Source organism: Taudactylus pleione, unplaced genomic scaffold (assembly GCF_031769625.1).
Source record: "Taudactylus pleione unplaced genomic scaffold, aTauple2 ptg001088l, whole genome shotgun sequence".
Classification (NCBI taxonomy): Eukaryota; Metazoa; Chordata; class Amphibia; order Anura; family Myobatrachidae; genus Taudactylus; species Taudactylus pleione.
The window spans coordinates 170871-459228 of NW_028285489.1; the positions used below are offsets into that span (position 1 = coordinate 170871).

General features: G+C 47.3%; 1 protein-coding gene across 2 annotated transcripts; it reads left to right on the forward strand.

The window, feature by feature from the left end:
* Window positions 1-52553: 52553 nt before the first annotated feature.
* Window positions 52554-223428, forward strand: LRRC24 (leucine rich repeat containing 24). 2 transcript variants are annotated; one of them, XM_088461717.1, is made up of 5 exons: window positions 52554-52750; window positions 214576-214753; window positions 216565-216843; window positions 217821-217989; window positions 221349-223428. In XM_088461717.1, the coding sequence occupies exons 2-5, from the start codon at window positions 214586-214588 to the stop codon at window positions 222353-222355; spliced, it is 1623 nt and encodes a 540-aa protein (XP_088317843.1). In that variant the 5' UTR covers window positions 52554-52750; window positions 214576-214585; the 3' UTR covers window positions 222356-223428. The 2 variants fall into 2 exon arrangements, with proteins under 2 accessions (XP_088317843.1, XP_088317844.1); XM_088461718.1 differs by having other exon boundaries at window positions 214579-214753.
* The last annotated feature ends 64930 nt before the right edge of the window (window positions 223429-288358 follow it).

Below are 288358 nucleotides of genomic sequence, written 5' to 3' on the forward strand. Positions count from 1 at the left end.
AGAGCCTGTGTAAGTGTGTGTGAGGCTGTGATGGTACTCCATGTTACTGATGGTCTCTCAGTCTTGTGTAATCACTGCGTGTGATGAGGTTAGTAATTCTTGAGTAAGGTCAGAGCCTGTGTAAGTGTGTGTGAGGATGCGATGGTACTCCATGTTACTGATGGTCTCTCAGTCTTGTGTAATCACTGTGTGTGATGAGGTTAGTAATTCCTGAGTAAGATCAGAGCCTGTGTAAGTGTGTGTGAGGCTGTGATGGTACTCCATGTTACTGATGGTGTCTCAGTCTTGAGTAATAACTGTGTGTGATGAGGTTAGTAATTCCTGAGTAATGTCAGAGCCTGTGTAAGTGTGTGTGAGGATGTGATGGTACTCCATGTTACTGATGATTTCTCAGTCTTGTGTAATCACTGCGTGTGATGAGGTTAGTAATTCCTGAGTAAGGTCAGAGCCTGTGTAAGTGTGTGTGAGGCTGTGATGGTACTCCATGTTACTGATGGTGTCTCAGTCTTGAGTAATCACTGTGTGTGATGATGTTAGTAATTCCTGAGTAATGTCAGAGCCTGTGTAAGTGTGTGTGAGGATGTGATGGTACTCCATGTTACTGATGGTTTCTCAGTCATGTGTAATCACTGCGTGTGATGAGGTTAGTAATTCCTGAGTAAGGTCAGAGCCTGTGTAAGTGTGTGTGAGGCTGTGATGGTACTCCATGTTACTGATGGTCTCTCAGTCTTGTGTAATCACTGTGTGTGATGAGGTTAGTAATTCCTGAGTAAGGTCAGAGCCTGTGTAAGTGTGTGTGAGGCTGTGATGGTATTCCATGTTACTGATGGTCTCTCAGTCCTGTGTAATCACTGTGTGTGATGAGGTTATTAATTCCTGAGTAAGGTCAGAGCCTGTGTAAGTGTGTGTGAGGCAGTGATGGTACTCCATGTTACTGATGGTGTCTCAGTCTTGTGTTGTCACTGCGTGTGATGAAGTTAGTAATTCCTGAGTAAGGTCAGAGCCTGTGTAAGTGTGTGTGAGGCTGTGATGGTATTCCATGTTACCAAAGGTTTCTCAGTCTTGTGTCATCACTGTGTGTGATGAGGTTAGTAATTCCTGAGTAAGGTCAGAGCCTGTTTAAGTGTGTGTGAGGCTGTGATAGTACTCCATGTTACTGATGGTGTCTCAGTCTTGTGTAATCACTGCGTGTGATGAGGTTAGTAATTCCTGAGTAAGGTCAGAGCCTGTGTAAGAGTGTGTGAGGCTGTGATTGTACTCCATATTACTGATGGTCTCTCAGTCTTGTGTAATCACTGTGTGTGATGAGGTTAGTAATTCCTGAGTAAGATCAGAGCCTGTGTAAGTGTGTGTGAGGCTGTGATGGTACTCCATGTTACTGATGGTTTCTCAGTCATGTGTAATCACTGTGTGTGATGAGGTTAGTAATTCCTGAGTAAGGTCAGAGCCTGTGTAAGTGTGTGTGAGGCTGTGATGGTTCTCCATGTTAACGATGGTGTCTCAGTCTTGTATAATCACTGCGTGTGATGAGGTTAGTAATTCCTGAGTAAGGTTAGAGCCTGTGTAAGTGTGTGTGAGGCTGTGATGGTACTCCATGTTACTGATGGTCTCTCAGTCTTGTGTGATCACTGTGTGTGAAGAGGTTAGTAATTCCTGAGTAAGGTCAGAGCCTGTGTAAGTGTGTGTGAGGCTGTGATGGTATTCCATGTTACTGATGGTCTCTCAGTCCTGTGTAATCACTGTGTGTGATGAGGTTAGTAATTCCTGAGTAAGGTCAGAGCCTGTGTAAGTGTGTGTGAGGCTGTGATGGTACTCCATGTTACTGATGGTGTCTCAGTCTTGTGTAGTCACTGCGTGTGATGAAGTTAGTAATTCCTGAGTAAGGTCAGAGCCTGTGTAAGTGTGTGAGAGGCTGTGATGGTACTCCATGTTACTGATGGTTTCTCAGTCTTGTGTAGTCACTGTGTGTGATGAGGTTAGTAATTCCTGAGTAAGGTCAGAGCCTGTGTAAGTGTGTGTGAGGCTGTGATGGTATTCCATGTTACTGATGGTCTCTCAGTCCTGTGTAATCACTGTGTGTGATGAGGTTATTAATTCCTGAGTAAGGTCAGAGCCTGTGTAAGTGTGTGTGAGGCTGTGATGGTACTCCATGTTACTGATGGTGTCTCAGTCTTGTGTTGTCACTGCGTGTGATGAAGTTAGTAATTCCTGAGTAAGGTCAGAGCCTGTGTAAGTGTGTGTGAGGCTGTGATGGTACTCCATGTTACTGATGGTTTCTCAGTCTTGTGTAGTCACTGTGCGTGATGAGGTTAGTAATTCCTGAGTAAGGTCAGAGCCTGTGTAAGTGTGTGTGAGGCTGTGATGGTATTCCATGTTACCAAAGGTTTCTCAGTCTTGTGTCATCACTGTGTGTGATGAGGTTAGTAATTCCTGAGTAAGGTCAGAGCCTGTGTAAGTGTCTGTGAGGCTGTGATAGTACTCCATGTTACTGATGGTGTCTCAGTCTTGTGTAATCACTGCGTGTGATGAGGTTAGTAATTCCTGAGTAAGGTCAGAGCCTGTGTAAGTGTGTGTGAGGCTGTGATGGTACTCCATGTTACTGATGGTGTCTCAGTCTTGTGTAGTCACTGCGTGTGATGAGGTTAGTAATTCCTGAGTAAGGTCAGAGCCTGTGTAAGTGTGTGTGAGGATGCGATGGTACTCCATGTTACTGGTGGTGTCTCAGTCTTGTGTAATCACTGTGTGTGATGAGGTTAGTAATTCCTGAGTAAGGTCAGAGCCTGTGTAAGTGTGTGTGAGGCTGTGTTGGTACTCCATGTTACTTATGGTGTCTCAGTCTTGTGTAGTCACTGCGTGTGATGAGGTTAGAAATTCCTGAGTAAGGTTAGAGCCTGTGTAAGTGTGTGTGAGGATGCGATGGTACTCCATGTTACTGATGGTGTCTCAGTCTTGTGTAATCACTGTGTGTGATGAGGTTAGAAATTCCTGAGTAAGGTCAGAGCCTGTGTAAGTGTGGGTGAGGCTGTGATGGTACTCCATGTTACTGATGGTCCCTCAGTCTTGTGTGATCACTGTGTGTGAAGAGGTTAGTAATTCCTGAGTAAGGTCAGAGCCTGTGTAAGTGTGTGTGAGGCTGTGATGGTATTCCATGTTACTGATGGTCTCTCAGTCCTGTGTAATCACTGTGTGTGATGAGGTTAGTAATTCCTGAGTAAGGTCAGAGCCTGTGTAAGTGTGTGTGAGGCTGTGATGGTACTCCATGTTACTGATGGTGTCTCAGTCTTGTGTAGTCACTGCGTGTGATGAAGTTAGTAATTCCTGAGTAAGGTCAGAGCCTGTGTAAGTGTGTGAGAGGCTGTGATGGTACTCCATGTTACTGATGGTTTCTCAGTCTTGTGTAGTCACTGTGTGTGATGAGGTTAGTAATTCCTGAGTAAGGTCAGAGCCTGTGTAAGTGTGTGTGAGGCTGTGATGGTATTCCATGTTACTGATGGTCTCTCAGTCCTGTGTAATCACTGTATGTGATGAGGTTATTAATTCCTGAGTAAGGTCAGAGCCTGTGTAAGTGTGTGTGAGGCTGTGATGGTACTCCATGTTACTGATGGTGTCTCAGTCTTGTGTTGTCACTGCGTGTGATGAAGTTAGTAATTCCTGAGTAAGGTCAGAGCCTGTGTAAGTGTGTGTGAGGCTGTGATGGTACTCCATGTTACTGATGGTTTCTCAGTCTTGTGTAGTCACTGTGCGTGATGAGGTTAGTAATTCCTGAGTAAGGTCAGAGCCTGTGTAAGTGTGTGTGAGGCTGTGATGGTATTCCATGTTACCAAAGGTTTCTCAGTCTTGTGTCATCACTGTGTGTGATGAGGTTAGTAATTCCTGAGTAAGGTCAGAGCCTGTGTAAGTGTGTGTGAGGCTGTGATAGTACTCCATGTTACTGATGGTGTCTCAGTCTTGTGTAATCACTGCGTGTGATGAGGTTAGTAATTCCTGAGTAAGGTCAGAGCCTGTGTAAGTGTGTGTGAGGCTGTGATGGTACTCCATGTTACTGATGGTGTCTCAGTCTTGTGTAGTCACTGCGTGTGATGAGGTTAGTAATTCCTGAGTAAGGTCAGAGCCTGTGTAAGTGTGTGTGAGGATGCGATGGTACTCCATGTTACTGGTGGTGTCTCAGTCTTGTGTAATCACTGTGTGTGATGAGGTTAGTAATTCCTGAGTAAGGTCAGAGCCTGTGTAAGTGTGTGTGAGGCTGTGTTGGTACTCCATGTTACTTATGGTGTCTCAGTCTTGTGTAGTCACTGCGTGTGATGAGGTTAGTAATTCCTGAGTAAGGTTAGAGCCTGTGTAAGTGTGTGTGAGGATGCGATGGTACTCCATGTTACTGTAGGTGTCTCAGTCTTGTGTAATCACTGTGTGTGATGAGGTTAGAAATTCCTGAGTAAGGTCAGAGCCTGTGTAAGTGTGGGTGAGGCTGTGATGGTACTCCATGTTACTGATGGTCCCTCAGTCTTGTGTAATCACTGTGTGTGATGAGGTTAGTAATTCTTGAGTAAGGTCAGAGCCTGTGTAAGTGTGTGTGAGGCTGTGATGGTACTCCATGTTACTGATGGTCTCTCAGTCTTGTGTAATCACTGCGTTTGATGAGGTTAGTAATTCTTGAGTAAGGTCAGAGCCTGTGTAAGTGTGTGTGAGGATGCGATGGTACTCCATGTTACTGATGGTCTCTCAGTCTTGTGTAATCACTGTGTGTGATGAGGTTAGTAATTCCTGAGTAAGATCAGAGCCTGTGTAAGTGTGTGTGAGGCTGTGATGGTACTCCATGTTACTGATGGTGTCTCAGTCTTGAGTAATAACTGTGTGTGATGAGGTTAGTAATTCCTGAGTAATGTCAGAGCCTGTGTAAGTGTGTGTGAGGATGTGATGGTACTCCATGTTACTGATGATTTCTCAGTCTTGTGTAATCACTGCGTGTGATGAGGTTAGTAATTCCTGAGTAAGGTCAGAGCCTGTGTAAGTGTGTGTGAGGCTGTGATGGTACTCCATGTTACTGATGGTGTCTCAGTCTTGAGTAATCACTGTGTGTGATGATGTTAGTAATTCCTGAGTAATGTCAGAGCCTGTGTAAGTGTGTGTGAGGATGTGATGGTACTCCATGTTACTGATGGTTTCTCAGTCATGTGTAATCACTGCGTGTGATGAGGTTAGTAATTCCTGAGTAAGGTCAGAGCCTGTGTAAGTGTGTGTGAGGCTGTGATGGTACTCCATGTTACTGATGGTCTCTCAGTCTTGTGTAATCACTGTGTGTGATGAGGTTAGTAATTCCTGAGTAAGGTCAGAGCCTGTGTAAGTGTGTGTGAGGCTGTGATGGTATTCCATGTTACTGATGGTCTCTCAGTCCTGTGTAATCACTGTGTGTGATGAGGTTATTAATTCCTGAGTAAGGTCAGAGCCTGTGTAAGTGTGTGTGAGGCTGTGATGGTACTCCATGTTACTGATGGTGTCTCAGTCTTGTGTTGTCACTGCGTGTGATGAAGTTAGTAATTCCTGAGTAAGGTCAGAGCCTGTGTAAGTGTGTGTGAGGCTGTGATGGTATTCCATGTTACCAAAGGTTTCTCAGTCTTGTGTCATCACTGTGTGTGATGAGGTTAGTAATTCCTGAGTAAGGTCAGAGCCTGTTTAAGTGTGTGTGAGGCTGTGATAGTACTCCATGTTACTGATGGTGTCTCAGTCTTGTGTAATCACTGCGTGTGATGAGGTTAGTAATTCCTGAGTAAGGTCAGAGCCTGTGTAAGTGTGTGTGAGGCTGTGATGGTACTCCATGTTACTGATGGTGTCTCAGTCTTGTGTAGTCACTGCGTGTGATGAGGTTAGTAATTCCTGAGTAAGGTCAGAGCCTGTGTAAGTGTGTGTGAGGATGTGATGGTACTCCATGTTACTGATGATTTCTCAGTCTTGGGTAATCACTGCGTGTGATGAGGTTAGTAATTCCTGAGTAAGGTCAGAGCCAGTGTAAGTGTGTGTGAGGCTGTGATGGTACTCCATGTTACTGATGGTTTCTCAGTCAAGTGTAATCACTGCGTGTGATGAGGTTTGTAATTCCTGAGTAAGGTAAGAGCCTGTGTAAGTGTGTGTGAGGCTGTGATGGTACTCCATGTTACTGATGGTCTCTCAGTCTTGTGTAATCACTGTGTGTGATGAGGTTAGTAATTCCTGAGTATGGTCAGTGCCTGTGTAAGTGTGTGTGAGGCTGTGATGGTATTCCATGTTACTGACGGTGTCTCCGTGTTGAGTAATCACTGTGTGATGAGGTTAGTAATTCCAGAGTAATGTCAGAGCCTGTGTAAGTGTGTGTGAGGATGTGATGGTACTCCATGTTACTGATGATTTCTCAGTCTTGTGTCATCACTGTGTGTGATGAGGTTAGTAATTCCTGAGTAAGGTCAGAGCCTGTGTAAGTGTGTGTGAGGCTGTGATAGTACTCCATGTTACTGATGGTGTCTCAGTCTTGTGTAATCACTGCGTGTGATGAGTTTAGTAATTCCTGAGTAAGGTCAGAGCCTGTGTAAGTGTGTGTGAGGCTGTGATGGTACTCCATGTTACTGATGGTGTCTCAGTCTTGTGTAGTCACTGCGTGTGATGAGGTTAGTAATTCCTGAGTAAGGTCAGAGCCTGTGTAAGTGTGTGTGAGGCTGTGATGGTACTCCATGTTACTGATGGTGTCTCAGTCTTGTGTAGTCACTGCGTGTGATGAGGTTAGTAATTCCTGAGTAAGGTCAGAGCCTGTGTAAGTGTGTGTGAGGCTGTGATGGTATTCCATGTTACTGATGGTCTCTCAGTCTTGGGTAATCACTGCGTGTGATGAGGTTAGTAATTCCTGAGTAAGGTCAGAGCCAGTGTAAGTGTGTGTGAGGATGTGATGGTACTCCATGTTACTGATGATTTCTCAGTCTTGTGTCATCACTGTGTGTGATGAGGTTAGTAATTCCTGAGTAAGGTCAGAGCCTGTGTAAGTGTGTGTGAGGCTGTGATAGTACTCCATGTTACTGATGGTGTCTCAGTCTTGTGTAATCACTGCGTGTGATGAGGTTAGTAATTCCTGAGTAAGGTCAGAGCCTGTGTAAGTGTGTGTGAGGCTGTGATGGTACTCCATGTTACTGATGGTGTCTCAGTCTTGTGTAGTCACTGCGTGTGATGAGGTTAGTAATTCCTGAGTAAGGTCAGAGCCTGTGTAAGTGTGTGTGAGGCTGTGATGGTACTCCATGTTACTGATGGTGTCTCAGTCTTGTGTAGTCACTGCGTGTGATGAGGTTAGTAATTCCTGAGTAAGGTCAGAGCCTGTGTAAGTGTGTGTGAGGCTGTGATGGTATTCCATGTTACTGATGGTCTCTCAGTCCTGTGTAATCACTGTGTGTGATGAGGTTAGTAATTCCTGAGTAAGGTCAGAGCCTGTGTAAGTGTGTGTGAGGCTGTGATAGTACTCCATGTTACTGATGGTGTCTCAGTCTTGTGTAATCACTGCGTGTGATGAGGTTAGTAATTCCTGAGTAAGGTCAGAGCCTGTGTAAGTGTGTGTGAGGCTGTGATGGTACTCCATGTTACTGATGGTGTCTCAGTCTTGTGTAGTCACTGCGTGTGATGAGGTTAGTAATTCCTGAGTAAGGTCAGAGCCTGTGTAAGTGTGTGTGAGGATGCGATGGTACTCCATGTTACTGGTGGTGTCTCAGTCTTGTGTAATCACTGTGTGTGATGAGGTTAGTAATTCCTGAGTAAGGTCAGAGCCTGTGTAAGTGTGTGTGAGGCTGTGTTGGTACTCCATGTTACTTATGGTGTCTCAGTCTTGTGTAGTCACTGCGTGTGATGAGGTTAGTAATTCCTGAGTAAGGTTAGAGCCTGTGTAAGTGTGTGTGAGGATGCGATGGTACTCCATGTTACTGATGGTGTCTCAGTCTTGTGTAATCACTGTGTGTGATGAGGTTAGAAATTCCTGAGTAAGGTCAGAGCCTGTGTAAGTGTGGGTGAGGCTGTGATGGTACTCCATGTTACTGATGGTCCCTCAGTCTTGTGTAATCACTGTGTGTGATGAGGTTAGTAATTCTTGAGTAAGGTCAGAGCCTGTGTAAGTGTGTGTGAGGCTGTGATGGTACTCCATGTTACTGATGGTCTCTCAGTCTTGTGTAATCACTGCGTGTGATGAGGTTAGTAATTCTTGAGTAAGGTCAGAGCCTGTGTAAGTGTGTGTGAGGATGCGATGGTACTCCATGTTACTGATGGTCTCTCAGTCTTGTGTAATCACTGTGTGTGATGAGGTTAGTAATTCCTGAGTAAGATCAGAGCCTGTGTAAGTGTGTGTGAGGCTGTGATGGTACTCCATGTTACTGATGGTGTCTCAGTCTTGAGTAATAACTGTGTGTGATGAGGTTAGTAATTCCTGAGTAATGTCAGAGCCTGTGTAAGTGTGTGTGAGGATGTGATGGTACTCCATGTTACTGATGATTTCTCAGTCTTGTGTAATCACTGCGTGTGATGAGGTTAGTAATTCCTGAGTAAGGTCAGAGCCTGTGTAAGTGTGTGTGAGGCTGTGATGGTACTCCATGTTACTGATGGTGTCTCAGTCTTGTGTAGTCACTGCGTGTGATGAGGTTAGTAATTCCTGAGTAAGGTCAGAGCCTGTGTAAGTGTGTGTGAGGCTGTGATGGTATTCCATGTTACTGATGGTCTCTCAGTCCTGTGTAATCACTGTGTGTGATGAGGTTAGTAATTCCTGAGTAAGGTCAGAGCCTGTGTAAGTGTGTGTGAGGCTGTGATAGTACTCCATGTTACTGATGGTGTCTCAGTCTTGTGTAATCACTGCGTGTGATGAGGTTAGTAATTCCTGAGTAAGGTCAGAGCCTGTGTAAGTGTGTGTGAGGCTGTGATGGTACTCCATGTTACTGATGGTGTCTCAGTCTTGTGTAGTCACTGCGTGTGATGAGGTTAGTAATTCCTGAGTAAGGTCAGAGCCTGTGTAAGTGTGTGTGAGGATGCGATGGTACTCCATGTTACTGGTGGTGTCTCAGTCTTGTGTAATCACTGTGTGTGATGAGGTTAGTAATTCCTGAGTAAGGTCAGAGCCTGTGTAAGTGTGTGTGAGGCTGTGTTGGTACTCCATGTTACTTATGGTGTCTCAGTCTTGTGTAGTCACTGCGTGTGATGAGGTTAGTAATTCCTGAGTAAGGTTAGAGCCTGTGTAAGTGTGTGTGAGGATGCGATGGTACTCCATGTTACTGATGGTGTCTCAGTCTTGTGTAATCACTGTGTGTGATGAGGTTAGAAATTCCTGAGTAAGGTCAGAGCCTGTGTAAGTGTGGGTGAGGCTGTGATGGTACTCCATGTTACTGATGGTCCCTCAGTCTTGTGTAATCACTGTGTGTGATGAGGTTAGTAATTCTTGAGTAAGGTCAGAGCCTGTGTAAGTGTGTGTGAGGCTGTGATGGTACTCCATGTTACTGATGGTCTCTCAGTCTTGTGTAATCACTGCGTGTGATGAGGTTAGTAATTCTTGAGTAAGGTCAGAGCCTGTGTAAGTGTGTGTGAGGATGCGATGGTACTCCATGTTACTGATGGTCTCTCAGTCTTGTGTAATCACTGTGTGTGATGAGGTTAGTAATTCCTGAGTAAGATCAGAGCCTGTGTAAGTGTGTGTGAGGCTGTGATGGTACTCCATGTTACTGATGGTGTCTCAGTCTTGAGTAATAACTGTGTGTGATGAGGTTAGTAATTCCTGAGTAATGTCAGAGCCTGTGTAAGTGTGTGTGAGGATGTGATGGTACTCCATGTTACTGATGATTTCTCAGTCTTGTGTAATCACTGCGTGTGATGAGGTTAGTAATTCCTGAGTAAGGTCAGAGCCTGTGTAAGTGTGTGTGAGGCTGTGATGGTACTCCATGTTACTGATGGTGTCTCAGTCTTGAGTAATCACTGTGTGTGATGAGGTTAGTAATTCCTGAGTAATGTCAGAGCCTGTGTAAGTGTGTGTGAGGATGTGATGGTACTCCATGTTACTGATGGTTTCTCAGTCATGTGTAATCACTGCGTGTGATGAGGTTAGTAATTCCTGAGTAAGGTCAGAGCCTGTGTAAGTGTGTGTGAGGCTGTGATGGTACTCCATGTTACTGATGGTCTCTCAGTCTTGTGTAATCACTGTGTGTGATGAGGTTAGTAATTCCTGAGTAAGGTCAGAGCCTGTGTAAGTGTGTGTGAGGCTGTGATGGTATTCCATGTTACTGATGGTCTCTCAGTCCTGTGTAATCACTGTGTGTGATGAGGTTATTAATTCCTGAGTAAGGTCAGAGCCTGTGTAAGTGTGTGTGAGGCAGTGATGGTACTCCATGTTACTGATGGTGTCTCAGTCTTGTGTAGTCACTGCGTGTGATGAGGTTAGTAATTCCTGAGTAAGGTCAGAGCCTGTGTAAGTGTGTGTGAGGCTGTGATAGTACTCCATGTTACTGATGGTGTCTCAGTCTTGTGTAATCACTGCGTGTGATGAGGTTAGTAATTCCTGAGTAAGGTCAGAGCCTGTGTAAGTGTGTGTTAGGCTGTGATGGTACTCCATGTTACTGATGGTGTCTCAGTCTTGTGTAGTCACTGCGTGTGATGAGGTTAGTAATTCCTGAGTAAGGTCAGAGCCTGTGTAAGTGTGTGTGAGGATGCGATGGTACTCCATGTTACTGGTGGTGTCTCAGTCTTGTGTAATCACTGTGTGTGATGAGGTTAGTAATTCCTGAGTAAGGTCAGAGCCTGTGTAAGTGTGTGTGAGGCTGTGTTGGTACTCCATGTTACTTATGGTGTCTCAGTCTTGTGTAGTCACTGCGTGTGATGAGGTTAGTAATTCCTGAGTAAGGTTAGAGCCTGTGTAAGTGTGTGTGAGGATGCGATGGTACTCCATGTTACTGATGGTGTCTCAGTCTTGTGTAATCACTGTGTGTGATGAGGTTAGAAATTCCTGAGTAAGGTCAGAGCCTGTGTAAGTGTGGGTGAGGCTGTGATGGTACTCCATGTTACTGATGGTCCCTCAGTCTTGTGTAATCACTGTGTGTGATGAGGTTAGTAATTCTTGAGTAAGGTCAGAGCCTGTGTAAGTGTGTGTGAGGCTGTGATGGTACTCCATGTTACTGATGGTCTCTCAGTCTTGTGTAATCACTGCGTGTGATGAGGTTAGTAATTCTTGAGTAAGGTCAGAGCCTGTGTAAGTGTGTGTGAGGATGCGATGGTACTCCATGTTACTGATGGTCTCTCAGTCTTGTGTAATCACTGTGTGTGATGAGGTTAGTAATTCCTGAGTAAGATCAGAGCCTGTGTAAGTGTGTGTGAGGCTGTGATGGTACTCCATGTTACTGATGGTGTCTCAGTCTTGAGTAATAACTGTGTGTGATGAGGTTAGTAATTCCTGAGTAATGTCAGAGCCTGTGTAAGTGTGTGTGAGGATGTGATGGTACTCCATGTTACTGATGATTTCTCAGTCTTGTGTAATCACTGCGTGTGATGAGGTTAGTAATTCCTGAGTAAGGTCAGAGCCTGTGTAAGTGTGTGTGAGGCTGTGATGGTACTCCATGTTACTGATGGTGTCTCAGTCTTGAGTAATCACTGTGTGTGATGAGGTTAGTAATTCCTGAGTAATGTCAGAGCCTGTGTAAGTGTGTGTGAGGATGTGATGGTACTCCATGTTACTGATGGTTTCTCAGTCATGTGTAATCACTGCGTGTGATGAGGTTAGTAATTCCTGAGTAAGGTCAGAGCCTGTGTAAGTGTGTGTGAGGCTGTGATGGTACTCCATGTTACTGATGGTCTCTCAGTCTTGTGTAATCACTGTGTGTGATGAGGTTAGTAATTCCTGAGTAAGGTCAGAGCCTGTGTAAGTGTGTGTGAGGCTGTGATGGTATTCCATGTTACTGATGGTCTCTCAGTCCTGTGTAATCACTGTGTGTGATGAGGTTATTAATTCCTGAGTAAGGTCAGAGCCTGTGTAAGTGTGTGTGAGGCAGTGATGGTACTCCATGTTACTGATGGTGTCTCAGTCTTGTGTTGTCACTGCGTGTGATGAAGTTAGTAATTCCTGAGTAAGGTCAGAGCCTGTGTAAGTGTGTGTGAGGCTGTGATGGTATTCCATGTTACCAAAGGTTTCTCAGTCTTGTGTCATCACTGTGTGTGATGAGGTTAGTAATTCCTGAGTAAGGTCAGAGCCTGTTTAAGTGTGTGTGAGGCTGTGATAGTACTCCATGTTACTGATGGTGTCTCAGTCTTGTGTAATCACTGCGTGTGATGAGGTTAGTAATTCCTGAGTAAGGTTAGAGCCTGTGTAAGTGTGTGTGAGGCTGTGATGGTACTCCATGTTACTGATGGTGTCTCAGTCTTGTGTAGTCACTGCGTGTGATGAGGTTAGTAATTCCTGAGTAAGGTCAGAGCCTGTGTAAGTGTGTGTGAGGATGTGATGGTACTCCATGTTACTGATGATTTCTCAGTCTTGGGTAATCACTGCGTGTGATGAGGTTAGTAATTCCTGAGTAAGGTCAGAGCCAGTGTAAGTGTGTGTGAGGCTGTGATGGTACTCCATGTTACTGATGGTTTCTCAGTCAAGTGTAATCACTGCGTGTGATGAGGTTTGTAATTCCTGAGTAAGGTAAGAGCCTGTGTAAGTGTGTGTGAGGCTGTGATGGTACTCCATGTTACTGATGGTCTCTCAGTCTTGTGTAATCACTGTGTGTGATGAGGTTAGTAATTCCTGAGTATGGTCAGTGCCTGTGTAAGTGTGTGTGAGGCTGTGATGGTATTCCATGTTACTGATGGTCTCTCAGTCCTGTGTAATCACTGTGTGTGATGAGGTTAGTAATTCCTGAGTAAGGTCAGAGCCTGTGTAAGTGTGTGTGAGGCTGTGATGGTACTCCATGTTACTGATGGTGTCTCAGTCTTGTGTAGTCACTGCGTGTGATGAAGTTAGTAATTCCTGAGTAAGGTCAGAGCCTGTGTAAGTGTGTGAGAGGCTGTGATGGTACTCCATGTTACTGATGGTTTCTCAGTCTTGTGTAGTCACTGTGTGTGATGAGGTTAGTAATTCCTGAGTAAGGTCAGAGCATTTGTAAGTGTGTGTGAGGCTGTGATGGTATTCCATGTTACTGATGGTCTCTCAGTCCTGTGTAATCACTGCGTGTGATGAGGTTATTAATTCCTGAGTAAGGTCAGAGCCTGTGTAAGTGTGTGTGAGGCTGTGATGGTACTCCATGTTACTGATGGTGTCTCAGTCTTGTGTTGTCACTGCGTGTGATGAAGTTAGTAATTCCTGAGTAAGGTCAGAGCCTGTGTAAGTGTGTGTGAGGCTGTGATGGTACTCCATGTTACTGATGGTTTCTCAGTCTTGTGTAGTCACTGTGCGTGATGAGGTTAGTAATTCCTGAGTAAGGTCAGAGCCTGTGTAAGTGTGTGTGAGGCTGTGATGGTACTCCATGTTACTGATGGTCTCTCAGTCTTGTGTAATCACTGTGTGTGATGAGGTTAGTAATTCCTGAGTATGGTCAGTGCCTGTGTAAGTGTGTGTGAGGCTGTGATGGTATTCCATGTTACTGACGGTGTCTCCGTGTTGAGTAATCACTGTGTGATGAGGTTAGTAATTCCAGAGTAATGTCAGAGCCTGTGTAAGTGTGTGTGAGGATGTGATGGTACTCCATGTTACTGATGATTTCTCAGTCTTGTGTCATCACTGTGTGTGATGAGGTTAGTAATTCCTGAGTAAGGTCAGAGCCTGTGTAAGTGTGTGTGAGGCTGTGATAGTACTCCATGTTACTGATGGTGTCTCAGTCTTGTGTAATCACTGCGTGTGATGAGGTTAGTAATTCCTGAGTAAGGTCAGAGCCTGTGTAAGTGTGTGTGAGGCTGTGATGGTACTCCATGTTACTGATGGTGTCTCAGTCTTGTGTAGTCACTGCGTGTGATGAGGTTAGTAATTCCTGAGTAAGGTCAGAGCCTGTGTAAGTGTGTGTGAGGCTGTGATGGTACTCCATGTTACTGATGGTGTCTCAGTCTTGTGTAGTCACTGCGTGTGATGAGGTTAGTAATTCCTGAGTAAGGTCAGAGCCTGTGTAAGTGTGTGTGAGGATGCGATGGTACTCCATGTTACTGGTGGTGTCTCAGTCTTGTGTAATCACTGTGTGTGATGAGGTTAGTAATTCCTGAGTAAGGTCAGAGCCTGTGTAAGTGTGTGTGAGGCTGTGTTGGTACTCCATGTTACTTATGGTGTCTCAGTCTTGTGTAGTCACTGCGTGTGATGAGGTTAGTAATTCCTGAGTAAGGTTAGAGCCTGTGTAAGTGTGTGTGAGGATGCGATGGTACTCCATGTTACTGATGGTGTCTCAGTCTTGTGTAATCACTGTGTGTGATGAGGTTAGAAATTCGTGAGTAAGGTCAGAGCCTGTGTAAGTGTGGGTGAGGCTGTGATGGTAATCCATGTTACTGATGGTCCCTCAGTCTTGTGTAATCACTGTGTGTGATGAGGTTAGTAATTCTTGAGTAAGGTCAGAGCCTGTGTAAGTGTGTGTGAGGCTGTGATGGTACTCCATGTTACTGATGGTCTCTCAGTCTTGTGTAATCACTGCGTGTGATGAGGTTAGTAATTCTTGAGTAAGGTCAGAGCCTGTGTAAGTGTGTGTGAGGATGCGATGGTACTCCATGTTACTGATGGTCTCTCAGTCTTGTGTAATCACTGTGTGTGATGAGGTTAGTAATTCCTGAGTAAGATCAGAGCCTGTGTAAGTGTGTGTGAGGCTGTGATGGTACTCCATGTTACTGATGGTGTCTCAGTCTTGAGTAATAACTGTGTGTGATGAGGTTAGTAATTCCTGAGTAATGTCAGAGCCTGTGTAAGTGTGTGTGAGGATGTGATGGTACTCCATGTTACTGATGATTTCTCAGTCTTGTGTAATCACTGCGTGTGATGAGGTTAGTAATTCCTGAGTAAGGTCAGAGCCTGTGTAAGTGTGTGTGAGGCTGTGATGGTACTCCATGTTACTGATGGTTTCTCTGTCTTGTGTAATCACTGTGTGTGATGATGTTAGTAATTCCTGAGTAATGTCAGAGCCTGTGTAAGTGTGTGTGAGGCTGTGATGGTACTCCATGTTACTGATGGTTTCTCAGTCATGTGTAATCACTGCGTGTGATGAGGTTAGTAATTCCTGAGTAAGGTCAGAGCCTGTGTAAGTGTGTGTGAGGCTGTGATGGTACTCCATGTTACTGATGGTCTCTCAGTCTTGTGTAATCACTGTGTGTGATGAGGTTAGTAATTCCTGAGTAAGGTCAGAGCCTGTGTAAGTGTGTGTGAGGCTGTGATGGTACTCCATGTTACTGATGGTCTCTCAGTCTTGTGTAATCACTGTGTGTGATGAGGTTAGTAATTCCTGAGTAAGGTCAGAGCCTGTGTAAGTGTGTGTGAGGCTGTGATGGTATTCCATGTTACTGATGGTCTCTCAGTCCTGTGTAATCACTGTGTGTGATGAGGTTATTAATTCCTGAGTAAGGTCAGAGCCTGTGTAAGTGTGTGTGAGGCAGTGATGGTACTCCATGTTACTGATGGTGTCTCAGTCTTGTGTAGTCACTGCGTGTGATGAGGTTAGTAATTCCTGAGTAAGGTCAGAGCCTGTGTAAGTGTGTGTGAGGCTGTGATAGTACTCCATGTTACTGATGGTGTCTCAGTCTTGTGTAATCACTGCGTGTGATGAGGTTAGTAATTCCTGAGTAAGGTCAGAGCCTGTGTAAGTGTGTGTTAGGCTGTGATGGTACTCCATGTTACTGATGGTGTCTCAGTCTTGTGTAGTCACTGCGTGTGATGAGGTTAGTAATTCCTGAGTAAGGTCAGAGCCTGTGTAAGTGTGTGTGAGGATGCGATGGTACTCCATGTTACTGGTGGTGTCTCAGTCTTGTGTAATCACTGTGTGTGATGAGGTTAGTAATTCCTGAGTAAGGTCAGAGCCTGTGTAAGTGTGTGTGAGGCTGTGTTGGTACTCCATGTTACTTATGGTGTCTCAGTCTTGTGTAGTCACTGCGTGTGATGAGGTTAGTAATTCCTGAGTAAGGTTAGAGCCTGTGTAAGTGTGTGTGAGGATGCGATGGTACTCCATGTTACTGATGGTGTCTCAGTCTTGTGTAATCACTGTGTGTGATGAGGTTAGAAATTCCTGAGTAAGGTCAGAGCCTGTGTAAGTGTGGGTGAGGCTGTGATGGTACTCCATGTTACTGATGGTCCCTCAGTCTTGTGTAATCACTGTGTGTGATGAGGTTAGTAATTCTTGAGTAAGGTCAGAGCCTGTGTAAGTGTGTGTGAGGCTGTGATGGTACTCCATGTTACTGATGGTCTCTCAGTCTTGTGTAATCACTGCGTGTGATGAGGTTAGTAATTCTTGAGTAAGGTCAGAGCCTGTGTAAGTGTGTGTGAGGATGCGATGGTACTCCATGTTACTGATGGTCTCTCAGTCTTGTGTAATCACTGTGTGTGATGAGGTTAGTAATTCCTGAGTAAGATCAGAGCCTGTGTAAGTGTGTGTGAGGCTGTGATGGTACTCCATGTTACTGATGGTGTCTCAGTCTTGAGTAATAACTGTGTGTGATGAGGTTAGTAATTCCTGAGTAATGTCAGAGCCTGTGTAAGTGTGTGTGAGGATGTGATGGTACTCCATGTTACTGATGATTTCTCAGTCTTGTGTAATCACTGCGTGTGATGAGGTTAGTAATTCCTGAGTAAGGTCAGAGCCTGTGTAAGTGTGTGTGAGGCTGTGATGGTACTCCATGTTACTGATGGTGTCTCAGTCTTGAGTAATCACTGTGTGTGATGAGGTTAGTAATTCCTGAGTAATGTCAGAGCCTGTGTAAGTGTGTGTGAGGATGTGATGGTACTCCATGTTACTGATGGTTTCTCAGTCATGTGTAATCACTGCGTGTGATGAGGTTAGTAATTCCTGAGTAAGGTCAGAGCCTGTGTAAGTGTGTGTGAGGCTGTGATGGTACTCCATGTTACTGATGGTCTCTCAGTCTTGTGTAATCACTGTGTGTGATGAGGTTAGTAATTCCTGAGTAAGGTCAGAGCCTGTGTAAGTGTGTGTGAGGCTGTGATGGTATTCCATGTTACTGATGGTCTCTCAGTCCTGTGTAATCACTGTGTGTGATGAGGTTATTAATTCCTGAGTAAGGTCAGAGCCTGTGTAAGTGTGTGTGAGGCAGTGATGGTACTCCATGTTACTGATGGTGTCTCAGTCTTGTGTTGTCACTGCGTGTGATGAAGTTAGTAATTCCTGAGTAAGGTCAGAGCCTGTGTAAGTGTGTGTGAGGCTGTGATGGTATTCCATGTTACCAAAGGTTTCTCAGTCTTGTGTCATCACTGTGTGTGATGAGGTTAGTAATTCCTGAGTAAGGTCAGAGCCTGTTTAAGTGTGTGTGAGGCTGTGATAGTACTCCATGTTACTGATGGTGTCTCAGTCTTGTGTAATCACTGCGTGTGATGAGGTTAGTAATTCCTGAGTAAGGTTAGAGCCTGTGTAAGTGTGTGTGAGGCTGTGATGGTACTCCATGTTACTGATGGTGTCTCAGTCTTGTGTAGTCACTGCGTGTGATGAGGTTAGTAATTCCTGAGTAAGGTCAGAGCCTGTGTAAGTGTGTGTGAGGATGTGATGGTACTCCATGTTACTGATGATTTCTCAGTCTTGGGTAATCACTGCGTGTGATGAGGTTAGTAATTCCTGAGTAAGGTCAGAGCCAGTGTAAGTGTGTGTGAGGCTGTGATGGTACTCCATGTTACTGATGGTTTCTCAGTCAAGTGTAATCACTGCGTGTGATGAGGTTTGTAATTCCTGAGTAAGGTAAGAGCCTGTGTAAGTGTGTGTGAGGCTGTGATGGTACTCCATGTTACTGATGGTCTCTCAGTCTTGTGTAATCACTGTGTGTGATGAGGTTAGTAATTCCTGAGTATGGTCAGTGCCTGTGTAAGTGTGTGTGAGGCTGTGATGGTATTCCATGTTACTGATGGTCTCTCAGTCCTGTGTAATCACTGTGTGTGATGAGGTTAGTAATTCCTGAGTAAGGTCAGAGCCTGTGTAAGTGTGTGTGAGGCTGTGATGGTACTCCATGTTACTGATGGTGTCTCAGTCTTGTGTAGTCACTGCGTGTGATGAAGTTAGTAATTCCTGAGTAAGGTCAGAGCCTGTGTAAGTGTGTGAGAGGCTGTGATGGTACTCCATGTTACTGATGGTTTCTCAGTCTTGTGTAGTCACTGTGTGTGATGAGGTTAGTAATTCCTGAGTAAGGTCAGAGCATTTGTAAGTGTGTGTGAGGCTGTGATGGTATTCCATGTTACTGATGGTCTCTCAGTCCTGTGTAATCACTGCGTGTGATGAGGTTATTAATTCCTGAGTAAGGTCAGAGCCTGTGTAAGTGTGTGTGAGGCTGTGATGGTACTCCATGTTACTGATGGTGTCTCAGTCTTGTGTTGTCACTGCGTGTGATGAAGTTAGTAATTCCTGAGTAAGGTCAGAGCCTGTGTAAGTGTGTGTGAGGCTGTGATGGTACTCCATGTTACTGATGGTTTCTCAGTCTTGTGTAGTCACTGTGCGTGATGAGGTTAGTAATTCCTGAGTAAGGTCAGAGCCTGTGTAAGTGTGTGTGAGGCTGTGATGGTACTCCATGTTACTGATGGTCTCTCAGTCTTGTGTAATCACTGTGTGTGATGAGGTTAGTAATTCCTGAGTATGGTCAGTGCCTGTGTAAGTGTGTGTGAGGCTGTGATGGTATTCCATGTTACTGACGGTGTCTCCGTGTTGAGTAATCACTGTGTGATGAGGTTAGTAATTCCAGAGTAATGTCAGAGCCTGTGTAAGTGTGTGTGAGGATGTGATGGTACTCCATGTTACTGATGATTTCTCAGTCTTGTGTCATCACTGTGTGTGATGAGGTTAGTAATTCCTGAGTAAGGTCAGAGCCTGTGTAAGTGTGTGTGAGGCTGTGATAGTACTCCATGTTACTGATGGTGTCTCAGTCTTGTGTAATCACTGCGTGTGATGAGGTTAGTAATTCCTGAGTAAGGTCAGAGCCTGTGTAAGTGTGTGTGAGGCTGTGATGGTACTCCATGTTACTGATGGTGTCTCAGTCTTGTGTAGTCACTGCGTGTGATGAGGTTAGTAATTCCTGAGTAAGGTCAGAGCCTGTGTAAGTGTGTGTGAGGCTGTGATGGTACTCCATGTTACTGATGGTGTCTCAGTCTTGTGTAGTCACTGCGTGTGATGAGGTTAGTAATTCCTGAGTAAGGTCAGAGCCTGTGTAAGTGTGTGTGAGGATGCGATGGTACTCCATGTTACTGGTGGTGTCTCAGTCTTGTGTAATCACTGTGTGTGATGAGGTTAGTAATTCCTGAGTAAGGTCAGAGCCTGTGTAAGTGTGTGTGAGGCTGTGTTGGTACTCCATGTTACTTATGGTGTCTCAGTCTTGTGTAGTCACTGCGTGTGATGAGGTTAGTAATTCCTGAGTAAGGTTAGAGCCTGTGTAAGTGTGTGTGAGGATGCGATGGTACTCCATGTTACTGATGGTGTCTCAGTCTTGTGTAATCACTGTGTGTGATGAGGTTAGAAATTCGTGAGTAAGGTCAGAGCCTGTGTAAGTGTGGGTGAGGCTGTGATGGTAATCCATGTTACTGATGGTCCCTCAGTCTTGTGTAATCACTGTGTGTGATGAGGTTAGTAATTCTTGAGTAAGGTCAGAGCCTGTGTAAGTGTGTGTGAGGCTGTGATGGTACTCCATGTTACTGATGGTCTCTCAGTCTTGTGTAATCACTGCGTGTGATGAGGTTAGTAATTCTTGAGTAAGGTCAGAGCCTGTGTAAGTGTGTGTGAGGATGCGATGGTACTCCATGTTACTGATGGTCTCTCAGTCTTGTGTAATCACTGTGTGTGATGAGGTTAGTAATTCCTGAGTAAGATCAGAGCCTGTGTAAGTGTGTGTGAGGCTGTGATGGTACTCCATGTTACTGATGGTGTCTCAGTCTTGAGTAATAACTGTGTGTGATGAGGTTAGTAATTCCTGAGTAATGTCAGAGCCTGTGTAAGTGTGTGTGAGGATGTGATGGTACTCCATGTTACTGATGATTTCTCAGTCTTGTGTAATCACTGCGTGTGATGAGGTTAGTAATTCCTGAGTAAGGTCAGAGCCTGTGTAAGTGTGTGTGAGGCTGTGATGGTACTCCATGTTACTGATGGTTTCTCTGTCTTGTGTAATCACTGTGTGTGATGATGTTAGTAATTCCTGAGTAATGTCAGAGCCTGTGTAAGTGTGTGTGAGGCTGTGATGGTACTCCATGTTACTGATGGTTTCTCAGTCATGTGTAATCACTGCGTGTGATGAGGTTAGTAATTCCTGAGTAAGGTCAGAGCCTGTGTAAGTGTGTGTGAGGCTGTGATGGTACTCCATGTTACTGATGGTCTCTCAGTCTTGTGTAATCACTGTGTGTGATGAGGTTAGTAATTCCTGAGTAAGGTCAGAGCCTCTGTAAGTGTGTGTGAGGCTGTGATGGTACTCCATGTTACTGATGGTCTCTCAGTCTTGTGTAATCACTGTGTGTGATGAGGTTAGTAATTCCTGAGTAAGATCAGAGCCTGTGTAAGTGTGTGTGAGGCTGTGATGGTACTCCATGTTACTGATAGTCTCTCAGTCTTGTGTAATCACTGTGTGTGATGAGGTTAGTAATTCCTGAGTAAGATCAGAGCCTGTGTAAGTGTGTGTGAGGATGTGATGGTACTCCATGTTATTGATGGTCTCTCAGTCTTGTGTAATCACTGTGTGTGATGAGGTTAGTAATTCCTGAGTAAGATCAGAGCCTGTGTAAGTGTGTGTGAGGCTGTGATGGTACTCCATGTTACCGATGGTATCTCAGTCTTGTATAATCACTGCGTGTGATGAGGTTAGTAATTCCTGAGTAAGGTTAGAGCCTGTGTAAGTGTGTGTGAGGCTGTGATGGTACTCCATGTTACTGATGGTCTCTCAGTCTTGTGTAATCACTGTGTGTGATGAGGTTAGTAATTCCTGAGTATGGTCAGTGCCTGTGTAAGTGTGTGTGAGGCTGTGATGGTACTCCATGTTACTGACGGTGTCTCAGTGTTGAGTAATCACTGTGTGATGAGGTTAGTAATTCCAGAGTAATGTCAGAGCCTGTGTAAGTGTGTGTGAGGATGTGATGGTACTCCATGTTACTGATGATTTCTCAGTCTTGTGTAATCACTGCGTGTGATGAGGTTAGTAATTCCTGAGTAAGGTCAAGGCCTGTGTAAGTGTGTGTGAGGCTGTGATGGTACTCCATGTTACTGATGGTTTCTCAGTCTTGTGTAATCACTGCGTGTGATGAGGTTAGTAATTCCTGAGTAAGGTCAGAGCCTGTGTAAGAGTGTGTGAGGCTGTGATGGTACTCCATATTACTGATGGTCTCTCAGTCTTGTGTAATCACTGTGTGTGATGAGGTTAGTAATTCCTGAGTAAGATCAGAGCCTGTGTAAGTGTGTGTGAGGCTGTGATGGTACTCCATGTTACTGATGGTTTCTCAGTCATGTGTAATCACTGTGTGTGATGAGGTTAGTAATTCCTGAGTAAGGTCAGAGCCTGTGTAAGTGTGTGTGAGGCTGTGATGGTACTCCATGTTACCGATGGTGTCTCAGTCTTGTATAATCACTGCGTGTGATGAGGTTAGTAATTCCTGAGTAAGGTTAGAGCCTGTGTAAGTGTGTGTGAGGCTGTGATGGAACTCCATGTTACTGATGGTCTCTCAGTCTTGTGTGATCACTGTGTGTGAAGAGGTTAGTAATTCCTGAGTAAGGTCAGAGCCTGTGTAAGTGTGTGTGAGGCTGTGATGGTATTCCATGTTACTGATGGTCTCTCAGTCCTGTGTAATCACTGTGTGTGATGAGGTTAGTAATTCCTGAGTAAGGTCAGAGCCTGTGTAAGTGTGTGTGAGGCTGTGATGGTACTCCATGTTACTGATGGTGACTCAGTCTTGTGTAGTCACTGCGTGTGATGAAGTTAGTAATTCCTGAGTAAGGTCAGAGCCTGTGTAAGTGTGTGAGAGGCTGTGATGGTACTCCATGTTACTGATGGTTTCTCAGTCTTGTGTAGTCACTGTGTGTGATGAGGTTAGTAATTCCTGAGTAAGGTCAGAGCCTGTGTAAGTGTGTGTGAGGCTGTGATGGTATTCCATGTTACTGATGGTCTCTCAGTTCTGTGTAATCACTGTGTGTGATGAGGTTATTAATTCCTGATTAAGGTCAGAGCCTGTGTAAGTGTGTGTGAGGCTGTGATGGTACTCCATGTTACTGATGGTGTCTCAGTCTTGTGTTGTCACTGCGTGTGATGAAGTTAGTAATTCCTGAGTAAGGTCAGAGCCTGTGTAAGTGTGTGTGAGGCTGTGATGGTACTCCATGTTACTGATGGTTTCTCAGTCTTGTGTAGTCACTGTGCGTGATGAGGTTAGTAATTCCTGAGTAAGGTCAGAGCCTGTGTAAGTGTGTGTGAGGCTGTGATGGTATTCCATGTTACCAAAGGTTTCTCAGTCTTGTGTCATCACTGTGTGTGATGAGGTTAGTAATTCCTGAGTAAGGTCAGAGCCTGTGTAAGTGTGTGTGAGGCTGTGATAGTACTCCATGTTACTGATGGTGTCTCAGTCTTGTGTAATCACTGCATGTGATGAGGTTAGTAATTCCTGAGTAAGGTCAGAGCCTGTGTAAGTGTGTGTGAGGCTGTGATGTTACTCCATGTTACTGATGGTGTCTCAGTCTTGTGTAGTCACTGCGTGTGATGAGGTTAGTAATTCCTGAGTAAGGTCAGAGCCTGTGTAAGTGTGTGTGAGGCTGTGATGGTACTCCATGTTACTGATGGTGTCTCAGTCTTGTGTAGTCACTGCGTGTGATGAGGTTAGTAATTCCTGAGTAAGGTCAGAGCCTGTGTAAGTGTGTGTGAGGATGCGATGGTACTCCATGTTACTGGTGGTGTCTCAGTCCTGTGTAATCACTGTGTGTGATGAGGTTAGTAATTCCTGAGTAAGGTCAGAGCCTGTGTAAGTGTGTGTGAGGCTGTGATGGTACTCCATGTTACTGATGGTGTCTCAGTCTTGTGTAGTCACTGCGTGTGATGAGGTTAGTAATTCCTGAGTAAGGTTAGAGCCTGTGTAAGTGTGTGTGAGGATGCGATGGTACTCCATGTTACTGATGGTGTCTCAGTCTTGTGTAATCACTGTGTGTGATGAGGTTAGAAATTCCTGAGTAAGGTCAGAGCCTGTGTAAGTGTGGGTGAGGCTGTGATGGTACTCCATGTTACTGATGGTCCCTCAGTCTTGTGTAATCACTGTGTGTGATGAGGTTAGTAATTCTTGAGTAAGGTCAGAGCCTGTGTAAGTGTGTGTGAGGCTGTGATGGTACTCCATGTTACTGATGGTCTCTCAGTCTTGTGTAATCACTGCGTGTGATGAGGTTAGTAATTCTTGAGTAAGGTCAGAGCCTGTGTAAGTGTGTGTGAGGATGCGATGGTACTCCATGTTACTGATGGTCTCTCAGTCTTGTGTAATCACTGTGTGTGATGAGGTTAGTAATTCCTGAGTAAGATCAGAGCCTGTGTAAGTGTGTGTGAGGCTGTGATGGTACTCCATGTTACTGATGGTGTCTCAGTCTTGAGTAATCACTGTGTGTGATGAGGTTAGTAATTCCTGAGTAATGTCAGAGCCTGTGTAATTGTGTGTGAGGATGTGATGGTACTCCATGTTACTGATGATTTCTCAGTCTTGTGTAATCACTGCGTGTGATGAGGTTAGTAATTCCTGAGTAAGGTCAGAGCCTGTGTAAGTGTGTGTGAGGCTGTGATGGTACTCCATGTTACTGATGGTTTCTCAGTCTTGAGTAATCACTGTGTGTGATGATGTTAGTAATTCCTGAGTAATGTCAGAGCCTGTGTAAGTGTGTGTGAGGATGTGATGGTACTCCATGTTACTGATGGTTTCTCAGTCATGAGTAATCACTGCGTGTGATGAGGTTAGTAATTCCTGAGTAAGGTCAGAGCCTGTGTAAGTGTGTGTGAGGCTGTGATGGTACTCCATGTTACTGATGGTCTCTCAGTCTTGTGTAATCACTGTGTGTGATGAGGTTAGTAATTCCTGAGTAAGGTCAGAGCCTGTGTAAGTGTGTGTGAGGCTGTGATGGTACTCCATGTTACTGATGGTCTCTCAGTCTTGTGTAATCACTGTGTGTGATGAGGTTAGTAATTCCTGAGTAAGATCAGAGCCTGTGTAAGTGTGTGTGAGGCTGTGATAGTACTCCATGTTACTGATGGTGTCTCAGTCTTGAGTAATCACTGCGTGTGATGAGGTTAGTAATTCCTGAGTAATGTCAGAGCCTGTGTAAGTGTGTGTGAGGCTGTGATGGTACTCCATGTTACTGATGGTTTCTCTGTCTTGTGTAATCACTGCGTGTGATGAGGTTAGTAATTCCTGAGTAAGGTTAGAGCCTGTGTAAGTGTGTGTGAGGATGCGATGGTACTCCATGTTACTGATGGCGTCTCAGTCTTGTGTAATCACTGTGTGTGATGAGGTTAGAAATTCCTGAGTAAGGTCAGAGCCTGTGTAAGTGTGGGTGAGGCTGTGATGGTACTCCATGTTACTGATGGTCCCTCAGTCTTGTGTAATCACTGTGTGTGATGAGGTTAGTAATTCTTGAGTAAGGTCAGAGCCTGTGTAAGTGTGTGTGAGGCTGTGATGGTACTCCATGTTACTGATGGTCTCTCAGTCTTGTGTAATCACTGCGTGTGATGAGGTTAGTAATTCTTGAGTAAGGTCAGAGCCTGTGTAAGTGTGTGTGAGGATGCGATGGTACTCCATGTTACTGATGGTCTCTCAGTCTTGTGTAATCACTGTGTGTGATGAGGTTAGTAATTCCTGAGTAAGATCAGAGCCTGTGTAAGTGTGTGTGAGGCTGTGATGGTACTCCATGTTACTGATGGTGTCTCAGTCTTGAGTAATCACTGTGTGTGATGAGGTTAGTAATTCCTGAGTAATGTCAGAGCCTGTGTAAGTGTGTGTGAGGCTGTGATGGTACTCCATGTTACTGATGGTCTCTCAGTCTTGTGTAATCACTGTGTGTGATGAGGTTAGTAATTCCTGAGTAAGGTCAGAGCCTGTGTAAGTGTGTGTGAGGCTGTGATGGTACTCCATGTTACTGATGGTCTCTCAGTCTTGTGTAATCACTGTGTGTGATGAGGTTAGTAATTCCTGAGTAAGATCAGAGCCTGTGTAAGTGTGTGTGAGGCTGTGATGGTACTCCATGTTACTGATGGTGTCTCAGTCTTGAGTAATCACTGTGTGTGATGAGGTTAGTAATTCCTGAGTAATGTCAGAGCCTGTGTAAGTGTGTGTGAGGCTGTGATGGTACTCCATGTTACTGATGGTTTCTCAGTCATGTGTAATCACTGCGTGTGATGAGGTTAGTAATTCCTGAGTAAGGTCAGAGCCTGTGTAAGTGTGTGTGAGGCTGTGATGGTACTCCATGTTACTGATGGTCTCTCAGTCTTGTGTAATCACTGTGTGTGATGAGGTTAGTAATTCCTGAGTAAGGTCAGAGCCTGTGTAAGTGTGTGTGAGGCTGTGATGGTACTCCATGTTACTGATGGTCTCTCAGTCTTGTGTAATCACTGTGTGTGATGAGGTTAGTAATTCCTGAGTAAGATCAGAGCCTGTGTAAGTGTGTGTGAGGCTGTGATGGTACTCCATGTTACTGATGGTGTCTCAGTCTTGAGTAATCACTGCGTGTGATGAGGTTAGTAATTCCTGAGTAATGTCAGAGCCTGTGTAAGTGTGTGTGAGGCTGTGATGGTACTCCATGTTACTGATGGTTTCTCTGTCTTGTGTAATCACTGCGTGTGATGAGGTTAGTAATTCCTGAGTAAGGTCAGAGCCTGTGTAAGTGTGTGTGAGGCTGTGATGGTACTCCATGTTACTGATAGTCTCTCAGTCTTGTGTAATCACTGTGTGTGATGAGGTTAGTAATTCCTGAGTAAGATCAGAGCCTGTGTAAGTGTGTGTGAGGATGTGATGGTACTCCATGTTATTGATGGTCTCTCAGTCTTGTGTAATCACTGTGTGTGATGAGGTTAGTAATTCCTGAGTAAGATCAGAGCCTGTGTAAGTGTGTGTGAGGCTGTGATGGTACTCCATGTTACCGATGGTATCTCAGTCTTGTATAATCACTGCGTGTGATGAGGTTAGTAATTCCTGAGTAAGGTTAGAGCCTGTGTAAGTGTGTGTGAGGCTGTGATGGTACTCCATGTTACTGATGGTCTCTCAGTCTTGTGTAATCACTGTGTGTGATGAGGTTAGTAATTCCTGAGTATGGTCAGTGCCTGTGTAAGTGTGTGAGGCTGTGATGGTACTCCATGTTACTGACGGTGTCTCAGTGTTGAGTAATCACTGTGTGATGAGGTTAGTAATTCCAGAGTAATGTCAGAGCCTGTGTAAGTGTGTGTGAGGATGTGATGGTACTCCATGTTACTGATGATTTCTCAGTCTTGTGTAATCACTGCGTGTGATGAGGTTAGTAATTCCTGAGTAAGGTCAGAGCCTGTGTAAGTGTGTGTGAGGCTGTGATGGTACTCCATGTTACTGATGGTTTCTCAGTCTTGTGTAATCACTGCGTGTGATGAGGTTAGTAATTCCTGAGTAAGGTCAGAGCCTGTGTAAGAGTGTGTGAGGCTGTGATGGTACTCCATATTACTGATGGTCTCTCAGTCTTGTGTAATCACTGTGTGTGATGAGGTTAGTAATTCCTGAGTAAGATCAGAGCCTGTGTAAGTGTGTGTGAGGCTGTGATGGTACTCCATGTTACTGATGGTTTCTCAGTCATGTGTAATCACTGTGTGTGATGAGGTTAGTAATTCCTGAGTAAGGTCAGAGCCTGTGTAAGTGTGTGTGAGGCTGTGATGGTACTCCATGTTACCGATGGTGTCTCAGTCTTGTATAATCACTGCATGTGATGAGGTTAGTAATTCCTGAGTAAGGTTAGAGCCTGTGTAAGTGTGTGTGAGGCTGTGATGGAACTCCATGTTACTGATGGTCTCTCAGTCCTGTGTAATCACTGTGTGTGATGAGGTTAGTAATTCCTGAGTAAGGTCAGAGCCTGTGTAAGTGTGTGTGAGGCTGTGATGGTACTCCATGTTACTGATGGTGTCTCAGTCTTGTGTAGTCACTGCGTGTGATGAAGTTAGTAATTCCTGAGTAAGGTCAGAGCCTGTGTAAGTGTGTGAGAGGCTGTGATGGTACTCCATGTTACTGATGGTTTCTCAGTCTTGTGTAGTCACTGTGTGTGATGAGGTTAGTAATTCCTGAGTAAGGTCAGAGCCTGTGTAAGTGTGTGTGAGGCTGTGATGGTATTCCATGTTACTGATGGTCTCTCAGTCCTGTGTAATCACTGTGTGTGATGAGGTTATTAATTCCTGAGTAAGGTCAGAGCCTGTGTAAGTGTGTGTGAGGCTGTGATGGTACTCCATGTTACTGATGGTGTCTCAGTCTTGTGTTGTCACTGCGTGTGATGAAGTTAGTAATTCCTGAGTAAGGTCAGAGCCTGTGTAAGTGTGTGTGAGGCTGTGATGGTACTCCATGTTACTGATGGTTTCTCAGTCTTGTGTAGTCACTGTGCGTGATGAGGTTAGTAATTCCTGAGTAAGGTCAGAGCCTGTGTAAGTGTGTGTGAGGCTGTGATGGTATTCCATGTTACCAAAGGTTTCTCAGTCTTGTGTCATCACTGTGTGTGATGAGGTTAGTAATTCCTGAGTAAGGTCAGAGCCTGTGTAAGTGTGTGTGAGGCTGTGATAGTACTCCATGTTACTGATGGTGTCTCAGTCTTGTGTAATCACTGCGTGTGATGAGGTTAGTAATTCCTGAGTAAGGTCAGAGCCTGTGTAAGTGTGTGTGAGGCTGTGATGGTACTCCATGTTACTGATGGTGTCTCAGTCTTGTGTAGTCACTGCGTGTGATGACGTTAGTAATTCCTGAGTAAGGTCAGAGCCTGTGTAAGTGTGTGTGAGGCTGTGATGGTACTCCATGTTACTGATGGTGTCTCAGTCTTGTGTAGTCACTGCGTGTGATGAGGTTAGTAATTCCTGAGTAAGGTCAGAGCCTGTGTAAGTGTGTGTGAGGATGCGATGGTACTCCATGTTACTGGTGGTGTCTCAGTCCTGTGTAATCACTGTGTGTGATGAGGTTAGTAATTCCTGAGTAAGGTCAGAGCCTGTGTAAGTGTGTGTGAGGCTGTGATGGTACTCCATGTTACTGATGGTGTCTCAGTCTTGAGTAATCACTGTGTGTGATGAGGTTAGTAATTCCTGAGTAATGTCAGAGCCTGTGTAATTGTGTGTGAGGATGTGATGGTACTCCATGTTACTGATGATTTCTCAGTCTTGTGTAATCACTGCGTGTGATGAGGTTAGTAATTCCTGAGTAAGGTCAGAGCCTGTGTAAGTGTGTGTGAGGCTGTGATGGTACTCCATGTTACTGATGGTTTCTCAGTCTTGAGTAATCACTGTGTGTGATGATGTTAGTAATTCCTGAGTAATGTCAGAGCCTGTGTAAGTGTGTGTGAGGATGTGATGGTACTCCATGTTACTGATGGTTTCTCAGTCATGAGTAATCACTGCGTGTGATGAGGTTAGTAATTCCTGAGTAAGGTCAGAGCCTGTGTAAGTGTGTGTGAGGCTGTGATGGTACTCCATGTTACTGATGGTCTCTCAGTCTTGTGTAATCACTGTGTGTGATGAGGTTAGTAATTCCTGAGTAAGGTCAGAGCCTGTGTAAGTGTGTGTGAGGCTGTGATGGTACTCCATGTTACTGATGGTCTCTCAGTCTTGTGTAATCACTGTGTGTGATGAGGTTAGTAATTCCTGAGTAAGATCAGAGCCTGTGTAAGTGTGTGTGAGGCTGTGATAGTACTCCATGTTACTGATGGTGTCTCAGTCTTGAGTAATCACTGCGTGTGATGAGGTTAGTAATTCCTGAGTAATGTCAGAGCCTGTGTAAGTGTGTGTGAGGCTGTGATGGTACTCCATGTTACTGATGGTTTCTCTGTCTTGTGTAATCACTGCGTGTGATGAGGTTAGTAATTCCTGAGTAAGGTTAGAGCCTGTGTAAGTGTGTGTGAGGATGCGATGGTACTCCATGTTACTGATGGCGTCTCAGTCTTGTGTAATCACTGTGTGTGATGAGGTTAGAAATTCCTGAGTAAGGTCAGAGCCTGTGTAAGTGTGGGTGAGGCTGTGATGGTACTCCATGTTACTGATGGTCCCTCAGTCTTGTGTAATCACTGTGTGTGATGAGGTTAGTAATTCTTGAGTAAGGTCAGAGCCTGTGTAAGTGTGTGTGAGGCTGTGATGGTACTCCATGTTACTGATGGTCTCTCAGTCTTGTGTAATCACTGCGTGTGATGAGGTTAGTAATTCTTGAGTAAGGTCAGAGCCTGTGTAAGTGTGTGTGAGGATGCGATGGTACTCCATGTTACTGATGGTCTCTCAGTCTTGTGTAATCACTGTGTGTGATGAGGTTAGTAATTCCTGAGTAAGATCAGAGCCTGTGTAAGTGTGTGTGAGGCTGTGATGGTACTCCATGTTACTGATGGTGTCTCAGTCTTGAGTAATCACTGTGTGTGATGAGGTTAGTAATTCCTGAGTAATGTCAGAGCCTGTGTAAGTGTGTGTGAGGCTGTGATGGTACTCCATGTTACTGATGGTCTCTCAGTCTTGTGTAATCACTGTGTGTGATGAGGTTAGTAATTCCTGAGTAAGGTCAGAGCCTGTGTAAGTGTGTGTGAGGCTGTGATGGTACTCCATGTTACTGATGGTCTCTCAGTCTTGTGTAATCACTGTGTGTGATGAGGTTAGTAATTCCTGAGTAAGATCAGAGCCTGTGTAAGTGTGTGTGAGGCTGTGATGGTACTCCATGTTACTGATGGTGTCTCAGTCTTGAGTAATCACTGTGTGTGATGAGGTTAGTAATTCCTGAGTAATGTCAGAGCCTGTGTAAGTGTGTGTGAGGCTGTGATGGTACTCCATGTTACTGATGGTTTCTCAGTCATGTGTAATCACTGCGTGTGATGAGGTTAGTAATTCCTGAGTAAGGTCAGAGCCTGTGTAAGTGTGTGTGAGGCTGTGATGGTACTCCATGTTACTGATGGTCTCTCAGTCTTGTGTAATCACTGTGTGTGATGAGGTTAGTAATTCCTGAGTAAGGTCAGAGCCTGTGTAAGTGTGTGTGAGGCTGTGATGGTACTCCATGTTACTGATGGTCTCTCAGTCTTGTGTAATCACTGTGTGTGATGAGGTTAGTAATTCCTGAGTAAGATCAGAGCCTGTGTAAGTGTGTGTGAGGCTGTGATGGTACTCCATGTTACTGATGGTGTCTCAGTCTTGAGTAATCACTGCGTGTGATGAGGTTAGTAATTCCTGAGTAATGTCAGAGCCTGTGTAAGTGTGTGTGAGGCTGTGATGGTACTCCATGTTACTGATGGTTTCTCTGTCTTGTGTAATCACTGCGTGTGATGAGGTTAGTAATTCCTGAGTAAGGTCAGAGCCTGTGTAAGTGTGTGTGAGGCTGTGATGGTACTCCATGTTACTGATAGTCTCTCAGTCTTGTGTAATCACTGTGTGTGATGAGGTTAGTAATTCCTGAGTAAGATCAGAGCCTGTGTAAGTGTGTGTGAGGATGTGATGGTACTCCATGTTATTGATGGTCTCTCAGTCTTGTGTAATCACTGTGTGTGATGAGGTTAGTAATTCCTGAGTAAGATCAGAGCCTGTGTAAGTGTGTGTGAGGCTGTGATGGTACTCCATGTTACCGATGGTATCTCAGTCTTGTATAATCACTGCGTGTGATGAGGTTAGTAATTCCTGAGTAAGGTTAGAGCCTGTGTAAGTGTGTGTGAGGCTGTGATGGTACTCCATGTTACTGATGGTCTCTCAGTCTTGTGTAATCACTGTGTGTGATGAGGTTAGTAATTCCTGAGTATGGTCAGTGCCTGTGTAAGTGTGTGAGGCTGTGATGGTACTCCATGTTACTGACGGTGTCTCAGTGTTGAGTAATCACTGTGTGATGAGGTTAGTAATTCCAGAGTAATGTCAGAGCCTGTGTAAGTGTGTGTGAGGATGTGATGGTACTCCATGTTACTGATGATTTCTCAGTCTTGTGTAATCACTGCGTGTGATGAGGTTAGTAATTCCTGAGTAAGGTCAGAGCCTGTGTAAGTGTGTGTGAGGCTGTGATGGTACTCCATGTTACTGATGGTTTCTCAGTCTTGTGTAATCACTGCGTGTGATGAGGTTAGTAATTCCTGAGTAAGGTCAGAGCCTGTGTAAGAGTGTGTGAGGCTGTGATGGTACTCCATATTACTGATGGTCTCTCAGTCTTGTGTAATCACTGTGTGTGATGAGGTTAGTAATTCCTGAGTAAGATCAGAGCCTGTGTAAGTGTGTGTGAGGCTGTGATGGTACTCCATGTTACTGATGGTTTCTCAGTCATGTGTAATCACTGTGTGTGATGAGGTTAGTAATTCCTGAGTAAGGTCAGAGCCTGTGTAAGTGTGTGTGAGGCTGTGATGGTACTCCATGTTACCGATGGTGTCTCAGTCTTGTATAATCACTGCATGTGATGAGGTTAGTAATTCCTGAGTAAGGTTAGAGCCTGTGTAAGTGTGTGTGAGGCTGTGATGGAACTCCATGTTACTGATGGTCTCTCAGTCCTGTGTAATCACTGTGTGTGATGAGGTTAGTAATTCCTGAGTAAGGTCAGAGCCTGTGTAAGTGTGTGTGAGGCTGTGATGGTACTCCATGTTACTGATGGTGTCTCAGTCTTGTGTAGTCACTGCGTGTGATGAAGTTAGTAATTCCTGAGTAAGGTCAGAGCCTGTGTAAGTGTGTGAGAGGCTGTGATGGTACTCCATGTTACTGATGGTTTCTCAGTCTTGTGTAGTCACTGTGTGTGATGAGGTTAGTAATTCCTGAGTAAGGTCAGAGCCTGTGTAAGTGTGTGTGAGGCTGTGATGGTATTCCATGTTACTGATGGTCTCTCAGTCCTGTGTAATCACTGTGTGTGATGAGGTTATTAATTCCTGAGTAAGGTCAGAGCCTGTGTAAGTGTGTGTGAGGCTGTGATGGTACTCCATGTTACTGATGGTGTCTCAGTCTTGTGTTGTCACTGCGTGTGATGAAGTTAGTAATTCCTGAGTAAGGTCAGAGCCTGTGTAAGTGTGTGTGAGGCTGTGATGGTACTCCATGTTACTGATGGTTTCTCAGTCTTGTGTAGTCACTGTGCGTGATGAGGTTAGTAATTCCTGAGTAAGGTCAGAGCCTGTGTAAGTGTGTGTGAGGCTGTGATGGTATTCCATGTTACCAAAGGTTTCTCAGTCTTGTGTCATCACTGTGTGTGATGAGGTTAGTAATTCCTGAGTAAGGTCAGAGCCTGTGTAAGTGTGTGTGAGGCTGTGATAGTACTCCATGTTACTGATGGTGTCTCAGTCTTGTGTAATCACTGCGTGTGATGAGGTTAGTAATTCCTGAGTAAGGTCAGAGCCTGTGTAAGTGTGTGTGAGGCTGTGATGGTACTCCATGTTACTGATGGTGTCTCAGTCTTGTGTAGTCACTGCGTGTGATGACGTTAGTAATTCCTGAGTAAGGTCAGAGCCTGTGTAAGTGTGTGTGAGGCTGTGATGGTACTCCATGTTACTGATGGTGTCTCAGTCTTGTGTAGTCACTGCGTGTGATGAGGTTAGTAATTCCTGAGTAAGGTCAGAGCCTGTGTAAGTGTGTGTGAGGATGCGATGGTACTCCATGTTACTGGTGGTGTCTCAGTCCTGTGTAATCACTGTGTGTGATGAGGTTAGTAATTCCTGAGTAAGGTCAGAGCCTGTGTAAGTGTGTGTGAGGCTGTGATGGTACTCCATGTTACTGATGGTGTCTCAGTCTTGTGTAGTCACTGCGTGTGATGAGGTTAGTAATTCCTGAGTAAGGTTAGAGCCTGTGTAAGTGTGTGTGAGGATGCGATGGTACTCCATGTTACTGATGGTCCCTCAGTCTTGTGTAATCACTGTGTGTGATGAGGTTAGAAATTCCTGAGTAAGGTCAGAGCCTGTGTAAGTGTGGGTGAGGCTGTGATGGTACTCCATGTTACTGATGGTCCCTCAGTCTTGTGTAATCACTGTGTGTGATGAGGTTAGTAATTCTTGAGTAAGGTCAGAGCCTGTGTAAGTGTGTGTGAGGCTGTGATGGTACTCCATGTTACTGATGGTCTCTCAGGCTTGTGTAATCACTGCGTGTGATGAGGTTAGTAATTCTTGAGTAAGGTCAGAGCCTGTGTAAGTGTGTGTGAGGATGCGATGGTACTCCATGTTACTGATGGTCTCTCAGTCTTGTGTAATCACTGTGTGTGATGAGGTTAGTAATTCCTGAGTAAGATCAGAGCCTGTGTAAGCGTGTGTGAGCCTGTGATGGTACTCCATGTTACTGATGGTGTCTCAGTCTTGAGTAATCACTGTGTGTGATGAGGTTAGTAATTCCTGAGTAATGTCAGAGCCTGTGTAAGTGTGTGTGAGGATGTGATGGTACTCCATGTTACTGATGATTTCTCAGTCTTGTGTAATCACTGCGTGTGATGAGGTTAGTAATTCCTGAGTAAGGTCAGAGCCTGTGTAAGTGTGTGTGAGGCTGTGATGGTACTCCATGTTACTGATGGTCTCTCAGTCTTGTGTAATCACTGTGTGTGATGAGGTTAGTAATTCCTGAGTAAGGTCAGAGCCTGTGTAAGTGTGTGTGAGGCTGTGATGGTACTCCATGTTACTGATGGTCTCTCAGTCTTGTGTAATCACTGTGTGTGATGAGGTTAGTAATTCCTGAGTAAGATCAGAGCCTGTGTAAGTGTGTGTGAGGCTGTGATGGTACTCCATGTTACTGATGGTGTCTCAGTCTTGAGTAATCACTGCGTGTGATGAGGTTAGTAATTCCTGAGTAATGTCAGAGCCTGTGTAAGTGTGTGTGAGGCTGTGATGGTACTCCATGTTACTGATGGTTTCTCTGTCTTGTGTAATCACTGCGTGTGATGAGGTTAGTAATTCCTGAGTAAGGTTAGAGCCTGTGTAAGTGTGTGTGAGGATGCGATGGTACTCCATGTTACTGATGGTGTCTCAGTCTTGTGTAATCACTGTGTGTGATGAGGTTAGAAATTCCTGAGTAAGGTCAGAGCCTGTGTAAGTGTGGGTGAGGCTGTGATGGTACTCCATGTTACTGATGGTCCCTCAGTCTTGTGTAATCACTGTGTGTGATGAGGTTAGTAATTCTTGAGTAAGGTCAGAGCCTGTGTAAGTGTGTGTGAGGCTGTGATGGTACTCCATGTTACTGATGGTCTCTCAGTCTTGTGTAATCACTGCGTGTGATGAGGTTAGTAATTCTTGAGTAAGGTCAGAGCCTGTGTAAGTGTGTGTGAGGATGCGATGGTACTCCATGTTACTGATGGTCTCTCAGTCTTGTGTAATCACTGTGTGTGATGAGGTTAGTAATTCCTGAGTAAGGTCAGAGCCTGTGTAAGTGTGTGTGAGGATGTGATGGTACTCCATGTTACTGATGGTTTCTCAGTCTTGTGTAATCACTGTGTGTGATGAGGTTAGTAATTCCTGAGTAAGGTCAGAGCCTGTGTAAGTGTGTGTGAGGATGTGATGGTACTCCATGTTACTGATGGTGTCTCAGTCTTGTGTAATCACTGTGTGTGATGAGGTTAGTAATTCCTGAGTAAGGTCAGAGCCTGTGTAAGTGTGTGTGAGGATGTGATGGTACTCCATGTTACTGATGGTTTCACTGACTTGCTAAGTATTAGGGATGTCAGTAAGGGGAAGTGTGCGCCCTTATGGACTGCAACGGCATTGCGATTGCAATCATTACCATATTTTCGCAGTGAGACTGCGTGCGTAATCGCAATAGCCATCCGTAATGAGTCAGGTCCATAGAGTGGGCCTTATCTACGCCCAATGGAAATGCAGCACCAATAACAGATGGGTGCGGGACGTTTGCTAGGCATTGCTTGGATTAATATGACTCATGCCCAGCACACGCCAGCCATGTTGTTCCTGGAGAAATACTCTAACGCTTTGTTATTGGTTTTATATTTCCACTGAGCAGAAATGAATTATCTCTATATATGACTCCGTTCCTCTGAATTGTACTTTTCTGCTGACGTTCGGTAACACTTTGTTTCCCGGCTTTGGGGCCGGCGTCTCCAGGGCCGCTGTGGGTTACGTCTCAGTGACTGGTCCATGGATCGCTCACACAGGAGGCTCCAGCTGTCTCCCGCCCTATTTGCTGCTTGTGACAGGTGCAGCCAGAGTTATCCCACAGTGACATCCTTACAGGATTATCACATCAATAATGGAATTGTTGGACTGGGCTGAGCTCGGGGTGGTGGCATAGACTGATGCCAGTTTGGGGCACCTCTTTCTTTCCCCAGTGTATTTTCTGGCGGGAGTTGTACTCATCATTCATACGGTGGAACCTAAAAGTTTACAGGACGTATTTATCACCATGGGATGAGATGTGATAAATTCACCAAAAATCAACCAATGTGATATTTGTATACATTGCACAGATAGCACATGCAGGGACAGAGCTTACTAGAAAGTTCTGTCTCTGCAAATCTCTCCCCCGCACTGTGAAACAATTCCCCAAGTGTGTGACCGGGCATTCAACGCCACCTAACACCCCCCACCTCCCCCCGTTTTTGTTTTATCATTTTCAGCTAGTGATCTATTTAGACACACAAAGGTGGTCACAGGCTCCGGCTCCCGGCTCTGAGCAATGCAGGATCGATGTCACGGGGGGAAAGTCCTAATAATATCATCTCCTCTTTTCTTTACAATTTTATTTTAGTAAATCTGAGACAAATCACATTTCCCATCAAAAGTACAGGAACATGTGATCTGCTTACTAAAATAATGCAAACGGGTTTGGAGTAGTTTCTTTTTACAAAATACATTTATGTGATAACATTTGTTTGTAAACATAATTTTAGTAAAACAAAGGAATGGTAAATAGAGCCCTCTAACAGAAAGTGGGACTCCCCCTCCAGCGTACTGGAGGGCAAATATCCAGCTATGGTCTAGACCGACTGATATTTTTCCGATTGATTGGACTGAAAGACTGAGGGCCTGATTCAGACCCGTTCGCTATCTGCGTACGCTCACTAGATGTGTATGCAAACTTGTCAAAGTGACGCCACGGGAACCGAATGCTCACCAAGGCATAAGCACGCCCACCATGTCTTAGTGAGCAGCCACTTTGTGTATGCGTACACCCAATCGCACAGACAGAGCCACCCACCAGCAACACGTCATCTCCAGGAAGTGTATTAAAACATTGGTACATCGAGCACCATTGGATGCGAACGCAGTGCTTCGGGTAGCTTTACCCTACCGCAAGCATTGCGAGGAGATCAGTGTAAAAAAGTGGCATGTGACGTGTACTATGATGCTGCCTGTTAATTATGCACGTCTCTAAAACGGCGTTGAAACACTCAGGCACGTTTGCGTTCGCCCACTCCCCCGTTATTAGTGTCCTGCCCATTACCACCCACAAACAGCCTATCCTGTCACTCATAACACTGAGCTGTCTTTGCAGGGCGAGCGAGCGGTATGCGATCGCAGTGTGTAATTCGCGCACGTGCAGAACGGAGCATGGTCATGCGCGTACGCAGAACATCGGGCTGCTTGTGAACGCACAGCGCGAGTGAGCAGCTCTGAATCAGGCACTGAGAAAATACAGACCGAGGCGCTGTTTCGGAGTAGCAAGCATATCCGTTTTGCGGATGGATCTTGCAACTTTTTGCAACTCTGAGTGTCTACGGGCGATTCTGAGTCATACACATTTCAGCCGCAGCTCCACTTGGGCGACATCTGGGCATCCACAGGTAGGCTAGGCGTCCAGAGGGCATGTAGATGGAATTGCAGGCAATTTGGAGGTGAGAATACAAGAGGTCCATCTGATTTCAGAGCCAAAAGCATATTTCCTGGCGTCTCGGCTACAGTCACCAGTAGCGGGTAGCCAGCCAGGCGGGCTGTATAGGGGTGCGTGGTATGATTGGTCAGCAGGTCGACATTTATGTCAACATGGTTGAACTACCAACATGCTTAGCATGTTGACAGTGAGCATGTCGATGTTCCTCATGTGTACACAGATGATGTGTCGTCATGATGAACTGTCGGCAAATCAGCCCTGGTGGTCTAGTGGCTTCTTATGCTCGCCCAGCGACAGCAGGGTCTTTTTCTGTATCCCGGCATTGCAGTGGTTTCTGGTGAGTATTCTAACCCCCTAGCCCTAACCGACATTGTGAGGATGACGACATGGTTACTGTCGACCATCTGACCAGATACTGTATAGGGGCATAAGGCTTCATTCATGGTCACGATGACACAATTCGGCGTGCATCACGTCATCAAGCAGCAGAGTCTGCGAGAGCCACCCGAGATTCGGGGGCAAGTGTGACCAAAGGGGGTGCACATACACGCCCCATGCAGTCTCATAAGTCACTTCTGTGTTGGAAATGTGTGTGTACAGGTGCGGTGGTACGGCAGAGCTATGTACATACCAGCAAATGCCTGATCACTGCAGACAGCCCAGTTACCTAATTGGGATGTAGTTATGTGACCGGTCACAATCCCGACCCCAGAATGCCGGCTATGGAGTTATTACAGGCGTCAAGATACCGATGCCTGTCATAATTCTGACGCCGGATTGCAGAATGACGCAGGCCCGAATGAGGAAAGTACGGGCGCCCGTCCTCTTAGCTGCGGGGGGGGTTAGGTTTAGGGTTCTCCAGGGGAACTTAGGGTTAGGCACCCCCCGGGGAGGGTTAGGCTAGGGGAAGGGGAGGGTTAGGCTAGGGGAAGGGGGAGGTTAGGGTCAGGCACCAAAGAGGGGAGGTTAGGGTCAGGCACCACCCTAGGAGGGTTAGCTTTAGGGTGCAGGGAAGGGGGTTAGGTTTAGGCACTAGGGGGGAGGTTAGGGTTTGGCTCCCCTAAGGGAGGGTTAGGGTTAGGGGGGTGAGAGGGGAGGGTTAGCTGTACTTACCTCCGCTGTCAGGATTTCCTCCCTTCGGCCAGCCGCTGTCGTGATTTGAAACGGCGGCCATACAGTCGCCGGCAATACAATCCCATTCCGCCTAATCAGTTGGATGGTTTATTTGGAGATAGGTGATGTACAGCCGTACTCACTGTGATACACTGGTTGTCATGGAGAGGAGCAGGGTGTGATACAGTTCCCCAGCCGGTGAGTGTATAGCTCTAGCGGGTAGCAGTGCAGGTTGCTGAGTGCTGGAACAGCGGTAATACCGAGGATATTGCAGGTCTCTATTAGAGCTAAGTGGGAGACGTTCATCTCCCATTGTGTCACTGTTACACCGTAGCAAATATGCACGGTACTAACCTCAGTCACCACCTGGAAACAGGGAATGAAGCCTCCAATTGAGGAACATAATGGAGCCTGCGCAGTAGTGCAGACACTAGCATACCGGTAGCCACAACCTGGTACACGCATGACGACAAATATCCAGCCTTCTTCCCGTGTGCAGAGAGGGGACATTAAACACCCACCAGCTTTTCTGATCAATATTCGTCATGGGAACTAAGGGCCTGATTCAGACCCGCTCGCTAAGATGCACTCGCATGCAGCCATCGATTGCATTCTGCGCACGCGTACGCATCGCAGGGCATGTGCGTGAACCAGTGTGAGAGATAGGGAAGCGTTCGCTCGCTGCGCACAGACAGCCCGTCTGAATGAGTGACAGGAGAGGCCGTTTGTGGGCTGGCCGCTAAAAATGAGGAAGTGGAGGTGCGAACACAGACGTGCCTGGGCGTCTTAACGGCTATTCAGAGGCGTGCATAATTAAGAGTCAGCGTTATAGTACACGTCACCTGGCTGGTTTTTACACTGAAGCGCTCGCAGTGTTTGCGGCAGGGTATGGTCAACCACAAGTGCTGCAATCAGGGGCGGATTGGGCCGCCGGGACGCCGGGCCAGTTCCCGCTGGGCTGGTCCCATTGGTGGCCGCGGACGCCCTTCATTGATGGTCCCCCCCCTCTCCCCTGGACCTCTGCTCCCCCATACCACTGCCGCGCTCCGATCGTGCAGCTGCACACCTTCTGCTCAAGCGCAGTAGTGTGCTCAGAGGTTAGAAGAAAAAAATAGGCTGACGGAGCTGCCGCCCATAAGCCTTTGCGGAGACGGGGCCGTCAGTCACAACTGACGGCTCCGCCTCCAGCCCCCTGCGGCCCGCCTTCAGCCTCCGACCTGCAGAGAGATCACCCTACACACAGTGCGCAGACGCAGCAGCACTGTGCGGCACGCCGGCAAGCAATTAAACTGTTGGAGGTGGCGCCGGCGGCTGGAAGCAGTGGCAGATCGCATTGAGTGAGTATATTCTGCCCACTCCCCCTAGACATAAACTGCCTCCCCCTCCCGGCCAATGTGACATACACTGCTACCCCCCACCCCAGGTACATGTATTACCCACCCGATCATGATCTTCCCCGCCCCCCCACCTAATAAGTATAATATATGATATATAAAATAAATATGGTTGTCTTACCCATATGAACCCTCTGCGCAGATACATGTATTACCCACCCTCGACCAATTAAATATAATATGTAAAATGAATGTTTGTCATGCGCATATAACTCCCATACCCAGATACATGTACTACCTGCCCGATCCTGATCCATCAACCCAAATAAATGTAATATATAATAAATATAAGTTTACTTGTCACGCCCATATAACCCCCCTGCTCAGGTACATGTATTACCCCTCCCCAAACCCCCCCGTCATAATAGATATAATATATAACATATATAAGTTTGTTTGTCATGCCCAGTGAAGTGATGATGTAATATAAGAGAGCACGTACTACCTGCCCGACTCCCCCAGCCCTTGGTGATATATACTGAACAACCTTCCCCCCCTCGATCCCATAGACCTAAACTCCTCCTTACGTCCCCACCCTCTCCCCGGCCCCAGAGACATACTACCACATCCCACCTCTCCGGACCCAGGGACATTCACTTCTCCCCGGCCCTGACACCGTCTACCCCCATCCCAGGTTACAAGCAATGGTACTGCTGCCAGCCTGGGCACCACAGTGATCACAAACTACAGCGCCCAACAGTTCTTGTACCAGGATCTAAACTGCTGAACACACATCGCTCTTGGGGGGCAGAGCCAAGCATGTCAGCAAGTACTGCAGACAGGTCAGTCTTTTGTGGGGGACTGGGGCAATTATATATTATGTTTTCCTGTTGGGGCCAATGTGTTTATTTTTTTTCTTGTGGGTGCCAGTGTGTTATTATTTTCCTGTGGGGGAGTGTATTTGTTTTTTAGTTTTTTATCCCTGTGGGGGCCAATGTGTTTTTTATGTTGGTGGCCAATGTGTTTTATTTTTTTCTTGTGGGTGCCAGTGTGTTTTTTTCCCTGTGAGTGCCAATTTGTTTGTTTTTGCCAACACAACAGCAGCAAAGAGGCAAGGAAAGTCGCAAGTGTGTCCAACTCAGAATCAGGCCCTTGAGGGATCCCGCCCCCCTCAACAGACCGCCCCACTCAGGGCTGCTTCCATTAAATTTCCCGGGCTGGTTTTTCATCCCAATCCGTCCATGGCTGCAATCGCCTCCGATGGTACTCAATATTACCGATGGTTGCATACACTTCCAGGAGATGACATGTGCATGTGGGTGTCTTAAGACAGGCTGGTAGGCGTCTGCATACACAGCGTGATCGCACGCTAAGACATAGTGGGTGTGCTAATGCCTTGACGTGCGATCGCCTGCCTTGCATATATACTGAACAACCTTCCCCCCCTCGATCCCATAGACCTAAACTCCTCCTTACGTCCCCACCCTCTCCCCGGCCCCAGAGACATACACAACCTGCCCTACTACCACATCCCACCTCTCCGGACCCAGGGACATTCACTACTCCCCGGCCCTGACACCGTCTACCCCCATCCCAGGTTACAAGCAATGGTACTGCTGCCAGCCTGGGCACCACAGTGATCACAAACTACAGCGCCCAACAGTTCTTGTACCAGGATCTAAACTGCTGAACACACATCGCTCTTGGGGGGCAGAGCCAAGCATGTCAGCAAGTACTGCAGACAGGTCAGTCTTTTGTGGGGGACTGGGGCAATTATATATTATGTTTTCCTGTTGGGGCCAATGTGTTTATTTTTTTTCTTGTGGGTGCCAGTGTGTTATTATTTTCCTGTGGGGGAGTGTATTTGTTTTTTTAGTTTTTTATCCCTGTGGGGGCCAATGTGTTTTTTATGTTGGTGGCCAATGTGTTTTATTTTTTTCTTGTGGGTGCCAGTGTGTTTTTTTCCCTGTGAGTGCCAATTTGTTTGTTTTTGCCAACACAACAGCAGCAAAGAGGCAAGGAAAGTCGCAAGTGTGTCCAACTCAGAATCAGGCCCTTGAGGGATCCCGCCCCCCTCAACAGACCGCCCCACTCAGGGCTGCTTCCATTAAATTTCCCGGGCTGGTTTTTCATCCCAATCCGTCCATGGCTGCAATCGCCTCCGATGGTGCTCAATATTACCGAAGGTTGCATACACTTCCAGGAGATGACATGTGCATGTGGGTGTCTTAAGACAGGCTGGTAGGCGTCTGCATACACAGCGTGATCGCACGCTAAGACATAGTGGGTGTGCTAATGCCTTGACGTGCGATCGCCTGCCTTGCTGAATTTGCATACGCATCGAGCGAGCGGGTCAGAATCGAGCCCTAAGTTGCTAACTTGTCTGGTACTCTCCACAGGAGATTTCCTCCAAGCCTGAAGAGACAGGACCTAACTAGCTGATCTGGAGACAAGACGTGACTGGGATATGACGGATGGGACCGCTTACCAGCCCTGAACACATTTATATCTGCCCATTCCCATGGACCCACTAAATGGAAGAGCCTGGAGGTGTGAGCAGAAGAACCCATTGTATATCAGCAGCAAATCACTGTATCCATGTCCTTCCTATAGATTCTCAGTGTGCTAGGAATGGCTGGGCGCCAGGGAGCTGTTTTGCCTGAATAGCTGATAAATACGGGTTTCTCGCTGAAAGAAATACAGCCTATAATATAGACAAAGCATAAGATATACTGTATGTTTCCACAATTCAATCTTTATCTCAAACATCTTCAGTTCTGACTAGGTCCTGAATCGATGTTGCTGAATGTTATTAGTATCTTGGTATATAGAATTACAGCATCTACTGTGCAGTGTTGGGTTTGCCACTGATTAACCAGTTGCAGCCCCCCCATCCCCTGGCGTGAAGACTCCCTATAGCTGGGGAAGAGGGGCTCACAAATATTAGATGATCAGAAAAGTACTGGCTGGGATTCTCTGGCTTAGTATACACAATCAGCCCTATTTCATGTTCCGCAAGCTGAGACGTTGTCACCTGCCACAAGTGTCCCTGTAAGGGGGACCAATACCCCACTTCTGTCTCTTTGTTGTCCTCTCTTCTTTTGTGTTTTACTGTTTTTTCTTTGGTCCTTTCTTTTGTCACCTGCATGTGTATCCCAGTATACTAGACAATTATTAGACTCCAGGGCCAAAAGTAGGGTGCCACCGGTGTCTATCGTGGTGGGATCAGATGGGTCGCTGGTCCAACAGTGCTGGATTATAGACTGGGTAATGTAACTGCACTAGCTGCCCGAATGCGATCACCCAACATTGGCCTAGATGTGGCTGTACTTTGGCACCAGGTTAGTTTCAGTGAACCTGGATCCTCATACAGAGTCAGTGAGGGGATTAATGTATTTCACTCCTCTCCAGGCTCCTTGCTGTGACCTGCAGACTGCCCATCAGTAAATGGATTATCTCCTCAGTTACTAAGCAACTATGCTGCACCTTCTGCTCTTAGTATATCATGTTGGCTGCTCTTCGTGTATTATGTTGGGTGCTCTTCGTATATCACATTGGGTGCTCTCTGTATATCATGTTGGGTGCTTTTCGTATACCATGTTGGGTGCTCTTAATATATCATGCTGGATGCTCTTCGTATATCATATTGGATGCTCTTCATATATCACATTGGGTGCTCTTCGTATATCATGTTGGCTGCTCTTCGTATATATCATGTTGGGTGCTCTTCGTATATCACATTGGGTGCTCTTTGTATATCATGCTGGGTGGTCTTCGTATATCATGCTGGGTGCTCTTTGTATATCATGGTGGGTGCTCTTCATATACCATGTTGGGTGCTCTTAGTATATCATGCTGGATGTCCTTCCTTTATCATGTTGGGTGCTCTTTGTATATCATATTGGGTGCTCTTCGTATATCATGTTGGGTGCTCTTCGTATATCATGTTGGGTGCTATTCGTATATCATGTTGGGTGCTCTAAGTATAACATGTTGGGTGTACTGTGACACTTTTGGTGTCTTGCAGGGATTCTGTTACAATGTGATATTTGGACATTCTTCTGGTACACTTCCATCGTCTCATGACCATTCTCTTCGGCCTATTCCACCCACTGATAGACATGTTGGATGCTCTTCGTATATCATGTTGGGTGCTCTTCATATATCACATTGAGTACTCTTCATATATCATGTTGGCTGCTCTTCGTACATCATGTTGGGTGCTCTTTGTATATCACATTGGGTACTCTTTGTATATCAAGTTGGGTGCTCTTTGTATATCACATTGGGTGCTCTTTGTATATCATGCTGGTTGCTCTTCATATATCATGTTGGCTGCTCTTCGTATATCACATTGGGTGCTCTTAGTATATTATGCTGGATGCTCTTCCTATATCATGTTGTGTGCTCTTCATATACCATGTTGGGGGCTCTTATTATATCATGCTGGATGCTCTGCCTATATCATGTTGGGTGCTCTTCGTATACCATGCTGGATGCTCTTCCTATATCATGTTGAGTGCTCTTTGTATATCATGTTGGGTGCTCTTCGTATATCTTGTTGTGTGCTCTTCGTATATCATGTTGGGTGCTCTTCATATATCATGTTGGGTGATCTTTGTATATCACGTTGGGTGCTCTTTAAATATCATGTTGGGTGCTCTTTATATACCATGTTGGGTGCTCTTTATATATCATGTTGGGTGCTCTTTATATTCCATGTTGGGTGCTCTTTATATATCATGTTGGGTGCTCTTTATATACCATGTTGGGTGATCTTTATATACCATGTTGGGTGCTCTTTATATATCATGTTGGATGCTCTATGTATATCATGTTGGGAGCTCTTCGTATATCATGTTGGGTGCTCTTCATATATCATGTTGGGTGCTCTTCGTATATCATGTTGGGTGCTCTTCATGTATCACATTGGGTGCTCTTCGTATATCATGTTGGGTGCTCTTCGTATATCTTGTTGAGTGCTCTTCATATATCATTTTGGGTGTACTGTGACACTCATGGTGTCTTCCAGGGATTCTGTTGCAACGTGATATTTGGACATTCTTCTGGTACACTTCCATCGTCTCATGACCATTCTCTCCGGCCTATTCCGCACACCGATAGACATGTTGGATGCTCTTCGTATATCATGTTGGGTGCTCTTTATATATCATGTTGGATGCTCTATGTATATCATGTTGGGTGCTCTTCGTATAACATGCTGGGTGCTCTTTATATATCATGTTGGGTGCTCTTTATATATCATGTTGGGTGCTCTTTATATATCATGTTGGGTGCACTATGTATATCATGTTGGGTGCTCTTTTTATATCATATTGGGTGCTCTTCGTATATCATGTTGGGTGCTCTTCGTATATCATGTTGAGTGTTCTTTATGTATCATGTTGGGTAATCTTCGTATATCATGTTGGGTGCTCTTTATATATCATGTTGGGTGCTCTTCGTATATCATGTTGGGTGCTCTTTGTATATAGGAAAGGTTCCTGGACTGCACACCCTGAATATATATAATGGGAGGTGCTACCTGATGAGACTAATTGCAGGCACAGAAACAGACAAATCTCAGGTGCACAACTCCAAATTACTGATATATAAATGCAATACAAATGTTGCAATCAATAGAGGTTTTTAGCAGGGGGCCTACCCACCATATCCGGGTAACCTCTTTAGGGTACCCGAACATACTAGGGTTCAAATCCAGAGCGCAGGCCACCCCAAACCTGGCCCAGCTAAGCTGCTCCAGGGCACCGCCATAGTAAGAAAAGTGCAGTGTGAAAGAGATAGTTAGGAGCAGCTGCAGCTGCATATAAAGAATGAAAATAAAAAAGTGAGGTCCATTTATATTAAACAAACAGTGAAGGGTTAAAATGTGTTATAAAGGAAAATGTGTTATATGCGGTGCCCTGAAACAGATCAACCAAAGCAATCCAGGGGGACCCACGCCCCAAAAATGAACCAAAGTTGCACTACAGTATATAACTTGTAGGATTTACCTAGAATTGTGCCTATTACTAGTGTGCATATACATTACCAGATTCCATGCTTTTAAACCAATAAGGACGGGGTGCTAATCCAGCCTGAGGGCGTCTCCTTTCCCTCAGGTGTGCAATAAAGCACATTAAATGGAGTATATGGGAAAGATTCCTGGATTGCACACCCTAAATATATATATATACATATAATGGGAGGTGCTACCTGATGAGACTAATTGCAGGCACAGAAACAGACAAATGTCAGGTGCACAACTCCAAATTATTAATAATATATATAAATGCAATACAATTTGGCAATCAATAGACGGCTTTAGCATAATCATGGCCAACGTTATGGGCCTACCCACCATATCCAGGTAACCTCTGTAGGGTAGGTCCCTAACATACTAGGGTTCAAATCCAGACTGCAGGACACCTCCAAACTGGCCCAGCTAAGCCGCCCCAGGGCACCACCATAGTAAGAAAAGTGCAGTGTAAAGAGATAGTTAAGAGCAGCACTAGACACTCCAGCTACCAGTTTGTACCCTCTATGTCATATTTTATATGCATTTTGTAGCACATCTATCTGGCTAATATCATTTAACATTGTAGAAAAGGGAGGGGGTTTTAACCCCCTATTGTTCCTCAGCGCACTGAACCATACGAGCAACAATATACAGTATGAACACTATATGGTAATAGAATTTCAGAGATATTGGTTGCATGCATTTGCAAATACATGGGAAGCTGCTAGGCCTTGTCACGGCTTCTCTGTCACTAGCAGTCCCTAACACTAACAGGTTTACATCCAGGGCACAGAGCACCCCAAAAACGTCCAGCCCAGGATCCCCCCAGGGCATAACATGAAAATGGAAAAAGACTGACAGTGCAGTGCAAAGTATAGATGTGTGCGAGTAATTAATAAGTGATGGAAGAGATTAAAATATACGTGAAAAAATATATGAATAAAAAACAAACATATAAGGTGATGTGAAAAGTAACTATGTTTATTAAGTGGTGATGCCCTGAGGAGGCCCAGCCAGAGTAGCCTCGGGGGCCCTACACCCAAACGCTCACCCCAAATTTAATATATGCCAATTAAAGCCTCGTAATAAAGGCACATATGTATTCTGGCAAATGTAAGGCCTCATGATAAAGGCACATACATAAATGTATCCAAACTGAGAGCCAGCTTACCTGGGAGTCACCCCTGGGAACTCCAACTAGCACTACTAGAACCAGCTTGCCCTGCTAATGTTTTTTATTAATGTATTTTTTCACATATATTTTAATCTCTTTCATCACTTATTAATTACTCACACACATCTATACTTTACACTGCACTGTCAGTCTTTTTCCATTTTCGGGTGATGCCCTGGGGGGTTCCTGGGCTGAACGTGTTCACATCCGAGGTGCCCTGCACCTCGGATGTGAACTCCTTAGTGTAGGGACCGCTAGTGACAGAGAAGCTGTGACGAGGCCTAGCAGCTTCCCATGTATTTGCAAATGCATGCAACCAATATCTCTGAAATTATATTACCATATAGTGTTCATATATTGTTGCTGGTATGATTCAGTGTGCTGAGGAACAGTAGGGGGTTAAAACCCCCTCCCTTTTCTACTTGGTATGACCCCTCCCTTTCATGCACCTGAAAAAAGTACTACCAGATTGATTGAGCAGCTGCCATTTTTTTGTTTGTGGTTATGAGATGCATGAATGAGCCAGCATTAGTAGGGCATGCTGGTTCTAGGAGTGCTAGTTGGAGTTCCCAGGGGTGACTCCCATGTAAGCTGGCTCTCAGTTTGGATGCATTTATGTACTGTATGTGCCTTTATCATGAGGCCTTACATTTGCCAGAATACATATGTGCCTTTATTATGAGACGTTTTTTGGGGTGCTCTGTGCCCTGGACGTGAACCCCTTAGTGTTAGGGACTGCTAGTGACAGAGAAGCCGTGACGAGGCCTAGCAGCTTCCCATGTATTTGCAAATGCATGCAACCAATATCTCTGAAATTCTATTACCATATAGTGTTCTAGAACTGGTGTTTATTATACAATTTATAAACAATTAAGAGGACACATATTCACCATCTTTTATCTAGACAGTTGAATGTTCAGGGAGTTCAACTTACTGGTCTATTAGAACTGATGTTTGCTGTACAATTCGTATGTCATAAAAATTAATCAAGAGGATATATGTATATTATATTATGATTTATGTTGGAAGTTATTGTTCAGCACTTGTATCAATTCCTTTTATGTGTGCCGCTATACAGTTTTAACTGTTATTGACGTGTATTACTTTTCTTTATTTTTTTGTATCCTCTCTATTAACTGATGACTATCTCAATCAGAGTAACTCTCTCATTGGGGGTCCAATGCTTCTTGTAAGACCCCCAACAGCAGAAGTGAAATATTGAGAAACGTTGCAGTTACACTGTTGTTTCTAGGGGTTAAAACTGCTCTCGAATAATCTCTGACTCCTCATTGGTGGCCTAAGGCTAAGTGAGGAGAAGTAGAATTAAGAGCAACAGTGTCTTTATCCTGATCATCCTGGTATTTCATCTGAGGGTATAATATGTACAAACTGGTACTTTTTTTAATTATACCATATATTACGTTCATTTTATTAATACTTCGCCTTTAATGTATTGTCTAAAATATTTTTTTGAGGGCACACACTGTGATAAAGACATTTTATTTTCAACCAGGGAGTACTGATACCGTACACCTGATCCACCACTTTCTCTACTAGGAATATTAATATTCATCTTCCAGTCTATGTGCTGACGATAACGGATCAGGCTAGATACAGGAGAGATATTAACAGCAATTTATTCTGCGTAATCACCTGCTGTTATCTCCTCTTCTGGGATAATCTATAGATAAGTGTGTGTTGCTTCATTATGTCTATACCTACTTACTTTATATATATATATATATATATATATATAAACATTATTGCATTTTTGGTATAAAGTTTATGTATATTTCTTTATGTATCTTGCCCTAGATGTATGAGCATTGTGTTAATTTTGTGATCCAATGCTGACACATAGGTGGAGCTATAGGAGATGACTGTATCCAGGACTCCGTACTCTCATCCCTAGTATTTACATCTTTGGGTTTTTTTTAATTTTGTCTTTTTTATATATTTTTTCAACTATTTTATATGTGATTTTTATTATGTTTTATCCATATCATTATTGATATGTTGCATGTAGCTGCTGGAACAATCTATTTTACTCGTATGGTTCTCTAATAAAAGTTATGTTTTACTTAATTTACATTTTCAAAGAGTGCTAACATTACAGAGTTTTTCCTCCCTTGTTTGTTTTTTCTACTTTATTTAACTCTAGTGAGGACCACCACTACCTTAGTGCAATTTTCTTCTGGCCTCAGACACTCATTGACAGAAATAGTGGTTACCAATATCTCATCATAGATTTTTATTAGACAATGTGACGACACCCCGCCTCCCCTTTCCCCCGACAGCTTTGCACTCCCATAACAAACCCATGACACTCGCATAACACACCCATGACACTCCCATAACACACCCATGACACTCCCATAACACTCCCATAACACTCCCATGACACTCCCATAACACTCCCATGACACTCCCATAACACACCCATGACACTCCCATAACTCACCCATGGCATTCCCATAACACTCCCATAACACACCCATGACACTCCCATAACACACCCATGACACTCCCATAACACACCCATAACTCACCCATGGCATTCCCATGACACTCCCATGACTCACCCATGACTCACCCATGACTCACCCATAACACTCCCATAACACTCCCATAACACATATATGATACTCCCATGACACTCCCATAACACAGCAGTGACACTCCCATGACACACCAGTGACACTCCCATAACACACCCATGACACTCCCATAACTCACCCATGGCACTCCCATAACACACCTATAATACTCCCATGATACTCCCATAGCACACCAGTGACACTCCCATAAAATGCCCACGAAGATCCCATGACACACCTATGACACTCCCATGACACACCTATGACACTCCCATAACTCACCTGTGACACTTCCATAAAACACCCATTACACTCCCATAACACACCTGTGACACTCCCATAACTCACCTGTGACACTCCCATAACTCACCTGTGACACTCCCATAACTCACCTGTGACACTCCCATAACAAACCCGTGACATTCCCATAACACAACCGTGACGCTCCCATAACACGACCGTGACGCTCCCATAACACGACCGTGACGCTCCCATAACACGCCTGTGACACTACCATAACTCACCTGTGACAATCCCATAACACACCCCCATAACTCAGCTGTGACATTTCCATAACATGCCCATGACACTCCCATAACTCACCTGTGACACTCCCATAACACATCCATGACACTCCCATAACACACCTGACACTCCCATAATTTACCTGTGACACTCCTATAACTCACCTATGACACTCCCATAACTCACCTGTGACACTCCCATAACACACCCGTGACATTCCCATAACACAACCGTGACACTCCCATAACACGACCGTGACGCTCCCATAACACGCCTGTGACACTACCATAACTCACCTGTGACACTCCCATAACTCACCCGTGACACTTCCATAACTCACCCGTGACATTCTCATAACTCACCCGTGACATTCCCATAACGCACCTATGACACTCACTCCCATAACTCACCTGTGACACACCCATAACACACCCCCATAACTCACCTGTGACACTTCCATAAGTCACCTGTGACACTCCCATAACTCACCCGTGACACTCCCATAACTCACCCGTGACACTCCCATAACGCACCTATGACACTCACTCCCATAACTCACCTGTGACACTCCCATAACATACCCCCATAACACACCTGTGACACTCCCATAACACACCCATGACACTCCCATAACACACCTGTGACACTCCCATAACACACCCATGACACTCCCATAACACACCTATGACACTCCCATAACACACCTGTGACACTCCCATAACTCACCTGTGACACTCCCATAACACACCTGTGACACTCCAATAACACACCTGTGGCACCAGAGGATAGAGTGTAGGGATCAGGATGCCAGAGGATACAGAGTGTAGGGACCAGGGAACCAGAGGATACAGAGTGTAGGGATCAGGACACCAGAGGATACAGAGTGTAGGGATCAGGACACCAGAGGATACAGAGTGTAGGGATCAGGACACCAGAAGATAGAGTGTAGGGATCAGGACACCAGAGGATACAGAGTGTAGGGATCAGGGCACCAGAGGATACAGACTGTAGGGATCAGGACACCAGAGGATACAGAGTGTAGGGATCAGGGTACCAGAGGATACAGAGTGTAGGGATCAGGGTACCAGAGGATACAGAGTGTAGGGATCAGGATGCCAGAGGATACAGAGTGTAGGGATCAGGGCGCCAGAGGATACAGAGTGTAGGGATCAGGGTACCAGAGGATACAGAGTGTAGGGATCAGGATGCCAGAGGATACAGAGTGTAGGGATCAGGGCGCCAGAGGATACAGAGTGTAGGGATCAGGACGCCAGAGGATACAGAGTGTAGGGACCAGGGCGCCAGAGGATACAGAGTGTAGGGATCAGGGCATCAGAAGATACGAAGTGTGGGGATCAGGACACCAGAAGATACAGAGTGTAGGGATCAGGACACCAGAGGCTACAAATGGCCTGATTAGAGGTGGATGTAGTTGCAGCGGATGTGATGATATTTTATGTCGCAGTAGCGAGAATATGGAATGCTACTTTCAGCCTTGCCCTTGTGAATTAGCGTGGGGCGGACTGTTTCCAGACCCCGAGACACCCACTTTAAATGTCCGTGGACAGTGTGACTCAGTCGGTGCTTCTGAACACTGCACCATGGGCATCAACAGTTCCCGGGTGAGGCAGTCTGTGTAAGGATGAGGGGTGGGGGAATCAGGGAGAGTAGGGATGAGGGGAGTGGGGTGTAGGGAATCAGGGAGAGTAGGGATGAGGGGAGCGGGGTGTAGGGAATCAGGGAGAGTAGGGATGAGGGGAGGGGTGTAGGGATGAGATAATGTAAGTATAAGGGAATCAGGGAGAGTAGGGATGGCTGGAGTGGGGTGTACGGATCAGGGAGAATAGGGATGAGGGGAGTGGGGTGTAGGGATGAGGGGAGCGGGGTGTAGGGTAGGGATGAGATAATGTAAGTATAAGGGGATCAGGGAGAGTAGGGATGGCTGGAGTGGGGTGTAGGGATCAGGGAGAATAGGGATGGCTGGAGTGGGGTGTAGGGATCAGGGAAAATAGGGATTAGGGGATCAGGGAGAGTAGGGATGAGGGGAGCGGGGTGTAGGCATCAGGGAGAGTAGGGATGTAGGGAGCGGGGAGTAGGGATCAGGGAGAGTAGGGATGAGGGGAGTGGGGAGTAGGGAACAGGGAGAGTAGGGATGAGGGGAGCGGGGTGTAGGCATCAGGGAGAGTAGGGAGGAGGGGAGCGGGGTGTAGGCATCAGGGAGAGTAGGGATGAGGGGAGCGGGGTGCAGGGATCAGGGAGAGTAGGGATGAAGGGAGCGGGGTGCAGGGATCAGGGAGAGTAGGGATGAGGGGAGCGGGGTGTAGGCATCAGGGAGAGTAGGGATGAGGGGAGCGGGGTGTAGGCATCAGGGAGAGTAGGGATGAGGGGAGCGGGGTGTAGGGTTCAGGGAGAGTAGGGATGAAGGGAGCGGGGTGCAGGGATCAGGGAGAGTAGGGATGAAGGGAGCGGGGTGTTGGGATCAGGGAAAGTAGGGATGAGGGGAGCGGGGAGTAGGGATCAGGGAGAGTAGGGATGAGGGGAGCGGGGTGTAGGGATCAGGAAGAGTAGGGATGAAGGGAGCGGGGTGTTGGGATCAGGGAGAGTAGGGATGAGGTAGTGTAACTGTATGTGGGGATCAGGGAATGTAGGGATCCGGGTGTATAATGTGCTGCATGGTTACCGGGCGCTTACATCACACCCGCGGGCTCCGGTTGGCGGGGACCGGGTGATGTCACCGGGGGAGGGGCTGCGGCTGCTGCCGGCAGCAGAAGGTGTCAGTGCGGGATCTCCGGAGCGCTCAGCAGCCGGGGAATGGAGGGGGGCGGCCGGACACATTACACGGGGGCTCCGGAGAGAGAGGAGCAGCAGCCGGACTGAGGGGAGCAGCGGGGAGGACCGGGGACCGCTACCCAGCATGAGAGATCCCACCGGCAGCTTCTCCCCGGTGAGTGTCCCCGTTATATACCGTCACCTCCCGGCTTCCTGCTTTATATATCTCTACATGTCAGCCCCTAATATATATATACCTCCACGACTCCTGTCACCCCCTAATACTGTATATACTGTGTATCTCCTGGCACCCCCTAATACTGTATATACTGTGTATCTCCTGTCACCCCCTAATACTGTATATACTGTGTATCTCCTGTCACCCCCTAATACTGTATATACTGTGTATCTCCTGGCACCCCCTAATACTGTATATACTGTGTATCTCCTGTCACCCCCTAATACTGTATATACTGTGTATCTCCTGGCACCCCCTAATACTGTATATACTGTGTATCTCCTGGCACCCCCTAATACTGTATATACTGTGTATCTCCTGGCACCCCCTAATACTGTATATACTGTGTATCTCCTGTCACCCCCTAATACTGTATATACTGTGTATCTCCTGTCACCCCCTAATACTGTATATACTGTGTATCTCCTGTCACCCCCTAATACTGTATATACTGTGTATCTCCTGTCACCCCCTAATACTGTATATACTGTGTATCTCCTGGCACCCCCTAATACTGTATATACTGTGTATCTCCTGTCACCCCCTAATACTGTATATACTGTGTATCTCCTGGCACCCCCTAATACTGTATATACTGTGTATCTCCTGGCATATACTGTGTATCTCCTGGCACCCCCTAATACTGTATATACTGTGTATCTCCTGTCACCCCCTAATACTGTATATACTGTGTATCTCCTGTCACCCCCTAATACTGTATATACTGTGTATCTCCTGGCACCCCCTAATACTGTATATACTGTGTATCTCCTGTCACCCCCTAATACTGTATATACTGTGTATCTCCTGTCACCCCCTAATACTGTATATACTGTGTATCTCCTGTCACCCCCTAATACTGTATATACTGTGTATCTCCTGGCACCCCCTAATACTGTATATACTGTGTATCTCCTGTCACCCCCTAATACTGTATATACTGTGTATCTCCTGTCACCCCCTAATACTGTATATACTGTGTATCTCCTGTCACCCCCTAATACTGTATATACTGTGTATCTCCTGGCACCCCCTAATACTGTATATACTGTGTATCTCCTGGCACCCCCTAATACTGTATATACTGTGTATCTCCTGGCACCCCCTAATACTGTATATACTCACGTATCTCCTGTCACCCCCTAATACTGTATATACTGTGTATCTCCTGGCACCCCCTAATACTGTATATACTGTGTATCTCCTGTCACCCCCTAATACTGTATATACTGTGTATCTCCTGGCACCCCCTAATACTGTATATACTGTGTATCTCCTGTCACCCCCTAATACTGTATATACTGTGTATCTCCTGTCACCCCCTAATACTGTATATACTGTGTATCTCCTGTCACCCCCTAATACTGTATATACTGTGTATCTCCTGTCACCCCCTAATACTGTATATACTGTGTATCTCCTGTCACCCCCTAATACTGTATATACTGTGTATCTCCTGTCACCCCCTAATACTGTATATACTGTGTATCTCCTGTCACCCCCTAATACTGTATATACTGTGTATCTCCTGTCACCCCCTAATACTGTATATACTGTGTATCTCCTGGCACCCCCTAATACTGTATATACTGTGTATCTCCTGTCACCCCCTAATACTGTATATACTGTGTATCTCCTGGCACCCCCTAATACTGTATATACTGTGTATCTCCTGTCACCCCCTAATACTGTATATACTGTGTATCTCCTGTCACCCCCTAATACTGTATATACTGTGTATCTCCTGGCACCCCCTAATACTGTATATACTGTGTATCTCCTGGCACCCCCTAATACTGTATATACTGTGTATCTCCTGGCACCCCCTAATACTGTATATACTGTGTATCTCCTGTCACCCCCTAATACTGTATATACTGTGTATCTCCTGGCACCCCCTAATACTGTATATACTGTGTATCTCCTGTCACCCCCTAATACTGTATATACTGTGTATCTCCTGGCACCCCCTAATACTGTATATACTGTGTATCTCCTGTCACCCCCTAATACTGTATATACTGTGTATCTCCTGTCACCCCCTAATACTGTATATACTGTGTATCTCCTGTCACCCCCTAATACTGTATATACTGTGTATCTCCTGTCACCCCCTAATACTGTATATACTGTGTATCTCCTGTCACCCCCTAATACTGTATATACTGTGTATCTCCTGTCACCCCCTAATACTGTATATACTGTGTATCTCCTGTCACCCCCTAATACTGTATATACTGTGTATCTCCTGTCACCCCCTAATACTGTATATACTGTGTATCTCCTGGCACCCCCTAATACTGTATATACTGTGTATCTCCTGTCACCCCCTAATACTGTATATACTGTGTATCTCCTGTCACCCCCTAATACTGTATATACTGTGTATCTCCTGTCACCCCCTAATACTGTATATACTGTGTATCTCCTGTCACCCCCTAATACTGTATATACTGTGTATCTCCTGGCACCCCCTAATACTGTATATACTGTGTATCTCCTGTCACCCCCTAATACTGTATATACTGTGTATCTCCTGGCACCCCCTAATACTGTATATACTGTGTATCTCCTGTCACCCCCTAATACTGTATATACTGTGTATCTCCTGTCACCCCCTAATACTGTATATACTGTGTATCTCCTGTCACCCCCTAATACTGTATATACTGTGTATCTCCTGTCACCCCCTAATACTGTATATACTGTGTATCTCCTGGCACCCCCTAATACTGTATATACTGTGTATCTCCTGTCACCCCCTAATACTGTATATACTGTGTATCTCCTGGCACCCCCTAATACTGTATATACTGTGTATCTCCTGGCACCCCCTAATACTGTATATACTGTGTATCTCCTGTCACCCCCTAATACTGTATATACTGTGTATCTCCTGTCACCCCCTAATACTGTATATACTGTGTATCTCCTGGCACCCCCTAATACTGTATATACTGTGTATCTCCTGTCACCCCCTAATACTGTATATACTGTGTATCTCCTGTCACCCCCTAATACTGTATATACTGTGTATCTCCTGTCACCCCCTAATACTGTATATACTGTGTATCTCCTGGCACCCCCTAATACTGTATATACTGTGTATCTCCTGTCACCCCCTAATACTGTATATACTGTGTATCTCCTGTCACCCCCTAATACTGTATATACTGTGTATCTCCTGGCACCCCCTAATACTGTATATACTGTGTATCTCCTGTCACCCCCTAATACTGTATATACTGTGTATCTCCTGGCACCCCCTAATACTGTATATACTGTGTATCTCCTGTCACCCCCTAATACTGTATATACTGTGTATCTCCTGGCACCCCCTAATACTGTATATACTGTGTATCTCCTGTCACCCCCTAATACTGTATATACTGTGTATCTCCTGGCACCCCCTAATACTGTATATACTGTGTATCTCCTGGCACCCCCTAATACTGTATATACTGTGTATCTCCTGTCACCCCCTAATACTGTATATACTGTGTATCTCCTGTCACCCCCTAATACTGTATATACTGTGTATCTCCTGTCACCCCCTAATACTGTATATACTGTGTATCTCCTGGCACCCCCTAATACTGTATATACTGTGTATCTCCTGGCACCCCCTAATACTGTATATACTGTGTATCTCCTGTCACCCCCTAATACTGTATATACTGTGTATCTCCTGTCACCCCCTAATACTGTATATACTGTGTATCTCCTGGCACCCCCTAATACTGTATATACTGTGTATCTCCTGTCACCCCCTAATACTGTATATACTGTGTATCTCCTGGCACCCCCTAATACTGTATATACTGTGTATCTCCTGTCACCCCCTAATACTGTATATACTGTGTATCTCCTGTCACCCCCTAATACTGTATATACTGTGTATCTCCTGGCACCCCCTAATACTGTATATACTGTGTATCTCCTGGCACCCCCTAATACTGTATATACTGTGTATCTCCTGGCACCCCCTAATACTATATATACCTCACGACTCCTGTCACCCCCTAATACTGTATATACTGTGTATCTCCTGGCACCCCCTAATACTGTATATACTGTGTATCTCCTGTCACCCCCTAATACTGTATATACTGTGTATCTCCTGGCACCCCCTAATACTGTATATACTGTGTATCTCCTGTCACCCCCTAATACTGTATATACTGTGTATCTCCTGTCACCCCCTAATACTGTATATACTGTGTATCTCCTGGCACCCCCTAATACTGTATATACTGTGTATCTCCTGTCACCCCCTAATACTGTATATACTGTGTATCTCCTGGCACCCCCCTAATACTGTATATACTGTGTATCTCCTGTCACCCCCTAATACTGTATATACTGTGTATCTCCTGTCACCCCCTAATACTGTATATACTGTGTATCTCCTGGCACCCCCTAATACTGTATATACTGTGTATCTCCTGGCACCCCCTAATACTGTATATACTGTGTATCTCCTGGCACCCCCTAATATATATACTCGACTCCTGTCACCCCCTAATACTGTATATACTGTGTATCTCCTGGCACCCCCTAATACTGTATATACTGTGTATCTCCTGTCACCCCCTAATACTGTATATACTGTGTATCTCCTGGCACCCCCTAATACTGTATATACTGTGTATCTCCTGGCACCCCCTAATACTGTATATACTGTGTATCTCCTGTCACCCCCTAATACTGTATATACTGTGTATCTCCTGTCACCCCCTAATACTGTATATACTGTGTATCTCCTGTCACCCCCTAATACTGTATATACTGTGTATCTCCTGGCACCCCCTAATACTGTATATACTGTGTATCTCCTGTCACCCCCTAATACTGTATATACTGTGTATCTCCTGTCACCCCCTAATACTGTATATACTGTGTATCTCCTGGCACCCCCTAATACTGTATATACTGTGTTCCTGTCACCCCCTAATACTGTATATACTGTGTATCTCCTGGCACCCCCTAATACTGTATATACTGTGTATCTCCTGTCACCCCCTAATACTGTATATACTGTGTATCTCCTGGCACCCCCTAATACTGTATATACTGTGTATCTCCTGGCACCCCCTAATACTGTATATACTGTGTATCTCCTGTCACCCCCTAATACTGTAATATACTGTGTATCTCCTGGCACCCCCTAATACTGTATATACTGTGTATCTCCTGTCACCCCCTAATACTGTATATACTGTGTATCTCCTGTCACCCCCTAATACTGTATTATACTGTGTATCTCCTGTCACCCCCTAATACTGTATATACTGTGTATCTCCTGTCACCCCCTAATACTGTATATACTGTGTATCTCCTGGCACCCCCTATACTGTATACTGTGTATCTCCTGTCACCCCCTAATACTGTATATACTGTGTATCTCCTGGCACCCCCTAATACTGTATATACTGTGTATCTCCTGTCACCCCCTAATACTGTATATACTGTGTATCTCCTGTCACCCCCTAATACTGTATATACTGTGTATCTCCTGGCACCCCCTAATACTGTATATACTGTGTATCTCCTGTCACCCCCTAATACTGTATATACTGTGTATCTCCTGGCACCCCCTAATACTGTATATACTGTGTATCTCCTGTCACCCCCTAATACTGTATATACTGTGTATCTCCTGGCACCCCCTAATACTGTATATACTGTGTATCTCCTGGCACCCCCTAATACTGTATATACTGTGTATCTCCTGTCACCCCCTAATACTGTATATACTGTGTATCTCCTGGCACCCCCTAATACTGTATATACTGTGTATCTCCTGCACCCCCTAATACTGTATATTACTGTGTATCTCCTGTCACCCCCCTAATACTGTATATACTGTGTATCTCCTGTCACCCCCTAATACTGTATATACTGTGTATCTCCTGTCACCCCCTAATACTGTATATACTGTGTATCTCCTGTCACCCCCTAATACTGTATATACTGTGTATCTCCTGGTCACCCCCTAATACTGTATATACTGTGTATCTCCTGTCACCCCTAATACTGTATATACTGTGTATCTCCTGGCACCCCCTAATACTGTATATACTGTGTATCTCCTGTCACCCCCTAATACTGTATATACTGTGTATCTCCTGGCACCCCCTAATACTGTATATACTGTGTATCTCCTGTCACCCCCTAATACTGTATATACTGTGTATCTCCTGGCACCCCCTAATACTGTATATACTGTGTATCTCCTGGCACCCCCTAATACTGTATATACTGTGTATCTCCTGGCACCCCCTAATACTGTATATACTGTGTATCTCCTGGCACCCCCTAATACTCTGTATATACTGTGTATCTCCTGTCACCCCCTAATACTGTATATACTGTGTATCTCCTGGCACCGCCCTAATACTGTATATACTGTGTATCTCCTGTCACCCCCTAATACTGTATATACTGTGTATCTCCTGGCACCCCCTAATACTGTATATACTGTGTATCTCCTGGCACCCCCTAATACTGTATATACTGTGTATCTCCTGGCACCCCCTAATACTGTATATACTGTGTATCTCCTGGCACCCCCTAATACTATATATACCTCACGACTCCTGTCACCCCCTAATACTGTATATACTGTGTATCTCCTGGCACCCCCTAATACTGTATATACTGTGTATCTCCTGTCACCCCCTAATACTGTATATACTGTGTATCTCCTGGCACCCCCTAATACTGTATATACTGTGTATCTCCTGGCACCCGCTAATACTGTATATACTGTGTATCTCCTGTCACCCCCTAATACTGTATATACTGTGTATCTCCTGTCACCCCCTAATACTGTATATACTGTGTATCTCCTGTCACCCCCTAATACTGTATATACTGTGTATCTCCTGGCACCCCCTAATACTGTATATACTGTGTATCTCCTGTCACCCCCTAATACTGTATATACTGTGTATCTCCTGTCACCCCCTAATACTGTATATACTGTGTATCTCCTGGCACCCCCTAATACTGTATATACTGTGTATCTCCTGTCACCCCCTAATACTGTATATACTGTGTATCTCCTGGCACCCCCTAATACTGTATATACTGTGTATCTCCTGTCACCCCCTAATACTGTATATACTGTGTATCTCCTGGCACCCCCTAATACTGTATATACTGTGTATCTCCTGTCACCCCCTAATACTGTATATACTGTGTATCTCCTGGCACCCCCTAATACTGTATATACTGTGTATCTCCTGTCACCCCCTAATACTGTATATACTGTGTATCTCCTGGCACCCCCTAATACTGTATATACTGTGTATCTCCTGGCACCCCCTAATACTGTATATACTGTGTATCTCCTGTCACCCCCTAATACTGTATATACTGTGTATCTCCTGTCACCCCCTAATACTGTATATACTGTGTATCTCCTGTCACCCCCTAATACTGTATATACTGTGTATCTCCTGGCACCCCCTAATACTGTATATACTGTGTATCTCCTGTCACCCCCTAATACTGTATATACTGTGTATCTCCTGGCACCCCCTAATACTGTATATACTGTGTATCTCCTGGCACCCCCTAATACTGTATATACTGTGTATCTCCTGGCACCCCCTAATACTGTATATACTGTGTACCTCCTGTCACCCCCTAATACTGTATATACTGTGTATCTCCTGTCACCCCCTAATACTGTATATACTGTGTATCTCCTGGCACCCCCTAATACTGTATATACTGTGTATCTCCTGGCACCCCCTAATACTGTATATACTGTGTATCTCCTGGCACCCCCTAATACTGTATATACTGTGTATCTCCTGTCACCCCCTAATACTGTATATACTGTGTATCTCCTGGCACCCCCTAATACTGTATATACTGTGTATCTCCTGTCACCCCCTAATACTGTATATACTGTGTATCTCCTGTCACCCCCTAATACTGTATATACTGTGTATCTCCTGGCACCCCCTAATACTGTATATACTGTGTATCTCCTGTCACCCCCTAATACTGTATATACTGTGTATCTCCTGTCACCCCCTAATACTGTATATACTGTGTATCTCCTGTCACCCCCTAATACTGTATATACTGTGTATCTCCTGGCACCCCCTAATACTGTATATACTGTGTATCTCCTGGCACCCCCTAATACTGTATATACTGTGTATCTCCTGGCACCCCCTAATACTGTATATACTGTGTATCTCCTGTCACCCCCTAATACTGTATATACTGTGTATCTCCTGGCACCCCCTAATACTGTATATACTGTGTATCTCCTGGCACCCCCTAATACTGTATATACTGTGTATCTCCTGGCACCCCCTAATACTGTATATACTGTGTATCTCCTGGCACCCCCTAATACTGTATATACTGTGTATCTCCTGGCACCCCCTAATACTGTATATACTGTGTATCTCCTGGCACCCCCTAATACTGTATATACTGTGTATCTCCTGGCACCCCCTAATACTGTATATACTGTGTATCTCCTGGCACCCCCTAATACTGTATATACTGTGTATCTCCTGTCACCCCCTAATACTGTATATACTGTGTATCTCCTGTCACCCCCTAATACTGTATATACTGTGTATCTCCTGTCACCCCCTAATACTGTATATACTGTGTATCTCCTGTCACCCCCTAATACTGTATATACTGTGTATCTCCTGTCACCCCCTAATACTGTATATACTGTGTATCTCCTGTCACCCCCTAATACTGTATATACTGTGTATCTCCTGGCACCCCCTAATACTGTATATACTGTGTATCTCCTGTCACCCCCTAATACTGTATATACTGTGTATCTCCTGTCACCCCCTAATACTGTATATACTGTGTATCTCCTGTCACCCCCTAATACTGTATATACTGTGTATCTCCTGTCACCCCCTAATACTGTATATACTGTGTATCTCCTGTCACCCCCTAATACTGTATATACTGTGTATCTCCTGTCACCCCCTAATACTGTATATACTGTGTATCTCCTGGCACCCCCTAATACTGTATATACTGTGTATCTCCTGTCACCCCCTAATATATATATACCTCCACGACTCCTGTCACCCCCTAATACTGTATATACTGTGTATCTCCTGTCACCCCCTAATACTGTATATACTGTGTATCTCCTGGCACCCCCTAATACTGTATATACTGTGTATCTCCTGGCACCCCCTAATACTGTATATACTGTGTATCTCCTGGCACCCCCTAATACTGTATATACTGTGTATCTCCTGGCACCCCCTAATACTGTATATACTGTGTATCTCCTGGCACCCCCTAATACTGTATATACTGTGTATCTCCTGGCACCCCCTAATACTGTATATACTGTGTATCTCCTGGCACCCCCTAATACTGTATATACTGTGTATCTCCTGTCACCCCCTAATACTGTATATACTGTGTATCTCCTGGCACCCCCTAATACTGTATATACTGTGTATCTCCTGGCACCCCCTAATACTGTATATACTGTGTATCTCCTGGCACCCCCTAATACTGTATATACTGTGTATCTCCTGTCACCCCCTAATACTGTATATACTGTGTATCTCCTGGCACCCCCTAATACTGTATATACTGTGTATCTCCTGGCACCCCCTAATACTGTATATACTGTGTATCTCCTGTCACCCCCTAATACTGTATATACTGTGTATCTCCTGTCACCCCCTAATACTGTATATACTGTGTATCTCCTGTCACCCCCTAATATATATATACCTCCACGACTCCTGTCACCCCCTAATACTGTATATACTGTGTATCTCCTGGCACCCCCTAATACTGTATATACTGTGTATCTCCTGTCACCCCCTAATACTGTATATACTGTGTATCTCCTGTCACCCCCTAATATATATATACCTCCACGACTCCTGTCACCCCCTAATACTGTATATACTGTGTATCTCCTGGCACCCCCTAATACTGTATATACTGTGTATCTCCTGTCACCCCCTAATACTGTATATACTGTGTATCTCCTGGCACCCCCTAATACTGTATATACTGTGTATCTCCTGGCACCCCCTAATACTGTATATACTGTGTACCTCCTGGCACCCCCTAATACTGTATATACTGTGTATCTCCTGGCACCCCCTAATACTGTATATACTGTGTATCTCCTGTCACCCCCTAATACTGTATATACTGTGTATCTCCTGTCACCCCCTAATATATATATACCTCCACGACTCCTGTCACCCCCTAATACTGTATATACTGTGTATCTCCTGGCACCCCCTAATACTGTATATACTGTGTATCTCCTGTCACCCCCTAATACTGTATATACTGTGTATCTCCTGTCACCCCCTAATATATATATACCTCCACGACTCCTGTCACCCCCTAATACTGTATATACTGTGTATCTCCTGTCACCCCCTAATACTGTATATACTGTGTATCTCCTGTCACCCCCTAATACTGTATATACTGTGTATCTCCTGGCACCCCCTAATACTGTATATACTGTGTATCTCCTGGCACCCCCTAATACTGTATATACTGTGTACCTCCTGGCACCCCCTAATACTGTATATACTGTGTATCTCCTGGCACCCCCTAATACTGTATATACTGTGTATCTCCTGTCACCCCCTAATACTGTATATACTGTGTATCTCCTGGCACCCCCTAATACTGTATATACTGTGTATCTCCTGTCACCCCCTAATACTGTATATACTGTGTATCTCCTGTCACCCCCTAATACTGTATATACTGTGTATCTCCTGTCACCCCCTAATACTGTATATACTGTGTATCTCCTGTCACCCCCTAATACTGTATATACTGTGTATCTCCTGGCACCCCCTAATACTGTATATACTGTGTATCTCCTGGCACCCCCTAATACTGTATATACTGTGTATCTCCTGGCACCCCCTAATACTGTATATACTGTGTATCTCCTGTCACCCCCTAATACTGTATATACTGTGTATCTCCTGTCACCCCCTAATACTGTATATACTGTGTATCTCCTGTCACCCCCTAATACTGTATATACTGTGTATCTCCTGGCACCCCCTAATACTGTATATACTGTGTATCTCCTGGCACCCCCTAATACTGTATATACTGTGTATCTCCTGGCACCCCCTAATACTGTATATACTGTGTATCTCCTGTCACCCCCTAATACTGTATATACTGTGTATCTCCTGGCACCCCCTAATACTGTATATACTGTGTATCTCCTGGCAGTCCCTAATACTGTATATACTGTGTATCTCCTGTCACCCCCTAATACTGTATATACTGTGTATCTCCTGGCACCCCCTAATACTGTATATACTGTGTATCTCCTGTCACCCCCTAATACTGTATATACTGTGTATCTCCTGTCACCCCCTAATACTGTATATACTGTGTATCTCCTGTCACCCCCTAATACTGTATATACTGTGTATCTCCTGTCACCCCCTAATATATATATACCTCCACGACTCCTGTCACCCCCTAATACTGTATATACTGTGTATCTCCTGGCACCCCCTAATACTGTATATACTGTGTATCTCCTGTCACCCCCTAATACTGTATATACTGTGTATCTCCTGGCACCCCCTAATACTGTATATACTGTGTATCTCCTGGCACCCCCTAATACTGTATATACTGTGTATCTCCTGGCACCCCCTAATACTGTATATACTGTGTATCTCCTGGCACCCCCTAATACTGTATATACTGTGTATCTCCTGTCACCCCCTAATACTGTATATACTGTGTATCTCCTGGCACCCCCTAATACTGTATATACTGTGTATCTCCTGTCACCCCCTAATACTGTATATACTGTGTATCTCCTGTCACCCCCTAATACTGTATATACTGTGTATCTCCTGGCACCCCCTAATACTGTATATACTGTGTATCTCCTGGCACCCCCTAATACTGTATATACTGTGTATCTCCTGGCACCCCCTAATACTGTATATACTGTGTATCTCCTGGCACCCCCTAATACTGTATATACTGTGTATCTCCTGGCACCCCCTAATACTGTATATACTGTGTATCTCCTGGCACCCCCTAATACTGTATATACTGTGTATCTCCTGGCACCCCCTAATACTGTATATACTGTGTATCTCCTGTCACCCCCTAATACTGTATATACTGTGTATCTCCTGTCACCCCCTAATACTGTATATACTGTGTATCTCCTGTCACCCCCTAATACTGTATATACTGTGTATCTCCTGTCACCCCCTAATATATATATACCTCCACGACTCCTGTCACCCCCTAATACTGTATATACTGTGTATCTCCTGGCACCCCCTAATACTGTATATACTGTGTATCTCCTGTCACCCCCTAATACTGTATATACTGTGTATCTCCTGTCACCCCCTAATATATATATACCTCCACGACTCCTGTCACCCCCTAATACTGTATATACTGTGTATCTCCTGGCACCCCCTAATACTGTATATACTGTGTATCTCCTGTCACCCCCTAATACTGTATATACTGTGTATCTCCTGGCACCCCCTAATACTGTATATACTGTGTATCTCCTGGCACCCCCTAATACTGTATATACTGTGTACCTCCTGGCACCCCCTAATACTGTATATACTGTGTATCTCCTGGCACCCCCTAATACTGTATATACTGTGTATCTCCTGTCACCCCCTAATACTGTATATACTGTGTATCTCCTGGCACCCCCTAATACTGTATATACTGTGTATCTCCTGTCACCCCCTAATACTGTATATACTGTGTATCTCCTGTCACCCCCTAATACTGTATATACTGTGTATCTCCTGTCACCCCCTAATACTGTATATACTGTGTATCTCCTGTCACCCCCTAATACTGTATATACTGTGTATCTCCTGTCACCCCCTAATACTGTATATACTGTGTATCTCCTGTCACCCCCTAATACTGTATATACTGTGTATCTCCTGTCACCCCCTAATATATATATACCTCCACGACTCCTGTCACCCCCTAATACTGTATATACTGTGTATCTCCTGGCACCCCCTAATACTGTATATACTGTGTATCTCCTGTCACCCCCTAATACTGTATATACTGTGTATCTCCTGTCACCCCCTAATATATATATACCTCCACGACTCCTGTCACCCCCTAATACTGTATATACTGTGTATCTCCTGGCACCCCCTAATACTGTATATACTGTGTATCTCCTGTCACCCCCTAATACTGTATATACTGTGTATCTCCTGTCACCCCCTAATACTGTATATACTGTGTATCTCCTGTCACCCCCTAATACTGTATATACTGTGTATCTCCTGTCACCCCCTAATACTGTATATACTGTGTATCTCCTGGCACCCCCTAATACTGTATATACTGTGTATCTCCTGGCACCCCCTAATACTGTATATACTGTGTATCTCCTGGCACCCCCTAATACTGTATATACTGTGTATCTCCTGGCACCCCCTAATACTGTATATACTGTGTATCTCCTGGCACCCCCTAATACTGTATATACTGTGTATCTCCTGTCACCCCCTAATACTGTATATACTGTGTATCTCCTGTCACCCCCTAATACTGTATATACTGTGTATCTCCTGTCACCCCCTAATACTGTATATACTGTGTATCTCCTGTCACCCCCTAATACTGTATATACTGTGTATCTCCTGTCACCCCCTAATACTGTATATACTGTGTATCTCCTGTCACCCCCTAATACTGTATATACTGTGTATCTCCTGGCACCCCCTAATACTGTATATACTGTGTATCTCCTGGCACCCCCTAATACTGTATATACTGTGTATCTCCTGGCACCCCCTAATACTGTATATACTGTGTATCTCCTGGCACCCCCTAATACTGTATATACTGTGTATCTCCTGGCACCCCCTAATACTGTATATACTGTGTATCTCCTGGCACCCCCTAATACTGTATATACTGTGTATCTCCTGTCACCCCCTAATACTGTATATACTGTGTATCTCCTGTCACCCCCTAATACTGTATATACTGTGTATCTCCTGGCACCCCCTAATACTGTATATACTGTGTATCTCCTGGCACCCCCTAATACTGTATATACTGTGTATCTCCTGGCACCCCCTAATACTGTATATACTGTGTATCTCCTGGCACCCCCTAATACTGTATATACTGTGTATCTCCTGGCACCCCCTAATACTGTATATACTGTGTATCTCCTGGCACCCCCTAATACTGTATATACTGTGTATCTCCTGGCACCCCCTAATACTGTATATACTGTGTATCTCCTGGCACCCCCTAATACTGTATATACTGTGTATCTCCTGGCACCCCCTAATACTGTATATACTGTGTACCTCCTGGCACCCCCTAATACTGTATATACTGTGTATCTACTGTCACCCCCTAATACTGTATATACTGTGTATCTCCTGTCACCCCCTAATACTGTATATACTGTGTATCTCCTGTCACCCCCTAATACTGTATATACTGTGTATCTCCTGGCACCCCCTAATACTGTATATACTGTGTATCTCCTGTCACCCCCTAATACTGTATATACTGTGTATCTCCTGGCACCCCCTAATACTGTATATACTGTGTATCTCCTGGCACCCCCTAATACTGTATATACTGTGTATCTCCTGGCACCCCCTAATACTGTATATACTGTGTATCTCCTGGCACCCCCTATTTGATGTATACCTCCTCTCCTGTCACCCCCTATTTGATGTATACCTCCTCTCCTGTCACCCCCTATCTGATGTATACCTCCTCTCCTGTCACCCCCTATCTGATGTATACCTCCTCTCCTGTCACCCCCTATCTGATGTATACCTCCTCTCCTGTCACCCCCTATCTGATGTATACCTCCACTCCTGTCACCCCCTATCTGATGTATACCTCCTCTCCTGTCACCCCCTATCTGATGTATACCTCCTCTCCTGTCACCCCCTATCTGATGTATACCTCCTCTCCTGTCACCCCCTATCTGATGTATACCTCCTCTCCTGTCACCCCCTATCTGATGTATACCTCCTCTCCTGTCACCCCCTATCTGATGTATACCTCCTCTCCTGTCACCCCCTATCTGATGTATACCTCCTCTCCTGTCACCCCCTATCTGATGTATACCTCCTCTCCTGTCACCCCCTATCTGATGTATACCTCCATCCTGTCACCCCATATCTGATGTATATCTCCACACATGTCACCTCCCTCTCTGCTAGGTATATACACACATGTCACCTCCCTCTCTGCTAGGTATATACACACAGGTCACCCCGCCCCCTGCTAGGTATATACACATCGGTCGCCCCGCCCCCTGCTAGGTATATACACACCGGTCGCCCCGCCCCCCCTACTAGGTATATACACACCGGTCGCCCCGCCCCCCCTGCTAGGTATATACACACCGGTCGCCCCGCCCCCCCTGCTAGGTATATACACACCGGTCGCCCCGCCCCCCCTGCTAGGTATATACACACCGGTCGCCCCGCCCCCCCTGCTAGGTATATACACACCGGTCGCCCCGCCCCCCCTGCTAGGTATATACACACCGGTCGCCCCGCCCCCCCTGCTAGGTATATACACACCGGTCGCCCCGCCCCCCCTGCTAGGTATATACACACCGGTCGCCCCGCCCCCCCTGCTAGGTATATACACACCTCTCTTTTTCTCCTAATAGACATTAGAGCACCTCACCCTTTGGCTGCTATACTTACTATACATGATAAGGGGTCTTTGCGCTATCTGTGTGTGGGGTCATCTGCCTGGTTTTGTCACTTGGGAGCTTTACATGATGGATTATATGGTTTGTACATATTTCTCCCATAACACTGACCTGTGTGAGACGGGTCAGGAATCCCGTCAGGCCTTGTACTCTGTGTAAGGTTTGTGTGTGTAATATTGGGGAGCCCGGTACTGATGCTGTGTTATTGTGCTGTACAGTCTCACAGGTGTGACCCTCTGCTGGCTGCACCTAATATCATGACTGCACCACCTGACCTGTCACAGGCCCCTCAGGGACAGCGTTATCATTTACTGTATGTATAGGGCGCCACAAGTGTTCCGCACCGCCTTACACAGTACATAAACACATAGGTGACCAGTGACTTACAGTACAACACAATGCAGGACAAGGACATGGATAATATACAATAGCAACCATAACACCCACAAAAGCAACCAAGTGTTAGGTGCCCTGGTGGGGAGTAAGGAGTAGATGAAAGTAAGGTAAGGAGAAGCACAAGAGGGATGAGGGCCCTGCTCGTAAGAGCTTACATTCTAAAGGGGAGGGGCAGACAGACAGGTGTGACACAGATGGGGTAGACTGGGAGGAAGGAGCATGTAGCGTTGCGCACTACGCTGAGTGGGGCTCAGAGTAACGTGTCCCCTCTGTGGCCTCGTATAGTAAATGTACTGAGTGATATTTGCTGTGCAGTCCTGCAGGGAAATGCTGTGCGACCATCTGCAGGCTGCACTTGATATCGGGACTGTACCCCCTGACTTGCCACAGGCCTCTCGGGTCCAGCATTGCGCACTACGCTGAGTGGGGCTCAGATAGAGTAATGTGTCCCCTCTGTGGCCTCGTATAGTAAATGTACGGAGTAATACTTGCTGTGCAGCCTGTGTGCTTGGGTCGGGGTTAGGACCTGTAAGTGTGGCTTTTACACTCAGCTATACGGAAACTCTTCCTGGTACTTCTGTGCTTTATCCACCTTCGTTATTGTGGAAATTCCGTCCTCTGACCCAGGAGACGCAGCAGCCGAATCAGCCCATTAAATCCCAGGGACTGCCGCAGTATAAGTCTGGTCTCTGTACTCTGGTGTGCTCGCCTCACGCGGGATTTAGGTGGAGATCTGGGGGTATCCGCATAGAAGTTTTACACCAAGTGGTCATGATACAATAGTTCAACAGGGTTAAAAGGTCGACAGGTTCAACTGGTCAACGCACAAATGGTCGACACATGTTTTTATGGTTTTTTTTTCAACATTTTGTGGTTAGGGTTAGACACTAGGGCAGGGGTCTTCAACCTTTGGCCCTCCAGCTGCTGTGGAACTACACATCCCAGCATGCCCTGCCACCGTTTTGATATAACAGCATGCTAAAACTGTGGCAGGACATCCTGGGATCTGTATTTTCACAGCAGCTGGAGGGCCAAAGGTTGAAGACCCCTGCACTAGGGGGTTAGTGTTAGGCACCAGAGGGAGGGTTAGGATTAGGGTTAAATATAAAAAAAATGTCGACCATTGTGTGTCGGCCATTTTGAACCTGTTGACCTTTTTGTGCTGTCGGCCTATTGACAGTTGACCTTTTCATTGTCAATCTTATATACCATACCCTTCTTCACTGGGGCGGCTGTGTGTACTTCGCCACGGCCTCTGTTTGTGCTTTTGCGTAATATGATGGCGTGTTCTGTAAGTGACCCGTGTTTTAGGGATATTTGGGCGTCATTCTCTTAGCGCCTCCTCTGTAGAGCTGGATCGCAGACTGACGCATGGAAAGTGTGTTTGGAGATCTTTGTAGAAATCCCTTCAGGACATATTATAAAGAGTTTCCCAATTATTGGACAAGAAAATCTAACTGTCCCGGCACGTAACTACCCACATACTATCACATAATCCCGGAGGTAGCGAGGAGCAGGCGGAGTCTATACTCGCCAAACTTATCTCGCGTAGGGGGAGATGTATCAGACTTGCTAGGAGATGTGGAGATGTTCATCGCAACCAATCCGCTTCCAGCTATCAATTTATAGAATCTACTTCATAAGTGATAGCTTCAATGTCATTGGTTGCTATGGGGAACTTCTGCACTTGTCCTCTTTAGAAAGTTTGAGATATCACCCCCATAATGAGTGTAACTGTAGGCACCCACTGGCCTGGCAGCATGTCCGATATGGGTTGCTCAGGGCCATGGAATGGGTTGCTCTGGGGCGTGGCATTGATAGCTCTGGGGCGTGGCATTGATAGCTCTGGGGCGTGGTATTGGTTGCTCAGGGACGTGGTTAAGGTAGCTCAGGGGCAAGGTCTGATCTCTTTGGATTTCCTCTTGGGAATTCTGGTGACATTAATCTTCTGGTGAGACCAGCTCCTGTGTCTGCCCTCTGTGTCCTGCCTCTATCAGTTACCTGCCCACCTCCATCCGATGGTGCAGAACATTCCTTAGTGCGTTACCTCCTCTGTCCATGGAAACCTATGAGGAACACGCACCTGTACTGTACACACATTTCTGGTACATGTATGTCTGGGCATGCCTGTGTGTGAAGGTCTTTTGCTATGTACATCTCTGGGTCTGTGGGATTATGCTGGTTTATAAACAGGTCTGTTTTATACATGTCAGACTCTAGATGGAGCTTTTCTTATGTTTCTTCCAGCAATATGAGTATAAATGTTTTTATACAATTCTGTCCTCAGGGGTCTATCCATGAAGATAAAACTGTCACAATGTATAAAGCAATTCTCTCAGCTAAAAGTCATCCTATTCCATAAAGATCTGGTGTCTGTTTTTGGGTCCCCTGTTTGGCAGATAAATAATTCAGTCTATTGGAAACAAGCTACTGATTGGGCTCTTGTTTCCGACTGCAAACATCGTGTGCTCTGTGTATGGGCGGAAATATAGTATTTTTGGGGCAGTATTTTACGCCCATATTTCCATCATTTCTGCATCAGGCCGGTGTGTTATGGTGCTGGATGGTGGCTGGGATGGAATCTGTATATAGTTCAGGCTCTGGCATCAGGCCGGTGTGTTGTGGTGCTGGATGGTGGTTGGGATGGAATCTGTATATAGTTCAGGCTCTGGCATCAGTCCGGTGTGTTGTGGTGCTGGATGGTGGTTGGGATGGAATCTGTATATAGTTCAGGCTCTGGCATCAGCCCGGTGTGTTGTGGTGCTGGATGGTGCCTGGGGTGGAATCTGTATATAGTTCAGGCTCTGGCATCAGTCCGGTGTGTTGTGGAGCTGGATGGTGGTTGGGATGGAATCTGTATATAGTTCAGGTTCTGGCATCAGTCCGGTGTGTTGTGGTGCTGGATGGTGCCTGGGGTGGAATCTGTATATAGTTCAGGCTCTTGCATCAGGCCGGTGTGCTGTGGTTCAGATGGAATCTGTATATAGTTCAGGCTCTGGCATCAGTCTGGTGTGTTGTGGTGCTGGATGGTGGTTGGGATGGAATCTGTATATAGTTCAGGCTCTGGCATCAGCCCGGTGTGTTGTGGTGCTGGATGGTGCCTGGGGTGGAATCTGTATATAGTTCAGGCTCTGGCATCAGTCCGGTGTGTTGTGGAGCTGGATGGTGGTTGGGATGGAATCTGTATATAGTTCAGGCTCTGGCATCAGTCCGGTGTGTTGTGGAGCTGGATGGTGCCTGGGGTGTAATCTGTATATAGTTCAGGCTCTGGCATCTGGCCGGTGTGCTGTGGTGCTGGATGGTGCCTGGGGTGGAATCTGTATATAGTTCAGGCTCTGGCATCTGGCCGGTGTGCTGTGGTGCTGGATGGTGCCTGGGGTGGAATCTGTATATAGTTCAGGCTCTGGCATCAGTCCGGTGTGTTGTGGAGCTGGATGGTGGTTGGGATGGAATCTGTATATAGTTCAGGCTCTGGCATCAGTCTGGTGTGTTGTGGTGCTGGATGGTGGTTGGGATGGAATCTGTATATAGTTCAGGCTCTGGCATCAGCCCGGTGTGTTGTGGTGCTGGATGGTGCCTGGGGTGGAATCTGTATATAGTTCAGGCTCTGGCATCAGTCCGGTGTGTTGTGGAGCTGGATGGTGGTTGGGATGGAATCTGTATATAGTTCAGGCTCTGGCATCAGTCCGGTGTGTTGTGGTGCTGGATGGTGCCTGGGGTGGAATCTGTATATAGTTCAGGCTCTGGCATCTGGCCGGTGTGCTGTGGTTCAGATGGAATCTGTATATAGTTCAGGCTCTGGCATCAGGCCGGTGTGTTGTGGTGCTGGATGGTGGTTGGGATGGAATCTGTATATAGTTCAGGCTCTGGCATCAGTCTGGTGTGTTGTGGTGCTGGATGGTGGTTGGGATGGAATCTGTATATAGTTCAGGCTCTGGCATCAGCCCGGTGTGTTGTGGTGCTGGATGGTGCCTGGGGTGGATTCTGTATATAGTTCAGGCTCTGGCATCAGTCCGGTGTGTTGTGGAGCTGGATGGTGGTTGGGATGGAATCTGTATATAGTTCAGGCTCTGGCATCAGTCTGGTGTGTTGTGGTGCTGGATGGTGGTTGGGGTGGAATCTGTATATAGTTCAGGCTCTTGCATCAGGCCGGTGTGCTGTGGTTCGGATGGAATCTGTATATAGTTCAGGCTCTGGCATCAGCCTGGTGTGTTGTGGTGCTGGATGGTGCCTGGGGTGGAATCTGTATATAGTTCAGGCTCTGGTATCAGGGCGGTGTGTTGTGGTGCTGGATGGTGGTTGGGACGGAATCTGTATATAGTTCAGGCTCTGGCATCAGGCCGATGTGTTGTTGCACTAGATGGTGCCTGGGACAGAGATACTGAGAATTTAGTTCAGTCTCCTGCATCAGATTAGAGAAGATGGGATTTGTAGTTTAGTTTAGAAATGAGTAGATCTTACTTTGCGATTCACGGTCTCCCGATGGCGCAGGACAGGAAGTACCTTGGATAGCCCCAATCATGCTTAGTTACACCTCTATGGATGAGGACTGGACTAATCTCTTAGAATTTCCATTTTAATAGTAATAATACATGTAGCACACATGGAATACCATTACCATTATTCAGTAACTTTATGGGATGAATACTCCCAGGCAGAGTAACTACCTCCGCCCATTACAGTATTATTATTATTATCCTTTATTTATATGGAGCCACAAGTGTTCCGCAGCGCCTTACATCGTACATAAAACTAATAAGTGAACAAGAAACAAGTAACTTACAGTACATTACAGTGCAGGACAAGGACACGACTTATATACATTCCTGCAATAGTGATAATTACACTCATAATAAGCTGCCGGGAGTGGGCAGCTTAGGTGCCCTTATGGGGAGTAAGCTGCCGGGAGTGGGCATAGGTGCCCTTATGGGGAGTAAGGAGCAGAAGAAAATGTAAGGAGAAGCACATGAGGGAAGAGGGCCCTGCTCGTGAGAGCTTACATTCTAAAGTACATTGCATGTAGCTAATTGCTGCCTACGCTAATACGTCTGTCCCTGACAGGACAGCCCGCGGCTATCTACTCACAGTCCCTCAGATGACCAGGGAGGGCAGAGGGCACAGAGGAGCAGAAGGGGTACAATCGTTTGCTCCACTATTATTATAATAGGGCACAAGTCCGTCTCCCCATATAATGAAACGGTGCACTACAGGACACTAGGGAATGCTCCCCTGTATAACCATAACATTAGGACACCTGTCTCTGCTCCTGTGCTATAATAAATAGAAATATAATTTACCTGCTGCCAGATAGAGTGGTGCTGCAGTCACACGGATGACGGATGATGTCAGGATACCTCTACTGAAGGAGGAGGCACGATCCGGCAAACTGGGAGCAACGAGGAGGTCACACAGCCGGCGGCGATTGGATCATGAGACGCCGCCGGCTGTGATTGGTGGTTGAATGCTGCTGGCGGTGATTGGAAGGACTTGCGACTGGGTCCTATGGGACCCGCTTACTACTTATATCGCGTAAAAACGCGTTATAGCGCATATTTCACGATAAGTGAACGCCGCTACAATGCCCTTCCCTAGTATAATCTGTGCGTCCTAATATGCGAGGACTGAGACGCCCGCTGTCTGCGCCCACACACGCTGTAATACCGATTGCTGCGTCCTTAGACATTACCAGCTCTACAGCAGGTGCCGCCTCTCCGTCCGTGTGTGGCCTCCTGCGTAATCTGTTGAGCGTCTGTGTACCCGACCACTTTCACCAACGCTCCCGTAAGACGCGACGGACCATCTCCCTGCGTGCGCTAAGTAACTTCCCTGTCACCGGCCAGGAACGCCCACTACATTTCTGTGCCACTCCCGTGCTCCTCAATTGTATTCCTGAGATCGAAGTATGCGCAGAAGAAAAAAAATCACTGCCGTCGACGGCCGCGCTGCGACTCAAATTCAGGCCCACCGGGGGGCAAAACAACTGAGTATATGCATCTGAGATCCCTACAGTCAGTGACCACAGAGCTTCTGATGCAGGGTCTGGTGCTGGGGAGTCATTAAGATCAATAGGAGTCGGAGAATGAGCATCACTGCGTTTGGGTACAGACGCTCCTTCACCCTCAGTAACAAAACGCTGCCCAGGGAGACACCTCGCTATAGGGGATGATTGTGAGGTAGAATATGGGTCTCCCAGCAAACTTTCTTTGCCCCCCCCCCCCCCCCAATAACAATAATATAGTGATCATTCTAGCACCCTGCACCTGCCTCATCCCGCGCAGTTCCTCTATCCTGCCTGGGGTGTCGCTCTCTGCCCCGATGCTTCTAGCACACTCAGATGATGCAATATACTGCTGAGATTCAGCAGTTTGTGTGCTAGAAGCACCAGAACAGAGAGCGACAGCTCAGGCAGGATAGAGTAACTGCACAGGTTTTATATGGAGGGTGCTAGAATGAACACTAATAATACCGCGTCTCCGATCCTCTGTTTTTCTGGGGCGTGGGGGGGGGGGGGTATTGTTTGTCAGCCATTTTGCCTGCTTAGCGCACGTCTGCATGTATTTGGCTGTTTTCATATGTAACAAAAGCCGCTTGTGTCACAAAATGATATTTTTGTTTGTTTCATGAGCGTTGATTACGAAACCGATTTGGTGATTGAGCGGTTTCCCCACTAGGTGAATTGTATACAGTATAATATAGATTTATACAGGAACATTGCGTGCTGGAAAAGATTCCTTAAACAGTTACCAGGTGGCCTTTCTGTCCTGTATGGAATCGCTGCTACGTGCCAGGCAGTAGTATTGTACTAGTTTAAGCAATTTCTATGCTACAAAATTCATTTCCTGTCGCTGAAATAGTGTCACACAGTCAGTTTTGTAATAGATTACAATGTGGAAACACAAAATACTTTCCTTACCGTCCTGTACATCACAAGCTCGATGGTAAATGTGACGCTCCGTGTTGGGCGTAGAGTTTAGCGCATATAATGAGCCTTATCGGTGTCTCTGTATATTGTCATAATAGTTTGATACTTGTTAATGTTAAATAAGGTTGTGATGTCCTCCTTATCCTTGGACTGACGATGTTGCTGACAAATGAAGGATATTACTGACCCTTTGAGCTTACGCTCTGTAGATGTCAGATGGCCTGCCTATGCGTTCTGAACAGTTAGGGGGCGGTATGTACTAAATGGAAAATGCGATAAAACCCCCGTATTCTGGGCTTTACCACATTTTCCATATGTACTATTGGTTGGCCGCCGGGGCTCCGATGCCGTGTGTAACGCCAGCCTATGGGCTTCTACCGCACCCCGCTGGTATGAGGGATGCCCCCCAGCATGCCCCACGGCCGCCTCGTGCGCAGATGGACTCCTGAGTCATAAACCCAGAAGTCCAGGGTGCAGCGCTGATCGCAGAGGACAGCTCTTATCAGTTATTACACATACGATCAGTACGAATGCGATGTCTGGCGGTGTGTACTCCATAAGGTTAGTACATCCCGCCCAGGATGTGATATAACATCAGGCATTACAGACTTATTACACTCCTAAATCCGCTGTATAAAGTGCTCTTTGTACATATTCCCCAGGTGTTTGACAATTTAAATACAGGAAAGTTGTTTTCTGTTCCACAGAGCTTACAATCTAAATGGTATGGAGCACAGGAATAAACCGTTTAGTGTAACATTTGCTGCCCTGTATACACAACATTCTCGCCCCATGTCGGGTTACGTCTGTGCTCGGTGTAGTGTTTGGCACCTGCTCAAATCCTGTGCTGTACATCCGTCTGCCAGAGAGCCGTGTACGTGCGCCGTCGCTCTCCACCGGGCTATAACGGGTCCTATACGGCTCTCTGAAAGGTGGAAAAAGCAAACAAACCTCAAACTGCTAGAAAAAAAAAAATCGCTGCAGTCAGCGGGCGTAGGAGACGCTGCCGGAATACAAAATGGGAACGTAATGAAGAGCTGGGGAGGTTTGGCATTGAATCGGAGTCTTCGTTAAAGAGGCGGACACACACGTTAACCCTGTGTGTGCCTCCGCTGCCTTCCTACGTCCCAAGAGATGGGAAGATGTCGGTCTGTAGAGAAACCGTTTTATTGGTGTTTGCCGCTCCGTGGATCCCCTGCGTTGGCGTTCCCACAGGGCGAGGTAAGGAAGTACAATGCAAACTTTGGTTTCCTATCACTGCAACGTTATAATATGCAGAAGCTAAGTGCACACATGTCAGGCAGTAACGCTCCGCACTGCTGGACCCGAATGCGTGTCCATTGCGCTGTATCGAATTCTGCTTCGATCTGGATCTGCCCATTTTTCACCTTTTTTAAAATAATTTTTTGAGGAGTGGAAATGGCTGCCTGCGCTTCCGCCAGGGGAGGAGCGACCCCCTGTAAATGAGCGCTCCGCACTCCTTTATCCCACTGTAATAACCGCGCGTCACAAAACAAAGCTTTTTGCTTGGATACGCCAAGCCGGGTGACTGCGGTGCCCAGTCGTGGAGTGGTGGCCCGCTCAGTTCGCGTCCTCCCAGCGGCCAATGCAAATGTCGTTCACTTGCCCGCAGATTTCTGCTGCGTCACGTGACGTCGGTAAAGTGGCGTCTCTACCGTTTGCACGTTGCCGTTGTCCTCCTGAGTGTTTGTCAGCGTATCGCCAGAGAGATCTGCTGGGAACAATAACCTTAATGACCAGTAATTTGTGCTCCTCCGTCTGGGCCTGTAATGGAGCTAATGACTGTACAGTACACTGGGCTGATAATCGTTCCAGCTGGAGAGTCCGCAGATAGTTTCTCCTAGTGCGTTATGGGCGGGAGGGGTGTCCGAGGCGATGTCGGCGCCTTTTCATGATGCTTGCTGATTGGCTGCTCCCCATTCCGTGCGCTGTGATTGGCTGGATTCTCCAGTCTGTAATCAGACCCATTTCGCCGGCCATAGAACTTTTTGCCAGTTGACCCCAGTCTGACTCCCTAATCATTTTCTACAGTACCTATCGTTTTATACAATGTACTATATAAGTGATTGGTTGCTATGGGCAACTCCTCCACATGCCTCCCCTTAGTAACATCTGGACACAGAGGGCTTGATGTCTAAGTCACGGCTGCTGCTTCCTGCGGAGCCGCTGCGGCAATAATATGGAAATGCTAGTGTGAGCCCTCCCCATCCACTTTGTAGTGCACGCAACACCGCCGGTGGTTCTGGATATTCCAATATCGGTGCACCATCGACACCCTATGGCAGGTACAGTGGCCTTCATTCAGAGTCGGTTGAAGCGGCCGCACGGTCGTACGCGAAAAGGGGCCGTATATGCAAATGATTCCCTCGCAAGTTGCGTCCCTAAGTTCGGATTGGTAGCTGGCCGGCCATGGGGAGGAAGCGGTCGGAAGACAAAAAAATACGCCCCCTTCTCGTACGCATTGCACGTCATCTCCGGGCATATAAGGATTAATCGAGACCATCGGGAACCATCGGAACTGGTTGTAGAGCTTAAGGTTGACCATACCCTCTCTTAAGCTCTACGATCATGTCAGTGTAAAAACCACCCATGTCACGTGTGCTATGACGCTACTTTGTTAATTATGCACTCCCATAATCCGTATGCACTCCCATAATCCGTATGCACTCCCATAAAATGCCGTTCGGATAATTAGGCACGCCTGCGTTCGGATCTCCACTCCCCCGGTTTCAAGCACCTTCCCCTGTTACCACCCACAAACGCCTCCATCTGTCACTCAAACTACCGACCTGACTGTGTTCAAGGAGAGAGAAATTTCTGATCGTATCGGCTAGTTTGCGCACGCGCATTGCGAACTGTAGGCATGCGCAGTATAGCGAACATCGGTGGCATACGACCGTGCGGCCGCTTCGACCGACTCTGAATGAGGTCCAGTGTCTCAGTCTGAACATGGCCTCTGTGGCCCACCCTATGGATTTTTTTGCTGACTCTCCAGGCCCCCTCCCTTTTATCACCCAGGAACGCCCATGGTTCTCCCTCGCCAGGTAGCGATCACTGTTGGTAGCGATCACTGTAGCCTCATGGTCAGGGTGGGTGCTAATCATGCAGTGAGGGACATCCGAGTGCTCCGAAGGCACGCGATCCGCCGAAAAGTTGGGAGAGGAGCATGACCTTGGGTGCCACAAGGTCATCCCAAGCGGCAACGCCCACTTCTCGGCTGGTCGCGTGCCTCTAGAGTACTCAGATGTCCCTCACTGCAAATTAGCACCCACCCTGACCATGAGGCTAGGGGACATTCCCAGCACTCACCGAGATGTTGGGCTGCCCCCAAGCTCCCCCCCTCACTGTGAACAGATGACATGCATTAGCCCGATTCAGCAGTGGTCCCAATGCCGATGTTTATGCAATTCGCGCTTATATGCCATTGCGCATGCGTGTAAGTCACACTGCCCCCGCATTGCGATCACGGGTTCATTCGCAAAGTGATTGATAGATAGTTAGCATTTGGGGGGAGGTAATGGGGGGATGGTTAAGTAAACGCAGGCATGTCTACCCGTTTCAACGCCATTTCAAGGCTGTGCATAAATTTGCCATAGCGATGGCATTCGCAACATGAGACCTCTGAGTGTTTGCGGATGGTCAGACCTGCCGTACATGCTGCGTGACTGGCCGATCCGCGTCGATAGTACCGATGTTTATGCAGTAGAGCGACATTGGATGGATATGAGAAGGCAGCGTTGGGCGTCTTTATGCCGGCTGGGCTTTGCAGGCATTAGCATATATAATGATCTGTAAGCAATTGCATTTGCGTCCGGTTTCTGAATCAGGCCCAGAATCCGTTACATTTACAGACATTATGGGAACTGATCATCTCGCAGAAGACCTGGGGCGGAATTGTTCATTTTCCGGCTGCGCATTGTTACTGTAACAGTACTGTGCATTTCTGGTAATGAGACCCACAGCGAGCAGGCGTCTATGAGAGGCTGATAATGTTTTGGCGCCAGTCACCATCGCGTCATGTTGTGAAGTAACAAAGCTGCGTCTGCGTTCACTGAACTGTGAGATTACTTGTAAAGGATAGTTTATTACAATCTCACGGCGTTCAGGCACAATACGAACCGCTGCTAATAAACTCGTCTGGCGATTGGGATACACCCAGCCACAGGCAGAGTCTCTAGTAATGTCTCAGGCTCCCGGGAACGGCCGTACGCTGGCTTCTAGTTAGAGATGAGATTGATTGTAGTAGGGGATACACTCTTACTTACATATATAGGTGTATGATGCAGATATTCGCTACTATACCCACGTTACAGTAACAGAATAATGAGGCCGTAACGCTGGCACCATAGCCAGCTATGGCAACGGAGAGAGATCGGCACAAACTAAATGCCGAAAAGCTGAGCTTGTCATCGCTTGTGGCATCATCTATGTCACTAACACGTCATGTCTCCAGCTTACAGCTTTTTCACACTTCGGACTCCAGAACGAGATCTCGCACATGCGCAGTGCGACCACCGTGACCAGTTCCTTATCGATACAGGCAGGGCAGGGATCGCTGGAAGGGTGTTATATGTACAACCTCTCTGGAGAATATATTATTACATCTCCGCACTGAACGACTCGCAAATGATGCGTTTGTCGTTAACTATTTCCCTTGAGCTCCCCGGCAGTTCCCTGGTAGTCCTGGACAAACGATATCGAGCATAAAGTGTTAAATTTTGACAAACGATCTATCGTGCGTCCTTAATGATTTCCAGTGCGTCGTGTACTAGATTGGCAGATCTTGCCTGCAGTAGGTAAGATCTGAAGATACGGCGGATGACCCGCGGGTACGCGAATCGGCATCGTTATCGTCAGTGGACGCTCACAATTTTGCACATACTTTGCACGACTTGTCGTTCCGGCACCTTAAGACATCCTGCGCTAAGCGGCAATGCAGGACGTCGCTTAGCGCTGAGAAAAGGGGCCACATAATACATTTGCCCCCTAGTGGTTGATGCAGGGTTGGCAGGCATTAATAACACTCGTAAATTGCTCTAATACATACTTTTGTCTTGTGTACAGCAAAATAAAATGTCTGAAACACACACAAGCATAGCGTATGCCCCAGTGATACAGAGCGGTCCCCACGGCCCCCCCCCCCAACACATTAATGTCACCTCTCCGACTCTCTCGTTACTTCCTCTCCTCTAATTCTTCCTCACGGTCTTCTCTTGGTTGCTGTCGGCTCCTCTTCACTCTCAGCGACTACACAACACCATGATGCCGCGTGCGCTGCAGAGAACAGCGAGCCGGGGACAGGTAGTAAGGCGTCAGACATGGCTACATTGGTCTTTAGCACGGAGCTGTGTTGCGCCTGTTAGCGATTGCAGTGTTCCCCCCCCCCAAGTACACGGGGCCGACTGTGCGCCGGCCGGACCCCGGAATTACAGCCTGAGACTGTTGTCGGCAACATCACCGGCCCCCTTACCTGTGGGACTGACCGCCACCTTGGTCGCAGTCCTGCAACATGTGACCACCTGCGGACTGATTGGCTGCTGTGCGGTACCGTGATTATCGCTATGTAGTCACAGTGAGTGACACCTGCGGCAGTACTGTCCATCATATTCCCCACTGACTTTCCCTGCACGCTCTTACACAGACTGCGCATTCGCCTGATCACAGATAGGAGCCGCGTCCTTAGCGCGGCAAGTACAGCCCATATACATTTCTGGGACAGCGCAGCGGTGATTAGCAGGATGTTCCATAGTGGGGCAATTACTATTGTGTGACTTTGTACTGCACAGTGGGAGACTCAGTCTATGCCTTTATATTGTGGTGTGTTATTATGTACAATATATATGCAATCTGTAATACATTTACTTATTATTTTGTTCTCACATTCCCGGGAGAGTTCTTACATTTCATGTAACTGTACTGACATATACAGATAGGTCCTCGTACATCTAGCCTCCTGGCGCGTTTACCTTCTAGTCGTGCTATGCCGTGGCGTGACTCTGTAGCGCCGAGCGTCTTTTGTGCAACTGTTTTAACCTTCAAATGCGTTTTATTCACACAGCAATGCGAATAGATAGCGCAATCAGCTTTTGCTGATTAAAATGATTTACAGCATGCCTGTATTCTCAGTGCGGCTGTATCAACATGTGAAACGCTACGTTACCCTGTCAGCGACTGTAACACTGTAAGGTAGCGTTTCGCCTACACCCGCAGTCACACACAGGACACAGGCATGCTGCGTATCATTTTAATCAGCAGAAGCTGCTTGTGCTATCGCATTGCTGTGCGAATAAGACGAAATTTAAAGGTAAAAAGTCGCACGAAAGACGCTCAGCGCTACCAAATCACACAGAGCTCCCGCTTTGGCGCGACTGAGGATAGATTTATGTGGACACATCTGTGTGTGTGTGTGTGTGTGTTTTTTATATATATATATATATAAAATTTATGACTTAATATTCATTGGCTATTGACCGTTGCGTGCTGCTCCACTTATCCTTTTTTCATACATCCATACAAAGTGTAATTTGGTGGCAGGCCCAGCTCGGCCATCAGGGCTTCTCTCAGCGCGTTGGAGATTGCCACGTCCTTCGCTGACACTGGATGTGGAAGGCAATCACAGCTAAGTGCACGTGGCGGGCACAGGGCCAGCAGCTCTGAACCCTACGTCCCTGTGAGCAGGAGAGGACCCGGTGTTAAAGCTTTTGGATGAAGACCAGGAGACAATACACTTCTTAACTAGACCCCACTTCACTAAGTACATGGCTATATTTCCTCACATTAAGGCGTTCGTCCAGGAAACATTAACTTGTACATGCTGATGGCTATTAATTACTGCACTGTGTTTCTAGGTGGAAAGTGCCCACCATCCTCCATGCGTAGTGTGACTGAGAATACCTCTTAACGCCCCGGAATTGGTGGATGTTTGGTCAGGGTTCCCCAGGGACCACGTGGATGAGAAGGAACATCTGTCTGTGCTGTCAGAGCTAAATTAAACTGGGCAAATGGCAGGGTGTGGGGGCTCTTACCGAGAGAGAGGACCTTTGCTCATTCTATCATACATACCGGCGTAATGAACGGCGAATGCGATGGGTCATGCATCCCGCCCCCTGACTGGGGCAGAATTAGGTGCAGTCACCATCACACATCCACGGATCCACGGATATGCTGTATGTTACATGTGTGTGCGGATCGGTGTTCTCTGCCTGTAGCAGTGTAATTACAGACTGGCGCTATGATGTATGTTACATGTGTGTGCGGATCGGTGTTCTCTGCCTGTAGCAGTGTAATCACAGACTGGCGCTATGCTGTATGTTACATGTGCGTGCGGATCGGTGTTCTCTGCCTGTAGCAGTGCAATTACAGACTGGCGCTATGATGTATGTTACATATGTGTGCGGATCGGTGTTCTCTGCCTGCAGTAGTGTAATTACAGACTGGCGCTATGCTGTATGTTACATGTGTGTGCACGGATCGGTGTTCTCTCTCAGGCCTGTAGCAGTGTAATCACAGACTGGCAGTATCCTGTATGTTACATGTGTGTGCGGATCCGTGTTCTCTCTCAGGCCTGTAGCAGTGTAATTACAGACTGGCGGTATCCTGTATGTTAAATGTGCGTGCGGATCGGTGTTCTCTGCCTGCAGCAGTGTAATTACAGACTGGCGCTATGCTGTATGTTACATGTGTGTGTGGATCGGTGTTCTCTGCCTGTAGCAGTGTAATCACAGACTGGCGCTATGCTGTATGTTACATGTGTTCGCGGATCGGTGTTCTCTCTCAGGCCTGTAGCAGTGTAATCACAGACTGGCGCTATGCTGTATGTTACATGTGTGTGTGGATCGGTGTTCTCTGCCTGTAGCAGTGTAATCACAGACTGGCACTATGCTGTATGTTACATGTGTGTGCGGATCGGTGTTCTCTCTCAGGCCTGTAGCAGTGTAATCACAGACTTGCGCTATGATGTATGTTACATGTGTGTGCGGATCAGTGTTCTCTCTCAGGCCTGTAGCAGTGTAATCACAGACTGGCACTATCCTGTATGTTACATGTATGCACGGATCAGTGTTCTCTCTGTCCTGTAGCAGTGTAATCACAGACTGGCGCTATGCTGTATGTTACATGTGTGAGCGGATCAGTGTTCTCTCTCAGGCCTGTAGCAGTGTAATCACAGACTGGCGCTATGATGAATGTTACATGTGTGTGCGGATCGGTGTTCTCTCTCAGGCCTGTAGCAGTGTAATCACAGACTGGCAGTATCCTGTATGTTACATGTGTGTGCGGATCGGTGTTCTCTGCCTGTAGCAGTGTAATCACAGACTGCCGCTATGCTGTCTGTTACATGTGTGTGCGGATCGGTGTTCTCTCTCAGGCCTGTAGCAGTGTAATCACAGACTGGCGCTATGATGTATGTTACATGTGTGTGCGGATCGGTGTTCTCTCTCAGGCCTGCAGCAGTGTAATCACAGACTGGCGCTATGCTGTATGTTACATGTGTGAGCGGATCGGTGTTCTCTCTCAGGCCTGTAGCAGTGTAATCACAGACTGGCGCTATGCTGTATGTTACATGGTGTGCGGATTGGTGTTCTCTCTCAGGCCTGTAGCAGTGTAATCACAGACTGGCAGTATCCTGTATGTTACATGTGTGTGCGGATCCGTGTTCTCTCTCAGGCCTGTAGCAGTGTAATTACAGACTGGCGGTATCCTGTATGTTAAATGTGCGTGCGGATCGGTGTTCTCTGCCTGCAGCAGTGTAATCACAGACTGGCGCTATCCTGTATGTTACATGTGTGTGCGGATTGGTGTTCTCTCTCAGGCCTGTAGCAGTGTAATCACAGACTGCCGCTATGCTGTATGTTACATGTGTGTGCGGATCGGTGTTCTCTCTCAGGCCTGTAGCAGTGTAATCACAGACTGGCGCTATGCTGTATGTTACATGTGTATGCGGATCGGTGCTCTCTCTCAGGCCTGTAGCAGGTTAATCACAGACTGGCGCTATGCTGTATGTTACATGTGTGTGCGGATCGTATTCTCTGCCTGTAGCAGTGTAATCACAGACTGGCGCTATGCTGTATCTTACATGTGTTCGCGGATCGGTGTTCTCTCTCAGGCCTGTAGCAGTGTAATCACAGACTGGCGCTATGATGTATGTTACATGTGTGTGCGGATCGGTATTCTCTCTCAGGCCTGTAGCAGTGTAATCACAGACTGGCGCTATGATGTATGTTACATGTGTGTGCGGATCGGTGTTCTCTCTCAGGCCTGTAGCAGTGTAATCACAGACTGGCACTATCCTCTATGTTACATGTATGCACGGATCGGTGTTCTCTCTCAGGCCTGTAGCAGTGTAATCACAGACTGGCGCTATGATGTATGTTACATGTGTGTGCGGATCGGTGTTCTCTGCCTGCAGCAGTGTAATCACAGACTGGCGCTATGCTGTATGTTACATATGTGTGCGGATCGGTGTTCTCTCTCAGGCCTGTTGCAGTGTAATCACAGACTGGCGCAATGATGTATGTTACATGTGTGTGCGGATCGGTGTTCTCTGCCTGTAGCAGTGTAATCACAGACTGGCGCTATGCTGTATGTTACATGTGTGTGCGGATCGGTGTTCTCTCTCAGGCCTATAGCAGTGTAATCACAGACTGGCACTATCCTGTATGTTACATGTGTGTGCGGATCGGTGTTCTCTCTCAGGCCTGTAGCAGTGTAATCACAGACTGCCGCTATGCTGTATGTTACATGTGTGTGCGGATCAGTGTTCTCTCTCAGGCCTGTAGCAGTGTAATCACAGACTGGCGCTATGCTGTATGTTACATGTGTGTGCGGATCGGTGCTCTCTCTCAGTCCTGTAGCAGGTTAATCACAGACTGGTGCTATGCTGTATGTTACATGTGTGTGCGGATCGTATTCTCTGCCTGTAGTAGTGTAATTACAGACTGACACTATCCTGTATGTTACATGTGTGTGCGGATCGGTGTTCTCTGCCTGTAGCAGTGTAATCACAGACTGGCGCTATGCTGTATGTTACATGTGTGTGCGGATCGGTGTTCTCTCTCAGGCCTGTAGCAGTGTAATCACAGACTGGTGCTATGATGTATGTTACATGTGTTTGCCGATCGGTGTTCTCTCTCAGGTCTGTAGCAGTGTAATCACAGACTGGCGCTATTCTGTATGTTACATGTGTGTGCGGATCGGTGTAATCACAGACTGGCGCTATGCTGTATGTTACATGTGTGTGCGGATCGGTGTAATCTCAGACTGGCGCTATGATGTATGTTACATGTGTGTGCGGATCGGTGCTCTCTCTCAGGCCTGTAGCAGGTTAATCACAGACTGGCGCTATGATGTATGTTACATGTGTGTGCGGATCGGTGTTCTCTCTGAGGCCTGTAGCAGTGTAATCACAGACTGGCGCTATGCTGTATGTTACATGTGTGTGCGGATCGGTATTCTCTCTCAGGCCTGTAGCAGTGTAATCACAGACTGGCGCTATGATGTATGTTACATGTGTGTGCGGATCGGTGTTCTCTCTCATGCCTGCAGCAGTGTAATCACAGACTGGCGCTATGCTTTATGTTACATGTTTGAGCGGATCGGTGTTCTCTCTCAGGCCTGTAGCAGTGTAATCACAGACTGGCACTATACTGTATGTTACATGTGTGTGCGGATCGGTGTTCTCTCTCAGGCCTGTAGCTGTGTAATCACAGACTGGCACTATCCTGTATGTTACATGTGTGTGCGGATCGGTGTTCTCTCTCAGGCCTGTAGCAGTGTAATCACAGACTGCCGCTATGCTGTATGTTACATGTGTGTGCGGATCGGTGTTCTCTCTCAGGCCTGTAGCAGTGTAATCACAGACTGGCGCTATGCTGTATGTTACATGTGTGTGCGGATCGGTGCTCTCTCTCAGGCCTGTAGCAGGTTAATCACAGACTGGTGCTATGCTGTATGTTACATGTGTGTGCGGATCGGTGCTCTCTCTTAGGCCTGTAGCAGGTTAATCACAGACTGGCGCTATGCTGTATGTTACATGTGTGTGCGGATCGTATTCTCTGCCTGTAGTAGTGTAATTACAGACTGGCACTATCCTGTATGTTACATGTGTGTGCGGATCGGTGTTCTCTGCCTGCAGCAGTGTAATCACAGACTGGCGCTATGCTGTATGTTACATGTGTGTGCGGATCGGTGTTCTCTCTCAGGCCTGTAGCAGTGTAATCACAGACTGGCGCTATGCTGTATGTTACATGTGTGTGCGGATCGGTGTTCTCTCTCAGGCCTGTAGCAGTGTAATCACAGACTGGCGCTATGCTGTATGTTACATGTGTGTGCTGATCGGTGTTCTCTCTCAGGCCTGTAGCAGGTTAATCACAGACTGGCGCTATGATGTATGTTACATGTGTGTGCGGATCGGTGTTCTCTCTCTGGCCTGTAGCAGTGTAATCACAGACTGGCGCTATGCTGTATGTTACATGTGTGTGCTGGTCGGTGTAATCACAGACTGGCGCTATGCTGTATGTTACATGTGTGTGCGGATCGGTGTAATCTCAGACTGGTGCTATGCTGTATGTTACATGTGTGTGCGGATCGGTGTTCTCTCTCAGGCCTGTAGCAGTGTAATCACAGACTGGCGCTATGCTGTATGTTACATGTGTGTGCGGATCGGTGCTCTCTCTCAGGCCTGTAGCAGGTTAATCACAGACTGGCGCTATGCTGTATGTTACATGTGTGTGCGGATCGGTATTCTCTCTCAGGCCTGTAGCAGTGTTATCACAGACTGGCGCTATGATGTATGTTACATGTGTGTTCGGATCGGTGTTCTCTCTCAGGCCTGTAGCAGTGTAATCACAGACTGGCGCCATGATGTATGTTACATGTGTGTGCGGATCGGTGTAATCTCAGACTGGCGCTATGATGTATGTTACAGCAGCGTTCTAGCATATCTGACCCCAATGTTTTTTATCCTTCCTGCCCTGGAAATCAATGGGCGCTGATGCCATTAGAGATTGATGGAGAGGAGCAGTGCCCGCCTCTTGGCAGCAGACCGACGCTTTACAAGTCCCTATTTTTTCTTCTGGCAGTTATATCTCAGGACTGCAGGAGCCGCTCTGCCGAGTGCTCTGACTTTACTGCGCTTTTATGTAGAACAATATAACTGCAATTTAATTCCCACGGAAAGGAAGTTGATTAAAGACACTTCTCTGCCAGGAGTGTGGATGAAGGACGGCGGATAGTTCTGTGCGCTGGCGTTACCGTTATCTGCGACGGGGAAACTATATTCTTAGCAAAGCAAAAAGCTAAATTCTTCCAGGAACAAATAGAACGATGACAATAGGAAATTGTCTCCATTTCATTCTAGGAGACTTTAATCCCCATTAGAATATATCTGCAGCGAAGGGCTGGTAAGTGCTAGTACCAGCTGGCAATGTTAATGTGAACGTCATAAATGCAGCGATGCCACTACTGGGCACATCCTACAGCCGGCCGTTACTTGCATGTGACATCGGTGGGCATGGCGGACGCTCTGCCCGTTCTGTAGGAGATGCCATCAGATGGTATAGCTGTATGGGGGACACATCCTATCCCCAGCCGCTATTATCTCACCTCTTCTGTGAGCCCCCTGTAACGGACGAAGCACAAAATGGTTGATGCACAGGACAAAATGGCGGCGTTTTCAAAAGGGGAGGCAGTGTGGGCAGTCAGAGTTGGGCGCAGTGAGGGCGATTCCTAGTGCGGAATAGGCGCGCCACCCTGTATTGCTATATTCCTGTTAGCGCCATCACCAAGTGGCCTTCGTATGCAGAGAAGCTGGAATTGCTGCATATGGTAGTTGTGATGGAGATATAATAATATAACACTTACTTTATATACAAAATAAAATAATGTAAACCGCGGTTTTGGAAGCTATAACCGAAGTTCTGAGAAGGCAGGGCGGGCAGAGCAGGTGCTGGTAAGATGCCCTTAGGGCTGTGTGCCACCATTATGGAATAATAGTAAATCACCATAATATATTGCGGCGATAGAACAGTGACACTGTTTGCCATTCTATAATAAATAGATCACTATGACTCGCTCATGAACTAGTTCTATCGTGGCTACACCATGCAGTGTCTCCTCCTTCCACCAGTTATGTGGTTGTGCGGATAGGGTACGGGATTCCTGCTGTTATCCAAACCCTCCCCCTCTCCCTACCCTAATCTTCTCTCCCCGATGCCTGATCCTAACCTCCCCCTAGTGCCTAAATCTATCCTCCCACCCCACACCCTAACCCTCCCCCTAAACCTGCTACTTACCTTTGGGATTCCGGTGGCCGGGATGCATGTGACAGGATTCTGACAGGTGTCAGGATTTTGGCGCCGGCATTCTGGGCTCCGGAATCCTCGCGGTCGGTATGACCGCATCCCTGTTGTGCTATTAGTAACGTCATCTGCTACGGCAGCTTGGGCTCTTGCATCCCTCCTCTCTTCTGCGCCTAAGCCACTCCTACTGCGCCAGAATCTCCATGGACTTGTCCTATTGCACGGTACATCATTTAATGTACCATAGAAAGCAGCCTGCAATCCTCAGCCCTTACATCTCTCGCTACATAACGCTCCTCTGCTGCGCCACCGGTATGCAGTCGGGAAGCCGGCGGATGTAATCCCGACGGCCGGCTTCCCGATTGCTTTATCTCGGCGAGGGTTAAATGTCAGGTGTCTAAATCTAGACGCCTGTCATTTTACCGACGCCGGGAGAACAGGCGCCCGGCATCCCGGTCGAAGTGATGCCGGGCGCCACTGCGGACAGCCATGGGGGGGTAGGGAGGGTTAGGTTTAGGGCTCCCAGGGGGGACTTAGGGTTAGGCTAGGGGAAGGGAGGGTTAGGGTTAGGCACTTAGAGGGGGGATTAGGGTTAGGCACTGGGGGGGGGAAGATTATCATTAGGTACTTAGAGGGGGGATTAGGGTTAGGCACTGGGGGGGGGAGGGTTAGGGTTAGGCACCCCTCAGGAGGGTTAGGGTTAGGGGGGGAGCTTAGGTTAGTAAATACTTACCTAGGGACGATCGGGATTTTCAGCCATTTCGGGCAGGCGCTGTCGGGATTTGATTCCGATACCGCGCCACCTTCTCCATCACGTCTCTGCTACTCCCCCCTGGATTCCTGAACCCATCTACCACACTATCTACCACACCATGACTCTGCATTAATCCCCACGTGGCTCCATGTGTATGCCCTCTGCTGCACCAGCCTCCTTAATGTCCCATGTCTGAACCTTAGTCCTGTGCCAGGTCCTGCGCAGCGAGGTGGGCAGTCAGAGGTGAGTGCGGTGGATTAGAGTGTGTGACAATGGCGGGTTGGGAAGGGGGCAGAAAGCATATGAGGCAATTAGAATTCGGGAAAAGTGAGTAGAGATGAAATAGAGGATTGAGCTGTCATTTCATTATTACTTTGAAACGCACCAATCAGCCATAACATTAAAACCATCTGCCTAATATTGTATAAGTCCCCCTCGTGCTGCCAAAACCGCTCTGACCTATTAAGGGATGGACTTTACAAGACCTCTAAAGGTGTCCTGTGCTGTCTGGCACCACGATGATGTCTCCATGGCTCGGACTTGTTTTCCCAGCACATCCCACAGAAGCTCCATTGGATGGAGATCTGGGGAGTTTGGAGGCCAAGTCAGCACCTTGATCTCTGTCATGTTCCTCAGACCATTCCTGAGCAATCTCTGCAGTGTGGCAGCCGGGGGCATTATCCTGCGGGAAGAGGCCACTGGCATCAGGGAATACTATTGCCATGAAGGGTTGTGGCGGGGAGGTGGTAGGTGTCAGTAACATGCACATGAAGGGCAGGACCCAAGGTTTCCCAGCAGGACATTATCCAGAGCATCACGCTGCCTCCACTAGCTGCCTTCTTCCCATAGTGCATCCTGGTGCCATATCTGTCCCAGGTAAACTACCCATCTGGCCGTCCACCCGATGAAAACATGATTAATCTGACTAGGCCACCTTCTTCCATTGCTCCATGGTTCAGTACTGACTCTCATGGGTGCTAATAGCAGAGACACAGGTCAGCTTGGGCGCTCTGACTAGTCTGTGGCTACGCAGTCCCATATGCGGCAATCTGCGATGCTCTGTGTATTCTGTCACCTTTCTGTCATAGTCGGCATTAACTCTTTAATTGATTTGTGCTACAGTAGCTCTGTGGGATAGACAGGTTAGCCTTCCCTCCCCACAAACATCAATGAGCCTTGGGCATCCATTAGCTTGCCGCCAGGTCACCGGTTGTTCTTCCTTGGAGCACTTTAGGTAGATCGTAAACACTACATACTAATAGCACCCCAGAAGAGCTGCCGTTTTGGAGATGCTGTGACCCAGTGTCTAGCCATCACAATTTGGACCTTGTCAGAGTCGCTCGGATCCTTACGTTTGTCCATTTTTCCTGCTTTCAACAAATCAACTTCAACAACTGAGTGGTCACTTCCTGCCTAATATATCCCCCAGCCCATGTCAGGTGCCATAGTAACGGGATAATCAGTGTTATCACTTCCTGCCTAATATATCCTCCAGCCCATGTCAGGTGCCATAGTAACGGGATAATCAGTGTTATCACTTCCTGCCTAATATATCCCCCAGCCCATGTCAGGTGCCATAGTAACGGGATAATCAGTGTTATCACTTCCTGCCTAATATATCCCCCAGCCCATGTCAGGTGCCATAGTAACGGGATAATCAGTGTTATCACTTCCTGCCTAATATATCCCCCAGCCCATGTCAGGTGCCATAGTAACGGGATAATCAGTGTTATCACTTCCTACCTAATATATCCCCCAGCCCATGTCAGGTGCCATAGTAACGGGATAATCAGTGTTATCACTTCCTGCCTAATATATCCCCCAGCCCATGTCAGGTGCCATAGTAACGGGATAATCAGTGTTATCACTTCCTGCCTAATATATCCCCAGCCCATGTCAGGTGCCATAGTAACGGGATAATCAGTGTTATCACTTCCTGCCTAATATATCCCCCAGCCCATGTCAGGTGCCATAGTAACGAGATAATCAGTGTTATCACTTCCTGCCTAATATATCCCCCAGCCCATGTCAGGTGCCATAGTAACGAGATAATCAGTGTTATCACTTCCTGCCTAATATACCCCCCAGCCCATGTCAGGTGCCATAGTAACGGATAATCAGTGTTATCACTTCCTGCCTAATATATCCCCCAGCCCATGTCAGGTGCCATAGTAACGGGATAATCAGTGTTATCACTTCCTGCCTAATATATCCCCCAGCCCATGTCAGGTGCCATAGTAACGGGATAATCAGTGTTATCACTTCCTGCCTAATATATCCCCCAGCCCATGTCAGGTGCCATAGTAACGGGATAATCAGTGTTATCACTTCCTGCCTAATATATCCCCCAGCCCATGTCAGGTGCCAGTGTAACGGGATAATCAGTGTTATCACTTCCTGCCTAATATATCCCCAGCCCATGTCAGGTGCCATAGTAACGAGATAATCAGTGTTATCACTTCCTGCCTAATATATCCCCCAGCCCATGTCAGGTGCCAGTGTAACGGGATACTCAGTGTTATCACTTCCTGCCTAATATATCCCCAGCCCATGTCAGGTGCCAGTGTAACGGGATAATCAGTGTTATCACTTCCTGCCTAATATATCCCCCAGCCCATGTCAGGTGCCATAGTAACGAGATAATCAGTGTTATCACTTCCTGCCTAATATATCCCCCAGCCCATGTCAGGTGCCATAGTAACGGGATAATCAGTGTCATCACTGCACCTCTCAGTGGGTTTAATGTTATGGCTGATTTGTGTATATACTTAATATTCTGCGCTTGGCACCTTAAGTCCAACTAACAGTCCCTCGCTTCTATTCCTCTAATCCATGCCAACTGAGCAGCCAAGAGCACAGGTCATGGGGCCGGTGGCCATATTGAGAGACTGAGCACAGGTCATGGGGCCCGGTGGCCATATTGAGAGACTGAGCAAAGGTCATGGGGCCCGGTGGCCATATTGAGAGACTGAGCACAGGTAATGGGGCCGGTGGCCATATTGAGAGACTGAGCACAGGTCATGGGGCCGGTGGCCATATTGAGAGACTGAGCACAGGTCATGGGGCCCGGTGGCCATATTGAGAGACTGAGCACAGGTCATGGGGCCCAGTGGCCATATTGAGAGACTGAGCACAGGTCATGGGGCCGGTGGCCATATTGAGAGACTGAGCACAGGTCATGGGGCCCGGTGGCCATATTGAGAGACTGAGCACAGGTCATGGGGCCGGTGGCCATATTGAGAGACTGAGCACAGGTCATGGGGCCCGGTGGCCATATTGAGAGACTGAGCACAGGTCATGGGGCCCGGGGGCCATATTGAGAGACTGAGCACAGGCCAGACCTGAATACGCTGTAACAGATGAGAAATGTAAGATGTGTCCTAGTACATTGTGTTTTATATTTAGCTGGTAGCAGTGTTGCTGTTTGAGCCAATAGATATCTAGAGCTTGTCTGATATATACATATACGTCATTTGTGGTAAATATTGTTACATTAATCCCCGCACCAATTATATTTCTCTCCCCCTTTACTTCAAAGTTTATCATCTATAGGGCTATATGTACTAGATGCCGGGTGTGAAGGGGTTTCTGCACTGATTGCAACCGCCGCGTATTAAGACAGGTTCCGTGTCAATACCTTTTGATCTTCTAAGTGGACCCTGCTGTTGATCTCTATCGGTTTCTGAACCCCTGTCCTGCCGCTCTCCTGCCGCGGTTTAGAAGTGCTGTATGGATGTTGTTGGTCTTCCTAGGGGGAAAGTGGTGCCCATACAACAATAAAAGCACCTCCCCCTCTCTTAGGTAGAACCAGCCCTGTGCTTATAATGTAACGTTTATTATATTCTCCACACCCCTATGGTGGTGGATGTGGGATTAAAATGTGTGTAAAAAACACATTACAGGTCCCAGCTAGCCCTGCCATGCCCAATTTAAATGGCTACAGGTGCACAACAAGTGCCTTGGCAGGCAAGGCCTATTGGCACTGAAATAACCAGTCACCCATGCCCCTAGTTGCCATCTTTATTGCTCCCTTATAGCCATAGGAAGGGTCCTCTTTGATCCAAGTACTGTAGGCATAACACAAATTTGACAATGCTATCTGTAATGAGATCCTGATGTGAATGGCCCGTCACTCGTAGTCACTGTCATAGGTATGCATGGGAGCTCTCTGATTGGTCAGAGAATGATTCCTCGCACGCTGTAACCAATCAGTAACCGAGTGCTGGTCAGTGGAAAATCGAAGGGACCCCAGACTTTGTCCCCCTGCTTTATCCAGTACCTAGGAGGGACCTTGCACCATTTATTTTATTTTATTTTTATGAACGTATTTGTGTATTTTTGCAAATAAAGAATAGACACAGCTGCACGGATCCTGGGAATGTATGCAGGGCTTTCCAACAACACGCCTGTCGGAGGCAGCTCGTTTTTTGGCCGGTAGTTTGTATACATTTAACTGGGAAAAACTGGGATATTTTATGTCCTGCCACCTCAAGTGCCAGGATGCCACTGTCCTGTCACCCTCATTGCCTGGGTGCCGCTGTCCTGCCACCCTCATTGCCTCGGTGCCGCTGTCCTGCCACCCTCATTGCCTCGGTGCCGCTGTCCTGCCACCCCCGGTGTCTGGGTGCTGCTGTTCTGGGACTCAAATTAGCTTTCAATAGAATGTATTGTTTAACTCACAAGGAGGGTCCCCCTGAAAGAGGATCTGGGGCCCCAATTGGTGCCTCCATCCAAAGGTTGCACATCTGTGGCTTATATCCCAAGATACTTGTATAATGACACCTCCTACCTCCCTGCAATTCTAGTACCTAAACCACAGCCCTGCTAATGAACCGAGGGGATTTCTGTACAAGAACAGTCAGAGTACAGCTGTGTATCCGGCAGCCGAAATGATTACTCTCTGTACCTTCTCTGGCCATAATGTGAACGGGCACCTGACCGGCCTTACTGTGAGTTATTATCCATTTGTGCATGAAAAGTTATAACATAATGGACTCATTACTCCAGTTTCTAATGGATTTAAAATGTGTAACCTGAAGTGGAGCTGTAATACCAGTGAAACGCGCAAAGTACACTGTAAAACAACTACATGACAATAAGCTCCCCCCCCCCCCCGAGACGTGGCTCTCAGCCCTGCACTATTTATCCCCCATGTTTTCTGACAATCGGTACATAAAATACAATAGGCCATTAGCAGCGCAGTAACACCTGGGGTCTGTTAGTCTGGCGTTTCCGCGTTGGGAGGGGAGTTTGATAAGCGGCTGCCTTCTATGATCACTGAAGCCACACAAATTGTCTCATGTAATATACCCGCGTATAAAGGGATCAGGAACCACCATCCGCCCTGACATGTGCTGTCCCGTGGCCTTACCGGGACAGGTATATTTCTAAGCTGTCTCTTAGTGGTTTGGTGGTTACTGGGACAGCGCACGCCAGAGACACGTTCTCAACTACGTTTTAATTTCTATGTAAAATAATAGAGAGACAAATGAGAATAATATTACAGGTTCCCTGAAGAAACTAACTGGCTTAATTTGGGTCTAATTTCCCTCCCGTGGATACGAGCGCTGCTGTAAAACCCATTTGCACATGTGAGGCTCATGTGCCAGGAGGATAATGGGCTGTGATTAGTCTGAGAGATTCTTCTCAAGTGAAATGACGTCGGCGAGCGTCTCCGGCACAGAGAGGTTCTCCGGAGAGGTCTTTCTGTCAGGAAACATTTATGCTTTGGTTAGGGAACATTACCCTGACGATCCCCCTAATACTGCCTTGGCAGCAGCTGTAATTGTACCATGGGCAGCCGGGGGATAGGGGAGAGATGTGAGAGAGAGGAGATCAGAGTGAGCTAGTTAGCTGGGCAGGAGGGTAACCATCCTTCTTATAGAGGCAATTAGCCCCCAACCACCCAATTCTAAAGGCATTTAGTCCCCCTCCAGCTGCAATCCCTTTATGGACAACTCTCAGGGCTGGGAAAGGGGGATAACATTAATAACACTGTTACGGAGGGGTCCCTGGGAAAGGCAGTCACATAATTCTCTGTAAATGGACACAGACGTAGCCTGGGAAGCCATTGTCCTTACAGCTTAGTAATAATACCTGAGGCCTCGCTTACTAAACACTTCATAGTAAGTTACACAGGACAACTGTCAAAGTCTATGACGTCCGTACAACATTCGAATGAGCCACAATATGAAACTGTGGGTCTCATTCAGACCCGCTCACAAGTGGGTCGATGCTGAGGCCCTGCGCATGTGCAGCGGCCGGACTGTGCATGCGCAAGCCCCGGAGCGAGAGAGAAATTCTTTCACTCCGGGACTCACTACAAAAGGGGCGGCTGTCGATGGTGATCGACAGCTCGCCCCGTTTTGTGGGCGGGTGGGTGGCTACACAAATGGAGGTGTTCCCGATGGAACACCTGCCTTTTGGGGGCAGCCCCACTGACATCACTTGTGATGTCAGTGGTGAGCTTCCGGCTCTAATAGAGCCGAAAGCTCACTGGGGCTTGCGGCAGACGAGACTCTACCACAAGGGTCTCATCGCAAGCCCAGATGGTCTTGACCATCGTGACCAACCTGGCCGCTCGCTAAAGCTGTGGGTGGTCACCCACAGCCTAGCAAGCAGCCAGGAGGCCGGCTCTGAACATAGACGCGGCCGCCCTCATTCAGAGCGATTTTGCGAGCGGCTCTGAATGAGGTTCTGTATGCCCGCTGGTCACCCTGAAATGGCAGCCATTTTACAAGATGGACGTCTGACCAGAAGGACAGAAACAAAGTGATCGCTTTTCGACCTTTAATTTATAGAGCCCTAAGTATTATGGAATGATCACTGAGTCTGCGCAACAAGATTGCCCGAAAGCCGATGAGGAACCCCCATGTTCAAATAGCAACAAAATGCTGATGGGGAAATTATAGAGTGGGGAGCAGGACGATTTGGGGGATTTTGAGGGGTGTGAGCCTATTTTGCGGAAAGTAATTGGATAACTGTTCCCCCCTGGTTGCCTAATAAATGAGATTAGTTTTCATGAGCATAATGTAATTGATCTGATATATTTGTGTTTTATGGTCCCACATGAGTCGGGGACATAGTAGGAGAGTACTATAGTACTATGTGTGGGGGCACGTCTGCACATGGGGGGGTGTAGCAGTGGAGGATAGCAGAGAAATGCTTATTATAAAGGGAATATGATTAGACACATGTTCTAAAGGACGGGAATAATGATAAATGTGCTGCAGTGATTAATAGCAAACCGACCGAATGTCCCATTTTATCATGTTATTCTTTCTGTGTGTTGGATAAAGGTCTATGGGGCAGGTTCTGTTATCCATGATGTGTACTGTAGGTACCTGCGTACTCGGGTAGGTAAATCTCAATCTACATCTTCAGAGTATGTCAATAATGGGATTTGGTCTCATATCCACAAAGGATATTTTGTTGGCTATAGACAAATCATTATAAGAATGACGTATGTGTTACTGTATTTATTTAGTTGGGGTTTTTTTTGTAACTCCCTGAAGCTTATTCTAAAGGACGGCGGGGAGCAAATTTAGTCTATTAACTCTGATTTTATTTTTATATTTTCATGATCTGTCATTAAGGTGTAAAATATACTTTTTATAATACATGAATGGCATTGCTGTATGTATACACACCTGTAAGTATCTCTGTAATCTTATAGTTCTGAATTGATTTGTGAATGATTGGTGAGTTCTTACTTCATCATTCATTAAGAAAATGAGTCCTATGACCTATATAAAGGCAGAATTAGGATATACCTCTATATTGTAGAGTACAAGGAACATTATCCCATATTTGTATCTCAGGATTCATCGGTACCTGGAGCCATGCTTACTGCGATGCTTATTTGATATGATCCCCAGGTCCTTACATTTACTAACAATATATATTTAGACAACAGAACAGTAATTAGAAGGAAGTAAAATGATTGAACCATGGGTCTCAGAGCTGATCCACATCTATAATCCGGATTTCAGCCATGCGAGGTTGAGGCTGACGCTATGTACCATCCTCTGTAGGACAGTGCAGCTTTAATGATTTGCACAGAGTTGAGGTAGTGGAGTAGAGAGCGTCTCTGTGATGTTTATATAATGGCTGATATTGTATCCAGATGTCTCCTCTTGTCTCTTTACAATACATGGTAGACTGTGAGAGCTGTCTATGGTGCTGATCCTGATGTCTCTTCCTGTCTCTGTACATGGCAGACTGTGAGAGCTGTCTATGGCGCTGATACCAGGATGCTGTATGCAGATGTCTCTTTCTGTCTCTGTACATGGCAGACTGTGAGAGCTGTCTATGGCGCTGATACCAGGATACTGTATCATGATGTCTCTTCCTGTCTCTGTACATGGCAGACTGTGAGAGCTGTCTATGGTGCTGATACCAGGATACTGTGGGCCTGATTCAGAGCCAGACGCTATTTGCGCTCGCTCATTCAGAAAAAGGGGCCGGCTATTTAAATTGAGCGCTCGCTCTTTGCGGTCTGTTGACGCCTCTATGTCTGAGTGAGCAAACGAAACATGCGCTCGCTATTTTGTAAAGATGCCCCCTGGCCACTCGCATCCTACGTCATCTCCGCTATTTATTAGATTAATCGTGTACATCGAAAGGCGTCTGAACTGCTCGCAGTGCTTGTGGTTGGATTTTCCTACCGCATGCGAACAGTTCAGGCTAAGAAACAACCAAGTGACGTGGTCGATGGCGCTGCTTTGTTAATTATGCACACCCTTAAAACGCCCGTTTTGACCGTTTGGCACGCCTGCGTTCAAAATCTCCACTCCCCGTTTTCAAGTACCTTCCCCTGTTACCACCCACAAACGCCTCATCCTGTCACTCAAATTAGCAGGCACTCGCTATTTTGCGAGCGCTCGATTTCCGACTGCAATGACTGGTTGGCACATGCGCATTACGACCCATACGCAAGCGCAGTTGTGCGAACATCGCTCGGAGCGTACAAGCGGCCGCTTACGAGCGGCTCTGAATCAGGCCCTGTATCCTGATGTCTAGTCCTGTCTCTGTACATGGCAGACTGTGAGAACTGTCTATGGTGCTGATACTGGAATACTGTATCATGATGTCTCTTCCTGTCTCTGTGCTGTGCAGACTGTGAGAGCTGTCTATGGTGCTGATACTGGGATGCTGTATGCAGATGTCTCTTCCTGCCTCTGTATATGGCAGACTGTGAGAGCTATCTATGGTGCTGATACTGGAATACTGTATCATGATGTCTTTTCCTGTCTCTCTACATTGCAGACTGTGAGAGCTGTCTATGGAGCTGATACTGTATCCTGATGTCTCTTCCTGTCTCTGTACATGGCAGACTGAGAGCTGTCTATGGGGCTGACCTGGCATACTGTATCTTGATGTCTCTTCCTTTATCTGTACATGGCAGACTGTGAGAGCTGTCTATGGTGTTGATCCTGATGTCTCTTCCTGCCTCTGTACATGGCAGACTGTGAGAGCTGTCTATGGTGTTGATCCTGATGTCTCTTCCTGCCTCTGTACATGGCAGACTGTGAGAGCTGTCTATGGTGTTGATCCTGATGTCTCTTCCTGCCTCTGTACATGGCAGACTGTGAGAGCTGTCTATGGTGCTGATCCTGGGATTATAGTATCCTGGTGTCTCTTTTTGTCTCTGTTCATGGCAGACTGTGAGAGCTGATGCTGTATCCAGATGTCTCTTCCTGTCTCTGCTAGGCAGACTGTGAGAGCTGTCTATGGGGCTGACCTGGCATACTGTATCCTGATGTTTCTTCCTGTCTCTGTACATGGCAGACTGTGAGAGCGGTCTATGGTGCTGATCCTGGGATGCTGTACGCAGATGTCTCTGTACTGTACATTGCAGACTGTGAGAGCTGTCTATGGGGCTGACCTGGCATACTGTATCCAGATGTCTCTTCCTGTCTCTGTACTTGGCAGACTGGGAGAGCTGTCTATGGTGCTGATCCTGGGATGCTGTACGCAGATGTCTCTGTACTGTACATTGCAGACTGTGAGAGCTGTCTATGGGGATGACCTGGCATACTGTATCCTGATGTCTATTCCTGTCTCTGTACATGGCAGACTGTGAGAGCTGTCTATGGTGCTGATCCTGGGATATAGTATCCTGATGTCTCTTCCTGTCTCTGTACATGGCAGACTGTGAGAGCTGTCTATGGTGCTGATCCTGGGATATAGTATCCTGATGTCTCTTCCTGTCTCTGTACATGGCAGACTGTGAGAGCTGTCTATGATGCTGATACTGGGATGATGTATGCAGATGTCTCTGTACTGTACATTGCAGACTGTGAGAGCTGTCTATGGGGCTGACCTGGCATACTGTATCCTGATGTCTATTCCTGTCTCTGTACATGGCAGACTATGAGAGCTGTCTATGGTGCTGATCCTGGGATATAGTTTCCTGATGTCTCTTCCTGTCTCTGTACATGGCAGACTGTGAGAGCTGTCTATGGTGCTGATACTGGGATGATGTATGCAGATGTCTCTGTACTGTACATGGCAGACTGTGAGAGCTGTCTATGGTGCTGATACTGGGATGATGTATGCAGATGTCTCTGTACTGTACATGGCAGACTGTGAGAGCTGATGCTGTATCCAGATGTCTCTTCCTGTCTCTGCTAGGCAGACTGTGAGAGCTGTCTATGGGGCTGACCTGGCATACTGTATCCTGATGTCTCTTCCTATGGTGCTGATCCTGGGATATAGTATCCTGATGTCTCTGATCACATCCTCCTGGCACAATAACCAGACACATAAGTGCACCCAGCCCACGTTTAGCTATGTCCAAGCTGCGTCCCTGTTCCACCATCAGAAGATCTTGACGCAGCAAGCCGTGATTGATATGACAAAAGTTTGGTATAACATACATGAGCCAGAGGAAGCTGTATTCCCCTGTAGAGTGGGCCCCTTAGATGAGATGCACTAGTGCGTGTGTCTTAAGAAATGTCAGCACTGTCTCTCTATACATAGATACAAGAACATTGTGGTGAAAAGTTCTGCCTAGAACTCGCTGCAGTACTGACATAGTGTTCTAGATCGCACCCAGTTCTTATTACAAACACTCAGTTGATGGCAACAAAGTTGCAGAATCCTCTTTGGAAGCCATTAGTATGATCCACAATGTCCGAACGAGCTGAGGCCTTTAATGAGTGATCAGGTGTCTTTGCATTCTAGACATATATGTTCATCAGTATAATTTAGGCACACATATATCCCATGCACTGTTCTCTGGGAGCCAGTCCAGTTATCAGTCCTTGTAGATGGAGGCGATAACTAGGACATTTTTGGGGAATCTCTTGGGCACTGATCGTACTCATGCTGCAGATCCATCTATCATTGCACCAAGTCAAAGATATTTCTTCATTCATCACCTAGAGGATTTACTATTAATCCATAGCAGCTATATCTATCAGCGCAGACCAGCCTTAACTGTACAGCCTGCAGACCCCACATGGAGGATGGGGGGGGGGGAACCCCATATATAGAATGGCTCCCCCAGCCAGGTGCTGGCTCCCATCAAATAACAAGCAAATATTAACAAATGACCTTGGCGCTAGTTTGACTTCTTTGGGCTGGACGGCGTGACCTGAGCCGATCAGTGGATGTAGCGGCAATGCCGTACAGGTACAATACAGGTACAATACAGGTACAGTACGTCTCTCCTGCTTGCAATAAATGGGACCGGGTGACACTCCAGTGTCTAAAGCATAGATCCTTTCTGAAGAAGTCCCCTGATGCGTTTCGCCCTTACCATTGGGGGCTTTATCAAAGAGCAACCAGATACACGTTACGGGGCCAATATTGAGACACGTAACCACCAATGACAGCACCCTGTGGTGCAAAGACGGACATTCTATTGGGGACATTTATTCCTGCGTACGTTATTTACTACCGATTTGTCATTTCTACTATTTTTACTTCCTATTTTTTCTATTTTTTCTGTCTGTATTCTGGAGTTATTGGAACTTTAAATATAAAATAAGGAAACTTTGTACTCAAGGAGATCAGATAGTATTCTGGCAGATAGTATCTACGGGACGTTAATCTTTGAGCAATATATACAAGAAATTTTCCATATCAGTCTGGTCAGATAGTCGGACATATTCAGATACAGTGGTCTATTAATGCTGCATCATATTGTGTATTGTAATTTTATTGGTATTGTCTGTTTTTTATGTGATTAAACACAAGTTTAATGGTAATTCTGACTGCTATAGGATTCTTTTCTGCCATTTCACAAGTAGAATGTATTAGAGCGCAGTCCCAGTTTTTTGTATATATCCCTTCAAATAACAACAGCGAGCCAGATCTGGTGTTACAGCGTGCTGTGACTCCTGACAAGAGATAAAGAATACCGGCCAGTCCCTGGGAATTCATTGTGCCTGATCTCAATCTATGCCTACCAGGTTATGACATCTACCGATAGGTGATTTACAGCACGATCCAGAGGTCAAGGCTATTACTGACAGATTCACTGAATGCGACACCATGTAAGACTATCATCAATTAACGCCTGATTTCACTTTGCAGCACTATGGGGTTGCTGCTTTTAATGTATAGACTTTTTTGGGGGGCTGATCTGTGGTTTTCATCTTTATCTATGATGTGAATGGTCATACAAAGACTGATTGTTTCCACACAATATATACAGCCTTGGCTTTTCCACATGATGTCTTGCTTTGGAACACTTGTATGTCCTAAATTCATTAGTCATGGTATACAGAGCTTAGTTAGATTGTACTTTTGCAGATTTTAGTGTCCTTTGATACAATGTCTGCATGTTGCATCTAGAGAATTTTTCATGGCTATAGGGACTGATTCAGAGTTGGGAATAGAGAGAGATCTCTCAACTGATCATCTTGGTGACACCAGGCTGCACTGCGGAGGGGGGGGGGGGGCAGATTTATAATGTGCAGAGAGATTTAGATTTGGGAGGAATGTTTCCAAACCGACATCTAAATTGTAGAGTAATAGTAAAGCTGTGCAGTAAAAGCAGCCAGTATTTACCCTGCATGCAAAGAAAAGAAATATGTATTTACACCCCTTGCATTGCAACATGGTTTGCTCAGGTATAGAGTTAAGAGCTGTCTCTCTCTCTATTCCCAACTCTGAACCAGGCCCTTAGTTTAAACTAGTATTGTATTAGAACTGAGAGATCATTTAACAGTTTGTGAGGTATATGCTTTAGCGTATTTTATTATTATTTATTATTCGGTTGACCTACAGTCGGGTCCATAAATATTGGGACATTGACAGAATTTTCATATTTTGGCCTCTATTCACCACCACAATGGCTTTGAAATGAAACAAACAAGATGTGCTTTACCTGCAGACTTTCATATTTAATTTGAGGGTAATTACATCCAAATCAGGAGAACGGTGTAGGAATTACAACGGTTTCTATATGTGCCTCCCACTTTTTAAGGGGCCAAAAGTAATGGGACTATCAACTCAAAAGCTATTTCATGGACAGGTGTGGGCTATTCCCTCGTTATTTCATTATCAATTAAGCAGGTAAAAGGTCTGGAGTTGATTCTAGGTGTGACATTTGCATTTGGAATCAGTTGCTGTCGACTCTCAATATGAGATCCAAAGAGCTGTCACTAATAGTGAAGCAAGCCATCATTAGGCTGAAAAATCAAAACAAACCCCATCAGAGAGATAGCAAAAACATTAGGTGTGGCCAAATCAACTGTTTGGAACATTCTTAAAAAGAAAGAACACACCGGAGAGCTCAGCAACACCAAAAGACCCGGAAGACCACGGAAAACAACTGTGGTGGATGACAAAAGAATTATTTCCTTGGTGAAGAAAAACCCCTTCACAACATTTGGCCAAATCAAGAACACTCTCCAGGAAGGAGATGTATATGAGTCAAAGTCAACAATCAAGAGAAGACTTCACAAGAGTGAATATAGAGGGTTCATCACAAGATGCAAACCATTGGTGAGCCACAAAAACAGGAAGACCAGATTAGAGTTTGCCAAACAACATCTAAAAAAGCCATTACAGTTCTGGAACAACATCCTATGGACAGATGAGACAAATATCAACTTGTAACAGAGTGATGGGAAGAGAAGAGTATGGAGAAGGAAAGGAACTGCTCATGATCCAAAACATACCACCTCACCAGTGAAGCATGGTGGTGGTAGTGTCATGGCGTGGGCATGTATGGCTGCCAATGGAACTGGTTCCCTTGTATTTATTGATGATGTGACTGCTGACAAAAGCAGCAGAATGAATTCTGAAGTGTTTCGGCAATATTATAAGCTCATATTCAGTCAAATGCTTCAGAACTCATTGGATGGTGCTTGCTTGCATCATCAGATGGACAATGACCCGAAGCATACTGCAAAAGCAACCAAAGAGTTTTTTAAGGCTATAAAGTGGAAGGGCCAAGTTAATCTCCTGACCTGAATCCAATTGAGCATGCATTTCACTTGATGAAGACAAAACTGAAGGGAAAATGCCCCAAGAACAAGCAGGAACTGAAGACATTTGCAGTAGAGGCCTGGCAGAGCATCACCAGGGATGAAACCCAGCGTCTGGTGATGTCTATGCGTTCTAGACTTCAGGCTGTAATTGCCTGCAAAAGATTTGCAACAAGTATTAAAAAGTGAAGTTAGATTTAGGATTGTTTAGTTTGTCCCATTACTTTTGGCCCCTTAAAAAGTGGGAGGCACATATAGAAACCGTTGTAATTCCTACACCGTTCACCTGATTTGGATGTAATTACCCTCAAATAAAATCTGAAAGTCTGCAGGTAAAGCACATCTTGTTTGTTTCATTTCAAAGCCATTGTGGTGGTGACTAGAGGCCAAAATATGAAAATTCTGTCAATGTCCCAATATTTATGGACCTGACTGTATAACTTAATTACTTCTAAAGATATACTAGTTTGATTTTGTTACAGGATAAATATACACAGATACTTTCCTTTTTTCTTATTTCTTTTGGCAAATCCACGGTAAGTCTCTTGGCTGCTTCCTTTCACTTTCTAGTGACGTGACATCATTGCATATGGTGGAGTAAGCTGTGAGCTGGAGTGGTCTGCACTTGCCCGGGCTGGGGGGGGAAGGTGGGGTACAACCCACTGGCATATGGTGGAATAGGCTGTGAGCTGGAGTGGTCTGCACTTGCCTGGGCTGGGGGGGAAGGTGGGGTACAACCTACTGGCATATGGTGGAGTAAGCTGTGAGCTGGAGTGGTCTGCACTTTCCCGGGCAGGGGGGAAGGTGGGGTACAACCTACTTGGCATATGGTGGAAAAGGCTGTGAGCTGGAGTGGTCTGAACTTGTCCGGGCTGAGAGGCGGAAAGTGGAGTACAACCTTCTGGCATATGGTGGAATAAGCTGTGAGCTGGAGTGGTCTGCACTTGCCTGGGCTGGGGGGAAGATGGGGTACAACCTACTGGCATATGGTGGAATAGGCTGTGAGCTGGAGTGGTCTGCACTAGCCTGGGTGGGGGGGAAGGTGGGGTACAACCTACTGGCATATGGTGGAAAACGCTGTGAGCTGGAGTGGTCTGCACTTGCCCGAGTGGGGGGAGGGAACGTGGGGTACAACCAACTGGCATATAGTGGAATAAGCTGTGAGCTGGAGTGGTCTGCACTTGCCTGGGCTGGGTGGGAAGGTGGGGTACAACCTACTGGCATATGGTGGAATAGGCTGTGAGCTGAAGTGGTCTGCACTTGCCTGGGCTGGGGGGAAGGTGGGGTACAACCTCCTGACATATGGTGGAATAGGCTGTGAGCTGGAGTGGTCTGCACCTTGCCTGGGCTGGGGGTAAGGTGGGGTACAACCTACTGGCATATGGTGGAATAGGCTGTGAGCTGGAGTGGTCTGCACCTTGCCTGGGCTGGGGGGAAGGAGGGGTACAACCTACTGGCATATGGTGGAATAGGTTGTGAGCTGGAGTGGTCTGCACTTGCCTGGGCGGGGGGGGAAGGTGGGGTACAACCTACTGGCATATGGTGGAATAGGCTGTGAGCTGGAGTGGTCTGCACTTGCCTGGGCGGGGGGGGAAGGTGGGGTACAACCTACTGGCATATGGTGGAATAGGCTGTGAGCTGGAGTGGTCTGCACTTGCCTGGATGGGGGGGGGAAGGTGGGGTACAACCTACTGGCATATAGTGGGAAACGCTGTGAGCTGTAGTGGTCTGAACTTGCCCGGGCAGGGGGGAAGGTGGGGTACAACCTACTGGCATATGGTGGAATAAGCTGTGAGCTGGATTGGTCTGCACTTGCCCAGGCAGGGGGGAAGGTGGATTACAACCTACTGGCATATTGTGGAATAGACTGTGAGCTGGAGTGGTCTGCACTTGCCCGGGCAGAGGCGAAGGTGGGGTACAACCTACTGGCATATGGTGGAATACGCTGTGAGCTGGAGTGGTCTGAACTTGCCCGGGCTGAGAGGCGGAAAGTGGGGTACAACCTACTGGCATATGGTGGATTAGGCTGTGAGCTGGAGTGGTCTGCACTTCCCCAGGCAAGGGGGAAGGTGGAGTACAACCTTCTGGCATATGGTGGAATAAGCTGTGAGCTGGAGTGGTCTGCACTTGCCTGGGCTGGGGGGGAAGATGGGGTACAACCTACTGGCATATGGTGGAATAGGCTGTGAGCTGGAGTGGTCTGCACTAGCCTGGGTGGGGGGAAGGTGGGGTACAACCTACTGGCATATGGTGGAAAACGCTGTGAGCTGGAGTGGTCTGCACTTGCCCGAGTGGGGGGAGGGAAGGTGGGGTACAACCAACTGGCATATAGTGGAATAAGCTGTGAGCTGGAGTGGTCTGCACTTGCCTGGGCTGGGTGGGAAGGTGGGGTACAACCTACTGGCATATGGTGGAGTAAGCTGTGAGCTGGAATGGTCTACACTTGACCGGGCAGAGGGGAAGGTGGGGTACAACCTACTTGGCATATGGTGGAATAGGCTGTGAGCTGGAGTGGTCTGAACTTGCCCGGGCAAGGGGGAAGGTGGAGTACAACCTACCTGCATATGGTGGAATAGGCTGTGAGCTGGAGTGGTCTGCACTTGCCCGAGGGGGGGGGGGAGGTGGGGTACAACCCACTGGCATATAGTGGAATAAGCTGTGAGCTGGAGTGGTCTGCACTTGCCTGGGCTGGGGGGGGAAGGTGGGGTACAAGCTACTGGCATATGGTGGAATACGCTGTGAGCTGGAGTGGTCTGAACTTGCCCGGGCTGAGAGGCGGAAAGTGGGGTACAACCTACTGGCATATGGTGGATTAGGCTGTGAGCTGGAGTGGTCTGCACTTCCCCAGGCAAGGGGGAAGGTGGAGTACAACCTTCTGGCATATGGTGGAATAAGCTGTGAGCTGGAGTGGTCTGCACTTGCCTGGGCTGGGGGGGAAGATGGGGTACAACCTACTGGCATATGGTGGAATAGGCTGTGAGCTGGAGTGGTCTGCACTAGCCTGGGTGGGGGGGAAGGTGGGGTACAACCTACTGGCATATGGTGGAAAACGCTGTGAGCTGGAGTGGTCTGCACTTGCCCGAGTGGGGGGAGGGAATGTGGGGTACAACCAACTGGCATATAGTGGAATAAGCTGTGAGCTGGAGTGGTCTGCACTTGCCTGGGCTGGGTGGGAAGGTGGGGTACAACCTACTGGCATATGGTGGAGTAAGCTGTGAGCTGGAATGGTCTACACTTGACCGGGCAGGGGGGAAGGTGGGGTACAACCTACTTGGCATATGGTGGAATAGGCTGTGAGCTGGAGTGGTCTGCACTTGCCCGGGCAAGGGGGAAGGTGGAGTACAACCTACCTGCATATGGTGGAATAGGCTGTGAGCTGGAGTGGTCTGCACTTGCCCGAGGGGGGGGGGAAGGTGGGGTACAACCCACTGGCATATAGTGGAATAAGCTGTGAGCTGGAGTGGTCTGCACTTGCCTGGGCTGGGGGGGAAGGTGGGGTACAACCTACTTGGCATATGGTGGAATAGGCTGTGAGCTGGAGTGGTGTGCACTTGCCCGGGCGGGGGGGAAGGTGGGGTACAACCTACTGGCATATGGTGGAATAGGCTGTGAGCTGGAGTGGTCTGCACTTGCCTGGGCTGGGGGGAAGGTGGAGTACAACCTACTGGCATATTGTGGAATAGGCTGTGAGCTGGAGTGGTCTGTACTTGCCCGGGCGGGCGGGGTGGGGGGGGAGGTGGGGTACAACCTATTGGCATATGGTGAAATAGGCTGTGAGCTGGAGTGGTCTGCACTTGCCTGGTTGGGGGGGGGAAGGTGGGGTACAACCTACTGGCATATGGTGGAAAACGCTGTGAGCTGTAGTGGTCTGAACTTGCCCGGGCGGGGGGGAAGGTGTGGTACAACCTACTGGCATATGGTGGAATAAGCTGTGAGCTGGAGTGGTCTGCACTTGCCCGGACAGGGGGGAAGGTGGGGTACACCTACTGGCATATTGTGGAATAGGCTGTGAGCTGGAGTGATCTACAGTTGCCCAGGCTGGGGGCGAAGGTGGGGTACAACCTACTGGCATATAGTGGAATAAGCTGTGAGCTGGAGTGGTCTGCACTTGCCTGGGCTGGGGGGGAAGGTGGGGTACAACCTACTGGCATATGGTGGAGTAAGCTGTGAGCTGGTGGTCTGCACTTGCCCGGGCAGGGGGGAAGGTGGGGTACAACCTACTTGGCATATGGTGGAATAGGCTGTGAGCTGGAGTGGTTTGCACTTGCTCGGGCAGGGGGGAAGGTGGGGTACAACCTACCTGCATATGGTGGAATAGGCTGTGAGCTGGAGTGGTCTGCACTTGCCCGGGGGGGGGGGGAAGGTGGGGTACAACCCACTGGCATATAGTGGAATAAGCTGTGAGCTGGAGTGGTCTGCACTTGCCTGGGCTGGGGGGGAAGGTGGGGTACAACCTACTGGCATATGGTGGAGTAAGCTGTGAGCTGGAGTGGTCTGCACTTGCCCGGGCAGGGGGGACGGTGGGGTACAACCTACTTGGCATATGGTGGAATAGGCTGTGAGCTGGAGTGATGTGCACTTGCCCGGGCGGGGGGGGAAGGTGGGGTACAACCTACTGGCATATGGTGGAATAGGCTGTGAGCTGGAGTGGTCTGCACTTGCCTGGGCTCGGAGGAAGGTGGAGTACAACCTACTGGCATATTGTGGAATAGGCTGTGAGCTGGAGTGGTCTGTACTTGCCCGGGCGGGCGCGGTACAACCTATTGGCATATGGTGGAATAGGCTGTGAGCTGGAGTGGTCTGCACTTGCCTGGGTGGGGGGGGGAAGGTGGGGTACAACCTACTGGCATATGGTGGAAAACGCTGTGAGCTGTAGTGGTCTGAACTTGCCCGGGCGGGGGGGAAGGTGTGGTACAACCTACTGGCATATGGTGGAATAAGCTGTGAGCTGGAGTGGTCTGCACTTGCCCGGACAGGGGGGAAGGTGGGGTACACCTACTGGCATATTGCGCAATAGGCTGTGAGCTGGAGTGGTCTGCTCTTGCCCGGGCAGGGGTGAAGGTGGGGTACAACGTACTTGCCTATTGTGGAATAGGCTGTGAGCTGGAGTGGTCTACACTTGCCCAGGCTGGGGGCGAAGGTGGGGTACAACCTACTGGCATATGGTGGAGTAAGCTGTGAGCTGGAGTGGTCTGCACTTGCCCGGGCAGGGGGGAATGTGGGGTACAACCTACTTGGCATATGGTGGAATAGGCTGTGAGCTGGAGTGGTCTGAACTTGCCCAGGCTGAGAGGCGGAAGGTGGGGTACAACCTACTGGCATATGGTGGAATAAGCTGTGACCTGGAGTGGTCTGTACTTGCCTGGGCGGTGGGGAAGGTGAGGTACAACCTACCTGCATATGGTGGAATAGGCTGTGAGCTGGAGTGGTCTGCACTTGCCCGGGGGGGGGAAGGTGGGGTACAACCTACTGGCATATGGTGGTATAGGATGTGAGCTAGAGTGGTCTGCACCTTGCCTGGGCTGGGGGGAAGGTGTGGTACAACCTTCTGGCATATTGTGGAATAGGCTGTGAGCTGGAGTGATCTGCACTTGCCCGGGCGGGGAGGTGGGGTGCAACCTACTGGCATATGGTGGAATAGGCTGTGAGCTGGAGTGGTCTGCACTTGCCTGGGTGGGGGGGGAAGGTGGGGTACAACCTACTGGCATATGGTGGAAAACGCTCTGAGCTGTAGTGGTCTGAACTTGCCCGGGCGTGGGGGAAGGTGGGCTACAACCTACTGGCATATGGTGGATTGGCTGTGAGCTGGAGTGGTCTGCACTTGCCCGGGTGGGGTGGGGGGGGGAGAAGGTGGGGTACAACCTACTGGCATATGGTGGAATAGGCTGTGAGCTGGAGTGGTCTGCACTTGCCCGGGCGGGGGGGAAGGTGGGGTACAACCCACTGGCATATTGTGGAATAAGCTGTGAGCTGTAGTGGTCTGCACCTGCCCGGGCGGGGGGGGAGAAGGTGGGGTACAACCTACTGGCATATGGTGGATAGACTGTGAGCTGTAGTGGTCTGCACTTGCCCGGGCGGGGGGGAAGGTCGGGTACAACCCACTGGCATATGGTGGATAGACTGTGAGCTGGAGTGGTCTGCACTTGCCCGGGCAGGGGGGGAGAAGGTGGGGTACAACCCATGTTTAGAAGCAAATTGTCGGAGTACAAAAGACAAGACGACATTGACTGAGGTTGAAAGATGAAGACTTTTATATTTATGTCTCATTTCCTGAGTGCTCTTTGTTAAGGCGCAGTAGCTGCTTGTTTGTGGGCTGGAGATGTAATAATTGCACAGGGTCACATTGGAATATGGAGATAACTCGTCCTTTTCCAACCGGGATTCCCGGAATAGCAGCTGTAGCACAATGCAGTAAATTCTGCTCCCTCCCTTCCCATTGTATAGCGCCGTGTCTTCTGATACACAGGAGGCAGCGTGTTACAGCACTCAGTACATGAGTCTCTGCTGCTGGCCGACGGCTCCTTTATAATTACCAATCCTCTGTAAATAATGCAGGGATAGAGTTCGCGTGTTTACAGCTGCGTTACAGCCATTTTGTGAAGGAGATCTTCTGAGGGCTCCGCTCATCAAGCAGTGAGGAGGCTATGGGAAGAGCACGGCTTCACTGAATATATCAAAGGGTTAAAGCCGGAAATAATCCGATTTATCCAGCATTAGTCTATTTACTGGCACTTACTGCTGTCCCCATGGACCTCTATGGAAAGGCAGAATCAGGAAATTTATCAAGAGCTGAAAAGCTGAAAAGCGAAGCTAGTAGTTCATTATACCCTGCAATGGGGACCAGCAAGCTGGAGAGGCCTCGCTGATAAACTATGCGCAGAAGAGCGCTGCGGCTACGCATGTTATACTAACCATAATGATAGGAGTACCGCCAGCAGGACAGCTACCGCCAGTGTTTGCCGGACAGGTGAAACTTGCGGAATGCTGGAGCTATCGTTGCAAAAAACCGCTAAACAACCTTTTCATAGCAAAACAGCGCAACGCTCTGAACCTGTGTACACGAAGCGCTGCGGAGCGGTTTTGCCGCATGTCTTCCGATAGCGCCACTTAGTGTTGTGGGCTGGTTTTTCCAGTATATAACATGGATGTGATGGCCTCTTCTCTTACAGACAGCGGTGACCGTATACAGACCGCCTGTACTGAAGGCAGTCTTTGTCGCTAGGAGATACGGGACAGAATCCATACATCGTTTATCAGAGGGAAATACAAATGTGTCCACATACATCTTACCCTCGTGCGCTACAAGTTACTTCAAACATAACGTGTGAGCGCCGTGTGACTCTGTGGTGCCGAGCATCTCTTTTTGCGACCTTTTACCTTCAAATGCATCCTACTCCCGAAGTGATTCGAATAGCGCACTGTGATGCTGTAACGTAGCGTTTCGCATGCAGATACACCCGCAGTCGCATACAGAATAGGGAAGCAATCGGGAAGCCGACTGCCTATATACCGGCAGCCAGATTCCCGACTGTCTCCCGGCATTGGGGAAATGCGGGCGTCTACATCTAGACGCCCGGCATTTCACCCTTGCCGGGAGACCGGCACCCGGCATCACAATCGTAGTGATGCCGGGCACCGTGAGTGGACAGCCGCGGGGGGGGGAGGGTTAGGTTTAGGGCTCCCGGGGGGGACTTAGGGTTAGGCACCCCCCCGGGAGGGTTAGGGTTAGGCTAGGGGAAGGGAGGGTTAGGGTTAGGCACCCCCCCGGGAGGGTTAGGGTTAGGCTAGGGGGAGGGAGGGTTAGGGTTAGGCACCCCCCCGGGAGGGTTAGGGTTAGGCTAGGGGGAGGGAGGGTTAGGGTTAGGCACCCCCGGGGGGGACTTAGGTTTAGGCAGAGGGGAAGAGGGTGGTTAGGGTTAGGCACTTAGAGGGGGGATTAGGGTTAGGCACTTGGGGGGGAAGTTAGGGTTAGGCACCCCTAAGGAGGGTTAGGGTTAGGGGGGTTAGGTTAGGTTAGTGGATACTTACCTATCCACGATCGGGATTTCCAGCGCTGTCGGGCTTCCGCTGCGTTGCACTCTGCTCCTGTCGGGCTGCCGCTCACGGGAACCATGCGGCCGGCGGTATACCATACCCATTCCCACAGAATATAGGTATACCGCATATCATTTGAATCGGCAGAAGCTGCTAGTGCGTCCCATCCACATCACTTTGCAAATAAGACACATTTGAAGGTAAAAAGTTGCACGAAGAACGCTTGGCGAGTCCGACCACGGCATGGCGCGACTAGAGGGGCTGTTTAACGCACAAGGACGTAAGATGTATGAGGACACATCTACATAACTTCACTTCACTGAGATTCTCCACGGATAAAAGATGGTAAAAGCGGCATAATTCCGGCACCTTATCACGCACCTGTCAGATGCTCTCTTTATGGGGATCACTTATTAATTATCGGGCTTTAGACACAATAATTCGAATTTCTTATGGCGGCAATACACGGCGGTAAGAAGTTCTATACAAGCTTTGTGCTGCGGGACCGCGTGTGGCTTACTGCGCATTGCACGGTCATCAGACAGCGCGTGTGCAAGTGGCGATTAGTGTGGAGAGATGCAGAGGGTCCATCTCCCGGTAGTTTATGCAATATGTATCTCACATTATAGAACCTATGTGGCTGCTAATGCGATCGGAAACAGGGGAACCTCAGCGGCAGAACAGAAGTAGATATCCGTCCCAGAGGGGTACGTACTTTATGCAGTTATCCCTTGAAAATGGACATTTCAGGGGATTACCTGCAAAATTTGTTCAATAAATTTGCCCCAAAAGGAGACTGTGGGCCTGAGTCATCACGGATCGCAGCTGCGATTACACACGCAGACCCACTGCGAAAATACGCTAATGATTGCTATCGCTATGGCGTCGCAGCCCGACATAAGGACGCCCACATCACCTTGCACACATCGGGAATAATTACCATCGGTAACATGGAGTGCCATCGCAGCCTCACGCACAATTTCTCAGAAATCGCTAACCTCGTCATACGCAGTGGGAGCCCCAGCTGCGTTCACCATCGGCTAATTTATACACGCCCTTGTAACAGCGTTTAAATGAACTGACACGCCTCCAGTTCAACCCACCCCTCCGTCACCACCCCCAAAACAGTCACTTCCTGTCAATCACTCTGCGGCGGATCTGCATAGTGTCTGCGATCGCAGTGAGACCTTCGCGAACTGCGATGCATGCGCAGAACGCAACAATCGCCCATTTGCGTGCGGAATCGCAGTTGCGATCGGTAATGAATCCAGCCCTGTATCCACAAGCTCAGGGCAAAGATAATGGCCCTCATTCAGAGCCGCTCGCTATTTGCGGTCGTTCGTTCTAAAACAAGGGGTGGCTATTCAAATGAACCGTTCACTAATTGCGTTCTGTTCACGCCTCTAAGTCTGAACTAGCGAGCAAAACTTGCGGTTGTAATTTTGAAAAATACGCCACCTTTCCGCTCGCACCATACGTCATATCTGCTATTTATTAGATTAATCGAGTACATCGAACAGCGTATGAACTGCTCGCTATTCTTGTGGTTGGTTTTTCCTACCGCAATCTTACGAGCAGTTCTGAGTAAAAAATAACCCAGTGACGTGGTCAATGACGCTGCTGTATTAATTATGCACACCCATAAAACGCCCGTTTTGACCTTTAAGCACGCCTGCGTTCGAATTCCACACCCCGTTTTCAAGCACCTTCCCCTGTTACCACCCACATACGCCTCCTCCTGTCACTCAAAATAGCAGGCATTCGCTATATAGCGAACAAACGATTTTCGGCCGCACTGACTGGTTCACGCATGCGTATTAAAATCCGTATGCATGCGCAGATGTGCGAACATCGGTCAGAACGAACGAGCGGCCGCTTACGAGCGGCTCTGAATCAGGGCCAATATCTCTATAAAGTGGCCACACCCGATGTTTCTTCTGCATTATATCAGCCATTTCCAAAGACGAAATCCCAGAATTCTAGGCCAAGTCGTCTGAGTTCCCGGGAGCAGTCCCCCTTGTCTGTCTGCAGCCTGATGTATCCCACTAACCCGAGTCCGCCCTGAGCCGCAGCTTGTCACATGTCCCTTATGTGGAATGCGAATTATAAATCATGGAAGCTGCTGTAGAATGGAAAGGTTGCTCTGCGCTCAGTGCTAGTGCTCGCTACAGCGTCCTGCACGGTTTGTGACTATAGTACTGGACATGCTGTGACTTGATTTTCCATCAGGTAAAATAGTTATCGGAATATTGGCGCCGGCGTCCCGACCGCTGGAATCCCGAAAGTAAGTAGCGGCATAGGGGTTAGGGTTAGGCACTGGGGGGAGGGTTAGGGACTAAGGGGGAGGTTAGGTTTAGGCATCGGGGAGGGAGGTTTAGAGTAGGGTTAGGTTATGTATACTTACCTCGAGCCGTCGGGATGGTAACCTAGTCAGGGATTCTGACTGTCGGGCTCCTGAACACCGGCATCCCGTACCCAACACTTTTAGCGTCTCCGGCGTTAGTACTATGTGATATGTTTTTAGGGGATGTGGTTGGGATACCTACAGCTGGGATGCTGGCTCTTGAAATCTCGGTGCCGGAATCCCCACTTCCGTCCCGAAGATCGACGCTGGAATCCCACCAGCAGGCATCTAGATCGTAAGTAGAGCGGGGAGGTTAGGTGTCAGCCACGGGCTTAGGTGCCACGGGGGGTGGTTAGGGTTAAGCTACTTGGGGAGGATAGGTGTAGGTGCCACTGGGGAAGAGTTAGGGTTAGGCACCAAAGGGAGAGGGTTAGGTTTAGGCACTAACAGGGAGGGTTAGGATGCAGAAAAGGAGGGTTAGGATCAGAAGGGTGGTGGGTTGGTATACTTACCTAACCCCTGTCAGGATACTGAGTATTGGGATACAGCTGACATCCCTACTGCCGGGATTCCATACCCAACCTGTTTTTAGTACATGATTGTTACAAAATAAGTAAATTGTTTGGACATGTCAGGACTTTATTGGTTGACTAAACTTTGCTGTCCTTTGCTAGATGTCTGTCCTACGATACAATGATGCCTCATGGCTCCTTCCTCATGAATAATAAATGCTGTGTTATTGTTCCCTTGTGTCCGGCTGATGTTCCTCTCCTATGGAGTGAGAGTAAAAGTTGCCAGATCAGGACCAATTGGCCGGGTTACTTCCGGTGTCACTGGCTCCTGTTAGTGTGGTAGGACGGTCGGATAATCCTATGAGGATCGATTGGCTACGTAGCTTGTGGTGATTGTTGCATGGACAGCGCTGGGCGCAGAATGGAAAAACTTTACTGATCTTGAGTTACAGCACTTGGACGCAATGGGAGTTTCCAGCCAAGTTCTCTCCAGTGATGTAGGAGAACCACAAGTTATCCTGGTATTTTAGTATGAATACAGCTGAAGACTCGTGAAGGGTTTTACTATTCTGTCTCTGCCTCCTGCGTCTGCCGGTCACGGAGGCGAGAAACCGGAAATCATTTCATATCTTCTACTTAATTATGTCCATTTTTGTAACTGGTAGACGCATTGCCGGAATAATCCGCATACCTGGGGGCGACTTTCAGGGGGGTCTTGCAGAAGGGACAATCCAGTAACTTTTATAATAACATAACATAATAACTCAATAAAATATTTCATGTCAGGTTGGATACATCATTATTTCAGAAGTCAATTTTGCATAAATCTCGACGCGTTTCACGTTATTCCCCATATATGCGGACATTCAGGGCAGTATTCAATTTGGCTGCGAAAAGTCGAAATCAGCGATAAATTATCGCAGATGACGTAATTTTCGCATGTTTTCATTATCCCCGTATTCAATTACAGAAACTATTTGCCGGTGCAAAAAGTCTTTGGAAAAAAAGGGGGATAACTTTTCACCATGTTTTACAAGGTGAAAAAAAAGTGAAGAATTGGGGTTTAGGGGTGCAGGCTTAAAAAAAATAGCCTGCACCCCTGGGAATGACCAATAAAAAGGTAAACATCGGGACACCACAAAAAATTGTTTAATTTTGGGGTTAAAAAAAAAATATATAGGGAACAAGTTTTTAACTAACGAAATGAATTCAGGGGGGGGTCCCACGTATGCGGCAGATGTTTAAAAGAATGTGGGTGGTAGCGGCAGGTGCATTTTTGAAGACTTTTCAAAATGCACTTTAGGGACTTAGGGGCCCATTTATCAAAGTGAATTTGAGGTAAATTCCCCGAAAACACCAGTTTTCGGGGGTTTACCTCAAATACTAAGTATCCCCCGGATGTATGAAGGAGGGTCCGCAGCAGGTAGCCGCCGGCAGCCGCCTCCCCCATAAGTTTCTATGGGGGATGCGATGCTGCCAAATGTATCATTCCCTTTCCCGATATTGTATTCCCGATAATGTATCCTTCGCATTCCCGATATTGTATCCTTTCCCGATATTGTATTCCCGATAATGTATCCTTCGCATTCCCGATATTGTATTCCCGATAATGTATCCTTCGCATTCCCGATATTGTATCCTTTCCCGATATTGTATTCCCGATAATGTATCCTTCGCATTCCCGATATTGTATTCCTGATAATGTATCCTTCGCATTCCCGATATTGTATTCCCGATAATGTATCCTTCACATTCCCGATATTGTATCCTTTCCCGATATTGTATTCCTGATGATGTATCTTTTCCCGATATTGTATTCCCGATAATGTATCCTTCGCATTCCCGATATTGTATTCCCGATAATGTATCCTTCACTTTCCCGATATTGTATCCTTTCCCGATATTGTATTCCTGATAATGTATCTTTTCCCGATATTGTATTCCCGATAAAGTATCCTTCGCATTCCCGATATTGTATTCCCGATAATGTGTCCTTCGCATTCCCGATATTGTATCCTTTCCCGATATTGTATTCCTGATAATGTATCTTTTCCCGATATTGTATTCCCGATAATGTATCCTTCGCATTCCCGATAATGTATCCTTTCCCGATATTGTATTCCCGATAATGTATCCTTCGCATTCCCGATATTGTATCCTTTCCCGATATTGTATTCCCGATAATGTATCTTTTCCCGATATTGTATTCCCGATAATGTATCTTTTCCCGATATTGTATTCCCGATAATGTCTCCTTCGCATTCCCGATATTGGCCCCAGCAGCTAACGCTATCTGAAGATAGCGTTAGCCACTTTAGCCTATGGGGACTTACCGCATATTTAGCCAGTGGAGGGATCTCACGGATCCCCGGCAATGAGCGCCGCTCATGTGCAGTCCGCCCCCGACCGCCCTCCGGAGACATCGCAAGGACGGGCTCTTTTCGGAGCCCGTCTCCCTGCATGTCCCGGATAATACATCCGGCAGATAGGATCGCAGGGCGGTACTGCATGCTCATTAATAAATGGGCCCCTTAGAAATATGCTTGCACCCAAATTTGATGGGAATAGTTATTTTTCCCCCACAAAAAAGCAAAGTGCTCTTCCTCACCACTTCTTCATAGCCGCTTTTATGCACCTGCCGTGGCTATTTAAAAATCCCGACAATATGCAGAAGGCCAAATCGAGGGTAGCTATAGTTATTCCCCATGTCAAGACATATTTTGGGGTGTTCCAGGATCAATTCCCGAAAATTCAGTGGACTTTCCGCCAGTGAGTTTTTCACCGGGTCCCGATTCCACACCTTTTAAATTGAATACGGGGATAAGCGGGCACGCGCCCGATACTTTATCCCCACTCAAACCTCCGATGTTGAGCGAAAAGTCCAGCACGGACTATTTGCACCCATATTGAATACACCCCATAGTCATATCGCGGATATGCGCACTATAAAATGTGACACGCTCAGTAGGGATCCATGATTCCTTGGTTTTGCAGGCTGTGGTTGGCGACCGGATAAACCTGTGTGACGCAGACTCATAGGGACCATAGACTCATAGGGACCATAGACTCATAGGGACCATAGACTCATAGCGACCATAGACTCATAGCGACCATAGACTCATAGCGACCATAGACTCATAGCGACCATAGACTCATAGCGACCATAGACTCATAGCGACCATAGACTCATAGCGACCTGTCTATGGAGAGATGTCAGTGTTTTCCATTCACTTAGAGGGTTCCTCAGCTCCAGCAGATCATTGCCTTTGTACTGCCTGGGAAATGGCTCCTCTCTGTGCTTCCCTCGGGCTCCGGTGTGGAAGCCGCAGTTAGAACAGGGAGCCGTTCAGTACATAGAGGTGTAGGTAATCCAGGCTACGCTTCTGGGCAGCTGGCGCAGTGAGAATGAGACCCCAGGGCTGATGCGAGTGCCTGGACCCCAGAGGGCAGCGGGGGGAGGGGGCATCACTAACTAATGACCACAGGCCGCATATTTCTTGCCTTTAGGTGGAAAACTGCTTTATTTTCTGCCCAGAGAGACAGAGCAGGAGGCATCTGCTTACACCAGTGATCTGATGGCTGTATAAGCTGCAGAATGTGTTCTCCTCCTCTCGCACACGTATGTGTATGTATAATGATGTGGCCCCATGCTGTGTTACCCACAATGCTGCACAGTTTGTGCGGATTGCTGAGACGATGGTAGACGAGGGGTTAAGGCGGACGCTGGTCACTGTAATTATTATGCGGCACAGCTGTGTGCGCTGCGGGTCAGAAGGGGAATGAATATTATTCCGACGCCTTGAGCACTTTCCCTAATGAGAGGCTGCCCCCAGATGGACCCCGGCTCCCTGCCTCCCCCCGGGGCGCTTGATGAATGTTTAATAAAGTGTGTTTCTATTTCCTTTCATTACATATGCAGAAAAAGTGCAACAAAATCACAGGGGAGTCGCGCAGCCGTCTTACGCGCCGTTTTCACCTTTCTCTGTAGTAAATTGGATAAAGTAATTAGGAGTCCACAGTCATAACCTCCGTCTGGGACACGCCGGCTGTGTAACATAATTCCCGAAATATGCCACGTTACTCCAGATGACCAGGATGGCTCCCTTCCCCCATGGCAGCCATTCCGATTGTAGAAATGGATGGAACGTTTACTAACGGGCTGACCTTTAGATCGCAAGCTCTTTGGTAAAAATTCTCATCCCAGTGTCTGACAAACGGATGTAAAGTTCTGATTGTGCTCAGTGTACGCCCTTATCAGTCTTTAGCAAGGTGCGTTATGGAGCATACACACGGTCAGATCTGTCAGATGAACGATTGAACGATTTTACCAAAGATTTGAACGATTTCTGACTGCATTAAAATGAATGGAATCGTCCAAAACTTACTGCAAACACATCAGATGTCAGATATCGTTATCTGACCATCGGGAACGCGCATTGTTCAAATCGTTCATCTGACAGTTATGTCAGATTTTCCTTCAGATAGGAACGACTGAACAATTTTTTAAATCGTTATCGTTCAGATCTGAAGAAAAATCTGACCGTGTGTATGCACCATTATCTGACCATCTGTATGCACCATTATCTGACCATGTGTATGCACCATTATCTGACCGTGTGTGTGCACCATTATCTGACCGTGTGTATGCACCATTATCTGACCGTGTGTATGCACCATTATCTGACCGTGTGTGTGCACCATTATCTGACCGTGTGTGTGCACCATTATCTGACCGTGTGTGTGCACCATTATCTGACTGTGTGTGTGCACCATTATCTGACCGTGTGTATGCACCATTATCTGACCGTGTGTATGCACCATTATCTGACCGTGTGTACGCACCATTATCTGACCGTGTGTACGCACCATTATCTGACCGTGTGTGTGCACCATTAGCTGACCGTGTGTACGCACCATTAGCTGACCGTGTGTACGCACCATTAGCTGACCGTGTGTACGCACCATTAGCTGACCGTGTGTACGCACCATTATCTGACCGTGTGTACGCACCATTATCTGACCGTGTGTATGCACCATTGGTCTTTTGCTGCTGAGTGTTACTGTTGTTTTCGCTGTCTATAGAGATTTGTTATAATGACAATAATATATACAAACTAACCAGGGTCCTCTGTCTGCTTCGTCTGTGTGCGCGTCGGTGGTTTGTAGCGCAGAATTATTGCGACTTTAATATTTGCGTATGTGCTGCTATCACCTGCTTCACGCATGCACCGTATATATGAGGTAAAGCAGCTATAGTTATAATAACCTGTGGGCATCGGTGCAGGTTGGGTGATATCTAGCTGTTAGATTATACTAACCTGGGTTTGCCTTTATAACTACTCGCCGCTTTAAATCTTGCAGCTGTATCAGTGAAATTGCGCCGGTGGCCGCGGATCGCAGCCTATTTGGGGCGCAGTCTGCAGATGTTCTGATTCCGAGTAAGGAGTAAATAAAACCAGGAGCGATTATCTCCCGTAACAGAGCAGGCTGCAATGCGAGGGGTGCGAATGCATTTATGCAGGAAAATAATGAACAGCTTTGTGTTTACAATGAGAATGAATTAAGCTGGGACGCCCCCCTCCCATGATGCACCTCTGCACATTATACACCTGCCCCAGCTGCCGCGCATTATGGTTTCACCACGGTGCAAATTGCTCCTTTTTTTGCTTCTGTGGGTAACGACATACAGATTGATTCACTAACGAATGTCCGTCACTAATAACTGTAGCGTTTGCCACTCACGATGGCGACGCGTGCACTGCATGACATTCTTATGGTGTGATTCACGCGTTTTTATGGCTATGAATTTTGACGCTTAGGGGCAGACGCAATTAGAGATTGGACTTATCGAGCGGCTGCCGCTACCCAGCGCTGTATGCCGCAGAGGGTGCACCTAATGCAGATCTGTCCCTGCAATCTGAGGCGCTCTGAAGGAAAGTCTGCGTTAAATGCACCCTCTGGGGCTTACTGCGCGGGGTAATTCCTTACATCCAGGCACTTCACCCGGGAACTACGTGTTAACAAGCATTAGCGGCCGGGCTTTCCGCACATGGAAATCGCCAAGTAATTGAATCGCTCGAGGCGGTAATCCCAGGAGCTGCAGTCGCGCGGTAAATCCTGCCGCTAAGTGCACCTGCCCCTGTTTCAATTCTTCCTTGTAGATTTTTGGCTGTGTTTAACTACTAAGCTATAGACGTATATATAAACATAATGTATAGATTTGGGTGAACCCTGTCCGCATGTAGGGGTTGCAGTAAGTGCACATAGGAGGCCCGTACACCAGAGGTGACGGGTGGGAATTCCCTTGGGGAGCAGGCAGGAGAGCGGACGGTTTAGGGGACCTGCAGGATGAGTTCCCTTGAATATCACAGTGACTGATATCATATATACAGAATATGTAAAAGTTTCTATAACGTGGCAGAATTTGAGATCTTCGATGTGTTTTTACTTTTTGCTTTTCAGCTGAGTGCGAACTGCTGTTATCTATAAAATGGCGGCTGGTTCCAGTGATCTAAGTGGCAGGAAATACGTTGTGTGCAGGAAAACCTCTTCCCCCACAGTCGCTGGGACTGGGAAGGGGGCACCTCGTACGTTGGAGGAAATTAAGGAGGGTAAAACTTCCAAAAGTGGACATCAGACCCACAGTGTGATATAGAGAAATAAATAGGGCTTATTTTATTATTACCAGGTGTTTAAATAGCGCACACATATTCCGCAGCGCTTTAAAAAGAATATTTAATCATTCACATCACTCCCTGCCCCAGTGACCTTACAGTCTATATTCCCTACCACTTGTACACACACTTAGGGGTGTAAATTTACTAAAGTGAGAGTTTTTAGAAGTGAGTTTTAAAAGTGATGTTGCCCATAGCAGCCAATCAGATTCTACTTAACATTTAAATAGCACCTTCTAGAAGATAATAGCTAGAATCTGATTGGTTGCTATGGGCAACATCACTTTTAAAACTCACTTCTAAAAACTCTCACTTTAGTAAATTTACCCCTTACACGCTAGGGTTAATTGTGGTCAGAAGCCAATTAAACTACCAGTATGTTTTTTTTTTTTGAAGTGTGGGAGGAAACCCAGAGGAATTGACGCAAACACGGGGAGAACATACAAACTCTGCACCGTTTAGCCATGACTGGGAAATGACCTCACTGCTGTGAGGCAGCAATGCTAACCACTTTGCCAATCCTGCTGCTGTAGCTTAGGGGAGAACTTTTGCCTGGTTACAGTGATGTCAGTGGTATATAGATGAAACGTTGCCTCCAGCTGATGTGATCGGGGGATTGTGACTGATATTTGGTGATTAATGTGGAGCAGCAGCCAAATTCTAACTGGTGGTTCCGCGGTGACTGTTCTAGGTCTAATACATTGTTCAGTGGACAGGAGAGGAGACTGACGACCAGATATTGTAGGTTGCAGTAGCCCAAGGGCCTACTGGTATAAATGACCAGTTTCCACTGGTTGCTGTAGTCCACCCTTTCTCAGCGTCTACCCTAGCTGGTCATGCTTTAAGGCTTTCCTTCGCAAGTGACAGGCCAGTGGATCTAGTTGAGCCATTGAGTAACATGTTCCCACAGTGGGAATCCGCAGAGAATAACCTGTCTTAGAGGTTTGATGAGACTGAGAAATCGTTTTTACCCTAAACGCGATCTGCGCTCAGGTCAGCCAGGACCCGGAAATGTGTGATCTCTATGGAGCGACTGCAAAACTTGGACCCTTAATCCGTGGTTGTAAGCTTATCTATAAACAGGAGATCCTGAAAACACGCCGTTAGTGAGGATGCTTTGCAAACCGGCGACTGCTGGTACAAAAATATATATATATATTTTTTTTTTTACTTTTTATTTTTTTACTTAAGTGGAATCAGCCTGAGAAATGTATTTGCCGCTGTGCTAGAGCTTTGTACGTTTCCCTAAATGTCAGAACATTGCTGATTACTAGGAACATTCTGATATTTCGGTAATTGTCCATCACAAGTCACATATTTTTCTTTTTTCATTCTACCTGCTTGCACATAATAGGTTTTTGGCATTAGAGCGAAGCGTCTCGGCTGACGCACTATTGTGGCCTCGTTCCCCCCAGGCTGAGACCACCTTTAGTAAGAATGTACAATACACTAATACACTAGATATGTTCTTTTATGACTGTCCCCTGTAGAGATAACTCTTACCATGAACCGGTGACTGTAATACATGAAATAATATTTTACCATTGGTGGTGCGCTGAATATAAATATCGCCAACATCTATTGGAGGCCGCCATTTTGAAATCTGAAACTCTGTTCAGGAGAGGGCAGTACATAAAAAATTCACTAGAAAGCGGTGGCTCATGCCTCATTAATGCCCCTGGCTCCTAGTGAATTACTACGGTGTGTTGGCAATGGGCCGCTCTTGCCCCACCTCTTGGCCATCATGCATTTGCTGGTTGGAGCGGAGTCTCTCGCGCGTCTGTTGTAGTGCGGTGACTGAGAGCCTTAGAGGGCAGGGTGTTCCCTCCTGCAGGGGGTGATGGGCTGAAGGGAGGATGTGAATAACTGGAGTAAAGTGCTTTGGTTCTGAGCTGTGATGTTTGTTTTTTATTATGCAAACAAGAATAAACCAATATTCACATAGCGGTGCTGTTGACATTCTGTTCCCCTCTCCTCGGTACTTGGATTTGCTCGTTAAACATTTGTGCTTGACGAGAACTGAGACTTGTTCCACTCGGACGTGCTGAGCAGGTCTGACACTCGGGGGCCCTACTGGAGCTTCCAATCGGACACCCGAGTGAGTATGAACTGCATTCCAAGCAATCACAGCTGCCTGATACATTAACGCAGCCCGATAAGGACACAGTGTTACTGTCTGTTAGGGTTGGGTGCGATATCCCGGCTGTCACAGTGCTGGCTACGGAATTCCGAAGGTCAAAATCCCAATGCATGTTGGTGGCTATTCTAACCGTCCCCTCCCGCAGCCTAACCCTAACCGTCCCCTCCCGCAGCCTAACCCTAACCGTCCCCTCCCGCAGCCTAAACCTAACCATCCCCTCTCGCAGCCTAAACCTAACCGCCCCCTCCCGCAGCCTAAACCTAACCGCCCCCTCCCGCAGCCTAACCCTAACCGTCCCCTCCCGCAGCCTAACCCTAACCGCCCCCTCCCGCAGCCTAACCCTAACCGCCCTCTCCCGCAGCCTAACCCTAACCGTCCCCTCCCGCAGCCTAACCCTAACCGTCCCCTCCCGCAGCCTAACCCTAACCGTCCCCTCCCGCAGCCTAACCCTAACCCTCCCCTCTCGCAGCCTAACCCTCCCCTCTCGCAGCCTAACCCTCCCCTCTCGCAGCCTAACCCTCCCCTCCCGCAGCCTAACTGTCCCCTCCCGCAGCCTAACCCTTCCCTCCTGCAGCCTAACCCTGACTGTCCCCTCCCACAGCTTAAGCCTAACCCTAACCCACCCCCCCTAATGCCTAACCCTAATATTTACCATGGGGATTCTGACCATTAGGTGTTATTGCTGCCACTGTAGATGGTGAGCAGGTAATGTCGGGCATAGGCGTCTGGTACCCCTTTATGGATACCTAATTAAAACCTCTATGCAATCCTGTCTATACCTTATAAAATTGTCGCTATTCAGCGTAATGAGTCGCACAAGTGATAAATGCTTTCAGACTTTGACTGTGGTTCCAAAGCACAAAAAGTTATTATTCAATATAAAAACAGTTGGCTACACGCTGTGATCTAAAAACAATTAGCGCAAATAAATAATACAGACCCAAGGTACAGTTGTTATATACGCACGCGCTCTGGGCCCAAATACCGGCATCAGCATTAGAAACCTCCGTCAACAGCACAGCAAGAAGACTCTCGACTGGGGTCAGAGAGCGCACATATATACCCTTACAGGGATAGGCAATACAATAGACAAGTTTGGCATGATTCCATTGGTTCTTCTTAAAGATGCTTTTGTTACAGGATAGTTCATAGGTCAATTCGAATGGACACAAACGGCCTCCGACAACCCTTTGTGTCCTTTTTCCCGCTGCATGCTAATCTAAGCTAATAACATTACAGAGTACATTTTAATGTTTTAACTCTCTATAGTCCATAGTTTGCAGACGCATGTTGCGATCTTCTCACCGATGATACCGGAAATTGTTGAGACACAGTGAATCAGTACAACACCAAACCCGTTCTGCTTACCATGTACTAAACCTTAGATATCAAATAACCTTTCTACTTCAGGGTCCATAGGGGGTCCACAGGGTTGACCTTGGGGTATAGCTGGATCTGGATCCACGGGCACCATGCAGTTAAAGCTTTGCTGCTCCCAGGATGCACTTGGGTCCGTCCTCAACTATACCCCGCCCCCGAGCCACAGGCACCTCAGTTTTAGTTGGTGCCTGGCCGGAGTCGGGTCACCCTGGCGCAGTGGGGCTGCATAAGCAGCCCCTAAGCTTTATTTTTAAAAAGAAGATAGAAGATTTTATTATTTAACTTTTTACTCTTCAGAGCGGCAGCATCAGACTGTCCGTCTGGACGTCCACGCTGCCGCTCCAACAGCCCCGCTGGCACTGCGACGCCGGTACTGATCCGGGGATCGCAGCGGGACCCCGGAGTCAGTGCTAGCGTGGCTCCGGGATCTCCCACAGACTGCTGCCGGACACAAGGGGCCAGGTAATGCAGTCTTCATGCCGCCGGTCTCTGGGGACAGACCGGCGGCGCTAGTAGTGGCGGCGGGCTCCCCCCTCTGTGGAATACCCCGCGTGTCCACTGGACCACCAGGGTGTAAGGCCGGCAGGGACACGGCGTCCCTGGGGTTCCATTACTAGCAGGGGAGGCAGCCTTCCCTGCTTGAGCGGCTCCTCCCCTCAGCCCAGCGCGGCTTCTCTCAAGCGTGCTGGCATCGCTGGGCTGTGCTCTCTCGGCCACTCCTCCTCAGAGCTCTCCGGCGGCCATCTTCCCAGGCAGCAACGCAGAGCTCCCAGGCAGGCTTCCAGTGGACCGGTCCCCCTGCGTACCTCTCCCCTGATCAGGACAGTGTTCGCAGCGCTATAGCCCTCCCAGACACTGAATCTGGGAGGTGATTGTAGCTGAAGGTGCAGTGAGTATAACTTCTCTGCATGGTATGTGACTATTACTAGTGCTGTGCTTTTTTCTACTTACTGTCAGCTTTTTACCTATCCCTTTCCTTCTCCTACGGCCCGCAGGTGCGTGGGGGAGGGGTGTTCTTTCTGTGTACCTCACTTATATAGATCAATGTATTTGCGAGGTCCGTCACATACTACGGTGTGCTACTCAGTACCAGATTGTGGGCTGTTTGTGTTGCATACTTGGGAGTGCGCAGGTGTTACACGCCTCACCTCTTTTCGGTGATACACGTTTATTGCAAAAAGTCTGATGAGGAGAATGAGCGCTCCGAGGCTCCTGTGTTGTTTTCCTGCCGTCGATGTTCGGCAGGGGTTGACGGGGCGGATTTGTCTCAGGACGGTCTGTGCGGGCGGTGCCAGCTGGTGCCTGGTCCCTCTAAACCCCCGGTGGTGCAGGATCCTCCGTGGGCGAAGTTTACGCAAGTGCTGGCATCAATCACGGACCGGCTTGCTGTCCCGACTGCGGCCCCTTCTAGGGCGTTGCCCCAGCCTACCATCCCCCGTTCCCCAGGTGTGACGCGTCTGGTGCAGTCTCCTCCCGGGTCTCAGACTGTGGGTCCTTATGCGGGTTTGCCTGTATTTGTGCAATCTCCCACGGTGGCGCAGCAGTCGATGGTGCCATTTCAGGGGTATCCTCAAACGGTACCCCCTCCCTGGGTGGATGTCATCTCCAGCTCTGTTCAGAGCCTGGCGGCTTCGTCATTGGCCTTTCAATCTCTGTTGCACAGTGATTTGCCCCCACGGGTGTCCAAGCGACCCGTTCCGGCTTCACTGGCGGCTCAGTTCACAGACACAGACGTGTCTTCGGATGACAGGGAGATCCATGAAGACTCTGACTCGGATGCCGGGACCCAGGAGGTGGAGGCCAAGTCCTCCATTAATGTGCCGGCATTGGTTAGGGCGGTGCGGGCCATCCTTCATATTGAGGAGGATGTGCCGGCTCCCAGGTCAAAGTACCCTAACTTTAAAAAGGCCAAGGTAACTTCGACGGTTTTTCCCCTGTCTGACCAGTTAACGGATCATATGGCAGGGGCCTGGCAGTTGCCCAGCAAGAGATTCCAACCGCAGAAACGGTTGGCTTCAAACTACCCATTTCCTGAGGCTCATTGCAGGAAGTGGGAAACTCCGCCTGCGTTGGATTCCCACGTTACCCGCTTAATTAAAAGCGCTACGCTGCCTTTGCCGTCTATCTCCTCCCTGAAAGATCCCACGGACAGGAAAGTGGAGACTTGTTTAAAGTCTATCTACTCTCTCTCGGGGGCAGTGGCCCGTCCGTCCATGGCCATCTCTTGGGTGGCTAAGGCCATAGAGAGCTGGGCCAACGCTTTGGAGGATACCTTTCTGGAAGATGCTCCGGAGATCCAGAGAGCGTTCATAGGACAAATGAGGGGTGCGGCTTCCTACATTGGGGAAGCTTCGTTAGATGCGAGCCTGCTGACCTCTCGGGTGTCGGCTGCAGCTGTGTCGGCGCGTCGGTCCTTGTGGTTGAGGTCTTGGAGAGCTGACGCGGACTCCAAAAAGGGCCTGGAGGCCTTACCTTTTAATGGGGAGTTGCTTTTTGGTCCAGACTTGGACAAAATTGTGGATACTCTGGCTAAGTCTAAGTCAGCCTTCCTCCCTTCGGTTTCTGCACCTACCAAGGTACGGAGCTCTGCCTTTCGGTCCTTTCGGGTTCAGGGCAAGGCAAAAGGTCAGTCCTTCCCGAGGCAGTCGGCGACCAAGGCTGCTTCTAAGCCCAAGAAGCAGGCCTGGAGTGCCAGGCGCCCTTCTTCCAAGCAGGAGGATAAACCCTCTGCCTGATGGGACGGGCCTCCCTCTGGGGGACCCCAGAGTGGGAGGCCAACTTCTTCTGTTTGCCCAGTGCTGGCACGATACCACCACGGATGCCTGGGTTCGAGAAGTGGTCTCCCAGGGGCACACCCTGTCTTTTCGGCACAGACCGCCCCGCCAGTTTTTCTGCACGAGTCCTTCTCAGGATACGACCAAGACCTTACAGATTCAGGTAGCTATAGAGTCCTTGCTGAAAGCAGGGGTCATTGTTCCCGTTCCTCAATTACAACGAGGGATGGGGTACTATTCTTCTTTGTTTCTGGTGCAGAAACCAAATGGTTCTCATCGCCCTATCCTCAACTTGAAGTCTCTGAACAAATTCCTCAGAGTTCCCAAGTTCAGGATGGAAACATTACGTTCCATCATTCTGGCGATGGAACCGGGGGATTACATGGTGTCCCTGGATATCCAGGACGCCTACCTCCTTGTTCCGATAGCACCTTCGCACCAGAGGTATCTGAGGTTCGCTATCCTTCAACACCACTATCAGTTCCGGGCGCTGCCCTTTGGTCTCTCCACGGCACCGAGGGTGTTCATGGAGATTATGGTGGTCATGGCCGCACATCTTCGGAACCAGAATGTACGGCTGCTGCCGTATCTGGACGACCTCCTGTTGCTGGTGAGCTCCCCGGAGGTACTGCTTCAACATCTCCACCTGACGATCGCTTGCCTGCAAGCGCACGGGTGGCTGATAAATTGGAAAAAGTCTTCCCTGATTCCATCTCAGCGGATGGTTCATTTGGGAGCCCTGCTGGATTCTCGTCAGCAAAGGATCTTCCTAACCCCGGAGAAGGTCTCCTCCCTGCAGCTGCGGATATGCAGTTGCCTGAGCAGTTGACGCCTGTCGGTCCATTCAGCTATGAGAGTTCTGGGCTCCATGGTGTCGACATTCGACATGGTGGAATTTGCCCAGTTCCATTCCCGGCCCCTGCAGGGGCTGATTCTATCGGAATGGAACGGGTTACCTCACCGGATCCGCTCTCAGTTGCTGGTGGTGTCCCCGGAGGTTCGGCAGTCTTTGGCTTGGTGGCTTCAGACAGCTCATCTGGTCGAGGGGCGCCCCTTTTGGATCCCGGACTGGGTCCTGCTCACGACGGATCCCAGTCTTCGGGGTTGGGGGGCAGTGACCGGCTCTTCTTCCCATCAACATTCTGGAACTGCGGGCAGTATACAGGGCCCTGCAGTCGTCCGGTCCCGTTCTTTACGGAAGGGCGGTTCAGGTGCAGTCCGACAACGCCACCACGGTGGCATATATCAACCACCAAGGAGGAACTCGCAGTTGGGCAGCGATGTTGGAGGTGTCTCGCATCCTTGCTTGGGCGGAGTGTCACATTCCAGCGATCTCGGTAGTCTTCATTCCCGGAGTGTTCAATTTGGAAGGCGGACTTCCTCAGCCGTCACGACGTGCATCCCGGGGAATGGTCGCTTCACCCAGAGGTGTTTCAGCTACTCGTGGACAGGTGGGGGCTGCCGAAGCTGGATTTGATGGCCTCCCGTCACAATCACAAGTTGCCCCTTTACGGGTCAAGGACAAGAGACGCAGGTGCCAGTCTGGTAGACGCGCTGTCGGTGAAATGGACGTTTCACCTGGCGTATCTGTTTCCTCCAATATCCCTACTTCCTCGGGTTCTGCGGAAATTCAAGCAGGACGGCGGCACGCTCGTGCTGGTAGCTCCGGCGTGCCCCTGACGTCCTTGGTACTCCGATCTGAGGTGCCTTCTCCCTCAGCATCGGGACCTGTTGTCTCAGGGGCCCTGTCTTTACCCGGATCTGGGTCGGCTGTCTTTGACGGCTTGCCTCTTGAGACAGCCGTCTTGAGGTCTAGGGGTCTTGAGGTCTAGGGGTTTCTCCAGTTCGGTCATTGGTACCATGCTTAGGGCACGCAAGCCTGTTTCCGCACGGATTTACCACAGGGTGTGGCGCACTTATTTTCAGTGGTGTGAATCCAGAAACTATGACCCTCAGGTGTTCCGGGTTTCCAGAATCTTGGAGTTCCTTCAATCGGGTTTGGACCTCGGCTTACGCCTGGCCTCTCTGAAGGTTCATATGTCTGCTTTGTCCGTGTGGTTTCAGCGACGGATTGCTACACTACCGGATGTTCACACCTTTTTCCAGGGTGTTCTCAGGATCCAGCCTCCCTTCGTGCCTCCTGTGGCTCCTTGGGACTTGGCGGTGGTGCTACGGGTCTTGCAGGGTCCTCCTTTTGAGCCTCTTAAGTCGGTGGACCTCAAGTGGCTGACGTTCAAGACCGTTTTTCTCCTGGCGATTGCTTCTGCCAGGAGGGTGTCCGAGTTGGGGGCACTTTCCTGTCGCCCCCTTTTTCTGATTTTTCACCAGGACAGAGCGGTGCTCCGCACTCGTCCTGAATTTTTGCCCAAAGTGGTCTCAAAGTTCCACATTAATCAGGAGCTTGTCGTGCCAGCTTTTCAGTCACCTGATCTTTCAGCTGGTGAGGCTTCCTTAGATGTAGTCCGGGCACTTAGAATCTACGTGGACCAGACTGCTTCGGTTAGGAAGTCGGATTCATTGTTTGTCCTCTTCGGTTTTCACAAGAGGGGTTGGCCTGCCAACGACCAAACGTTAGCCCGTTGGCTTCGTTCAGTTATTTGTGAGGCTTATGCACAGGAGGGTTTACCTGTGCCAGCCTCTGTTAAGGCTCATTCCACTCATTCTGTGGGTCCTTCTTGGGCTGCTAGTCGTGGCGCTTCTGCTGTTCAGCTGTGTAAGGCGGCCACTTGGTCTTCAATTCAAACGTTTTTGAGGTTCTATGCGTTTGACACCTTCGCCTCTCAGGATGCATCCTTCCGGCGCCGGGTGCTCCTTTCAGCACAGGAGCGTCCCCGCCCTTAGTTGAACTGCTTTGGGACATCCCCAAGGTCAACCCTGTGGACCCTGAAGTAGAAAACAAGAGATATGGTAAGAGCTTACCTTTGTTATCTCTGTTTCTACGAAGTCCATAGGGTCCACAGGGCGCCCGCCCTGACGCACCTGGCTTCAAATGGGCTGTGTGGCTGGTCACCGGTTTTCCGTCTCCATTTCTGTGAGTATGGTTTCTTGTGTGTTCCAGTCTTCCTTCTCTCAGTTTAGTCTCCTCCTCCGGCCTTGGCTGCTTACCAACTGAGGTGCCTGTGGCTCGGGGGCGGGGTATAGAGTAGGACGGACCAAAGTGCATCCTGGGAGCAGCAAAGCTTTAACTGTGTGGTGCCCGTGGATCCAGATCCAGCTATACCCCAAGGTCAACCCTGTGGACCCTATGGACTTCGTAGAAACAGAGATAACAAAGGTAAGTTCTTACCATATCTCTTGTTTTATTACACAACAGTAATAATTACTGCATAAACCTTGAATTTTACACTTTAATACTAAGGAACCTTTTATGTAAGTGTGCAGTGTGTCAGTATTGGCGAATTGGGAAAAGATGCTAGTTAGATGTGTGTTTTGTGGAGTACACCATTGTACGTGTTTTGCAGAGATAATCATTTTATATGTTTTAGTGATTGTCTGTATTTATGTGGTGGGGAGTTTTAACTTTATTGCGTGGGAATCGCACAACGCTAAATAACAGCATCGCCGTATGTACTTATAATGGCGAGTTTCACTAAAATGGCGCTGGCCATCCAGTTGCAAAATGGCGTCTCATTGCCATTCGCAAAATGGTATCGCCTCAATCTAATTTTAAACCGATCCTGTCTCAGCCAATTATCCGGCTTCAACACCTTCATTCTCTCGCCCCGGAACTCCTCCCCTCCCCCGTGGTGTTTGACGACTATGGAGTTAAATCTTGTATTGCCAGTTATTATTCTGGGCATTAACCATAAGTCCCCATAGGGGTGCTGCAGTTTACCTGGGAAATTAATTAAAAAGGTTTTTGTAGGCAATATGGGGAACGATGGGCGCGTGTGAGAGACGCATAGAGCCGCCTCCCTACTAGACGTAACCCTGAGGGGGCTGAGGTCAGAGACCTGTGCGGAGTTTGGGAACCAGGTATGAGATGATTGCAGCAATACAGCCGGGGAAGGATAAGGCCACGCACAGCGGAGGTGGATAGAGAATGCCGGACTGGGAAAATGTCAGATCTGGCCACAATAAAAGGTGTTAGAGGTAACCGCTAGGATCAGTTCTTAGGACAGATTACAAAGCATAGACTCCTTATATTTGCTGCATAATTATAGATAAATGGGAATGTCCGTTCTTGGAGGGGTACAGAGTTTAGAAAGACACCCCCTGCCTCAGACCTGGCGATGTGACTGTCAGTCTTCAATTATGAACGTCTTGTAGAAGAGCTGATTGCAGCATAAATAGGACGTGTCTCTCTTTATTTACATGGCGTTCACACTCCCACAAGGCATTTCATTTAGAAGCAGCGGGCTGTAAATCTACTTGTAGCTGTACAAATAAATTACAGGCAGCAGTGAGCACGCATCCACATGTGCTTCTGAAAGAGAAGTTAATTCTCTTGGAGAGAAACCTTTACCTCTGCATGAGTGGAAGCTGCAGGTTCACTTTGCAGACTCAGGGCAACGAGGGGAACCGGTATCTAGGTGCACAGTGTAAACTGGCCAGAAATGCACCCTCTCTCTGAGCCCCAATATCCGCTTCCTGTTCATCCACTGAGCCCCAATATCCGCTTCCTGTTCATTCATCCACTGAGCCCCAATATCCGCTTCCTGTTCATTCATCAACTGAGCCCCAATAACCGCTCTCAGTTCCTGCATCCACTGAGCCCCAATATCCGCTCCCAGTTCCTGCACATGCTGAGCCCCAATAACCTCTCCCAGTTCCTGCATCCACTGAGCCCCAATATCCGCTCCCAGTTCCTGCACATGCTGAGCCCCAATATCCGCTTCCTGTTCATTCATCAACTGAGCCCCAATAACCGCTCCCAGTTCCTGCATCCACTGAGCCCCAATATCCGCTCCCAGTTCCTGCACATGCTGAGCCCCAATAACCTCTCCCAGTTCCTGCATCCACTGAGCCCCAATATCCGCTCCCAGTTCCTGCATCCACTGAGCCCCAATATCCGCTCCCAGTTCCTGCATCCACTGAGCCCCAATATCCGCTCCCAGTTCCTGCATCCACTGAGCCCCAATATCCGCTCCCAGTTCCTGCATCCACTGAGCCCCAATATCCGCTCCCAGTTCCTGCATCCGCTGAGCCCCAATATCCGCTCCCAGATCCTGCATCCACTGAGCCCCAATATCCGCTCCCAGTTCCTGCATCCACTGAGCCCCAATATCCGCTCCCAGATCCTGCATCCACTGAGCCCCAATAACCGCTCCCAGTTCCTGCATCCACTGAGCCCCAATATCTGCTCCCAGTTCCTGCATCCACTGAGCCCCAATATCCGCTCCCAGTTCCTGCACATGCTGAGCCCCAATATCCGCTCCCAGTTCCTGCATCCACTGAGCCCCAATATCCGCTCCCAGTTCCTGCATCCACTGAGCCCCAATATCTGCTCCCAGTTCCTGCATCCACTGAGCCCCAATATCTGCTCCCAGTTCCTTCATCCACTGAGCCCCAATATCCGCTCCCAGTTCCTGTACCCTCTGAGCCCCAATATCCGCTTCCTGTTCATTCATCAACTGAGCCCCAATAACCTCTCCCAGTTCCTGCACCCTCTGAGCCCCAATATCCGCTCCCAGTTCCTGCACCCTCTGAGCCCCAATATCCGCTCCCAGTTCCTGCATCCACTGAGCCCCAATATCCGCTCCCAGTTCCTGCATCCACTGAGCCCCAATATTCGCTCCCAGTTCCTGCATCCACTGATCCCCAATATTCGCTCCCAGTTCCTGTACCCTCTGAGCCCCAATATCAGCTCCCAGTTCCTGCACCCTCTGATCCCCAATATCAGCTCCCAGTTCCTGCATCCACTGAGCCCCAATATCCGCTCCCAGTTCATGTACATGCTGAGCCCCAATATCTGCTCCCAGTTCATTCACATGCTGAGCCCCAATAACCGCTCCCAGTTCCTGCATCCACTGAGCCCCAATATCCGCTCCCAGTTCCTGCATCCACTGAGCCCCAATATCCGCTTCCTGTTCATTCATCAACTGAGCCCCAATAACCGCTCCCAGTTCCAGCACCCTCTGAGCCCCAATATCCGCTCCCAGTTCCTGCATCCACTGATCCCCAATATCCGCTCCCAGTTCCTGTACCCTCTGAGCCCCAATATCCGCTCCCAGTTCCTGCACCCTCTGAGCCCCAATATCCGCTCCCAGTTCCTGCATCCACTGAGCCCCAATATCCGCTTCCTGTTCATTCATCAACTGAGCCCCAATAACCGCTCCCAGTTCCTGCACCCTCTGAGCCCCAATATCCGCTCCCAGATCCTGCATCCACTGATCCCCAATATCCGCTCCCAGTTCCTGCACCCTCTGATCCCCAATATCCGCTCCCAGTTCCTGCACCCTCTGAGCCCCAATATCCGCACCCAGTTCCTGCACCCTCTGAGCCCCAATATCCGCTCCCAGTTCCTGCATCCACTGAGCCCCAATATCCGCTCCCAGTTCCTGTATCCAATGAGCCCCAATATCCAGTTCATGCACCCTCTGAACCCCAAGATATGTTTCCAATTTGCACTGCACCCCAGTATCTATTCCCAGTTCTGTGGTCTGCGCTCGCCTAGTCACGTGTGAGAGTTTTCTGTCACTATAATTGTACAGCGTGCGTCGGCTTCTGGCCACGCTATGGGGGCAGCCATTTTGCGGGCTGAGCCAATATACATAAGAATGCGGCTTGTTCATCCTCTAGAAACTAATAGTAGCCATGAGGCACAGGCTCCTAGTACATGAATGAAATGGCTGCATCTGCTGGATAAATCAGCGCACACTACCCAGTACCGCTCTGTGTGGCTGTCTCCTGGCAGCGCTAATTGGCTCCTCGTCTTGCCTGGAGAATTGATATAGAAATACTTCTGCATATTTAATCTAAGAATATTTACATGAATATTGAAGCATTGTTGCTGCAGTCATACAGGTTACAATACATAGATAATGGTCGTTGCTGCAGTCATACAGGTTACAATACATAGATAATGGTCGTTGCTGCAGTCATACAGGTTACAATACATAGATAATGGTCGTTGCTGCAGTCATACAGGTTACAATACATAGATGATGGTCGTTGCTGCAGTCATACAGGTTACAATACATAGATGATGGTCGTTGCTGCAGTCATACAGGTTACAATACATAGATAATGGTCGTTGCTGCAGTCATACAGGTTACAATACATAGATAATGGTCGTTGCTGCAGTCATACAGGTTACAATACATAGATAATGGTCGTTGCTGCAGTCATACAGGTTACAATACATAGATAATGGTCGTTGCTGCAGTCATACAGGTTACAATACATAGATGATGGTCGTTGCTGCAGTCATACAGGTTACAATACATAGATGATGGTCGTTGCTGCAGTCATACAGGTTACAATACATAGATGATGGTCGTTGCTGCAGTCATGCAGGTTACAATACATAGATGATGGTCGTTGCTGCAGTCATACAGGTTACAATACATAGATAATGGTCGTTGCTGCAGTCATACAGGTTACAATACATAGATGATGGTCGTTGCTGCAGTCATACAGGTTACAATACATAGACAATGGTCGTTGCTGCAGTCATACAGGTTACAATACATAGATAATGGTCGTTGCTGCAGTCCTACAGGTTACAATACATAGATAATGGTCGTTGCTGCAGTCCTACAGGTTACAATACATAGATAATGGTCGTTGCTGCAGTCATACAGGTTACAATACATAGATAATGGTTAGTCTGATTACAATGGATAATGTGCATACTGTATGATACGTTTGAACGCTACAAATGTGTCCTTGGACACCTAGGGGTATATTTACTAAAGTGCGGCTTTTTAGAAGTAGAGATGTTGCCCATAGCAACCAGATTCTACTTAACATTTACCCAGCTCCTTATAGAAGAGGAATCTGTATGAATGACCGGCGGACGAGAGCCGAGCGGTCGAAATCCTGACACATCACAGATCCTGACGGAGGTATGTAAGGTACCTAACCCCCCCTAACCCTACTTTAGGGGTGCCTAACCCTAACCTCACCCCTAGGCTGTCTATCCTCCCCCCCCCCCCTAGTGCCTAACCCTAACCTCCCCCCAGGGGTGTAACCCCCCCCCAAATCCCTGGGTACGTGGATACTTACCCCCGGTGTTGGACGATCGGTCTGGCGTCCTGTTGGGGTCCCTGCATCGAGATTAACATAGGCGACGGTATTTCGACGCCTATATTAGATCCCTTGCTGGGATTACACTGTCAGCCCCAATGACTGCATCCCATAGAAGATAATAGCTATAATCTGGTTGCTATGGGCAACATTCCACTTCTAAAAACCTGCACTGTATTAAATGTACCCCCTAGCCTCAATATGCATATGGCGCAAGACGCCTGGCGTGAGTGAGCTGCCAGCTCCTGTCAGACTCTGCTTGCGCCAAGTGTCTTTTTTGCCTCTTTTTTTGGGGGGGCTGAAATACGTCTTTGATGCAATGTGACTGACGCACCAGGAGACTGCGCTACTTACTGTGATATGTGACAATTCTATATCTGTGTGCTCCTGAGTCTGTATATAGGAGAGTGCGCTGAGTAGTATGATATGTGACACCTGTATATCTGTGTGCTCCTGAGTCTGTATATAGGAGACTGTGCTGAGTAATGTGATATGTGACACCTGTATATCTGTGTGCTCCTGAGTCTGTATATAGGAGACTGCGCTGAGTAATACGATATGTGACACCTGTATATCTGTGTGCTCCTGAGTCTGTATATGGGAGACTGCGCTGAGTAATGTGATACCTGTATATCTGTGTGCGCCTGAGTCTGTATATAGGAGACTGTGCTGAGTAATGTGATATGTGACACCTGTATATCTGTGTGCTCCTGAGTCTGTATATGGGAGACTGCGCTGAGTAATGTGATATGTGACCCCTGTATATCTGTGTGCCCCTGAGTCTGTATATAGGAGAGCGCTGAGTAATGTGATATGTGATACCTGTATATCTGTGTGCTCCTGAGTCTGTATATAGGAGATTGCGCTGAGTAATGTGATATGTGACACCTGTATATCTGTGTGCTCCTGAGTCTGTATATAGGAGACTGCGCTGAGTAAAGTGATATGTGACACCTGTATATCTGTGTGCTCCTGAGTTTGTATATGGGAGACTGAGCTGAGTAATGTGATATGTGACACCTGTATATCTGTGTGCTCCTGAGTCTGTATATGGGAGACTGAGCTGAGTAATGTGATATGTGACACCTGTATATCTGTGTGCTCCTGAGTCTGTATATGGGAGACTGAGCAGAGTAATGTGATATGTGACACTTGTATGTCTGTGTGCTCCTGAGTCTGTATATGGGAGACTGCGCTGAGTAATGTGATATGTGACACCTGTATATCTGTGTGCTCCTGAGTCTGTATATGGGAGACTGCGCTGAGTAATGTGATATGTGACACCTGTATATCTGTGTGCTCCTGAGTCTGTATATGGGAGACTGCGCTGAGTAATGTGATGTGTGACACCTGTATATCTGTGTGCTTTATGTGTGCTCCTGAGTCTGTATATGGGAGACTGCGCTGAGTAATGTGATATGTGACACCTGTATATCTGTGTGCTCCTGAGTCTGTATATGGGAGACTGCGCTGAGTAATGTGATGTGTGACACCTGTATATCTGTGTGCTCCTGAGTCTGTATATGGGAGACTGCGCTGAGTAATATGATATGTGACACCTGTATATCTGTGTGCTCCTGAGTCTGTATATGGGAGACTGCGCTGAGTAATGTGATATGTGACACCTGTATATCTGTGTGCTCCTGAGTCCGTATATGGGAGACTGCGCTGAGTAATGTGATAGGTGTCACCTGTATATCTGTGTGCTCCTGAGTCCGTATATGGGAGACTGCGCTGAGTAATGTGATATGTGACACCTGTATATCTGTGTGCTGCTGAGTCCGTATATGGGAGACTGCGCTGAGTAATGTGATATGTGACACCTGTATATCTGTGTGCTCCTGAGTTTGTATATAGGAGATTGCGCTGAGTAATGTGATATGTGACACCTGTATATCTGTGTGCTCCTGAGTCTGTATATGGGAGACTGCGCTGAGTAATGTGATATGTGACACCTGTATATCTCTGTGCGCCTGAGTCTGTATATAGGAGACTGAGCTGAGTAATGTGATATGTGACACCTGTATATCTGTGTGCTCCTGAGTCTGTATATGGGAGACTGCGCTGAGTAATGTGATACCTGTATATCTGTGTGCGCCTGAGTCTGTATATAGGAGACTGTGCTGAGTAATGTGATATGTGACACCTGTATATCTGTGTGCTCCTGAGTCTGTATATGGGAGACTGCGCTGAGTAATGTGATATTTGACCCCTGTATATCTGTGTGCCCCTGAGTCTGTATATAGGAGAGCGCTGAGTAATGTGATATGTGATACCTGTATATCTGTGTGCTCCTGAGTCTGTATATGGGAGAGCGCTGAGTAATGTGATATGTGATACTTATATATCTGTGTGCTCATGAGTCTGTATATGGGAGACTGTGCTGAGTAATGTGATATGTGACACCTGTATATCTGTGTGCTCCTGAGTCTGTATATAGGAGACTGCGCTGAGTAATGTGATATGTGACACCTGTATATCTGTGTTATATGGGAGACTGCGCTGAGTAATGTGATATGTGAGACCTGTATATCTGTGTGCTCCTGAGTCTGAATATGGGAGACTGTGCTGAGTAATGTGATATGTGACACCTGTATATCTGTGTGCTCCTGAGTCTGTATATGGGAGACTGCGCTGAGTTATGTGATATGTGACACCTGTATATCTGTGTGCTCCTGAGTCTGTATATAGGAGACTGTGCTGAGTAATGTGATATGTGACACCTGTATATCTGTGTGCTCCTGAGTCTGTATATGGGAGACTGTGCTGAGTAATGTGATATGTGACACCTGTATATCTGTGTGCTCCTGAGTCTGTATATGGGAGACTGCGCTGTGTAATGTGATATGTGACACCTATATATATCTGTGTGCTCCTGAGTCTGTATATGGGAGACTGCGCTGAGTAATGTGATATGTGACACCTGTATATCTGTGTGCTCCTGAGTCTGTATATAGGAGATTGCGCTGAGTAATGTGATATGTGACACCTGTATATCTGTGTGCTCCTGAGTCTGTATATGGGAGACTGAGCAGAGTAATGTGATATGTGACACCTGTATGTCTGTGTGCTCCTGAGTCTGTATATGGGAGACTGCGCTGAGTAATGTGATATGTGACACCTGTATATCTGTGTGCTCCTGAGTCTGTATATGGGAGACTGCGCTGAGTAATGTGATATGTGACACCTGTATATCTGTGTGCTCCTGAGTCTGTATATGGGAGACTGCGCTGAGTAATGTGATATGTGACCCCTGTATATCTGTGTGCCCCTGAGTCTGTATATAGGAGAGCGCTGAGTAATGTGATATGTGATACCTGTATATCTGTGTGCTCCTGAGTCTGTATATAGGAGATTGCGCTGAGTAATGTGATATGTGACACCTGTATATCTGTGTGCTCCTGAGTCTGTATATAGGAGACTGCGCTGAGTAATGTGATATGTGACACCTGTATATCTGTGTGCTCCTGAGTTTGTATATGGGAGACTGAGCTGAGTAATGTGATATGTGACACCTGTATATCTGTGTGCTCCTGAGTCTGTATATGGGAGACTGAGCTGAGTAATGTGATATGTGACACCTGTATATCTGTGTGCTCCTGAGTCTGTATATGGGAGACTGAGCAGAGTAATGTGATATGTGACACTTGTATGTCTGTGTGCTCCTGAGTCTGTATATGGGAGACTGCGCTGAGTAATGTGATATGTGACACCTGTATATCTGTGTGCTCCTGAGTCTGTATATGGGAGACTGCGCTGAGTAATGTGATGTGTGACACCTGTATATCTGTGTGCTTTATGTGTGCTCCTGAGTCTGTATATGGGAGACTGCGCTGAGTAATGTGATATGTGACACCTGTACATCTGTGTGCTCCTGAGTCTGTATATGGGAGACTGCGCTGAGTAATGTGATGTGTGACACCTGTATATCTGTGTGCTCCTGAGTCTGTATATGGGAGACTGCGCTGAGTAATATGATATGTGACACCTGTATATCTGTGTGCTCCTGAGTCTGTATATGGGAGACTGCGCTGAGTAATGTGATATGTGACACCTGTATATCTGTGTGCTCCTGAGTCCGTATATGGGAGACTGCGCTGAGTAATGTGATAGGTGTCACCTGTATATCTGTGTGCTCCTGAGTCCGTATATGGGAGACTGCGCTGAGTAATGTGATATGTGACACCTGTATATCTGTGTGCTCCTGAGTCTGTATATGGGAGACTGCGCTGAGTAATGTGATATGTGACACCTGTATATCTGTGTATGACTGCGGGTGTATATGGGAGACGGAAGACTGCGCTGAGTAATGTGATATGTGACATCTGTATATCTGTGTGCTCCTGAGTCTGTATATGGAGACTGTGCTCAGTAATGTGATATGTGACACCTGTATATCTGTGTGTGACTGCGGGTGTATATGGGAGACTGCGCTGAGTAATGAGATATGTGACACCTGTATATCTGTGTGCTCCTGACTCTGTATATGGGAGACTGTGCTGAGTAATGTGATATGTGACACCTGTATATCTGTGTGTGACTGCGGGTGTATATGGGAGACTGCGCTGAGTAATGTGATATGTGACACTTGTATGTCTGTGTGCTCCTGAGTCTGTATATGGGAGACTGCGCTGAGTAATGTGATATGTGACACCTGTATATCTGTGTGCTCCTGAGTCTGTATATGGGAGACTGCGCTGAGTAATGTGATATGTGACACCTGTATATCTGTGTGCTCCTGAGTCTGTATATGGGAGACTGCGCTGAGTAATGTGATGTGTGACACCTGTATATCTGTGTGCTTTATGTGTGCTCCTGAGTCTGTATATGGGAGACTGCGCTGAGTAATGTGATATGTGACACCTGTATATCTGTGTGCTCCTGAGTCTGTATATGGGAGACTGCGCTGAGTAATGTGATGTGTGACACCTGTATATCTGTGTGCTCCTGAGTCTGTATATGGGAGACTGCGCTGAGTAATATGATATGTGACACCTGTATATCTGTGTGCTCCTGAGTCTGTATATGGGAGACTGCGCTGAGTAATGTGATATGTGACACCTGTATATCTGTGTGCTCCTGAGTCCGTATATGGGAGACTGCGCTGAGTAATGTGATAGGTGTCACCTGTATATCTGTGTGCTCCTGAGTCCGTATATGGGAGACTGCGCTGAGTAATGTGATATGTGACACCTGTATATCTGTGTGCTGCTGAGTCCGTATATGGGAGACTGCGCTGAGTAATGTGATATGTGACACCTGTATATCTGTGTGCTCCTGAGTTTGTATATAGGAGATTGCGCTGAGTAATGTGATATGTGACACCTGTATATCTGTGTGCTCCTGAGTCTGTATATGGGAGACTGCGCTGAGTAATGTGATATGTGACACCTGTATATCTCTGTGCGCCTGAGTCTGTATATAGGAGACTGAGCTGAGTAATGTGATATGTGACACCTGTATATCTGTGTGCTCCTGAGTCTGTATATGGGAGACTGCGCTGAGTAATGTGATACCTGTATATCTGTGTGCGCCTGAGTCTGTATATAGGAGACTGTGCTGAGTAATGTGATATGTGACACCTGTATATCTGTGTGCTCCTGAGTCTGTATATGGGAGACTGCGCTGAGTAATGTGATATTTGACCCCTGTATATCTGTGTGCCCCTGAGTCTGTATATAGGAGAGCGCTGAGTAATGTGATAGGTGTCACCTGTATATCTGTGTGCTCCTGAGTCCGTATATGGGAGACTGCGCTGAGTAATGTGATATGTGACACCTGTATATCTGTGTGCTCCTGAGTCTGTATATGGGAGACTGCGCTGAGTAATGTGATATGTGACACCTGTATATCTGTGTATGACTGCGGGTGTATATGGGAGACGGAAGACTGCGCTGAGTAATGTGATATGTGACATCTGTATATCTGTGTGCTCCTGAGTCTGTATATGGAGACTGTGCTCAGTAATGTGATATGTGACACCTGTATATCTGTGTGTGACTGCGGGTGTATATGGGAGACTGCGCTGAGTAATGAGATATGTGACACCTGTATATCTGTGTGCTCCTGACTCTGTATATGGGAGACTGTGCTGAGTAATGTGATATGTGACACCTGTATATCTGTGTGTGACTGCGGGTGTATATGGGAGACTGCGCTGAGTAATGTGATATGTGACACTTGTATGTCTGTGTGCTCCTGAGTCTGTATATGGGAGACTGCGCTGAGTAATGTGATATGTGACACCTGTATATCTGTGTGCTCCTGAGTCTGTATATGGGAGACTGCGCTGAGTAATGTGATATGTGACACCTGTATATCTGTGTGCTCCTGAGTCTGTATATGGGAGACTGCGCTGAGTAATGTGATGTGTGACACCTGTATATCTGTGTGCTTTATGTGTGCTCCTGAGTCTGTATATGGGAGACTGCGCTGAGTAATGTGATATGTGACACCTGTATATCTGTGTGCTCCTGAGTCTGTATATGGGAGACTGCGCTGAGTAATGTGATGTGTGACACCTGTATATCTGTGTGCTCCTGAGTCTGTATATGGGAGACTGCGCTGAGTAATATGATATGTGACACCTGTATATCTGTGTGCTCCTGAGTCTGTATATGGGAGACTGCGCTGAGTAATGTGATATGTGACACCTGTATATCTGTGTGCTCCTGAGTCCGTATATGGGAGACTGCGCTGAGTAATGTGATAGGTGTCACCTGTATATCTGTGTGCTCCTGAGTCCGTATATGGGAGACTGCGCTGAGTAATGTGATATGTGACACCTGTATATCTGTGTGCTGCTGAGTCCGTATATGGGAGACTGCGCTGAGTAATGTGATATGTGACACCTGTATATCTGTGTGCTCCTGAGTTTGTATATAGGAGATTGCGCTGAGTAATGTGATATGTGACACCTGTATATCTGTGTGCTCCTGAGTCTGTATATGGGAGACTGCGCTGAGTAATGTGATATGTGACACCTGTATATCTCTGTGCGCCTGAGTCTGTATATAGGAGACTGAGCTGAGTAATGTGATATGTGACACCTGTATATCTGTGTGCTCCTGAGTCTGTATATGGGAGACTGCGCTGAGTAATGTGATACCTGTATATCTGTGTGCGCCTGAGTCTGTATATAGGAGACTGTGCTGAGTAATGTGATATGTGACACCTGTATATCTGTGTGCTCCTGAGTCTGTATATGGGAGACTGCGCTGAGTAATGTGATATTTGACCCCTGTATATCTGTGTGCCCCTGAGTCTGTATATAGGAGAGCGCTGAGTAATGTGATATGTGATACCTGTATATCTGTGTGCTCCTGAGTCTGTATATGGGAGAGCGCTGAGTAATGTGATATGTGATACTTATATATCTGTGTGCTCCTGAGTCTGTATATGGGAGACTGTGCTGAGTAATGTGATATGTGACACCTGTATATCTGTGTGCTCCTGAGTCTGTATATAGGAGACTGCGCTGAGTAATGTGATATGTGACACCTGTATATCTGTGTTATATGGGAGACTGCGCTGAGTAATGTGATATGTGAGACCTGTATATCTGTGTGCTCCTGAGTCTGAATATGGGAGACTGTGCTGAGTAATGTGATATGTGACACCTGTATATCTGTGTGCTCCTGAGTCTGTATATGGGAGACTGCGCTGAGTTATGTGATATGTGACACCTGTATATCTGTGTGCTCCTGAGTCTGTATATAGGAGACTGTGCTGAGTAATGTGATATGTGACACCTGTATATCTGTGTGCTCCTGAGTCTGTATATGGGAGACTGTGCTGAGTAATGTGATATGTGACACCTGTATATCTGTGTGCTCCTGAGTCTGTATATGGGAGACTGCGCTGTGTAATGTGATATGTGACACCTATATATATCTGTGTGCTCCTGAGTCTGTATATGGGAGACTGCGCTGAGTAATGTGATATGTGACACCTGTATATCTGTGTGCTCCTGAGTCTGTATATAGGAGATTGCGCTGAGTAATGTGATATGTGACACCTGTATATCTGTGTGCTCCTGAGTCTGTATATGGGAGACTGAGCAGAGTAATGTGATATGTGACACCTGTATGTCTGTGTGCTCCTGAGTCTGTATATGGGAGACTGCGCTGAGTAATGTGATATGTGACACCTGTATATCTGTGTGCTCCTGAGTCTGTATATGGGAGACTGCGCTGAGTAATGTGATATGTGACCCCTGTATATCTGTGTGCCCCTGAGTCTGTATATAGGAGAGCGCTGAGTAATGTGATATGTGATACCTGTATATCTGTGTGCTCCTGAGTCTGTATATAGGAGATTGCGCTGAGTAATGTGATATGTGACACCTGTATATCTGTGTGCTCCTGAGTCTGTATATAGGAGACTGCGCTGAGTAATGTGATATGTGACACCTGTATATCTGTGTGCTCCTGAGTTTGTATATGGGAGACTGAGCTGAGTAATGTGATATGTGACACCTGTATATCTGTGTGCTCCTGAGTCTGTATATGGGAGACTGAGCTGAGTAATGTGATATGTGACACCTGTATATCTGTGTGCTCCTGAGTCTGTATATGGGAGACTGAGCAGAGTAATGTGATATGTGACACTTGTATGTCTGTGTGCTCCTGAGTCTGTATATGGGAGACTGCGCTGAGTAATGTGATATGTGACACCTGTATATCTGTGTGCTCCTGAGTCTGTATATGGGAGACTGCGCTGAGTAATGTGATGTGTGACACCTGTATATCTGTGTGCTTTATGTGTGCTCCTGAGTCTGTATATGGGAGACTGCGCTGAGTAATGTGATATGTGACACCTGTACATCTGTGTGCTCCTGAGTCTGTATATGGGAGACTGCGCTGAGTAATGTGATGTGTGACACCTGTATATCTGTGTGCTCCTGAGTCTGTATATGGGAGACTGCGCTGAGTAATATGATATGTGACACCTGTATATCTGTGTGCTCCTGAGTCTGTATATGGGAGACTGCGCTGAGTAATGTGATATGTGACACCTGTATATCTGTGTGCTCATGAGTCCGTATATGGGAGACTGCGCTGAGTAATGTGATAGGTGTCACCTGTATATCTGTGTGCTCCTGAGTCCGTATATGGGAGACTGCGCTGAGTAATGTGATATGTGACACCTGTATATCTGTGTGCTCCTGAGTCTGTATATGGGAGACTGCGCTGAGTAATGTGATATGTGACACCTGTATATCTGTGTATGACTGCGGGTGTATATGGGAGACGGAAGACTGCGCTGAGTAATGTGATATGTGACATCTGTATATCTGTGTGCTCCTGAGTCTGTATATGGAGACTGTGCTCAGTAATGTGATATGTGACACCTGTATATCTGTGTGTGACTGTGGGTGTATATGGGAGACTGCGCTGAGTAATGTGATATGTGACACCTGTATATCTGTGTGCTCCTGACTCTGTATATGGGAGACTGTGCTGAGTAATGTGATATGTGACACCTGTATATCTGTGTGTGACTGCGGGTGTATATGGGAGACTGCGCTGAGTAATGAGATATGTGACGCCTGTATATCTCTGTGCTCCTGAGTCTGTATATGGGTGACTGCGCTGAGTAATGTGATATGACACCTGTATATCTGTGTGCTCCTGAGTCTGTATATGGGAGACTGCGCTGAGTAATGTGATATGTGACTCCTGTATATCTGTGTGCTCCTGAGTCTGTATATGGGAGACTGCGCTGAGTAATGTGATATGTGACACCTGTATATCTGTGTGCTCCTGAGTCTGTATATAGGAGATTGCGCTGAGTAATGTGATATGTGACACCTGTATATCTGTGTGCTCCTGAGTCTGTATATGGGAGACTGTGCTGAGTAATGTGATATGTGACACCTGTATATCTGTGTGTGACTGCGGGTGTATATGGGAGACGGGAGACTGCGCTGAGTAATGTGATATGTGACATCTGTATATCTGTGTGCTCCTGAGTCTGTATATGGAGACTGTGCTCAGTAATGTGATATGTGACACCTGTATATCTGTGTGCTCCTGAGTCTGTATATGGGAGACTGCGCTGAGTAATGTGATATGTGACACCTGTATATCTGTGTCCTCCTGAGTCTGTATATGGGAGAGTGTGGTGAGTAATGTGATATGTGACACCTGTATATATGTGTGCTCCTGAGTCTGTATATGGGAGACTGCGCTGAGTAATGTGATATGTGACACCTGTATATCTGTGTGCTCCTGAGTCTGTATATAGGAGACTGCGCTGAGTAGTGTGATATGTGACACCTGTATATCTGTGTGCTCCTGAGTCCGTATATGGGAGACTGCGCTGAGTAATGTGATAGGTGTCACCTGTGTATCTGTGTGCTCCTGAGTCCGTATATGGGAGACTGCGCTGAGTAATGTGATATGTGACACCTGTATATCTGTGTGCTCCTGAGTTTGTATATAGGAGATTGCGCTGAGTAATGTGATATGTGACACCTGTATATCTGTGTGCTCCTGAGTCTGTATATGGGAGACTGCGCTGAGTAATGTGATATGTGACACCTGTATATCTGTGTATGACTGCGGGTGTATATGGGAGACGGGAGACTGCGCTGAGTAATGTGATATGTGACATCTGTATATCTGTGTGCTCCTGAGTCTGTATATGGAGACTGTGCTCAGTAATGTGATATGTGACACCTGTATATCTGTGTGTGACTGTGGGTGTATATGGGAGACTGCGCTGAGTAATGTGATATGTGACACCTGTATATCTGTGTGCTCCTGACTCTGTATATGGGAGACTGTGCTGAGTAATGTGATATGTGACACCTGTATATCTGTGTGTGACTGCGGGTGTATATGGGAGACTGCGCTGAGTAATGAGATATGTGACACCTGTATATCTCTGTGCTCCTGAGTCTGTATATGGGTGACTGCGCTGAGTAATGTGATATGACACCTGTATATCTGTGTGCTCCTGAGTCTGTATATGGGAGACTGCGCTGAGTAATGTGATATGTGACTCCTGTATATCTGTGTGCTCCTGAGTCTGTATATGGGAGACTGCGCTGAATAATGTGATATGTGACACCTGTATATCTGTGTGCTCCTGAGTCTGTATATAGGAGATTGCGCTGAGTAATGTGATATGTGACACCTGTATATCTGTGTGCTCCTGAGTCTGTATATGGGAGACTGTGCTGAGTAATGTGATATGTGACACCTGTATATCTGTGTGTGACTGCGGGTGTATATGGGAGACGGGAGACTGCGCTGACTAATGTGATATGTGACATCTGTATATCTGTGTGCTCCTGAGTCTGTATATGGAGACTGTGCTCAGTAATGTGATATGTGACACCTGTATATCTGTGTGCTCCTGAGTCTGTATATGGGAGACTGCGCTGAGTAATGTGATATGTGACACCTGTATATCTGTGTCCTCCTGAGTCTGTATATGGGAGAGTGTGGTGAGTAATGTGATATGTGACACCTGTATATATGTGTGCTCCTGAGTCTGTATATGGGAGACTGCGCTGAGTAATGTGATATGTGACACCTGTATATCTGTGTGCTCCTGAGTCTGTATATAGGAGACTGCGCTGAGTAGTGTGATATGTGACACCTGTATATCTGTGTGCTCCTGAGTCTGTATATGGGAGACTGTGCTGAGTAATGTGATATGTGACACCTGTATATCTGTGTGCTCCTGACTCTGTATATGGGAGACTGTGCTGAGTAATACGATATGTGACACCTGTATATCTGTGTGCTCCTGAGTCTGTATATGGGAGACTGCGCTGAGTAATGTGATACCTGTATATCTGTGTGCGCCTGAGTCTGTATATAGGAGACTGTGCTGAGTAATGTGATATGTGACACCTGTATATCTGTGTGCTCCTGAGTCTGTATATGGGAGACTGCGCTGAGTAATGTGATATGTGACCCCTGTATATCTGTGTGCCCCTGAGTCTGTATATAGGAGAGCGCTGAGTAATGTGATATGTGATACCTGTATATCTGTGTGCTCCTGAGTCTGTATATAGGAGATTGCGCTGAGTAATGTGATATGTGACACCTGTATATCTGTGTGCTCCTGAGTCTGTATATAGGAGACTGCGCTGAGTAAAGTGATATGTGACACCTGTATATCTGTGTGCTCCTGAGTTTGTATATGGGAGACTGAGCTGAGTAATGTGATATGTGACACCTGTATATCTGTGTGCTCCTGAGTCTGTATATGGGAGACTGAGCTGAGTAATGTGATATGTGACACCTGTATATCTGTGTGCTCCTGAGTCTGTATATGGGAGACTGAGCAGAGTAATGTGATATGTGACACTTGTATGTCTGTGTGCTCCTGAGTCTGTATATGGGAGACTGCGCTGAGTAATGTGATATGTGACACCTGTATATCTGTGTGCTCCTGAGTCTGTATATGGGAGACTGCGCTGAGTAATGTGATATGTGACACCTGTATATCTGTGTGCTCCTGAGTCTGTATATGGGAGACTGCGCTGAGTAATGTGATGTGTGACACCTGTATATCTGTGTGCTTTATGTGTGCTCCTGAGTCTGTATATGGGAGACTGCGCTGAGTAATGTGATGTGTGACACCTGTATATCTGTGTGCTCCTGAGTCTGTATATGGGAGACTGCGCTGAGTAATATGATATGTGACACCTGTATATCTGTGTGCTCCTGAGTCTGTATATGGGAGACTGCGCTGAGTAATGTGATATGTGACACCTGTATATCTGTCTGCTCCTGAGTCCGTATATGGGAGACTGCGCTGAGTAATGTGATAGGTGTCACCTGTATATCTGTGTGCTCCTGAGTCCGTATATGGGAGACTGCGCTGAGTAATGTGATATGTGACACCTGTATATCTGTGTGCTGCTGAGTCCGTATATGGGAGACTGCGCTGAGTAATGTGATATGTGACACCTGTATATCTGTGTGCTCCTGAGTTTGTATATAGGAGATTGCGCTGAGTAATGTGATATGTGACACCTGTATATCTGTGTGCTCCTGAGTCTGTATATGGGAGACTGCGCTGAGTAATGTGATATGTGACACCTGTATATCTCTGTGCGCCTGAGTCTGTATATAGGAGACTGAGCTGAGTAATGTGATATGTGACACCTGTATATCTGTGTGCTCCTGAGTCTGTATATGGGAGACTGCGCTGAGTAATGTGATATTTGACCCCTGTATATCTGTGTGCCCCTGAGTCTGTATATAGGAGAGCGCTGAGTAATGTGATATGTGATACCTGTATATCTGTGTGCTCCTGAGTCTGTATATGGGAGAGCGCTGAGTAATGTGATATGTGATACTTATATATCTGTGTGCTCCTGAGTCTGTATATGGGAGACTGTGCTGAGTAATGTGATATGTGACACCTGTATATCTGTGTGCTCCTGAGTCTGTATATAGGAGACTGCGCTGAGTAATGTGATATGTGACACCTGTATATCTGTGTTATATGGGAGACTGCGCTGAGTAATGTGATATGTGAGACCTGTATATCTGTGTGCTCCTGAGTCTGTATATGGGAGACTGCGCTGAGTTATGTGATATGTGACACCTGTATATCTGTGTGCTCCTGAGTCTGTATATAGGAGACTGTGCTGAGTAATGTGATATGTGACACCTGTATATCTGTGTGCTCCTGAGTCTGTATATGGGAGACTGTGCTGAGTAATGTGATATGTGACACCTGTATATCTGTGTGCTCCTGAGTCTGTATATGGGAGACTGCGCTGTGTAATGTGATATGTGACACCTATATATATCTGTGTGCTCCTGAGTCTGTATATAGGAGACTGTGCTGAGTAATGTGATATGTGACACCTGTATATCTGTGTGCTCCTGAGTCTGTATATGGGAGACTGAGCAGAGTAATGTGATATGTGACACCTGTATGTCTGTGTGCTCCTGAGTCTGTATATGGGAGACTGCGCTGAGTAATGTGATATGTGACACCTGTATATCTGTGTGCTCCTGAGTCTGTATATGGGAGACTGCGCTGAGTAATGTGATATGTGACACCTGTATATCTGTGTGCTCCTGAGTCTGTATATGGGAGACTGCGCTGAGTAATGTGATATGTGACCCCTGTATATCTGTGTGCCCCTGAGTCTGTATATAGGAGAGCGCTCAGTAATGTGATATGTGATACCTGTATATCTGTGTGCTCCTGAGTCTGTATATAGGAGATTGCGCTGAGTAATGTAATATGTGACACCTGTATATCTGTGTGCTCCTGAGTCTGTATATAGGAGACTGCGCTGAGTAATGTGATATGTGACACCTGTATATCTGTGTGCTCCTGAGTTTGTATATGGGAGACTGAGCTGAGTAATGTGATATGTGACACCTGTATATCTGTGTGCTCCTGAGTCTGTATATGGGAGACTGAGCTGAGTAATGTGATATGTGACACCTGTATATCTGTGTGCTCCTGAGTCTGTATATGGGAGACTGAGCAGAGTAATGTGATATGTGACACTTGTATGTCTGTGTGCTCCTGAGTCTGTATATGGGAGACTGCGCTGAGTAATGTGATATGTGACACCTGTATATCTGTGTGCTCCTGAGTCTGTATATGGGAGACTGCGCTGAGTTATGTGATATGTGACACCTGTATATCTGTGTGCTCCTGAGTCTGTATATGGGAGACTGCGCTGAGTAATGTGATATGTGACACCTGTATATCTGTGTGCTCCTGAGTCTGTATATGGGAGACTGCGCTGAGTAATGTGATGTGTGACACCTGTATATCTGTGTGCTTTATGTGTGCTCCTGAGTCTGTATATGGGAGACTGCGCTGAGTAATGTGATATGTGACACCTGTACATCTGTGTGCTCCTGAGTCTGTATATGGGAGACTGCGCTGAGTAATGTGATGTGTGACACCTGTATATCTGTGTGCTCCTGAGTCTGTATATGGGAGACTGCGCTGAGTAATATGATATGTGACACCTGTATATCTGTGTGCTCCTGAGTCTGTATATGGGAGACTCCGCTGAGTAATGTGATATGTGACACCTGTATATCTGTGTGCTCCTGAGTCCGTATATGGGAGACTGCGCTGAGTAATGTGATAGGTGTCACCTGTATATCTGTGTGCTCCTGAGTCCGTATATGGGAGACTGCGCTGAGTAATGTGATATGTGACACCTGTATATCTGTGTGCTGCTGAGTCCGTATATGGGAGACTGCGCTGAGTAATGTGATATGTGACACCTGTATATCTGTGTGCTCCTGAGTTTGTATATAGGAGATTGCGCTGAGTAATGTGATATGTGACACCTGTATATCTGTGTGCTCCTGAGTCTGTATATGGGAGACTGCGCTGAGTAATGTGATATGTGACACCTGTATATCTGTGTATGACTGCGGGTGTATATGGGAGACGGGAGACTGCGCTGAGTAATGTGATATGTGACATCTGTATATCTGTGTGCTCCTGAGTCTGTATATGGAGACTGTGCTCAGTAATGTGATATGTGACACCTGTATATCTGTGTGTGACTGTGGGTGTATATGGGAGACTGCGCTGAGTAATGTGATATGTGACACCTGTATATCTGTGTGCTCCTGACTCTGTATATGGGAGACTGTGCTGAGTAATGTGATATGTGACACCTGTATATCTGTGTGTGACTGCGGGTGTATATGGGAGACTGCGCTGAGTAATGAGATATGTGACACCTGTATATCTCTGTGCTCCTGAGTCTGTATATGGGTGACTGCGCTGAGTAATGTGATATGACACCTGTATATCTGTGTGCTCCTGAGTCTGTATATGGGAGACTGCGCTGAGTAATGTGATATGTGACTCCTGTATATCTGTGTGCTCCTGAGTCTGTATATGGGAGACTGCGCTGAGTAATGTGATATGTGACACCTGTATATCTGTGTGCTCCTGAGTCTGTATATAGGAGATTGCGCTGAGTAATGTGATATGTGACACCTGTATATCTGTGTGCTCCTGAGTCTGTATATGGGAGACTGTGCTGAGTAATGTGATATGTGACACCTGTATATCTGTGTGTGACTGCGGGTGTATATGGGAGACGGGAGACTGCGCTGAGTAATGTGATATGTGACATCTGTATATCTGTGTGCTCCTGAGTCCGTATATGGGAGACTGTGCTGAGTAATGTGATATGTGACACCTGTATATCTGTGTGCTCCTGAGTCTGTATATAGGAGATTGCGCTGAGTAATGTGATATGTGACACCTGTATATCTGTGTGCTCCTGAGTCTGTATATGGAGACTGTGCTCAGTAATGTGATATGTGACACCTGTATATCTGTGTGCTCCTGAGTCTGTATATGGGAGACTGCGCTGAGTAATGTGATATGTGACACCTGTATATCTGTGTCCTCCTGAGTCTGTATATGGGAGAGTGTGGTGAGTAATGTGATATGTGACACCTGTATATATGTGTGCTCCTGAGTCTGTATATGGGAGACTGCGCTGAGTAATGTGATATGTGACACCTGTATATCTGTGTGCTCCTGAGTCTGTATATAGGAGACTGCGCTGAGTAGTGTGATATGTGACACCTGTATATCTGTGTGCTCCTGAGTCTGTATATGGGAGACTGTGCTGAGTAATGTGATATGTGACACCTGTATATCTGTGTGCTCCTGACTCTGTATATGGGAGACTGTGCTGAGTAATGTGATATGTGATACCTGTATATCTGTGTGTGACTGTGGGTGTATATGGGAGACTGCGCTGAGTAATGTGATATGTGACACCTGTATATCTGTGTGCTCCTGACTCTGTATATGGGAGACTGTGCTGAGTAATGTGATATGTGACACCTGTATATCTGTGTGTGACTGCGGGTGTATATGGGAGACTGCGCTGAGTAATGAGATATGTGACACCTGTATATCTCTGTGCTCCTGAGTCTGTATATGGGAGACTGCGCTGAGTAATGTGATATGTGACTCCTGTATATCTGTGTGCTCCTGAGTCTGTATATAGGAGATTGCGCTGAGTAATGTGATATGTGACACCTGTATATCTGTGTGCTCCTGAGTCTGTATATAGGAGACTGCGCTGATTAATGTGATAGGTGACACCTGTATATCTGTGTGCTCCTGAGTCTGTATATGGAGACTGTGCTCAGTAATGTGATATGTGACACCTGTATATCTGTGTGCTCCTGAGTCTGTATATGGGAGACTGCGCTGAGTAATGTGATATGTGACACCTGTATATCTGTGTCCTCCTGAGTCTGTATATGGGAAAGTGTGGTGAGTAATGTGATATGTGACACCTGTATATATGTGTGCTCCTGAGTCTGTATATGGGAGACCGCGCTGAGTAATGTGATATGTGACACCTGTATATCTGTGTGCTCCTGAGTCTGTATATAGGAGACTACGCTGAGTAGTGTGATATGTGACACCTGTATATCTGTGTGCTCCTGAGTCTGTATATGGGAGACTGTGCTGAGTAATGTGATATGTGACACCTGTATATCTGTGTGCTCCTGACTCTGTATATGGGAGACTGTGCTGAGTAATGTGATATGTGATACCTGTATATCTGTGTGTGACTGTGGGTGTATATGGGAGACTGCGCTGAGTAATGTGATATGTGACACCTGTATATCTGTGTGCTCCTGACTCTGTATATGGGAGACTGTGCTGAGTAATGTGATATGTGACACCTGTATATCTGTGTGTGACTGCGGGTGTATATGGGAGACTGCGCTGAGTAATGAGATATGTGACACCTGTATATCTCTGTGCTCCTGAGTCTGTATATGGGTGACTGCGCTGAGTAATGTGATATGACACCTGTATATCTGTGTGCTCCTGAGTCTGTATATGGGAGACTGCGCTGAGTAATGTGATATGTGACACCTGTATATCTGTGTGCTCCTGAGTCTGTATATGGGAGACTGCGCTGAGTAATGTGATATGTGACACCTGTATATCTGTGTGCTTTATGTGTGCTCCTGAGTCTGTATATGGGAGACTGCGCTGAGTAATGTGATATGTGACACCTGTATATCTGTGTGCTCCTGAGTCTGTATATGGGAGACTGCGCTGAGTAATATGATATGTGACACCTGTATATCTGTGTGCTCCTGAGTCTGTATATGGGAGACTGCGCTGAGTAATGTGATATGTGACACCTGTATATCTGTGTGCTCCTGAGTCCGTATATGGGAGACTGCGCTGAGTAATGTGATATGTGACACCTGTATATCTGTGTGCTGCTGAGTCCTTATATGGGAGACTGCGCTGAGTAATGTGATATGTGACACCTGTATATCTGTGTGCTCCTGAGTTTGTATATAGGAGATTGCGCTGAGTAATGTGATATGTGACACCTGTATATCTGTGTGCGCCTGAGTCTGTATATGGGAGACTGCGCTGAGTAATGTGATATGTGACACCTGTATATCTGTGTGCGCCTGAGTCTGTATATAGGAGACTGAGCTGAGTAATGTGATATGTGACACCTGTATATCTGTGTGCGCCTGAGTCTGTATATGGGAGACTGCGCTGAGTAATGTGACACCTGTATATCTGTGTGCTCCTGAGTCTGTATATAGGAGAGCGCTGAGTAATGTGATATGTGATATTTGTATATCTGTGTGCTCCTGAGTCTGTATATGGGAGACTGTACTGAGTAATGTGATATGTGAGACCTGTATATCTGTGTGCTCCTGAGTCTGAATATGGGAGACTGTGCTGAGTAATGTGATATGTGACACCTGTATATCTGTGTGCTCCTGAGTCTGTATATGGGAGACTGCGCTGAGTTATGTGATATGTGACACCTGTATATCTGTGTGCTCCTGAGTCTGTATATAGGAGACTGTGCTGAGTAATGTGATATGTGACACCTGTATATCTGTGTGCTCCTGAGTCTGTATATGGGAGACTGTGCTGAGTAATGTGATATGTGACACCTGTATATCTGTGTGCTCCTGAGTCTGTATATGGGAGACTGCGCTGTGTAATGTGATATGTGACACCTGTATATCTGTGTGCTCCTGAGTCTGTATATAGGAGATTGCGCTGAGTAATGTGATATGTGACACCTGTATATCTGTGTGCTCCTGAGTCTGTATATAGGAGACTGCGCTGAGTAATGTGATATGTGACACCTGTATATCTGTGTGCTCCTGAGTTTGTATATGGGAGACTGAGCTGAGTAATGTGATATGTGACACCTGTATATCTGTGTGCTCCTGAGTTTGTATATAGGAGATTGCGCTGAGTAATGTGATATGTGACACCTGTATATCTGTGTGCTCCTGAGTCTGTATATGGGAGACTGCGCTGAGTAATGTGATATGTGACACCTGTATATCTGTGTATTGGAGCGTACACACGGTCAGATTTGTCAGACTTGTCAGATTTGTCAGATGAACGACTGAACGATTAAACGATTTGGACGATTTGACCAAAGTTTTGAACGATTTGAACGATTGAACGATTTTTGACTGCATTAAAATGAATGGAATCGTCCAAGTCTGACTGCAAACCCATCAGATGTCAGATATCGTTATCTGACAAACGGGAACGCGCATCGTTGATCGTCCATCGTTCAGGCATGTCAGATATGAACGATTTTCCTTCAGATATGAACGACTGAACGATTTTTAAATCGTTATCGTCCATATCTGAAGAAAAAATCTGATCGTGTGTATGCACCATATGACTGCGGGTGTATATGGGAGACGGGAGACTGTGCTCAGTAATGTGATATGTGACACCTGTATATCTGTGTGCTCCTGAGTCTGTATATGGGAGACTGCGCTGAGTAATGTGATATGTGACACCTGTATATCTGTGTCCTCCTGAGTCTGTATATGGGAGAGTGTGGTGAGTAATGTGATATGTGACACTTGTATATATGTGTGCTCCTGAGTCTGTATATGGGAGACTGCGCTGAGTAATGTGATATGTGACACCTGTATATCTGTGTGCTCCTGAGTCTGTATATAGGAGACTGCGCTGAGTAGTGTGATATGTGACACCTGTATATCTGTGTGCTCCTGAGTCTGTATATGGGAGACTGTGCTGAGTAATGTGATATGTGACACCTGTATATCTGTGTGCTCCTGACTCTGTATATGGGAGACTGTGCTGAGTAATGTGATATGTGACACCTGTATATCTGTGTGTGACTGTGGGTGTATATGGGAGACTGCGCTGAGTAATGTGATATGTGACACCTGTATATCTGTGTGCTCCTGACTCTGTATATGGGAGACTGTGCTGAGTAATGTGATATGTGACACCTGTATATCTGTGTGTGACTGCGGGTGTATATGGGAGACTGCGCTGAGTAATGAGATATGTGACACCTGTATATCTGTGTGCTCCTGAGTCTGTATATGGGAGACTGCGCTGAGTAATGTGATATGTGACTCCTGTATATCTGTGTGCTCCTGAGTCTGTATATGGGAGACTGCGCTGAGTAATGTGATATGTGACACCTGTATATCTGTGTGCTCCTGAGTCTGTATATAGGAGATTGCGCTGAGTAATGTGATATGTGACACCTGTATATCTGTGTGTGACTGCGGGTGTATATGGGAGACGGGAGACTGCGCTGAGTAATGTGATATGTGACATCTGTATATCTGTGTGCTCCTGAGTCTGTATATGGAGACTGTGCTCAGTAATGTGATATGTGACACCTGTATATCTGTGTGCTCCTGAGTCTGTATATGGGAGACTGCGCTGAGTAATGTGATATGTGACACCTGTATATCTGTGTGCTCCTGACTCTGTATATGGGAGAGTGTGGTGAGTAATGTGATATGTGACACCTGTATATATGTGTGCTCCTGAGTCTGTATATGGGAGACTGCGCTGAGTAATGTGATATGTGACACCTGTATATCTGTGTGCTCCTGAGTTGTATATAGGAGACTGCGCTGAGTAGTGTGATATGTGACACCTGTATATCTGTGTGCTCCTGAGTCTGTATATGGGAGACTGTGCTGAGTAATGTGATATGTGACACCTGTATATCTGTGTGCTCCTGACTCTGTATATGGGAGACTGTGCTGAGTAATGTGATATGTGATACCTGTATATCTGTGTGTGACTGTGGGTGTATATGGGAGACTGCGCTGAGTAATGTGATATGTGACACCTGTATATCTGTGTGCTCCTGACTCTGTATATGGAAGACTGTGCTGAGTAATGTGATATGTGACACCTGTATATCTGTGTGTGACTGCGGGTGTATATGGGAGATTGCGCTGAGTAATGAGATATGTGACACCTGTATATCTCTGTGCTCCTGAGTCTGTATATGGGTGACTGCGCTGAGTAATGTGATATGACACCTGTATATCTGTGTGCTCCTGAGTCTGTATATAGGAGACTGCGCTGAGTAATGTGATAGGTGACACCTGTATATCTGTGTGCTCCTGAGTCTGTATATGGAGACTGTGCTCAGTAATGTGATATGTGACACCTGTATATCTGTGTGCTCCTGAGTCTGTATATGGGAGACTGCGCTGAGTAATGTGATATGTGACACCTGTATATCTGTGTCCTCCTGAGTCTGTATATGGGAGAGTGTGGTGAGTAATGTGATATGTGACACCTGTATATATGTGTGCTCCTGAGTCTGTATATGGGAGACTGCGCTGAGTAATGTGATATGTGACACCTGTATATCTGTGTGCTCCTGAGTCTGTATATGGGAGACTGTGCTGAGTAATGTGATATGTGACACCTGTATATCTGTGTGCTCCTGACTCTGTATATGGGAGACTGTGCTGAGTAATGTGATATGTGATACCTGTATATCTGTGTGTGACTGTGGGTGTATATGGGAGACTGCGCTGAGTAATGTGATATGTGACACCTGTATATCTGTGTGCTGCTGAGTCTGTATATGGGAGACTGTGCTGAGTAATGTGATATGTGACACCTGTATATCTGTGTGTGACTGCGGGTGTATATGGGAGACTGCGCTGAGTAATGTGATAGGTGACACCTGTATATCTGTGTGCTCCTGAGTCTGTATATAGGAGACTGCGCTGAGTAATGTGATATGTGACACCTGTATACCTGTGTGCTCCTGAGTCTGTATATGGGAGACTGCGCTGAGTAATGTGATATGTGACACCTGTGTGTCCCTGAGTCTGTATATGGGTGACTGCGCTGAGTAATGTGATATGTGACACCTGTATATCTGTGTGCTCCTGACTCTGTATATGGAGACTGTGCTGAGTAATGTGATATGTGACCCCTGTGTATCTGTGTGCTCCTGAGTCTGTATATAGGAGACTGCGCTGAGTAATGTGATATGTGACACCTGTATATCTGTGTGCTCCTGAGTCTGTATATAGGAGATTGCGCTGAGTAATGTGATATGTGACACCTGTGTGTCCCTGAGTCTGTATATGGTAGACTGCGCTGAGTAATGTGATATGTGACACCTGTATATCTGTGTGCTCCTGAGTCTGTATATGGAGACTGCGCTGAGTAATGTGATATGTGAAACCTGTATATCTGTGTGCTCCTGAGTCTGTATATGGGAGACTGTGCTGAGTAATGTGATATGTGGCACCTGTATATCTGTGTGCTCCTGAGTCTGTATATGGGAGACTGTGCTGAGTAATGTGATATGTGACACCTGTGTGTCCCTGAGTCTGTATATGGGAGACTGCGCTGAGTAATGTGATATGTGACAACTGTATATCTGTGTGCTCCTGAGTCTGTATATGGGAGACTGCGCTGAGTAATGTGATATGTGACACCTGTATATCTGTGTGCTCCTGAGTCTGTATATGGGAGACTGTGCTGAGTAATGTGATATGTGGCACCTGTTTGTCTGTGTGCTCCTGAGTCTGTATATAGGAGACTGCGCTGAGTAATGTGATGTGTGACACCTGTATATCTGTGTGCTCCTGAGTCTGTATATGGGAGACTGCGCTGAGTAATGTGATATGTGACACCTGTATATCTGTGTGCTCCTGAGTCTGTATATGGGAGTCTGTGCTGAGTAATGTGATATGTGACACCTGTATATCTGTGTGCTCCTGAGTCTGTATATGGGAGACTGTGCTGAGTAATGTGATATGTGACACCTGTATATCTGTGTGCTCCTGAGTCTGTATATAGGAGACTGCGCTGAGTAATGTGATATGTGACACCTGTATATCTGTGTGCTCCTGAGTCTGTATATGGGAGACTGTGCTGAGTAATGTGATATGTGACACCTGTATATCTGTGTGCTCCTGAGTCTGTATATAGGAGACTGCGTTGAGTAATGTGATATGTGACACCTGTATATCTGTGTGCTCCTGAGTCTGTATATAGGAGACTGTGCTGAGTAATGTGATATGTGACACCTGTATATCTGTGTGCTCCTGAGTCTGTATATGGAGACTGTGCTGAGTAATGTGATATGTGACACCTGTATGTCTGTGTGCTCCTGAGTCTGTATATGGAGACTGCGCTGAGTAATGTGATATGTGACACCTGTATATCTGTGTGCTCCTGAGTCTGTATATGGGAGACTGCGCTGAGTAATGTGATATGTGACACCTGTATATCTGTGTGCTCCTGACTCTGTATATAGGAGACTGCGCTGAGTTATGTGATATTTGACACCTGTATACCTGTGTGCTCCTGAGTCTGTATATAGGAGACTGCGCTGATTAATGTGATATGTGACACCTGTATACCTGTGTGCTGCTGAATCTGTATATAGGAGACTGCGCTGTGTAATGTGATATGTGACACCTGTATATCTGTGTGCTCCTGAGTCTGTATATGGGAGACTGCGCTGAGTAATGAGATATGTGACATCTGTATATCTGTGTGCTCCTGAGTCTGTGTATGGGAGACTGCGCTGAGTAATGTGATATGTGACACCTGTATATCTGTGTGCTCCTGAGTCTGTATATGGGAGACTGCGCTGAGTTATGTGATATGTGACACCTGTATATCTGTGTGCTCCTGAGTCTGTATATAGGAGACTGTGCTGAGTAATGTGATATGTGACACCTGTATATCTGTGTGCTCCTGAGTCTGTATATAGGAGACTGCGCTGAGTAATGGGACATGTGACACCTGTATATCTGTGTGCTCCTGAGTCTGTATATGGGAGACTGCGCTGAGTAATGTGATATGTGACACCTGTATATATGTATTCTCCTGAGTCTGTATATGGGAGACTGCGCTGAGTAATGTGATATGTGACACCTGTATATCTGTGTGCTCCTGACTCTGTATATGGGAGACTGTGCTGAGTAATGTGATATGTGACACCTGTATATCTGTGTGTGACTGTGGGTGTATATGGGAGACTGCGCTGAGTAATGTGATATGTGACACCTGTATATCTGTGTGTGACTGTGGGTGTATATGGGAGACTGCGCTGAGTAATGTGATATGTGACACCTGTATATCTGTGTGTGACTGCGGGTGTATATGGGAGACTGCACTGAGTAATGAGATATGTGACACCTGTATATCTGTGTGCTCCTGAGTCTGTATATGGGAGACTGCGCTGAGTAATGTGATATGTGACACCTGTATATCTGTGTGCTCCTGAGTCTGTATATGGGAGACTGCGCTGAGTAATGTGATATGTGACACCTGTATATCTGTGTGCTCCTGAGTCTGTATATGGGAGACTGCGCTGAGTTATGTGATATGTGACACCTGTATATCTGTGTGCTCCTGAGTCTGTATATAGGAGACTGCGCTGAGTAATGTGATATGTGACACCTGTATATCTGTGTGCTCCTGAGTCTGTATATAGGAGATTGCGCTGAGTAATGTGATAGGTGACACCTGTATATCTGTGTGCTCCTGAGTCTGTATATGGAGACTGTGCTGAGTAATGTGATATGTGACACCTGTATATCTGTGTGCTGCTGAGTCTGTATATGGGAGACTGTGCTGAGTAATGTGATATGTGACACCTGTATATATGTGTGCTCCTGAGTCTGTATATGGGAGACTGCGCTGAGTTATGTGATATGTGACACCTGTATATCTGTGTGCTCCTGAGTCTGTATATAGGAGACTGCGCTGTGTAATGTGATATGTGACACCTGTATATATGTGTGCTCCTGAGTCTGCATATGGGAGACTGCGCTGAGTTATGTGATATGTGACACCTGTATATCTGTGTGCTCCTGAGTCTGTATATGGGAGACTGCGCTGAGTAATGTGATATGTGACACCTGTATATCTGTGTGCTCCTGACTCTTTATATGGGAGACTGTGCTGAGTAATGTGATATGTGACACCTGTATATCTGTGTGTGACTGTGGGTGTATATGGGAGACTGCGCTGAGTAATGTGATATGTGACACCTGTATATCTGTGTGCTCCTGACTCTGTATATGGGAGACTGTGCTGAGTAATGTGATATGTGACACCTGTATATCTGTGTGTGACTGCGGGTGTATATGGGAGACTGCGCTGAGTAATGAGATACGTGACACCTGTATATCTCTGTGCTCCTGAGTCTGTATATGGGAGACTGCGCTGAGTAATGTGATATGTGACACCTGTATATCTGTGTGCTCCTGACTCTTTATATGGGAGACTGTGCTGAGTAATGTGATATGTGACACCTGTATATCTGTGTGTGACTGCGGGTGTATATGGTAGACTGCGCTGAGTAATGAGATATGTGACACCTGTATATCTCTGTGCTCCTGAGTCTGTATATGGGAGACTGCGCTGAGTAATGTGATGTGACACCTATATATCTGTGTGCTCCTGAGTCTGTATATGGGAGACTGCGCTGAGTAATGTGATATGTGACTCCTGTATATCTGTGTGCTCCTGAGTCTGTATATGGGAGACTGCGCTGAGTAATGTGATATGTGACACCTGTATATCTGTGTGCTCCTGAGTCTGTATATAGGAGATTGCGCTGAGTAATGTGATATGTGACACCTGTATATCTGTGTGCTCCTGAGTCTGTATATAGGAGACTGCGCTGAGTAATGTGATAGGTGACACCTGTATATCTGTGTGCTCCTGAGTCTGTATATAGGAGATTGCGCTGAGTAATGTGATAGGTGACACCTGTATATCTGTGTGCTCCTGAGTCTGTATATGGGAGACTGTGCTGAGTAATGTGATATGTGACACCTGTATATCTGTGTGCTTCTGACTCTGTATATGGAGACTGTGCTGAGTAATGTGATATGTGACCCCCTGTGTATCTGTGTGCTCCTGAGTCTGTATATAGGAGACTGCGCTGAGTAATGTGATATGTGACACCTGTATATCTGTGTGCTCCTGAGTCTGTATATGGGAGACTGCGCTGAGTAATGTGATATGTGACACCTGTATACCTGTGTTCTCCTGAGTCTGTATATGGGAGACTGCGCTGAGTAATGTGATATGTGACACCTGTGTGTCCCTGAGTCTGTATATGGGAGACTGCGCTGAGTAATGTGATATGTGACATTTGTATATCTGTGTGCTCCTGACTCTGTATATGGAGACTGTGCTGAGTAATGTGATATGTGACCCCTGTGTATCTGTGTGCTCCTGAGTCTGTATATAGGAGACTGCGCTGAGTAATGTGATATGTGACACCTGTATATCTCTGTGCTCCTGAGTCTGTATATGGGTGACTGCGCTGAGTAATGTGATATGACACCTGTATATCTGTGTGCTCCTGAGTCTGTATATAGGAGACTGCGCTGAGTAATGTGATAGGTGACACCTGTATATCTGTGTGCTCCTGAGTCTGTATATGGAGACTGTGCTCAGTAATGTGATATGTGACACCTGTATATCTGTGTGCTCCTGAGTCTGTATATGGGAGACTGCGCTGAGTAATGTGATATGTGACACCTGTATATCTGTGTCCTCCTGAGTCTGTATATGGGAGAGTGTGGTGAGTAATGTGATATGTGACACCTGTATATATGTGTGCTCCTGAGTCTGTATATGGGAGACTGCGCTGAGTAATGTGATATGTGACACCTGTATATCTGTGTGCTCCTGAGTCTGTATATAGGAGACTGCGCTGAGTAGTGTGATATGTGACACCTGTATATCTGTGTGCTCCTGAGTCTGTATATGGGAGACTGTGCTGAGTAATGTGATATGTGACACCTGTATATCTGTGTGCTCCTGACTCTGTATATGGGAGACTGTGCTGAGTAATGTGATATGTGATACCTGTATATCTGTGTGTGACTGTGGGTGTATATGGGAGACTGCGCTGAGTAATGTGATATGTGACACCTGTATATCTGTGTGCTCCTGACTCTGTATATGGGAGACTGTGCTGAGTAATGTGATATGTGACACCTGTATATCTGTGTGTGACTGCGGGTGTATATGGGAGACTGCGCTGAGTAATGAGATATGTGACACCTGTATATCTCTGTGCTCCTGAGTCTGTATATGGGTGACTGCGCTGAGTAATGTGATATGACACCTGTATATCTGTGTGCTCCTGAGTCTGTATATGGGAGACTGCGCTGAGTAATGTGATATGTGACTCCTGTATATCTGTGTGCTCCTGAGTCTGTATATGGGAGACTGCGCTGAGTAATGTGATATGTGACACCTGTATATCTGTGTGCTCCTGAGTCTGTATATAGGAGATTGCGCTGAGTAATGTGATATGTGACACCTGTATATCTGTGTGCTCCTGAGTCTGTATATAGGAGACTGCGCTGAGTAATGTGATAGGTGACACCTGTATATCTGTGTGCTCCTGAGTCTGTATATAGGAGACTGCGCTGAGTAATGTGATATGTGACACCTGTATACCTGTGTGCTCCTGAGTCTGTATATGGGAGACTGCGCTGAGTAATGTGATATGTGACACCTGTGTGTCCCTGAGTCTGTATATGGGTGACTGCGCTGAGTAATGTGATATGTGACACCTGTATATCTGTGTGCTCCTGACTCTGTATATGGAGACTGTGCTGAGTAATGTGATATGTGACCCCTGTGTATCTGTGTGCTCCTGAGTCTGTATATAGGAGACTGCGCTGAGTAATGTGATATGTGACACCTGTATATCTGTGTGCTCCTGAGTCTGTATATAGGAGATTGCGCTGAGTAATGTGATATGTGACACCTGTGTGTCCCTGAGTCTGTATATGGGAGACTGCGCTGAGTAATGTGATATGTGACACCTGTATATCTGTGTGCTCCTGAGTCTGTATATGGAGACTGCGCTGAGTAATGTGATATGTGAAACCTGTATATCTGTGTGCTCCTGAGTCTGTATATGGGAGACTGTGCTGAGTAATGTGATATGTGGCACCTGTATATCTGTGTGCTCCTGAGTCTGTATATGGGAGACTGTGCTGAGTAATGTGATATGTGACACCTGTGTGTCCCTGAGTCTGTATATGGGAGACTGCGCTGAGTAATGTGATATGTGACAACTGTATATCTGTGTGCTCCTGAGTCTGTATATGGGAGACTGCGCTGAGTAATGTGATATGTGACACCTGTATATCTGTGTGCTCCTGAGTCTGTATATGGGAGACTGTGCTGAGTAATGTGATATGTGGCACCTGTTTGTCTGTGTGCTCCTGAGTCTGTATATAGGAGACTGCGCTGAGTAATGTGATGTGTGACACCTGTATATCTGTGTGCTCCTGAGTCTGTATATGGGAGACTGCGCTGAGTAATGTGATATGTGACACCTGTATATCTGTGTGCTCCTGAGTCTGTATATGGGAGTCTGTGCTGAGTAATGTGATATGTGACACCTGTATATCTGTGTGCTCCTGAGTCTGTATATGGGAGACTGTGCTGAGTAATGTGATATGTGACACCTGTATATCTGTGTGCTCCTGAGTGTATATAGGAGACTGCGCTGAGTAATGTGATATGTGACACCTGTATATCTGTGTGCTCCTGAGTCTGTATATGGGAGACTGTGCTGAGTAATGTGATGTGTGACACCTTGTATATCTGTGTGCTCCTGAGTCTGTATATAGGAGACTGCGTTGAGTAATGTGATATGTGACACCTGTATATCTGTGTGCTCCTGAGTCTGTATATAGGAGACTGTGCTGAGTAATGTGATATGTGACACCTGTATATCTGTGTGCTCCTGAGTCTGTATATGGAGACTGTGCTGAGTAATGTGATATGTGACACCTGTATGTCTGTGTGCTCCTGAGTCTGTATATGGAGACTGCGCTGAGTAATGTGATATGTGACACCTGTATATCTGTGTGCTCCTGAGTCTGTATATGGAGACTGCGCTGAGTAATGTGATATGTGACACCTGTATATCTGTGTGCTCCTGACTCTGTATATAGGAGACTGCGCTGAGTTATGTGATATTTGACACCTGTATACCTGTGTGCTCCTGAGTCTGTATATAGGAGACTGCGCTGATTAATGTGATATGTGACACCTGTATACCTGTGTGCTGCTGAATCTGTATATAGGAGACTGCGCTGTGTAATGTGATATGTGACACCTGTATATCTGTGTGCTCCTGAGTCTGTATATGGGAGACTGCGCTGAGTAATGAGATATGTGACATCTGTATATCTGTGTGCTCCTGAGTCTGTGTATGGGAGACTGCGCTGAGTAATGTGATATGTGACACCTGTATATCTGTGTGCTCCTGAGTCTGTATATGGGAGACTGCGCTGAGTTATGTGATATGTGACACCTGTATATCTGTGTGCTCCTGAGTCTGTATATAGGAGACTGTGCTGAGTAATGTGATATGTGACACCTGTATATCTGTGTGCTCCTGAGTCTGTATATAGGAGACTGCGCTGAGTAATGGGATATGTGACACCTGTATATCTGTGTGCTCCTGAGTCTGTATATGGGAGACTGCGCTGAGTAATGTGATATGTGACACCTGTATATATGTATTCTCCTGAGTCTGTATATGGGAGACTGCGCTGAGTAATGTGATATGTGACACCTGTATATCTGTGTGCTCCTGACTCTGTATATGGGAGACTGTGCTGAGTAATGTGATATGTGACACCTGTATATCTGTGTGTGACTGTGGGTGTATATGGGAGACTGCGCTGAGTAATGTGATATGTGACACCTGTATATCTGTGTGTGACTGTGGGTGTATATGGGAGACTGCGCTGAGTAATGTGATATGTGACACCTGTATATCTGTGTGTGACTGCGGGTGTATATGGGAGACTGCGCTGAGTAATGAGATATGTGACACCTGTATATCTGTGTGCTCCTGAGTCTGTATATGGGAGACTGCGCTGAGTAATGTGATATGTGACACCTGTATATCTGTGTGCTCCTGAGTCTGTATATGGGAGACTGCGCTGAGTAATGTGATATGTGACACCTGTATATCTGTGTGCTCCTGAGTCTGTATATAGGAGACTGCGCTGAGTAATGTGATATGTGACACCTGTATATCTGTGTGCTCCTGAGTCTGTATATAGGAGATTGCGCTGAGTAATGTGATAGGTGACACCTGTATATCTGTGTGCTCCTGAGTCTGTATATGGAGACTGTGCTGAGTAATGTGATATGTGACACCTGTATATCTGTGTGCTGCTGAGTCTGTATATGGGAGACTGTGCTGAGTAATGTGATATGTGACACCTGTATATATGTGTGCTCCTGAGTCTGTATATGGGAGACTGCGCTGAGTTATGTGATATGTGACACCTGTATATCTGTGTGCTCCTGAGTCTGTATATAGGAGACTGCGCTGTGTAATGTGATATGTGACACCTGTATATATGTGTGCTCCTGAGTCTGCATATGGGAGACTGCGCTGAGTTATGTGATATGTGATACCTGTATATCTGTGTGCTCCTGAGTCTGTATATGGGAGACTGCGCTGAGTAATGTGATATGTGACACCTGTATATCTGTGTGCTCCTGACTCTTTATATGGGAGACTGTGCTGAGTAATGTGATATGTGACACCTGTATATCTGTGTGTGACTGTGGGTGTATATGGGAGACTGCGCTGAGTAATGTGATATGTGACACCTGTATATCTGTGTGCTCCTGACTCTGTATATGGGAGACTGTGCTGAGTAATGTGATATGTGACACCTGTATATCTGTGTGTGACTGCGGGTGTATATGGGAGACTGCGCTGAGTAATGAGATACGTGACACCTGTATATCTCTGTGCTCCTGAGTCTGTATATGGGAGACTGCGCTGAGTAATGTGATATGTGACACCTGTATATCTGTGTGCTCCTGACTCTTTATATGGGAGACTGTGCTGAGTAATGTGATATGTGACACCTGTATATCTGTGTGCTCCTGACTCTGTATATAGGAGACTGCGCTGAGTTATGTGATATTTGACACCTGTATACCTGTGTGCTCCTGAGTCTGTATATAGGAGACTGCGCTGATTAATGTGATATGTGACACCTGTATACCTGTGTGCTGCTGAATCTGTATATAGGAGACTGCGCTGTGTAATGTGATATGTGACACCTGTATATCTGTGTGCTCCTGAGTCTGTATATGGGAGACTGCGCTGAGTAATGAGATATGTGACATCTGTATATCTGTGTGCTCCTGAGTCTGTGTATGGGAGACTGCGCTGAGTAATGTGATATGTGACACCTGTATATCTGTGTGCTCCTGAGTCTGTATATGGGAGACTGCGCTGAGTTATGTGATATGTGACACCTGTATATCTGTGTGCTCCTGAGTCTGTATATAGGAGACTGTGCTGAGTAATGTGATATGTGACACCTGTATATCTGTGTGCTCCTGAGTCTGTATATAGGAGACTGCGCTGAGTAATGGGATATGTGACACCTGTATATCTGTGTGCTCCTGAGTCTGTATATGGGAGACTGCGCTGAGTAATGTGATATGTGACACCTGTATATATGTATTCTCCTGAGTCTGTATATGGGAGACTGCGCTGAGTAATGTGATATGTGACACCTGTATATCTGTGTGCTCCTGACTCTGTATATGGGAGACTGTGCTGAGTAATGTGATATGTGACACCTGTATATCTGTGTGTGACTGTGGGTGTATATGGGAGACTGCGCTGAGTAATGTGATATGTGACACCTGTATATCTGTGTGTGACTGTGGGTGTATATGGGAGACTGCGCTGAGTAATGTGATATGTGACACCTGTATATCTGTGTGTGACTGCGGGTGTATATGGGAGACTGCGCTGAGTAATGAGATATGTGACACCTGTATATCTGTGTGCTCCTGAGTCTGTATATGGGAGACTGCGCTGAGTAATGTGATATGTGACACCTGTATATCTGTGTGCTCCTGAGTCTGTATATGGGAGACTGCGCTGAGTAATGTGATATGTGACACCTGTATATCTGTGTGCTCCTGAGTCTGTATATAGGAGATTGCGCTGAGTAATGTGATATGTGACACCTGTATATCTGTGTGCTCCTGAGTCTGTATATAGGAGACTGCGCTGAGTAATGTGATATGTGACACCTGTATATCTGTGTGCTCCTGAGTCTGTATATGGAGACTGTGCTGAGTAATGTGATATGTGACACCTGTATATCTGTGTGCTGCTGAGTCTGTATATGGGAGACTGTGCTGAGTAATGTGATATGTGACACCTGTATATATGTGTGCTCCTGAGTCTGTATATGGGAGACTGCGCTGAGTTATGTGATATGTGACACCTGTATATCTGTGTGCTCCTGAGTCTGTATATAGGAGACTGCGCTGTGTAATGTGATATGTGACACCTGTATATATGTGTGCTCCTGAGTCTGCATATGGGAGACTGCGCTGAGTTATGTGATATGTGACACCTGTATATCTGTGTGCTCCTGAGTCTGTATATGGGAGACTGCGCTGAGTAATGTGATATGTGACACCTGTATATCTGTGTGCTCCTGACTCTTTATATGGGAGACTGTGCTGAGTAATGTGATATGTGACACCTGTATATCTGTGTGTGACTGTGGGTGTATATGGGAGACTGCGCTGAGTAATGTGATATGTGACACCTGTATATCTGTGTGCTCCTGACTCTGTATATGGGAGACTGTGCTGAGTAATGTGATATGTGACACCTGTATATCTGTGTGTGACTGCGGGTGTATATGGGAGACTGCGCTGAGTAATGAGATACGTGACACCTGTATATCTCTGTGCTCCTGAGTCTGTATATGGGAGACTGCGCTGAGTAATGTGATATGTGACACCTGTATATCTGTGTGCTCCTGACTCTTTATATGGGAGACTGTGCTGAGTAATGTGATATGTGACACCTGTATATCTGTGTGTGACTGCGGGTGTATATGGTAGACTGCGCTGAGTAATGAGATATGTGACACCTGTATATCTCTGTGCTCCTGAGTCTGTATATGGGAGACTGCGCTGAGTAATGTGATGTGACACCTGTATATCTGTGTGCTCCTGAGTCTGTATATGGGAGACTGCGCTGAGTAATGTGATATGTGACTCCTGTATATCTGTGTGCTCCTGAGTCTGTATATGGGAGACTGCGCTGAGTAATGTGATATGTGACACCTGTATATCTGTGTGCTCCTGAGTCTGTATATAGGAGATTGCGCTGAGTAATGTGATATGTGACACCTGTATATCTGTGTGCTCCTGAGTCTGTATATAGGAGACTGCGCTGAGTAATGTGATAGGTGACACCTGTATATCTGTGTGCTCCTGAGTCTGTATATAGGAGATTGCGCTGAGTAATGTGATAGGTGACACCTGTATATCTGTGTGCTCCTGAGTCTGTATATGGGAGACTGTGCTGAGTAATGTGATATGTGACACCTGTATATCTGTGTGCTTCTGACTCTGTATATGGAGACTGTGCTGAGTAATGTGATATGTGACCCCCTGTGTATCTGTGTGCTCCTGAGTCTGTATATAGGAGACTGCGCTGAGTAATGTGATATGTGACACCTGTATATCTGTGTGCTCCTGAGTCTGTATATGGGAGACTGCGCTGAGTAATGTGATATGTGACACCTGTATACCTGTGTTCTCCTGAGTCTGTATATGGGAGACTGCGCTGAGTAATGTGATATGTGACACCTGTGTGTCCCTGAGTCTGTATATGGGAGACTGCGCTGAGTAATGTGATATGTGACACCTGTATATCTGTGTGCTCCTGACTCTGTATATGGAGACTGTGCTGAGTAATGTGATATGTGACCCCTGTGTATCTGTGTGCTCCTGAGTCTGTATATAGGAGACTGCGCTGAGTAATGTGATATGTGACACCTGTATATCTGTGTGCTCCTGAGTCTGTATATAGGAGATTGCGCTGAGTAATGTGATATGTGACACCTGTGTGTCCCTGAGTCTGTATATGGGAGACTGCGCTGAGTAATGTGATATGTGACACCTGTATATCTGTGTGCTCCTGAGTCTGTATATGGGAGACTGCGCTGAGTAATGTGATATGTGACACCTGTATATCTGTGTGCTCCTGAGTCTGTATATGGGAGTCTGTGCTGAGTAATGTGATATGTGACACCTGTATATCTGTGTGCTCCTGAGTCTGTATATGGGAGACTGTGCTGAGTAATGTGATATGTGACACCTGTATATCTGTGTGCTCCTGAGTCTGTATATAGGAGACTGCCCTGAGTAATGTGATATGTGACACCTGTATATCTGTGTGCTCCTGAGTCTGTATATAGGAGACTGTGCTGTGTAATGTGATATGTGACACCTGTATATATGTGTGCTCCTGAGTCTGTATATGGAGACTGCGCTGAGTTATGTGATATGTGACACCTGTATACCTGTGTGCTCCTGAGTCTGTATATAGGAGACTGCGCTGATTAATGTGATATGTGACACCTGTATACCTGTGTGCTCCTGAATCTGTATATAGGAGACTGCGCTGTGTAATGTGATATGTGACACCTGTATATCTGTGTGCTCCTGAGTCTGTATATGGGAGACTGCGCTGAGTAATGTGATATGTGACACCTGTATATCTGTGTGCTCCTGAGTCTGTATATGGGAGACTGCGCTGAGTTATGTGATATGTGACACCTGTATATCTGTGTGCTCCTGAGTCTGTATATAGGAGACTGTGCTGAGTAATGTGATATGTGACACCTGTATATCTGTGTGCTCCTGAGTCTGTATATAGGAGACTGCGCTGAGTAATGGGATATGTGACACCTGTATATCTGTGTGCTCCTGAGTCTGTATATGGGAGACTGCGCTGAGTAATGTGATATGTGACACCTGTATATATGTATTCTCCTGAGTCTGTATATGGGAGACTGCGCTGAGTAATGTGATATGTGACACCTGTATATCTGTGTGCACCTGAGTCTGTATATGGGAGACTGCGCTGAGTAATATGATATGTGACACCTGTATATCTGTGTGCTCCTGAGTCTGTATATGGGAGACTGCGCTGAGTAATGTGATATGTGACACCTGTATATCTGTGTGCTCCTGAGTCTGTATATAGGAGACTGCGCTGAGTAATGTGATATGTGACACCTGTTTATCTGTGTGCTCCTGAGTCTGTATATGGGAGACTGCGCTGAGTAATGAGATATGTGACATCTGTATATCTGTGTGCTCCTGAGTCTGTGTATGGGAGACTGCGCTGAGTAATGTGATATGTGACACCTGTATATCTGTGTGCTCCTGAGTCTGTATATGGGAGACTGCGCTGAGTTATGTGATATGTGACACCTGTATATCTGTGTGCTCCTGAGTCTGTATATAGGAGACTGTGCTGAGTAATGTGATATGTGACACCTGTATATCTGTGTGCTCCTGAGTCTGTATATAGGAGACTGCGCTGAGTAATGGGATATGTGACACCTGTATATCTGTGTGCTCCTGAGTCTGTATATGGGAGACTGCGCTGAGTAATGTGATATGTGACACCTGTATATATGTATTCTCCTGAGTCTGTATATGGGAGACTGCGCTGAGTAATGTGATATGTGACACCTGTATATCTGTGTGCACCTGAGTCTGTATATGGGAGACTGCGCTGAGTAATATGATATGTGACACCTGTATATCTGTGTGCTCCTGAGTCTGTATATGGGAGACTGCGCTGAGTAATGTGATATGTGACACCTGTATATCTGTGTGCTCCTGAGTCTGTATATAGGAGACTGCGCTGAGTAATGTGATATGTGACACCTGTATATCTGTGTGCTCCTGAGTCCGTATGTGGGAGACTGCGCTGAGTAATGTGATATGTGACACCTGTATATCTGTGTGCTGCTGAGTCCGTATATGGGAGACTGCGCTGAGTAATGTGATATGTGACACCTGTATATATGTGTGCTCCTGAGTCTGCATATGGGAGACTGCGCTGAGTTATGTGATATGTGACACCTGTATATCTGTGTGCTCCTGAGTCTGTATATGGGAGACTGCGCTGAGTAATGTGATATGTGACACCTGTATATCTGTGTGCTCCTGACTCTGTATATGGGAGACTGTGCTGAGTAATGTGATATGTGACACCTGTATATCTGTGTGTGACTGTGGGTGTATATGGGAGACTGCGCTGAGTAATGTGATATGTGACACCTGTATATCTGTGTGCTCCTGACTCTGTATATGGGAGACTGTGCTGAGTAATGTGATATGTGACACCTGTATATCTGTGTGTGACTGCGGGTGTATATGGGAGACTGCGCTGAGTAATGAGATATGTGACACCTGTATATCTCTGTGCTCCTGAGTCTGTATATGGGAGACTGCGCTGAGTAATGTTATGTGACACCTGTATATCTGTGTGCTCCTGAGTCTGTATATGGGAGACTGCGCTGAGTAATGTGATATGTGACACCTGTATATCTGTGTGCTCCTGAGTCTGTATATGGGAGATTGCGCTGAGTAATGTGATATGTGACACCTGTATATCTGTGTGCTCCAGAGTCTGTATATAGGAGACTGCGCTGAGTAATGTGATATGTGACACCTGTATATCTGTGTGCTCCTTAGTCTGTATATAGGAGATTGCGCTGAGTAATGTGATAGGTGACACCTGTATATCTGTGTGCTCCTGAGTCTGTATATGGAGACTGCGCTGAGTAATGTGATATGTGACACCTGTATATCTGTGTGCTGCTGAGTCTGTATATGGGAGACTGTGCTGAGTAATGTGATATGTGACACCTGTATATATGTGTGCTCCTGAGTCTGTATATGGGAAACTGCGCTGAGTTATGTGATATGTGACACCTGTATATCTGTGTGCTCCTGAGTCTGTATATAGGAGACTGCGCTGAGTAATGTGATATGTGACACCTGTATATATGTGTGCTCCTGAGTCTGCATATGGGAGACTGCGCTGAGTTATGTGATATGTGACACCTGTATATCTGTGTGCTCCTGAGTCTGTATATGGGAGACTGCGCTGAGTAATGTGATATGTGACACCTGTATATCTGTGTGCTCCTGACTCTGTATATGGGAGACTGTGCTGAGTAATGTGATATGTGACAACTGTATATCTGTGTGTGACTGTGGGTGTATATGGGAGACTGCGCTGAGTAATGTGATATGTGACACCTGTATATCTGTGTGCTCCTGACTCTGTATATGGGAGACTGTGCTGAGTAATGTGATATGTGACACCTGTATATCTGTGTGTGACTGCGGGTGTATATGGGAGACTGCGCTGAGTAATGAGATATGTGACACCTGTATATCTCTGTGCTCCTGAGTCTGTATATGGGAGACTGCGCTGAGTAATGTTATGTGACACCTGTATATCTGTGTGCTCCTGAGTCTGTATATGGGAGACTGCGCTGAGTAATGTGATATGTGACACCTGTATATCTGTGTGCTCCTGAGTCTGTATATGGGAGACTGCGCTGAGTAATGTGATATGTGACACCTGTATATCTGTGTGCTCCTGAGTCTGTATATAGGAGATTGCGCTGAGTAATGTGATATGTGACACCTGTATATCTGTGTGCTCCTGAGTCTGTATATAGGAGACTGCGCTGAGTAATGTGATATGTGACACCTGTATATCTGTGTGCTCCTGAGTCTGTATATAGGAGATTGCGCTGAGTAATGTGATAGGTGACACCTGTATATCTGTGTGCTCCTGAGTCTGTATATGGAGACTGTGCTGAGTAATGTGATATGTGACACCTGTATATCTGTGTGCTGCTGAGTCTGTATATGGGAGACTGTGCTGAGTAATGTGATATGTGACACCTGTATATCTGTGTGTGACTGTGGGTGTATATGGGAGACTGCGCTGAGTAATGTGATATGTGACACCTGTATATCTGTGTGCTCCTGAGTCTGTATATAGGAGACTGCGCTGAGTAATGTGATATGTGACACCTGTATATATGTGTGCTCCTGAGTCTGCATATGGGAGACTGCGCTGAGTTATGTGATATGTGACACCTGTATATCTGTGTGCTCTTGAGTCTGTATATGGGAGACTGCGCTGAGTAATGTGATATGTGACACCTGTATATCTGTGTGCTCCTGACTCTGTATATGGGAGACTGTGCTGAGTAATGTGATATGTGACACCTGTATATCTGTGTGTGACTGTGGGTGTATATGGGAGACTGCGCTGAGTAATGTGATATGTGACACCTGTATATCTGTGTGCTCCTGACTCTGTATATGGGAGACTGTGCTGAGTAATGTGATATGTGACACCTGTATATCTGTGTGTGACTGCGGGTGTATATGGGAGATTGCGCTGAGTAATGTGATAGGTGACACCTGTATATCTGTGTGCTCCTGACTCTGTATATGGGAGACTGCGCTGAGTAATGTGATATGTGACACCTGTATATCTGTGTGCTCCTGAGTCTGTATATAGGAGATTGCGCTGAGTAATGTGATAGGTGACACCTGTATATCTGTGTGCTCCTGAGTCTGTATATGGAGACTGTGCTGAGTAATGTGATATGTGACACCTGTATATCTGTGTGCTGCTGAGTCTGTATATGGGAGACTGTGCTGAGTAATGTGATATGTGACACCTGTATATATGTGTGCTCCTGAGTCTGTATATGGGAGACTGTGCTGAGTAATGTGATATGTGACACCTGTATATCTGTGTGTGACTGCGGGTGTATATGGGAGACTGCGCTGAGTAATGAGATATGTGACACCTGTATATCTCTGTGCTCCTGAGTCTGTATATGGGAGACTGCGCTGAGTAATGTGATGTGACACCTGTATATCTGTGTGTTCCTGAGTCTGTATATGGGAGACTGCGCTGAGTAATGTGATATGTGACACCTGTATATCTGTGTGCTCCTGAGTCTGTATATGGGAGACTGTGCTGAGTAATGTGATATGTGACACCTGTATATCTGTGTGTGACTGTGGGTGTATATGGGAGACTGCGCTGAGTAATGTGATATGTGACACCTGTATATCTGTGTGCTCCTGACTCTGTATATGGGAGACTGTGCTGAGTAATGTGATATGTGACACCTGTATATCTGTGTGTGACTGCGGGTGTATATGGTAGACTGCGCTGAGTAATGAGATATGTGACACCTGTATATCTCTGTGCTCCTGAGTCTGTATATGGGAGACTGCGCTGAGTAATGTGATGTGACACCTGTATATCTGTGTGCTCCTGAGTCTGTATATGGGAGACTGCGCTGAGTAATGTGATATGTGACACCTGTATATCTGTGTGCTCCTGAGTCTGTATATAGGAGATTGCGCTGAGTAATGTGATATGTGACACCTGTATATCTGTGTGCTCCTGAGTCTGTATATAGGAGACTGCGCTGAGTAATGTGATATGTGACACCTGTATATCTGTGTGCTCCTGAGTCTGTATATGGAGACTGCGCTGAGTAATGTGATATGTGACACCTGTATATCTGTGTGCTCCTGAGTCTGTATATGGGAGACTGTGCTGAGTAATGTGATATGTGACACCTGTATATCTGTGTGCTCCTGAGTCTGTGTATGGAGACTGCGCTGAGTAATGTGATATGTGACACCTGTATATCTGTGTGCTCCTGAGTCTGTATACAGGAGACTGCGCTGAGTAATGTGATATGTGACACCTGTGTATCTGTGTGCTCCTGAGTCTGTATATAGGAGACTGCGCTGAGTAATGTGATATGTGACCCCTGTGTATCTGTGTGCTCCTGAGTCTGTATATGGGAGACTGCGCTGAGTAATGTGATATGTGACCCCTGTGTATCTGTGTGCTCCTGAGTCTGTATATGGGAGACTGCGCTGAGTAATGTGATATGTGACACCTGTATATCTGTGTGCTCCTGAGTCTGTATATGGGACACTGCGCTGAGTAATGTGATATGTGACACCTGTATACATGTGTGCTCCTGAGTCTGTATATGGGAGACTGCGCTGAGTAATGTGATATGTGACACCTGTATACATGTGTGCTCCTGAGTCTGTATATGGGAGACTGCGCTGAGTAATGTGATATGTGACAACTGTGTGTCCCTGAGTCTGTATATGGGAGACTGCGCTGAGTAATGTGATATGTGACACCTGTATATCTGTGTGCTCCTGAGTCTGTATATGGGAGACTGTGCTGAGTAATGTGATATGTGACACCTGTATATCTATGTGCTCCTGAGTCTGTATATGGGAGACTGTGCTGAGTAATGTGATATGTGACACCTGTATATCTGTGTGCTCCTGAGTCTGTATATAGGAGACTGCGCTGAGTAATGTGATATGTGACACCTGTATATCTGTGTGCTCCTGAGTCTGTATATGGAGACTGCGCTGAGTAATGTGATATGTGACAACTGTGTGTCCCTGAGTCTGTATATGGGAGACTGCGCTGAGTAATGTGATATGTGACACCTGTATACCTGTGTGCTCCTGAGTCTGTATATAGGAGACTGCGCTGATTAATGTGATATGTGACACCTGTATATCTGTGTGCTCCTGAGTCTGTATATGGGAGACTGCGCTGTGTAATGTGATATGTGACACCTGTATATCTGTGTGCTCCTGAGTCTGTATATGGGAGACTGCGCTGAGTAATGTGATATGTGACATCTGTATATCTGTGTGCTCCTGAGTCTGTATATGGGAGACTGTGCTGAGTAATGTGATATGTGGCACCTGTATGTCTGTGTGTTCCTGAATCTGTATATAGGAGACTGCGCTGTGTAATGTGATATGTGACAGCTGTATATCTGTGTGCTCCTGAGTCTGTATATGGGAGACTGCGCTGAGTAATGTGATATGTGACACCTGTATGTCTGTGTGCTCCTGAGTCAGTATATGGGAGACTGCGCTGTGTAATGTGATATGTGACATCTGTATATCTGTGTGCTCCTGAGTCTGTATATGGGAGACTGCGCTGTGTAATGTGATATGTGACATCTGTATATCTGTGTGCTCCTGAGTCTGTATATGGGAGACTGCGCTGTGTAATGTGATATGTGACACCTGTATATCTGTGTGCTCCTGAGTCTGTATATGGGAGACTGCGCTGAGTAATGTGATATGTGACATCTGTATATCTGTGTGCTCCTGAGTCTGTATATAGGAGACTGCGCTGAGTAATGTGATATGTGACACCTGTATATCTGTGTGCGAATGAGTCTGTAAATAATGAGCAATAGAACTTGGCGTGGAGTAAAGTCGCGGCAGCTGCATGGTAGCACTTTGTATACAGAGTCAAACTCAGTCGCACACAGATATGAGAGCGTCGCATATCATATTAATCAGCGCAGTCTGCTGGTGCGTCCTAGTCACATGGCATATTCAGCCAAAAAGATTCCGGTAAAGATGGTCAGCGCACAACGTCACATGGGAACTGGCGCGCTTAGAGGGGCTATTTGCCGCAACAGCGTATGAGGACACAGCTGTACGTTTCATCGCTTCAACTGACCACATTGAATCCAGCGAGAGTGGGGGAGGTGCTGTTATAGTGCGCCATCTCTCCTGCGCACTAATACCTGCAGTTTATGTTGCCGTGGTCACAAAGCTGGGAACGCTTCTATCTCATTGGGCGACAGTACGAGGTATAGAGTGGCTGTGCCGATATATACCGATAACCCTGGAGTCACCACAGTATGGAGGTGACTAATGTTATTACACAAGCACAGCCCTATATTGTCATCGCCAGGTCACCGAACGCATGAGGTCACATTGGAAATAAGTTACCGGAGAGATTGAATGTCGGGGATCACACGAGTGGCTGTGACTGGAGGCATCTCGCTGAGATCTCTGCTGATCAGTTAGAAGTTCTGTACAAGGGGCTGGTGCAGGAATGGGCACTAGGTGTAAGTTACTCTTAAAAAAATTTCACACACAAAAGGCGAATTTCCAACCATGCGTAGATCTAGAGATGCGTTCTGCGCGGAAGCTGAACGATGTGCGTCTGGTTTACCCCGAACACACGTCACAGACACTTAAATCCCACTTGCAACTCTATTGTGATGCGCTCGTAAGCGGGTCAATTGTGGCCCAGTGCGCATGCGCGAGACCCGGATAGCGACCGGCAAACCGTCGCTCCGGGTCTCGTACCAAAAGGGGCGTGCTGTCGATGTTGAGTGACAGCATGCCCCCTTTGGTGGACAGGCAGGGGGCATGGCTGCCCAGACGGAGGCGTTCCCATGGGAACGCCTTCCGTCAGGGGCCGGCCCCACTGACATCACAAGTGCATTGCCGCAAACCCTAGAGCCGAAAGCACTCTAGGGTTTGCGGCAATGAGACCCTACCACAAGGGTCCCTTTAAAAAGCCCGATGGCTCTTCCTGACCATCGCTCCTGGCCGGACGCACTGAAAAACAAGAGGGACGGCCCTGATTCAGAGCAAGCGCTCTGTCAGAGTGTCCGGCTCTGAATCAGGCCCACAGTACACTGTGCTGCAGGGGGGCTCTGAGACCCCACATCTAATGCTCTGTACTGTATAATGCAGCACTATGGGGAATACACAGTACACTGTGCTGCAGAGGGGCTCTGAGACCCCACATCTAATGCTCTGTACTGTACAATGCAGCGCTATGGGGAATACACAGTACACTGTGCTGCAGGGGGGCTCTGAGACCCCACATCTAATGCTCTGTACTGAATAATGCAGCACTATGGGGAATACACAGTACACTGTGCTGCAGAGGGGCTCTGAGACCCCACATCTAATGCTCTGTACTGTATAATGCAGCACTATGGGGAATACACAGTACACTGTGCTGCAGAGGGGCTCTGAGACCCCACATCTAATGCTCTGTACTGTACAATGCAGCGCTATGGGGAATACACAGTACACTGTGCTGCAGGGGGCTCTGAGACCCCACATCTAATGCTCTGTACTGAATAATGCAGCACTATGGGGAATACACAGTACACTGTGCTGCAGGGGGGCTCTGAGACCCCACATCTAATGCTCTGTACTGTATAATGCAGCGCTATGGGGAATACACAGTACACTGTGCTGCAGGGGGGCTCTGAGACCCCACATCTAATGCTCTGTACTGTATAATGCAGCGCTATGGGGAATACACAGTACACTGTGCTGCAGGGGGGCTCTGAGACCCCACATCTAACACTCTGTACTGTATAATGCAGCACTATGGGGAATACACAGTACACTGTGCTGCAGGGGGGCTCTGAGACCCCACATCTAACACTCTGTACTGTATAATGCAGCGCTATGGGGAATACACAGTACACTGTGCTGCAGGGGGGCTCTGAGACCCCACATCTAACACTCTGTACTGTATAATGCAGCATTATGTGGAATACACAGTACACTGTGCTGCAGGGGGGCTCTGAGACCCCACATCTAACGCTCTGTACTGTATAATGCAGCGCTATGGGGAATACACAGTACACTGTGCTGCAGGGGGGCTCTGAGACCCCACATCTAATGCTCTGTACTGGATAATGCAGCGCTATGGGGAATACACAGTACACTGTGCTGCAGGGGGGCTCTGAGACCCCACATCTAACGCTGTGTACTGTATAATGCAGCGCTATCTGGAATACACAGTACACTGTGCTGCAGGGGGGCTCTGAGACCCCACACCTAACGCTGTGCACTGTATAATGCAGCGCTATCTGGAATACACAGTACACTGTGCTGCAGGGGGGCTCTGAGACCCCACATCTAACGCTCTGTACTGTATAATGCAGCGCTATGGGGAATACACATTACACTGTGCTGCAGGGGGGCCTCTGAGACCCCACATCTAACGCTCTGTACTGTATAATGCAGCACTATGGGGAATACACAGTACACTGTGCTGCAGGGGGGCTCTGAGACCCCACATATAACGCTCTGTACTGTATAATGCAGCGCTATGGGGAATACACAGTACACTGTGCTGCAGGGGGGCTCTGAGACCCCACATCTTACACTCTGTACTGTACAATGCAGCGCTATGGGGAATACACAGTACACTGTGCTGCAGGGGGGCCTCTGAGACCCCACATCTAACGCTCTGTACTGTATAATGCAGCGCTATGGGGAATACACAGTACACTGTGCTGCAGGGGGGCTCTGAGACCCCACATCTAATGCTCTGTACTGGATAATGCAGCGCTATGGGGAATACACAGTACACTGTGCTGCAGGGGGGCTCTGAGACCCCACATCTAACGCTGTGTACTGTATAATGCAGCGCTATCTGGAATACACAGTACACTGTGCTGCAGGGGGGCTCTGAGACCCCACACCTAACGCTGTGCACTGTATAATGCAGCGCTATCTGGAATACACAGTACACTGTGCTGCAGGGGGGCTCTGAGACCCCACATCTAACGCTTTGTACTGTATAATGCAGCGCTATGGGGAATACACATTACACTGTGCTGCAGGGGGGCCTCTGAGACCCCACATCTAACGCTCTGTACTGTATAATGCAGCGCTATGGGGAATACACAGTACACTGTGCTGCAGGGGGGCTCTGAGACCCCACATCTAACGCTCTGTACTGTATAATGCAGCGCTATGGGGAATACACAGTACACTGTGCTGCAGGGGGGCTCTGAGACCCCACATATAACGCTCTGTACTGTATAATGCAGCGCTATGGGGAATACACAGTACACTGTGCTGCAGGGGGCTCTGAGACCCCACATCTAACGCTCTGTCCTGTATAATGCAGCACTATGGGGAATACACAGTACACTGTGCTGCAGGGGGGCTCTGAGACCCCACATATAACGCTCTGTACTGTATAATGCAGTGCTATGGGGAGTACACTGTGCTGCAGGGGGGCTCTGAGACCCCACATCTTACACTCTGTACTGTACAATGCAGCGCTATGGGGAATACACAGTACACTGTGCTGCAGGGGGGCCTCTGAGACCCCACATCTAACGCTCTGTACTGTATAATGCAGCGCTATGGGGAATGCACAGTACACTGTGCTGCAGGGGGGCTCTGAGACCCCACATCTAACACTCTGTACTTATTGACAGACTGCAGCGTTTGCAGGGCGGAGCGGGGACGTTCCTTTCCCGAATTTCCGGAAATGGGGGCTTGTCGTCCCTGTTTTCCAGGGGGGTGCGAGGGCAGGGTCTGAGTTGGTGAGCGCAGATCTCCTGGCCTCGCTAGTGGCCTGTAGCCAGCCAAGATGAGTAATTCTCGGCTTATGCAGCCTGGCCATAGGGGCAACCACTCGAATCTCCCAGATGCAGCCTGGAGCTGACTGTTTCCCCCAGACCCCTATTGCTGCATTTACATTGTGTTGAATGGTATCGCACAGCTGCTACCCTGTAACTGTGCAATACTGTCCATCTCTGAATCGGGCCTTAAGGCATTCATAGGGGCTGATGGTGTAGGGCTTAGAGCCACACCCACATGGCACTCTGACCACACCCACACAGTTCTGGCCACACCTCCTCTGCTTTTCACAGTAGATCATTTTAAGCCCCCGGTCCCTCGCGTCGGCCCTGAGGACAGCGTACTGTACAGTACAGGGCTTTGTGCTGCCGCAGCTGCTGGTTTCCAGCTCTTACACGAGTCCTTCATTTCATTTTTCAGGGACAGTTTTCTCCCCATCGATCATCTTGATACAGTGTATGAGATTTGTTTATCCATCAAGGTCTCATCCTAGTGTCCATTATTTATTTACCTCCGTACATCAGCTTTTGTCATTTTAATCAGCCGGTGTCGTTAGACGAAGGAGGACGTTTTCTGACGGTCCTATATCATTGCGCCTGTGCAGGGGGTGCAATAGGTTTATACTTTGTATTGGTAATAAACCTTGTGCTGTTTTATAAAGGGCGTGTACACTCGGCCACATTGCAGTACTTATTGCCCTGGAGGATGGAGCTGGCAGCATTGGGGTGAGTGGCAGAAGGATGGGAGCTCAGCATTTTCCTGTGACACTTGGATCAGAACACCCGGAGATGATAACCTATCAGAGGAGGTGGCTCTGCGGCATGGATGTGAGCGGCTGGTCTGTACCTAGGGGTGTGCGATCAGCGATGCGGAGCCTAAGGGGCAGCACCATCGCTGCCCTGGTGTCTCCTGTATTTGGCTTGCTCCTTCAACAGCAACTTGTAGCCCACACAAAGCCGCACGCTATGTCCTTGGGATACCCCCGGGAGTTCAACTTCTTCCTGGTCCCGGTGGCACCGCCACCTTGTTGTGGCACCATGTAGTTACATTTATGGGGGATAATGCGTCCTGGGCCGGGTTGGCCCGGCCCAGGACGCATTATCGCCCTTCGGAGTGGACATGCGAGGAATTGGTGATGCGCAGAGCGTCGCTGTTGTCCTGTTTCAGGTATTCCCGTGGTGCACACCTTGGGCCTTATGTGCAATTGGTGGCAAAGTGGCTGTAAATTAATTAAAAAAGGAAAAAAAATTGCGTACATGTGCAGATTCTTAACGTCGCTGGCGATGCGTACGTCTCTGCAGCGGCAGGACGTGCGCCTAGTCTCCGACTAGTTCTCATCATTGGTTTATGCGTCTCTCTGCGCAGAATAACTGATTTCCTTCAGTCCATCTCTCCAGTCATAATATGCGCAAAATACGCGCAGCTGTGCTTAGGCGCATGTGTGTGCGTACGATGTATGAGCAGAGGGTTATCACTGCCGACTGGCGTAGAACATCCTCTGTATCAGCCCCTGTTGTGTTTCTAGAAGGGATTTAAGGAGAATTAGTGGATATAACGTGATTGATAACTAAACCTCAGTAGACACAAGCTGTGCCCGTCACATCGCTGGAGAAAGGAGACCAGGACAAGTCGCTAGCAGAGATCAGCAACGTTAGTCCAGGTGCCCCATCCGGTGTGGACTACAGTAATTGCAGTTGGAAAAATTTATTTACTGGTTTTGTTTTCCATAGGGAGCATGGAGCAGGTGTCCCTACTGTACATATAGACACACAGCTGCCTGGGGATACGCAATATGTGGGAAGAGGAGTTTTCATGTAGTCAGGAGCAGATGGAGGAGGTGTAACAGAGGATGCCACAAACATCTCTCTATCTACCCCTCCTCTCCCCTCTTTCCACACTCTCTCACTATCCCTCTCCTTCACTATCCCCCTCTCTCTCCCCCTCTCTATCCTCCTCTCTCCCCCGCTCTATCCTTCACTATCCCCCTTTCTATCCTTCTCTCTCCCCCTCTCTATCCTTATCTCTCCCCCTCTATCCTTATCTCTCCCCCTCTCTATCCTACTCTCTCCCCCTCTCTATCCTACTCTCTCCCCCTCTCTATCCTACTCTCTCCCCCTCTCTATCCTTCTCTCTCCCCCTCTCTATCCTTCTCTCTCCCCCTCTCTATCCTTCTCTCTCCCCCTCTCTCTCCTAATCCCTCCACCTCTCTATCCTTCTCTCTCCCCCTCTCTATCCTTCTCTCTCCCCCTCTCTATCCTACTCTCTCCCCCTCTCTATCCTACTCTCTCCCCCTCTCTATCCTACTCTCTCCCCCTCTCTATCCTTCTCTCTCCCCCTCTCTATCCTACTCTCTCCCCCCTCTCTATCCTTCTCTCTCCCCCTCTCTATCCTTCTCTCTCCCCCTCTCTATCCTTCTCTCTACCCCTCTCTATCCTTCTCTCTACCCCTCTCTATCCTTCTCTCTACCCCTCTCTATCCTTCTCTCTCCCCCTCTCTATCCTTCTCTCTCCCCCTCTCTATCCTACTCTCTCCCCCTCTCTATACTACTCTCTCCCCCTCTCTATCCTACTCTCCCCCCCTCTCTATCCTCCTCTCTATTCTATCTTCCCCTCTCTATCCTCCTCTCTCCCCCTCTCTATCCTCCTCGCTCCCCCTCTCTATCCTCCTCGCTCCCCCTCTCTATCCTCCTCGCTCCCCCTCTCTATCCTTCTCTCTATCCTCTCTCCCCCTCTCTATCCTATCTTCCCCTCTCTATCCTCCTCTCTCCCCCTCTATCCTCCTCTCTCCCCCTCTCTATCCTCCTCTCTCCCCCTCTCTATCCTTCTCTCTCCCCCTCTCTATCCTTCTCTCTCCCCCTCTCTATCCTCTCTCCCCCTCTCTATCCTTCTCTCTCCCCCTCTATATTCTTCTCTCTCCCCCTCTCTATTCTTCTCTCTCCCCCTCTCTATCCTCCTCTCTTCCCCTCTCTATCCTCCTCTCTTCCCCTCTCTATCCTCCTCTCTTCCCCTCTCTATCCTCCTCTCTCCCCCTCTCTATCCTCCTCTCTCCCCCTCTCTATCCTCCTCTCTCCCCCTCTCTATCCTTCTCTCTCCCCCTCTCTATCCTTCTCTATCCTCTCTCCCCCTCTCTATCCTCCTCACTCCCCCTCTCTATCCTTCTCTCTCCCCCTCTCTATCCTTCTCTCTCCCCCTCTCTATCCTTCTCTCTCCCCCTCTCTATCCTTCTCTCTCCCCCTCTCTATCCTTCTCTCTCCCCCTCTATATTCTTCTCTCTCTCCCTCTCTATCCTCCTCTCTTCCCCTCTCTATCCTCCTCTCTCCCCCTCTCTATCCTCCTCTCTCCCCCTCTCTATCCTCATCTATCCCCCTCTCTATCCTTCTCTCTATCCTTCTCTCTCCCCCTCTCTATCCTATCTTCCCCTCTATCCTCCTCTCTCCCCCTCTCTATCCTCCTCTCTCCCCCTCTCTATCCTCCTCTCTCCCCCTCTCTATCCTCCTCTCTCCCCCTCTCTATCCTTCTCTCTCCCCCTCTCTATCCTTCTCTCTCCCCCTCTCTATCCTTTTCTCTCCCCCTCTCTATCCTTCTCTCTCCCCCTCTATATTCTTCTCTCTCTCCCTCTCTATCCTCCTCTCTTCCCCTCTCTATCCTCCTCTCTCCCCCTCTCTATCCTCCTCTCTTCCCTCTCTCCCCCTCTCTATCCTTCTCTCTCCCCCTCTCTATCCTTCTCTCTCCCCCTCTCTATCCTTCTCTCTCCTTCTCTATCCTCTCTCCCCCTCTCTATCCTCCTCTCTGGTCAAGACCATCGCGACCATTGGGGCTTGCGACAAGACCCGAAGGTTAGGTCTGGGCAACCGCAAGCCCCAGAGCTTCCTGCTCTGATCGAGCAGGAAACTCCCCACTGACATCACTGCTGATGTCAGTGCGGCCGCCCACAAAACGGCAGGCGTTCCATTTGTGTAGCCACCCCCCCCACCACGCCTACAAAACGGGGCGAGCTGTCGATCACAATCGACAGCCGCCCCTTTTGTAGTGAGCTCCGGAGTGAGAGAGTTTCTGTCTCGCTCCGGGGCTTGCACACGCAGTGCGGCCGCTGCTCGTGCGCAGGGCCTTAACATCGCTTTTGACCCGGTCTCAATCCCTCCCCTCTCTCTTTATTCCTCTCTCTATCTACAGTATCCCTCCATCTCAATCCCTCTCTTTATCTCTCTGTCTCTCCCCCTCTCTCTTTACCTGTCTATTTTTATCTATTTCTTTATCTCTCTCTCTCTGGGCCTGATTCAGAGCCGGACGCTATTTGTGCTCACTCGGTCAGAAAAAGGGGCCGGCTATTTAAATTGAGAGCTCGCGCTTTGTGGTCTGTTGACGCCACTATGTCTGAGCGAGCGAATGAAACATGCGCTCGCTATTTTGTAAAGACGCCCCCTGGCCGCTCGCATCCTACGTCATCTCCGCTATTTATTTGATTAATCGAGTACATCGAAAGGCGTCTGAACTGCTCGCAGTGCTTGTGGTAGGATTTTCCTACCGCAATCATGCGAACAGTTCAGGCTAAGAAACAACCAAGTGACGTGGTCGATGACGCTGCTTTGTTAATTATGCACACCCTTAAAACGCCCATTTTGACCGTTTGGCGCGCCTGCGTTCGGATCTCCACTCTCCGTTTTCAAGCACCTTCCCCTGTTACCACCCACAAACGCCTCATCCTGTCACTCAAATTAGCAGGCACTTGCTGTTTTGCGAGCGCTCGATTGCCGACCGCAATGACTGGTTGGCGCATGCGCAGTTGTGCGAACATCGCTCGGAGCGAACGAGCGGCCCTGAATCAGGCCCTGTGTTTCTTTTTCTCTGTTTCTCTCTCTCTCTTTCTCTCTGTTTTTCTCTCTCTCTCTCTCTCTCTTTTTCTCTCTCTTTTTCTCTCTTTCTCTCTCTCTCTTTTTCTCTCTCTTTTTCTCTCTCTCTTTTTCTCTCTGTTTCTCTCTTTTTCTCTCTGTTTCTCTCTTTTTCTCTCTCTCTTTCTCTCTCACTGTTTCTCTTTCTCTCTATTTCTCTCTTTCTCTGTCTCTCTGTTTCTCTGTTACTCTCTCTCTCTCTGTTTCTCTCTCTCTTTCTCTCTCTGTTTCTCTCTCTCTCTGTTTCTCTCTCTCTTTCTCTCTCTGTTTCTCTCTCTCTCTGTTTCTCTCTCTGTTTCTCTCTCTGTTTCTCTCTCTGTTTCTCTCTCTGTTTCTCTCTCTGTTTCTCTCTCTGTTTCTCTCTCTCTTTCTCTCTCTCTTTCTCTCTCTGTTTCTCTTTCTCTGTTTCTCTGTCTCTCTCTCTTTCTATCTGTTTCTCTTTCTCTCTGTTTCTCTGTCTCTCTCCCTCTCTCTGTTTCTCTCTCTCTCTGTTTCTCTTTCTCTCTATTTCTCTCTGTTTCTCTGTCTCTCTCTCTCTGTTTCTCTGTTACTCTCTCTCTCTCTGTTTCTCTTTCTCTCTCTCTTTCTCTCTCTCTCTGTTTCTCTCTCTCTCTGTTTCTCTCTCTCTCTCTGTTTCTCTCTCTTTCTCTCTCTCTCTCTTTTTCTCTCTCTCTGTTTCTCTCTCTCTTTCTCTCTATTTCTCTGTCTCTGTTTCTCTGTCTCTCTCTCTTTCTATGTTTCTCTTTCTCTCTGTGTCTCTCTGTCTCTCTCCCTCTCTCTGTTTCTCTCTTTCTCTCTCTCTGTTTCTCTGTCTCTATCTGTTTCTCTGTTACTCTCTCTCTCTTTCTCTCTCTGTTTCTCTTTCTCTCTGTCTATCTCTCTCTCTGTCTCTCTTTCTCTCTCTCTCTCTCTCTGTTTCTCTCTCTGTTTCTCTCTTTCTCTCTGTTACCCTCTTTCCCTCTCTCTCTCTCTCTCTCTCTCTCTCACTCCCCCCCACCCCCAACACATTGAACCACCTCTCTGAAATTAATTATAGCTTTCCTGTTGGTAAATTTCGTACAATAATTAGTTTTTTTTTCTGCTCCATAAAGATACAGGGAATATTATACTCATTATAATGATACATTGTCTGTGTACAGTATGGTGTAATGTGCTGTTATAAACAGCTTCCCACCCCCTCTGTATAAGCCGCAGACACTGGCGTGTACTCGCCAATCAGAAGACTCTTTTTCTTGTTTAACACGTGACCGGTTCTCATACAGTAACAGAACTCACAGAGGCTGTATATTAATTCTGATACTGAGGAGGAGAATGTCATCTTAGTCGTATTTATCCTCCATAATTACATCGCACCTCTGCATTAAACAGAGAATCAGTCCCTGCTGCAGCAGAGCTTACACTCTATCCTGCTTCCCACACGCACCTACATTCATCTACCAGTATGTTCATGGAATGAGGGAGGAAACCAGTGCACCTGGAAGAGACCCACAGAAACATACAAACTCCACACAGATAGGGTTCTAGACGGAATAGAAGCCATGAAACCCTTGCTATTCAGTGGATATGCTAACCACTATGCTACCATGCCACCTCATAGGATGAAGCACTTGCCTGTGACACTAAGAGCCTGATTCAGACACTACATAATGCCGCCTACTTCCCTTCATTTACGTTCTCGCAAGACAGCGATAGCATCGGTAACATCGGGCACCATCGGACCCACACACACAAGTTGTGGTTGAAATGATCCTACAGCAGACATCGCTAATGTTTGAGTAACTAGACGTTAGGATGCGTATGCCGTCGCTGGGGACTAATTATGTACGCCCCTGGAACGGCGTCTAGTCGCCCAGGCACGCCCGGGTTTCTCTGACCACCCCCTGTCACCACAGTGAATCACTGTATGAAGCCTCTGCGTGCTCGCTGCTGTCGATTCCCGACCACAGCGGCCGATTCGCACACTGTGATGCGTACGCAGAATACAAACATCGACAGGCTGCGTGCGAACACAGCCTTGCGACCGGGTCTGAATCAGGCCCAAAGCTCGCTATGAAACAGACAGACGAGTAATTGCTTACATTATAGTCTGAAATAGGAGACGTTCATATACAAAACATTCATGTTACATACATACATACATCTATATATCTCACACACACACAAATACACAAAACTTCTAGGGGACCTATGTTGCCTGTGACCATGTTGATGTGGATACAAGTTACTCTGACCCATATATATATATATATATATAGTATAAGTTTGCCCTGTACTGGGACTTTCACCTTGTTCGGAATCACTAGATAAGGTGCTCAGGCATGCAGGGGTTAATGGGCAACTGTGTAAGTTCTGTAGTCGGGGACAGAGTCCCCACGTATAGGGCTGGCAGAGAGTCGCGGCTCTATCTGTATGATAATAACGTACCAGCCCCATCCCACGGGTTACAGTTCCCATTTGCAACATTAACAAAGAATCTGCTTGTTGCTCATTGTACAAATCGCAGCCGTAACCTAATTACATTGAGTCACATTAATGCATATTAAACGAAAGGTCGCTGTTCCGTCCTAAACTGCTTAGTACAAGCACAACGCAGACTCCCCGCGCTGAGATCCCCGGCGCAGACACACGGGATGGTTCCTGCAGTGACAGAGCCGGCTCTGAGGGGGAAACGTCCTTTGTTCTATCCGGGGAATTGTGGTTTTTCTGTGTTTTAGTGTAACGGGAGAGGGGCGGCGTTCAGACTCAAACCTCATGTCATTCCCGCTGAGGCTTTCACAGCTTTACCTCCCCCACTGTGTCCTGGCTCTAGCACACTGCATTTCTGTGTGTATTATATCCCAGCTGACGGAGATCCCCAGAACCCTCAGGCCAGGACAGAGTTAAATACGGGTTTGATCAATGCCAAGCTGCTTTCAGGCCAGGAAAGAGTTAAATACGGGCTTGATCGATGCCAAGCTGCTTTCAGGCCAGAAATATCAGGGCATTGAGGAGCACCATTAGGCCAGGAAAGAGTTAAATATCAGGGCGATGAGCGGCAGCGTCTCTCCATTGCCCTTCACTGGCCGCCTTGCTCGCTGCAGAGCTGATCCGCACGGTCGCTGTGCCCACAGGCTGCCTCCATAACGGAACGAGCAGCGATTTGTGTACATACTAATAACCCCGCTACATGCCTGGGCCGGGCTGATTAGAGAGGGGGCTCCCGGAATAATGGAGAGACCCCTCATCTCTGGGGTCACTCGCCCTGCCTGTCAGCGAGTTCAGGGGAATCTGCGCTGTCACTGGGTGTACGATAGGGGGGAGGGAGGGGGCTGCAGCTGGTGGCAGAGGACGTTTGGGGGTCTCCTGTCTGAGATTTAGATGAAATAATTACAGCATTATGTGTGTGGATGGAGCGATGTACTTGTCACTGACAGTCATGGCTGGGGGTAGAGGGTCTTGGCCTAACTTATACAGAGCGGATTCATTGCAAATTGGGGGCAATTGCCAAAAAAAAAGTATTAATGATAGTTTTTGGTGTTATAGTGCTCTATACGTGCTCTATACGTGTTCTATACGTGCTCTATACGTGCTCTATACGTGTTCTACAAATAAGAAATACAGGGTTTATACATTTAGAATCTGAGGGCCTGATTCAGACCCGTTCACTAGGCTGCGTTCGCACGTAGCCTGCCGATGTACGCATGCGCAGATTGCAAACAAGACGCAGTGTTCGTGCGCAAACCAGTCCATGTGATCCGGAAGCGATCGCACCCAGTATAAAGACGCTCCGCAAGCATGAGTGATAAAACGTGCCATTTGTGGGTGGTGACAGGGGGTGGTCGATGGTAACGGGGGTGTGGTGGTGCGAACGCAGGCGTGTCTGTGCATCTGAACGCCGTTTCAGGGGCGGGCATTAAAAGGCATCATCAGCATACACGTCACATGGCTGTATTGCGCAGAGCAGCACTCGCAGTGCTTGCGGTAGGGTATGGTCAGCCACAAGTGCTGCGCATGGGTCCGATGTTACCGATTGTTTAATACACTTCCTGGAGATGACGTATGTTACTAAGGGAAAGCGGGCGTCTTGTGTCAGGCTGGTGGGCGCCTAAATACCCACCGCAATCGCACGCCAAGACTTAGTGGGTGTGTTAATGTCTTGCTAGCAATCGCGGGATTTGCATACTTTGGCTGCTGAAGGCTGCGTGCGAACGGGTCTGAATCAGGCCCTGAGTGTTCTAGGCCACTGGTGGTCATTTGTATGATGTCATTCCTGGGCCAGTATGTACAGTATAGACACGTGCTGTATGATGTCATTCCTGGGCCAGTATATACTGTATAGACATGTGATGTATGATGTTATTCCTGGGCCAGTATGTACAGTATAGACACATGATGTATGATGTCATTCCTGGGCCAGTATGTACAGTATAGACACGTGATGTATGATATTATTCCTGGGCCAGTATGTACAGTATAGACACGTGATGTATGATGTTATTCCTGGGCCAGTATATACAGTATAGACACATGATGTATGATGTTATTCCTGGGCCAGTATATACAGTATAGACACATGATGTATGATGTTATTCCTGGGCCAGTATATACAGTATAGACACATGATGTATGATGTTATTCCTGTGCCAGTATATACAGTATAGACACGTGATGTATGATGTTATTCCTGGGCCAGTATGTACAGTATAGACACGTGATGTATGATGTTATTCCTGGGCCAGTATATACAGTATAGACACGTGATGTATGATGTTATTCCTGGGCCAGTATGTACAGTATAGACACGTGATGTATGATGTTATTCCTGGGCCAGTATGTACAGTATAGACACGTGATGTATGATGTTATTCCTGGGCCAGTATGTACAGTATAGACACGTGATGTATGATGTCATTCCTGCTGCAGACTCAGGCCAGTATGTACAGTATAGACACGTGATGTATGATGTCATTCCTGCTGCAGACTCAGGCCAGTATATACAGTATAGACACGTGATGTATGATGTCATTCCTGCTGCAGACTCAGGCCTGTATGTACAGTATAGACACGTGATGTATGATGTCATTCCTGGGCCAGTATGTACAGTATAGACACATGATGTTAATCCTGCTGCAGTCTCAGACCAGTATGTACAGTATAGACACGTGATGTATGATGTTATTCCTGCTGCAGACTCGGGCCAGTATGTACATTATAGACACGTGATGTATGATGTCATTCCTGCTGCAGACTAAGGCCAATATGTACAGTATAGACACGTGATGTTTGATGTCATTCCTGCTGCAGACTAAGACCAATATGTACAGTATAGACACGTGATGTATGATGTCACTCCTGCTGCAGACTCAGGCCAGTATATACAGTATAGACACGTGATGTATGATGTCATTCCTGCTGCATAGACAGCAGTATGTACAGTATGGGCCAGTATGTACAGTATAGACACGTGATGTATGATGTCATTCCTGCTGCAGACTAAGGCCAATATGTACAGTATAGACACGTGATGTATGATGTCATTCCTGCTGCAGACTCGGGCCAGTATGTACATTATAGACACGTGATGTATGATGTCATTCCTGCTGCAGACTAAGACAAATATGTACAGTATAGACACGTGATGTATGATGTCACTCCTGCTGCAGACTCAGGCCAGTATAGACACGTGATGTATGATGTCATTCCTGCTGCATAGACAGCAGTATGTACAGTATGGGCCAGTATGTACAGTATAGACACGTGATGTATGATGTTATTCCTGCTGCAGACTCAGGCCAGTATGTACATTATAGACACGTGATGTATGATGTCATTCCTGCTGCAGACTAAGGCCAATATGTACAGTATAGACACGTGATGTATGATGTCATTCCTGCTGCAGACTCGGGCCAGTATGTACATTATAGACACGTGATGTATGATGTCATTCCTGCTGCAGACTAAGACCAATATGTACAGTATAGACACGTGATGTATGATGTCACTCCTGCTGCAGACTCAGGCCAGTATATACAGTATAGACACGTGATGTATGATGTCATTCCTGCTGCATAGACAGCAGTATGTACAGTATGGGCCAGTATGTACAGTATAGACACGTGATGTATGATGTTATTCCTGCTGCAGACTCAGGCCAGTATGTACATTATAGACACGTGATGTATGATGTCATTCCTGCTGCAGACTAAGGCCAATATGTACAGTATAGACACGTGATGTATGATGTCATTCCTGCTGCAGACTCGGGCCAGTATATACAGTATAGACACGTGATGTATGATGTCATTCCTGCTGCAGACTCGGGCCAGTATGTACAGTATAGACACGTGATGTATGATGTCACTCCTGCTGCAGACTCAGGCCAGTATGTACAGTATAGACACATGATGTATGATGTCATTCCTGGGCCAGTATATACAGTATAGACACGTGATGTATGATGTTATTCCTGGGCCAGTATGTACAGTATAGACACGTGATGTATGATGTCATTCCTGGGCCAGTATGTACAGTATAGACACGTGATGTATGATGTCATTCCTGGGCCAGTATATACAGTATAGACACATGATGTATGATGTTATTCCTGGGCCAGTATGTACAGTATAGACACGTGATGTATGATGATATTCCTGGGCCAGTATGTACAGTATAGACACGTGATGTATGATGTTATTCCTGGGCCAGTATATACAGTATAGACACGTGATGTATGATGTTATTCCTGGGCCAGTATATACAGTATAGACACATGATGTATGATGTTATTCCTGGGCCAGTATATACAGTATAGACACGTGATGTATGATGTTATTCCTGGGCCAGTATGTACAGTATAGACACGTGATGGATGATGTTATTCCTGGGCCAGTATGTACAGTATAGACACGTGATGTATGATGTCATTCCTGCTGCAGACTCAGGCCAGTATGTACAGTATAGACAGGTGATGTATGATGTCATTCCTGCTGCAGACTCAGGCCTGTATGTACAGTATAGACACGTGATGTATGATGTTATTCCTGGGCCAGTATGTACAGTATAGACACGTGATGTATGATGTTAATCCTGCTGCAGTCTCAGACCACTATGTACAGTATAGACACGTGATGTATGATGTTATTCCTGGGCCAGTATGTACAGTATAGACACGTGATGTATGATGTTATTCCTGGGCCAGTATGTACAGTATAGACACGTGATGTATGATGTCATTCCTGGGCCAGTATGTACAGTATAGACACGTGATGTATGATGTTATTCCTGGGCCAGTATGTACAGTATAGAGACGTGATGTATGATGTTATTCCTGCTGCAGACTCGGGCCAGTATGTACATTATAGACACGTGATGTATGATGTCATTCCTGCTGCAGACTAAGGACAATATGTACAGTATAGACACGTGATGTATGATGTCATTCCTGCTGCAGACTCGGGCCAGTATATACAGTATAGACACGTGATGTATGATGTCATTCCTGCTGCAGACTCAGGCCAGTATGTACAGTATAGACACGTGATGTATGATGTCACTCCTGCTGCAGACTCAGGCCAGTATGTACAGTATAGACACGTGATGTATGAAGTTATTCCTGGCCAGTATGTACAGTATAGACACGTGATGTATGATATTCCTGCTGCAGACTTGGGCCAGTATGTACATTATAGACACGTGATGTATGATGTCATTCCTGCTGCATAGACAGCAGTATGTACAGTATGGTCCAGTATGTACAGTATAGACACGTGATGTATGATGTTATTCCTGCTGCAGTCTCAGACCAGTATGTACAGTATAGACACGTGATGTATGATGTTATTCCTGCTGCAGACTCGGGCCAGTATATACAGTATAGACACGTGATGTATGATGTCATTCCTGCTGCAGACTAAGGCCAATATGTACAGTATAGACACGTGATGTATGATGTCATTGCTGCTGCAGACTCAGGCCAGTATGTACAGTATAGACACGTGATGTATGATGTCATTGCTGCTGCAGACTCGGGCCAGTATGTACGTTATAGACACGTGATGTATGATGTCATTGCTGCTGCAGACTCACATCTTTGTAAATGAGCTGTACTAGATCTGTTGCTCCCACCGGTCCCTACTCCCTCCGGAACCCTGAAAACATAATAAATACCCGGTTGTAATGCTGTTTAACCTGTGACATCTTACACAGATTTGTAGGTATGGTCCTATTACAGGTCAATATGATGGCATGTAGTTAGTATACCGGCGTACGGGATGCCGGCTATTGAAATCCCCGGAGTCGGTTTAGGCACCACTGGGGGGGTTTAGGGTTAGGCACCAAGGGGGGGAGGAATATGTTTAGGCACTAACAGGGAGGGTTAGGGGGTGGGGTGGGGAGGGTTATGGTCAGAAGGGTGGAGGGCTAGTATACTTACCAACCCGTCGTGATACCAAGCATCGGGATGCCGCTGTTGGTATTTTGGCAGCCGGTTTTTCATACCCAACCCATTAGAACAAATGTTGAAGTTATTCACGTTATCCACGGGATTGGGCAACATATCGTCTAGTGTGTACCCAGCTTAAGGGACTCTCGAGGACCGGTTTAGCCACCCTTGGCGTAGGGTCACCACTGCGCCTCCATTTTGTAGAGCACAAACACGATTTTAGTTTACTGAGCGAGATTATTGAAATTCTAATGAACAAATATATAATAAATAGCATCCCAATGTCCCCTCAACCCCCATGATCAGTATGAACCATCACTGCGGCGTTCTTACCGTCCTTCATAAAATCAGTAACATTTTGGCGTATGGAGCCACTTTTACGTAATTTATTTTTCTCGCGCAAAAGTGCTCCGACAGTGGGGAAATGTCTGTAAAAATAAAAATTTGGTAAACAAAAATATTTCCACCTCGGCGCCCTGGTTTCGTGAGACGTAAATTCTGCGCTACATCAAAGCACCTGAAGGCGACAGAGCAGACAGCGGCCGGAGGGATCCTTGTGCAGGTGACAACGCTGCGGCCACGCGGTGCCTTACACACAACGGGGAGCGATGGGCAGGAGAGGACGGAGAGAGTGTGTCGGTCTTGGCTCCATGCTAATTACATGTCATCAGAGAGAGGCCCCGCAAGCAATGCTGCCCACTTCTCCTGCCCAGCTCCCCATCTACATGGCCGCATGTAGGGAGAACCCTGATTATCTCAGCGAGTCTCCTCTCCCGTGCTAATGTCTGTCTTTAGGCTTTATAACAAACTTCAGAGAAAAGCTTCGGAATCGCGGCTTCTTTGTTCCATCCTCAGAGACGCTCCTAGGTCGGGGTCCGGCTACAAGCTGTGCTAGTGGCTGCTCTCCTCTGTAAGAATCCCGGAGCGTTGTGCAGAATATACGCCCTAGCACAGGCAGTCAGCGCACGGCTTGTGTGAGGGGGGGGACGGAGCCTAACATACTGTAATACCGGAGCTTTCCCGGCTCTGTCCTGAGACTTCAGCAAACAGAAGTGAAAGTTTCCTCCACGTTGCCCTTTAATTAGGTGCTGACTGTTCCCGTATGGAGTATTTTCCCAATGTCACCACAATAGGTCTATGGCACCTAGTCTGGGTACTTTAGGGTCATTCTTGGGTCCCATTTATAAGCAGAGCCTGGGGACCTGTACAGCGGAGCAGTAGTTACTGGGCTGCAACAGAGGTATCTTTGCTGCAGTCGCACTAAAAAGCCCCTCTTGGCGCGCCAGGTCCGTGAGACTCTGATAGCACTGGGCACACACCAACACAGAGATGTACTAAGCCCTGCAGGGTAACGCACCAACGGGGAGATGTACTAAGCCTTGCAGTGTAACACACCAACGGGGAGATGTACTAAGCCTTGCAGGGTAACGCACCAACGGGGAGATGTACTAAGCCTTGCCGGGTAACACGCCAACGGGGAGATGTACTAAGCCTTGCAGGGTAACCCACCAACGGGGAGATGTACTAAGCCTTTCAGGGTAACACACCAACGGGGAGATGTATTAAGCCTTGCCGGGTAACACGCCAACGGGGAGATGTACTAAGCCTTGCCGGGTAACACGCCAACGGGGAGATGTACTAAGCCTTGCAGGGTAACCCACCAATGGGGAGATGTACTAAGCCTTTCAGGGTAATGCACCAACAGTGAGATGTACTAAGCCTTGCCAGGTAACGCACCAACGGGCAGATGTACTAAGCCTTGCAGAGTAACACACCAACGGGGAGACTGTGTAAGTGTGTGTGAGGCTGTTATGGTACTCCATCTTACTGATGGTTTCTCAGACTTCTGTACTCATTGCTTGTGATGAGGTTAGAAATTCCTGAGTAAGGTCAGAGCCTGTGTAACTGTGTGTGAGGATGTGATGGTACTCCATGTTACTGATGGTTTCTCAGTCTTGTGTAGTCACTGCGTGTGATGAGGTTAGTAATTCCTGAGTAAGGTCAGAGCCTGTGTAAGTGTGTGTGTGAGGATGTGATGGTACTCCATGTTACTGATGGTATCTCAGTCTTGTGTAATCACTGTGTGAGATGAGGTTAGTAATTCCTGAGTAAGGTCAGAGCCTGTGTAAGTGTGTGTGAGGATGTGATGGTACTCCATGTTACTGATGGTACCTCAGTCTTGTGTAGTCACTGTGTGTGATGAGGTTAGTAATTCCTGAGTAAAGTCAGAGCCTGTGTAAGTGTGTGAGGCTGTGATGGTACTCCATGTTACTGATGGATTCTCAGTCTTGTGTAATCACTGCGTGTGATGAGGTTAGTAATTCCTGAGTAAGGTCAGAGCCTGTGTAAGTGTGTGTGAGGCTGTGATGGTACTCCATGTTACTGATGGTCTCTCAGTCTTGTGTAATCACTGTGTGTGATGAGGTTAGTAATTCCTGAGTAAGGTCACAGCCTGTGTAAGTGTGTGTGAGGATGTGATGGTACTCCATGTTACTGATGGTTTCTCAGTCTTGTGTAATCACTGTGTGTGATGAGGTTAGTAATTCCTGAGTAAGGTCAGAGCCTGTGTAAGTGTGTGTGAGGATGTGATGGTACTCCATGTTACTGATTGTCTCTCAGTCTTGTGTAATCCCTGTGTGTAATGTTAGTAATTCCTGAGTAAGGTCAGAGCCTGTGTAAGAGTGCGTGAGGCTGTGATGGTACTCCATGTTACTGATGGTATCTCAGTCTTGTGTAATCACTGTGTGAGATGAGGTTAGTAATTCCTGAGTAAGGTCAGAGCCTGTGTAAGTGTGTGTGAGGCTGTGATGGTATTCCATGTTACTGATGGTTTCTCAGTCTTGTGTAATCACTGTGTGAGATGAGGTTAGTAATTCCTGAGTAAGGTCAGAGCCTGTGTAAGTGTGTGTGAGGATGTGATGGTACTCCATGTTACTGATGGTGTCTCAGTCTTGTGTAGTCACTGTGTGTGATGAGGTTAGTAATTCCTGAGTAAGGTCAGAGCCTGTGTAAGTGTGTGTGAGGATGTGATGGTACTCCATGTTACTGATGGTATCTCAGTCTTGTGTAATCACTGTGTGTGATGAGGTTAGTAATTCCTGAGTAAGGTCAGAGCCTGTGTAAGTGTGTGTGAGGATGTGATGGTACTCCATGTTACTGATGGTTTCTCAGCCTTGTGTAATCATTGTGTGAAGAGGTTAGTCATTCCTGAGTAAGGTCAGAGCCTGTGTAAGTGTGTGTGAGGCTGTGATGGTACTCCATGTTACTGATGGTTTCTCAGTCTTGTGTAATCACTGCGTGTGATGAGGTTAGTAATTCCTTAGTAAGGTCAGAGCCTATGTAAGTGTGTGTGAGGCTGTGATGGTACTCCATGTTACTGATGGTGTCTCAGTCTTGTGTAATCAGTGTGTGTGATGTTAGTAATTCCTGAGTAAGGTCAGAGCCTGTGTAAGTGTGTGTGAGGCTGTGATGGTACTCCATGTTACTGATGGTTTCTCAGTCTTGTGTAATCACTGCGTGTGATGAGGTTAGTAATTCCTTAGTAAGGTCAGAGCCTATGTAAGTGTGTGTGAGGCTGTGATGGTACTCCATGTTACTGATGGTCTCTCAGTCTTGTGTAATCACTGCGTGTGATGAGGTTAGTAATTCCTTAGTAAGGTCAGAGCCTATGTAAGTGTGTGTGAGGCTGTGATGGTACTCCATGTTACTGATGGTCTCTCAGTCTTGTGTAATCACTGTGTGTGATGAGGTTAGTAATTCCTGAGTAAGGTCAGAGCCTGTGTAAGTGTGTATGAGGATGTGATGGTACTCCATGTTACTGATGGTTTCTCAGTCTTGTGTAGTCACTGTGTGTGATGAGGTTAGTAATTCCTGAGTAAGGTCAGAGCCTGTGTAAGTGTGTGTGAGGATGTGATGGTACTCCATGTTACTGATGGTTTCTCAGTCTTGTGTAATCACTGTGTGTGATGAGGTTAGTAATTCCTGAGTAAGGTCAGAGCCTGTGTAAGTGTGTGTGAGGATGTGATGGTACTCCATGTTACTGATGGTCTCTCAGTCTTGTGTAATCACTGTGTGTGATGAGGTTAGTAATTCCTGAGTAAGGTCAGAGCCTGTGTAAGTGTGTGTGAAGCTGTGATGGTACTCCATGTTACTGATGGTATCGCAGTCTTGTGTAATCACTGTGTGTGATGAGGTTAGTAATTCCTGAGTAAGGTCAGAGCCTGTGTAAGTGTGTATGAGGATGTGATGGTACTCCATGTTACTGATGGTTTCTCAGTCTTGTGTAGTCACTGTGTGTGATGAGGTTAGTAATTCCTGAGTAAGGTCAGAGCCTGTGTAAGTGTGTGTGAGGATGTGATGGTACTCCATGTTACTGATGGTTTCTCAGTCTTGTGTAATCACTGTGTGTGATGAGGTTAGTAATTCCTGAGTAAGGTCAGAGCCTGTGTAAGTGTGTGTGAGGATGTGATGGTACTCCATGTTACTGATGGTTTCTCAGTCTTGTGTAATCACTGCGTGTGATGAGGTTAGTAATTCCTGAGTAAGGTCAGAGCCTGTGTAAGTGTGTGTGAGGCTGTGATGGTACTCCATGTTACTGATGGTGTCTCAGTCATGTGTAATCACTGCGTCTGATGAGGTTAGTAATTCCTGAGTAAGGTCAGAGCCTGTGGAAGTGTGTGTGAGGATGTGATGGTACTCCATGTTACACCGTCTCCTGGTGCGTCCTAGTCACATCGCATTACTCAACGCCGTTTCCCGGTGCATCCTAGTCCCATTGCATTAATCAGCGCCGTCTCCTGGTGCGTCCTAATCACATCGTATTAATGAACGCCGTCTACTGGTGCGTCCTAGTCACATCGCATTAATTGGCGCCGTCTCCTGGTGCGTCCTAGTCACATCGCATTAATTGGCGCCATCTCCTGGTGCGTCCTAGTCACATCGCTTTACTCAGCGCCGTCTCCTGGTGCGTCCTGGTTACATCGCATTGTGACTTAGACACATTATCAGCAAATAAAAGCCCCCCGACGCTGGCACAGTCTCACAGGACCAGGTGTTTGGCGCCACTGCAGCAAGGACCAGTGAGGACTCATCTGTATAAGTTTATGCTATTAAAAGGGTGAATATTTGCTACATATATCATTATAATAGCCGCTATAACAGCACCCAGCATTTAGTGTTGCTGCACTCACCTGCAGTGTATATGTCTGTATACTTATATAATGCTGTACAGAAATGATCTATAAATGACAGACAGCCGTCCCCTGAAAGCTCTGAATCACTGCTGGAGACACGCAGCTTGTTCTGACAGCTGAGCCCCCACTCGGAGGGGAGATGGAGGGGGCACAGGAGTCACAGCTTGTGGCGCTTTCAGCTGACGCCCGGCTTCATACAAGTCATTGCTGTGACCTGTGGTGCGCTCTGGGAGGCAGGCCATATAATCTGCTCATTGACATAACAAACACGTGTGAGGGTGGACAAGTAACGAGACCGAGTGTCTTCCTTTACTCACAGAGGCTGCAGAACTTCGGAAATCAATGAGAGCGCATAATGGCCTATTAGTAACACAGCTCTGTTAGTCCTGGTCCAGTGAACCCAGATGTCTGTCACACAGAGCCAGCGAGGAGAGAATAAACATTTAGCTGCTCTCAGTGGCTGTCTCCCACTCCTACCGCCCCATCTCCCCCCCTCCGCCCCATCTCCCCCCTCTGCCCCATCCCCCCCCTCCGCCAGCGTTAGTATATGCAGGATACACAGTGACATTAATCTGTGTATAACGCACAGGAAGGGACATCCCTCACTGCACAAGTCTGCAGATTATTCCTTCATAGCCGCACGCTGTGACAGCAGACTGCGCCGATTGTGACTGTGTGTTTTTCGGATCACTGCTTTGTGCGGTCGCCATTTGAAATGGATGTGGGAGGTAGCGTCAGTCTGTCGTGCGCTGCTAAATATTCTGCTGGGGAGAACAGTTTGGGTTCCAGTCAACATGTCGGCACGTTTCAGATGTTGACATTTAGAAAGCTGACACATTTGAAATGTACCTAGCGCCTGAGTAACATTAAAGGGCGCGTTACCCTCCTGCGGCAGCAACAACGAAAGGGGACATCCGTCTACCCCACATAAAGTAAGATACAAGCACAGAGCTGCTCGGTGCTGCGTAAGTGTATAGTATGGACCTAGGACCGATGCAGCTATATATATATCACATCTTATTATAGAGGCAGCATAAAGCATTATATAATGTCACACGTGCCGCAAATCACAGAAACAATGAATAGAAATAAGTGGATAAATAAAGATAGAATATAAATCACGTCTGATTCCAACACATCACACTAAACATCTCCGTGTAGTACGTCACTCTGGTAATTGTTAGGGTACAGTGCTGATCCGTGCGGGGGGCACATTCTAATTTATTGTGACGCATTATGAATAAGGGGCACTAAAAGGTTAACATTATATTACCTATATTTACATTCTTTGCCATTTAACCACCCCACATGCCCTGTTAATGCCCCATCAATGCCCCTCAGACCACCCCACATGACCTGTCAGTCCCTCTCAGACCACCCCAAATGTCCTATCAATGTGTCTCAGACCACCCCACATGCCCTATTAATGCCCCTCAGACCACCCCATATGCCCTGTCAGTCCCCCTCAGACCACCCCACATGACCTGTCAGTCCCCCTCAGACCACCCCAAATGCCCTGTCAGTGTCCCTCAGACCACCCCACATGCCCTATTAATGCCCCTCAGACCACCCCATATGCCCTGTCAGTGCCCCTCAGACCACCCCATATGCCCTGTCAGTGCCCCTCAGACCACCCCTCATGCCCTGTCAATGCTCTTCAGACCACCCCTCATGCCCCCACCAGTGCCTCTCAGACCACCCCACATGCCCTGTCATTGCCCCTTAGAGCACCCCACATGCCCTATCAATGACCCTCAGACCACCCCTCATGCCCCCACCAGTGTCTCTCAGACCACCCCACATGCCCTGTCAGTGCCCCTTAGACCACCCCACATGCCCCAATCAATGCCCCTCAGACCACCCCACATGCCCCATCAATGCCCCTGGTACAGCAGTGCAATGAGGGCCCCTGATCATACGCAGCCTATGAGATATTGGCGTTATTACCCAATACTATGATGTCACCATACAGCCACTGCATGTAATGAGCATATTACACACTGTGCTCTGTATAAGCGCTGCGCTGGTATTCTGTTACCTTATTACATACATGCCTGGGATCAGCGCGGGGTGTTAGAGGGCTGTGTATATTGGGGTTCTATGTAGCTATATCCATAGAAATTATTACATGTCAGGTATGAACCAGAGAATATATGAACACAAGGAGCTGAAATGTACCGGATTTCCCGCCATGCAGACAGCGCCAGCGCACGGCCACCGTGTGATCAATCTGTCGTCTTTCTTAAGAGATTGTGGGGCTGCCATGGTGGAAACAGAGTCGCTTTAGGATGACCCCCCCTCAGCCATTTATCCCCTAATTCTGCTGGGTATCTGCTTATTGTGTATCTGATATATCTAATGTAACGCAGCGTAACAACACATCACACACAGCTGATTATATGTCCGACACACAACTTTTGTCAGCACAGATATTACCGATCAGCGGGTTTATATATTTGGCCCATGTCCTATTGATTCAGAATCTATTTAGTGGCAGGAAAACCCATAAATACAATCCAGACACCTTCCAGACCCCGTGCAGATGGTACTGATGTATCTCAACTGAAACAGATGTTTATTCAATATATGATTGATCGTGCCAACCAATCAGCAATGAGCTTTCTTATGTCTAGCGCAGGTTAGATAACGAAAGCTACTGTTTGATTGGTTGCCGTGGTTTTAGAGCAGATTTACACCTTCTGAGCAATGATAGGGACTGACCGTTACTGCGATCCTTTTCAGCGTTGCACACAGTTTTGGTCGCATTGCGTCCAAAGTTGCTCGGCTCGGATGAATGGACATTTAAAAATGATGCATCCACAATACGGACTTGTGTCCAACTCATTATGGGTACTTACCCTTCTCTTATACAAAGGGCTACGTTCATCATAAAGTATCCATCTTATTACTTTACTTACACATAAAGAACTTTGCACCCTGTATAAAGAGGAAAACTCTTCAGTAACAAATGGCCCCAAATGTTCTCTTATGATGGGTACACACTTAAACGATATTAGCCTGATTTGTGGTTTCTGGGAATCTGAATAACAATCCGGCATATCACTGCGTATAACTCCAGCGGTCACATGCAATATCCCCTGGTTGGGCGATATCGTGCACGATGCCATGCTGCCAAACGCAACATGGCTTCCTACACTACGTCGTCACACTACACTGCACGGATGTGTATCCGGCTTTACAATTCTTTATTAAATGACCCCCCCCCCCACCCCAAAGCGTGTATTGGCCTATTTTATTTGTTACATTGTTATTCTGTACAATATTGGGGGCACATTTAGGGGGTTCAGTCTGCTAGTTGTTTGGCTACTGTGTTATATCTTCAGACCTGTATGTCGTTACTAATGGTGGTTGACATCCTATACTTCCCAGTGTTGCCAACCCAACCACATTGCCAGCATGCCATGACCCTAAACAGTTGGTATTGTGAGAGGACAGCCACCTGAATAAAGCTGCATACACACGTAAAGATTATCTGTCCAATCATCCAGCTAGATGATGGGTTGGAATGAGAATCTGGTAACGTATGGGAGTAACTGATGATCTGCAATTTCCTCCCAAACTCCAGAAAAGGGACAAAAACTGTTGATTGAACAAATTGTTTAGATCAAACATTTAATAAACTTGTCTGACGTCATTTTCATCTGTTTTCTGGCATTTAGGAGCAAATTGCTGATCATCAGTTACTCCCATACGTTACCAGATTCTCATTCCAACCCATCAGCTAGTTGGCTGGTTGGACAGAAAATCTTTAGATGTGTGGCCATCTTAAGACTGACAGGAGGGTCCTGGGATTAGACCAGGGATTTATAGGGCAGAGACAGAAGTAATGGCGGTCTACTGAGTGCTGGGACTGAGGGGCCTACAGCCACGAGGATGACTGGGGTTTTTGTTTCCATAGACACTCATCACTAAATCCCCTCTCACTGCGTTGCCGTGTTAGCTGAGCGTGACTCTGTAACCCGTGATACTGGCCCAGACCATTTCAGGCTGCCGACCCCTGGAATATAGGGCCTGATTCAGACCTGGTCGCTAAGCTGCGAACGCACGCTATGGGCGATTATCGCACATTTGCGCATGCATGAGCGTCAAAGTACGCATGCGCGAACCAGTCACTGCGGCCAAGGAATCGTGCGTTCGTAGTACACAGACTGGATGTTACTTTGACTGACAGCGCAGTTTGTGGGTGGTAACGGGGGAGTGGTGCTGCGAACGCAGGCGTGTCTGGCCGTCTAAACGGTGTTTTATGGGTGTGCATCATCAGCATGGAAGCGTTATTGTACACGTCACTTGGTTGTATTTTAGACAGCACTGATCGCAGTACTTGCGGTGGGGTAGGGTCTACCTCAAGATGGCTCTCGATGTCACCGATTAATCACACACTTCCTGGAGATGACGTGTGCTATGAAAGAAAGGTGGGCGTCTTTCTACTCCGGCGTGCGCTCACTGCCGTCGCTCTCTAAGGCATAGAGTGCGTCCATTCACCAGACACTGCGATCGCGGCATTTGCATACCCGGCCCCTTTTAGCTGCGAGAGAGCGCAGCTTAGCGCCCGGGTCTGAATGAGCTCCATAGTGTAGTATTTTTGTTATTTTCCTTCTTTTTCATCCCAAGATGGCGATAACAGAACAGGTATAACGATGGTACACATACCGCCGCCGTACTTGTTACATAGGCTTTAGCCTGTTTCCCGCCAGTGGTAGCCATGTTATTGTCGGCAATAGGTGTTTGTGGTCTTTGATAAAACTTGTTAGTAACCTATATGAAAGTCCTCCTGACAAAACATTTATCCCCTAAACACCGGAGGTTACAGCGAATGGAAATGAGCCCCGCGCAGGGTTTTTTTTTCCCACTGGTAAAATGGTGTCCGGTAAATGTGTAAGAAGAGGGAAGTGTGTGCTGTGACGGGATTATGGTGCAGGAGCTGAGGTCACTAAGAAGAGGGAAGTGTGTGCTGTGACGGGATTATGGTGCAGGAGCTGAGATCACTAAGAAGAGGGAAGTGTGTGCTGTGACGGGATTATGGTGCAGGAGCTGAGGTAAATGTGTAAGAAGAGGGAAGTGTGTGCTGTGACGGGATTATGGTGCAGGAGCTGAGGTCACTAAGAAGAGGGAAGTGTGTGCTGTGACGGGATTATGGTGCAGGAGCTGAGATCACTAAGAAGAGGGAAGTGTGTGCTGTGACGGGATTATGGTGCAGGAGCTGAGGTAAATGTGTAAGAAGAGGGAAGTGTGTGCTGTGACGGGATTATGGGGCAGGAGCTGAGGTAAATGTGTAAGAAGAGGGAAGTGTGTGGTGTGTGCTGTGACGGGATTATGGTGCAGGAGCTGAGGTCACTAAGAAGAGGGAAGTGTGTGCTGTGACAGGATTATGGTGCAGGAGCTGAGGTAAATGTGTAAGAAGAGGGAAGTGTAGCGCTGTGACGGGATTATGGTGCAGGAGCTGAGGTAAATGTGTAAGAAGAGGGAAGTGTAGCGCTGTGACGGGATTATGGGGCAGGAGCTGAGGTAAATGTGTAAGAAGAGGGAAGTGTAGCGCTGTGACGGGATTATGGTGCAGGAGCTGAGGTAAATGTGTAAGAAGAGGGAAGTGTAGCGCTGTGACGGGATTATGGGGCAGGAGCTGAGGTAAATGTGTAAGAAGAGGGAAGTGTGTGCTGTGACGGGATTATGGGGCAGGAGCTGAGGTAAATGTGTAAGAAGAGGGAAGTGTAGCGCTGTGACGGGATTATGGGGCAGGAGCTGAGGTAAATGTGTAAAAAGAGGGAAGTGTAGCGCTGTGACGGGATTATGGGGCAGGAGTTGAGGTAAATATGTAAAAAGAGGGAAGTGTGTGCTGTGACGGGATTATGGTGCAGGAGCTGAGGTCACTGTGTAAGAAGAGGGAAGTGTGTGCTGTGACGGGATTATGGTGCAGGAGCTGAGGTAAATGTGTAAGAAGAGGGAAGTGTGTGCTGTGACGGGATTATGGTGCAGGAGATGAGGTAAATGTGTAAAAAGAGGGAAGTGTGTGCTGTGACGGGATTATGGGGCAGGAGCTGAGGTAAATGTGTAAGAAGAGGGAAGTGTAGCGCTGTGATGGGATTATGGGGCAGGAGCTGAGGTAAATATGTAAGAAGAGGGAAGTGTAGCGCTGTGACGGGATTATGGTGCAGGAGCTGAGGTAAATGTAAGAAGAGGGAAGTGTAGCGCTGTGCCGGGATTATGGGGCAGGAGCTGAGGTAAATGTGTAAGAAGAGGGAAGTGTAGTGCTGCGACGGGATTATGGTGCAGGACCTGAGGTAAATGTGTAAGAAGAGGGAAGTGTAGTGCTGTGCCGGGATTATGGTGCAGGAGCTGAGGTAAATGTAAGAAGAGGGAAGTGTAGCGCTGTGCCGGGATTATGGGGCAGGAGCTGAGGTAAATGTGTAAGAAGAGGGAAGTGTGTGCTGTGACGGGATTATGGGGCAGGAGCTGAGGTAAATATGTAAGAAAAGGGAAGTGTAGCGCTGTGACGGGATTATGGGGCAGGCGCTGAGGTAAATATGTAAGAAAAGGGAAGTGTAGCGCTGTGACGGGATTATGGGGCAGGAGCTGAGGTAAATGTGTAAGAAGAGGGAAGTGTGTGCTGTGACGGGATTATGGTGCAGGAGCTGAGGTAAATGTGTAAGAAGAGGGAAGTGTAGTGCTGTGACGGGATTATGGTGCAGGAGCTGAGGTAAATGTGTAAGAGGGAAGTGTGTGCTGTGACTGGATTATGGTGCAGGAGCTGAGGTAAATGTGTAAGAAGAGGGAAGTGTGTGCTGTGACGGGATTATGGTGCAGGAGCTGAGGTAAATGTGTAAGAAGATGGAAGTGTGTGCTGTGACGGGATTATGGTGCAGGAGCTGAGGTAAATGTGTAAGAATAGGGAAGTGTGTGCTGTGACGGGATTATGGTGCAGGAGCTGAGGTCACTGTAAGAAGAGGGAAGTGTGTGCTGTGACGGGATTATGGGACAGGAGCTGAGGTAAATGTATAAGAAGAGGGAAGTGTGTGCTGTGACGGGATTATGGTGCAGGAGTTGAGGTAAATGTGTAAGAAGAGGGAAGTGTGTGCTGTGACGGGATTATGGTGCAGGAGCTGAGGTAAATGTGTAAGAAGAGGGAAGTGTAGCGCTGTGGCGGGATTATGGTGCAGGAGCTGAGGTAAATGTGTAAGAAGAGGGAAGTGTGTGCTGTGACGGGATTATGGTGCAGGAGCTGAGGTAAATGTGTAAGAAGAGGGAAGTGTAGCGCTGTGGCGGGATTATGGTGCAGGAGCTGAGGTAAATGTGTAAGAAGAGGGAAGTGTGTGCTGTGACGGGATTATGGGGCAGGATCTGAGGTAAATGTGTAAGAAGAGGGAAGTGTGTGCTGTGACGGGATTATGGGGCAGGAGCTGAGGTAAATGTGTAAGAAGAGGGAAGTGTATCGCTGTGACGCGATTATGGTGCAGGAGCTGAGGTAAATGTATAAGAAGAGGGAAGTGTGTGCTGTGACGGGATTATGGTGCAGGAGCTGAGGTAAATACGGAGCTCTCAGTAGATGAATGAACATATTGATGTAACGGCGTCCTCAGGTCGTGGAAGCAGCTGAATCTGGCAGAGAAACCGTCTTCTGTCTGCTCAGCTCACTGCTGGCACATGAGCCAATGGGGGACCGGGCCAAGAGAAGCTAAACTGCCAGCCTGGCCCACGGGCGCCTGGCTCCCTGTATCTATCCAACTTGCTAGGCTGCCAAGACGTAACCCCTTCATGTCCTGCTCCTGTGTGCTGGGTAACCCCTTCATGTCCTGCTCCTGTGTGCTGGGTAACCCCTTCATGTCCTGCTCCTGTTTGCTGGGTAACCCCTTCATGTCCTGCTCCTGTGTGCTGGGTAACCCCTTCATGTCCTGCTCCTGTGTGCTTCCTCGCCAGTGCTGGGTGACCGCGCATTTTCTAATGAAAGATATTCAAGGAGATTAATGATAAACATATGCAGTGTGGTCTGCAGGCTATTTCATCATTGTCAGCCCATTATGCAGAACAAAGGACACCGGTGTCTCTTGAGAGGAGCCGGTACAGATGGATTTAGTTTTATTTAGAATAGGGATTCTTGAGTTGTTGTGGAACTGCAAGCCTCAGCATGCCTGGAGGCTGGCATAACATACTGGGAATGCTAACCCAGATAGACAGTTGTATCATCAACAAGGTGGATCTTACCAGTTGTTTTTTATTTCATCTCTTTATTTAGTATACAATATATCAAAGAGTAAATGTAAAACAATTGGTTTTGATGGTGTCCACCTGCATCTTACAGAAGGAGATCCGGCTAGGCACAGATGGGTTATGGTAATCACCATGGAGGCACAGATGGGTTATGGTAACAGCATAGAGGCACAGATGGGTTATGGTAATCACCATGGAGGCACAGATGGGTTATGGTAACAGCATAGAGGCATAGATGGGTTATGGTAATCACCATGGAGGCACAGATGGGTTATGGTAACAGCATAGAGGCACAGGTGGGTTATGGTAATCACCATGGAGGCACAGATGGGTTATGGTAATCACCATGGAGGCACAGGTGGGTTATGGTAACAGCATAGAGGCACAGGTGGGTTATGGTAACAGCATAGAGGCACAGGTGGGTTATGGTAACCGCCATGGAGGCACAGATGGGTTATAGTAACCGCCATGGAGGCACAGATGGGTTATGGAATGGTAACACCATAGAGGCACAGGTGGGTTATGGTAATCGCCATGGAGGCACAGATGGGTTATGGAATGGTAACACCATAGAGGCACAGGTGGGTTATGGTAATCGCCATGGAGGCACAGATGGGTTATGGTAACCGTCATGGAGGAACAGATGGGTTATGGTAACCACCATGGATCCGCTGATGGCTCCAGTCTGTGGGATGGACCCATACACTGGGCCAGTATGATGTATACGTCCTGTGTGGAGAGCTCAGATGAGTGGTCACATTGAGGGACCTGTATTTATTACTTTAGTGATAAATACTCTGAAACATCTCTGTGTGCGGTGAGATAGGAACGGGTTTGGGGGCTATTTATTATGCCCTCAGTGTTGTGGCAGCAAATCCGATAAGGACCTGTCCCAGCCAAACCGAACACTTTACAAGCTAATAGAAGAGGTTAAAGTTTACACCGTTCAGTATTACTGCGCATGGGCGCAGAGAGGATCGGAAGAGATGCAGGGACCCAAGCAGATCTTTTTGTACTCCAGACCCGGAAACAGAGGGACCACAGCTGATCTCTCCAACATCTGCTGCAATCCCTCCGTAATACATATGGGGGATACTAAATATTCGCAGGTATCCCCTAAAGACGTGTGTTTACAGGCATGGGCGCTGAGAGGGGGAGAGTGGGTACAAAAGTCTTCTCTGTCTGTGGGGGGTCTGGATTTGCACCGGGCTGAGGGGCTCACAGCCCCCTCCCCCCCTCCAGCACATAGCGCTGCTAAGCGTCGTTGCAAAAACAGTTTTCATTTTAAGAGGCCATGGCCACATCTCCCACAATTAAGCCACGCCCTTTTCCACTGGGCCGCTCCGGCTCTCTATGGCCCTGTTTTCGGGGAATATGACGCAAATATTTATTGATATATAGGACTTTATGTGTGATAGAAAATTCCAGGATAGTGAAGGATTTGCACAGAGTCTGTTTAATAATGTCAGCGCAATAGTCATTATACTTAGATATTACATAAATCTTCAACGAAAGAAACAGAGGGCGCAGATAGTTTAGTATTTTTAAAAGCAAATTAGTTTACTTAATCAATTACTCGTACATCATAAATCGTACAAACCGACATATCAGCGAAAGACGATAAAGAGAACGCCGGTGCTCTGATTCTCGGCTTCACGGGTCCTCTGGGCGCGCTCCAAGCTCCGCCCCCTGGAAATGCTTTTTAAAAATGAAATATATCTTGTTCTTTGATTAACATTTCTGAAATGAAATCGGGCAGTTTTCTCCTATCCTCCCCCCTCATCCTATGTTACCTGCTGATTCTCTGCTCGTGCCTGCGGGGTCTATGGAGATGTTACCTGCTGATTCTCTGCTTGTGCCTGCGGGGTCTATGGAGATGTTACCTGCTGATTCTCTGCTCGTGCCTGCGGGGTCTATGGAGATGTTACCTGCTGATTCTCTGCTCGTGCCTGCGGGGTCTATGGAGATGTTACCTGCTGATTCTCTGCTAGTGCCTGCGGGGTCTATGGAGATGTTACCTGCTGATTCTCTGCTCGTGCCTGTGACTGCAGGGTCTATGGAGATGTTACCTGCTGATTCTCTGCTCGTGCCTGCGGGGTCTATGGAGATGTTACCTGCTGATTCTCTGCTCGTGCCTGCGGGGTCTATGGAGATGTTACCTGCTGATTCTCTGCTCGTGCCTGTGGGGTCTATGGAGATGTTACCTGCTGAGTCTCTGCTCGTGCCTGTGATTGCAGGGTCTATGGTGATGTTACAGATACAGGGGTCTATTTATCAATAAATATTTTCTGCATCTTCCCCAAAAACACTTGTTTTTAGGGGATACCCGCAAATATATAGCATCCCCCAGATGTATTATTTCTGCCTGCAGCCCCTATAGGTTTCTATGGTCAATGCGATGCTGCCAGATTTATCAAGCCTAAGAATGCGAAGGTCCCCAAAGATGGCGTTGTGCTGCTGTAGCCTATGGGATATACGTCACTAAATCTACTGGGAGAGGGTTCTATAGGGACCCTCCCCTGGCTATGGCGGCTGCACTTGCGTGCTCAGTAGACCGTGTATGCACAGAATCCCCCCGCAAAGGAGTGAAGACACCGCTGAAGTGGCATGGCAGGGGTGGGCACCTCTCATAGCCCCTGTCCCTGCTCTTAGTACATCCGGGCACTATGATCGCATCTTTCAAAGATGATAGATGGACCTCACAGTGCGTCTGGCGAGGGTCACACAACATTTATAACACTTCACTAGACTCCAAGCTGAGTGTAAATCAGACTTGTGATACATACGGTATAGGGGGACTGGGGGATGCCCCAAATATTATCACTGTCTTATTTATAACGTATAATTGTTTGTGCCACTGTATTACTCAGCGCTGTATAGAGAGCAATCATCCATATCAGTCCTTTGCCCATGGGAGCCTGATTTATTATGGATCACAATTGCAACCGAGTACGCAGATCGGGCGATGGTGCGTACTGTGCACGCATATTCACCGCAGTGTGCATGTGCAGGCCAGGATTGCGATCACACTGCCATCACGTATGCAGATACAAAACCATCGTAGAGTGAGTGATGGGACGTCAGCATTTGGGGAGTGGTGACGGGAGAGTGGTTGGAAAAACGCAGGCGTGCCTGTCCGTTTGAATGACTGTTTTTTGGCGTGCATAAATTAGCCACTGCGACGACATACGCAGCCTGAGTACTCATTGTGTGCGACGAGAGTTGCAATTTCTGAGACAGTCGGACCTGCTGTAATTCTGCGTGAGGGTCCGATGGTACTCGATGTTGCCGATGTACACTCAGGACTGCGAGGTCTTACGGATGTGAGATAATGGTAGTGGGTGTCTCTATGCTGGCTGAGCAGTTGCAAACAGTATATTTTCACAGCAGAACTGCGATCGCAATAGCAGTCCGTAAATAAATCAGGTCCCAAATTCCCTAACGCACAATCCAGGAGGTCTATTTTGCCTGCAGCTAGGTAACCTGCCATGATGTCACTGAAGTGTGTGAGAAAACCGGAGCTCCCAGAAGAAAGTCGCGTTAATTCAGAGAGAACATAAAGTACCATGAACCCTCCCTGCACGGGATCACAAAGCCCTTCGCCTTATTCCAGCTTCTGCTCTTCTCCTTAGACTTTTTTCCTTTTAGTCTCCTGAGGTGAATGTATGGATGAAGGGAACTTTATCATAAGGAGGAATTGGTCTGGTTCTCTAGGGCTGAACGCTGCCACTTGGTAGGCGAACGTCTTCTATATTTAATGGTAAATTCACCTTTCCCTAACATCTTAGGCATTGCATAGAGGTGTCCACGGTTTATTAGGTACTTTTGAAGCACTGGTGTTGTGGATGAGAAGGGTGGCAGCGGGCTCTTCAGACTGCCTGGACGGAAGAGAGGATTGTACATCTGTTCAGCAGCATCTGTGATTGTGCGACCATGGAGCCTATTCATTATATATTTGCGGAATAGTCCCCAGAAACCCCCCTTTTTTTTGGGGGGGGGGTGATATCCACAAATATTAATTATCCCCTAAATGTACCATGAAGTGACCTCCAGGAGTTATCTGCTTTGTACCCCGGAGTTTGGCCCCCTGAAACTTACACCATCTGAAGATGATGTTGTCCTGCCGTAGCCTATAGGCTAATGACTGTCGCACATGCGTAGTCTGTAGACCGTGCATGCGCAGGAATCCCGCCAGAGGAGTCAAGAGATGGCTGACGTGGTCACTTCACTCCATGCACATCACAGGGACAGGCACCTTTCAGAGCTCCTCCTATACGCTATTTCATACATTCGGCCGGTATTATCTCATCCTGCAACGTAATCATGGGTGCTGATATCATGCCCAGAACGCATTGAAGTATGTGACTTTTGATAAATGGACCCCCATATGCGTTGCACGATCGGCTGCAGTCAAAATCTAAAAGACTAAATAATATATAAATAAATAATATAGGACGAGCTGGACCAGGATTGCACCGCCAGTGTACAGATCTCTGCGGCTGGGTAGGGCCATGAGCAATTCCACAGTGCAGGTAATTGTAGCAGCGTAATGATGATGGAATGTCCAGGACAATAAGTCAGTCCCCTATGACACACATGGTGCTGCGGTGCGTTACTCTCAGCCAGGACTTGTGAAGGGGATCAGCTGTAGGCACCTATTGCTAATCTCAGCTGATGGCACCAGGGTTCCAAACTGATGGCAGCATTGGTCTCCAGAGGGAACCTGGATAGATTGGTAAAGTGCCTACCGGCATGTCTGCTACAGTGCTGTCAGCTCTGTGGGTAAGGAACCAGTTCCATTGGCCATGACCAGACCAGAGATCCCTACATATCCATGCAAGTCGCAGGAGGGTGATGGATTCCTATCTGATAGGACAGAGACTTAGCTGCTCCTCATTCATCTATCCCATGCAGGTGATATTGGTGACGCTCTGACTAGGCAGATAGGAACTGCTCCCCTACATGTGATATTCTGTACATAGGGTTCATTTTAAAGTAAAATACTGTGGTAATTACAAATGTCATTTTTTATTGCCTCGTTCGGTACTGAGTCTTCCTCTGTTACTTATGACAGTCCCATCAGAAAGCAAAAATGTGTATTTGTGTCCTAAGCTCTGACAGCTATGCTACATACATAAAATCGTTCTGTGATGTAAATTTGTGCATTATAATGAATGCCAGGAATAGTGCCAGCCTCCAGGACCTTCTCATCTCTAATGCTGATAAAATAGTCGTATCCGCCATTTCTCTATCTAGAGAACACGTAATGCTATCGCATTCCTGTTACTTTGGCTGACATTTTATAATAATTCCTACTTTATAACTGGTTGGTTTCACATTCATTATCGCCAGTGCTAGAAAATAAGTCCCTGCAGGTGCCCTGTTCTTGTGTCCATGGGTGTGCCCTGTTCTTGTGTCCATGGGTGTGCCCTGTTCTTGTGTCCATGGGTGTGCCCTGTTCTTGTGTCCATGGGTGTGCCCTGTTCTTGTGTCCATGGGTGTGCCCTGTTCTTGTGCCCATGGGTGTGCCCTGTTCTTGTGCCCATGGGCGTGCCCTATTCTTGTGTCCATGGGCATGCCCTGTTCTTGCGCCCATGGGCGTGCCCTGAGTTTGCACACATACAACACATTATGGGTATTGTCTGTAATTTAATGTGTAGTTTTATAACGTCTGTGATCAGAGATAATCAGCAAATCTCTCTGCTAATTAATAAACTCGACCATCACTCTGACTTTGCGCTATATCTATCCTCATATATGTGATTTACTAATTATCATATCCTAAAGATGCGCACAGATAGATTATAGACATTACAGCATGTATGTGATTTATGTTACGTGTGCGATATATATGTGATACGTGTACACGGCCTCATGCTTATGTTGTGCTAGTGATTATTTAGTATAATGGAGGAATGATCCTTTGTCTTTATTCTCCCGGCAGCAGCAGTAAGATGGCCTCATCACACCATTCGCTCATCGCTCTCGCCTTTTTCCTCCTGACATTCCTGACCCTCCAGACCCAGGCCTGCCCCGCAGAGTGTCGCTGTTACAGTATGACCATGGAATGTGGATCCAAGGGGCTGAGGACCGTTCCACTCAATATCCATCCCTCCACGCAGGTAGTATGGCATTTCCGCTACCTGGTTTACTGTCTCTTCCTAATGGACACTGACTTTCTGTATAGTGAGCGTGCTGAGGTCACTGGATGATAACTGTATGTATATACCGTACGCGCAGCGCTGCGTGACCATGATAACCATATAGTCATCGAGCTGCCTGCCCATATCATAAATGTCTCTGAATGTTATGTTCATTCAGCGCATAGAGATCATGAGATTGAGCCTTATTTGCTTTCTCATTAGCCAATCAGAACGTTCTAGAGGAGAGATGGATCAAACCTTTGAGAGATAAATAGGAGAAGTTGCCCATAGCAACCAATTATCTTGTAACTTTCATTATATACAGTAGACTCTGCTGGGTAAATAACAGCAAGAAGCTGATTGGAGAGAGATAAAGCTGACAAAAGCAACCAAACAGTGATACATCTCCCCTCAAGTATTATATATGTAAAAGTGTATACACCTATACAGAGAGCTAATACTTGGGGGGGGGGGGTGATTGCAATCACACAGGAAAATTGCATCTTATTGGACGTGAATCCGTTCACCCGACCATCTGGCCAAATGATCTGTCGGCATGCTGTGTACCGGCTGGCACTCTGCAATGCCCGTACCTCATAACCATGGTGGGAATGAGCCCTAATGTCCTCCCACATGGCTCAGTGTAGGATGTGTGTTGTATACACAGATGTGTACTATAACCCGTGGGCGCTGCTCCTTTCACAGACGCAAATACGGAGTTATAGCATCCAGAAGCGAATTTACAAAGCTGGGGCTACTTCAGCTTATTTCCGGGGCGATACTCTCTGTGTGAAATGGGCATTATGGAGCGACAATGCGATGGCACGTAACTGTTCTATCTTGTGGCAGTGTCGTGGGAGCGCCGGGATCGCATAGCTAGAGCTCCGTGCGATTCTGTATGGCGAAGGGAATCCTGTCTGTGACGGGTCTCTGGCACTCAGCACGGGGCAGGTGTAAGCGTTGATACCAATGATGGCGGCAGCGACTGTGGACAGAAAATCAATGGGCGGAGCAGTTTCCACCTTGCAGTTGCGCAGATCCTCACAACAGTCCTAAGGAAACTCGCATTAGCGTAAGGTAGTAAATCAGACTGCCGCGCCATCACGCAAACAAAGACGCCGTGCGCCAGACTCAGAATTAGCCCCTTTAGCTTTAGTTTGGAAATCCATCGGTATTATGGTCTATAGTAAATCGGCCTTAGGGACTGATTCAGAGACGGATGACAATGCGAACGCAGCTGCAATTTCTCACGGAACGCAGATGAGAGAATATATTAATGCCTACCGGAGTCTAAGGACGCCCACTGCTGCCTTTTCATATGCGTACGATGTCGCTTACCTGTGTATATATCCGTAACATCGATGCACATGGAGCGGCCATCTTGCCCTTGCGGCAGGTCTGACCAGCCACAGATGCGGCAGCTCTCCTCGTACACAGAGCGCTCTCTGGTTGCTTTCTCATAGGATACACGCGATTCATATTTACCATGTTCTAAGTGAGATTGGAGATTGGAAACCCATATAAATGAATGATGTGTGAGGACATACAAACATCCATTAATGATTATGCTGAAGGTGGAAGTTCTGCTGACAATGAGGGAACTGTGCACCGCACATACTGTATGGGGGAATTACGTGTAACTGGAGATGAAAGTTGTGGTATTGTATAGAATATGGAGGTAATTTACCTTCTGCTGCCTGCCGTTTTGTAGCATCCCTCCCATAAAGCACATGTTAGAGCAGGTTTCTGAAGTATGCTCACACTTATATGGATCTTTCTTCTCCCTACAGACCATGTTCCTCCAAGATAATGCAATATCTCAGATCCAGCAGCAGGACTTGTCTCCTCTATCAGATCTCCAATACCTCTACATCCAGAACAACACCATCTCTGGTCTGGAACCTGGAGCCTTCAAAGCTCAGCACCACCTGGTGGAACTGGCCCTCAACGGGAACCGGATCCATCTCCTCAACAGCAGCATCTTCAAAGGCCTGGAGAACCTGCGGGTCCTGTACCTGGCTGGAAACCAGATCACCAGGCTCCTGGCGCACACCTTTTCTGACCTGCAGGTAATTGTTAGTTTCCATAGTGAGCTCCAAGCGTGAGTAGCCCCTTTTTATATGCGACTGGAAGACAAAATGAGAGGTGTCGCCAAGTGGACCCCAACTGTCCCGGAGAAGAAGCATTTGGCTGTTACAGCGAGGAGATGAATCCACTATCAGGGTTTCTGGAAGATTAATGTATTCGTTTCATGCTACAACATGTGCTTTATAATAATGCTCAGCCAGAGACAGATTACAGATGAATCAGAATCACATGTAACAATAGATCGTACTACACATCAACCTGGCGTGTTGCCCGATCAGATTAACAACAGCCGCGGCCCCCCATTCCCCTGCCCACATAGATACATCACCAGCGTAGGGGGGGCACTGCGGAATATAAAAAGTGGTGTAGAGACCCCCACAAATGAGTTGCCCTGGGGCCTCCACAAACGTTAATCCAGCCCAGGACCCGTGAATGATACCAGAAATAGACCATATGTGTTCATAGCACAGAAAGAAGATAATAAGCTGTAATATTAGACAGAGACGGATACACAGCACTAATCAAATCTGGAAAATGAGATGTTGACAGACTCACACGCAAGGAGTCCGGCCTGATGTGTTTATTAACTAGCAAATATAGCATGTCAGTAATACACACGTGTTCTTCCTCATATGTTGGTTTTCGCTCTACAGTCAGATCCCCACAGGTGTGAGCACTAATGCAGACAGAGATGTAGAGCCTTATACCCTAGTTACAGACAGCTGTATCCGTCATGTTAGATCTCATCAGTGCAAGACATGGAAACGTACGGTGTAAGACTCTCCTATATCACGGTTAGGATGAGATGAGCTGAAAGCAGCTGATACGTCATTGGCAGAAAATGAAAGCGATTTTCCAGGGTTATTAAATGATTTTCCTCAATCACAGCAATAATTATTTGTCGGCCTATTTGCTTTACATTCCCAGTGTCTGTGTACTAACTGCTGGCTCATTGCAGAGACTACAGGAGCTGCATTTACAAGAGAACAACATCGACACCCTACAGGAACAGGCGTTTTCCGGGCTGTCCTCGCTGGCTCTGCTCGACCTCAGCAGGAACAGCCTGCACACGATAAGCCGCGCCACTCTCCGGCCCCTGATCAGCCTGCAGGTGCTCCGACTGACGGGTACGGCGAGACGTAATATTGTCATTGCTGGGGGGTAAGGGCGCAGACACAGCAAAGGCAGAGAAAAGCAGCGATAGTACAAATTGCTTTTCAGCATTTTAGTGTGTACCCCTAGAGGCGTATTGTGCTCCTCTCATCTATCATACTATCTCATCGGCCGAGATACCTCTGTCTACGGCGTGAGATCAATAATCATCACAAGTATCAGCCTTCTGCCCCCAGCTCCTACACAGCTGCTGGATGTAATGCGCTTGTTGGGGAGACCCGATTCTCTGTATTAGAGGCTCCCACATCAAATGGTCAAAGTTTCATGTTACCTATAGGGCAGAAATGTGGTTTAATTTTAGCAGCTGGCGCAGTTCCCCATGCAGATGCCAATTTGCACCCCTCGTTGCTGATTGCCCGCTGTACCCAAATGCATGTTTGCACCTACATATGTGTCCTCATACCCCGTGGCTTCAGTTGCACCAAAACAGGTCCTCTCTGTGCTCCAGGTCTTGGGCGACTCTGCTGCTCCAAGGGGCTGATTCAGCATCGCACGCAGATTCCCACAGATGACCACACGCAGCCCCTGCTATGCCTCTGCCTGATTGACAGGCAGAGACATTTAAGGGGCGTTGCGGGGGCGGCCGGCGTTCCTGGAAATGGAGGGCATACCGCCCCCATTTTTCAGGAGTGGCAAGGCCAGGATCTGCGTCCACGGACGCAGTTTTCTGGCCTTGCAAGTGGGCATGCCTGCGTAAGCTGAAGATTAGTCAGCTGGCTGGCACCGTCCACTAACGCAACCATCAGTTATGCTGGGATCGCAAATGCAGCAGGGGGTGCCATACAGGGAGGTGTCATACAGGGGGGTGTCATACAGGGGGGCGAAGGGGGGTGTCATTCAGAGGGGTGCCATACAGAGGGGTGTCATACAGGGGGAGTCATACAGGGGGAGTCATACAGGGGGAGTCATACAGGGGGGTGCCATACAGAGGGGTGTCATACAGGGGGAGTCATACAGGGGGGTGTCGTACAGGGGGGTGCCATACAGGGGGGTGCCATACAGGGGGAGTCATACAGGGGAGTGCCGTACAGGGGGGTGCCGTACAGGGGGGTGCCGTACAGGGGGGTGCCATACAGAGGGGAGTCATACAGGGGGAGTCATACAGGGGGAGTCATACAGAGGGGTGTCGTACAGAGGGGTGCCGTACAGGGAGGTGTCATTCAGAGGGGTGTCATACAGGAGGATGCCATACAGGGAGGTGTCATACAGGGCGTGTCATACAGAGGATATCATAGGGGGGGGTCGTCATACAAGGGGTGTCATACAGGGGGTGTCATACAGAGGATATCATACAGGGGGGTGTCATACAGGAGGATGCCATACAGGGGGTGTCATACATGGAGTGTCATACAGGGGGGGTTCATACAGGGGACAGAGGATATCATACAGGAGGTGTCATACAGGGGGGTGTCATACAGGGAGTGTCATACAGGGGAGTGTCATACAGGGAGGAGTGTCATACAGGGAAGAGTGTCATACAGGGAAGAGTGTCATACAGGGAGGGGTGTCATACAGGGGGGGGTGTCATACAGGGAGGAGTGTCATACAGGGAGGAGTGTCATACAGGGGGTGTCATACAGGGTGGAGTGTCTTACAGGGGGAGTGTCATACAGGGGGTGTCATACAGGGGGGGTGTCATACAGGGGGTGTCATACAGGGGGGGTGTCATACAGGGGGGGTGTCATACAGGGGGGGTGTCATACAGGGGGTGTCATACAGGGGGGGTGTCATACAGGGGGGGTGTCATACAGGGGGTGTCATACAGGGAGTGTCATATAGGGGGTGTCATACAGGGGGGGTGTCATACAGGGGGTGTCAGACACCTCTTGCTGCATTTGCATATTTGCAAGGATGGAGTGAATAGCTGCCTGTATACAGCTCTAATTCCATCCATTACTGAATCACCTCCCAAGTGTCTTATTCGCACAAATGTTAGATTGCACTGATCAGTTTGATGTGCGACATTAGTACATCTGTGTGAGGCGCTATGTCGCAGCAGCCGCGGCTTTTTCTCTCTGTGACTTTGTACGAGTATAAAACGAATTCCTGAGCGGATAAAGTCGCAGCTCAGCGTTTGTAGTACATTGCGAGGGATGTTTTGCAGCGTCTGCATTGTGAATAAGACGCAAAATTTAAAAAGATGGTCGCTATGCTACACCGCTTTTTGTGGCTCAGTTGCGCCGGTCGCCCTGCACCCTATGGCGTATTGGGTCTAGGTGTATGAGGACGCAGCTGTAAATACAATGTTCCTAACAACCCAGGCTTTCTTTCTTCTATATTGTACTTTCCAGCCGTTGCTGACGTCATTTTTGAGCTCACTTTTTTTTTGTAGATAATGAAAACAGATACAGTCAGGAGCATAAATATCGGGACATTGACAGAATTTTCATATTTTGTCCTCTATTCACCACCACCGTTGTAATTCCTACACCGTTCACCTGATTTGGATGTAATTACCCTCAAATTAAATCTGAAAGTCTGCAGGTAAATCACATCTTGTTTGTTTCATTTCAAAGCCATTGTGGTGGTGACTAGAGGCCAAAATATGAAAATTCTGTAAATGTCCCAATATTTATGCTCCTGACTGTATATAAAACTATACACAGAATTCTGACACCAGCGCACTTTGTAGGTAACAGTTTGTTTGCGTCTTGGGACTTTTCAATACAACTCACCCAACGTCACCGATAGAAACAAATGGAACTTTTCACATTCATTCTTAGGGGTCTAGTTACTAAGCAGTGTTAGGAGAAGTGAAAAGTGATAAGGTACCAGCCAATCAGCTCCCAACTGCCATGTCACAGACTGTGTTTGAAAAATGACAGTTGGGAGCTGATTGGCTGGCACCTTATCACTTTTCACTTCTCCTAACACTGCTTAGTAAATAGACCCCTGAATACGTTAGGTCAGTGGTTCCCAAACTTTTTTGAATCACGGCACCCTAGAGTATTAGCATTTTTTTCACAGCACCCCTAAGTTTAAGTTTGTTATTGTGAAATTCAGAAAAAAAAATTGTAAAATAGTAAAGTCTAGTAAATTGTGCTGACCTGTCATCCCTAGGTTCAGTTATGTTGTGGTTTACAGTTTTGCACTTCTGTTTGTCCACATATTTACATTACATTGACCACAAATAATTTGATTTGGTGTTGGACCACCAACCTGAGGCACCCCTGCAAGTGTCCCGAGGCATCCCAGGGTGCCACGGCGCACAGTTTGGGAACCACTGCATTAGGTGATTGCCAGATACAGGTATAAGACTACGCTAGATAATTTCATGACCGCTCACCCCTTCTATTTTCTGTTGTCTCGTTAGAAAATCCTTGGCGATGCGACTGCGCGCTCCACTGGCTCAGGGCCTGGCTGAAAGAAGAAGGGAGACGTCTTCTCACCTCCTTCGACAAGAAAGTCATCTGTTCTGAGCCACCAAGACTGTCTCACCAGAGTTTGTTGGACATCTCCAGCAACAGTCTTGTATGTATCCCCCCAGTGGTGCTGGTAGACCCTATGGAGATCACCGCTAGTCTAGGGGAAGAACTACGGGTCTCGTGCCGAGCTACAGGATATCCCCAGCCATTAGTAACGTGGAGGAAAGTTGCCCACGCCCGCACAAGTCCGTCCAAGGTCAACGTAAAGTCCTCCAACAGCAGAACCTTTGAGCTCAGCGAGAGGAGTGTGGGCGAGCAGTTTGCCTCTGACACTGGAAGCGGTATGCTCTTTCTGAACAACATCACCATGTCCCATGCCGGGAAGTACGAATGTGTGGCCTCCAATCCTGGCGGGACGGCCAAGGTTTTATTTCACCTGACTGTCAACCTGTCCAACCAGCAGTCCCGCTCGTATACATCTGTGGATATCAGCCAAGAACCCCTCTACGATATGGAGAGCATGGAGTTCAACGCACTCAGCATGGCCACCCAGACGGCCATCGCCATCGGGATCTCCCTGCTGGCTCTTACTGCCCTTCTCCTGATCTTTATGATCTACAGAAAGCATCACAAGAGGAAAAAAGCCAAAAAGGAGGAGAACATCCTGTACGTCAATGACTACTCCGATGGGCCCACCACCTTCGCCCAACTGGAAGAGTACAGGGACGAACGTGGGCACGAGATGTTTGTGATCGATAGAACCAAGGCCCATTTCCCAACCTATAAGGACACGGAAGGGCTGAGCAGCTTCATCGGTCTCTCCGAGCTGGCTGAGCAGCTACAGGACCAAGAGACTCAGACGCTGGGAGGTGAAGCCGAGCGTCCCATCAATGACCTCTTCATAAACCAGGGCTTTCTGTTCCAGCAGCAGATTGCCTATGAGATACACTGTTGAAGGACAATATAAGGTGTTAGAGATGGTGGTTGTTGTACGGAGAGGGGGATTCAGAAATAAGAGGCTGCACATTTTAATACTACTTATATTTTATAATAATACGTTATAGGGCTGCAGTCATTTAAAGGGTAACAGAGTTGAATTTTCTGCCCCTTACCACTTTCTGATACCTCATGGTGAAATGTCCCAGCAGTCTTGGTATAGAAGAGGTTACATGGATAAGTATAACAGAGATGACAGTCATCGGAGACGTTCTGCATTCTCCAGTATGTCAAACAAATCTCCCCCCTGCCCCCGGCTGTCAGGAGAAGCATTTTCATAGTGACACACGCAGAGGACAACAAGCTGTGCGGCGGAGCCCGGGCTCAGAGACGCTGTCATTCCGCTCGTTCAGACAGCAGAACTGTAACGTCTGCAGCCGTCTGAGCGCTAACCGCTGCCGACTGGTACAAGGCGCCTGGCGCTGATATTGCAGCGGGAGATACATTATCTTCCTTTCATCTTCTCAAACATTACTCTTTATTTTTTGTAAACTGTAAAATTGTAACAGGGATTAGTTGCTAAGAAGCTGATCCTGGCTCCCGGCACAGGCTAGATCAGGGCGTGCTTCTGGTATAGGAGCTGAGATACCGCAGTGCAGAGACGTTGTGAGCGATAGCGGCAAATTGTTTCTGTAACATCTCGCATGTCAGTCCCATGAGCGCAATGTCGGTGGTTCCCAAACTTTCCTGAATTTCGGCGCCCTAGTGTGTCAGCATTTTTATCATGGCACCTCTACGCTAAATGTGTCTTATGTGCTGACCTGTCACCCTTAGGGTCAGTTATGTGGTGAGGACAGGGATGTGCTGACCTGTCACCCTTAGGGTCAGTTATGTGGTGAGGACAGGGATGTGCTGACCTGTCATCCTTAGGGCCAGTTATGTGGTGAGGACAGGGATGTGCTGACCTGTCATCCTTAGGGTCAGTTATGTGGTGAGGACAGGGATGTGCTGACCTGTCATTCTTAGGGTCAGTTATGTGGTGAGGACAGGGATGTGCTGACCGGTCATCCTTAGGGTCAGTTATGTGGTGAGGACAGGGATGTGCTGACCTGTCATCCTTAGTGTCAGTTATGTGGTGAGGACAGGGATGTGCTGACCTGTCATTCTTAGGGTCAGTTATGTGGTGAGGACAGGGATGTGCTGACCGGTCATCCTTAGGGTCAGTTATGTGGTGAGGACAGGGATGTGCTGACCTGTCACCCTTAGGGTCAGTTATGTGGTGAGGACAGGGATGTGCTGACCTGTCATCCTTAGGGTCAGTTATGTGGTGAGGACAGGGATGTGCTTACCTGTCATTCTTAGGGTCAGTTATGTGGTGAGGACAGGGATGTGCTGACCTGTCATCCTTATGGTCAGTTATGTGGTGGGGACAGGGATGTGCTGACCTGTCATTCTTAGGGTCAGTTATGTGGTGGGGACAGGGATGTGCTGAGCTGTCATCCTTAGGGTCAGTTATGTGGTGGGGACAGGGATGTGCTGAGCTGTCATCCTTAGGGTCAGTTATGTGGTGGGGACAGGGATGTGCTGACCTGTCATCCTTAGGGTCAGTTATGTGGTGGAGGACAGGGATGTGCTGAGCTGTCATCCTTAGGGTCAGTTATGTGATGGGGACAGGGATGTGCTGATCTGTCACCCTTAGGGTCAGTTATGTGGTGAGAACAGGGATGTGCTGACCTGTCATCCTTAGGGTCAGTTATGTGGTGGGGACAGGGATGTGCTGATCTGTCACCCTTAGGGTCAGTTATGTGGTGAGAACAGGGATGTGCTGACCTGTCATCCTTAGGGTCAGTTATGTGGTGAGGACAGGGATGTGCTGACCTGTCATCCTTAGGGTCAGTTATGTGACAGGATGTGCTGACCTGTCATCCTTAGGGTCATTTATGTGGTGAGGACAGGGATGTGCTGACCTTTCATCCTTAGGGTCAGTTATGTGGTGAGGACAGGGATGTGCTGACCTGTCATCCTTAGGGTCAGTTATGTGGTGGGGACAGGGATGTGCTGACCTGTCATTCTTAGGGTCAGTTATGTGGTGAGGACAGGGATGTGCTGACCTGTCATCCTTAGGGTCAGTTATGTGGTGAGGACAGGGATGTGCTTACCTGTCATTCTTAGGGTCAGTTATGTGGTGAGGACAGGGATGTGCTGACCTGTCATCCTTATGGTCAGTTATGTGGTGGGGACAGGGATGTGCTGACCTGTCATTCTTAGGGTCAGTTATGTGGTGGGGACAGGGATGTGCTGAGCTGTCATCCTTAGGGTCAGTTATGTGGTGGGGACAGGGATGTGCTGAGCTGTCATCCTTAGGGTCAGTTATGTGGTGGGGACAGGGATGTGCTGACCTGTCATCCTTAGGGTCAGTTATGTGGTGGAGGACAGGGATGTGCTGAGCTGTCATCCTTAGGGTCAGTTATGTGATGGGGACAGGGATGTGCTGATCTGTCACCCTTAGGGTCAGTTATGTGGTGAGAACAGGGATGTGCTGACCTGTCATCCTTAGGGTCAGTTATGTGGTGGGGACAGGGATGTGCTGATCTGTCACCCTTAGGGTCAGTTATGTGGTGAGAACAGGGATGTGCTGACCTGTCATCCTTAGGGTCAGTTATGTGGTGAGGACAGGGATGTGCTGACCTGTCATCCTTAGGGTCAGTTATGTGACAGGATGTGCTGACCTGTCATCCTTAGGGTCATTTATGTGGTGAGGACAGGGATGTGCTGACCTTTCATCCTTAGGGTCAGTTATGTGGTGAGGACAGGGATGTGCTGACCTGTCATCCTTAGGGTCAGTTATGTGGTGGGGACAGGGATGTGCTGACCTGTCATTCTTAGGGTCAGTTATGTGGTGAGGACAGGGATGTGCTGACCTGTCATCCTTAGGGTCAGTTATGTGGTGATGACAGGGATGTGCTGACCTGTCATCCTTAGGGTCAGTTATGTGGTGAGGACAGGGATGTGCTGACCTGTCATCCTTAGGGTCAGTTATGTGGTGGGGACAGGGATGTGCTGACCTGTCATCCTTAGGGTCAGTTATGTGGTGAGGACAGGGATGTGCTGACCTGTGACCCTTAGGGTCAGTTATGTGGTGAGGACAGGGATGTGCTAATCTGTCATCCTTAGGGTCAGTTATGTGGTGAGGACAGGAATGTGCTGACCTGTCATCCTTAGGGTCATTTATGTGGTGAGGACAGGGATGTGCTGACCTGTCATCCTTAGGGTCAGTTATGTGGTGTGGACAGGGATGTGCTGACCTGTCATCCTTAGGGTCAGTTATGTGGTGGGGACAGGGATGTGCTGACCTTTCATTCTTAGGGTCAGTTATGTGGTGAGGACAGGGATGTGCTGACCTGTCATCCTTAGGGTCAGTTATGTGGTGGGGACAGGGATGTGCTGACCTGTCATCCTTAGGGTCAGTTATGTGGTGAGGACAGGGATGTGCTGACCTGTCACCCTTAGGGTCAGTTATGTGGTGAGGACAGGGATGTGCTAATCTGTCATCCTTAGGGTCAGTTATGTGGTGGGGACAGGGATGTGCTGACCTGTCATCCTTAGGGTCAGTTATGTGGTGAGGACAGGGATGTGCTGACCTGTCATCCTTAGGGTCAGTTATGTGGTGAGGACAGGGATGTGCTGAGCGGTCACCCTTAGGGTCAGTTATGTGGTGGGGACAGGGATGTGCTGACCTGTCACCCTTAGGGACAGTTATGTGGTGGGGACGTGGATGTGCTGACCTGTCACCCTTAGGGTCAGTTATGTGGTGAGGACAGAGATGTGCTGACCTGTCACCCTTAGGGTCAGTTATGTGGTGAGGACAGGGATGTGCTGAGCTGTCATCCATAGGGTCAGTTATATGATGAGGGACAGGGATGTGCTGACCTGTCACCCTTAGGGTCAGTTATGTGGTGAGGACAGGGATGTGCTGTCCTGTCATCCTTAGGGTCAGTTATGTGGTGAGAACAAGGATGTGCTGACCTGTCACCCTTAGGGTCAGTTATGTTTTGGGGACAGGGATGTGCTGACCTGTCACCCTTAGGGTCAGTTATGTTTTGGGGACAGGGATGTGCTGACCTGTCACCCTTAGGGTCAGTTATGTGATGGGGACAGGGATGTGCTAATCTGTCACCCTTAGGGTCAGTTATGTGGTGGGGGACAGGGATGTGCTGACCTGTCACCCTTAGGGTCAGTTATGTGGTGAGGACAGGGATGTGCTGACCTGTCATCCTTAGGGTCAGTTATGTGGTGGGGACAGGGATGTGCTGACTGGTCACCCTTAGGGTCAGTTATGTGGTGGGGACAGGGATGTGCTGTCATCCTTAGGGTCAGTTATGTGGTGGGGACAGGGATGTGCTGACCGGTTATCCTTAGGGTCAGTTATGTGGTGGGGACGGGAATGTGCTGACCGGTTATCCTTAGGGTCAGTTATGTGGGAGTGGACAGGGTTTCGCTTGCCTCTGATGTACTATAAGTAATGTAATTTGGCCTGTTAGTGCCCCCGCTGCATCCAGTTTTGGGAACCTCTGCCCTAGACATTGATCAGGTTATTTCTAGGAATGGATGAAATCAGCCGGCGTCAGTCAGGAGCCAAATGTCTGTATCTGTCCAAATGAACGTGTAGCCAGAGCCGAGTAGCGGATTCGGCCAGTAAGTGACTCGGGTAAGAAATGAGTCTAATTACAGAGAAATAAAGAACCAGGTCGCTACCTATGCTATAATGTGACTTTAGTTTTAGTGTCTCACTGGGGATTCCTGGAAATTCCTATAGGTTAAAATACATGTATCCTCCTAACCTGTGTATATGTAAAGTGTGTAACCCGCTAAATACAAGGTACAGAATAAGGGTATATAGTCAGGGTCTGGTTTTATATCTTGAATATTTTTACCTGTAAGAAATCATGATTGACAGATGCTAATTTGCTGAGGTGTCAGGAAGTTTCTGTCCTTTAGTAACACCCCCGCCCCCCACTCGCAGACCTGTGCTTGGCGATGTGGACAGTAGGGGGCGCCAGGCACTGTACAGTGATACCCTTTGTGTACAACATTTTGTTACTGACCGTCTCATTCTAAGTGTTTTATTTTGGGAATAAAAGGTTTGCAACGACTTTTTCTACAGAATAAATTCTGCTGTCTCCGTGTTCTTTCCTAAGTGGTGTTTAATATTCCTATTACAGTGTATGGGCAGGGATTTCCAGGCCTCACAACACGACTTCGATTCAATAGTAATTAAACCTGTAACCCTTAATTAGCTTCTCTGATTCTGCACAATCACAGGCAGCCTATGTACTATGCTGGACACCTCAGGATCCCTGTTATACAGGATGTAAACTAATAGAGAGGAGACAGACTGAGTAGCACTCTGCTAGTATAAAAAGTAAGAGTGAGCCTGAGGGGTAAATGTACCAGGGCTGCACTGTGCAGGCAGACGCCAGATGTTGGTGATTTAGATCCTAGATTTAAAAAGGCAACAATTTAAGACAAAAACAGGTTCGTTTTGCCTTTCACGTCTCTTTAAATCCAGGGGCTAAATCGCTGATATCTCGCAGGTGATTACATGTATCCCTGAGCCTGTAGTGTCAGGGGAGGAATGAACGTAAATAGGACGGATTACTTTCTGCGGATTTATATGGAGGTGACCTGTCCTCTTTGTGGAGTTTCCGCTAGGTAAATCTAGTTACATATATAATACATTAGGGTTATCCAAATCACCCTGGTCCAGTGCAGCCACTATATACAGATAATCACCACCGAGCACTTAGCCTGTTGACACCCTCTCCCAGCTGTTGTCATTGCTCCTTGCGGTCTCCTTGCTAATCTACTCTGCTCCCTGTAACGCTACATAATAGCTAAAAATGTGGGGGCTATTCAGGTAATGATGATTGGATGGGAGGATTAGGCTAAAGTTGGGGACACACCTTACCAAGTTGTGACTCTGGGCTCCATAGCAGCTGCACCCCTTGTGCCTATGGTAGTTACACCCATGATGTGTACGATATATCGTTCCAGTCTGCTTAATATATCATACGATACATCGTATAGTGTGTACACAGCATCGGGCTGTGAGTGGTGTAGGTTCCGGTTATTGGGGGGTTTATTAGACGTGTTTGGATCTGGGCAGATGTACAGCAGTAAATAGATGCTATAGAATGAGGTTATTGGGGGGTTTATTAGACGTGTTTGGATCCGGGCAGATGTACAGCAGTAAATAGATGCTATAGAATGAGGTTATTGGGGGGTTTATTAGACGTGTTTGGATCCGGGCAGATGTACAGTAGTAAATAGATGCTATAGAATGAGGATATTGGGGGGTTTATTAGACGTGTTTGGATCCGGGCAGATGTACAGTAGTAAATAGATGCTATAGAATGAGGTTATTGGGGGGTTTATTAGACGTGTTTGGATCCGGGCAGATGTACAGCAGTAAATAGATGCTATAGAATGAGGTTACCTGCAAATCACTTGTACAAGTGGTAACAGGGAGGGACCAAGAACGTTCTAAATCTCTGTTCCCTAAACTCATTTCCCAATGCACCATAACAGTACAGGCTTTAAGGATAGCCATGCTTGAGCACAGGTAACTTACCACCTCGGTCATTTCATATTAACCACCTGTGGACTAGCAAAGCTATGGTTTAATACCTGGACTGTTAGGGTGTGTGGGGGACACTGTTCTATATGATAACTTTATAGGTCCAATGTTTTGTAAGAAGGAAAATATTACATCCTCTCCTGTGCTGCTCCCCTCCCCTCCTCTGCTCCTCCCTCCCCTCCCCTCCGCTTCCCTCCTCTGCTCCCCCCTCCCCTCCCCTCTGCTTCCCTCCTCTGCTCCCCCCCTCCCCTTCCCTTCCCCCTTCTGTTCCCTCTGTCCTCTGCGCTCCCTCTCCTCTCCTGTGCTGCTCCTCCCTCCCTCTGCTCCCCCCTCTCCCTTCTGTTCCCTCTGCGCTCCCTCTCCTGTTCTTCCCTCCTCTGCTCCCCCTCCCCATCCTGTTCCCTCTCCTCTGCGCTCCCTCTCCTCTCCTGTGCTGCCCCCCCTCCCCTCTGCTTCCCTCCTCTGCTCCCCCTCTTCCCCTCTCCACTGCTCCCCCCTCCCCTCTGCTCCCCCTCTCCTCTGCTCCTCTCCCCTCTGCTCTCCCCCTCCCCTCTGCTCCCCCTCTCCCCCTCCACTCTTCTCTCCCCTCTGCTCCCCCTCCCCTCTTCTCTCCTTTGCTCCCCCTCCCCCCTCTTCTGCTCCCCCTCCCCTCCTCTGCTCCCCCTCCCCTCCTCTGCTCCCCCTCTCTCTCCTCTGCTCCCCTTCCCCTCTCCTCTGCTCCCCCCCCTAACCTCTTCTCTCCTCTGCTCCCCCCCCTCTCCCCTTTTCTCTCCTCTGCTCCCCCCCCTCTTCTCTCCTCTGCTCCCCCTCCCTCCCCTCTTCTCTCCTCTGCTCCCCCCCTCCCCTCTTCTCTCCTCTGCTCCCCCCCCTCCCCTCTTCTCTCCTCTGCTCCCCCCTCCCCCTCTTCTCTGCTCCCCCTCCCCTCCCCCCCTCTTCTCTCCTCTGCTTCCCCCCCTCCCCTCTTCTCTCCTCTGCTCCCCCCCCTCCCCCTCTTCTCTCCTCTGCTCCCCCCCTCCCCTCTTCTCTCCTCTGCTCCCCCCCCTCCCCTCTTCTCTCCTCTGCTCCCCCCCCTCCCCTCTTCTCTCCTCTGCTCCCCCCCCTCCCCTCTTCTCTCCTCTGCTCCCCCCCCCTCCCCTCTTCTCTCCTCTGCTCCCCCCCCTCCCCTCTTCTCTCCTCTGCTCATCTACAAATGCAGCCGTCTGATCTCTAATACCGATAACACTTAGCTAATGTAACAGCCGATCAGACAGCATTTAGCTCTCAGGCAGCGCATCAAACACGCATTAAAATCTGCTTTGTAAATCCGAGCAATGACTTATCCGGCAGATGAGTTGCTGACTCGGTAACATGGGACAATTAGCTGAAATCCTCTGTACATCACACATGAAAGCACTCGGCCGGCAATGTGCAATTAGGCCGCAGAGCATCAGCCTCCGTAGGGGCCCCATTTGCTGAGATCTAGTGCACTGATTATAAATGTACAAACCGTCTCCGCACGATGATCACAGCGCTGGCATAATGTAACAGATATTAGACGGGAAGAGATTGTTCCATGGACCATAACAAATGCATCTGCCGGCGCAGGCCTGTAATGGGGCAGCAGGTTTAGGGGGCCGGCGCAGGCCTGTAATGGGGCAGCAGGTTTAGGGGGCCGGCGCAGGCCTGCAATGGGGCAGCAGGTTTAGGGGGCCGGCGCAGGCCTGCAATGGGGCAGCAGGTTTAGGGGGCCGGCGCAGGCCTGCAATGGGGCAGCAGGTTTAGGGGGCCGGCGCAGGCCTGCAATGGGGCAGCAGGTTTAGGGTGCCGGCGCAGGCCTGCAATGGGGCAGCAGGTTTAGGGGGCGGCGCAGGCCTGCAATGGGGCAGCAGGTTTAGGGGGGCGGCGCAGGCCTGCAATGGGGCAGCAGGTGTAGGGGGGCCGGCGCAGGGCCTGCAATGGGGCAGCAGGTGTAGGGGGGCCGGCGCAGGCCTGCAATGGGGCAGCAGGTGTAGGGGGGCCGGCGCAGGCCTGTAATGGGGCAGCAGGTTTAGGGGGGCCGGCGCAGGCCTGCAAATGGGGCAGCAGGTTTAGGGGGGCCGGCGCAGGCCTGCAATGGGGCAGCAGGTTTAGGGGGGGCCGGCGCAGGCCTGCAATGGGGCAGCAGGTTTAGGGGGGCCGGCGCAGGCCTGCAATGGGGCAGCAGGTTTAGGGGGGCCGGCGCAGGCCTGCAATGGGGCAGCAGGTTTAGGGGGGCCGGCGCAGGACTGTAATGGGGCAGCAGGTTTAGGGGGCGGCACAATGTCTGTGACTGAGCTGGAGATGCTGATTTTCCTGCACCAGGGACGGAGGTACTGTAGCAGCGGGTCTGTGAGGGACCAAACAGTTATTAAAGTGATATTTTCTGTCCCAGCTTGTAATGCAGCAGAGGAAACGATGATATTGCGCAATGGGAGGAGTAATAAGGCGGTGGGGATATTTTGTTTTTAGCTGCTATAAAAGATAAGACATTTCCTGCTGATAATAAACAATATATTACTATAGTATATTATATAACTATTAGAAAATGACATTTCGCGCTTGGGAGCTCCTGTATCTAAACCGCACTACATTCGGGTTATTACATTTTTATAGGTTTTCCAGGTTCTAGATAAAATATAAATCATTGACAGAATATCATCTGGTTATATGTACATAATGCTGAGCGAAAACATTGGGCAATAGCTCCTGTATACGGGTTTACAGCGGGTTGTGATGTCAGAACTCACCGATTATAAAAGTGTCCTGTTTATTAACTCGTCACTACCCAGATGTTAGTATTCCCCTGACATCTAGGGCCTGATTCAGAGATGGACGCAATGGCGACACGGTTGAGCGATTATCGGCAAACTGCACGTGGATGAGTCGCACCGCATATGCGTTAAGTCTCGTCACCAATGTCGCTCGCAGTGCGTTTTTGTTCGCAAACTTCTTGAGAGGAAGTCACCGGTTGTGGGCGGAAACGGGGAGCCGTCAAATGCACGCATTTCGCCACCGTTCTTGAGCTGCGTCTCTACCTGCGATCCTGTATGCGGAAAAAATGGCCCCAGGTCTGAATGCAAATCCCGGCGGCTGTGATATTTGCATATTTTCACACAGTGGGTGCAGCGGCATTAGCGCCCATCCATGAATCGGGCCCTAGCTGCTCTTTATCTGCACAAGCCGGGAATCCGTTCAGGACAAACTGGGGAGATTCCGCCCCGTTCCCCATAAATCTGGACTGCTGGAAGGAATTGGGGAGCCCAACCTTTGCCATACTGCGGCCATGCGCCATAGTATTCTCTGCGCCTCATTTAGAGCTGACCGTAAAAGGCACAAAAATGTACCAGCGCGCTCCCGTTTATACGGCTGCATTTCCAGTTGTGCATTACTATATGCGCCGGCTTCCATCTAGCGTATAGATAAGAACAAAGGTGCAGCCACCATTATTATCAACTTGGTAAACGTGCACCAGGTTTACGGGGTTCGCCAAGGTACGTCTCCCATTTGGCCTGTCTTATAGATACGTGTGAGTAGAAATTGGGAGCGTTAAGTATAAGAGACGATCAACTGAGCTACATTCCCCATACGTCTCCCTCCACCCCATATCCTTACCCCCCTGTATATCACATCTCATAGCTTTATACTGCGCGAATATAGATAAATAATTACTAATTACTATACAATCAGCAACTGTTTCTATGTCAGAGATATCAGAAGCTGCTGGTCCTGGGACGCGGTTAGTGTCATCAAATAGGCATATACAGTGCAGGGTACACTGCCCCCCATAACGGGATGCGGTTAGTGTCATCAAATAGGCATATACAGTGCAGGGTACACTGCCCCCCATAACAGGACGCGGTTAGTGTCATCAAATAGGCATATACAGTACAGGGTACACTGCCCCCCATAACGGGACGCGGTTAGTGTCATCAAATAGGCATATACAGTGCAGGGTACACTGCCCCCCATAACGGGACGCGGTTAGTGTCATCCAATAGGCATATACAGTACAGGGTACACTGCCCCCCATAACGGGATGCGGTTAGTGTCATCAAATAGGCATATACAGTGCAGGGTACACTGCCCCCCATAACGGGACGCGGTTAGTGTCATCAAATAGGCATCATCCAATAGGCATATACAGTACAGGGTACACTGTCCCCCATAACGGGACGCGGTTAGTGTCATCCAATAGGCATATACAGTACAGGGTACACTGCCCCCCATAACGGGACGCGGTTAGTGTCATCCAATAGGCATATACAGTACAGGGTACACTGCCCCCCATAACGGGACGCGGTTAGTGTCATCCAATAGGCATATACAGTACAGGGTACACTGCCCACCATAACGGGACGCGGTTAGTGTCATCCAATAGGCATATACAGTACAGGGTACACTGCCCCCCATAACGGGACGCGGTTAGTGTCATCCAATAGGCATATACAGTACAGGGTACACTGCCCCCCATAACGGGACGCGGTTAGTGTCATCCAATAGGCATATACTGTACAGGGTACACTGCCCCCCATAACGGGACGCGGTTAGTGTCATCCAATAGGCATATACAGTACAGGGTACACTGCCCCCCATAACGGGATGCGGTCAATATCCCAACCGTGCGGATTTCAGCACTCAGAATCCCGGAGCCGGCATCCTGAGAGTAAGTACAGGGGTTAGGGGAGGGTTTGCGTTAGGCACTAAGGGGGGAGGTTAGGGTCAGGCACTGGGGAGGGGGAGGTTAGGGTCAGACACTGGGGAGGGGGAGGGAGGGTTAGGTTTTGAATGTGGGGAGGGGGAGGTTAGGGTCAGGCACTGGGGAGGGGGAGGGTTAGGTTTTGGATGTGGGGAGGGGGAGGTTAGGGTCAGGCACTGGGGAGGGGGAGGTTAGGGTCAGGCACTGGGGAGGGAGGGTTAGGTTTTGGATGTGGGGAGGGGGAGGTTAGGGTCAGGCACTGGGGAGGGGGAGGGAGGGTTAGGTTTAGGATGTGGGGAGGGGGAGTGTTGGGGTAGGGAGAGAGGATACTGACTGACAAGTGTCTGTGATATAACACTGTCGGGGGCCGGTGTTGGGATTGTGACTGCCGGCACACCGTATCCGTCCGCTATATAACATATAATATACACAGGCTGATAAGTGTTATAGGAATGCAGAGTTTATATCACCCGTCCTATGCTTTGTGTATTGCCATATACTGATTGTACTAATAATTAGATTAGAAGCGGATTAACCCCTGGAGAACTGCAGATTATTACAGCTCAGCCGGTATAGGTATCTCATATTATATACACAATTGTATGGAGTCTCTGCTGCTGGAAAGGGTAAAACGTTAATATAAGCGTCCAGGCACAGGGGTCACTCACCCACATTATGAGGGAAAATGTCAGCGAGCGTCACAGTTACTGGGGCAGGGGGAGCGATATCTCATCCTGTCACCCTGCTGTCTGTCTGTCCTCCCTGTCTGTACACATCATCACAGAGTGACACACACACATGTGCCATGTATCCAGGTGCTGAGAGCGCAATGCGGGACGTATGAACGCTCCTGATAAATGAGCTTCCGCTAACAGATATTCTGCATAATACAACAGGAGCAAAGTTTGTTTTTTTGCTGAAATTCATCCCACACGACCCGCAGCTGCCTGGGACAAATCTGCGCACGAATGGCGGAACAATAGCTTAGGCCTCATTTCTGCATAATGGATGTGATGTCTCATCTATACAGCCTCTTCCTAGGAGGGAACCGACGTGCCTCCTTCCAGCAGAGCCAGCCTCACCAACGCGCCTCCTTCCATCAGAGCCAGCCTCACCAACGCGCCTCCTTCCAGCAGAGCCAGCCTCACCAACGTGCCACCTTCCAGCAGAGCCAGCCTCACCAACGTGCCACCTTCCAGCAGAGCCAGCCTCACCAACGTCCCACATTCCAGTAGAGCCAGCCTCACCAACGTGCCACCTTCCAGCAGAGCCAGCCTCACCAACGTGCCACCTTCCAGCAGAGCCAGCCTCACCAACGTCCCACATTCCAGTAGAGCTAGCCTCACCAACGTGCCACCTTCCAGCAGAGCCAGCCTCACCAACGCGCCTCCTAGCATTTTTCTATTCAAAATTGGGACTAAAAGAAGCCCACCCACCATCCACCGAACTAACCGTATTCACCTACTTTCTCATAGGTCGGGGCAGTTTTATATGGAGATAGGCACTATTACCAAATATAGGTGTCTACAAATATCAATGTTAGATGATCTCACCAGAAACCAGTAAAATAATCTTGGTGCCTCCAACCAACCTCATGTGCCAGACGGACCCATACAACTATTTCAAATAAAGGGGTCAATGCATTAAAACTTGCGTTATTGAATTGTTACTTTTCACTCTATATTGCATCATTTAGATTATTAGCTTAGATAAGTGGAAATTCATGTATACTTACCTATCCTGTGATCTGGTATCCGGTGATCCGGCGATGCAGTCCTCTGGAATCGGTAAGGCTCTTCCCTTCTGTGAATGGGCTGACCACCCGGTCACCTAACATCAGTGCTGCAGCGTTTGTGGGATAGTGCGAGGGGGGACCATGGAGCAGCAGGCAGTGCGAGGTGGGAGCGGGGGGCAGTAGAGATGACCGGTTCGGTTTTACCGCTCATCTCTAGTTAAGAGGTGGTGACCTGCCATATGCTTATGTCGGGTCACCTTACTAATGGTGGTGAGGATACGGCAGAGCAAAAGGGCACTGGCTGGGCAGCGGGCAGTCAGGAGGAGGTGACCCGGCATATGCATTTTCCCTGGGCTCCTCGGATTGGCTGCTGGCAGAAAAGGGGGCGGAGAGAACAGGGAAAAGGCAGGAAGACAGTCCTCGCTGCTCTCCTCCCCTAACAACGCTGCTCACGCCGTCCTGAGATGGCGAATGCTTTTGTAGAAGTGAAATGGAAAGCTGAGCCTTCCGTGCTTCAATGAATCGCTCTCCGCCATACGTGTGTATAAAAGCGATCCTGACGCAGAAATGGGGAAGTCTGACATTTCTCTCCCGGTAACCCCTCCTGTGAATAGGAGGACGCAGGGAAACACCTGTTATCACTGATAAAGGCCTTTTCACTGCTCCATGAATACACCCCAAAACCTCAACACAGCACTGTTTGTACAAATAACCCCCTCTCCTCCAGCAAACGGTATATCCATGGTACCTGATCCGCAGGGGCAGATGACACCGCGTAGTGTACAGAAGCTGGATGACCAGTGGGACAGGACAGTGGCAAACGCAGGATTTCTAGAGGGGTGTTTCCAAATGCCTGATTTTAGAGTGAGTGTGGCCAGTCCATAAAGATGGTAGAATTAGCATTAACCAGCTTTAATATGCATCATACAAAGTATATTCCAGCATATACAGGACCAGCAATCACTGTAACCATTTAAATGCGGCAGTAGGGCCATCCTGCCTGAGCAGAATGGTTTTATTTTAGATGTGGGCTCCATTCCAGAGTATTAGAGCAAGTCCAGGAGTCTGGGGGAGCAGCAGAGGAACCTAGCACTGCCCTGAACATATATGTACATATTGGGCTCTATAGCGACACATCCTTAACAGTGCATGTTTTCCAGATCTTCTAGTTGGTGCACATGTTATTTATTACTGGCTGATACATGTTAAAAGATCCACAGGTGGTGCTAAGTATTTCATTTGTGATACTGAGAAGAACATACAGCACTAGTAAAATTCTATTATTATATTACTATTTCTATTGTGGTCATGGTGTGGGCTGGGTAGGGGGGTTTCCAGGCAGACGGAAACCCCCCCTGCGTTTGCCTATGCAGGAGGTGCCGGGATTTATGCTAATGGACAGGAGGTGTTGGATTCTGTGTGTGTGTAAGTAAGGGGACCACACACTGGGGTTCTCAAACGCCCCGGAGCCCACAGTCCGCTTTGTTTTACACAACACACAGATGTACACGTTTATTTCATACACGCAGACTCGCCATCAATGGCTCCTGCTGACGCTGCCCTGACTATAATAACATCTGCACCGCTGCAAACAGAATCTACAATGTTTCTAGAAGCCAGGAGATCCACGCACACCGCAGCACATTATTAACCAAACGCCAAAGTGCCGCAGGTATCACGGAGAGCCCCAATTTGTAGATTTACAATTGACAGATTCCGTTTTTAACACAGCACATTAATACATGTAGGGGGTCTATTTACTAAGCAGTGTTAGGAGACAGAGTGAAAAGTGATAGGAGCTGATTGGCTGGTACCTTATCACTTTTCACTCTGTCTCCTAACACTGCTTAGTAAATAGACCCCTTACTGTGATATAGGGGGAGATGTATCAAACCTAAATAGTGGGGTTCCCCATAGCAACCAAACAGCTCCTATCATTTATCTGATACATTCTATAAAATAATAGCTTGAAGCTGATTGGTTGCTACAGGTAACACACACACTTGTCCTATTTAGGTTTATTACGTCTCCCCCATTGTCCTTATTTTTATCTTGTTCTTTTTTTTTTACTACTTCCTACTGTAAATCAGGCCCTTTATGTACTTGTTGTGATGGAGTTTGCTGGGACGGAGATACTGTTCTCCTGTGACCCAGAAAATGGGGGCACGTTCCAGGTAATTACACACTGACCTGATTGTGGGAGAGTCACCGCCTGCGTAACAGCGCTGGAGCTGGCCATCCCGGAACTCGCATCCATTGTGTCTAACATGTACTTACAGATATTTCTTTTATTGTTGTATTATTGGGACTGCTGGCGGAATAACAGGAGTAGAAATATCTGTTACTGGGAAACTTATATTTTATTGTTGTATTATTGGGAACTGCTGGCGGAATAACAGGAGTAGATATATTTGTTACTGGGAAACGTATATTTTATTGTTGTATTATTGGGACTGCTGGCGGAATAACTGGAGTAGAAATATTTGTTACTGGGAAATGTATATTTTATTGTTGTATTATTGGGAACTGCTGGCGGAATAACAGGAGTAGAAATATCTGTTACTGGGAAACTTATATTTTATTGTTGTATTATTGGGAACTGCTGGCGGAATAACTGGAGTAGAAATATCTGTTACTGGGAAACTTATATTTTATTGTTGTATTATTGGGAACTGCTGGCGGAATAACAGGAGTAGAAATATCTGTTACTGGGAAATGTATATTTTATTGTTGTATTATAGGGACTGCTGGCGGAATAACAGGAGTAGATATATTTGTTACTGGGAAATGTATATTTTATTATTGTATTATTGGGAACTGCTGGCGGAATAACCGGAGTAGAAATATTTGTTACTGGGAAATGTATATTTTATTATTGTATTATTGGGACTGCTGGCGGAATAACTGGAGTAGAAATATCTGTTACTGGGAAATGTATATTTTATTATTGTATTATTGGGACTGCTGGCGGAATAACTGGAGTAGATATATTTGTTACTGGGAAATGTATATTTTATTGTTGTATTATTGGGACTGCTGGCGGAATAACTGGAGTAGAAATATTTGTTACTGGGAAACGTATATTTTATTGTTGTATTATTAGTACTGCTGGCGGAATAATTGGAGTAGAAATATTTGTTACTGGGAAACGTATATTGTATTGTTGTATTATTGGGACTGCTGGCGGAATAACAGGAGTAGAAATATTTGTTACTGGGAAATGTATATTTTATTGCGGAGTTGATGTGATCACTGTTGGGAAGCGCTATGGTTCTCCATATCTATGGGTTATTCAGCACCATGTACAGTATAAAGGGGCGATATGACAGAAGGGGGGGTCTGCGGGGCTGGAAGTTGAAATTAGCATAGTCACACTACAGACTGCAGCCCTGGAATATATTGTGAATTTGTCCCCATATCATAAGCGAGACCAAATAGTCAGCAGGCAGGGGAATACGAGTATCTGTGTTTTATAGCGGCATGACATCGATGTGGAACGTGGATGGCGCAGAAGTGGGAGTGGCCAGAATGCAGGAGACATTGTGCCTGATTCAGCAAGGAACGCACGCTAGCAGACGCAGGCACCCAGCCGCTGCGAGAATATGCTAATCAATGCATACGCACGGAGACCGCAGCACAAGATGCAGACGCCCAGCCCTATATTAAGCCGCCCATCTCCCTTTACACAAAGCTTGATCAGTACGCAAGATAGTGTAACCATTGGTAACATCGAGAACCATCGGACCAATTAGCATAATAGTGGTTGTCCTGACCTGCCGCAGGAATTTGGCCGCTTTCTGTGTACAGCTTACGGTATGGCTGCGTATGATGCCGCACTGCCTTAATTATGCACGTCCCTATAACGGCATTATAACGCCTGCATTCACCTGACCACCCCCCATCACCACCCACAAACAGCACTTCCTGTCAATCAATTTTGGAAGGGTCTGCATACACACTGCGTGTTGTCTGCATACCATAACCCGAACGCACCGGCTAGTTATGAATGCGCAGAGCAGAAACATCGGCCGAGTGCGTGTGTTCTCTCATGTGCGTTCCTTTCTGAATCAGGCCCATTGTTTGGCAGTCCCATCGCTCCCCCATGGCACCAGAATTTGGCTTGTAGGATGCCTGGGATGGTACCCGGCAGCCTAAAGAACTGCTCAGAATATTATGATGCTCTGGTCGCCGTCGAAAAATCACCCAGCACAGGACGCAATAACACCCTGCTATTCACCTCCTGGATATGCCAGCAACGAGTGAATAGCCCCTCCTTCCCCACAAAAAGTCCTGACATTAAATCAACAGCAAGTTTCATCATTTCAGTACAGTAGGTCTTTTTGCCCCATTACACCCCAGATGTTAACCCTAGAATCCCAAGGTACCGCCACTTCCAAAATCCATCAAAGTTTAAACAACCCCCTTAGCTGACCGATACTTTCTGGAATCAGCTCATTGTTGAAACTAATTTAAAACCAACTGTGACACAAATAAAATCTTTGGTTGCAGATGCAACAGATATTATCAGATGAGAGTTTGATCTCGCTAAACTGTGATATTCAATCATTCGATATGACCATTGCTTGTACTGCAGGTTCCTTAATAATAATAACTTAGTGTCAGTAGTGAATGCAAATGCGATTACGGACACACATCAAGCGATTGTTTGCCATCGCACATGTTTATAAGCCGCACGCCACGTGCGCAGCGATCACATTGCGATTACGGACGCACAGAGCAATCCTTCGCAAAGTGAGTGACAGCGGTGGTGACGGGGGGGTGGTCAGAAAAACGCAGGTGTGTCTGTCCGTTGGAACGCCATTTCATGGGCCTGCATAAATTAGCCAGTGTGATTGCCTACGCAGCATGAGAGCTCTCTCCGTGCGACAAGACTTGCGGTGTCTGCGGCTGGTCAGACCTGGTGTAAATGCTGCGTGAGTGGTCGATGGCACTGATGTTTACGCAGAAGAGAGACATTGGATGGATATGAGAAAGCAGTATTGGGCGTCCTTATGCCGGCTGAGCTGTGGCAGACATTAGCATATTTTTGCAGCTGCGTTCCGTGCAAATTTGCAGCTGTGATCGCAATTGCAATCGATGCTGAATCAGGTCCTTAGTGTAGTAATAATAATAAACTCTGTATAATAATAATAATAATAACAATAATAATAATAAACAACTCTGGATTCTAATAATAATAACAACTCTGTATTATAATAATAATAATAATAATAATAATAATAATAAACAACTCTGAATAATAATAATAATAATAATAATAATAATAAACAACTATATAATAATACTAAAAAACAACTCTGTATTCTAATAACAACTCTATTCTAATAATAATAATACAAATAAACTCTGTATAATAATAATAAACTCTGTATTCTAATAATAATACTAAAAATAAACAACTCTGTATAATAATAATAATCAACAACTATAATAATAATAAACAACTCTGTATAATAATAATAATAATAATAATAATAAAAAACTCTGTATAATAATAAACAACTCTGTATAATAATAATAAACAACTCTGTATTACAATAATAATAATAAACAACATAGCTCAACATAATATTAATAATGATAATAATAATAATAATAATAATAATAATAATAATAATAATAATAATAATAATAATAATAATAACTTAGTGGTGTATTTATTACAATTATTTTTATTAAAATAATGTGAAAACAGGTGTTTTCACATTATCTTAGTATGACATGAATGTATTAAAGGGAAATTGGAGGAGTTTTTGTGAAAAACTACTTCAATCCCTTCAATTCACATATATTTAGTAAGCAGATCACATTTCCCATACTTGTAATGGGAAATGTGATCTGCCTGAAATTTACTAAAAATAAATTGTAAAAAAAAAAAAAACTGTGATAATAACGTCATCTTTCCCCCGGTTCTCCGACTTCTTCTCTGCTCTGACAGGCAAAGCAGAGCTGGCCCCTGTGATCGGTTTTGTGGTCCAATAGATAATAATTGCCTGCATCCAGGGACCTGTGATCGGTGCTTCGGTGATGTCCTCTAGGGCTCCATTCAGCTGGTCTCCCGGCTCCTGCACTGTGACCCTGCATAGAGCAACTGACCGGGGTCATAGTGCCGCAAACTTACCTACTTTAGAAAAAGCATGTCAGGGAGAGTGTGAAAGCAGCACCTATGCGTTCGGTGGTAAAGTGGGCATGTACTGCTACATCTGAGAGGTGTGTCATACATGTGATAGGCGTGTACTGCTACATCTGAGAGGTGCGTCATACATGTGATAGGCGTGTACTGCTACATCTGAGCGGTGTGTCATAATACTGACTTACACCCAAATGTAAATGAGCCCCAGAGCAGTCAGTAAGATCTAGTGTTGATGAAAACACACTAATACTTTTCAGAAAATACATGTAGCCATAGGGATCATTGTGCCTTAGACCCAATGCAGGGAAATTATACTAATCATCCCATGTGATCACATATATCTTTGTTTTATTTATATAACAGCTAAGCAATGGGGGTAAGGTGCAATCAGGTAGAGTTAGAATCTTTAGGGAGTCAGGGAGATTGCTATTTCAGGGAGTCTCCCTTAAAATCAGGGAAGGTTGGAAGTATGCAGTGCAGGAGCCGGGAGACCAGCTGACCGGAACCCCAGAGAGAGGACCTCCCGAAGCACCAATCCCCAAGCAGGTAAGTGTAAGCTGGGGAAGGTGGAATCGAGAAGCAAGGGTATTGTGGGGGGCGATCGTGGTGGTAGTGGGGGGTTGGTGAGCCGGAAACGCTTGCCCGGACACCTTCTCACTGTATTTCTTGCGAAAAATACAGTGAAGAGTGTGTGAAGTGGATTCGCTGGGATGAAGCTTTATCGCAAGCTCTGACCCTGTATGCGATTTTTGATACATCTTTGTGATGTATTGAAATATCACATTGCAATTGCGCAAAATTTATCCCATCCGCATCTGAGATGCGTATTGTGATTAATATGGCTCTTAGGGCTCTATTTATTAACATTACCAGATGCAAAATTAAAAAACAAAGTCGTAATGACAAAAACATAAAGTCACCTGGCCTCATCAGGACGGTGGCCTAGCTGGGCTCTCATGCAGTGGAGGCTGCTGTGCTGCACCCAAGCACGTAGCGGCCCCTAGGCACGTGCCTACTGGGAAATCCACTACTGGGCAGAGCCACTACTGAGGTTGGTGGATTTGTTGTTGGTGATGTGGGAAAATGAATGTCGTTGTGGTAATTATAACATTTCTATACCTAGATTATAAGACTATAGCAGATTTTCTTTTAAAAGAATTTGTGGTAAAGGCGACAATTTATTATTTTGCATAAAGAGAATTGTGAAGGCCGGAGATCGCCAGGAGCTGCTGCATAATACTCAGACTTGTAATGATGAGACTTTCAGGTCACGGGTAATACTGCATGTAATGCCAGCGATGAGGTGTAATTATTAACTTGTCCTAGTAATATGCGGCATATTGATAGAACAATTAGACCTTTAAACGTCTGTCTGGGGAACATGAAGAGAACATTTACCTGACATGCACTCTGCAGGTATAATGAGGATCTCGGCTGTATAAAATGCCATGGGATGTGTGTGGTAATCACGTCATTGGGGTGGAGTGGGGGGTGGGGAACAAGTGTGTGTGGGGGGGATGTGACAGACTCCAAAAACTGCATCTTCATGGGTTTTCTGGCATTTTCCCTCGAGACGCAAACCACCGTATGTAATCGAGTAAATGTCGCAGGAAAAGTTTGCAGCAAACCGCAGTCAAGATTTCTCACGTTCACAATCTCGCCGGATGTAAGGAACAATTTAGTTAAAAAAAACAAAATATGTAGGATCCCACTTCTCGAATAGGCCCATCCTAGTCCAAATGTGCCCCCCACACACACACCCACGTCCCACATAACCAGCCCAATGCTAAATACTTATATAAGCGATGTACCGTATGTCCCTTCCTTCCTACCATATGACCGTTCCTTTCTACCGTATGCCCCTTCCTTTCTACCGTATGCCCCTTCCTTCCTACCGTATGCCCCCTTCCTTCCTACCATATGCCCCCTTCCTTCCTACCGTATGCCCCCTTCCTTCCTACCGTATGCCCCCTTCCTTCCTACCGTATGCCCCCTTCCTTCCTACCGTATGCCCCTTCCTTCCTACCATATGCCCTTTACTTTGTACCGTATGACCCTTCCTTCGTACCTGTGACCATCGCCAGGGGTTGCGGCAATTCATCAAAGCCCCATGACATGACTGTACTTATTTTGTGTGCTCTGTATTATTAATATTTCAGAAATGGCTAGTTGCGTAAACTGGATTGCATAAGCTAACCAGGGCAAATGGTCAAGTGACACCTGGTCTTTGAAGACAAAGCTCCTGACTGTAACGTTTGCTCTCACCCTAGGGGGGGGCAATGATGCAAGTCCAGTACGCAGTTACACTTATATCTCTCTGATGCATGTGTCCAACTACTTGTAGCTCTCTGATGCATGTGTCCAACTACTTATAGCTCTCTAATGTGTCTAACTACTTATTCTATCTGATTCATGTATCGATCTACTTATATCTCTCTAATAAATGTATCTAACTACTTATAGCTCTTTGATGCACGTACCCAACTATTTATTTCTCTCTGATGCATGGCAACACGCCACTGTTTTTCTGGGGCGTGTTTCGGGTCTGTGTACAACTCTGAATCAGGTGCTATATATGTATATTTTTACAATGCATGTATCTACGTATGTATAGCTCTCTGTAATGCATGTATCTACGTATGTATAGCTCTCTGTAATGCATGTATCTACGTATGTATAGCTCTCTGTAATGCATGTATCTATGGATGTATAGCTCTCTGTAATGCATGTATCTACGTATGTATAGCTCTCTGTAATGCATGTATCTACGTATGTATAGCTCTCTGTAATGCATGTATCTACGTATGTATAGCTCTCTGTAATGCATGTATCTATGGATGTATAGCTCTCTATAATGCATGTATCTATGTATGTATGTATAGCTCTCTATAATGCATGTATCTAGCTCTCTGTAATGCATGTATCTATGGATGTATAGCTCTTTATAATGCATGTATCTATGTATGTATAGCTCTCTATAATGCATGTATCTATGTATGTATGTATAGCTCTCTATAATGCATGTATCTACGTATGTATAGCTCTCTATAATGCATGTATCTACGTATGTATAGCTCTCTGTAATGCATGTATCTACGTATGTATAGCTCTCTGTAATGCATGTATCTATGGATGTATAGCTCTCTGTAATGCATGTATCTATGTATGTATAGCTCTCTATAATGCATGTATCTATGTATGTATAGCTCTCTATAATGCATGTATCTAGCTCTCTGTAATGCATGTATCTATGGATGTATAGCTCTTTATAATGCATGTATCTATGTATGTATAGCTCTCTATAATGCATGTATCTATGTATGTATAGCTCTCTATAATGCATGTATCTATGTATGTATAGCTCTCTATAATGCATGTATCTATGTATGTATGTATAGCTCTCTGTAATGCATGTATCTATGGATGTATAGCTCTCTATAATGCATGTATCTATGTATGTATAGCTCTCTGTAATGCATGTATCTATGTATGTATAGATCTCTATATTGCATGTATCTAAGGATGTATAGCTCTCTATAATGCATGTATCTATGTATGTATGTATAGCTCTCTGTAATGCATGTATCTATGGATGTATAGCTCTCTATAATGCATGTATGTATAGCTCTCTATAATGCATGTATCTATGGATGTATAGCTCTCTATAATGCATGTATCTATGTATGTATAGATCTCTATATTGCATGTATATGTATGTATAGCTCTCTATAATGCATGTATCTATGTATGTATTGTGACCTTCAGTCGGGTCGGGGGTCCCTCTCCTGGGTAGAAGGACTACTTTCTTACACACACAGCAGCAAGGAAGCAGCACACCAGTCTGGATGCGAGTACAAGCTGGTCGGCGCCAGTCTTTATTGTACAAGGTCAGAAATTACATAAAGAAAACATAAATCCTAGCCCTGTCTGGGCTCTAACTTCACAAGTGATTTCCCTCATTACATGAACCTGGCAGAGCCTAATATCCTCGCCAGCAACAAAAGTACAGCACAGTCCTCACTGCTAGGTTTCCAAGTGTCTCTGAGCAAACTTCCTGTCTGCTCTCCAGGTGAGACACTCAGCCCTAAACAAACTAAGCATATGTTGGCCATTCTCAGCTGGAAGCCCTAATGAGCCTGTTACCAAGCTGAAAGGCCCAAAACCTGGAGTGGCCGTGGGTGGAGCCCTTCCTCTCACCCATAACTCCCAGGACCCAAACCGGCTTTTCAAAAGGCTGAGACTCAAGCCTGCTACACTGCAGACTCTCTCCTGGGGATTTAACACACATAGGACAGGAATCTGGGACCAATGTCCCTGCCACAGACCCCTTTACCAGTGATCCTATCACATATCCCCCCTCTTTGTTTCAACCTGTGGGGTGGAACAACTGAAGCCCCCAAACAATGAACACGTGACAACGCGTCTGCATTGGCCAACTGGCCTCCTGGCCTGTGTGGCTTTATTATACCTCTGCCAACGGTGTAACCAAGACACTTTGCTTCCTCCATCCCTAGGCAACATTTCTCTGGGCTGGCGGTCAACCTTGCCCTATGGATGGAACCCAACACTGCTTGCACCCTGGGCAAATGAGACAGCCAAACAGGACTATGAATGACTACAACACCTAAACAAGCAGCAGCATACCGTCTATGGGGTCTTAGAACTCGGTCTAACATCCTCTGGAAGGTCGCTGGTACCCCACGTAACCCAAAGGGCAACATCTTATATTGGAACAACTCTTCTGGCGTCGGAAATGCTGTCTTTTCTTTGGCATACTCAGCCAAAGGCACTTGTCAATACTCTTTGGATAAGTCTAGCGTGGTAAAATACCTGGCTGTTCCTAGCTTTTCAATTAGCTCATCCACCATTGGCATTGGGTAGGCATCGAATTTTGACACACTGTTCAACTGTCGAAAATCATTGCTGAAACTTACACTCCCGTCAGGCTTTGGAACAAGCACAATGGGACTTCACCACTCACTATGCGACTTTTCAATTATACCCAGTTCTAACATTTTTTTAATTTCTCTAGACACTGATTCCCTTTGGGCTTCTGTTAACCTACAGGGCTTTAGGTTAATCTTAATCCCTGCGTCAGTGATGTCATGTTTAACGACTGTGGTTTTGCCTCCTGGTACATTTGAGAACAAAACCCTATTTCTGCTAAGAAATTCCTTTACTTCCTGCTGTTGAACTTCTGACAGGGATTTTGATAATGTCACTTCAGGAACCAAAGACCCTAAGTTTACTGGCTTTCTTCTCCTAAGCTTAGTGACAGTTTCATAGGGACTGGAATGCTCCCATGCCAAGATCTTTTTTCTGACCTCAAGACCAGTCAGACGACCAACTGGCTTAGCAATACTTCCCATCTCATTAATCTCTGGTTCAAAAATTACGCTAGAAACAGGGAACCTCTCGGACTCAGAAGAAACTTCCCCTGCCACTGCGTCAGCAACCCTCTCAAATGGGTCAGGGTTATTTACTTCGGTAACAAATCGGCTTTCCCACAACTTCCAGAAGTGAGTAAAGTCTCTCCCCAACACTATATCATACTTCAAGCCAGGCACCAAACCCACAGAGACTATAGTGGAACCACACTGTGTTTCTATGTTCACTTCTGCAGTAATATAATGCCGAGTACCCCCATGTATGCAGGTCACACCAACAGTTTTCCCCTTGCGCTTTAAGGGGTTCACTAACTCAGCTCTCATAAGCATAACCAGGCTGCCCGAACCTAACAGAGCCGCTACTTGTTTGCCCTCTACAATCACCTTACACATTTGCGTATCTGTCTCATCCTGTCGGTCAGCAGTACAGGCAGGCTGTGCAAAGAAAGACATTCTGCGACGGACATAAGCAGTATCACATTGCATAGGTTCAGAGGTGAGTGGACAATTAGCAGCAATATGGCCCAATTCACTACATCGGAAACATTGTATCGCATTATTATCAAGTCTCTTATGGGGTAAGAACCTTCCTGGCCTGGCAGGCCTGTCTCCAGGTTCTACACCCTCAGTCTTAAGTTCACTCCACCGCCCAGCACCCTTCTCCCCTGGAACAGTCTTACCAGTAGTCACGGGAGATCGCCATTGCGGAACCGGGGCTCGGTGGGGCACACTCAACAGCACCTCAGCCGCCACATACCTCTCCACCAGCTTGACCAACTGGTCCGCGGATTTAGGGTCTGCATGGCTCACCCACTTGCGCAGAGATGCAGGTAACAATCGCAGGTACCGGTCCATCACGACCCTTTCCACGATCTGTGGTCCCGTCAGCGTCTCGGGCTGTAGCCATTTTGAGGATAGATGGACGAGGTCATGCATCTGTGAACGTGGAGGCTTATCCATATGGAACTCCCAGCGGTAGACCCGTTGGGCACGAACAAAGGTGGTGACTCCCAAGCGAGTTAGGATCTCATTTTAGTTTTTTATAGTCCTTTGCATCAGCCAGGCATAAGTCGTAATAGGCCTTTTGTGGCTCCCCAGACAGAAAAGGTGCCACCAGACTTGCCCACTGTTCCTTGGGCCAGCTCTCCCTTTCTGCGGTTCTCTCAAACGCTGTGAGATACACCTCCACATCATCACCCGGGGTCATCTTCTGTAGAAAGTGACTGGCACGGACAGAGCGAGTGTGGGTTGGAGGGTCAGCGGAAGCATCTCCAGTCCTGGCGACCAGGTGCTGTACCACCTCTTTTATTGCCTGGCTGTGTTCCGCTAAGGCCAGACGGGTTTCCTCGATGGCGACCTGTTGTTGCCTCTGGGCGGTCTCCAAGGCCAACAGTTGCACCCTGGTGGATTCCTGCTGAGCCCTGGTAGATTCTTGCTGAACTTTGTTCGTTTCCTGCTAAGCTACTGTAGCTTGGAGCAAGGCCTTAAACAAGGTCCTCCATGCTGTCCTTAGGTGTAGGTTTGTAGCAAAACCTGGCTTCTCTCAGCATCTGCCTACAACACCTCTATAGACCTCAAAGGACACAGTTGTTATCCACACTGAGGAACTGGTGTCTGTCCCTTTAAATTTTAAACGTAAATTTTTTTTCTTGCTGCAACTTTCGGTGTGTAAATACCCGCATTCTCCACCATATGTGACCTTCAGTAGGGTTGAGGGTCCCTCTCCTGGGTAGAAGGACTCCTTTCATACACACACAGCAGCAGGGAAGCAGCACACCAGTCTGGATGCGAGTACAAGCTGATCGGCGCCAGTCTTTATTGTACAATGTCAGAAATTACATAAAGAAAACATAAACATAAATCCTAGCCCTGTCTGGGCTCCAACTTCACAAGTGATTTCCCTCACTACATGAACCTGGCAGATCCTAATACCCTCGCCAGCAACAAAAGTACAGCACAGTCCTCACTGCTAGGTTTCCAAGTGTTTCTGAGCAAACTCCCTGTCTGCTCTCCAGGTGAGACACTCGGCCCTAAACAAACTAAGCATATGTTGGCCATTCTCAGCTGGAAGCCCTAATGAGCCTGTTACCAAGCTGAAAGGTCCAAAACCTGGAGTGGCCGTGGGTGGAGCCCTTCCTCTCACCCATAACTCCCTGGGCCCAAACCGGCTTTTCAAAAAGCCGAGGCTCAAGCCTGCTACACTGCAGACTTTCTCCTGGGGATTTAACACACATAGGACAGGAATCTGGGACCAATGTCCCTGCCACAGACCCCTTTACCAGTGATCCTATCACAGTATACATCTCTATAATGCATGTATCTATGTATATATACATCTCTATAATGCATGTATCTATGGATGTATAGCTCTCTATAATGCATGTATCTATGGATATATACAGCTCTATAATGCATGTATCTATGGATATATACATCTCTATAATGCATGTATCTATGGATGTATAGCTCTCTATAATGCATGTATCTATGGATATATACAGCTCTATAATGCATGTATCTATGGATATATACATCTCTATAATGCATGTATCTATGGATGTATACATCTCTATAATGCATGTATCTATGGATGTATACATCTCTATAATGCATGTATCTATGGATGTATAGCTCTCTATAATGCATGTATCTATGGATGTATAGCTCTCTATAATGCATGTATCCAACTACTTATTCATGTCTAATTCTTGTATGTACTTACATTTCTGTAATGTATGTATCTAACTACTTATATTATCTTTTTTTTGTCACTTTATATTATACAGTTATTTGTACACAATATAATTTTCCCTGCCTACTTCTTAGCCTAAATACCCGGGTTTTGGACGGTGCGCGCACACCAACAAGGGTCAAGACTATGGGCATGATTCAGACCAGCTCATAAGGGCCGGCCGCTCGCAGGTAATGTCGGCGTTTTTATTTATTTTTTGTCTCCTGTCGCTCGCAAAGCTGTGGGAGCCCACTCACAGCTTGTGCGAGCGGCAAGGAGCCCATCTCGATAATCTCTACCATCGGACTTGCGACGAGACCCTGTGGTAGGGTCTCGGTTGCCGCAAGGCCGAGTGGACTTCCTGCTCTAATAGCGTGATGTCAGTAGGTCCTCCCTCAAATACTCGGCGTTCCTAAGGGATCGCCTGCGTTTGGCCAACCACCCCCCCTACCCGCCTACAAAACGAGGCGAGCTGTCACTCACCATCGACAGTCACCCCGTCTTGTAGCGAGCCCCATAGTGACTGAAATTCAGTCGCTCGGCGGGGATCGCGCATGCGCACGCCGGATGCGGCACATGCGCAGATCACAAACATCAAGCCGCTTGCAAACGGCTCTGAATCAGGCCCCATGTGTGAAAGGTCACCTCTAGTCTGAATGGCATAACCCGGGATGCAATGACCCGGGTCAAGCCTAAAAGGTTTCCGATTGGCAGGCTCAGTGGCGCTTGACATAATCTCCAAGCGTTTACTGCTGCCTGACAGAAAACCTGGGACACTGCAAGACCCAGGTCCAGTGGGAAGGGTGATGACTTGGGAATAACCCGGGTTTTTTCACCTATGTATAAAAGGGGTGACCCTGCATAAACCCATGCTCTGTATCCAGTCCTAGCCGGGACTATATGCCTGAAAGCGGTATGATTAATGCTTACTTAGAATGAAGGCCATTTAGCAGACTAAGAACACGTGTCAGGCGTGTAACATTAACCCTTGTGTGTACGAGCTGCCTTACTATCCAATAAGTGAATATCGCAGGTTTTATTTCATGGATTCATATTTTCATTCAGTCACTGACTGAAATATTTTATTTTCTGGTAACAAAATTCATTATGACTATGAGGCGAAAGTCAGTAATTCCCACGCATGTAATCCGTGGAGCATGTTACACAGATGTACAGCATGTCTGACAGGAGGGGGGCTGGCGGGGTTCTCAAGGGTCAGAGATCAATGAAACGATCCAATCGCCTCCAAGGGCTTCTCCCAACCTCAGCATCTGTTATTCTCCAATGGTTTTCATACAGACGGATAAACTGTTTTACTAGACACGAAGGCACGATGGTATTTTATTAGGAACATTAATGAGACAACAATACGTCCTCTTCATGCCGCGCAAAACCATGGAAATCCCACCTGGTCCTTGTAACCAAGACTGAAACCGCCTTACTGACGAGACATCTCCACGCCAGCGCGGCAATTGTGGCATAATAACATTTATTAAACACCTATCATGTCAAGTTTAACAGTAATAAGGGATCTATTTATTAAGATTGAAGAGACAGAAAAGCCTCCTATTATCATTTATATAAAGTACAATAAAAAAAAAAAAAGTCCCCGGTGACAGTAGTCTTGCCGGGCCAGCTAGGCGAGAGGGAGCGAATGCGTGAGGCGTCTTATCGGACTCAGGTTTCCAGGTCCAGATTACATTTAAGGAAAAAAATAGTTTTGTTTAAATTAAAAAAAAAAGGAATAAAAACAACAGAAAAAAAAGGAATTATTTTTTTATTTTATTTTAATATTTGCCTGTGAGCACCCCCCACTAACACCCTCCTGAGACGGCGTTAGCAATCGGAGGTCCGTGATTGTATTTGCGCAGCAGTTGTAAATGATACATAAGCATCGCAGTATGGCGCCTGCACCAGGAGGGGGCTTAGATAAATGGACAAAACCTCTAAATCCAGTGGAAACATCCAGTTTGAGCCTTTGATAAAAAAGACCCCTTAACCTGTTACATCCCAGGAAGCCCACACTCAGATAACCTGCCCATATCACACATTGATTCTGTAGCAGAGCCACAGACTTGTAATTCTCCTTATCAGACTCACAGGCAGCAACTTACCCCATATAACACGGGATCATCAGGGGAATGCACTCACTATTAGGACGTCTTTCATGCCCTCTCTACCCACATCTTTCCCACACACAGATGGAGAATCCGGCAAGCTGCCAGCCTCCATATCCGTAGGGTTCTATACATCACACCAGTCGCGGAGACGTCTATAAACAGACATAAGGGGTGTCGACACACACCAGCAAAGGGCTGGAGAGACATAAAGTACAGAGGTGGATTGTGTGGGGAGGGGGAGGCATTTATTGTAGACGTAGAGTTTGTAGAACTGAGACAAGCGGCATAGATACATGTACACAGCGCTCCAGGGTGTATAACTGAGACAAGCAGCATAGATACATGTACACAGCACTCCAGGGTGTATAACTGAGACAATCAGCATAGATACATGTACACAGAGCTCCAGGGTGTATAACTGAGACAAGCAGCATAGATACATGTACACAGCACTCCAGGGTGTATAACTGAGACAAGCAGGATAGATACATGGACACAGCGCTCCAGGGTGTATAACTGAGACAAGCGGCATAGATACATGTACACAACGCTCCAGGGTGTATAACTGAGACAAGCAGGATAGATACATGGACACAGCGCTCCAGGGTGTATAACTGAGACAAGCGGCATAGATACATGTACACAACGCTCCAGGGTGTATAACTGAGACAAGCGGCATAGATACATGTACACAACGCTCCAGGGTGTATAACTGAGACAAGCAGGATAGATACATGTACACAGCGCTCCAGGGTGTATAACTGAGACAAGCAGCATAGATACATGTACACAGCGCTCCAGGGTGTATAACTGAGACAAGCAGCATAGATACATGTACACAGTGCTCCAGGGTGTATAACTGAGACAAACAGCAAAGATACATGTACACAACGCTCCAGGGTGTATAACTGAGACAAGCAGCATAGATACATGTACACAGCGCTCCAGGGTGTATAACTGAGACAAGCAGCATAGATACATGTACACAGCGCTCCAGGGTGTATAACTGAGACAAGCAGCATAGATACATGTACACAGCGCTCCAGGGTCTATAACTGAGACAAGCAGCATAGATACATGTACACAGCGCTCCAGGAGGGTGTATACTGTAACTGAGACAAGCAGCATAGATACCTGTACACAGCGCTCCAGGGTGTATAACTGAGACAAGCAGGATAGATACATGTACACAGCGCTCCAGGGTGTATAACTGAGACAAGCAGGATAGATACATGTACACAGCGCTCCAGTGCATATAACTGAGACAAGCAGCATAGATACATGTACACAGCGCTCCAGTGCATATAACTGAGACAAGCAGCATAGATACATGTACACAACGCTCCAGGGTGTATAACTGAGACAAGCAGCATAGATACATGTACACAACGCTACAGGGTGTATACTGTAACTGAGACAAGCAGCATAGATACATGTACACAGCGCTCCAGAGTGCATAACTGAGACAAGCAGGATAGATACATGTACACAGCGCTCCAGGGTGTATAACTGAGACAAGCAGCAAAGATACATGTACACAACGCTCCACGGTGTATAACTGAGACAAGCAGGATAGATACATGTAAACAGCGCTCCAGGGTGTATAACTGAGACAAGCAGCATAGATACATGTACACAACGCTCCAGGGTCTATAACTGAGACAAGCAGGATAGATACATGTACACAGCGCTCCAGGAGGGTGTATACTGTAACTGAGACAAGCAGCAAAGATACATGTAAACAACGCTCCAGGGTGTATAACTGAGACAAGCAGCATAGATAAATGTACACAGCGCTCCAGGGTGTATAACTGAGACAAGCAGCTTAGATAAATGTACACAACGCTCCAGTGCGTATAACTGAGACAAGCAGCATAGATACATGTACACAGCGCTCCAGGGTGTATAACTGAGACAAGCAGCATAGATACATGTACACAGCGCTCCAGGGTGTATAACTGAGACAAGCGGCAAAGATACATGTACACAGCGCTCCAGGGTGTATAACTGAGACAAGCGGCATAGATACATGTACACAACGCTCCAGGGTGTATAACTGAGACAAGCGGCATAGATACATGTACACAGTGCTCCAGGGTGTATAACTGAGACAAGCAGCATAGATACATGTACACAACGCTCCAGGGTGTATAACTGAGACAAGCAGCATAGATACATGTACACAACGCTCCAGGGTGTATAACTGAGACAAGCAGCATAGATACATGTACACAGCGCTCCAGGGTGTATAACTGAGACAAGCAGGATAGATACATGTACACAGCGCTCCAGAGTGTATAACTGAGACAAGCAGCATAGATACATGTACACAGTGCTCCAGAGTGTATAACTGAGACAAGCAGCATAGATACATGTACACAGCGCTCCAGGAGGGTGTATACTGTAACTGAGACAAGTAGCATAGATACATGTACACAACGCTCCAGGGTGTATAACTGAGACAAGCAGCATAGATACATGTACACAACGCTCCAGGGTGTATAACTGAGACAAGCAGCATAGATACATGTACACAACGCTCCAGGGTGTATAACTGAGACAAGCAGCATAGATACATGTACACAGCGCTCCAGGGTGTATAACTGAGACAAGCGGCAAAGATACATGTACACAGCGCTCCAGGGTGTATAACTGAGACAAGCGGCATAGATACATGTACACAGCGCTCCAGGGTGTATAACTGAGACAAGCGGCATAGATACATGTACACAACGCTCCAGGGTGTATAACTGAGACAAGCGGCATAGATACATGTACACAGTGCTCCAGGGTGTATAACTGAGACAAGCAGCATAGATACATGTACACAACGCTCCAGGGTGTATAACTGAGACAAGCAGCATAGATACATGTACACAACGCTCCAGGGTGTATAACTGAGACAAGCAGCATAGATACATGTACACAGCGCTCCAGGGTGTATAACTGAGACAAGCAGGATAGATACATGTACACAGCGCTCCAGAGTGTATAACTGAGACAAGCAGCATAGATACATGTACACAGTGCTCCAGAGTGTATAACTGAGACAAGCAGCATAGATACATGTACACAGCGCTCCAGGAGGGTGTATACTGTAACTGAGACAAGTAGCATAGATACATGTACACAACGCTCCAGGGTGTATAACTGAGACAAGCAGCATAGATACATGTACACAACGCTCCAGGGTGTATAACTGAGACAAGCAGCATAGATACATGTACACAGCGCTCCAGGGTGTATAACTGAGACAAGCAGCATAGATACATGTACACAACGCTCCAGGGTGTATATCCGAGACATGTATCGCTGGGAACTCTGGGCCTTATTCAGACCCGCTCGCAAGCGGGTCGATGGTGCCCAAGTGCGCACGACGGAGGCATCTCCGTTGTGCGCATGCGAGAGACCCGAATAACTACGGCCAGGCCGTCGTTAAGGGTCTCGCACCAAAGGGGGCGTGCTGTCGATGGTGATTGACAGCACGCCCCCTTTGGTGGGCGTTCCGGGTGCGTGGCTGCCCAGACGAGGCGTTCCCATGAGCCAAAAGCTCTCCAGGGCTTGCGGCAGTGAGACCCTACCGCAGGGTCTCGTCGCAAGTCTGATGGTCTTGACCATCGCGACCATCATTTTGGCCGCTCGCTATAGCTGTGGGTGGTCACCCACAGCTATGCGAGCGGCCATGAGGCCGCTCCAAAATGGAGCAGGGACGGCCCTGATTCAGAGCGAGTGCTCTGTCAGAGTGTCCGGCTCTGAATCAGAGCCTCTGCTCGACATGGAAACCTGGAAAGTGAAATAATAGCTCCATCCTAGTTGGTATGAATGATTGGACCTCAGTCTTCAGACTGCCATGCACAATAAGGCGACGCGTTTCATTTGAACTAGCCAAACTTCTTCAAGGCTCAAGAGCCACTACAGCAATGTTTTTTAACCACTGTGCTGTGTACTAGTGTCCCATGAGGTCAGTGAAGTCAGAGTTGAATTTCCTTGTACTGCTTGCCCGGGCAGTGTTGGTCTCTTCTGGGAGGCTCAGGCGCACTCAGGCTGTGACCTATGGAGATGCGGTGGCATGATGTAGGTCATGCAGGCTGTGTTGCACGTCCGCCTGCACACTGCTCCCAGCTCTGCACTGTGTGCTCAGTCACTGAGTGTGACAGAGCAACCCCAGCCGATGAGGGACAGGACAGGGATGACAGTGATGAGGGACAGGACAGGGATGACAGCGATGAGGGACAGGACAGGGATGACAGCGATGAGGGACAGGACAGGGATGACAGCGATGAGGGACTGGACAGGGATGACAGCGATGAGAAACAGGACAGGGATGAGGGACAGGACAGGGATGACAATGATGAGGGACAGGACAGGGATGACAGTGATGAGGGACAGGACAAGGATGACCGTGATGAGTGAGAGGACAGGACAGGGATGACAGCTTTGAGGGACAGGACAGAGATGACAGTGATGAGGGACAGGACAGGGATTACAGTGATGAGGTACAGGACATGGATGAGGGACAGGATAGGGATGACCGTGATGAGGGACAGGACAGGGATGACCGTGATGAGGGACAGGACAGGGATGACCGTGATGAGGGACAGGACAGATATGAGGGACAAGACAGAGATGACAGTGATGAGGGACAGGACAGGGATTACCGTGATCAGGGACAGGACAGGGATGACCGTGATCAGGGACAGGACAGAGATGAGTGATGAGGGACAGGACAGGGATGAGTGATGAGGGACAGGACAGGGATGACAGTGATGAGGAACAGGACAGGGATGACAGCGATGAGGGACAGGACAGGGATGACAGCGGTGAGGGACAGGACAGGGATGACAGCGATGAGGGACTGGACAGGGATGACAGCGATGAGGGACTGGACAGGGATGACAGCAATGAGGGACAGGACAGGGATGACAGCGATGAGGGACAGGACAGTGATGAGGGACAGGACAGGGATGACAGTAATGAGGGACAGGACAGGGATGACAGGGATGATGGACAGGACAGGGATGACAGCGTTGAGGGACAGGACAGGGATGACAACGATGAGGGACAGGGATGAGGGACAGGACAGGGATGACAGCGATGAGGGACAGGACAGGGATGACAGCGATGAGGGACAGGACAGAGATGACAGCGATGAGGGACAGGACAGAGATGACAGCGATGAGGAACAGGAGAGTGATGAGGGACAGGACAGGGATGACCTTGATGAGGGACAGGACAGGGATGACCTTGATGAGGGACAGGACAGGGATGACCTTGATGAGGGACACGCCAGAGATGACCATGATGAGGGACAGGGCAGGGATGACTGTGATGAGGGACAGGACAGATATGAGGGACAGGACAGAGATGACAGTGATGAGGGACAGGACAGGGATTACCGTGATCAGGGACAGGACAGAGATGAGTGATGAGGGACAGGACAGGGATGAGTGATGAGGGACAGGACAGGGATGACAGTGATGAGGAACAGGACAGGGATGACAGTGATGAGAAACAGGACAGGGATGAGGGACAGGACAGGGATGACAATGATGAGGGACAGGACAGGGATGACAGTGATGAGGGACAGGACAAGGATGACCGTGATGAGTGAGAGGACAGGACAGGGATGACAGCTTTGAGGGACAGGACAGAGATGACAGTGATGAGGGACAGGACAGGGATTACAGTGATGAGGTACAGGACATGGATGAGGGACAGGATAGGGATGACAGTGATGAGGGACAGGACAGGGATGACCGTGATGAGGGACAGGACAGGGATGACCGTGATGAGGGACAGGACAGATATGAGGGACAGGACAGAGATGACAGTGATGAGGGACAGGACAGGGATTACCGTGATCAGGGACAGGACAGGGATGACCGTGATGAGGGACAGGACAGGGATGAGCGACAGGACAGGGATGACAGTGATGAGGGACAGGACAGGGATGACCTTGATGAGGGACAGGACAGAGATGACCGTGATGAGGGACAGGGCAGGGATGACCGTGATGAGGGACAGGGCAGGGATGACCGTGATGAGGGACAGGAAAGGGATGACAGTGATGAGGGACAGGACAGTGATGAGGGACAGGACAGGGATGATCGTGATGGGGACAGGACAGGGATGACAGTGTTGAGGGACAGGACAGTGATGAGGGACAGGACAGTGATGAGGGACAGGACAGGGATGACAGTGATGAGGGACAGGACCGTGATGAGGGACAGGGCAGGGATGACAGTGATGAGGGACAGCCCAGGTATGACCGTGATGAGGGACAGGACAGGGATGACTGTGATGAGGGACAGGACAGGGATGACCATGATGAGGGACAGGACAGGGATGACATCGATGAGGGACAGGGCAGGGATGACAGTTATGAGGGACAGGACAGGGATGACCGCGATGAGGGACAGGACAGGGATGACCGCGATGAGGGACAGGACAGGGATGACCGCGATGAGGGACAGGACAGGGATGACCGCGAGCCTTCTCAGCTGGTTTTTTTTTTTTTTCTGTGGGGGCCAATGTAATTTTTTTTTTTCTCTGCTAGCAGACAACAGATGATGAATATCTCCCACATACGGGAGGTGGCTTCCTATCTGGGAGGAGCCGCTGTAGATGCTGGAATTTTAGCTTCTAAGGCATCAGCAGCTTCAATAGTGGCACGCAGGGCCCTTTGGTTAAGATCCTGGAAAGCTGATACAGGATCAAAGGCGGCGCTGGAGGTTTTACCTTTCTATGGAAAAGCACTTTGGAGCAGAGATGGATAAAATAATAGCTACTCTGGCCAGCAGGTCTACCATCTACGGTGACTATAAAGTCTATGCAGGTTTCTTTTCGATCCTTCCGTTCTCAGGGACGAGCATAAGAACAGTCTTCCTCTAAGACGTCTAGCTTTCCAGGCGACAAACTAAGAGGTATGGCCCGGCAAGACGTCCAGCTTCTAAGCCGGACCACAAACCCTCTGGGGCGGGCCTCCTCCTGGGGGATCCCAGGGTGGGAGTCCGACTTCTTCAGTTTGCAGATTGTTGGCGTCAAACAACAACAGATGCCTGGATCCGAGAAGTGGTCTCCCAGGGGTATGTCCTCACTTTTAGGAGGCATCCTCCCCAGAAGTTTTTTTGCACAGATCCTCCAGCAGATGCGGTAAAGGTTTTGGCCCTTCAGGAGGCCATTCGCTCCCTGCTGCAGGTGGGGGGTAATAGTCCCGGTACTATGTCTCAACAGAGAAGGTGTTATTATTCCAATATATTTCTGGTTCAGAAACCGAATGGGGCCTATCGCCCTATACTAAATCTAAAAACCCTCAACAGATTTATCCATGTGCCCATGTCTCGTATGGAAACTCTCCGATCAATTATTTTGGTAATGGAGCGGGGGGATTACATGGTTTCCCTGGACATTCAGGATGCATATGTGCATGTTCCTATTATACCATCCCACCAGCAAGTTTTATGGTTTGTTGTCCTTCAGCAACATTACCAATTTCAGGCTCTATCCTTTTGCCTATCTACGGCTCCACGGGTATTTACCAAAATAATGAAGTCCTCTCTCAGGCATCAGGGAGTCAGAATTCTGCCATATCTGGACGACCTTCTAGAGTCTCAGGCACAGACAATGTTTCTGCCAGAGGACAAGATTGTGGCCCTATCATTGTGAATACGCAAGCTGCTTCGTAAGCGAAGGATATTCTGGAGGCCGTGGGATCAATGGTATCCACCTTCGATGTGGTGGGGTATGCTCAGTTCCATTCCAGGTCTTTGCAAAGATTGATTCTCTCCAAGTGGAACGGACAGTATCATCAAATAAAGTCCCAGAGGATCATTCTCACTCCAGAGGTTCGTCACTCCCTCCTGTGGTGGCTGAGAAAGGATCATCTGAACAAAAGGCGCCCATTCTGGATTCCAAATTGGGTAAGGCTCACCACAGATGCCAGTCTTCGCTGATGGGGAGCAGTGACAGGTCATTATCCCTTTCAGGGAAGATGGACAAACCAGGAAAGTCATCTGCCAATAAATATTTTAGAACTGCGAGCAGTATACAAAGCACTTGTCATGGCCCAATAGACAGTCCATATCCTCTTCCTCTATGGCAGGATCTGCTAACGCATCCGGACTTGCCTCGTCTGGCTTTGACGGCGTGGCTCTAGAATCTTCCATCCTAAGAGCAAATGGTTTTTCCAATTCTGTAATTCAGTCGATGCTGAGGGCGCGGAAGCCTGCCTCTGCCCGCATCTATTACAGAGTTTGTCATTTTTTGGCCAATGGTGTTCCCACAGAAAGTATGATCCTAAAGTGTTTAGGGTTTCCCGGGTACTGGCTATTCTCCAGGCTGGGTTAGACCTTGGTCTCCTCCTGGCCACTTTGAGAGTGCAGGTTTCTGCACGGTCAGTCTGGTTCCAGAGGAAGATTGCCTCATTACCAGATGTTACCAAGGAGTTCTGCCCGAGCCTTGTCTGTTATTGTGCTATATGTGTTATTTATTTCTCTTCAGACTAACCAGATGATTTCTAGGCAATATCAATGCATTTGCATATATCACGTGTGAATGTATTTATATTTACATGTATGGTTTAGCAGTAATAGAAGAATATGTTTTTTTAAACTGAACAAGCCCTTTGCATATGAAGTACTAATGCTGAGAGATTCTGCAGCCAGGGCTGTGCCCTCCTTGTACCTCCTCGTATATTGGGCGGGCAGCCTGCACAGACTCCTTATACCGTAGTTCCTAATTTCCTCCTAGAAGATAATCGGTGAAACCGCCAATAGCGGAGCTATCGGAAAACTTCACGCGGAAATGTTTTGCTGCACATCTATAGGCAGAGGGAACGTTCTCCTGGCACATTCTGTGCTACAGTTCGCATGTTATCCAGGAGATCATAGGTGGGACACGTAGCAGAAAGAGTGACCAGCTGGATGGGTGACCAGTGTGTCATCTGCCCCTGTAGGGGTAATACCGTCTGCTCTTAACGCCTCTGTCCCCTCATCTTCCTCTCATGTCGCACCATCAGCTCCCTGTCCCCCCTACATCATCATCGCACACACTGCCTCCCGCCTTCTCCGCCCCGCCAGTGACTTCCGCCTCTCCCCATGGGCTGATTAAGGGTTCCAGCCGTCCTAGGCTAATACACTTGCCGAGCCCCCCTGTAATGACAACCGCCCCTAACTGTAACGCACCAGCCCCTGCATTACCCAACTCTGCTTCCCGTTCCTTTATGTGTCCACCCAGAGCCCTTCTGGAATGTAAGCTCTTGTGATCAGGGCCCTGTCGCCTTCTGTGATCTGTACATAATTAGGTCATCTGCATATTATAACAGAAGTATGTGTGTATGTAACGTTGTGAGCTCGTCTGTAACTGTCCTGTCTGATCTCCCATGTACTGCGTCATTTTGCTGCATGTACCATCCACTATGTACGGAGCTACTGAAGCCTTGGGGCACCTTATAAATAAAATATAATAATAAAAATAAAGCTGCGCAAGGCCTCCTGCTCGCTCCGGGTATGGCGGCCGCGGTCTCATTCTCCGCAGCCTCTGCTATGCCTGTAATGTGATTTGACTCTCATCTAGTAATCAGAGACGCTGCCTCTCAATCACTACTTCATTCCGCCCATTGAAGTCATTGCCTTTGTGGCTGGAAGCACTAGAAGACGCACTTGAGCACGTGAAGTGCTCTGCCAGAAATATGTTAAGCTGATTTACATGGTGATATAATATGATGTATGAGCGACGATAACAGTTTTACAGTTCAGTTCCAATCTAGTGCATCAGTCTACAAGATGGGAATCTTAACGAGGTGCGGGGTGCAGCCAGGAATGCCTCATCCTCGTGTGCAGCGCGTGTGACATTGTGGACAGATGGAACAAACCTTAGCGAAACAACTGATTGTTTTTTTTTGTACTGTGCCGTTCACGAGTCGCTCTACCACGCTGTTGGGTCATGACATCAGCGAATTGCTTGCGCTGCACTAAAACTTGCCGCTACATTACATGCTAAAGATTGTTTGCAACATTCAATTCCCCTTTACTTGGAAGGAATTTACTATGTAATAAGTGTGGGTTATACTGCGAATGAACCATAATCTGGCCTGCAGCTGGGTTCCACTCTAACCGGGGTCTCCAAACTTACTGTCCCTGTTCTGGTTAAACCCACTTTCTGCAATCCTTGCTGATTCAGCCCCTTAGTACATTGCTGTCAGGTAATTCAGTAGTGCTTCAAGCGCACGCACGAATAGATTGCTGCAATGTGCCATCTGGAGGCAGAGCTAGGGTACTGCATGTACAAAAAAATTAAAATAAAAAAGGTTATGAACACTATAGGGGGCAATAAGGATTGTTTTCATTTCACCCTATACAAAAACTTCCCAGCGGCCTTTTCCCGGGGAAGCCTAACAAGCATCACTGCTGTCTTCGCCACCTCAGGATCGTTATAACTGATTAAAATCATTAAAAAAATCTGCTTTGAGTAAAGAATGTTCTAGAGTCCAAGGTCCTGATTCAGAGCCGCGCAGAATCCGCGCACAATGCTGATGGTCACATAGCTGAGCGGTTATTTGCAACTGTGCATGCTCGAAAATTTCTGAAAACCCCAATGGCGCAGGCGTTTCCCGGCGCACACGCAAAAAGGAGCTGTTGTGAAGGTTCTAGGCGATATCAGAGAGATGGCGTAAAAAGTGATGGGCGTTCCGGGGCGGTGGCTGCTACACAAACATGGTGCATACAGCGGGCGTGTCAGTGCAAGTGGCGGACGTACAGCCAGACACACAGAAGGCCGTGGTCAGGTGTATAAGGAGGCCCCACTTAAAGTTGGCATCTCAGTCCCTAAACGGATGTACACCAGGGAAGTCACCTGTAGGGCATTTGCATAAAGTTTCCGACGGGCGACCTCCAATAGACGCTGCAGCGTGTGACTCATTATAAGCCCCTAAGATTTATTACATATCTGTTATATTTCATCTTCTTTTAAACATAATTTAACTTTTATTTGAAAGTAGTGGAACAGAAAAATGGGACAGAATTAGGCAAACTGGGGCACAGAAATGTGCTTCATATTGTCATTAGCCTTTATTTATCAGCCCACATTCCCACAGCGCCATACACTGCACAGGTGCCAAACAGGGGACACAAAGTAACAAATACACATAATTACAAATGTAGGCATGGCATACAAAAGGGCTGAGAGAGTGACCCTACGGCAGGGGTCAGGGAACTTTTTTTACCCTTTACCCCAAAATATATTTAGCTACGCCAACGTTACCCCCTTGATTTGAAAGGAAGGAAATCATATAGTAGTGCCCCCATATAGTGTCCCTGTAGCAGTGCCCCCATATAGTGTCCCTGTAGTAGAGCTCCCATATAATGCCCCTGTAGCAATTCCCCATATAATGCCCCTGTAGCAGTGCCCCATATAATGTCCCTGTAGCAGTGCCCCATATAATGCCCCTGTAGCAGTGCCCCATATAATGCCCCTGTAGCAATTCCCCATATAATGCCCCTGTAGCTGTGCCCCCATATAATGCCCCTGTAGTAGTGCTCCCATAGTTATGACCCTGTAGTAGAGCCCGCATATAATGCCCCTGTAGCAATTCCCCATATAATGCCCCTGTAGCAGTGCCCCCATAGCAGTGCCCCATATAGTGTCCCTGTAGTAGAGCTCTCATATAATGCCCCTGTAGCAGTGCCCCCATATAATGCCCCTGTAGCAGTGCCCCATATAGTGTCCCTGTAGTAGTGCCCCTATATAATGCCCCTGTAGCAGTGCCCCCATATATTGCCCCTGTAGCAGTGCCCCCATATATTGCCCCTGTAGCAGTGCCCCCATATAATGCCCCCATATAGTGCCCTTGTAGTGCTGCTTAAAATAAAAAATAAATAAAAAAAAACATTTACCTTAATCCCCGCTCCTGCATCCGCCGGCCTCCTGTCCGCCCGGCTGCTCCTCGGAACTATGGGAGAAACGTCATGATGTCTCTCCCGTAGTGTGCATGGAGAGAGGCGGAAGCTGGAGTTCAGAAGAGACCTCCAGCCTCCGGCCAACACTGCGCTGCAGGGAAGGAGCCGGGCGCCTGCTGGTAATAACATCTCAGCGGGCGTCCGGCTTAGAGCCTCCCTGCGGCGCAGGACACAAGGCCCTGGGGGTAATGGACGGACAGCCGGGCATGCACTGATTAATATACATGCCCGGCTGTCCGTCCATTACCCCCAGGAATTTCATTTTTACCCCATTTGGGGTAATTTACCCCTGTTTTCCGACCAGTGCCCTACGGGGAGGAATGAGACAAGAGGAGGGATGGCCCTGCTGTCAGGAGCTTACACTCTATAAGGGAAAAGGAAGGGGGGGGGTTATTGTGGAGATAAAGACGGGATCAGGCAGAGATCTGCTATGTAATAGGTCAGTTTGGGGGAGTATTTGAAGCATTAATGTTGGGGTAAAGTCTGAAAGAAACAAGGTGGGAAAGTATTGCATAGGTTAGGGGCAGCGCAGGAGAAGTCTTGGAGGTGGAATTGAGCGATGGTAATTAAGGTGGTGGTCACCGGCTGATTGGAGAGGGTGGGAGGGGGTGTGGAGGGAAAGGACAATGGAGATGTAGTAGGGAGAGTAGTGTAGGTGACGGGGAGGAGTGTAAACTTGATCCTGTAGGTCAGGGGAGGCCAAACTCGGTCCTTGAGAGCTACCAACAGGTCACATTTTCCAGGTAACCCAGCAGGAGCACAGGTGTAGTCATTACTCACTGACACATTTTGAAAGATCCACAAGTGGAGCTAATTATTTCACTTGTGATTCTGTGAGGAGACCTGGAAAACATGCACTGTTGGTAGCTCTCGAGGACCGAGTTTGGCCACCCCTGCTGTAGGGCAATGGTTTATGATGGAAGAGTGACATTTATAAAAATAAATGTAAATGAACCCTATTGTACCCAAAACACCCCCCTTTACATTGCAAACACCCCTTTCTCCCACCCTTTATTATAGTACTTTACTTACCTTGGGACTCCTTGCTGAGACGACGGCACTGCTGCGGGCGGCAGCCTGCTCCCAGCTGAAAACTGCGTCCTTGTGCGTAGTTCACTGGTCCCCGGGTTGATCAGAGGTTCGATGGTACGGCAGATCTGAGACATCACTAGTGAGTGCCTCAAAACAAATCCCTGCGGCTGCAACATTTGCATATTTTCTCACAACTGCTGCATACATCGATGCAGCGGCGACAGGATTTGCACTGCCACTGAATCAGGCCCTTTGTTAAGCCAACCCCCGCAGTATCCAGTGCAGCAGAGGGGAGAGCGGGACAGCACAATCTCCTCCCTATCCTCTGCTGATTGGCCAGAGAGTGTCCTGGAGCAGAGGGGAGAGCGGGACAGCACAATCTCCTCCTTATGCTCTGCTGATTGGCCAGAGAGTGTCCTGGAGCAGAGGGGAGAGCGGGACAGCACAATCTCCTCCTTATGCTCTGCTGATTGGCCAGAGAGTGTCCTGGAGCAGAGGGAGAGCGGGACAGCACAATCTCCTCCCCTTGCTCTGCTGATTTGCCAGAGCGTGTCCTGGAGCAGGGGGAGAGCGGGACAGCACAATCTCCTCCCCTTGCTCTGCTGATTGGCCAGAGAGTGTCCTGGAGCAGGGGGAGAGCGGGACAGCACAATCTCCTCCCTATCCTCTGCTGATTGGCCAGAGAGTGTCCTGGAGCAGAGGGAGAGCGGGACAGCACAATCTCCTCCCCTTGCTCTGCTGATTTGCCAGAGCGTGTCCTGGAGCAGGGGGAGAGCGGGACAGCACAATCTCCTCCCCTTGCTCTGCTGATTGGCCAGAGCGTGTCCTGGAGCAGGGGGAGAGCGGGACAGCACAATCTCCTCCCCTTGCTCTGCTGATTGGCCAGAGCGTGTCCTGGAGCAGGGGGAGAGCGGGACAGCACAATCTCCTCCCTATGCTCTGCTGATTGGCCAGAGAGTGTCCTGGAGCAAAGGGGAGAGCGGGACAGCACAATCTCCTCCCTATGCTCTGCTGATTGGCCAGAGCGTGTCCTGGAGCAGGGGGGACAGCACAATCTCCTCCCTATGCTCTGCTGATTGGCCAGAGAGTGTCCTGGAGCAGAGGGAGAGCGGGACAGCACAATCTCCTCCCTATGCTCTGCTGATTGGCCAGAGAGTGTCCTGGAACAGGGGGGAGAGCGGGACAGCACAATCTCCTCCCTATGCTCTGCTGATTGGCCAGAGAGTGTCCTGGAACAGGGCGGAGAGCGGGACAGCACAATCTCCTCCCTATGCTCTGCTGATTGGCCAGAGAGTGTCCTGGAGCAGAGGGAGAGCACAATCTCCTCCCTATGCTCTGCTGATTGGCCAGAGAGTGTCCTGGAACAGGGGGGAGAGCGGGACAGCACAATCTCCTCCCTATGCTCTGCTGATTGGCCAGAGAGTGTCCTGGAGCAGAGGGAGAGCACAATCTCCTCCCTATGCTCTGCTGATTGGCCAGAGAGTGTCCTGGAGCAGAGGGGGAGCGGGACAGCACAATCTCCTCCCTATGCTCTGCTGATTGGCCAGAGAGTGTCCTGGAGCAGAGGGAGAGCACAATCTCCTCCCTATGCTCTGCTGATTGGCCAGAGAGTGTCCTGGAGCAGGGGGAGAGCGGGACAGCACAATCTCCTCCCTATGCTCTGCTGATTGGCCAGAGAGTGTCCTGGAGCAGGGGGAGAGCGGGACAGCACAATCTCCTCCCCTTGCTCTTGCATGTGCTGCAGGACCTGGCCCTTTGTTTTGTCACTACGATGTCATTGTACACGACACACCAGGGACCCACTCGCAACAAAATACAGATTAGTAAGTGCTGCTGTAGGGCGGAGGGAGTTAGTAAAGGGATTAGCAGAGAGGGGAGGAAAAGGGGATGTAGTCAGCGTGCGGGATGCTGACGGTCCGAATATCGGCACCAGTTTCCCGACTGACGGCATCCTGAAGGTAAGTATCGGGGTGTTAGGGGGAGGTTAAGGTTAAGTAGCGGGGTTACGTATTAGGGGGAGGGTTAGGGCTATGGAACAGGTAGGGAGTGTTAGGATTAGGGTGCGGGGAGGGGGAAGTTAAGTTTAGGCACTAGGGGGGAGATTAGGTTTAGGCACTAGGGTAGGAGGTCAGGGTTAGGCAAGTGGTAGGTAGTGTTAGGATTAGGGTGTGGGGAGGGGGAGGTTAGGTTTAGGCACTAGGGGCGAGGTTAGGCATCGGGGAGGGGGTCTTAGGTTTAGGGGGGAGGTTAGGTTTAGGCACTAGGGTGGGGCGAGGTTAGGGTTAGACACCGGAGAGGGTGGGTTAGGGTAGGGGTTAGAAAAATACTTACTGTTAATTCCTATGGGTGTCCGGATTCTGGCTGTCGGTATTCTGACCAGCATCATCCCGACAGCCGGGATTTCATACCCAACCCGAGGAATAGGATAATCAGCCTAGGACAGGAGAGAGGTGAGTGAGAGGAAGACCAGATAGAAGAATGATGCAGTAGCTGAGATGCGAGATAATGAAGGAACAGACAAGTGTTTTGGTGGCCTTGAGGGAACGCAATGTAAGAATTCTGGTGATGTACCGGAGATGGAACCAATGGGTGTGTAAATCACTGTATGAGGGGTGAGAATGAGGGACCAAATCAAGAGTGACACCAAGCCGCAGACTTCATGAACTGTGGACATAGTGGTTGGTGTTGTAGACAGTGATAGATGAGGAGGGGTAGAGACACAAGAAGGATGGAGGACAATGAGATCAGACTTGGGCATGTTACAGAGATAGGATTCTATGTGGCACCATGTAAGAGATACGATGCTATGAGGCACCATGTAAGAGATACGATGCTATGCGGCACCATGTAAGAGATACGATGCTATGCGGCACCATGTAAGAGATACGATGCTATGCGGCACCATGTAAGAGATACGATGCTATGCGGCACCATGTAAGAGATACGATGCTATGCGGCACCATGTAAGAGATAGGATTCTATGCGGCACCATGTAAGAGATAGGATTCTATGTGGCACCATGTAAGAGATACGATGCTATGAGGCACCATGTAAGAGATACGATGCTATGCGGCACCATGTAAGAGATACGATGCTATGAGGCACCATGTAAGAGATACGATGCTATGAGGCACCATGTAAGAGATACGATGCTATGAGGCACCATGTAAGAGATACGATGCTATGAGGCACCATGTAAGAGATAGGATTCTATGCAGCACCATGTAAGAGATACGATGCTATGCGGCACCATGTAAGAGATAGGATTCTATGCGGCACCATGTAAGAGATACGATGCTATGCGGCACCATGTAAGAGATACGATGCTATGTGGCACCATGTAAGAGATACGATGCTATGCGGCACCATGTAAGAGATAGGATTCTATGCGGCACCATGTAAGAGATAGGATTCTATGCGGCACAATGTAAGAGATAGGATTCTATGCGGCACCATGTAAGAGATAGGATTCTATGTGGCACCATGTAAGAGATACGATGCTATGCGGCACCATGTAAGAGATAGGATTCTATGCGGCACCATGTAAGAGATAGAATCCTATGCGGCACCATGTAAGAGATACGATGCTATGCGGCACCATGTAAGAGATACGATGCTATGCGGCACCATGTAAGAGATACGATGCTATGTGGCACCATGTAAGAGATACGATGCTATGCGGCACCATGTAAGAGATACGATGCTATGCGGCACCATGTAAGAGATAGGATTCTATGCGGCACCATGTAAGAGATAGAATCCTATGCGGCACCGTGTAAGAGATAGGATGCTATGTGGTACCATGTAAGAGATACGATGCTATGCGGCACCATGAAAGAGATACGATGCTATGTGGCCCCATGTAAGAGATACGATGCTATGTGGCACCATGTAAGAGATAGGATTCTATGCGGCACCATGTAAGAGATAGGATTCTATGCGGCACCATGTAAGAGATAGGATTCTATGCGGCACAATGTAAGAGATAGGATTCTATGCGGCACCATGTAAGAGATAGGATTCTATGTGGCACCATGTAAGAGATACGATGCTATGCGGCACCATGTAAGAGATAGGATTCTATGCGGCACCATGTAAGAGATAGAATCCTATGCGGCACCATGTAAGAGATACGATGCTATGCGGCACCATGTAAGAGATACGATGCTATGCGGCACCATGTAAGAGATACGATGCTATGCGGCACCATGTAAGAGATACGATGCTATGCGGCACCATGTAAGAGATACGATGCTATGCGGCACCATGTAAGGGATAGGATTCTATGCAGCACCATGTAAGAGATAGAATCCTATGCGGCACCGTGTAAGAGATACGATGCTATGCGGCACCATGTAAGAGATACGATGCTATGCGGCACCATGTAAGAGATAGGATTCTATGTGGCACCATGTAAGAGATACGATGCTATGTGGCACCATGTAAGAGATACGATGCAATGCGGCACCATGTAAGAGATACGATGCTATGTGGCACCATGTAAGAGATATGTGAGACTCTGCTAGCGATGGCCATCTTTTTTGCGTTTTTGCGAAAGTGCATCTAAGTCGTAATACGATGTGAGTAGGACGCATCATCAGACTGCGCTGATTAATTCGATTTGTGTTACTTGTATATTTTGGCGCTATAATCGCATCCTGAAATGCAATTTTGGACGCTAATATCGCGCCCAGATCACATTGCGAATGCGATCATAAATGGGCCCCTTTGTCTTGTGCAATGGTAACAATTTCCATGTGAGCAATAATGATAAAGGCACAAAGCTTATATAGCTTCATTCATTTATACCAACTATAGTGTGTAAAAAACTGTAGCCAAATAATTCCATTCTTACTACTGAACCCATCGGATGCGCGGCCCCCGCCAGGGGAGTCTTAGCTGGAATGTACTAAGGGCCTGATTCAGAGACGCTCGCAAAAAGTGACCACCCACAGCTATAGCGAGCGGCCATGATGATGGTCGCGATGGTCAAGACCATTGCGACCATCGGGCTTGCGACAAGACCCTTGTGGTAGAGTCTCGTGGCCGCAAGCCCCAGAGAGCTTCTGGCTCAAATAGAGCCGGAAGCTCTCCCACTGACATCACTGGTGATGTCAGTGGGGCCGCCCACAAACGGCAGGCGTTCTCATGGGAACGCCTCCATTTGTGAAGCCACCTACCCGTCACGCCTACAAAATGGGGCGAGCTGTCGATTAATATCGACAGCCGCCTCTTTTGTAGTGAGTCCCGGAGCGAGTGGTTGTTGCGCTCGCTCCGGGGCTCGCGCGTGCACACTGGACCACCATCGACCCGCTTGCGAGTGCAATACGCTTGCGAGCGGGTCTGAATCAGGCCCTATGACCGACAACTTTACTATTGATTGAGATTTGGAAGTAATTGTCTTACAAGTAAAACATCTTCTTGGTTTTTAGTTGTTATACAAGTTTTTGCTATTGTTTCCAGCTACAGCTACAACGTAATGTGTTCTGCGCAGTCCTCATCCATCGTCCTGACCCCCATCATTATAGAGACAGGCCTCAGTAATAACAAGTATAATAATGTAACCGCTACACAGCATCAACATCACGTTGTATGAATATAAAAGGCATTGGTGGCAGATCCAGGTAAATGATATGTCTCTCAGCTGCTGGGAAGCTGCTGCAATCATCTGCAGAACTATGGGGGGAGAGATACATTAATCCTTGGAGAGCGATGAAGTACCAAACAATCGGCTCCTAACTGCCATGTTACAGGCTGTGTTTGAAAAGTGACAGGAGCTGATTGGGTGGTACTTTATCTCCGTCCACGGCTTAGTACATAGACCCCATTGCCTGCACACCGCCAAGCGTGACAGACCACAGATGCCCCTTTATAAGCTTCTGAGAGGAAATTACTAATGCGACAGGACAGAACAATTCTCACACAGCGGCCAATTTATCAATAAATATTTGTGGCTTATTGCCAGAAAAAAACACCCGTTTTCGTGGGGTAACCGCAAATATTTAGTATCCCCTGAATGTATGACAGAGGGACGACAGCAGAGGTCTCTGATACCGGCTGCGATACCTCCATTCATCCATAGAAACCTATGCCGGATGCGGTGTCATATTCGCCAGACTGCGATGCATTCCGGAGACCAGTCCCCAGCAGCTATCGTCTATGGGCTACACATGGCAGATTTAGCAGGCAGAGGGTTCCTCCCCGGCAATGGTGGCCACGTATGTGCGATCAGTGGGACTGTACATGCGCAGTAGCCCCGGTAGCCCTCATTGCTCCTTTCGGATCCCCTATTTCTGCGGGTGCCATTTAATACACGCCACCGGTAAAATCACGTCCTGCAATGCGATCTTGGGTGATAACATTGCGTCCATATCGCATTGGAAATGAGATTTTTGATCAATTTCCCCCACACTGATCAACAGGTGTGTTAGCCATTGCTACGATTTACCAATAATCACTGTAGTACATAGTACGGATTTCACCTGCTGCAACACTTAGTTATGCTGCAGCTGTATCTGTGGCGACCTGAATAGGCCGTATCAGCTGCGGTACATGTATATCAGGCAATGGGTGGCTAAGTCCTCCATTAACACTAATATTAAGGAAAATTCCCTTAAAGTTTATTCTCGCTGGTACATGGTTCCTTCAAAACTACATCAGATATTCCCAGGGTCTTCGGACCTATGTTGGAGACAATGTGGCCAAATAAGTTCCTACTTACATGTATGGTGTGAATGTCCTACGATATCCAAATATTGGGACGAAGTAACATCTTTGGTGTCCAGGGAGCTCTGTGTTCCCCCCCCTAGAGACCCTATACACATGCTTTTATGCAAACCAACTGGCTTCTTCTCTAAACCCCAGAACAAACGTTGCGGCCATATCTATAATGCTGCTAAACTGATGATCGCCACAAGCTGGAAGCAAATTGCCTCATTGATGAATAAAACATGGTACCTGGCATCTATGGAATACATCACTGCACTCCATCGAGACTCAGTGACTAAGCTTCAAGCTACGTGGGGTCCTCGGTACTCTGCATGTCCGGAATGGAGTGACTCTGGCTTTTCCTGAGCGATATACTAGACCGTAGTTTGCCTTTCTTTAATCCCTTCCCTCCCTCTTTTCTTATTCCGTTTTCTGTATCATTTTTAGTTTATTTTTCTCTTTCTTATTATTTTAATGTATTTTTGTTACAAATCAAAATTCGATTGATGTGTATTTTTTGTGTATATTTTTCTTTTTTTGGATATAATATTTGATATATCTGAGTTTTGTGTGTGTTAATATTTGTGATGCATTCACTATCAAACATGATAAATAAAGAGATTACAAGAACTGCGGTACATGTGCATTGATGGTTTCTGACTGGCTGACCTGTAATTTGCGCTACACAGCACAAACACACCGCCGCCTGAGCCGGCAGCTGTGTGTTTTCTGTGATCAGCAGCCGCTGAGAGTCAGTCAGACTCTCATCGGCTGCTGCTGCTCCCACTGCGGGAGCCATCTTCCGGCTCCCGCAGTGGGTAATGGGAGAGACGTCGTCATGAGTAATGACATCTCTCCCATGGAAAGCGGCCGGAGGAGCGGACAGCGGCGGGACCAGGAGCGGGAGTTTCAGGTAAGTGATTTTTTTTTATTCTTATTAGGTCCCTCTCTACTGGGGGGGGCTACTGGGGGCACTACCAGGGGGCGATTACTACAGGGGGCACTACCAGGGGGGGATTACTACAGGGGGCACTAAAAGGGGGGATTACCACTGGGGGTACTACCAGGGGGGATTACTACTGGGGGCACTTAAAGGGAGGGATTACCACTGGGGGCACTACCAGGGGGGGATTACTACTGGAGGCACTGAAAGGGGGGATTACTATTGGGGGCACAACCAGGGGGAATTACTACTGGGGGCACTACCAGCTGCTGCCATTTCCCACACTAGGCTTATACTCGAGTCAATACGTTTTTCCCAGTTTTTTGTGGTAAAAGTAGGTACCTCGGCTTATATTCGGGTCGACTTATACTCGAGTATATACGGTAATGCACTCAGGGATCAGCAGGTGGGATCCGCCAGCTACTGTAGTGTATTAGTACCAGTAAGTGTACTGCACCAATCTAGTATTATTAATTATGATCACTGTTTCTCTGGTTCCAACCCAGCCACATCAGAGATCAGAACCAATGGGAGCACTGTCACCTCTACTTTATATAGACTACAAAGCCTGCAACGTGCCAATGTGCGCATATGATGTGGCGTGGCGCTGTATGGCACAGCAAAGGATAAGCGACGTGCAAAAGATTTTATTAATCTGCTGCCAGACTCTATTCCTGACACTGACTTATCTGTGGTTATTGTCAGCTTCCCAGGCACATATCACATTATCACATTCTCCTGTCCCGATTCCTGACACTGACTTATCTGTGGTTATTATCAGCTTCCCAGGCACATATCACATTATCACATTCTCCTGTCAAGATTCCTGACACTGACTTATCTTTGGTTATTATCAGCTTCCCAGGCACATATCACATTATCACATTCTCCTGTCCCGATTCCTGACACTGACTTATCTGTGGTTATTATCAGCTTCCCAGGCACATATCACATTATCATATTCTCCTGTCCCGATTCCTGACACTGACTTATCTGTGGTTATTATCAGCTTCCCAGGCACATATCACATATCACATTCTCCTATTCCGATTCCTGACACTGACTTATCTGTGGTTATTATCAGCTTTCCAGGCACATATCACATATCACATTCTCCTATTCCGATTCCTGACACTGACTTATCTGTGGTTATTATCAGCTTCCCAGGCACATATGACATATCACATTCTCCTGTCCCGATTCCTGACACTGACTTATCTGTGGTTATTATCAGCTTCCCAGGCACATATCACATATCACATTCTCCTGTCCCGATTCCTGACACTGACTTATCTGTGGTTATTATCAGCTTCCCAGGCACATATCACATTATCACATTCTCCTGTCCCGATTCCTGACACTGACTTATCTGTGGTTATTATCAGCTTCCCAGGCACATATCACATTATCACATTCTCCTGTCCCGATTCCTGACACTGACTTATCTGTGGTTATTATCAGCTTCCCATGCACATATCACATTATCACATTCTCCCGTCCCGATTCCTGACACTGACTTATCTGTGGTTATTATCAGCTTCCCAGGCACATATCACATATCACGTTCTCCTGTCCCGATTCCTCACACTGACTTATCTGTGGTTATTATCAGCTTCCCAGGCACATATCACATATCACATGCTCCTGTCCCGATTCCTGACACTGACTTATCTGTGGTAATTATCAGCTTCCCAGGCACATATCACATATCACATTCTCCTGTCCCAATTCCTGACACTGACTTATCTGTGGTTATTATCAGCTTCCCAGGCACATATCACATGCTCCCGTCCCGATTCCTGACACTGACTTATCTGTGGTTATTATCAGCTTCCCAGGCACATATCACATTCTCTTGTCCCGATTCCTGACACTGACTTATCTGTGGTTATTATCAGCTTCCCAGGCACATATCACATTCTCCTGTCCCGATTCCTGACACTGACATATCTGTGGTTATTATCAGCTTCCCAGGCACATATCAAATTCTCCCATCCCGATTCCTGACACTGACTTATCTGTGGTTATTATCAGCTTCCCAGGCACATATCACATTATCACATTCTCCTGTCCCGATTCCTGACACTGACTTATCTGTGGTTATTATCATCTTCCCAGGCACATATCACATTCTCCCGTCCCGATTCCTGACACTGACTTATCTGTGGTTATTATCAGCTTCCCAGGCACATATCACATATCACATTCTCCTGTCCCGATTCCTGACACTGACTTATCTGTGGTTATTGTCAGCTTCCCAGGCACATATCACATTATCACATTCTCCTGTCCCGATTCCTGACACTGACTTATCTGTGATTATTATCAGCTTCCCAGGCACATATCACATATCACATTCTCCTGTCCCGATTCCTGACACTGACTTATCTGTGATTATTATCAGCTTCCCAGGCACATATCACATTCTCCTGTCCCGATTCCTGAAACTGACTTATCTGTGGTTATTATCAGCTTCCCAGGCACATATCACATTATCACATTCTCCTGTCCCGATTCCTGACACTGACGTATCTGTGGTTATTATCAGCTTCCCAGGCACATATCACATATCACATGCTCCTGTCCCGATTCCTGACACTGACTTATCTGTGGTTATTATCAGCTTCCCAGGCACATATCACATTATCACATTCTCCTGTCCCGATTCCTGACACTGACTTATCTGTGGTTATTATCAGCTTCCCAGGCACATATCACATTATCACATTCTCCTATCCCGATTCCTGACACTGACTTATCTGTGGTTATTATCAGCTTCCCAGGCACATATCACATTCTCCCATCCCGATTCCTGACACTGACTTATCTGTGGTTATTATCAGCTTCCCAGGCACATATCACATTATCACATTCTCCTGTCCCGATTCCTGACACTGACTTATCTGTGGTTATTATCAGCTTCCCAGGCACATATCACATATCACATTCTCCTGTCCCGATTCCTGACACTGACTTATCTGTGGTTATTATCAGCTTCCCAGGCACATATCACATATCACATTCTCCTGTCCCGATTCCTGACACTGACTTATCTGTGGTTATTATCAGCTTCCGAGGCACATATCACATTATCACATTCTCCTGTCCCGATTCCTGACACTGACTTATCTGTGGTTATTATCAGCTTCCCAGGCACATATCACATTATCACATGCTCCTGTACCGATTCCTGACACTGACTTATCTGTGGTTATTATCAGCTTCCCAGGCACATATCACATTATCACATTCTCCTGTCCCGATTCCTGACACTGACTTATCTGTGGTTATTATCAGCTTCCCAGGCACATATCACATATCACATTCTCCCGTCCCGATTCCTGACACTGACTTATCTGTGGTTATTATCAGCTTCCCAGGCACATATCACATTATCACATTCTCCTGTCCCGATTCCTGACACTGACTTATCTGTGGTTATTATCAGCTTCCCAGGCACATATCACATATCACATTCTCCTGTCCCGATTCCTGACACTGACTTATCTGTGGTTATTATCAGCTTCCCAGGCACATATCACATATCACATTCTCTTGTCCCGATTCCTGACACTGACTTATCTGTGGTTATTATCAGCTTCCCAGGCACATATCACATATCACATATCACATGCTCCTGTCCCGATTCCTGACACTGACTTATCTGTGGTAATTATCAGCTTCCCAGGCACATATCACATATCACATTCTCCTGTCCTGATTCCTGACACTGACTTATCTGTGATTATTATCAGCTTCCCAGGCACATATCACATGCTCCCGTCCCGATTCCTGACACTGACTTATCTGTGGTTATTATCAGCTTCCCAGGCACATATCACATTCTCTTGTCCCGATTCCTGACACTGACTTATCTGTGGTTATTATCAGCTTCCCAGGCACATATCACATTCTCCTGTCCCGATTCCTGACACTGACTTATCTGTGGTTATTATCAGCTTCCCAGGCACATATCACATGCTCCCGTCCCGATTCCTGACACTGACTTATCTGTGGTTATTATCAGCTTCCCAGGCACATATCACATATCACATTCTCCTGTCCCGATTCCTGACACTGACTTATCTGTGGTTATTATCAGCTTCCGAGGCACATATCACATTATCACATTCTCCTGTCCCGATTCCTGACACTGACTTATCTGTGGTTATTATCAGCTTCCCAGGCACATATCACATTATCACATGCTTCTGTCCCGATTCCTGACACTGACTTATCTGTGGTTATTATCAGCTTCCCAGGCACATATCACATATCACATTCTCCTGGCCCGATTCCTGACACTGACTTATCTGTGATTATTTTCAGCTTCCCAGGCACATATCACATGCTCCCGTCCCGATTCCTGACACTGACTTATCTGTGGTTATTATCAGCTTCCCAGGCACATATCACATTCTCTTGTCCCGATTCCTGACACTGACTTATCTGTGGTTATTATCAGCTTCCCAGGCACATATCACATATCACATTCTCCTGTCCCGATTCATGACACTGACTTATCTGTGATTATTTTCAGCTTCCCAGGCACATATCACATGCTCCCGTCCCGATTCCTGACACTGACTTATCTGTGGTTATTATCAGCTTCCCAGGCACATATCACATTCTCTTGTCCCGATTCCTGACACTGACTTATCTGTGGTTATTATCAGCTTCCCAGGCACATATCACATATCACATTCTCCTGTCCCGATTCCTGACACTGACTTATCTGTGGTTATTATCAGCTTCCCAGGCACATATCACATTCTCCCATCCCGATTCCTGACACTGACTTATCTGTGGTTATTATCAGCTTCCCAGGCACATATCACATTATCACATTCTCCTGTCCCGATTCCTGACACTGACTTATCTGTGGTTATTATCATCTTCCCAGGCACATATCACATTCTCCCATCCCGATTCCTGACACTGACTTATCTGTGGTTATTATCAGCTTCCCAGGCACATATCACATATCACATTCTCCTGTCCCGATTCCTGACACTGACTTATCTGTGGTTATTGTCAGCTTCCCAGGCACATATCACATTATCACATTCTCCTGTCCCGATTCCTGACACTGACTTATCTGTGATTATTATCAGCTTCCCAGGCACATATCACATTCTCCTGTCCCGATTCCTGACACTGACTTATCTGTGGTTATTATCAGCTTCCCAGGCACATATCACATTATCACATTCTCCTATCCCGATTCCTGAAACTGACTTATCTGTGGTTATTATCAGCTTCCCAGGCACATATCACATTCTCCCATCCCGATTCCTGACACTGACTTATCTGTGGTTATTATCAGCTTCCCAGGCACATATCACATTCTCCTGTCCCGATTCCTGACACTGACTTCTCTGTGGTTATTATCAGCTTCCCAGGCACATATCACATTCTCCTGTCCCGATTCCTGACACTGACTTCTCTGTGGTTATTATCAGCTTCCCAGGCACATATCACATATCACATTCTCCTGTCCCAATTCCTGACACTGACTTATCTGTGGTTATTATCAGCTTCCCAGGCACATATCACATATCACATTCTCCTGTCCCGATTCCTGACACTGACTTATCTGTGGTTATTATCAGCTTCCGAGGCACATATCACATTATCACATTCTCCTGTCCCGATTCCTGACACTGACTTATCTGTGGTTATTATCAGCTTCCCAGGCACATATCACATTATCACATGCTCCTGTCCCGATTCCTGACACTGACTTATCTGTGGTTATTATCAGCTTCCCAGGCACATATCACATTATCACATTCTCCTGTCCCGATTCCTGACACTGACTTATCTGTGGTTATTATCAGCTTCCCAGGCACATATCACATATCACATTCTCCTGTCCCGATTCCTGACACTGACTTATCTGTGGTTATTATCAGCTTCCCAGGCACATATCACATTCTCCTGTCCCGATTCCTGACACTGACTTATCTGTGATTATTATCAGCTTCCCAGGCACATATCACATTCTCCTGTCCCGATTCCTGACACTGACTTATCTGTGATTATTATCAGATTCCCAGGCACATATCACATATCACATTCTCCTGTCCCGATTCCTGAAACTGACTTATCTGGGGTTATTATCAGCTTCCCAGGCACATATCACATATCACATGCTCCTGTCCCGATTCCTGACACTGACTTATCTGTGGTTATTATCAGCTTCCCAGGCACATATCACATTAACACATTCTCCTGTCCCGATTCCTGACACTGACTTATCTGTGGTTATTATCAGCTTCCCAGGCACATATCACATTATCACATTCTCCTATCCCGATTCCTGACACTGACTTATCTGTGGTTATTATCAGCTTCCCAGGCACATATCACATTCTCCCATCCCGATTCCTGACACTGACTTATCTGTGGTTATTATCAGCTTCCCAGGCACATATCACATTATCACATTCTCCTGTCCCGATTCCTGACACTGACTTATCTGTGGTTCTTATCAGCTTCCCAGGCACATATCACATATCACATTCTCCTGTCCCGATTCCTGACACTGACTTATCTGTGGTTATTATCAGCTTCCCAGGCACATATCACATATCACATTCTCCCGTCCCGATTCCTGACACTGACTTATCTGTGGTTATTATCAGCTTCCGAGGCACATATCACATTATCACATTCTCCTGTCCCGATTCCTGACACTGACTTATCTGTGGTTATTATCAGCTTCCCAGGCACATATCACATTATCACATTCTCGTATCCCGATTCCTGACACTGACTTATCTGTGGTTATTATCAGCTTCCGAGGCACATATCACATTATCACATGCTCCCGTCCCGATTCCTGACACTGACTTATCTGTGGTTATTATCAGCTTCCGAGGCACATATCACATTATCACATGCTCCTGTCCCGATTCCTGACACTGACTTATCTGTGGTTATTATCAGCTTCCCAGGCACATATCACATTATCACATTCTCCTATCCCGATTCCTGACACTGACTTATCTGTGGTTATTATCAGCTTCCCAGGCACATATCACATTATCACATTCTCCTGTCCCGATTCCTGACACTGACTTATCTGTGGTTATTATCAGCTTCCCAGGCACATATCACATATCACATTCTCCTGTCCCGATTCCTGACACTGACTTATCTGTGGTTATTATCAGCTTCCCAGGCACATATCACATATCACATTCTCCTGTCCCGATTCCTGACACTGACTTATCTGTGGTTATTATCAGCTTTCCAGGCACATATCACATTCTCCCATCCTGATTCCTGACACTGACTTATCTGTGGTTATTATCAGCTTCCCAGGCACATATCACATGCTCCTGTCCCGATTCCTGACACTGACTTATCTGTGATTATTATCAGCTTCCCAGGCACATATCACATTATCACATTCTCCTGTCCCGATTCCTGACACTGACTTATCTGTGGTTATTATCAGCTTCCCAGGCACATATCACATATCACATTCTCCCGTCCCGATTCCTGACACTGACTTATCTGTGGTTATTATCAGCTTCCCAGGCACATATCACATTCTCCTGTCCCGATTCCTGACACTGACTTATCTGTGGTAATTATCAGCTTCCCAGGCACATATCACATTATCACATTCTCCTGTCCCGATTCCTGACACTGACTTATCTGTGGTTATTATCAGCTTCCCAGGCACATATCACATTCTCTTGTCCCGATTCCTGACACTGACTTATCTGTGGTTATTATCAGCTTCCCAGGCACATTTCACATTCTCCCGTCCCGATTCCTGACACTGACTTATCTGTGGTTATTATCAGCTTCCCAGGCACATATCACATATCACATTCTCCTGTCCCGATTCCTGACACTGACTTATCTGTGGTTATTATCAGCTTCCCAGGCACATATCACATTCTCCTGTCCCGATTCCTGACACTGACTTATCTGTGGTTATTATCAGCTTCCCAGGCACATATCACATTATCACATTCTCCTGTCCCGATTCCTGACACTGACTTATCTGTGGTTATTATCAGCTTCCCAGGCACATATCACATTATCACATTCTCCTGTCCCGATTCCAGACATTGACTTATCTGTGGTTATTATCAGCTTCCCAGGCACATATCACATTACCACATTCTCCTGTCCCGATTCCTGACACTGACTTATCTGTGGTTATTGTCAGCTTCCCAGGCACATATCACATATCACATTCTCCTGTCCCGATTCCTGACACTGACTTATCTGTGGTTATTATCAGCTTCCCAGGCACATATCACATTCTCCCATCCCGATTCCTGACACTGACTTATCTGTGGTTATTATCAGCTTCCCAGGCACATATCACATGCTCCTGTCCCGATTCCTGACACTGACTTATCTGTGGTTATTATCAGCTTCCCAGGCACATATCACATTATCACATTCTCCTGTCCCGATTCCTGACACTGACTTATCTGTGGTTATTATCAGCTTCCCAGGCACATATCACATTATCACATTCTCCTGTCCCGATTCCTGACACTGACTTATCTGTGGTTATTATCAGCTTCCCAGGCACATATCACATTATCACATTCTCCTGTCCTGATTCCTGACACTGACTTATCTGTGGTTATTATCAGCTTCCCAGGCACATATCACATTATCACATTCTCCTGTCCCGATTCCTGACACTGACTTATCTGTGGTTATTATCAGCTTCCCAGGCACATATCACATATCACATTCTCCCGTCCCGATTCCTGACACTGACTTATCTGTGGTTATTATCAGCTTCCCAGGCACATATCACATTATCACATTCTCCTGTCCCGATTCCTGACACTGACTTATCTGTGGTTATTATCAGCTTCCCAGGCACATATCACATATCACATTCTCCTGTCCCGATTCCTCACACTGACTTATTTGTGGTTATTATCAGCTTCCCAGGCACATATCACATTCTCCTGTCCCGATTCCTCACACTGACTTATCTGTGGTTATTATCAGCTTCCCAGGCACATATCACATATCACATTCTCCTGTCCCGATTCCTGACACTGACTTATCTGTGGTTATTATCAGCTTCCCAGGCACATATCACATTCTCCTGTCCCGATTCCTGACACTGACTTATCTGTGGTTATTATCAGCTTCCCAGGCACATATCACATATCACATTCTCCTGTCCCGATTCCTGACACTGACTTATCTGTGATTATTATCAGCTTCCCAGGCACATATCACATTATCACATTCTCCTGTCCCGATTCCTGACACTGACTTATCTGTGGTTATTATCAGCTTCCCAGGCACATATCACATTATCACATTCTCCTGTCCCGATTCCTGACACTGACTTATCTGTGGTTATTATCAGCTTCCCAGGCACATATCACATATCACATTCTCCTGTCCCGATTCCTGACACTGACTTATCTGTGGTTATTGTCAGCTTCCCAGGCACATATCACATTCTCCCATCCCGATTCCTGACACTGACTTATCTGTGGTTATTATCAGCTTCCCAGGCACATATCACATGCTCCTGTCCCGATTCCTGACACTGACTTATCTGTGATTATTATCAGCTTCCCAGGCACATATCACATTATCACATTCTCCTGTCCCGATTCCTGACACTGACTTATCTGTGGTTATTATCAGCTTCCCAGGCACATATCACATTATCACATTCTCCTGTCCTGATTCCTGACACTGACTTATCTGTGGTTATTATCAGCTTCCCAGGCACATATCACATTATCACATTCTCCTGTCCCGATTCCTGACACTGACTTATCTGTGGTTATTATCAGCTTCCCAGGCACATATCACATTATCACATTCTCCTGTCCCGATTCCTGACACTGACTTATCTGTGGTTATTATCAGCTTCCCAGGCACATATCACATTCTCCTGTCCCGATTCCTGACACTGACTTATCTGTGGTTATTATCAGCTTCCCAGGCACATATCACATATCACATTCTCCTGTCCCGATTCCTGACACTGACTTATCTGTGGTTATTATCAGCTTCCCAGGCACATATCACATTATCACATGCTCCTGTCCCGATTCCTGACACTGACTTATCTGGGGTTATTATCAGCTTCCCAGGCACATATCACATTATCACATTCTCCTGTCCCGATTCCTGACACTGACTTATCTGGGGTTATTATCAGCTTCCCAGGCACATATCACATTATCACATTCTCCTGTCCCGATTCCTGACACTGACTTATCTGTGGTAATTATCAGCTTTCCAGGCACATATCACATATCACATTCTCCTGTCCCGATTCCTGACACTGACTTATCTGTGGTTATTATCAGCTTCCCAGGCACATATCACATTATCACATGCTCCTGTCCCGATGTGCATGTTGGTGTTATTTACTATATGATACAAAACGTACCTCAAAATTCCAATTTATGTTCGGGAAGGATCATGAATATCTTTTTGTTTCTATAAAGTAATACACAGGAAGTTTGCGCAGATAAGTTACCTGCGGAGCTTGGCTGAAACATATGCGCCCTACGTACATAATCTACTCATCTTATAGTCACAGCTGGAGCAAACCGATAGTAAAAGCTCATTGTTGCGGACTGCGTTGTTCTGCCGAACGCTGGTTTCTGGTAAATGTCGGAGTAATTTGTAAAACTCTCAATGCGGTTTTCTTGTAGCCATTAATAAATAATTTGGAAATCTTTTTTGGGGGGGACGTTTTAGCAGTTTACGGTTTTCCCTCAGGAACACGGCTGATTACAGCAGCCGCAACTTGTTTCACTTAAGTGGGGAAAGGCAGCGCGTAGACAAAAAGACGCAACACCAAATCCTTCGCACAATGGACCTCATTCAGAGGTGCTCACAAAAAAGCGAGCGCTCGCTCTGAATCAGGGCGGCCGCTTTTTTTTTTACCCGGCCACCTGGCCGCTTGCTGAGCTGTGGGTGACCACCCACAGCTTTTGCGAGCGGCCAGGTGATGGTCGCGATTATCGCGACCATCGGGCTTGCGACGAGACCCTTGTGGTAGGGTCTTGTCTGCCGCAAGCCCCAGTGAGCTTCCTGCTCAAACAGAACAGGAAGCTCACTACTGACATCAGGAGTGATGTCAGTAGGGCCGCCCACAAACGGCAGCCATTCCTTCAGCCACCCCCCCTCCCCGCCTACAAAATGGGGTGAGCTGTCGATCAACATCGACAGCTTCCCCGTTTGTAGCAAGTGAATTTCTCACTTGCGACGGGGCTTACGCGTGGCGTTTGCACAGTGCCCCATCATCGACCCACTTGCGAGCGGGTCTGAATGAGGTCCAATAACCGCTACGCAAGAAATGACAACACTACGGGGGGAAATAAACATGTATGAGCCTCTTCTGGGATGGAGGTGGTGGGTTCTGGCATTATAATGCTATAACAATACGTTTTTAACAGTTCTGCAGCAGATAAAAAGGTAAAACTATTTCAGTGCATTAAAGCGTTTTTTTCTGCTCATTGAGGTTTATTACATATGAATCTGCGGCAGGTTACCCAGAGATAATAATACATTTGCCCCCCCAAATAAAGCCCCCCGTGAACGAGCCCTTACTGCCTAATTCGGCACCGTACCAGGCGATACAATCCACAGCGCAGAGGGGACAATGGTTCATCGCCATGAGGATTCTCTGTATAGTCACAGTAACAGCTGAATCAGTAATACAGAGCTATATACTGCTGTGTGCAATGTATGGAGCCGGAGACAAAGGGTAACAATCATCTTACAATATGCCATAAGCAGAACGATTTAAGAAAGAAAAACCCCAGCAGGGCGGCTAGACTGATAATACATAGACGTACATAATGGAGAGGAAGAATAACCGGTAAAATGACCCAAGGTAACAGGAACAAACGCTGAGGAAATGTACCCAAAATATGCGCAACTCCAGGGCAGCCGCAAATCCAAGCAACTGCGGACACATACACAGCCGCCATCGCAGTTCATTTGATAGTCTGCAGAGTAGCCCTACGGCCGTGCAGAATGGCCGCCTGAACTGAGATGTCGGAACCGCTTTCTCCTCGCTCAGGATCTGCCCAGAAAATGTTTGCAATGCGCCAGCGTTTTTTCCGCCACTCCTTGTAACCGTCCCTAAACGGTCCCTGAAAGTCAATCAAGGTGTCGCAGGAGGGTTATACCCAAGTGTACCGAATTCATACAGAGGACAACCGCTGCCGGCAGCGTCACGGGATCCGCACAGTAGGGATCAGGTAAGATGGCTGCAGAGAAATGAATCACGGTGCAAATGTCGCACTGTAAAGACTAGGAGCCTGATTCACTACGGATGGCTACTGCGATCGCCGCTGCGGAAACACACGCAGGTCTGCTGCGAAAATTATACGACTGCAATCGAAAAGCCGTCGCACAACCAGCATAGAGACGCCCACAGCTGCTACCTCACATGCTTAATGCCTCGCAGACCTGCGTATACATCTGTAACATCAGCCACAGCTCAGCCAGCATAGAGACACCACTACTGCTATCTCACATCTGTAATACCTCACAGTCCTGTGTATACGTCTGTAACATCAGCCACAGCACAGCCAGCATAGAGACCACCACTACTGCTATCTCACATCTGTAATACCTCACAGTCCTGTGTATACATCTGTAACATCAGCCACAGCTAGGCCAGCATAGAGACGTCTACTACTGCTATCTCACATCTGTAATACCTCACAGTCCAGTGTATACATCTATAACATCAGCCACAGCTCAGCCAGCATAGAGACACCCACTATCTCACATCTATAATACCTCACAGTCCTGTGTATACGTCTGTAACATCAGCCACAGCACAGCCAGCATAGAGACCACCACTACTGCTATCTCACATCTGTAATACCTCACAGTCCTGTGTATACGTCTGTAACATCAGCCACAGCACAGCCAGCATAGAGACCACCACTACTGCTATCTCACATCTGTAATACCTCACAGTCCTGTGTATACATCTGTAACATCAGCCACAGCTAGGCCAGCATAGAGACGTCCACTACTGCTATCTCACATCTGTAATACCTCACAGTCCTGTGTATACATCTGTAACACCAGACACAGCTCAGCCAGCATAGAGACACCCACTATCTCACATCTATAATACCTCACAGTCCTGTGTATACGTCTGTAACATCAGCCACAGCACAGCCAGCATAGAGACCACCACTACTGCTATCTCACATCTGTAATACCTCACAGTCCTATGTATACGTCTGTAACATCAGCCACAGCACAGCCAGCATAGAGACCACCACTACTGCTATCTCACATCTGTAATACCTCACAGTCCTGTGTATACATCTGTAACATCAGCCACAGCTAGGCCAGCATAGAGACGTCCACTACTGCTATCTCACATCTGTAATACCTCACAGTCATGTGTATACATCTGTAACACCAGACACAGCTCAGCCAGCATAGAGACACCCACTATCTCACATCTATAATACCTCACAGTCCTGTGTATACATCTGTAACATCAGCCACAGCACAGCCAGCATAGAGATGCCCACTACTGCTATCTCACATCTGTAATACCTCACAGTCCTGTGTATACATCTGTAACATCAGCCACAGCACAGCCAGCATAGAGACACCCACTACTGCTATCTCACATCTGTAATACCTCACAGTCCTGTGTATACATCTGTAACATCAGCCACAGCTCAGCCAGCATAGAGACACCCACTACTACTATCTCACATCCGTAATACCTCACAGTCCTGTGTATACATCTGTAACATCAGTCACAGCTCAGTCAGCATAGAGACACCCACTACTGCTATCTCACATCTGTAATACCTCACAGTCCTATGTATACATCTGTAACATCAGCCACAGCACAGCCAGCATAGAGACACCCACTACTGCTATCTCACATCTGTAATACCTCACAGTCCTGTGTATACACCTGTAACATCAGCCACAGCTCAGCCAGCATAGAGAACACCCACTACTGCTATCTCACATCTGTAATACCTCCCAGTCCTGTGTATACATCTGTAACATCAGTCACAGCACAGCCAGCATAGAGACACCCACTACTGCTATCTCACATCTGTAATACCTCACACTCCTGTGTATACATCTGTAACATCAGCCACAGCTCAGCCAGCATAGAGACACCCACTACTGCTATCTCACATCTGTAATACCTCACAGTCCTATGTATACATCTGTAACATCAGCCACAGCACAGCCAGCATAGACACCCACTACTGCTATCTCACATCTGTAAAACCTCACAGTCCAGTGTATACATCAGTAACATCAGCCACAGCTCAGCCAGCATAGAGACACCACTACTGCTATCTCACATCTGTAATACCTCACAGTCCTGTGTATACATCTGTAACATCAGCCACAGCACAGCCAGCATAGAGACACCCACTACTGCTATCTCACATCTGTAATACCTCACAGTCCTGTGTATACATCTGTAACATCAGCCACAGCACAGCCAGCATAGAGACACCCACTACTGCTATCTCACATCTCTAATACCTCACAGTCCTGTGTATACATCTGTAACATCAGCCACAGCTCAGCCAGCATAGACACCCACTACTGCTATCTCACATCTGTAATACCTCCCAGTCCTGTGTATACATCTGTAACATCAGTCACAGCACAGCCAGCATAGACACCCACTACTACTATCTCACATCTTTAATACCTCACAGTCCTGTGTATACATCTCTAACATCAGTCACAGCTCAGTCAGCATAGACACCCACTACTGCTTTCTCACATCTGTAATACCTCCCAGTCCTGTGTATACATCTGTAACATCAGCCACAGCTCAGCCAGCAGAGAGACACCCACTACTGCTATCTCACATCTGTAATACCTCATAGTCCTGTGTATACATCTGTAACATCAGCCACAGCTCAGCCAGCATAGAGACCCCACTACTGCTATCTCACATCTGTAATACCTCCCAGTCCTGCGTATACATCTGTAACATCAGCCACAGCTCAGCCAGCATAGAGACACCCACTACTGCTATCTCACATCTGTAATACCTCACAGTCCTGTGTATACGTCTGTAACATCAGCCACAGCACAGCCATCATAGAGACACCCACTACTGCTATCTCACATCTGTAATACCTCACAGTCCTGAGTATAAATCAGTAACATCAGCCACAGCTCAGCCAGCATAGAGATACCCACTACTGCTATCTCACACCTGTAATACCTCACAGTCCTGTGTATACATCTGTAACATCAGCCACAGCTCAGCCAGCATAGAGACACCCACTACTGCTATCTCACATCTGTAATACCTCATAGTCCTGTGTATACATCTGTAACATCAGCCACAGCACAGCCAGCATAGATACCCACTACTGCTATCTCACACCTGTAATACCTCACAGTCCTGTGTATACATCTGTAACATCAGCCACAGCTCAGCCAGCATAGAGACACCCACTACTGTTATCTCACATCTGTATTACCTCACAGTCCTGTGTATACATCTGTAACATCAGCCACAGCACAGCCAGCATAGAGACACCCACTACTGCTATCTCACATCTGTAATACCTCACAGACCTGTGTATACATCAGTAACATCAGCCACAGCTCAGCCAGCATAGAGACACCACTACTGCTATCTCACATCTCTAATACCTCACAGTCCTGTGTATACATCTGTAACATCAGTCACAGCACAGCCAGCATAGAGACACCCACTACTGCTATCTCACATCTGTAATACCCCACAGTCCTGTGTATACATCTGTAACATCAGCCACAGCTCAGCCAGCATGGAGACACCCACTACTGCTATCTCACATCTGTAATACCTCACAGTCCTGTGTATACATCTGTAACATCAGCCACAGCACAGCCAGCATAGAGACACCCACTACTGCTATCTCACATCTGTAAT

Coding starts and splice junctions, on each gene's coding strand:
- LRRC24 (XM_088461717.1), top strand. CDS start 214,586: ATGGCCTCATCACACCATTCGCTCATCGCTCTCGCCTTTTTCCTCCTG. Junction 214,754..216,564: donor ATATCCATCCCTCCACGCAG/GTAGTATGGCAT, acceptor TTCTCCCTACAG/ACCATGTTCCTCCAAGATAA. Junction 217,990..221,348: donor GCAGGTGCTCCGACTGACGG/GTACGGCGAGAC, acceptor TTGTCTCGTTAG/AAAATCCTTGGCGATGCGAC.